The 260,670-nt window shown below is 37.8% G+C and overlaps 4 protein-coding genes, 1 long non-coding RNA gene, 2 other non-coding genes and 1 pseudogene across 30 annotated transcripts in view; 4 read left to right on the top strand and 4 right to left on the bottom strand.

Moving 5' to 3' along the window:
• The window catches only part of BDH2 (3-hydroxybutyrate dehydrogenase 2), a 20,870-nt gene extending 4,185 nt beyond the window's left edge, over positions 1-16,685 (top strand). For 2 of the 4 annotated variants that reach the window (XM_005555579.5, XM_065545284.2), the window contains 8 exons: positions 321-399; positions 3,053-3,149; positions 4,345-4,453; positions 9,131-9,191; positions 10,210-10,323; positions 13,251-13,309; positions 14,001-14,093; positions 16,408-16,685. In XM_005555579.5, coding sequence (XP_005555636.1) covers positions 321-399; positions 3,053-3,149; positions 4,345-4,453; positions 9,131-9,191; positions 10,210-10,323; positions 13,251-13,309; positions 14,001-14,093; positions 16,408-16,461 — 666 coding nt within the window. In that variant the 3' untranslated portion in view covers positions 16,462-16,685. The remainder of the gene's footprint in view (positions 1-320; positions 400-3,052; positions 3,150-4,344; positions 4,454-9,130; positions 9,192-10,209; positions 10,324-13,250; positions 13,310-14,000; positions 14,094-16,407) is intronic. The other 2 variants (XM_074040245.1, XM_074040246.1) reach the window with 1 other exon arrangement.
• Positions 16,686-19,190: 2,505 nt separating this feature from the next.
• Positions 19,191-77,196, top strand: SLC9B2 (solute carrier family 9 member B2). Of its 20 annotated transcripts, none has more exons than XM_005555573.5 (13): positions 19,191-19,316; positions 32,119-32,250; positions 33,216-33,396; positions 41,081-41,251; positions 47,740-47,882; positions 49,086-49,213; positions 50,716-50,891; positions 52,893-52,999; positions 54,442-54,591; positions 64,798-64,906; positions 67,792-67,928; positions 69,938-70,161; positions 76,061-77,196. In XM_005555573.5, the coding sequence occupies exons 2-12, from the start codon at positions 32,161-32,163 to the stop codon at positions 70,157-70,159; spliced, it is 1,614 nt and encodes a 537-aa protein (XP_005555630.2). In that variant the 5' UTR covers positions 19,191-19,316; positions 32,119-32,160; the 3' UTR covers positions 70,160-70,161; positions 76,061-77,196. The 20 variants fall into 20 exon arrangements, with proteins under 20 accessions (XP_005555630.2, XP_073896344.1, XP_065401351.1 ...); XM_074040233.1 differs by lacking the exon at positions 19,191-19,316 and adding an exon at positions 19,695-20,079; XM_005555576.5 differs by lacking the exon at positions 19,191-19,316 and adding an exon at positions 19,793-20,287.
• SLC9B1 (solute carrier family 9 member B1) lies at positions 76,679-198,797 on the top strand. 2 transcript variants are annotated; one of them, XM_065545283.2, is made up of 14 exons: positions 83,252-83,345; positions 90,954-91,020; positions 95,113-95,157; positions 109,939-110,008; positions 111,679-111,820; positions 150,752-150,922; positions 153,360-153,502; positions 154,837-154,964; positions 168,256-168,431; positions 188,346-188,452; positions 189,297-189,446; positions 193,249-193,357; positions 194,246-194,382; positions 198,557-198,797. In XM_065545283.2, exons 4-14 carry the CDS (start codon positions 109,940-109,942, stop codon positions 198,758-198,760), a joined length of 1,536 nt encoding a protein of 511 aa, XP_065401355.1. In that variant the 5' UTR covers positions 83,252-83,345; positions 90,954-91,020; positions 95,113-95,157; position 109,939; the 3' UTR covers positions 198,761-198,797. The 2 variants fall into 2 exon arrangements, with proteins under 2 accessions (XP_005555621.1, XP_065401355.1); XM_005555564.5 differs by lacking the exons at positions 83,252-83,345; positions 90,954-91,020; positions 95,113-95,157 and adding an exon at positions 76,679-76,808.
• LOC107129799 (actin-related protein 3B pseudogene) lies at positions 139,089-140,211 on the bottom strand (annotated as a pseudogene).
• Positions 166,679-166,751, bottom strand: TRNAM-CAU (transfer RNA methionine (anticodon CAU)). Its single transcript has one exon. It is a non-coding gene; the product is annotated as a tRNA-Met (tRNA).
• Positions 198,798-202,683: 3,886 nt separating the features above from the next.
• Positions 202,684-207,951, bottom strand: LOC141410328 (uncharacterized). Its single transcript, XR_012434980.1, has 2 exons — positions 207,830-207,951; positions 202,684-204,463 (listed from the first exon to the last, which is right to left on the bottom strand). It is a non-coding gene; the product is annotated as an uncharacterized lncRNA (long non-coding RNA).
• A 14,058-nt stretch (positions 207,952-222,009) lies between these two features.
• CISD2 (CDGSH iron sulfur domain 2) lies at positions 222,010-242,762 on the bottom strand. The gene is made up of 3 exons (XM_045393382.3): positions 242,616-242,762; positions 225,157-225,371; positions 222,010-223,239 (listed from the first exon to the last, which is right to left on the bottom strand). Exons 1-3 carry the CDS (start codon positions 242,716-242,718, stop codon positions 223,150-223,152), a joined length of 408 nt encoding a protein of 135 aa, XP_045249317.1. The 5' UTR covers positions 242,719-242,762; the 3' UTR covers positions 222,010-223,149.
• Positions 242,763-252,546: 9,784 nt separating this feature from the next.
• On the top strand, positions 252,547-252,651 carry LOC123573816 (small nucleolar RNA U13). The gene has a single exon (XR_006698548.2). It is a non-coding gene; the product is annotated as a small nucleolar RNA U13 (small nucleolar RNA).
• Positions 252,652-260,670: the final 8,019 nt, after the last annotated feature.

Genomic DNA, 260,670 nt, shown 5'->3' with positions numbered 1-260,670 from the left:
ATATAGTCTCATTATAGAAGATCAGTATTTTGAGAGTATTAAAAACAGCTGTCATTTTTTTAAAAACATTATTTTGTTTGATACTACTTAAAGGAACTAAGTCAGATGACAGGCACAATGTATGTCACATTGTTCTAATTAATGATAAAAATAATAACAATGGAGAAGGGGTAAGACTAGATAGTTTGAAATTCTAGCTATCTTATAGGGAAAAGAACAATGAAAATAAGATAAAGGAGAAAAAGACCACATGATGTTCCATTCACGAGCACAGTTTATTCAAGTAAACAAAGGATGTATTTGTACTTTGTGTCTACTAGGCTTTTGCAAGAGAAGGTGCCAAAGTCATAGCCACAGACATTAATGAGTCCAAACTTCAGGAACTGGAAAAGTACCCGGGTAAGCAACTCAGCAGCTTGAACTTGGGATTCAGTGTCTGCAAGGTATTATAAACATGGCACTCACATGTTGAAAGAAAATTCCTTAGCTACTGAGCTCCACTGCCCTGCTTTTTAGATTTTCACACTCTGATATGAAATCTATATTTTGTGAACCTACAGACAAAAATCTGTGTACTTACATGCATAAAAAAATTTGAGGATGAACACTTTAAAAATCCTTTATTTAGCCAACACATTGAGGGATTCAGTTCCTAATTACAAACTTACATGTGAAAATTGTGAAAATTTACTAGTTGTTAGGTTAACTTTTGATGAAGCTTTTCACTTCCGTGTCCTCCTTCTCTAGGATAGCCCTGTCCAATAGCAACATGATGTGAGCCGCATGTGTAATTTTAAATTTTCTAGTATCCACATTAAAAAAGTAAAAAGAGGCCGGGCGCGGTGGCCCAAGCCTGTAATCCCAGCACTTTGGGAGGCCGAGACGGGCGGATCACGAGGTCAGGAGATCGAGACCATCCTGGCTAACACGGTGAAACCCCATCTCTACTAAAAAATACAAAAAACTAGCCGGGCGAGGTGGCGGGCGCCTGTAGTCCCAGCTACTCGGGAGGCTGAGGCAGGAGAATGGCGTAAACCCGGGAGGTGGAGCTTGCAGTGAGCTGAGATCCGGCCACTGCACCCCAGCCTGGGCGACAGAGCAAGACTCCGTCTCAAAAAAAAAAAAAAAAAAAAAAGTAAAAAGAAACAAGTGAAAATTAATTTAATACTATATTTTATTTTATCCAATATATCTAAAATATAATCTCAACATGCACTCAAGTTAAAAAATTAATGGAACATTTTAATTTTTTCGTACTAAATTTTTTATTTAAATTATTAGAAGTTTCTTACAAACTTCAATCATTAGTTTTCTCTTCTTTGCAGCTTTTCTCTTAATTTTCTCTTCTTTGAGGTATAATTGAGAAATAAAAATTGCATATATTCAAGATGTTCAACATGTTTTCACCTATGTTGTAAAATACCTTGTGAAATGATTATTACAGTCAAGCTAATTAACATAGCCATTACCTCATTTAGTTACCTCTGTGTGTGTGTGTGCTGAGAATACGTAGGATCTACCCTCTTAGCAAATTTCGAGTATACAATACATTCTTAATAACTATAGTCACTGTACTGTACATTAAGTCTTATAACTGCAAGAGTGTACCCTTCGACCAATATCTCAATATTTTCATACTAAATCTTTAAAATCCATGTGTATTTTATACTTGCAGCACCTTTCATTTCAGACTGGCTGCATTTCAAGTGCTCAGTAGCCACATGTGGCTGGTAGCTACGGTACTGGAGACAGCTCAGCCCTAAAATCACACATCATCATGAGAAACCCTAAGAGATTCCCCAGATTATTAGGTGTGCACCACCACTTCTTCACCCCACTGAGCCAAACTCCAACATCAAGGGATTTTAATTACACTTTACTTGCCCAAAGACATCAGAACAGAGAACCTGTTTGAAAGTTAACCCTTCCAGCAAAATACAACAGGTTACATAATCAAACAGCAATTAGTTCCCTGAATTAGTTAATTGAATTGGAATATGTTGAATTATAATCCCAACAAGTCAAAGTAAAGCCGCTGCACTGGGAAAGCACAGAGATAAGGAAGTGTTTCTGAAACAAAATTTCCATCTTCCCTTTCTTTATTAATCTTTTCTTTCTATATTCCCCCAAAATAAAATAAACCATATACATATTATTTATTATATATATTATAAATTATAAAATATAATACAAATTATAAATAATTATATATCATATATACATATTACACATATATTACATATTATACATATACATATTAACACATTGTATATATTATAAATTATATTACTACATATTATAATATATTATGCACATTATAAATAATATGTGTATATATTTATAATGATGACTGCTGCTTTTGTTAGACACTCTTCGGAGTTTCTCAGTAGCTAGCAGAGTGTGTATCTCTCAGGCTCCAGCCATGCCAGATCTCTCATGTCTAGCCTTCAAGTGTGTCATCCCTTCTTTTGACCCCGTCATTTCTTCTCCTTGCAGTTTAGTCCAGAAATACATGTATTTGACTGGATACCTTTGAATAACAGAGTCATTTCTAATAAATAATGGAAATGACATAAAGGGGAAGCTCACAAATAGAAACAGTCTCTTATTCCAGAACCCTTTCTCTTCCCCACCCCTCACTCAGACAAAATTCTGCATTACTGCATAGGTACCAGCAACCCAGTCTCTGGCAGGGGAAGGATAGGCTCAAATGACCCCACTTTCAGTTATTACTGCTGGCTTACTGAGAAATATCTAATATACACCAGTCATACTTTACTATAAAGCCTTTACTCAGAAAGGACCATTATTATTCAACTTGGAAAATGGACAGAGAGGAAGGAAGAGGGATGGATGGGTTATTGGAGGAGTCCAGATGGGACTTCATGTTTACTAATGAGACTCTGAAGATTCTTAAGACCCTAGTAAGAAGGTCAGCAATCTATGAAGCCTAGCTGGATAGATACTGCAATCTTCACACTTCACACTTCAAAAGAGCTAAACTTCGAGGCTAAATACTTTTAGGAATAGTGCCTCTTGTTTTATTTTTCAGGCATTCAAACTCGTGTCCTTGATGTCACAAAGAAGAAACAAATTGATCAGTTTGCCAATGAAGTTGAGAGAGTTGATGTTCTCTTTAATGTTGCTGGGTAATGTCTAACTTTTTAATTTCACTTTCCTTACAGAAAGTTTTCTATGACTTTCATTCAAAGAATTTTGACAATATGGCAAAATCATTCATATATAGTCTTCCATCCTCATATAAGAGTGTATTCATATAAGAATACACCCAGAAACATGAAAAAATAGTTACCAAAGTTAGTTTTTAAGCATCTATTAAATTTTCAGCCATGTAGGGGATGTAGAAATACATCCTGTTGTTCCTGCTGTCATGAAACTGACATTCTGATTGAACTGGCAGAACTTTGGTACATGGAAGTCACAGCCAACAATATTTTTAATTAATTACATAATTTGGGTCCAGAGGACCAAATCAGCATGGGTTCCAATGTTTAGGAAGCTTCCGTCAGAAAATGTAACTTGAAAAACAGTGAAGGCTACTTTAAGGGTTTGTTTTGTTCTGCCTTAACATCTCTCTTACAACAAACTAACCTCTCTCAATATGTTAGAACACTAGCAATATCACGTTGCTGTTCCGAGATGTTGAGACACTTGTTTTCCTTGCAATTTTGATTTCCCTTGCGAATTCTAAATCTGTGCCACCTGAGGGCACTGTTGCTCTTGAAATAGGAATAAAATAGGCAAATAGGGCAGATGGTTTTTTTTTCTCTCTCTCTCTCTCTCTCTCTCTGTTTTTTTTTTTTTTTTTTTTTTTTTTTTTTTTTTTTTGAGGTGGGGGGGTTTGTTTTGTTTTGTTTTGGAGACAGGGTTTGTCTGGATTCCCCAGGCTGGAGGGCAGTGGAATGATCATAGCTCACTGCACCCTAGAACTCCTTGGCTCAAGTGGTCCTCCTGCCTCAGCCTTCAAAGTAGCTGAGGCTGCAGGTGTGTGCTACCATGCCTAGCCCTCTTCTCCTTTATTTGTTGTTTGCTTTTAATGGCATTGATGTTTCCAGCACAATTAGCATAAAGCTTCTTATGTTCAGTGACCGTACTTTTGTTTGGAAAACAAAAAGGATCTTGTTTTCAGATGACATTTCTAGCTTAAGTTGTTAGAATTCTTACTAATGTAATATACTAAGTGATACTATGTTTGAATTGTTTAGTCTTGATAAGGGAAAGAGACAGTGGTCTAAGTCACTAAGTGACAATAGAAATAATCAGCAAATGGAATAGAAAAATTTTAATGGCAGTTATTCCTCCATTGTTTAATCACTCTTCTAGTTTTGTCCATCATGGAACAGTCCTGGATTGTGAGGAGAAAGACTGGGACTTCTCGATGAATCTCAATGTGCGCAGCATGTACCTGATGATCAAGGCATTCCTTCCTAAAGTAAGACCACCACCACCACCACCACCAGGATAAGCACCACATTAGGTCTCCGTACTGGGCACACAGAGGGGATTCCCACATGTGCTGAAGAGCGATAATAACTAACATAATGATTAACATGCATTGAACATTGATATCAAGGCATTTTACATAAATTAATCTATTTAACCTTCCAGCTTATCCACTCAAGGAATATTTATTAAGTACTTTCCACAAACCAGGCTCCATTCTAGGCACAGAAGACACACAAGTGAACTAAACAAAGTGCCTTCGATAAGGCAGGTTCCATTATTGGGGGTGAGATGGGACAATCAGTAATCAAATAGACATAGAATATGTGGCGTGGTTTTAAGTATAATGAAGAGAAAGAAGCTAGGATATCAATGCCTCTCTGGACTCCACTGCGAAGGTGAAACTGTCATAGCAGTCCAAAAGAAGTGAGAGAGCTCATCATTCAAGTAGCTTGAGAGAGGATTCCAGGCAGAGGTAACAGCAGGGAGGCACACAAGACTGGAATAACCCTATGAGGTAGGTACTATTATCTCATCCATTGTTCAGAAGATGAAACTGAGAGTTTAGGCAACTTGCTCAAGGTCACCCAACTAGCACATGGTTAGAACCAAGATTTGAAGCCTGGACATTGAGCCCCTTCATGAATTTCAGTTTAGGCTCACACTCTCAAGATGGATGTACCCCATTGCTTTTCTCTACCCTGAAACTTCTCCCTTCGCTCTTGTTTTGATCTGAACCACAGTGGTACTGGGCAGGTGAGAGAAAGTGTGTGCTCAAGAGAACGTTCCTCCTGGGCCTGCTTCCCTTGAATTCTCAAGCCTTCACACAATGCATCAATGTTTTAAATTTTATTTTATAAACTAGCATTAAGTGCCTCTTGGTATAAATCACTATATAAGGTGCTCTAGGGGAGTATAAATATGAGCAACATACGTCCCTGACTTCAAATGAACTTATAAACCAGTGGTAGCAGACAGCACAGGCTGAGACAATGAAAGGGGTAGACTGGGTACACAGCCAGCTCAACCCAAGGTTATAAATTGAACCTAGTGAAAGGCAGAAGAACCACTTTTCCCTTCCATCCCAGCTGGATTCAATGTCCTGTCCATGTCAGGGCAGGAGAAGAGCTTTGTTAATGGCACAGCAGGGCTGATATTCTACTCTGAATATTCAACCTAATGTCAAGAAGATTCCAGATGAACATTAACAGGAAAATTGGAGAAACTGACTTAGTAATGAAGGAACTTTGAAAAATCTACTTGTTTAGTGCCTAGAAGAGATTTTTGGGTGGGTCCACAGAATGTTGAACTAGCAAATTTTTATAACAAATTGTTTTTTTAAATGTAAGTTGCTTTTTCAGCCTCTTTGGAGTTTATGAGAATCTATATTATTTGGAACACAAACGTATTTTTGAAGACAGATCCTTTGCATAGGTTACAGGGGTAGAGCAGAGTCTATGGTATAGGAGGAAAGCTTAGGTCATTGTGGTTAAGACTATTGCACATATATGAGACTCATTTCCAAAACCAGGCTCTAAACTGCTTTACAAATTTTAGTAAAGGAAGTAGGTGTGGAGTACAGTGGAGCTGAAATGTAAACTTGTGTTAATTTTTAAAATATACAAACATTAACTTGCAAACTAGTGAGTTTGCTTGTGATTTACAACATCTTAACAATGATCCATATGAGCAAAAAACACATATTTGTTTAAAAAAAAAAAATCCCAAGAGATGTTAATGGCAGGGATGTGGTATTAGAAGGTTCTAGTGCCACTTGTTTAAAGTGACCCTGACAAAATCGAATCCTGGTCTTGGACTCTGTCATCAGAAGTCCTTAGGTGCAGTCTGCGCCCTGCCCCTAATTGGCCATGTGCCATAGAGATGGCACTTGTAACCTCCCAGTACATATTTCTTTTAGCTAAAAAATAAGGATGATAGATTACACAATCATGCCCAGCCATAATTATCTAGGATCCTCTGTATCATTAACTATGACGCACATATCCCAGGTTAGAACTTTCCAGGGGAAGCCGAGGTTTGGAGTCTAGGCAGATCTGGAAGGTCAGCTGGTCAGAACATAGGAACACTCATAGGAAATTTTTGTTCATGGATAGATACACAGGAAAGCATTCCAAGACTGGAAGATCAGTCAAAAGGCAGAGAACAAGTTGAAAATACTTTAAGAAGAGGTCAATGCAGAATCCAAGCTCCACCAGAAGAGAAGATCCATTAGGGCAAAGATTTGGGGATATCTTTGTTATTTGGGTTAGTTTGTTTGCTTGCTTCCTGCCCGCCCCCCCACTCCGCCCCGCCACTATATCTTAGAAGAGTTTTTAGCATATAGAGGTGCTCAGCAAACATTTGTCAAATAAATAAATGAATCAAGGTTGTTAGTCCAGCAGGAACCACTGGAGACCCAAGTGGCCAGGTTTCACTAGGGTTAGGGGCTGAGCTCTGGCCAGTGGAGACGGAAGGGCTGGGTCAGAGTAAGACTAACTAGATACAGCTCCATGGACTCTTAAGCGGGTATTTCTACCTCCTACCTTAGCTTCTGAGAAATCAATCCTAGATAGCAGCATTATGTACCAGACACTTCACTTTATAGTCATGCCTGCCAGAGAGTGCTATTGCATGGGGAGCCAGGGAGAGCCTGAAACTATGACAACAGCTCCTGACCTGGACTGGGAAGGCAGCATTGGAACAGGCACCAACTATGGGCTCTAGAAGCAGCAGAGGGACCTGGGTTGAATTTGGTTGAATGGATAGTGCAAGTGTTAGGCGACAGCAGTAACATCTCTTAGATGGCTTTATTCTAAGGTTTTGCCTGAGATAATATTGCATTTCTAGAGAGGACTAGAAATTGACTTACTTAATGACCCATCTTTATGTATTAAATTGGAGTATATATATTCTATATGTATTTTTAATGGGGAATGCTATTTGCTAAATTGGATAAGAAAGAACAATTTTAAGGCTTACTTTTCAACATCATTGCACTTGACCAACATTTTTGACACTTTTTATGAGAACCCCATTTCATTATGGTCCTCTTTATTATGTAAAACACACAATTGAATTAAACATTATTATTTCCCCTGCTGTCTTCTTTAACTTGGTTGGGTTACAATCAGCCTCTCCTTGAATCCACTTAGTCCATTCAGCAAAGTGCCTTGGGATTACTTTAGATTCTGTTTTTAGGGGTAATTAGAAGCTAAATCTCAGAACAAAGTCAGAAGAATATCCTAAGGAATCAATCATCTTGGCCACACCGATCCTGGATCCATTCAATCATTCACTTTCCCCTTTCCTACACCTCTTTTTCTAAAAGCTGCTCAAGAAATTCATCCCAACAGAAGTCAATTTTTTTCTCTGGCCCTTTACACTGCCTATTGAGACTTCTATGTACATGTTATAATTAGTAAAGTTTGAAAACATTTTTAAATTTATAACAGTTTTCTTTATTATATATTTATTCAGGTAAAGGACAGGGCCCAGCAATCTGTGTTTTAAACTAGCACCTCAGGAGGTTCTGATTCATCCACATTTATTGACTGCCTACTGTGTGCACTGTCTAGGAGGACAAAACAGCCAAAGACCCTTATCTTAATAAATTCACACTTTAGTGGGGGAAGTCTGAAGAAAGTGTTCTTAGGAAACATTGCCCTAAATTGGTGAGGCCCGCCCTCCCTGCAGCAACCATCTACCAGGTCCTGCCCATCCTGCCTCAGCCCTCTCCTCCTCAGCTACCCATAGACATTTCTGCAGCTTCACCTTTATCACTCTTTCCTGAACCCTGCATCAGCTTCCACTAGTCTCTGGGCACCAGAGTAATCCTTGTAATCCCCAAGTCTGAACATGCCACTCCTCCTCTGCTTTAAACCCTTCAATGTCACTACATTGCCTTCAGGGTAAAACCCAGGTTCTAAATTCAGCCCTTGTTGACCTCTGCAGCATCATTACTTCTATACCCTGCATTCCAGCCAGACCCAGCCCCTCCTCCCAGTTCCCGATGGAACCTTTATACCTGTGTACCCACTCCTCAAAACATCCTTTTCTTCTATTTTTCTGATTAATACTCTAGTGTTCAAAATTCAGCCTGTATCCTTCCTCCTCAGGAGGTCCCCTCTGAGTGTCGCCCAGCCTCAACTGCTCCCTTTCTGCCCTCACCCTGCTGTTAGATCTCTGTGGAGGTCTCTGCTGGACGTGGATTATGTCAACCACTAACCAGACTGGTTGCCTCCTGTAGGCAGTAATCTCCTAGACCTAGCACAATACCTGGCCTCAGTAGGTATTAAAAAAATATGTGTTGAATGGAGTAAGTTTCCCAACATCAGTAACACACAATAACAACATTTATTTGCGTTTCATTAAAGTCAGCATTCATTCGTAGTCTTGCTGACATTCTTGTACCGTGGGAAGGTGGTAATCCCCCTGGGAAATGCCAGTGAGTGCGTTCACATTGCCATCATTTCCCAGCAATAGTTGATGAGGTGTTTTGGGTTCACTGTTAAGACTGCTTAATACTGCTTAATGTGACTAGCTAATACAGTAATTAAATTCATTCTGCAAACCCTAAGAAAAGGCAAATCTTTTTAAAAGGTAGTATTTTAGCACATGAAGTGAATTTTTTTTTTTTTTTTTTTTTGTATTTGTTTTGTTTCGGCAGATGCTTGCTCAGAAATCTGGCAATATTATCAACATGTCTTCTGTGGCTTCCAGCATCAAAGGTGGGTCTGTCTCCCTCTGAGGACTGCGATGCTCATACATATACATCATTAAAAGCTCTGCGTTTGGGAACAGGCATAGCAGAGATCATAATTTCAAGTACTGAAATAATTTCAAAAGTGCTTTTTTCAAAATTGGTATTAAGTTCCTTAACCACAGATCTTTTGCTCTAGATGTGAGCCAGTGGCAAAATTAAATTAAAATGTGGGGGGTTTTTTGCCCTCCCTTTTATTCTTTCTAAGGGATATGGAAATGAACATCAAACTGGGAGAAAGAACCATTTAACATTTAATTAATTGAAAATAGTGTATTGAGCACCGGTATGTGCTCTGCCCCTAAAAGAATTCACAGTCCAAAACTAGGAGCAAGGCAGCAAACATCATCTTCTCCAGTGTGATGATATATAACAGAGGTTTGGACAAAGCACTGTCAAAATACAGGGAAATAACTGCCTGTGAGTTTGTGGAATGCTTCACAAAGACAGTTGATCTGAGCCATCAGCGAGAAGTCAAGTTGAAGGACAAGGGCAGCAGTGCAAAATGTGGATTATGTCACAATCTGACATAGTTGGATCTGTGAGTTTAAAATGAAATAGTTACTGCTGAGATAACATTTCTTCTCTTTGCAAGGATACACATATTCAACATACACAAGAGAGGAATGTAAAGAAGTGCCTAGGCCTCCTGTTTTACTGTTTTGTTTTGTTATTAATCTTTATTTTCTTTGGGAATCTGCCTAAGAGTTACGGCAACTGATGGTGAGAAACTAAGACTACCAATGTTAAATAAGTTCAGAATTTCAATTAAGTCTCAATTAAGTTGTGCCTATACTGATATTATTTCCTTAGATCCAGAAACTGACTCTATTAAAGGAAAAAAATCTGATATCAATCTTTTTAAAAGGGGAGGAATGTGGGAGAAAGCATGAAAATGGCTACTGGGAAAACTTATTTGTGCTACCTTTCTAAAGGAAAATACATTTTTTATTCCTTCAATTGTTGAACCTTTCTTCCACCCTCAGGAGTTGTGAACAGATGTGTGTACAGCACAACCAAGGCAGCTGTGATTGGCCTCACAAAATCTGTGGCTGCAGATTTCATCCAGCAGGGCATCAGGTGCAACTGTGTGTGCCCAGGTGAGTAAGGCACTGCAGGGTTATGAACTTGGCCCTCTGACACTGTGTTTGCCACCGTGAAAGATATCTATAAAAGTTTATTTGCCACATGTTATATTGTATTCTGGGAAAAAGTTCAGAGAAAGGGGGTGAGGGCTGGGCTTATTAAGATAACGGTACAGTTGTAAGTTGAGACGGAGATCCTAAGCCACTGGGAACGAGCCACAGATGCAAAAGGCTTAAATGTGTTGGACAATTCAGAAGCAAGTGGCTAAGAGACATAGTTGGCCAGGCTTGCTGTTGGGAAGCAGACCAGGGTTGACCTTTTCAGGGGAAAGATGTCAAGGGAAAGATGAAAATAGACCACACTCACCGGACAGCAGCGAAAAAGTAAGGGGAGTCTTCCAAAACACAAGGATCCACTAAAATCATTTCAACCACTGAGGTGGCCTATAAATAAAAAGGAGGCATTCATCTTCCTTTATGCTATAAAAAGGGGGCCAGCAAACCATGGCCTATGGGCCACATCTGGGTCACCACCTGTTTTGTAAGCAAAGTTTTACTGAAACACTTCCACACCCAATTTGCTTATGTTACTGCCTATGGCTGTTTTCATGCTACAAAGGCCAGGTTTAGTGTAACAATTACAACAGATAAAATGACTCTCAAAGTTATAAATATTTTTTATCTGCCTCTTTACCAAGAAAGGTATGCCGATCCCTCACACAGAGGAAAGAAGAAAAGCAGAACTTTCCTTTTCTTAATAACCATGGGTGTGTCTCATTTTCACAATAACCATAGATGTGTTTATTAAATTGATACGTACTTTTACCCGGTTCTACCAATCTAAAAGGAACATATGGTATCTAATAAGGATTATAATATTCTTTAAAAAGAAATTATTGCATATCCAGGATCAAGGTTTCCCTCAGTAGTGCACAATTGATATGGGGGATGGTGTGTGAAAGGGAAACATTTCAATATGACCTGGGAACCTTTCAAACCTGAAGGGCATGCCAGAATTTAGGGAAGGAGTTCATGGAGAGAATTGTGGTGTTTAGAAAGTCCCACAGGAGATTCTGATTGAATCTTCAGTTGAAACACATTGACTTAAAGAGGGAAAACTAAACATCCCCCAAGCTACAGAATTTCAGCGATTGAGATGTTCTGTTTTATTTTTCTTGGAACAGAAATGTAAACATAGGTAATGCTAAGAAAAAGAAGAATACATGAGAGATCATTTCACTGGGTTTTGATGTACATCCTGGTGATACTTGAGTCTAGCTATTCTTGGTGCCATTTACCCAGTGGAATAAATGGTAAAATGATTTGGAAAATGTGGTTGTTTCAGCCACTGGACTTATCAGAAGATTGGAAAATATGTTATCAAACTCTTTGGAACAAGGAACTAGCTGTGACTCAGTGAACCAATCACAGAAGAAAACTTGAGGAGGACTGAGTATGTCTGAGATGCTGCTGATGGTTGTGTAGTCACAAATCTCCAGCCAGACTTGTGTAGACCCTGGCATAGTATGTCTGTGCCATGGACACAGCTGAACCCAGTGACATTGGAATCCTCTAAAGGCATGGGCTTGCTCTGCAGTTCTTATTTAATAGCCATTAGTACCAGTCATATGTAAGACATGCTGTTCATTTACCTCAGAGGGAGAAAGCTGTTAAAGCTCTAAGGATTCTGAAGAGACTGTTAGTGAAAGCTTGAGGTGCACACTGTTGGTAAAACTGTGGACTTCAAGGAGGCTATTGAGGTAAGTGAGGAAAATATTATTGAAAATTAGATAAAAGAGGATCTTTGTCATACAGTTTCAGAAAGTACATCAACACTGTTGCCTGTAGTGTGAAGGCAGAAGATGTTACTAATGAACTGGGTGATCTAGCCAAGGTGATTTCTACCCAGAGTCTTGAAAGTGCTGGCCACTTATAGTAAAATGTGACAAGAGACAGATAACCAACCTACAGAGGGGGTTCCAAAACGGAGTCAGGCTTTCTGATTTTGAAGATTTCCTGCTTCATCAGAAAAAATAGCAAATGATGCTAAAATTAAGAAATGTTTTCTGAACAAAGATCAAATCTATGGTACTCTCAGGAACATGATCTAAGGGTGAAGTATGACTGTAAAACCATTTGTTACAACCTCAGAAAGATCACATTATTTGCCAGAGTACTCTTTAGTCTGAGGAAAGGGCCTTCTACAGAGAATGTACAGTTTATGTCAGTTAACAAAGAAGTCTGGGTAACTTGCTCTAGGAGACCATAAACTAAGTGGAATTTTAAAATGTTAGTGTTGTTCGTATTTTTCTTTTTTAAAGTAAAATAACTTTAAATTATATTAAATTATATTTTTGATTAAAAACTTGAAACTGTGGTTAAAAGTTGGAATTTTAAACAATGAAAATAGGCAAGGTGCTAAGAAAAATTTATTGTCACCTGAATTGGCAAGGACTGTGGTAGCCATGGGATTGTCCCCAAAGATCCCACAGTGAACTTGACAGCAAAGAATGGTTTTGAGATCATTGAGGCAAACTGGCTCCTTAAGCTGGCAAAGTGCTTGTACAGTTTTATCTACATCTCAGGCTTATTGTGAGGATTAGCTGAGATAATATATATAAAAGTATTTAAAATCCATAAAGCATCATATAAATGCAATGTGACTAAAATATATGTCCTTGAGAATGCTGGGTGATTCATCCAGTGTCCCTACATAGTGTCACAAAGAATCATAGTCTGTGTTTTTAAAATCATAGAAATGTTATTGAAGAAGTTATAAGCCTATTAAATAAGAGGCCTCAGGCAGGCAGATGTAAAGTTGTCATTTTAAGTCAAGGAGAAGAATCTCACTGATTGTTGTATCATATGGAAAGGAAGTTTAGTTGTCGATTTCTTTTTCAGTTTAAGTGAGTAACCAAGCTGAATATCCCCCTTTGATTTAGGAACGGTTGATACCCCATCTCTACAAGAAAGAATACAAGCCAGAGGAAATCCTGAAGAGGTATATCTAGCATTTAAAATGTGTTAAACCTTTGGATAATAAATACCCTCTTCCATCCCTATAGCAGACAAATTCATAGAGACAGAAAGTGAAATGGTAGTTGCCAGGGGCTTGGAAGGAGGGAAATGAGTAGTTAATGCTTAATGAGTAGAGAGGTTCCATTTTGTAAGATGAAAAGAGCTCTGCTTGGGAAGCTGAGGTTGGGGGATCGCTTGAGCCCAGGAGTTTGAGGTACAACAGTGAGGTATGATCACAACACTGCACTCCAGCCTGGGCAACAGAGAAGACTCTGTCTCTAAGAAAAAAAAATAATACTAAAAATAAGAGTTCTGGAGATGGACACTGGTGATGGTGGCACAACAGTGTGCATGTACATAACACTATTGAACTACTACACACTTAAAATGGTTAAGATAGTGAATTTTATATTCTGTATACTTTACCACAATTTTTGAAGATGAAAAAAAATAATGCCTTCATCCTTTAATATTAGCTTTCTGATCTGTCACAATATCTGTGGGTTTTAATATAACACAATTAACTTTGGCGAAAGAATCACCATAACCCTAGCTGATTATTCATCAAGGCAGCAAGCCAGTGGATTCTCTTGCCTTTAACTCCTTGAAGAAGGTGCAGATAAGCAGATATAGCTGCTCCCATCACTGATGTCTGGTATGGTCTCTGGTCACAGGCACGGAATGATTTCCTGAAGAGACAAAAGACGGGAAGATTTGCAACTGCAGAAGAAATAGCCATGCTCTGCGTGTATTTGGCTTCTGATGAAGTAAGCGCTATTCTTCCCAAGGAGTTCATTGTCCTCAATCACATTTGGCCACAATTTGCTCATCAAAATAATATCATTTTAGAGAGTTTATGGCATATATATGCTAAGATGCTACATTTATAAGATAGGGATAAGTTCTCATTTAATTTGCTCAAAGAAAAACCACTTTGATCTGAGCCACTAACTCTTCCTTATTCAGCTTTACATAAAATCTTGTGGCAAACAAAAAGGAGGACTAAAAATGTTAAAGTGCTCAATTTTCTGAGAGACAGTTCCTTTCAAAAATTATAACTGGGGAAACCCTGATTAAATTCAAGTCAAACAAATGAACCTCTAGGATTTTAAGAGCTTTAAGTGAAATGGGGAGAAGATTAAGCAGATTTGTGTTCAGTGGACACAGAATTGGCATGTGGTGTTTTAGTCTTACTTGTGACTTGTTTGGGAGAATTCCACTGGCTCTTTTTTCTCTATTAATTCTTACTTATGGCCGGGCATGGTGGCTCACGCCTGTAATCCCAGCACTTTGGGAGGTCGAGGCAGGCGGATCACCTGAGTTCCGGAGTTTGAGACCAGCCTGGCCAACATGGTGAAACCCCGTCTCTACTGAAAACAGAAAATAGCCGGGTGTGGTGGCAGCCTGCCAGCTACTCGGGAGGCTAAGGCAGGAGAATCGCTTGAACCAGGCAGGCGGAGACTGCAGTGAGCCGAGATTGTGCCACTGCACTCCAGCCTGGGCAACACAGCGAGACTCCATCTCAAAATAAATACATATTTTTAAAATTTTTACTTGTTATTGTGTATGGAAATTCCTAATTTAATCTCTTCCACTTTGCATCTGTTTAACAGTTTTTTCCTTAATGGCTATTGTATACTTTTAAATGGCTTAACATGAAAGCAAAAATGACGTTTATAAGGTATAAAACACAAGAACCTCCTCCTCCGTTTTATGTCTCTGAATACTACGTGAACAAGGAACTGTAATGTGTGAGAAGGGGGAAGGAAAGGGGACTAGGTGGAAGTGAGGAGGGAACAACTGATAACTCCTCTTCCCAGTAACTTGGTGCACACCAGATAGTTGGTGAATGTGACAAACATAGGGATTGAAATGTTTCCATAACAGTGCAGTTTCTTCTCAGAACTTCTCCCAATTATTAACAACAATTGTTAATAGCTGGGGAGATTAACAGACAAATGTTTAAAGGAGAAGCACATGAGCCTTTGTGATTTCTCTGAATCCATATCTTCAGAAGAGCTCATTTGATTTGGGTACTGCTGATAAGCTAAATTACCCTTAGTTAGCCAGAGCTTAGGTTACAAAATATTTGGAAGTGTTCTGGCTTGAAATGTGCTACAAAATACCTTTGGCTTTTTAGAGGTTTCCAGAGGAGTTCATATGCGTAACAGAGCTTGCCTTTTAAGAGAACTTGGGGGAGTTGGAGGTATTTCTTTGGTAAAGTGACTAATAACTCCCTAGTTCACCTACTGTATATGATCAGCTTTTATATATTGAACTCTTAAAATTTATCTATTCATTATGATGTCCTTACATCCTCTTCCATTGTTTCAGGCTTTAGATGAATTTAGACTGTTTGAGTTTTTATTATCCATTTTAAGTTAGAAGATTTTTAAACTTCTACCAAAAAGATCACTTCAGCCTTATTTAGAAAATGAAAAATTTATGGGAATAAATCAGTAATTATTTTTTAAATCCCTCAGTTTTATAGAGATTTGGATATCTGAAACTAATATAGAATATTTTTATAGCTTAATAGATTATAGTTATTATTATTATTCATGTAAATTTTAAAAACACATTTAGTGTGCTTCAGATCCTAGAATTATCCACTTATATTGATCAACTAAATACATGCTTTCTTTTTTTTTTAAACTGGTCATTAATATGACCATTTTATGACTGATACACTTATGTTCAAAAGTTTATTAGTGGCATAAAGCTTAGCTAGTTTTGAATAGTTCTGAGTTTCAAAATGAAAATGTGCTTTTCGTCTATTTCCTAATTTGGGGAATGGCTATACATCACCGTTCCTTAATTCGGGGATTCTGAGACCAAATACCTAACAGTGACAGGTGCTTAGACCCCAGCCAGAGGCCATTTAGTTCCAGATCACAAGACACTCAGCAGTTCTCAATCAACCAAACGTTAATTTGGATTTCCCTGAATTAAGTGTTTAAGTGAGGTTTCCTGTTAGGACAAGAGTAAATTGTTTAGTTATCCTAGTCATAGGAAAATTTGAAAATACAGCCTGTATCAAACCTGGTTAATTGTTCTGTCTCCTTGTGTTTATCACTGCAGTCTGCTTATGTAACTGGTAACCCTGTCATCATTGATGGAGGCTGGAGCTTGTGATTTTAGGATCTCCATGGTGGGAAGGAAGGCAGGCCCTTCCTATCCACAGTGAACCTGGTTATGAAGAAAACTCACCAATCATCTCTTTCCTGTTAATCACATGTTAATGAAAATCAGCCCTTTTTAATGACGTCACTGTTTGCAAGAGTCTGATTCTTTAGGTATATTAATCTCTTTGTAATCTCTTCTGAAATCATTGTAAAGAAATAAAAATATTGAACTCATAGCAAGAGAATAGTTTTTAAAATAAATCTCGATTTGTAAGCATCTGTCTTAGTCACTTTGGGCTGCTATAACAAATTACCATAGACTGAGTCTCATACACAACAAACATTTGTTTTTCAGTCCGGAGGCTAGGAAGTGCAAGATCAAGGTGCCAGCACATATGGTATCTGGTTAGGGCCCACTTCCTGGTTTGCAGATGGTCATCTTCTTTTTTTTTTTTTTTTTTTGAGACAGAGTCTTGCTGTCTCCCAGGCTGGAGTGCAGTGGTGCGATCTTGGTTCACTGCAAGCTCCGCCTCCCGGGTTCACTCCATTCTCCCGCCTCAGCATAGGAGTAGCTGGGACTACAGGCGCCTGCCACCATGCCTGGCTAATTTTTCTGTATTTTCAGTAGAGACAGGGTTTCACTGTGTTAGCCAGGATGGTCTCGATCTCCTGACCTCGTGATCCTCCCGCCTCCCCACCTCCCAAAGTGCTGAGATTACAGGCGTGAGCCACCGCGTCAGGCCAGGTCATCTTCTCGCTATAGCCTCACAGAGCAACAGCAGAGAAAAAAAGCAAGCTCTTGTCTTTTTATAAGGATACTAATCCTGTTCATGAGGGTGCTACCCTTGTGACCTGATTACCTTCCAAAGGCCCTACCTCCTAATGTATCATATTGGGGGTTAGGATTTCAATACCTGACTTTTGGGTGATACAAATAGCCCATTGCAGCATATATAATTAAAATGTAAATATGAAGACAAAAGGAAGCTTATGGGTTTTTTTCTTGGGGGGGGTGTTAAGGAAGATGATAGTAATTTCAGGACTAGGATGGTAGCTCATGCCTATAATTCCTGCAATTTAGGAGGCCGGGGCAGGAGGATCACTTGCTGCCAGGAGTCCAAGACCAGCCTGGTTAACATAGGGAGGCTAAGGCAGGAGGATTGCTTGAGCCCAAGAATTTGAGGCTGCAGTGAGCTGTAATCATGCCACTGCACTCCAGGGTGACAGAGCAAGACCCTGTACCTGAATAATAATAATAATAATTTCCACTTTATTTTTCAATATTCAAATATTTTTATATAATTCTGCATTGTTCTGTATGTAGATCCTAATTTTAAAATTTTACGCCATCATAAATGAACAAAGGTAGGAAGGAGTTTGGCTTCAATAACTTACAGTAAAAGGAGTAAAAGAGTTCAGCCTCAAAACTATATTGTTGATCTGTTATGAAAAATAATCCAGTGTTTACACTTAATGGATGCCATCCCTTATTAATTAAATACTATTTTCTTAGTCTAAACAATCTTTATTAAAATAAGCAATGATAACTTGACATGGGCCTAAGAAATATATAGTTAGCTAACTGACAATATTTTCAGTTAGAGGGATTTCTTTTTTAAATTAAGTACAGATTTCTTCACCAAACTCCAGGATAACAGACAAGAAGACATAAAATTTGGGCATAGTCTCTGGATAAATAAATGTAAATTTAAATATAAATCATATAACAGGAAACAAATGAAATTAAAGAAAATAAATTTTTCAAGAAAATAAGTAAATTTATGGATGATAATTCTGTAACATTGTCAGTGCAAAGTTTTTTCTTTTTATTTTAAGGGTTTTATGTTTATTTTTTACTTGTTGCAACCTCAAAGGACCAAATGGTATGATACACACTGAGATAATAAATGTGCAGTTATTCTTAGCCTTTTTTCCTAGAACTTTAATATTAACAAGGAAAATTTTGAAATGGACAATGAAAAGGTAACACTTTATGTATGGGGAAGAATATCATTCAGTTGATGAAGGTACATTAAAAGTCACACAAAAGGACATTTTGACTAGCATTCCGAAAGAGTTCATTGATTATAAGATTATCTATGAGGTTTTGGACCAGGCATTACACTACTGAATTATGGATAACTTTGATTTGTGATCTAGACCAAGTCACCCAATCTATCTTGGATTTTAGTTTTCTGGTTTATGAAATTAAGGAGTTAAGCTAAATGACTTCGGTTTCTTTTCGTGTATCATAATCAAAATGCTGTAACTTCTCCAGTGAATTCACAGAACACTGACTCTTATGTCATGATATACTTTACGCTGTGAGCAGGTATACATGTATAATATATGTATAGATATGAACAAATGAATTTTAAATAAATGCACAATAAATTCTACAAAATGGGCTCCAACATTAACAAATGACCTGAGTTAGTCTTTCTCAGAGCTGACCATAAACAATAAAACATTTTTATAAACACTATCAGCCATAAAAACGAAGTAAAATCTAGCCAAAAAATTCAATCTTCTTCAAAGTCATGTTAATCAAATCAGGTGATATATTAATGAAGTACATATGACTAAAAGGAAAAAATGTATGTCATTCCTGTGGTAAGAGGAAACTGAATGTCACTAGAAATTTTTGCAAGCTTTAGGAGAGGAAGAGTTCAGTTTAGGAAAACAATCATTTCAGATGATCTGAAGAAGGGTATTGGATGGAACCTATCCAATAGGTTCATCACAAAAGAGGACCTGAGAGACAAGAATGAATGGTTTCTGTCTGGTGGAGAAATTTGAGGATAATCTCCCTTGCTTGAAAAGCGGTGATTAAGATTGGCACTTGCTTACAGGAGTGAAAAACAGGTAAGGGGTGCGCGCGTCTTCACACACAGAAGAGGAAATGCAGAGAAAAGGAAGATACAAACATGAAATGAGAATTAAATGAAATAGAATCACTGCTGATAGAAGCGTTAAAAATCTAAAATACAGCAGGAAGAGCAGGTGTTAAGCGATAAAGGGGGGGGGGGGCAGAACAAGTCTTTTATCCCGCCATTTAATTGGTCACTTTAAGAAAGAATCCTATCTTCCCACCGCAGCTGAGAAGACACTTCTAAGAAGTACAGCTAAAAGGTGGAGGACTGATAAACAACTTAGAGGTTGGTTTCGGGGAACGATAAAACAAGCAATGGGCTGCCCGGCCTGCGCCGCGGAGTCCCGAGGAGCCTGCGCTGTGCTCCTTGCGCGGGGTCTCGTCATCTCCGGGAAGACTCGGCGCCTGGGTCTGAGCTCTCTGGGTAAGCTTTCCGGGTAGCTTCCCCGGGAGCTCGCTGGTCCTGGCCGCAGAAGCTTGAGGACCCACCCAGTGAGGATAAGCAGCTGAAAGGCCGCGCGGTGCCGCTTGAGGCCCCGGGACGTGGGCCGGTACGTGGTCGGCCTGGCACCACCTTTCCGGGGGAAGCCACGCGCCTCTGGCATCGCACGCGGCTCTGCACCCGCGCCGCCCGACCCGAAACCCGGCAGAAGGCACACGGGGCTGCCGCTGCGGGCCCCGGAACAGCCCACGCTTACTCCAGAGCCTGTACGGGAGCCGATGGGTCGGACCTCCCGGCGCGGAGTCGCCCCGCGGGTATGTGCGAAAGGCGGGGCTGCCTACACGCGGTGCCGCGCCCTTAGGCCGGTTATCTGCAGTCGCCGCAGTCTCCCGGCTCTGCTTGGGACGATGCGCGAACCGGGAACCCCAGAGCGCGGTGGCTAGACCAGGCTCCGCTGCCTCCCCAGCGGCTCCTTTCTAATCGTTCAGACGGAGCCTGGTCGACTCCGCCGGAGACTGCCAGGTGAGAGGCCCCAGAGACACTAAGGGTAAAAATAAACCCTGCGTCCGCGGCGGGGACCCTGTAGGCCTGCTGGGCCGGAGACGCGAGCGAGGGCCCAGCCTTTTCTGTTTATACACCTGGTGACGCGCGCGTGCCTGTTTACTGTTGTCAGGTGTTGGCGTGGGTTTTTCTTGCTTGCTTTTATTTCAGTTCTCAGATTAACCAGAGGATGTTGCCTTTGTGGACTGGGTTAGCATCCTCGAGGTGCTAAGAATCATCAAATGCTGTTGACTGAAGAATATAACCTTAAGACAGCAGTAGCTGCTGTAAGAGATAAAGTACAAAATCTCAGTAACTAAACATAGTTCAGGCTTATTTCTCGTTCATGTCAACTCCATTCACGTGTTCAGCTGTTGGCCTTCTACTCAATTATTCAGGAACCCAAACTCCTTTTATATTATGACTTTGCATCCCCTAAGACCTTGGAGTCCTTAGTTTCCATGGCCTTCTACTCAATTATTCAGGAACGAAAACTCCTTTTATATTATGACTTTGCCATCCCCTAAGACCTTGGAGTCCTTAGTTTCCAGGCAACGGACAGAAAAGGAAAAGCTATTAGAGGGTTGCATGAGGATTGTTTCTTATGGGTGAGGACTGGAAATCACATACCATTTATGTCCACATCCCATTGACCAGACTTCAGTCACGTGCCACACTGACCTGCAGGGGAGACTGGAAATGTACTATGGACCCAGGCAGAAGAGTAAACGATTTTGGTAAATACGCATCAGTCTCTGACCCTCCCTTAAAGGGCAGACTGCATCTTGGTCATCTTTGTTACTCTTGTGCCTAGCACACCATAGAAACTTGTTACGGCTTTGGGAGGCCGAGGTGGGCATGTCACCCGAGGTCAGGCATTTGAGACCAGCCTAGCCACCATGGTGAAACCCCATCTCTACTAAAAATGTAAAAATTAGCTGAGCATTGTGGTGCATGCCCATAATCCCAGCTATTCCGGAGGCTGAGGCAGGAGAATTGCTTGAACCCAGAAGGCAGAGGTTGCAGTGAGCCAAGATTGTGCCACTGCACTCCAGCCTGGGTGACAGAGCAAGACTCTGTCACGAAAAAAAAAGAAAAGAAAAGAAAAGAAAAGGATATGAAACTTATTAAGAGATGGGGTTGTTATCTCATGTGTCTAAAATTGAAACTTAACCATAGTTCATTGATTGCTTAGGAATCATTTATCATCCTCTAACTAGATTGCAAGATCTGAATATAGGAACTATTTAAGACTGTTCACTTCTGAATCCTCAGCTCAAGGACTAGGACATAACAAGAGCTTAATAGCTCTTGTTTGTTGAATGAATGAATGAATCTTCAGAGAGGAGAACGAGGGAGACAGTTTGTCAATGTTGGAGTTAGGAAATACTGAGAAGGTGACATTTGAGTTAGATTTTGAATTTTTTCAAGTAGAAAAAGCAGAAATGAAACTCCCGGCAGCAGTAGTAGTGATATTTTATTGCTGTTGTTTTGTTTCATGAGAGGAAATTTGGAAAACAACTAAATGTTTATAAGTCCAAGTTTTCTTCATTCAGTATTCAAATCTTATAATTTAACTTCAGGGTAGAGGAGGGGAAATACATAATCTTACAATCCAAATAATTTCTGTTGACTAAAAGAATGGCAGTGAAAACCTTGGCACTAATTTTTAACGTTCTAAAATGTTATTTTCTGGACATTTTTGAGAAATTTCAATACAAAGGCAGTAGTCTGATCATTCATTGTCTGTGATGATTTTGCACTGTATCAAGAAGCTAGAGAGATAGAAGCTAAAGTTTATAAGACAGAGGTTCCTCATCACCGCGTTCATCAGGGCTTCTCAGGGATGGTTCTGCAACAAAATCACCTGTTATATTGGTTAGGATGCTTTTGGCTGCAAGTAACAGGATATTCAGCCAAAACTCCCTTCAAAAATACAGATTTACTGTTCTCATACATGAAGATGTTTGAAGGTAGGTGGGTCCAGGGTTTGTTCAGTAGCTCAATAATATCAGGGCTCTAGGTTGCTTTCTGTCTTCAGCTAATCTTGACTTTTCTTCATGGGTGAATGATGGCTGCTAGAATTGTCCCAAGAAACCCATCCACAATCCCAACTTCCCTTGCCTCTTCACCTGGTCATTTAAAGACAAAAAGAGGAGAGGATTTTCCTCCTCTCTCTCTGTCTTTATTAAGAAGGAAAATCTTATGTAATGTGCCCCAATAATCTTGCCTACAAATTCCAATGGCAAGAAATGAATCATGCTCAGTCCTTAGCCAATAAGTGGCAAAGAGGAATGGTGTTACAGAGATTGATTTACACCAATCGTGACTTATCCCTAGGGCTGGGGAAGGGACCTGCTGGTATACCTGCATACTTGGCATTTAGACAGGCAGTAAGTCATGTCTGTCCCACTTGAGGTAGATTCAGTCTCTGTAGATTCTGATTTTAGTGGACCTAGAAATAATATTTTAAACTTTTACTAAATCTATTTCACTTTGGTGAGGGGAGAGAATAGAAAGAATGAAAGCAAGTATTGGGTCCCTTCTTATGTAGGGGTAATTTCCTTTTATTCTTATCTCATTATGTAGTGTTTTGCTTCATGAGTCAATGGAATTACTAAATCAATTAACCAAATAAAATAGCAGTTGTTTTCCTGTGGTAACTTGGCTCCATGTATTTGATACACCTAAGTCTTTCAGATAAGGTAGTTCTCATCCAGGGAAATGTTGTTAGTCATTTTAGCAATTAATTGTCTAAGAAAATGTTAAGCCCTACTCTGAGCCTGATCTGAATTCCTCGTTGCTGGGTAGGGCTCCTTTTGGAAAATGAGCATTAGATCAGTGTTGTTCAGCAAATACAGAAACTGGAATGTTTCTGTATGTTCTATATAGAAATACTATATGAGACTAAGAACCTATACGTTCAACACACGAATGGATGAACACAAAGGTAGGAGATTATTGTTATTACGATCATTACAGAGTATTGAACAATCACAGTGATGCACTTTCAAAGGCATGAATATAACCCAGAGTACTCTGGCAATGTCTTAGTCCATTTTTGTTACTATAACAAAATACCACAAACTAAGTAATCGAAATTTATTTCTCACAGTTCTGGAGGCTGGGAAGTCCAAGATCCAAGTGCCTATTAGATTTGATGTCTGATACGGACTTGATCTCTGCTTGTAAGATGGTGCCTTCTTGCCATGTGTTCTTCACATGGAGGAAGAGACTAATGCTGTGTTATGCATTAGTCTGGTGGAAGGGAAAGAGCCAAAGGGACTAGGCTGCTCCCTTTGACCTCTTTTATAAGAGCACTAGTTCCATTCATGAGGGTTGAGTGCTGGTGACTTAATCACTTCCCCAAAGTACCTCCCTCTTAATACCATCACCTTGGCAGTTACATTCCAAAATCTGAATTTTGGAGGAACACAAGCATTCAAACCATAGCAAGCAATATATGTAAATATTCTGTAAGATTACCCCTTTAAATGTCAGCCTATCCAAATCACAGGTGGCAAATAGCAAGAATAAAAAGTCTTTATCCGTATTTTTTAGCGGTAACTGAAATGATAGCAGTAAGTCTATTTTACTTGACTGAGAGCCTATGGACATTTGCAAGTTGATAGTTTCTTTATTTCTTCTGGAATATTACAGAAAGTACTTGTAAACATTTAGATTAGTAAGATAATTTGAAAAAGAGAACATTTGACAAATATCTCTCTATGTGAAAACATATTTACAGAAATGGTTTCCAAAGTATGCTTCACTTGCCAGAAGGAACAGGGGTGAGTAGACAGGGCTCCTGCAGCACTGCCTTATTCATTCCATTTGTAGGATTTAAGGATTAGGTTTCATTTGATGGAAGATATTTGACATAAAGATATAAAGACCAGGGCCGGGTGCGGTGGCTTATGCCTGTAATCCCAGCAGATCATGAGGTCAGGAATTCGAGACCAGTCTGGCCAACATGGTGAAACCCCGTCTCTACTAAAAATAGAAAAATTAGCTGGGCATCGTGGCCAGCACCTGTAATTCCAGCTACTCGGGAGGCTGAGGCAGGAGAATAGCTTGAAACCAGAAGGCAGAGGTTGCAGTGAGCTGAGATCTCGCCACTGCACTCCAGCCTGGGCAAAACAGTGAAACTGTCTCAAAAAAAAAAAAAAAAAACCATGAAAACCAAACTTGAAAATTTAGAAAACCACTGCTATTGGTGATTTTAGGCAGTTACTCATCTTTGAAAATCACAACTACAAAAAATGATTTTAAATTGTGGCATGTGAAATTAAGTTACCTCAAATCAAATCACCAGACTGTATCTATGAAAAATATTACCAAGAAATGTGATATCATTTTCCTTTCTCTAAAGCTTTGGGAATTGCGTAGATTATTTTTAAATGTATTTAAAATTTGGGCCGGGCAGGGTGGCTCACATCTCTAATCTCAGCACTTTAGGAGGCTAAGGTCAGGAGTTTGAGACCATTCTGGCCAACATAGTGAAACCCCATCTCTAACAAAAATATAAAATTAGCCAGGTATGGTGGCGCATGCCTCTAGTCCCAGCTACTTGGGAGGCCAAGGCAGGAGAATCACCTGAACCCAGGAGGCGGAGGTTGAAGTGAGCCAAGATCATGCCACTGCACTCCAGCCTGGGTGACAAAGCGAGAATCCATCTCAAAAAAAAAAAAGTATTTAAAATTATATAAGAAAATCCTATTAAGTCTTAATAATGTAGAAAATAAAAATGAAAGTCCAGCCACTCCTCCTCCATTTCCCTTCCCAAAGGCAACGCTGTGAAAGGATTTTTTTTTCTGTTTATTCCATAACAGGTACATATATCAAACTGCTTGCATTCTTGATCTCTTAAGGACAGTTTTCTTTCAAGTGAGGAGAAAAGATTAAGAAAACTTTTTTTTTTTTCTTTTTTATTTTTTATTCAGAGTCTTGCTCTGTCACCCAGGCTGGAGTGCAGTGGCCTGATCTCGGCTCACTGCAACCTCTGCCTCCCAGGTTCAAATGATTCTCCTGCCTCAGCTTACAGCTGGGATTACAGGTGCCCGCCACCATGCCCAGCTAATTTTTGTATTTGTTTAGTAGATATGGGGTTTTACCATGTTGGCCAGGCTGGTCTTGAACTCCTGACCTCAGGGGATCTGCCCACCTCAGCCTCCCAAAGTGCTGGGATTACAGGCGTGAGCCACCATGCCCAGCCAAGAAAACTTTATTTCAACTTCATATCTCTATGATTTTGGTGGCATATGACCCTGATACTAGAAGATAACGTTCAAATTAAGCCAAGAGAGTCTCTAAATATGGGAATCAGTCCCGTAGGAAACTCTGAATATTGGGTATGCTAGAGAAAGGCATGAATGGGCTGCAGCCTTCGCAAGTATTTTTAGAAAACACCTCACCTACTAACCGATGAGCCAGTGGGCAGTCACGATAGTCGTAACACCCGAGTCCCTTTGCTTAAGCCAGACCTCACTCTTCTGTTGGATTCTGTATTTGAGCCATAGAACCTTGACTAAATTCATGTTATTTACTGAATTTCTAAGATCTATAAAATCTTGCCATTTGAAACAGATCAAGTTTTTTCTAATATAATTTACAGGTTATTTATCAGTTTAAATAATGCAATATCTTCATTTCATTCAGAAGCAGAAAAAATCTTTTGTTTCTGCATACAGGCACTTTTAGTGTTTATCTAAAACAGCAGTTCTCAACCATTTTGGCACCAGGGACCAGTTTCATGGAAGACAATTTTTCCTTGGACCCAGGAAGATGGGGATGGCTTCGGGAGGATATCAAGTGCATTATATTTATTGTGCGCTTTATTTCTGTTATTATTACATTATAATATATAATGAAATAATTTTATAACTCACCATAATATAGAATCAGTGGGAGCCCTGAGCTTGTTTTCCTGCAACTAGACGGTCCCATCTGTTGGTGATGGAAGACAGTAACAGATCATCAGGCATTAGATTCTCATAAGGAGTGTGCAACCTAGATGCCTCACATGCGCAGCTCACGATAGGGTTCACACACCTGTGAGAATCTAATGCTGTTCTGATCTGACAGGAGGCGAAGCTCAGGCAGTAATGCTAGTGATGGGGAGCGGCTGTAAATACAGATGAAGCTTTGCTGGCTCACCTGCCGGCTGCTCACTTCCTGCTGTGTGGACCAATTCCTGACAGACCACATGATACCAGTCCATGGCCCTGGGGTTGTGGACCCCTTATCTAAAAGATACCTTGCCTTCCTAGTTCTCAATATAATTTTCTGATATACAAAAGTCTCTCAGAGCATCTCAGTTGAACTGGAATTTTTTAAAAAGAAAAGCTCCTTAATTCTTAGAATCTTAAAACATGCCTATATGGCAAGTTATCTTTTAGTCTATTGATGAATACTTCATTTATTTTTCTTTTTGTGAGACAGGGTCTCATTCTGTTGCCCAGGCTGAGTGCAGTGGTACAGTTATGACTCACTGCAGCCTCAACCTCCAGGGCTAAAGCAGTCCTCCCATCTAAGCCTCACAAGTAGCTAGGGCTACAGGCACAGACCACTATTCCCTGCTAATTTCTAATTTTTTTGTGGAGACAGTGTTTTGCTATGTTGCCCAGGCTCATCCTGAACTCAATTCAAGAGAGCCTTTTACTTTGACCTCCCAAAGTACTGTGATAGGCATGAGCCACCACACTGGCACCAATAATTCAAAATATGTAAACAAAATGTGTCATGCCACCAACGTTGTACAGTCTAAATGGATTAATAACTATTTTGCTTATAATAAACTCTATAACATTTGTAAAAATGGGAAAGTGTAAAGCTGAAGATGATGCAAGGTAGAAAATAAAAATATTTGCATTTACTTTCAGCATGTGTTTTCAAACTTACAGGTGTATATGGGCATATATGAGTAGGATTTTAAACGAATTATAGCAGAAACTAAAAAATGCAATGCAGTGACTTGGTAGAAATGACATGAAGTCAAAGATATAAATTAAAGAACTATCTCATTATACAAACTTTTATAGTTTTATTATGAGGCCGATATTGGCTGCGTTGAGAAAAACTATTTAGCTTCTCTAAACTTTAATTTTCTCATTTAAATATTAAAGAGGTAGGCCTAGTTCGGTTCTAAAGGGCTTCCCAACTATTATTATTCCATTAATCTGTGATTCTTAGTTACTTAGAAACCATCTAGTTTCTCTATATTTCTCCTACTTTTTAATTTTTCAATCACAGACACCCAGTGTCTCAGATAAATTTTTAACAGTTCTCTTGAACCTTCTCTGGTACCTAAGAAGTAGTTTAATGTTGGGTTTTTAAAAGACTTCCATGAATATAATGAGAAAGTAAGATTCATTACATACAATATTTCGTTTTACCAGCACTGTTTTGAAAAACAAAGCATTTCACTTAAATTAATTTTCTGGATAACTGACACCTATTTTATTAAATACCAAATTTTTGTTTAGTTTAACATTCTGTTTAAACAAAATCTCTAAATTGTACTATCTATTTTAGTGCCTTTTAAACACAAAATATACTAACATAATTTTTTCTTTTTATTTTTAGAGGGGTACAGAGCCTCACTCTATCACTTGGGCTGGAGTGCAGTGGCACGATCTCCCAGGTTCAGGAGATTCTCCTGCCTCAAGTAGCTGGGATTACAGGTGGCTGCCACCATGCCTAGCTAATTTTTGTATTTTTAGTAGAGATGGGGTTTCACCATTGGCTAGGCTGGTCTCAAACTCCTGACCTCAGGTGATCCACTTGACTTGGCCCCCTAAAGTGCTGGGACTACAGGTATGAGAATCACTTTTCCAAACATTATTTATTATACAGGAGATCTTTCAGGGCCAATTCAGGTATGAAGGTTCTTACTGAGGATTCATTTGGTGGCAAGTGACAGAAACCCAAATCAAACTGTCTTAATGAAAGGAATTTATTGGCTCATCTAACTCAAAAGTAGCTGCTTCTGGATGTACCAACAATGTGGTGATTAATTTGCAGTTTTCCTCCTTTTCCACATTGAGAATCTTCTTTGCTCTGTGGTCATTTCATTCTTTGGAGAGCTTTCTTGGGTGTCACAAGTGTTTTCATTAGCAAGTCTAGGTTTAGCAACACCAAGAGAGAGCTCTTTCCCAAAGGTTCCAGTGAATACCCAAAGCTGACTCTCTTTGGTGAGGTATGTGTCAGTCCTCATGCCTGAAACCATCAATGTAACCAGAGGAAGGAGTTCCCTTATTGACCAGGGCTGTCAATGATCCTCATCCCTGGATCACTGGTGGAGCATGTGGGTTGGGGAAGTCAGAATGACAATCTCACATGACCACATGGATGGAGAATAGAGGAGGTGTGGAGTTCACAAAAGAAAATTCGTGTGCTGTTACCAAGAAAGGTGATGGGAAAGGTGCTTGGCAGGCCAACACTATAAATATCCCTTGTGGAAAGATATGTATCCCCACATTTCATGACTCTTAGATTGCTGTCTTTTTCATCTCTTTCACTGTCATCAGTCACTAATGCTGCTCTCAATTTGCCTCTATCACAGCAATCTCTTCCTGAATTTTAATATTTAACACCTAATCTTCTGAGGGTTTGAAAAACAAAGGAGCAAAGTCATTAGAATTGTTTTCAAAATAAGGGCCGGGCATGGTGGCTCACGCCTGTAATCTCAGCATTTTGGGAGGCCTAGGCGGGTGGATCACCTGAAGTCAGGACTTGGAGACCAGCCTGGCTGACATGGCAAAAACCCCATCTCTACTAAAAATACAAAAAAATTAGCCAGGCGAGGTGGCGGGCACCTGTAATCCCAGCTCCTCAGAAGGCTGAGGCAGGAGAGTCTCTTGAACCCAGGAGGCGGAGGTTGCAGTGGGTCAAGATCATGCCACTGCACTCTAGCCTGGGCGACAGAGGGAGACTTCCTCTCAAAAATCAAACAAACAAACAAAACAAAATAAGGGTTAATGGGCTCTGAGTGAGTCCTTAAGAACCTTTCTATGAGTAAAGAGAATAAACTTTCTAATAAGAGTTTCATGACATTTTTTATGGCCCTTCAAGGGTCATTTTTGTAATTTCAAGACCCAATGACTATGAATAATAAATACCATGAACATGGTCACTTTAAGTAAAGCTAACATTTTTGAAATTCTCCTGAATTTAAGTGGGTTCCTGAAGTGAGACATGCGTTTTAAATGGTCTTTTAGAATTGGAAACACAGCAGAGAGCAAACAAATACAGCTGACTAGTTGTAAGATCTCTTACTGGGCTTATTAAAAGACTGGTATTTCATTTTATCCTTTATTTCTGCAGTAGTTTCTGATCATGTATAAGTATTTTGGCATTTGTGGTTGAGAGTATTGGAGAATAGGGAAGTTTTTTGGGATGTAAAATTATATAAATCCCACAGATGTTATAACATACCAAGTTGTGGTGTTTATGTTTAAAAGGACCCCGTGATAACATTAATAAAATTTGTTCACAAAGGCTTCATTTTAACCAATAGTTTGTGTCTACTAAAAATAATAATTTCTAATTCGTGACTATTTAAAAATAGTTTTTGTAAGTGGCAGAACTCGGTGATTTTGAGAATTTCATGAAAGAGATGATTCTAGTGATACTGCCAAAGAATTTCTATGTAATTCTCCTACTGAGAAAGGTGAAGAAATGAATGTTACATCCACCTCATCAAGAAGTGGGCCTCAAAAACAGATGAAAAATCATGACCAAATAAAATCAATGGGATTAAGTAGTAAATTCTTCAAGATTGAGCTAACTTTGTCTTGCTTAATAGGGAAAACAAAACAATTCTTAAAGATTCTTCTTATGATAATCAGGAAGAAGGAATATGCGTGGTTAGCAATAGCCAACACTATTGAATGCCAACTGTGCATAGTTAGAACTATTCTTGTCTCCCTTTCATAAATAAGGAATTAATCACAAAGAGGTTAAGCAATTTGCTATATGAGGGAGATGGACTTCAGACTCAGGCTTATCCAAATCCGAACCCAGCCCATCTTGTCAGTTACCATATTTGGGGTTATTAACTTCAGAAGGTAAGGGCTAGATGCTGTGGTTGGAGATCTGATATCCTAACTCTTAAACCTGATCTCCCGTTACTCTTAGCCTCCTGCCACAGGCTCCAGCAGTTTCCCCTCACACACCACTGGCTTTCTTGCCTCCATGCCTTTAAGACAAGTGTTCTCTGAGTCTAACATTTTCTGGTCAAGTGACTTTCTTTTATGTTCTCAGTCTAAATTTTGAAATAAGTTTTTTAATTTAAAAAAGTATATATACTAACATATATACATATACATATATATCATATAAGCATATTATAAATTATATATAATAAAAAGTAAACTAAAGGTTTTTTTGAGATGGCACTCTGGTTACCATTGTGTTTTGTAATTAGGAAAAATGGTGGTGGTGGTAGAAAGATTATGATGTTCTTTGAAATTTTAAATGCAAATTTCTTGGCACTTTGTTGAACAGAGAAAATGATTCCTTGAGGGAGGGGTCCTGTCTAATTCATCCTTGTCTTTATGTCTAGCATAGTGCCTGGAACACATTAGGCACTTTGATATGTGTTGAATTAGATTTTCCTTTCTCTCACATAATTTTCTCTTACATAATTTTCTCTTTGATTCTACCACAAGTTTGTAGTGTGTACCTCTATCAAGATACTCATTGTACTTGTTGCATTAGGAGTAAATTTCCTTACTATTTAAAAAAAGAAGAAAAAACTTGATTAATAGTGGTTTAAACAATTACCCCAATGCTTGGCAGTCCAAGGCTGATGGAGCAACTGGAAGCTGTCATCAAGGAACCAGCTTCTATCTTATCTACTATCCTAAGTAGAGGGCTTTTATTCTCATGCTTGAAAGATGTCTGCTGCCCTTCCAGCCACTGTATCTACATTCTAGGAAGGAGAAAGGGAAATGTTAGAGGACAAAGAGTACAAAGTATTATCCTCTAAAGGCCTCCCGCAAAGCTCCCACCTAAATCTCATATGTAGAACTGTGACACATGGTTACCTCTACCTGCAAAAGTGGCTAGGAACTGGAGTACTGTATTGGCCTTGTAGCCTATATAGCATGGAAAGCCAAGGGAGAATGGGTTGAAGTGAGTGTTTATTGAGCCAATCGATAGTCTTACAGGTTTTCTTAGTTATTTGGTATAAATTTATTTTTCCTGGTATATGATAAGTCAGTGGAAAACAAACACTGTGTTTTGGTAATCTTTGAATTCCCCACAATGACTAAAAAGTGACTATCATAGCACTTCTCGTAGTGTCTAAGACATTGTGGCTACTCAGTCAATTGTGGTGTATTTTTAAACTTTAATTTAGAAATAAGAACCAGGCAAGAGTTAGTGACCCTAGATTCTCCGAAAAGGATGGAATCCGGAGATTTCCCTTTAGTGACTCATTCTTCATATCAACATTGGAAAGTTACCTGGAGCCTTCCTGCTTCATCCAGTTGGCCCATGATAGAGGACAATTTAACACTGATATTGCTTGGAATGTTTTTAAGTAAAACTCAAAAAACAGTGTGGGAAAGAAATCATAAAAATGTGATTGGTCAACTAAGGCTTTTTCAAGAGAAGTAAAAAGGTAGATAAGAATGGTGATAATATACGAGAATCAAGAAAAAAAAAAACCGCCATTGAAAATTAAGAATAGTCTAATTTCAAATAGTTTAGCCATTCAGAATTCTTAGGGAAAAATAAGTACAATCTGAAGTCTTTGAAATCAAAAGACTTTCAAATTACTGCTCTATATCTATACTCTTTCAAAACAGATCTCGTTCCTCTTCCCTTTGTCATCTTCTTAATTATAAATAATGGGGGATGAAGATAAAAGAATTACGTGTGAAGATTCAGAACCATCCACAGGAATGAATCACATGCCCTCCATGCATCAAGAAACACAGGTAAATCAAAGCTGTGACAGAATTGTATTTCCTTCATATTCTACCACTCATTTACCAATTCTCCTATCCCCAAACTCAAAGAGTGCACGGCAGGTGTGACTACCAGTTTTCCCAGCTAACATCATTGTCAGTTGACCCTACCTGTGGCTAGAAAAATGGAGAGCCTGTGGAATGCTTTGTGTCTCTGACCTAATCTCTAGAATGGTTTTGGTTTCTTCCTTTCTTTTTATTGCTTAAATTCAAGTAGATTAATGAATGTGAAGTGGTTTTCATTACAGATAGTTATCTTTTTCTAAACTACTTTGGTATATGTGCCAATTATTGCCCTGAATTTTATCTTAAATATGCTTATTTTAAAACCCAGTATTACAAAACGTAATAAAATGTTATGTGACCCAGACATTTATAATACAGGTTGAGTATCCCTTATCTGAAATACTTGGGACCATAAGTGTCTTGGATTTCTTTTTTTTTTTTTTAATATTTGCATGCACCTAATGAGATATCTTGCAGATGGAGCCCCAGTCTAAACAGGAAATGTATTTATGTTTCATATACACCTTATACAGGTAATCTGAAGGTAATTTTATACAATATTTTAAATAATTTTGTACACGAAACAAAGTTGCATTTGATTGTTACTTGTCATGTGAGTTTAGGTGTGGAATTTTTCACTTGTGTGTCATGTCAGCACTCAAAAAGTTTCAGATTTTGGAGCATTTCAGATTTTAGATTTCCAGATTAGTGATACTCAACCTGTACTAAAAATAGTGACTGTGCTAAATACTCCTAGCATAATTCTTGTTTCAAGCTGATTAGCTAGTAATAAAGCTGTGTGTTTTTCCTACAAAGTGTTATACTTGAGTCTAGTCATAAATTTGATTTGTAAGGTGATGATGCAGTACCTATAAAAATGTGTAAAATATATACAGTTTTAAGGATTTTTAAAATTACTTTAAATACAGGAGGAAACAGTTATGAACCTCAAAGGTATAGATGCAAATGAACCAACAGAAGGAAGTATCCTTTTGAAAAGCAGTGAAAAAAAGCTACAAGAAACACCAACTGAAGCAAATCACGTACAAAGGCTGAGACAAATGCTGGCTTGCCCTCCGCATGGTTTACTGGACAGGGTCATAACAAATGGTAAGGATGAATTCAGAAATAGAGGGCAAAAGATGAAGTTGTTATAATGACAGATTCCTAAATAATATGGTTGAAAAGACAAAAAGTTCACTTCTCCCACACATAAAAACTAGTTGGCGAACAATTCACACACATGGGTGGCTCTGTCCCACACACTGAAGGGAAGGACCTAGACTAACAGGGCTCCACTGTCTTCACCTTGGCTTTCAGGATCACTGTGGTCACCACCATTGTGGGAAGGGGGAAGGAACACAGATCAACGACCTTTTCCTTTACTGTATCTGAGTAATTTCACAGGATTACTTTAGGACTATCTAAAACACTACATAAATGTTGGTTGTTATTACTGTTAAGTAATGCAAGTAATATTTTAGCAAACACAGCCCCATTGATACTTCCAAATGAATCCTTTTACTTTATAAGTAAGAATATTGGTTTACAATTCAGCTTATTTTAGTAGAGCTGCTGTTACATAAGACATTTGGAGGATTTTTCTTTGGGAGTTTATCTCAGCACTATTTTGCAAATTTTTAGGGTTGTAATATATTTGTCTTTTAGGAACGGATTTGGTCTTTGGAGGAAGCCAAAGGTTATTCTGCTATCAATTTGACAAATATATGGAAGTTCAGATTCATTTATGCCCTATTTTTCTTCAGAAATGAATTGTGTGCTTATGTGTGTCTGTGCTGTGTATGCTGGCGGATATGTGATATAGTAGAAAAAAGAAGAGATTTGAAAATTATCTATAAAGGCAAATTAGTTTCTTTTTAAGAAGACAATATTCTTTCATTGAGAGTTAAAATTTATTTTTTACATTGATAGATAAAATTTTAAGTATTTGCTTTGTGCAACGTGATGTTTTGAAGTATGTATACATAGTAGAATTACTAATTGTAGCTAATTAACATATGCATGACCTCACATAGCTATCATTTTTTGTGGTGAGAACACATTACATTCACTCTTAACATTTTTCAAGAATACAATATGTTATTAACTATAGTCTTCATGTTGTACAATAAACCTCTTAACCTTGTTCCTCCTGTCTAACTGAAATGTTGTGTCCTATGACCAATAGCCCAATATATATCACTTAGTATACTTGAGTTATATGTGCATGTGTGTATACATTTTTTTTTTCATGGATCTTCAGATTTAAAGTCTAGAGAAAATTACATGTCAAGGCATTGGTCATAGCCTTCCTGCCACTTTCACGTCCCCCACCCAACCTTTTTTTTCCTGGAGACATGATCTTGTTATGGTGCCCAGGCTGGTCTTGAACTCCCAGGCTCAAGAGATCCTCCCACCTCAGCTTCCCAAGTAGCTTGTTACAGATATATACCACTGCACCTGGCAAAACTAGTTTTAACCTGCCAACTTTTAAATGCCTGGAATCTATCCACAATTTTTCACTTTTGTAAATCATATTTTCAAAAGATAAAGATAATTTTAACATCAAAATATAAAAAGAATTGTTCAAAAGCATAAACATCCATTCATCAGCATTATTTATTTATTTTTGTTTTTGACACATATTTGTACATATTTGTGGGGTACAATATGATGTTTCAATACATTTATATATTGTATAATGATCAAATCTAGCTAATTAGCATATTTACCACCTGAAGCATTTATCATTTCTTCATGGTGAGAACATAGAAAATCTTCTGTTTTGAGATATACAATACCTTATTCCTGACTATAGTCACGTTGCTGTGGTACAGAACAAACTACTCTTCCTATCTAATTATCACTTTGTACTTGTTGACCACTCTCTCCCCATAAACCCAAGCTCCTCCGCTCCCCAGTCCCTGGTAATCACTGTTCTATTTACTACTTCCATAAGAACACAACTTTTTTAGATTCTACATATGAGTGAGAATGTGTAGTAGTTGTCTTTCGGTGCCTGGCTTATTTCACTTAGCATAATATCCTCCAGGTTCATCCACATTGTTGCAAATGACAGGATTTCATTCTTTTTTATGACTGAAAAACATGTCATTGTGTATATATACCATATTTTCTTTATCCAGTCATTCACTGTTGGACACTTAGGTTGATTCCACATCTTGGCTATTGTAAATAGTACTGCAGTAAACTTGGGAGTGCAGACATCTCTTCAACATACTGATTTCATTTCCTTTGGATACATACCTAGTAATGGGATTGCCAGATCATATGGTGGTACTATTTTTACTTTTTTGAGGACTCTCCATACCACTTTCCATAATGGTGGTATTAATTTACATTCCTACCAACAGTGCACAGAGTTACCTTTTCTCTACATCCTTGCCAACCCCTTGTTATCTTTTGTCTTTTTGATAATAGCCATCCTGACAGGCATGAAGTGAAATGTTGAACATTTTTTCCTATACCTGTTGGCCATTTGTATGTCTTCTTTTGAAAAATTCAGGTCCTTTGCCCATTTTAAATTGGATTATTTGTTTTCCTGCTATTGAGTTTTTTGAGTTCCTTTTATATTCTGGACATTAACTCCTTGCAAAGTACATAGTTTGCAACTGTTCTCTTCCAGGCTGTAGGTTGTCTCTTTACTCTGTGGATTGTTTGCTGTGCAGAAGCTTTTTAGTTTGGTGTAATCTGGTTTGTCTGTTTTTGCTTTTGTTGCCTATATTTTTGGAGTCATATCCAAAAAGTTATTGCTCAAACCAGTGTCATGGAGCTTTTTTCTTATGTTTTTTTCTAATAGTTTCATAGTTTTATGTCTTACTAAATTTGCCTTTTAAGGCAAATTTAAAGACAATTTCAAAAAAATTGTGTTGAGGAATAATAGCATCATTGAAGTAAATATATGGATGCCCACATATGTTTACTGAAAAATGAGACTCAATTCCATAGTTATACTTTGTGGGCTCTGAAAGACATGTTTGCCATTATCATCTGGGACAATGAAAGCCAAGCATAATATTTTATACTTTAGGCTCTAGATGTGTTTTTAATGAAACCAAGTGAGATTACTTAACTAAGCATAGAAGAAAATCTCAAACTTAGAACATGTACAGAAAACCAGAATCCAAAAATATACACTAGCTGATAAGAAAACAGATAATTGAATACCTTTTCTGTTCTTTCTATTATTTTTTAAACTTTTATTATTCAAAATGTGGCCTATTTATAGTTAAAACATTTGCAATGAAACTGATACAGACCGACATAAGGAAAGAGTAAAAATGAATAATTTTGGGACTCATTTTTTAAAAATATGTAATTGTTCATAAAGCAGCCTGAAAAATGAGGTTCATGGTAGATAAACATCTCATCGCTTATTTTTCTGTTTTTCTGTTCCAGAATTTTACAAGACAACTTTTGTCCTATATTCTTTCCTGTGCCTATGCAGTATATATCAGTATTCTTCTTAAAAAGTAGGCTGGGCGCGTTGGCTCACGCCTGTAATCCCAGTACTTTGGGAGGCCAAGGCAGGCAGATCATGAGGTCAGGAGTTCAAGACCAGCCTGGCCAACATAGTGAAACCTCATCTCTACTAAAAATACAAAAAATTAGCCGGGCATGGTGGCGGGTGCCTGTAATTCCAGCTACTTGGGAGGCTGAGACAGGAGACTCACTTGAACCAAGGAGGTAGAGGTTGCAGTGAGCCCATGCCATTGCACTGCAGCCTGGGTGACAAGAGTGAAACTGTCTCAAAAAAATAAAATAAAAAAGGTAAATCTTACATGTGAAAATTTGTGGTTTTCCATAATCATAAATGAGAAGTAAATTGTTAACTGATTTAAACATGATTTAGAGAAACCTTATAGACATACCATTTGCTATGTATTTACAACTGTATTTCAGGTAAGGCACAGGGAAAGAGAGTTAGAGATTTTTTTAATAGTCTTGAAGTAGAAAAGAGAAAACTCTTTTTTTTTGTTTGTTTGTTTGTTTGTTTTTTGAGATGGAATCTCGCTCTGTCACCCAGGCTGGAGTGCAATGGCTCGATCTCAGCTCACTGCAAGCTCTGCCTCCTGGGTTCAAGTGATTCTCTTTCCTCAGCCTCCTGAGTAGCTGGGATTACAGGCACGTGCTACCATGCCCAGCTAATTTTTGTATTTAGTAGAGACAGGGTTTCACCATGTTAGTCAGGCTGGTCTTGAACTCCTGACCTCGTGATCGCCTGCCTTGGCCTCCCAAAGTGCTGGGATTACAGGCACCCAGCTGAAAAGAGAAAACATTTAATTCTACCTTGCTGAATTTAATGTTAGCTTGAGTTTATGCTATGACAAAGTAGAATTTAGTATAATAGCTGGCAAATCCTGCTTTCCCATTCTACTTCTGATATCACATAGAAATGTCAACCCTTGTAGCTAATTGGGAAACACCAAAAGTCCCTTAGGTATTCCACTGCAGTAGTATCATAAGACTAGAAAATCTGTAACAATTCTGTGAGGGTTAGGAAAAGGGACATTGAATTCAGTCAGTATGGTAGATAAGACTCAATGAACAATCTTGTCACAAACCAAGGAAAGCATCTGAAAAAATATTTTAAGTCTTTTGAAATGATCTGTCAGGAAAACAGGGAATCATCAGATACCAAAACCAAAGTGTAAGTAACAGAGGTCAATAAGCCCTCAAGGTGGCCCCACCCTGGAGGTTTCTACCAAACCTCAGGGAACTTGCGATGGATTTTGAGAGCACTGGGAGCACAGGAGGCTAAGCTAGTGCCTGCCCAGGTTGAGAGAAGTCTAACAGGAAAAAGCATTCTCCTTCACCCACATAAAGTGGAAACCCAGTGTAATGCCAAATTTGAGGTAAACCTGTTCTGCAGATGGGGCCTGTGACTAAACCTGTCTCAACTGTGGTTGCTGGCTGGGGCAAGTGTAGAGTCTCCAATAAAAATGTTTAACTTCATCCTGATTTGTCTCCAATTTCACAGAAAAAATTCAATTTGAAAATGTATCTATGCTCAAACATTTTCAGATGGTCTCGGGATGGCTTTTAAGGACATGGTAGAAGTAAATTCATTTCCCATCTGGGAAAACTCATTCAGCCTAAAGCTTCAACAAAGTTGGACACAGTTCCAAGGGAGAGCTCACTGTTGCAAAAGACAAACTAAAACCTTTAGTTTTAGACAAAGTTCCAAGGGAGAGCTCACTATGGCAAAAAACTACAACAACAACAACAACAACAACAACAAAAAAAAAAAGCAACATGCGAAAGGAAACAAAAAAACAGATTTCAAAAATGTGCATTATCAGAAAATAGAATATAACACATTTATATATATAAATAAGTTAAAAATTAGAAAACATGAGTACAAAACAAGTAACTATTTAAAAAATGAATAGATTTGAGGAAGAACCAACTTGAACTTCTAGGAATGAAAGATATAGGATAGTAATTGAAAATAAAAACTCAATGGACAAATTAGGCAACAGATTAAGTGAAAAAATGGTGAACAGGTGAATAAATCTGAAGAGATTATCTAGAATGCAGTACACACAAAGATGAAAAATATGAAAACTAGGGTTAGCAACATGGAAAAAGAGAATGGGGAAGAGGAAATCTTTGAAGAAATAAAGGCTAAGAATTTTCCAGAACTGATTTTTTTAAAAAGCATGAATCTTAAGCAAAACAAAAGGAAGTCCCACCTAAACATATCATACTGAAAGGCAAACAAAAGAAAAAGTGAAGATGTTAAAAACAAGGAAAAAGAATTCCTTTAAAAAGCTGAAATTAGGTTCTTCAAAACCGGAAAACCAAGGAATAGTATTTTCAAAGAACAGAGAGACAATAACACTCAACCTAGAATTTAACATAAAACTGAGGTATACCTAGAAAAACTATCTTTTAAGAATGAGAATAAAGATAATTCCAGACAATGAAACTAAGAATTTACTACAACAGATCCTCCTGAGAAATACAGCATGCTGTGATACAGAGTGTTTCTGTATCATGAATTAGCTCATATGCAATGGTAAATAGGAGAATTGTGTTAGAGTGTATGGAATTTGCAGTTTTGTGTATAATTTTTCCTGGCCCATTAATATTTTGTATCGTCAAGCAATAGCAAGTGAAGGCAAAGTGAACTGGGGGAAAAAAAGACCAAATATATGCTTTCTTACAATTAAAGATAAAGCCTTCCCTGCATGAGGACCTTTTAAACGATGAAACCTCTGTGGAAGTGCTGACTTTTCATGCAATTAGTAGCTGGTTTAGGGGCTTCAAGGACTCAAACATTCTACAACATTAAGTTATCTAATAGAACACATGTGGATGAAGTGGCTGAGAGTATAAGCTGAGGTAAAGAAGCTGCCTACGCTTTTCCTTTTGTTGAAATTTATTGTATTGAGGCAGAGGGCTAAAATATGGATCAGATTTCGATGGAACTGCTCTGCTTAAAGAAAATACCCTCAAGAATTTCCATCACAGACCGCCTGTGTCAGACACAAATGTCAGTGTGTAGATTCAGTGTGTAGGATTGTTTTGGTTTTTCTTAGTGCTTTGGTCACCAGTTTTGAGTGGTCTGCCCCAACTCTCTTTTTCCCATAAACTTTTCAATTTTTAGTGCACAGTTTTGTAAAACACAAGTTTTCAAACAAGGAAACATTTCTTTTCTTTTCTTTTCTTTTCTTTTCTTTTTTTTTTTTTTTGACGCAGGGTATCGCCGTGTAACGCAGGCTGGAGTGCTGTGGTGCAATCGTAGCTCACTGGGCTCAAGGGATCCTCCTGCCTCAGCTTCCCAAGTAGCTGAGATTACAGATGCCCACCACCATACCCAGCTAATTTTTATACTTTAGTAGAGACGAGGTCTCACTATGTTGCTCAGGCTGGTTTTGAACTTGGAGCTCGAGCAATCCTCCTGCCTTGACCTCCTAAAGTGATGGGACAGGCATAAACCACCATGCCTGGCCTATTTCACATTCTTATAGAAATTCTTTTCCTAAAGGAAATACTTTAGGCAGCAAGATAATTGTCCCAGATGAAAAATTTGAGGCTAGATGAGGTGGTTCACACCAGTAATCCCAGCACTTTGGGAGGCTGAGACAGGATCACTTGAGCTCAAGACTTCAAGACCAGCCTGGGTAAAATGATGAAACCCTGTCTCCACTAAAAAAATTTAAAGAAATTAGCCAGGCATGGTGGCACACACCTGTAGTCCCAACTATGTGAGAGGTTGAGGCAGGAGGATTGCTTGAGCCTGGGAGGTTGAGGCTGTAGTGAGCCATGATTGTACCACTGCACTCCAGCCTGGGCTACAGTGGGAGACCCTGTTTCAAAACAAAAAAAAAAAAGAAAAGTTTGAGATGCCATAATGAATGATGATTTCAGAAAAAGTACCTTTGTAGGTAATTCTAAACAAATATTGACTATAAAAAAAGAAACAATAATGTCTAATTCAAGATAGAACTAAATAATATATATATTTTTAAATTATAGAGAAAAAAATGAATGGTGAAAAAAGTCAAAATAATGGTTCCTTCTGGCAGTATAAAGGGAGATGGATGGGGAGGGGCACATAGGCAGATTCAAAAGTACTGTTAATATGCGATTTCTTAAGATGTTGGCAGTTACCCAGTTGTTCATCTTACTGATACTCTACAGATTAAACATGATTATAAATATTTGCATTTTCATTAGTATTTATTTTTACAAATTATTTTAGATTTTGTCAAAACCTCCATGTGACAACTTATTGATAGTAACTAGTATTCCTGGTTTATTTCAGTTACCATCATTGTTCTTCTGTGGGCTGTAGTTTGGTCAATTACTGGCAGTGAATGTCTTCCTGGAGGAAACCTATTTGGAATTATAATCCTATTCTATTGTGCCATCATTGGAGGTAAACTTTTGGGACTTATTAAGTTACCTACATTGCCTCCACTGCCTTCTCTTCTTGGTAAGTGCTAAATGTTTCCTGTTTTCTCCAGAGTAAACCATATTTTAAAAATAATAGTTTGGAAAGCTTTGGGAAATAAAGGAATAAAATATTTCTGTATTTGCCATGCTGGAGCCAAAAGCCAATTGTTAAATTTTGAGGAGTACTGTGATCCAGTTGTTAAACATGGCAGTTTAAAAAATTAAATTATCGTGGCCCAGGTGCTGTGGCTCACACCTGTAATCCCAGCACTTTGGAAGGCCAAGGTAGGCAGATTGCTTGAGCTTTGGAGTTTGAGACCAGCCAGGGCAAACATGGTGAAACCCTGTCTCTACAAAAAAATACAAAAATTAGCTGGGCATGGTGACGTGCACCTGTAGTTCCAACTACTCAGGAGGCTGAGGTGGGAGGATTGATTGAACCCAGGAGGTCGAGGCTGCCATGATTGCACCATTACACTCCAATCTGGGCAACAGAAAGAGACCTTGTCTCAAAAAAAATAAAAATAAAAAATAAATATATATATATATGTGTGTGTGTGTGTGTGTCTGTGTCTGTGTCTGTGTGTGTATATATATATATATCTGTATATATATACACACTTAAAATTAAATAACTGACATTAAAAACAAGCATTCAGTGCTCAACCCTGAAGACTTCCTAATGTTTTACTCTATTTCCCCTCACCTATGCTCTTGAGATTATGGAAATACTACATAATGGTGTACCACTGCCACCTCTTCCCAACTCCAGTTACAGTGACATCATGTTGTAGCTTAAAATCGGCCATGGTAGAAGTATCTGTAACAACAACAACAACAAAAAATCAGGAAATGCTACAAATCAAGGTTTGTCAAAGTATAAGTCACTTATGTCATTGACAGAGTGAAGTTCTGACATGTATTTTTATTGTTTCATTTTCATCTTATTCATTAATATAAGCAAAAATATCAACCAGCATTCACGGTGACACTGCACTTGCTCATTCATGATATGTGACTTCTTTGCTGAATCAGATAGTATGCACCATTTATTTGTAGTCTGATTCTGTCAAATCTTAGTAGAACTACAGCCATACTTTGTTATGGACACAGAATTTTGACAAACAGTGAAAACATTCTGTGAGAATAAATTGGCTATATAGAATTTACAGTGAAGATGGCTGTGTATTTGTAAAGTGTGTGCTGCACATCCTTTATATCAGTAAAATTTAATAATGTATGTGCCTATATAAAATGCATACTTTTTTGGCAAGCCACTTGTTAAGCATTTACCAGCACACCAGAGGGTATATTTAACATATAATATTGGCCGAGCATGATGGCTTATGCCTGTAATCCCAGCACTTTGGGAGGCCAAAGCGGGCAGATCACCTGAGGTCAGGAGTTCAAGACCAGCCTAGCCAACATGGTGAAACTCCATCTCTATTAAAATTTTAAAAAATTAGCTTGGCGTGGTGGCGGGTGCCTGTAACCTCAGCTACTTGGGAGGCTGAGGCAGGAGAATCACTTAAACCTGGGAGGTGGAGGTTGCAGTGAGCCGAGATCGTGCCACTACACTCTAGCCTGGGTGACAAGAGTGAGACTCCATCTCAAAAAATATAAAAATGAAATAAAATACCATGATTCTTAAAGACATAGCTGAAAATACTCTTCCAGAGGCAATGAGAACTGCCCAAACAAGACACATATACAAATTAGTCTTAAAACTAGATGTGATACCTTTAATGTGTCTTCAAAGAATTCTGCATTATAAAATTTGTTTACCACAGAGGCATTTTGTGTTCATTTCTAACAGATTTATTAATCGCCCAGTTTTAGTAAAAAACAACCTACCTTTCATACTTGCATATATATTTGCACACATTTCCTGAACATTTTTTTTTTTTTTCTGTTAGCTGTATGAGTAAGAACAATCAGGATTCGCTAACATACACCAAAGTTATCTGCTTTTGAACTTGTGGTCAGTAGTTAAAGTTAAATATAAAAAGAAGTAGAATTATTTATCTCTTACTATGCCCCATTTCTCAATGTATTTCTAATTTTAGGTAAAACTAAAGGTATTCCACTTAATTCATATTATTTCTCATAGGTGCTTTTTGTTCTCTAATGTTATTAATTGAATTATTGTTAAAATGAATTGTTTCTAAATATGCCTATATGCTAGGATAAAGGGTTGGCAGACTACTACTCTTTATAAATTAATATTAATTGGAGCCCACTCACGTATATTTGTTTGCATATTGTCTATGTCTGCTTTGCATTATACTGGCAGAGTTGTGAAGTTCTAACAGAGACTTTATGGCCCACAAAGCCTAAGATACTCATTGGCCCTTTACAGAACATTTTTGCTGACCCTTGTATCAAAATTAGTGACTCTCAAACTTCACTGTACAAAGGATGACCTTGGAATTTGTTAAAATACAAATTCTAATTAAGTAGGTCTTCATGGCCTGAGATTCTGCATTTCTAAGCTCTAAGATCACATTTTATGTAGCAAGATCATTCATTCTAGAACTTGGCTGCTCATAAGAATCTCTCGTTCGTTGTTTTGTTCTGTTTTGTTTTTGAGGCAGGGTCTCATTTGCCCAGGGTGGAGCACAGTTGCACAATCATGGCTCACTGCATCCTCAACCTCCTGGGCCCAAACAATCTTCGTGCCTCAGCCTGCCCAGTAGCTGGGACTACAGGCACATGCCCCTACACCGTTTTGGTTTTTGTAGAGATGGGGTCTCACTTTGTTGCTCAGCAGGTCTTGAACTCCTGGGCTCAAGCAATTCTCGTATCTTGGCCTCCTAAAGTGCTGGGATTACAGGTGTGAGCCACCATGCCAGGCCAGGAATCACCTGTCTTTAAAAAGCTGATGCTTTGAGAGGTCGAGGCAGGTGGATCATAAGGTCAGGAGATCAAGACTATCCTGCCTAACATGGTGAAACCCCGTCTCTACTAAAAATACAAAAAAATTAGCCAGGCATGGTTGGCATACACCTGTAGCCCCAGCTACTCAAGGGGCTGAGGCAGGAGAATCGCTTGAACCCAGAAGGCAGAGGTTGCAGTGAGCTGAAATTGTGCCACTGCACTCCAGCCTGGCGACAGAGCGAGACTCCTTCTCAAAAAATAAAAATATAAAAAAAATAAATTAAAGCTGATGCCTAGATCTTACCCCAGAGATTCTGAATTAATTGAAATGGAATATGGTATGGCCTGGACATCAGAAGTTTTAAAAAGCCCTCCAGATGATTCTAATATACAACCTATGTTGAAGACTGTTGTTCTAGACACATGAAAATGCCCATTACACCCATTTGTCTTTTTTTCACTCCATGCCTATTGCAAAAACAAAATATACCATGTTGCAAAAAGATGGAAAGTATTGGGATTTGTGATAAAATGAAATCTCCTAAGGTAACTGAAATCATTCTCAAAAATTACATACATATTTCAACATTCTTTTTTATAGTTGTATACTTGCATAGAGGAAGAAAGTTTACTGCTTCTTATTATATTAAGGCCAGTATCCAAAACTGAAGCATTATCTGAATCCATAAAGGAAACTTATTAAGACAAAATATATGTGATGGTTGCCTGTTATATTTTTAAGGGTTTAACTGAAGTGATTGCCAGGGACGCGAGTATGAGTGAGCATTTTTGATTCCTGAAATGAATTTGAAAATGGCTTCCCTTTGGAAGAGAAGGCAAATCATTATTGAAAACATTTCCATAACACAAATTATAAAAATATAAACTTGGGAGTAGATGAAATGAGATTAGCCATATGTTGATAATTTTCATAATACAAAATGTTAAGAGAACAACACTCTTATATCCAGGAAGACGTTCTTTCCTCCATGATCAAGGGAGGCCCTACAGGCACGAGTGGGGACACGTGCCAAATCAAGATCAGGTGGTCACATTACATCAACCAAACCACTAGCAAAGGAAACAGTGTCCCAGGGAAGCTGTTCTCACAGTCATTTCAGGAATGAAAAGTGCTCTCTCAGGCCAAGAGAGAGCAGTGGCTCATACCTGTAATCCCAGCATCTTGGGAGTCTAAGGTGGGTGAATTGCTTGAGCCCAGGAGTTTGAGACCAACCTGGGCAACGTGTCAAGACCCTGTCTCAAAAAAAAAAAAAAAAAAAATGCCCCCTCATATCCCCCAAAACAAAAAACCTCTTAACGTAGTTTTGAGTTCTTCTTAGGATACTCCATTTTATTTCAGGTCATTGAATGCCATAATTAATTTAGGAGTGGTTTGGACACATATTTTAAATTTCATTAAAGAGCTATTGTCATGATAATGGAATGTAAGCATTAGTGCAGTATTTTTGGCTGGTAAATCATCAATATGTATAAAAATTATATACACCTATACCATAGGGCCTAACATTTCCACTGCTAGGAATTATAATATGAATATAGTTAATGCAAACCTACAAATATATAAGCTCCATATGGACAAGGACCACATTAGTCTAGCTCAGGGGTCCCCAAGCCCCGGGCCATGGCAGGAGGTGAGCAATCATTACTGCCTGAGCTCTGCCTCCTGTCAGATCAGCAGCGACATTAGATTCTCATAGGAGCATGAGTTCTGTTGGGAACTGCACATGCAAGGAATCTAGGTTGCGTGCTCCTTATGAGAATCTAATTAATGCCTGATGATCTGAGGTGGGAAGCTTCATCCCGAAACCATTCCCCCTGCCATCCATGGAAAAACCGTCTTCCACGACACCAGTCCCTGGTGCCAAAAAGGCTGGGGACTGCTGGTCTAGCTCACCTCTTTGTTACTAGGATCTCATACAGGGCTAGCATGTAGCAGGCACTTAAATACTTGACATATGAATTGTGCTCATTTCAGCACTGTTTATAATGAGAAACCTGAAAAATTTCTTAAAATCTATTATTAGTGGTCCAAAAATTATGGAACTTCCAAACAGTGAGATACTATTCCAGCTATTAAAAGGGAATAAAGCAAATATATATGTGCTTCAGTGGGAAAATGTCCAGGATATATTATTAAATGGGAAAAAACCCAAGCCGTACAGCAGTGTATCAGTGTCCTATTTGTGTCCAGCACAAAAGAGCTTATACACACAGAAATATGCTTGAATAGGTACAGAAACTTTCTGGAAGGGCACAGAAGATCCTCAACAGTGAAAACCATTCAGGAATGAAGATGGAAAGTTGCAGCTGGGGTACAATATATACTTGTCACTTTACCTTTTTGTCAGCAATGTCTTAATTTTACCATGTGCATATATAACTCATCATTACTTCTTCCAAAAGCCAAGCCTGTTGATACTGTTGCCCAATAAACATTCCAGAAAGACCATCGCCACAGCATTCAGAACTTAGAGCCTTTCCCGTAGATAAATGGCAGTGATGAGAGACACCTGGAGTGATGCTTTCATGTGCAGCAGGTTGTCTCTCTTCTCCCATCTTGCATCACAAAATATCCTAACTTCAGTAAATTTATTTAGTTGTTTGAAGTATGGTGCTTATAGGGACGAGGTGAGAAGAGGGCACTGCTGGAGAAGCATGGAGGGAAGAGGCTCACAGTCTCTCACAGAAACCTTTCCCTTTGTGTGGGCATGTGATATCAATGAAGGCAGAATTCCCTCACTCACTACCCAGCTTCGTCAGTTACACTCAACTTCTTGCAGTTTCCAGAATGAGTCACTTTTTCTTTTACCTTTGAATAAACTACTGTCTTTTCCAGAAACTTCTCAACTCCCCCAGCCATTTCTTCATCCTCTTTCCCCTTCTCTAAATCCCCCTTCCTGCCTCAGCTCATGTAACATCCCCCTCATGCTTTCATAAAATTGGTATTGTCCGTTTGTCTTGTTCCCTAGAGGCTGAAAGCTTGTTGAAAAGTAGTTCATTATTATATGCGTGATGCATACTCTAGCGTCTAAACTACTGAAGGCATTCAGTAGAGTTGAATGACTGAGTGAAAGAAGAGTCACCGGCTGACATGACAGGGCAATGTTCATTTCATCATAATTGACATCTAAAACCTTCGCAAAGTAGATTATGTGTCTCTTATGAAATTATCTAATCTGAAGGTAAAATAGAATCCATATAGGTATTTATTGATATTTCAAGTAATCTGACATAGCAAATAATTTCAGGGACTGTTTGCTGTTTGCACGCAAAGGACTGACTGAGCTGGCATTGTGTTAAAACATTTTATATGTAGAATTTGATCATACTCTCTATCCAAATGCTGCATCTTGTCTCTCTTTTAAGTTCAGTTATTTTAGGAATATTAATTATTATAAATTATCTTTTTATGTGCACATTATTTTCTTAGCTGCTTTAATTATACTAATTTTTTAATTAAAAGCTTAACTTAATTTCTTCCAAGTTAAACTAAAAGTTTAACTTCATTTCTTCTAAGCATGAGTGAAGTGGTTCCTGGAATTATAGAGTAGTCTCTATAAAATTAAAGTTAACTAAAAATATTTTCTGTATTTGAAAACTAACTAGACATGTTTGATTTCTTCATTCAAGGCATGCTGCTTGCAGGGTTTCTCATCAGAAATATCCCAGTCGTCAACGATAATGTACAGATCAAGCACAAGTGGTCTTCCTCTTTGAGAAGCATAGCCCTGTCTATCATCCTGGTTCGTGCTGGCCTTGGTCTAGATTCAAAGGTATGATGTGTAAATTTCTCATTATTAAATAGGAATTTTGTTTCTTCAATACTTCAAGTATCTAATAGAATCGCTAAGCATTAGGAAATGGATGTGGACACTTTGCATGACATTCTTGAGAATAGAATAGAATTTATTTCATGGAGGATTGTTTTGCAAGTAGGACCTTGTGCTTTGCAATAACTCAAAAGATGGTCTCATTTTCTTCCTTTTTTTTTTGAGACGGAGTCTCACTCCGTCACCCAGGCTGGAGTACAGTGGCTTAATCTCAGCTCACTGCAACCTCCGCCTCCCAGGTTCAAGTGATTCTCCTGCCTCAGCCTCCCAAACAGGTGGGATTACGGACATGCACTACCACATCCGGCTAATTTTTGTATTTTTAGTAGAGACGGGATTTTGCCACGTTGGCCAGGCTGGTCTCAAACTCCTGACCTCAGGTGATCCGCCTGCCTCCACCTCCCAAAATGCTGGGATTACAGGCATGAGCCACTGCACCTGGCCGATCTCATTCTCTTTCTTGGGGAAAGGTAGAGTCTGTCTATGGGGCCAGCACCAAGAATAAAGGCCCCACTTTTCTCTGACATAGATATAGACCATGGTTATAAATAATGCTCATAGTGGAGAAAATAACATATTTTTGGTTTGCGAAGCCCTATGCAAGTGTTCAGGGCTAACTATACTAGCTCAGGAAACTGCCTAATATATAGAATGAGTCTCAAGTATGCCTTTCTAATGCTTTTTTTTTTTATGTGTGTTTTTTAGTACAGGAATGAATTTTCTTGGGGTATTAGGCTCTTCACTTTAGTCTCATTCTGGAACCACAGATTATAAATAAAAATAATGTGAAATTAGCTAGAGATTATGAACACAGATGCTGAAAGCAGCCTGCCTGGGTTCAAACCTGACCCCATCACTCACCAGTTTCATGATCTTAGGCGGATGACTTTAGCCTGTGTCTTTTCAGATGAGGACATCTAAAAAAATGGGGATAATAGTATTACCTATCTTAAAAGGTTGCAGTGAGGACTAAATAAGCTGTCTGTAAACACTTGGAGTACTAAAATGTTTGTTAAATACAACTCATTACCTTGAAAACTCATGATGACCCAGACATTGCCCATATACTGAAGAGAAAGCGTTGAAGGTCATCTTCTCTGCACATCTTCAAAGGATTATATTAGGATGTCTGCTTTTCTGTTTCAGGCCCTGAAGAAGTTAAAGGGCGTTTGTGTAAGACTGTCCATGGGTCCCTGTATTGTGGAGGCGTGTACATCTGCTCTTATGGCCCATTACCTGCTGGGTTTACCATGGCAATGGGGATTTATACTGGGGTAATGATTGTTTCTTTGTCATGGAAAATATGTAGGGACATTTAGGGCTTTCTCTGATTCCATACAAGAGAATGCATAATAGAATTTTCTTATAGATATCAGAAAATGCAACATAGATGTTACAGCATAATCTAAATATTCTAACTTCAGAATTTTCCACAGGTAACCTAATCAGTTCACAACAGGCTTTACTCTTGCACTCTAGAGACATAGGTTAAAATGTTATAAGCATGACATATTTGCTTGATAATTGATTAAGCCAAATTAAAAATAGGCAAAAGAACACTAAGAGTTCTGCACCTAAGGAGGGGCCAGAAGTTTATATGTTAGTAGGCGCTAACTCGTATAGTTAGCTCCTACTATTCAAACTGTTGAAGAAATCGTGGTCTTTTGCCTACACCTGATTCAATGCCTGTTAAAAGAGATACCGGATTCCACCTAAAGTCTGCACAAAGGATAAAAAACACAGCAGCAGTGATCAACAGCTACTATTGTTTTCCTCCTGTCATCAGACTATTATGACTTGGCAGTTCTGCCATCTCTTCCTTCCACTGTCAATTCTTCCAACGGTTAAGAGCCACACAAAGTAAATAAATAAGAAAGGACTTAGTAAGAATTTAGTGCTACAAGTATACATATGTAACAAACCTGCACGTTATGCACATGTACCCTACAACTTAAAGTATAATAATAATAAATAAATTAAAAAAAAAAAAAATACAGAAACTTTACTCAGATATAATTCTAAAAAAAAAAAAAAAAAGAATTTAGTGCTAATAAGTAGGCAAGAAGTAAGAAATTCTCCTCATGGTTAAGACTCTGGAACTCTCCTCTCTGGATTCAAATCCCAGCCTTGTGATTTTCCAGTGTGTGATCTTTAACAAGTATTTAATCTCTCTGTGCCTCAGTTTCCTCAATTATAAAATTAAAATAGATTGCATCTATCTTATAGGGTTGTTGTGAGGATTAAATTAGCCAATACGTGTAAAGTCCTCAAAATGTTATTTGGTACATAGTAAGTACTGTAAAATGCTTTCAGCTGTTACCACTGCTGTGGTTACTGGTATCAATGTGACTGTCATATCGTTTTCTTCTAATATGTTGCCTTATTTGACATAGCAAGCCCTGATAGAAGGCCCAGCATCACTGGGTTCCAAATCAGAAAGTCCATGCATTGCTTTTCAAACCTCATAACATGAATTTTTTGTTTAAAGAAAGCCAGCATCCTGGGGCCTACCCTCATTAGGCCTTCTATACCACTAGTAAGTATATATTTTTAGGCAACCTATGTAGTCTGAAGCAGGTTGTCTATGGCTACATTTTAAAAAACAGTGTTCTGTAGAAGTTTTACACATATGTGTTTTTCTGGATTCATGCTTCTCTGCCATTTGAAAGACTATAGTTGTCCAAAGTATAACCCATAAAAAAATGGAGGGTATTATAATTTCAAAATAGTAATAAGTAAGATGTTATCATAAATATTTAAAGTGCTGTCTGCCTAGTTTTGTTTTAGGTGCTGTATCTCCAGCTGTCGTGGTGCCTTCAATGCTCCTTCTGCAGGGAGGAGGCTATGGTGTTGAGAAGGGTGTCCCGACCTTGCTCATGGCAGCTGGCAGCTTTGATGACATTCTGGCCATCACTGGCTTCAACACATGCTTGGGCATAGCCTTTTCCACAGGTAACCTAATCAGTTCACAACAGGCTTTACTCTTGCACTCTAAAGACGTAGGTTAAAATGTTATAAGCATGACATATTTGCTTGATAATTGATTAAGGCAAATTAAAAATAGGCAAAAGAACACTAAGAGTTCTGCACCTAAGGTGGGGCCAGAAGCTGGCTATCTTTACTCTCTTCCTCCCTCTAGATAGAGACTGCTCAAGTAGCATGCAGTAGGTGCAGTACGGGGGGCAGGGGCGGGGTGGGGGGGCGGGGGTACAAGGTAGAAAAATTTAAAGAACAGTTTCTGCTTGAAGTGATCCAGGAACGTTCAGGCTTCACACAAAAGATGTGTGGAGACTTCACACAAAAGATGAGTAGGTTTTTCGAGGAGCACAAATGACAGAGAGCAGTCCAAGTGAAAGGAACAGCATGCCTTTAAAATAAGTACAGTTTCTCTTCTCTCCTCTTCAGCTTTTTATGGTAATAACAGCAATGATTTTAATGGATGTCCTATTAATATTTAGTAAGTGTCTGAAATTGAGGCATTTTGTTTCAAGTATAATAAAAGAGGAACTTAAGTTATTTTTTCTCCCACTGTTGTTCAACACCTATATTAAACTGATGTGAACGGATACTACGCTTGATCTTAGCCAAAAGGCCAAAAGCAGTTCAACACTTATTATCCTGTGGTACAGCACAAATTTAAGTTCATTTCTTAATCTTATGTTCAAAATTGGGAAATAAAATTTGCAACATTATATGATTGACAAAGTATAATTGTAATCTAAGTTTAGCTTTAGATTCTGTAGTGGGAACACATCTTCTTGGCAGGTTATACATTTTTGTTATCTCCCTATAGTTATCTTCCCATTCTATGATTGTGTATGATTTATGCCTGTTACCTAGAATCCCACCCTTTCTCATTGCTCCGGAGCCTGCCTTCCATTCATTCCCTGGTAAATTGATTTTCTCAAAACATTGTTTTCATTACATTTCTTTCTTGTTCAAGAACCCTTGAGGATGCGGATGCTCTGTTACCTATTAAGTCAAACTCATACTCCTATTTTTAATGCTACTACACATATCCAAATTTATGTTCTTACCGCTTTCCTGGTATACACCTTTAAAACAATTTTTCTCAGCCTTAGCATCACACTAGAATTACCTGGGCGGTTTTTAAAAATACTCTTATGTAGGTCCTATCTTAGACCAATTAAATCAGAACCTTTGGGAGTGGAAACCAGTGCCGCTTGGATTAGGAACCACAGCTTTAGAGCAACAGAGTTTGCATTAGAATCATGGTGATGGGAGGAGAAAGGACAGAGGCAGTCAGGTTTTCATAAGCTACAGCTCAAAGAACCTTCCTAGTGGACTCTGCTGTGTTTCCTCTCCCCGCCCCTCCCCCCCCACCCCACCAACTAAGTGTGGTCCTTAGACCTTTTGGATCTGAGCCCTGCCAGACTTACTGAATCAGATTTTTAGGGGTGGGGCCCAAGACATTTTTTTTAACACCTCAATATACCAGAGACTAAAGCTAATTAGCTACTTTCTACACATTCATAGTAAATTATTACCACAATAGCTTAAGCATAATGCTACTATCACAGCTAGATGCTTTTAACAGTCATAGCATTACCTGGTAGAAAGCTATCCTTACTTCAGAGGTAATTTTATTTAGATAAGAAGGATGATTGCCATAATAACAACAGACCACAGAAACTAGTTAGTACATTTTTTCTTAGGACAGTCTGTGAAGAAGAGCTTAATGTGTGGAGAAGCTTTAATATAATTTTCTGCACAATGTGCTAACAAAAAAATTTTTTTAATTGAAGTTTCCTAAATCCTATATGCTATGGGGGAAAATGTAGGTTCTACTTACATGTTTAAGAATATGGAAAGCAGAAACTGTCTTTAAAATTTTTCTTCTTTGTAATTAGAGGCTTTATGTTGATGATTGTGGAATAAAACTTGTATTTGTTGGATTTAGAGCTCTTAAGTTTTTTAAAATGTATTTTTCAGGCTCCACTGTCTTTAACGTCCTCAGAGGAGTTTTGGAGGTGGTAATTGGTGTGGCAACTGGATCTGTTCTTGGATTTTTCATTCAGTACTTTCCAAGCCGTGACCAGGTGAAAAAATAATATGTGGGAAAGTTGTGCTCTTAAATATCATTGGGAAAACATTCTAGAACACTTCCTTCAAAGACAGATGTGAAGGGCATGTTTGTGCAAGTGGTCCCTCATTTTAAAATTGCTTAGTGCCATCCATGAGATTTATGAAGTGGACTCAATACGGAAGATTTTAATGCAGTCCTGTAATGGGTTTCTATTTTATATTCTGTACATTTCAAATTTCATTGTAAAACAAATATCAGTTCCAAAGTAATAGGATATGCAAGTTTTTTAAATGTTCATAATACTCAACTAAACCCAGATGTGTAGTAGCTTTTTTGTACCCTTTTTTAGTATCAAAATACCTTAGATTCTAGCCAGGCCTGGTAGTCCCAGCTACTCAGGAGGCTGAGGCAAAAGGATCCCTCTGGGAGTTTGAGTCCAGTCTGGCAACATAGCAAGAGCCCATATCTAATACATACATGCATACACACATACATAAATCAGTCAGTCATCATCTAGTGCCACTTTGTTCAGTACAGTAGCCACTAGCTACACGTGACTATAGCAGATACAGAACATTTCCATCATCACTAAACATTCTGTTGGAAAGCACTGCTCTACTACAACCCACAAAATAGTTCATAAAGAGATTTCTATTACTATGACCATTTTACTGATAAGGAAATTGAGGCTTAGGCAGGATAAGTGACTTGAACAAAGTCACATAGCTAGAAAGCAGTGGAACTGGGAATGAACTCAGGTAATTCACCTTCAGAGCTTGCATGCTTTGCCAAGTCAAGCACTTTTAAAGACCTACTTTCTAAAGTGATCAAGAAGTTTAAAAGCCTGGACAGGGAAAAGTAAAGGGAAAAAGGTACACAATTCTTAGACTTTAAAACAACAGCAACAAAAACTACTGTCAGTCTAGAACCTCTTAAAGCTTCCTGGTTTTCAAAGATTTAGAAAGAAAAACCAAGGGGGCGTCAAATTTAAAACAGTAAACATAGAACCTGAAAATAATAGAGATATATATTTAACCTTCACACAAATCCTATGATGTAAATGCTTTCAGGAAACAAAGCTTGGAGAGGTTAAGTAATGTGACCACTACATACGCCAACAATGTATAAAAGATATAAGTTTAACCTTGGTCTGTCCAGCTCCAAAGCTCATGTACTTTTTTTTCTGCTACTTCATTAAGTCCTGTTAAATTCTGCATTGACAACTGCAGAGGAAAAGAACTGATGTTCCTTAAAGAAGAGTTCACCTTTGCAGTGTGCTAACTCTGCTTTTGTTGAAGAAAAGAAAGTAAATGTTATGGAGTGCACTTGTTTTGTCTATTTATATAGACATTTTAATTTTTATTTTCTTTCTAAATCCTAGATATGGAAAAAAAATCAATCGTTAAAAATCAGGGATTTGAAATAATGGAGCAAATGAATTTTTTTCTCCTAAAGGACAAACTTGTGTGTAAGAGAACATTCCTTGTGCTGGGGTTGTCTGTGCTAGCTGTGTTCAGCAGTGTGCATTTTGGTTTCCCTGGATCAGGAGGACTGTGCACGTTGGTCATGGCTTTCCTTGCAGGCATGGGATGGACCAGCGAAAAGGTGAATTTAATTTTAAGTTTTTCTGCTCATGACTCTTTTCTAATGAGATTAAGTTTGCTTTCCAGATACTTTCTTAGTATCAAATTAATAAAATATTTCATTATAAAAGCTGTATTATATGCATATGCAAATGTACGCCCAATGTTCATCTTTTTTTCCTCCTTACACATTAATCTATAACTTGATGCCTTTACTTAAAATATATCACAGTCATACTACCGTAATGCCTTCCTTATTCTTTGTAATGGCTACAGAGTATTGCATTTTATAGATATTTACGTTGTTTCTAGTTTTCTGCCAAGATAAACAGTGCTTCAATAATATATCCTTACATACCATATTTCATAAACTCTGAGTCTGTCAATTGTAAAAAACACAATTATTTCATATGCCATCAAGAAAGAAAAAAATTAGTGCCAATTAAACTATAACATAACATTCTAATTTCAGAAATGTTAAAATATAAAAATATGTATCTTAAAATCAACAAAATATAGTATATATTTTAGTTTATACAATAAATTTCTAGAAATAAGATTGCTCTAGGAAAGAGGACTCATATTTATTCTTTTGATAATGTCAATTTGACCTTTTAAAAGACTGTACCAATTTATATTTTTACCAATATTATGTGAGAGGATCTGTTTTTCTGATCTGAGTATAAGTCTTTGAGATATTTGCTGATATGAATTAAAAATATATCTCATTATTATTCTGATTTTCATTTCTTTATGGGCAATGCTAATCATGTTTTCATATGATTACTACCCAGTTTGTTCAAAAGCCTTTGCCATTTTTATAAGGTTGCTTTGGTTTTTCATACTGATTTTCAAGATTAAGAATGTTCATTTCGTTTATATGTATTATGGAAATTCACTGATTGTCATTTATTTATTTTAATTTCCAGATGCATTTTTGTAGATGTCAACCTGATAGGATCGTATGCTATTCTGCTTAACAAAGATGTTGGTGACCTAAAATAAATGCAGCTGTATCATTTTGAGATAATCTTATAAAGCCTGAAGACAGCTGTTCAAAATAATTAAACTTAAATAATTAAAATAATGCCATATGAAAAATATGGAAACGTTATAAATTTTGAAATGAGATATATAATCATAACTCAATTAAGTGGATCTCTGTGGGGATCTTCCATAGATAACATTCATTTTGGGTAAATAACATTCATTCTCATAACAGTGTAACAGAAATGCTTTCTGTCACCACCTCTTTAAAAATCTTTGCAAATTGAAAGCAACTCATTATATTATATTGTCATGGGTAAAAAGATAAAAAGGAATTAATAAATTTTTATTGCTACTCTGTGTGGCTCTGTATGAGGCACTAAGTGGATGTGGTCATTTATTTTCACAAAAATACCTTTGAAAAAGTATTATGATTTCTACTTTATAAAAGCTATAAAGTAGAAAGACTTAAATAATATGTCCAAGGTCACAAAATTAGAAAATGGCACTGAGATTTAGGCTCAGATTTATTTGACTCCAAGGTGACTTATACTATGCTGTAGTACAACTGTAGCATTATTGTACATGACACAATTTTATATTTTGACATCTGTTTGAGTAACACCATGTGTATTAAAACATAATTCTAAACTTTTACAGTTTAAAATTTAGTTTCTAAATTCATAAATGATAGGATAAAAAGAGTAAACAATGAGAAGGAGCAATATCATTGAAACAGAGCATAAAAAAGTAGTTTTAGCAACAGGGAAATCAAGGAGAGACTGATACCTCCAGCAAGTGGGCACTGGATAAGAGCACAGAAAGAAAAAGGAGGGAAAGGGAAACTAATCACTTCCAATTACACTGTATTCAGAGAAACTGTAATGTGGTTATCTGAAATGATTCTTACAAACCAAACCATTGTTCCCTTTGTTTACATTTCCTGTAGCCCTGCTACATAGAATGTCAATGTAACCCCACAACCAGAAAGATAACTATTAACATTTTTTTAAATATTCACCTCTAGTAACTCTCCTATGTGAATCTCTTTATCTACACACATGGATGCACCATAGTTGTTTTTTTTTTTTAGCCCATTCCTTTATATATAGTTATAAGGTTATTTCCAATCTCTGCTACTTTAAATTGTGCTGAAATGATCAGAAATTGATCACTTCCTTAAGGAATATTCCTAACAGTAAAATTTGGGGGTCAAATAATATGAACATTTTGAGATTTTTGACACATATTACCAAACTGCTTTCTAGAGTTCTATCCATTTACTTTTCTTCCAGTAAAATATGAAGTACCTGGCTCATTACAACTTCACTTTAGAATAGTTTTCTCAAACTTTAGCAGAATTACCTAGAGGATTGTTAAATTAGAGTTCTGGGCCCTACTGCAAATTTCTGATTTTAGACCGTGGTGGAGCTTGAGAATTTGTACTTCTAATTAATTTCCAGATGAGACTGATGCTGCCAGTCTAGGGACTACACTGTGAACCACTGGCTTAAAATATTATTCCTTTTAGGCCAGGCGCGGTGGCTCAAGCCTGTAATCCCAGCACTTTGGGAGGCCGAGACAGGCAGATCATGAGGTCAGGAGATCAAGACCATCCTGGCTAACACGGTGACACCCGGTCTCTACTAAAAAATACAAAAAAAACTAGCCAGGCGAAGTGGCGGGCGCCTGTAGTCCCAGCTACTCGGGAGGCTGAGGCAGGAGAATGGCGTGAACCTGGGAGGCGGAGCTTGCAGTGAGCCGAGATCCGGCCACTGCACTCCAGCCTGGGCGACAGAACGTGACTCCGTCTCAAAAAAAAAAAAAAAAATTACTCCTTTTAATCTTTAGCCACACTAATAGGTAAAAAGTTGCATCTTGTTTATTTTGTGTTTCTTTAACAGTGAAATTGAACAGTTTTTCACATATTTAGCCACTTGTATTTTTTTCCTTTTTCTTTGATAGGTCTTTTGTTCATTATCTTCCAAAGCATAATGTGTGTTGATTATCCATCTGTAAGATACACCCCCAATACACACATCTATATAAGTGATGACACAGTCTTCATTACTCTGGGCTTATCTTTTATACAAAGCATATTCAATGACTCCATTTTCTTTATAGGCAAATTCATTTTAGTTTTGACATTATGAAAAACCCACAAGAAGATACGTTGTAACTTTTCTGTGTTTTTCTGTGTTTTGCAATATATAAGCCCATGTCTGATATTCAACTAAAGTGTTACAATCAAAATATAAATTGTGGCCTTTGTCTGCACTTTAGAAATAAAAAATAATTTGATACAGAAATCTTTTTAGTCCTTCTACTTTCATTACTATTCTGAGTGTATGAAACATATTCAAGGACTTCTGTTAAACGATTAGTCCTAGCAACAAAAGTCTAAGTAATCTTTGTACCTTTTTATATTGTTCACTTTTAACACTTAGATATTTTACATTTTAATGTAGTCAGATCTATCAGTCTCTTATAATAGTTTTAATTTTTTTGAAGAGCTCTTTGTTAGTGAAATGTATGTTATTTATTCTTAACAATAATCTTGAAAGGTAAATATTACAGCAACTTTTAAAATCAGGATACCAAGGCTTACAAATACTAAGTGTATTGTGAAGGTCAAAAATATTTGACCAGAGGACAAAAAGTAAGTGGCAGAGCCAGGATAAGAATATACCATTTGAGGCTGGATGCGGTGGCTCACACCTGTAATCCCAGCACTTGGGGAGACTGAGGCGGGCGGATTATGAGATCAGGAGCTCGAGACCAGCTTGGCCAACATAGTGAAACCCCATCTCTACTAAAAATACAAAAAATTAGCCGGGCATGGTGGTATGCGCCTGTAGTCCCAGCTACTCAGGTGACTGAGGCAGAGAATTGCTTGAACCTGGCAGGCAGAGGTTACAGTGAGCCGAGATCGTGCCATTGCACTCCAGCCTGGGTGACAGACCAAGCCTCCATCTCAAAAAAAAAAGAAAAAAGAAAAAAAGAATACACCATTTGAATATATCAAAATGGTTCCTCAAAGAAAGGAAGGAAAAGTAATGTTTATTGACTCTGTCATGTGGCAGGCACTCTCCATATCTTTTCTAATTTAGTACTCAGGAAAGTTCTTATTCCTGTAGGAACCAAACCAAAGTTCTGAGTTTGGATTCCTTTTCTTACCTTATTCTAAAGGATAGCATAGGGCCAAGAGCTCCGACTCCTCAGGCCAATCTCAACTCTACAGCTTTTACTAGGTGTGTCTGACCATGTACAAGTTATCTAACTTCCCAGTGATGATGACAAACAACTTCACTGACTGGAGGATTAGGTAAAATAACCTATACAAAGCACTAAGAAAAGTGCTTAATCATAGAATACATTCAGTAAATAATAACTCTTATTATTTTTATAGTTACCTCCAGAACAGCATGATATCATACTAAGAGCATAAGATTTAAAATATGGAGCTTGGGATGCCAATCCCAGTTCTACGACTTTCTAGCTGTATAATCCCAAGCAAGTCATTTGCCTTCTCAAATAGTTTTCTCAACTCTAAAGTGAATACAATAATCATCTAAAAAATTGCTGTAACTATTATGTGAGAAAATGAAAATGACACACTTGTCAGTTCTACAGTGCTGTAGCAATATTGTTGACAAAGAAGGTTGATATGACAAACTGCTGAATATATTAATAGTAAGTCCTCATTTTAGCACTGTCAATAGGTTCTCAGAAGCTGCAACTTGAAGTGAAAGGACAAATAACAAAACCAATTTTACCATAGGCCAATTGATATAAACAAGAGCTAAGTTCCTAAGGCATATTTCTGGTCACAAAAACATCACCAAACTTCTGAATAAAAAGCAAAACACTGTGAATATTAAACATTGAAATAATTGTGATCTACACATACATTTCAGAAAGGTTAACAAAAACAAGTAAGATAATAGGCCTGAGCCTATCCCAGAGGCTCAGGGCACAAGGCAGGCACCAACCCTACACAGGATGCCGTCCCATCACAGGGTGCATTCACACACACCCACACTCATTCATATAGGGACCATGTAGACACATGAGTTCACCTAATGAGAACATCTTTGGGATTTAGGAGGAAACCAAATTACAGAAAATGCTTTCAGATATGGGGAGAACATGAAGAATTGATTTTTTTTTTCTCGTTATTGGAGAGAAACAATGTTGAAAGAAACGACATTATTTGAGGACCTGGTGTATATATTGCAGATCCTTAAATTGTGTAATTATAAGCATTGAAATGTCGTCCAAAAATATAGCTTCTTTTTAGTTATCAGAAAATCTGTTCTATGTAAATTCTTAGGCAGTATAACAGGTACTGCTCAATTGCCCTCCAAAAAAGCATTATCAATTTGCTGTCCTGTCAAGTGGTGAGTTTCCTTACAAAGTCAATGAATACTTTTCGTTATTAAAACATTTTAGTATTTTTCCAACGTGGTGTTCCCCCTTGAGAAAAAAAAAAAAAGGCATATCAATTTAATTTGTGTTTCATGATTACTCAGTTTTAGTGTCTTAGATTTTGTGACTATTTGTAGCTCTTCTTCTGTGAATTAGTTGTGCATATGTTTTGCCCATTTTTCTTTTTTTTTTTTTCTTTTCGGCTTTTAGTTTCAAGGGGTACATGTGCAGGTTTGTTACATGGATAAATGGTGTGTTGCAAGGGCTTGAAGTACAGATAATTTTGTCACCCAGGCAATCAGCATACTATTTGATAGGTACTTTTTCAATCCTCACCCTCCTGCCACCCTCCACTTTAAAATAGGCCCTAGTGTTTATCAGGCCCTTCTTTGTGTCCCTGTGGACTCATTGTTTAGCTCCAACTTATAAGTGATAACTGTGGTATTTGATTTTCTGTTCCTGCATTAATTAGCTTAGGATTATGGCCTCCAGCTCCATCGATGTCACTGCAAAGGACATGATTTCATTGTTTTTTTATGACTGCATGGTATTCCATGGTATATATGTACATAGTGTATATGAGTCCTTGCCACATTGCTTGTTCTTGTTGGCTTTGTGACATATCAGATGATTGTAAGGGTGCAGCTTTATTTCTGGGTTCTCTAGCCTGTTCTTTTGGTCCATGTGTCTGTCTTAGGACCAGTACCATTACTGTTTTAGTTACTGTAGCCTTGTAGTATAGTTTGAATTCAAGTAGTGTGATGCCTCCAGCTTTTTTCATTTTTTATATCTGCATAGTATTCAATGATGTATCTGTACCACATTTTATTTATCTGTCTACTGTTGATGGGCATGTAGGTTGATTCCATGTCTTTGCTATTGTGAATAGCACTTTAATGAACATACACGTGCATGTGTCTTAATGGTAGGATGATTTCTGTTCCTTTGGGTATATAACCAATAATGGAATGGCTGTGTCAAATGGTCATTCTGTTTATTTGAGAAATCTCCAGACTGCTTTCCACATTGGCTGAACTAACTTACATTCCCACTAGCAGTGTATCAGCATTCCCTTTTCTCCACAACCTCACCATCATCTGTTATTTTTTTACTTAATAATAGCCATTCTGTTGGTGAAAGTGTAAATTAATTCAACCATTGTGGAAGACAGTGTGGTGATTCCTCAAACACCCAAAGACAGAAATGCATTTGACTCAGCAATCTTATTACGGGGTATATACCCAAAGGAATATAAATCATTCTATTATAACCACACAAGCATGAGTATGTTCATTGCAACACTATTCACAATAGCAAAGACATGAAATCAACATAAATGCCCATTAATGATACATTGAATAAAGAAAATGTGGTATATATACCCCATCGAATACTATGCAGCCATGAAAAAGAAGATCATGTCTTTTTCAGGGACATAGATGGAGTGGCTGGCCGTTATCCTTAGCAAACTAACACAGAAACAGAAAACCAAATACCACGTTTTCACTTATAAGTGGGAGCTAAATGATGAGAACACATGAACATGTAGAGGAGAGCAACACACACTGGGGCATATTGTAGGGTGGAGGGTGGGAGGAATAGGATCAGGAAAAATATAACTAATAGGCTTAATACCGGAATGATGAAATAATCTGTACAACAGATTCCCATGACACAAGTTTACCTATGTAACAAACCTGCACCTGTGTCCCTGAATTTGAAATAAATTTTGCAAAAAATTAAAAAGTATCAAAAGATGTACAGTTATGTTTCCTTTGACATTTGGTCACCCAGTTTACTTCCACAAGCTCAGATATTGTGGTTAATTTTAAATATTAAAAAAAAAAATAGCCATCCTGACTGATGAGAGATAGTGTCTCATTTCGGTTTTGATTTGCATTTCCCCAGTGATTAGTGATGTTGAGCATTTTTATATGCTTGTTTGCTATATGTATGTCTCCTTTTGAGAAGTGTCTGTTCATGTGCTTTGCCCATTTTTTAATGGAGTTGTTTTTTGCTTGTTGATTTGTTTGAGTTTCTTAAACATTCTGGACATTAGACCGTTGTCAGATGCATGGTTTGCAGATATTTTCTCCTGTTCTAAAGGTTATCTGTTTACTCCATGGGTAGTATCTTCTGTTGTGCAGAGTTCTTTAGTTTAATAAGGTCCCACTTGTCGTTTTTTATTTTGTCACAATTGCTTTTGGAGTCTTCATCTTGAAGTCTTTGCCTGGGCCAGTGTCCAAAATGGTATTTCCTGGATCTTCTAGGGGCTTTGTAGTTTTCGGTTTTACACTTAAGTCTTTCATTCATCTTAAATTGATTTTTATATACGGTGTAAGGAAGGGGTCCAGCATCAATCTTCTGCATATGGTTAGCCAGTTATCCCAGCACATTTTATTGAATAGGGGGTCCTTTACCAGTTGCTTGTTTTTGTCAGCTTTATCAAAGATCACGTGGTTGTAGGTGTGCAGTTTTGTTTCTGGATTATCTAGCCTGTTCTATTGGTCTATGTGTCCATTTTTGTACTAGTACCATCTGTTTTAGTTACTGTAGCCTTGTGGTATAGTTTGAAGTTGGGTAGTGTGATGTCCCTGGATTTGCTCTTTTTGCTTAGTATTGCCTTGGCTATTCGTGCTCTTTTTTGATTCCAAATGAATTTTAGAATTTTTGTTTCTAATTCTGTGAAAAATGTCATTGGTTGTTTGATAGGAATATCATTGAATAGGTAAATAGCCTTGGACAATATGACCATTTTAACAATATTGATTCTTCCTATCCATGAGCATGGTATGTTTTTCCATTTGTGTCGTTTCTGATTTCTTTCGGCCATGTTTTGTAATTCTCATTGCAGAGATATTTTACCTCCCTGGTTAGCTGTATTCCTAGATAGTTTGTTCTTCTTGTGGCGATTGTGAATGAGATCACGTTCTTGATTTGGCTCTCAGCTTGTATGTTATTGGTGTATACAAATACTGATTTTTGTGCATTGATTTTTTTTATCCTAAAACTTTGCTGAAGTTGTTTATAAGAGCTAGAAGCCTCTGGTCAGAGACTATGAAGTTTTCTAGGTATAGCATCTCTATATTATTCTTGATATAGTATTTCTGGGTATAGTATAATCTGTGAAGAGAAATAGTTTGACTTCCTCTCTTCCTAATTGGATGCCTTTTATTTCTTTCTCTTGCCTGATTGCTCTTGCTAGGACTTCCAGTACTCCGGTTAAATAGGAGTGGTGAAAGTGGGCATCCTTGTCTTATTCTGGTTCTCAAAAGGAATGCTTCCCCCTTTTGCCTATTCAGTATGATGATGTTGTCTCTGGGTTCATTGCCCATTTTTCTATTATGGTCTATGTCTTTTTTTATTGATTGGCTAATGTTTCTTATTCTGTTATACATGGTACAGATATTTTCTTCTAGTTTGCACTTTTTTGGTTTATGTCTTCTTTCTCCACAACACATTTTAATTTTACTCTAGTCAGTTGTGTCACTGTTTTCCTAGAGTGTTTCCCATTATGTGTTACAAAGTTAGTTCTTGTATCAATTAGAGTCCCATGAGGAAAGAGAAATCACATAGTAACTGGAATAGGGAAAGTTGATTATTAACCAAACCAGGGATTCGAGTAACAAGATATTGGCTAGTAAGATGTGAAGACATCCTTAAAGAATATAGGAATAGATATGCCTATGGCTATAATAGATCATCCCCTTAAGCCTGTCCCCTCCTCATTCCTGCCTACAGGGCTGAGATCCAGACTTTGTCAGAGCCTAGAGAAGTCGCTGTGGTGCTGTGCTTGCAGAATTTGCTGAAAATCTACCTTCCCAATTTGCAGGAGATCCATCCCCTAGGGTGCATGGGGAGGTATCTTGATCAAGAGAATCTGCTATGAAACTGCCCCAGGAGTATGCTAGGGAACCTAATGGCCACTAGGTGCTGCTGGCTGCATGAACTGTAGGACCCTGATACTGGAAAAGCCACCTGGGATGCAGGAACCTAGAGCTAAAGCCACCAGTACATGCTATAAGATCTTGCTAGGAAGAGCCATAGAAACCAGGAAGAAAAGCACCTTCAGCATGCAATATCTCTTTAGCACACTCTACTGACAAAGTTTAACATGGTGCTACCTGGCAAAGGAAAAATATTTTAAAGGTCCAGCTGCATATTCTGTGGAGCAACAGTGAAAGAGGAATTGGAGATAATGGGTAATAAAGTGATATATTGCACTGATAATCACTTTAGTAAACCTGGATTTTACTCTTGTGCATGATTTGAGATAATCTTAAACAGTATTTTTTTGTACAGATAAAGCTGGAAACAATTTAAAGATCTGTCAATAAAGAAATGATTGAATAAACTATGGTACTTCCATACTGTAGATTACTATGCAGCAGTAATAGGGGCATATCTACATATATGTACCAATATTGCAAGCTCTGTGAATCATATTGTTGAAGGAAAGGTGACATAAAATTTTAAACTACAAAACACTACTATATATTACAATATGTATACACACATGCACACACACACGATGTATTCAGAAGTAGGAGTCCTCATAAGATTATAAGAATCTTTTTATTAACATCCATGTACAAACTAATATTTAGTATGCCAAAACACCTAATGTATCTTAACTGTATTAGAAAGATCTTCATGCAATTTTTTTGCTCTGTTCTAGCTAACCTTTTAGTTATAGATGGCACAGAAATAAAGCTTATCTCAGGCCAAATAATTCAAACCTCAAATTAATAAAATTCTTTGCATTTGTAACTTCACATAATAAAAATCTGTGTGTGTTTTGTTGTTCTTTTAGGCAGAGGTTGAAAAGATAATTGCAGTTGCCTGGGACATTTTTCAACCCCTTCTTTTTGGACTAATTGGAGCAGAGGTATCTATTGCGTCTCTCAGACCAGAAACTGTAGGTAAGAATTTAAAAGTGTATTTTGTTAAAATTCACCTTTTTTGGTCAACCTACTTACCAATAAAATCTACTTTATATATTCAGTTGAAATATCTCCAGTTGGTATGTGTACAGTGGTTCCTATTGTCAAAATTATATAAAAAGTTAATTATGATCTAAGTTTTTTAGAGTAGTTGGTTAGAAAATAATGCTTGTTCATCTAAGACAGTATATTTTACACATTTAATATTGTTCCTTGTATATAAAAGTGACACTGCTGACCACTACCCAGAAAATTCAGGCCTTACAATTCTTTTTCCAAGGGTAAGAATATTCATCTAGCCTTGTCCTGAACAAGAGTGAGAATTTTAAAGACAACTATTTAGTTCTATAGTTTGTACCCATGGGATAGAAATGCCTGGTTGTTCATTAATTATTTTATTTATTCATACATTCAAAAGCCATCATATTAAAACTCTCTTGATTCAAAACACTGCACTTAAAAATTAATTTGCATACATGTACTCATTATTTCCTCCTTTCCTTCCATCACAGTATTCTTCCATCCATACTAGGAATCCCATCTCTGGCTACCTCCTTCCGAATCTTCTGTATGGATTCTTTCCTTTTCTCATACATCGTAAATATCCATATCACAATTTTCTTCTCTTCAGAATTTAGTCTCCAATCTCTCTTACCTTAAAAAAAAAAATGCTTCTCTTCTGACACATGCTGCAACATGGATGAACCTTGAGAACATTATGCTAAGTGAAATAAGCCAGTCACAAAAAGACTAACCCTGTATGATTCCACTTACATGAGGTATCCAGAGTAGTCAAACTCATAAATGGTACTTGCCAGGGGCTGGGAGTAGAGGGAAATGGATAGTTGTTGTTTAATGGGTATAGAGTTTAAATTCTGCAAGATGAAAAAATTCTGGAGATTGGTTGCATAATAATGGGAATATACTTAATGATACTAACTATACACATAAAAATCATTAAGATGGTGAATGTTGTGTGTATTTTACTACAATTAAAATAATGTGTATTAAAATAATATGTTAAACTTATATATGTATAAATATATATATATAATTTCTCTATTTCACTTTCCCCCATCTCTACCATGCTACCTCTCTCATCTTCTTTCCAGACTTTTCAAAATAGGTCACTACATTCCCCTTTCCACTTCAGTTTCCATTTCCTTCTATACATTTTAGCGCAGCTTCTGCCTATCACACAACCTGCCAAGCTCTCACCAAGGTAATATTGCTAAATCCAGTCTTTGCTTTACTTGATCTCTCAGCAGCATTTGCTGCTTTTGACCCTCTAACACTTCTTTATATTAAGTTCTTAAACTTCTTATTTCCCAGGGCTGTTTGAGCCTTTCCTTACACCACATGTAGCTTAAACGCTGCCCTTTATCAAAGTTCTTTCCAAGGCCTTCTGTGCCTCTGGCTCTATATCACTTCTCTAACCTTATCTATACTAGTGACATCAACTGTAAACTGTATAATTCCAAACTATTTATCTCTAAATCAATATATCCAGTTGTTGATTGGACAGCACCACTTGTATGTCCTGTTAAACTTCAAACTCAAGTAAAACTTCCTTCTCATCCCTTCTCAAACTTTCAATGTTTCCTTCTGGGAATGGTATCAACTCTTTATCTTGTACTTCAGGCTACAGATATTTTTGAATACGTTCCAACCTTGAAGAAATACCTTTCAACAAAGAACCACAGAACTTTCCCATAAAAAAGCCATCTGGGGTGACAGAGCGAGACTCCGTCTCAAAAAAAAAAAAAAAAAAAAAAAAAAAAAAGCCATCTGGCAGATTTACAACGGATCCTCCCGCTATGTCTATCTGATGTTTTATCAACCCTTTGAATTTGAGAAAAGTACTTATCCTTTCTGAGTTTCTGGTTTTTTCAACTATAAAATAATACTTATCCCACCGGTTGTAAGGACTAAGTAAAATAATACATTTAAAGCTTAGTACAGCACTTGGCACAGAGTAAACACTCAACAAATGTTACTTTTTAAAAAAATCACGCTAATACTCAGGAGTCATCTTAGCTGTACCATTCTTAGGTCCAGTAGCATGCAGCAGCACTAGTCACAATCCCTTGTTTGGCAAATGATGATGAACTTGTCTTTATCAACAGAGTTCTACAGGACTACATGGAGTAGCTGTATATGTTAACCAGGGATAAATGGGACCAGTACGACCATTACACATCAGTATGGTGAAACAGTGGTAGACTGCCAGTGTCTGTTTTGATTGGTCAGTGCCCAGCCAGCTCTGATTGGCTAATTCCCTCCATACTGGCTCATAAACACTTTGGATATCACTTCTGGTCTTATACCCTGTAAAGAATTATTGACTTTTTGGGTGAAAATATTACTTTTTCCTCTTTTATGCCCTCAGTTTGTTTATACCTCACTTCCTGTATAATCTACGAATTAGTTGTTTATGTTTCTGTCTTCCTCTGACTTTCAGGCAAAGTCTATATATTGTACATTTATGTGTACCCAGTACTTAGTTTAAAGCTTATTACTTATCATTTAATCATATCATTTAATAAATTCTTCTTACACACATGAAAAAGCATGGTTCTTGCTATAAAACATAATACATATATAACATTCAAATCTTCCATATAAGAATTCAAATGTGCTTAATTTCTGGTTTTAATCTAAGGAAACACCTTATTTTAAACAAATTGCCTGATTGATCCTTAATATTAATTGTTTTTATATATTCTGCCTAAACATTTTTGTATTTGTAATTTTTTAATGCTTTAAAAATTATTTCTGTTGATGGTTATTTTGAATTAGTTACCATGAGATACAGTTTCTCTCCTGGTATTTTATTATTTCTAAAAATTGAATATTTCTTACAGGCCTTTGTGTTGCCACCGTAGGCATTGCAGTATTGATACGAATTTTGACTACATTTCTGATGGTGTGTTTTGCTGGTTTTAACTTACAAGAAAAGATATTTATTTCTTTTGCATGGCTTCCAAAGGCCACAGTTCAGGTATGATGGATAGGATGGCTTAGTATTTTAACTGCTATTTCTGCATGACACCTTGAAATATTGAATCAGAGGGCTTGTTTAAATTTAGTGAAAATAAATAATTGAAGTGGATGTGTGAAAAGTTTATCCTAATCTGTTCTTTAAAAACTGTATTTTTGGTATATTCATTCCTTAAATGTGATAGCTCATTAAATTTCCTTAGATCACCAGGGTACAAGTAAAAATCCAGTAAATCCCTATTCTACTAGAAAGCAGTAGTAACAGGAGAGAAGAGTTTGAATTTCATCAGTCAGCACTCTCTAAGTCACCCAAGGAAAGAGTTGTTAACTCTTTTCATGTTAATAGCTTCCAAGAAAAGAATAAAATAGAAATAACATGGCCCCCTTAATGTTTGGAGATATTTTAATGTTAATATGATTGACGATCAGTTGAGCTTGACCAGAGTCTTTGTATGTAATGGAGAAAAGATTTATTGAAAAACAACCTAGAAAGTAGTTTATTGATTTCCTAGATTATTAGTTGGTATTAATTATTCAAAACTCACTGAACTTCCTGGCAAATGTCTCATTCACTGAACCAAAAATTTTTGTATTCTAATAAACATGTGATAAATAAAGCTATTATAGATAGGTGCTTGAATTTGTTGACCATGCATTTGTTAGAATACCTATGATTGCTAATTAAGTTAGAACTATATAGATTATGATTTGTTGCAAATGTGATGTATCTTTGGTTGTATAGTTTCAGACTAATTACATCAAACAACATTTAACTGTTTTGTCCCAGATTATTTTATAATTAAATATTCAAATTTCTGTTATTAAGGAATTAAAAATCAAGGTTTTTTACTTAGGAGGCTTTGGGGGATGTGTATGCTCAGTAATTATATTCCAGATTTCAATTATATGCTCTTTGCATTTGGGCATTACTCCAGAATTTCCCCCACCCCATCAGACTTTCAAAAATGTCTGAAACATAATGGCTAAGAGTTCTATAAAAAGGTCTCTGGACAGCAATGTGACCAACCAAACTTCAGGAGTTCTATTGTAGAAGGGAAAGGGGGCATTCAGGTTTTTGTGAGCAATTAGTAGTTTCTGCCATTGTGTCAGATGCACACTTTTCTTTCTCATTGTCTTAGAGGCTTACATTGTTCTCTGTGGAATAAGGGAAAACCAGATTAATTAATACATTTTTCCCATCTGCACTGATAATATTGCATTTTACCTCTACAAGAAACCGAGAATTTTCATAATACTTTCCAATAGATACATTCCAAATAAAATATTTCACCAACTTGTGAGGCAAAGGGTTGACCAAATACCTAATAAAATCAGCGTCAAGTTGTCAAGGTGTCCACTATTTTCATGTTTCATGATGTTTGACAATGAGTTTAAGCTCTAAAGTAATATATATTTATTTAAAATTTAACAGTTTTCAGTAGGTATCACTGCATGTTTTTCATCTTATTTTTTAGTTCCAGATTCCTAAAGATAAAAGGAGATGACCAATAATTTTCATCTTTATTCAGGAAAAATTTAGTACATAGAACTTTATGTTATATTTAATTAATATTGTGAGTCTGGATTTGCTTTGTGTTTTGAAATGTATTTTACTGATATTTATGTAACCCTACCTTACACAGATAGGTACAAATGAGTCATCAGTATGTTCCCACACAAGGGCAGAGAGAGTTTTTAAATCATCAGAACCAAGCTGAGCTGGGCACAGTGACTTACACCTGTAATACCAGCACTTTGGGAGGCTTAGGAGGGAGGATCACTTGAGGCCAGGAGTTCAAGACCAGTCTAGGCAACACAGCGAGACCCTGTCTCTAAAAAAGTAAAAAACCAAAACAAAAAAAACCTGCAATACACTTTGAAAGAAGACTAAAAGAACTTTCTTAGTTGAGCAAAAAACCAAGCAATTTGCTTTTGCAAACAATAAAAAAATTCATTTTTTATATGTGCTTGTCTTATCATGATTTCATCTTTACCCTTAAACTTTTATAGGCTGCAATAGGATCTGTGGCTTTGGACACAGCAAGGTCGCATGGAGAGAAACAATTAGAAGACTACGGAATGGATGTGTTGACAGTGGCATTTTTGTCCATCCTTATCACAGCCCCAATTGGAAGTCTGCTTATTGGTTTACTGGGCCCCAGGCTTTTGCAGAAAGTTGAACATCAAAATAAAGATGAAGAAGTTCAAGGAGAGACTTCTGTGCAAGTTTAGAGGTGAAAAGAGAGAGTGCTGAGCATAATGATCAGAAAGCTGCTACTTTTTTCGAGATGCACATTGAAAAGTGTAGCTATTTCTTTAAACGGCATTTTTAGCCCTTGCTCTTTCCATGTGGGTGGTAATGATCTATATCACCAACCTTAATCTCTCTACCTTTTTTTTCAAACACCCCTTCATCATCCATCTTAATTTGCATAAGGACATATCTACTTTAATATACTACCACAGTTTACAGTTAACATGGGAAAGACCAGCTTCAGTATCCTCTTCAGCTAGGATTGCTCTAACTTTTACCTTTCACAGTTTCCTGATTCATATTTGCCCAGGCTCTGATGCTTTGAATTGGTTTTGGCTCCTCTTTTTTGGTTTTGTTTTTGTTGTTAAACATCATAATGCAGTCGCTCATGAATTTCTACCCTCGTTTCCCTGATAATCTGCCTTTTCTCCATTTCTCCTTCCCTTACTATCTTTCTTTAAATTACTGTAACTGATTGGTCCCACTAAAATTTTAAAGTACATGAAGTATCTTCATTGGTTCATCCTCTTGCCCCCTCCAGATGTCAAAAAACTTTATCCTGCCCCCTAGCTGACCACGCAGATTCCTTTATTTCAGCCGCCCATGTGAGTCTACCTTCCCATAAGGAGTGCCCTAATCCAGCCCTTTTTTTATTTGTTTCTTATGACCCATATCTTTAGGCTCTTCCCATTTCTAGTTGGGAGATAGGTAAGTTTCAAATCTATGCCAGTCTCATGAATATTACATTAGGGTAATGTGCTATAATGAAGAAACAAAAAATACAGTGCTTAAAAGAAAATAGAATTCTATTTCCCTCTAATGAAACTGGCTGGTTGGTTAATACTAACAGGGTTACTCTGCTCATGACGTCTGCTCAGAGTCCCATGTCTTTCTGTCCTGAAGCTCTGCCATGTCCTAGCTTAGGACACGGCTTAACTTATTTACGCCAGAGGTTGCAAACATTTTTTGTGAAAAATCAGACCTTGGCGATGACCTTGAGCAGTAGGATATAAATAACTCCCACAGGCTTAGCGTTCTAATAATGGAACACTAGGCATAAATGGGTTAAAAATGGATCTCTACCATGTCTCCATTCTATCAAGAAAAATGCAAGTATAGCAATGTATTTTTGAGGAAGGGATGTGGAAGTTGGACACATCTCTTCTCCTACATTTATTGGTAATGATCATATCCAGCTGTGAGGCAACTAAGTGTTGTCTCTAGGTAAGCATTCATACCCCTAGGAGGAACGGAACATCAGATTTTCGGGGCCAGAGTTTCCACTGTGTTGGATGTTACCATCACTTAGTAGCATATTCTTACATGCAAACAAAAGCTTTTGAAAGACATTGCCTTAAACCAAAAGAGTGACTTCTGTGGCAGTAATTTCAGAAATTGTGACTTGCCAGGAGAGAAAATATTAGAAGAAAGACTTACCTGCATAGGTCATATTTTATCCTACTTTGTAACAGGCCATCTCTGCTTTTGTGTATCACTTGTTAAGTTCCTCTTCACTCTAGGTCATCTTCTGTGTAGTTACTGAAATAATCACATTCACATACAGTTTACAGTTTTTATCATGTTATCTGTGTACCTGAAGTGTTTATTATATACTTGTCATATCCTATCTAAACTCCTCGACCTGGAATTCAAAGTTCATTTTAATTTTGAAGCAGATACTAAATATGTATTAGATTAATGAATTATGAATATCCTAATCCCACCAACTTGATCTGCGTAATAAAGCCCATTCCTCTCTTCATTAGACTTCTGTTTGAGCCCTATCCACCATGGCTTTCACCTCTATTCAAAACTAGTTTAATATTCACTTCTCCTAAATAGCCTTTAATTTTATGTCAGCTTGACTTTGGTTACCTATGGTGCTGTATTCCTTTAATGTTTATGCTCTTGGTTTGGACTTGATTAATTTATACCAGAGGTCAGATAAGTGTTTTGAACTGAACTTCATTGGTTAAGTGCACTTTGCTGGAAGCACCATAAACTTAATAATCATCTGGTCCTCTATTTTTCCTGGCTTTAAAAGTAGATGCATCCAAAAAATACTTACTGAAAGCTTTTGAGATCCAGGCACATCATCAAGAATAATATTGTCCCTGTCCTTAAGGATTTAACAGTCCAATAGAGATGACAGACAATTAAACAAAAGAATGCAAAACAATATGATAAGTGCTATTATGCAGGAACTACAGGGGTGCTAGGGATCTCGTGGCAGGAGCATTCAATCAAACCAAGGGTGGTGGAGTTTAGGCACAGCTTCCTAGAGAAAGTAGGGTATTGGCTGAGGGATGATTAGGACTTAGCCAGCAAAACGGATGTGAGACCAAAAAGTGTTACACTTCATGCTGTTTCCCAGGTCATCAGTGGCATTTTCTCCAAGTAACAGGCTTGGAATATTTATTAACTTATACAAAATACAGTTACTATAACTAAATGAGAATGCTGTTGAATAAGTTTAGGGCCCCTAGGAAAATTAGAAATGGAAGTCCACAGAGTATAGAAATGATTGAAGGACACCTCAAACAGCCACTGCCAATACCTGTTTCATTTTGCAGGTCATGCAGCAAGCTCTTTTCTACCTCTAAGAGGGTAGCCACCATCTAAATCTCTGTGACTGCCCAGTGCTGGCCTTTTGACTTCCTCTATTTGATCTCTGAAATTTGTGCCTATTCCTCGAAGCTCTTTGTAGGAATTTATTGCTATAAGACTATGTTGCTGTTATATATCATGGAGCTGGTGAGGTCAAGAATGACAGAGGCTGACCATTCAGCAGGGCTCACCATGTGAAGGCCAAGGTTTGTTGCCACATGGAAAGTCACATCTCTTGACTTGGTTGGTGAACTTAGGGTTAACCTGATAGAGTACTGACCAACCCAACCTATCCCCACTTAAACCACAGATAGAAACAATTACTCTAACTTTTGGGCCCCTTATACATACTTCTGTCAGAGCACATATAACACTTTTTAAAGTTTATTTACATGTTTGTCTCTTATTAAACCAGCTCCCTATGGGTAGGAACCTTTTCTTAGTTATCCTTGAATCCTCAGCATTTTTCACAGGACATGAAACACAATAGACATTTAATAAACATTTACTGACTAAATCTGAGAGTAAGGGGATCCTCTCTCAATATCAGAAAGCTACTTGCCACACAACAGTTTGGATCTTAGTCTGCTTAGTCTATCTTAGTCAGCTTGGGCTGCTATAACAAAATACCATACACTGGGTGGCTTACACAACAGAAACTTATTTCTATTAAAGGTTGGAGGTTCAAGATCAGGATGCCAGCATTGTTGGGCTCTGGCGAAGTCTCTCTTCCTGGCTTGCCAATGGCCACCTTCTCACTGTGTCATCACATGACGCCGAGAGAGAGCAAGCAAGCTCTCTGGTGTCTCTTCTTATAAGGGTACTCTGATCATATCATGAGGGCCCTATCCTCATGACCTCACCCAAATCTAATTGCCCTCCCAAATCCTCATATCCTAATACATCACATTGGAAGTTGGGGCTTCAACATATAAATCTGTGGGGAAGGACATAATTCAGTCCCTGAAAGAAGTATCGTGTTTCTCAGGACAGTATTTTCCTCTGTGGTATTAATTCCCAATCACCTTGATTGACCTTGATGTCCTCAAAATTTCCTCAGGTATACATTTGCAAATGATCTCACCCACTACATTCTTTAAAAATAATATTGATTATTTTTTCTGATTATAAAAACACATTTTCATTGCAGAAAATTTAGAACACAGAAAAATACAAACAAAACTGAAACTACTTTAATATCAACATCTATTTTATTTTGATTCTTTAAAATTATACTGCAGTTTTGGGGGATGTATTTTCAGAAAGATATCAACTGAATTTGTTGGGTGAAAGGCAACATAAATACTTCATATTTGACTTTTATGATGCTCTGCAGATTAAAGAATTTTGTTGTATATAATGAATGCTAAGCCTTCATGTTTACATTCAGATACTCATTTTGCAATGAATGAAACAGACAAATCCCTGCTTTCATGGAGCTGTTTTTAAAACCCATTTACTCCCTCACTCAGAATATATTATAACATGCCTACTGTGTGCCAGGTCTTGTGCTAGATACTAGGGAATACAGTGATGAACAAGATATTCAAGGGCTTGGTTTTCAATAGAACTTGAATTCTAATGGAAAATTGACCCTGTGAGGAATACAAATATGAACAAAACATGATACTTACCTTTAAAAACCTTAGAAGGAAATAAGATATGTACAAATAGCTAGTGTAGAAGTTGAGGAAATCTTAGAGGAGCTAATACTTGAACTAGATCTTGAAGAATGGAGAGGATCTGGACGGATGGGGTAGTATTAGGGAGTAAGGTGAAGAAGGGAACAACTAATGTGGGAGGCTGGCATATTAGCAAAGTTTTGAAAACAGTAAAGCCTGGAGCATAGAAAGTGATTAGCACTTGAGACTGATGAAGAGAATTAGAGATAAAACTAGAAAAGAAATTTGGCACTGAAATCATACTAAATAGATCATTGGCCAAATTTTTATTTTTATTGAAGTACTTTCAGAAGTATGAAAATATTTATGTAGAAAGTTTTAAAACTTTTTTATCATGTCAAATATAGTTTTAAAAAATTGCTCTCAGTTAAGATTCTCCTTATTCCTCAAAAGCTTTTGCTTTCTATGGCCTTGTTGCAAATATTATTAATTTACTTATTTTTAAAATACTATTAATTTTTATAAGAAAGGTTATCAGATAATTATTTAAATTTTTTATTGGTAAATTTTCATTATATTGTCTCCCAATGAACCACTATATTTTGTCAATGTCTCAGAACGTTATATTTTTATATGAATCATTTATGTACCTCTCTGTAACAGGTGGGAATTGCTTCATGGCATTTGGGGAGCATGTAATATATTTATAGTTGACTGACTCAAATCCAGCCTGAGCCCTCTGGCCTGTTGAGAATTCCAAAACTCCATTTGTTGATGTGCCCTCCATCTTCCTTGCATGGACCTTAAAGCACTTACCTGTCCAGGAGCCCATTCCTTCTAGAGCGTAAGAGTAGTGCCCTGGAGGCAAACAGACTCCTAGCAAAGGTCTTCCTTCTCAGCTCTACCATTTGTCCCACCTCCCATTATCTTTAGGGATCTACCTGCTTTTCCTATGAGTACAAAACATTTCCTTTTCATGAGTACAAAACATTCCCTTAATCCTGTAATCATGAAACCCTGTCTACTCTCCTGAAATGAGGAAGAAAATTAAATCCTTGCTGAGATGTGTGTATCACGTTGAAGGAGGGAAGGTGTTAAAAACAATAAAAAGGGCAGGGATGTGGTGGCTCATGCTTGTAATCCCAGCACTGTGGCAAGCCAAGGCGGGCAGATCACTTAAGTCCAGGAGTTCAAGGCCTCCTGGGCAACATGTGAAACTCCTCTCTACTAAAAATAAAAAAATTAGCCAGGGGTGGTGGCGCCCGCCTGTAGTCCCACCTACTCAGGAGGCAGAAGGATCACTTGAACCAAGGAGGCGGAGGCTGCGGGGAACCTAGATCGCACTCTGACCGGGGTAATAGAGTGAGACCCTGTGTCAACAACAACAACAAAACCAATAAAAAGATAATTTCGTATTTAAGTTACCCAAGAAGGAACTGTAATTTGAATCAGATCTTAGATGATGACTAAGAAAAAGAACACTCCGGTAGAGGAATTAACGTTAGAAAACACACTGAGTCAAAAAGGAATACAGTGTTCAAGAGTAAACATTGTTTTGAGTGTCAGGAGAAACATTAGATAGGAATGGGTCGTTTATCTTTCTAAGAAATTTGCACTTTCTCCAATAATGGTTGTTTTTGTCTTTTATAGGAAGCGTGGATTATATTCCTGGAAACTTTGGGACTGAAAGGCCAAAGCTTCTGGGTCCACCATCAACGCAGCTCTGCTTTCATTTCTTTCACATACAACTTTCCACATAAGATTTCAGGCGGGGGAAAAAAACAAACAAAAAAGGTTTTATATTGATAACAGTATATTGTTTACTTTGTACACAGTGTCTTTGTTCAGACACTTGCTGTGTCTCATTGCACCACCACAGCGTCCTTTAGAGATGAGAAGACAACCTCAGGGAGATGATGTATTTGCCTAGGTCCCATAGCTAGCAAGTGACAGTGCTGCAGTTTAAGCTCAGGCCGTCTTGGGGAGAGACCGTGCTCTTTTAGGGGAAACAATCTGAGTTTTGACAAGTTTACTTCTGGCACATGCAGTCCCCAGCACTGCTTTTTGGCTAAAATGCCCAGTGATGTCAACTCTGTCCCTGGATTTCTACAACCCGATGAGTCAATATTCAGAAGAGACGTCAAAAGGAAAGGGTTCAATAGACAGAAAACACACCAGACACTCCCGGGAGCCCCAGAACCCTGGTCTCCGCCGGCGCGGGCGGCCAAGACGTCACTTAAACGCGCTGCCGCCCCCCCGCCCCGCCCCGCCCCGCCCCGCCCCTGCACGGAAGTCTAGCCGGGCTTTCGCGTCACTACCCTGCCCACCTGGGTGGCGCGTGGCTTACGCAACGGTTACTGGGCTCCCGGGCCAGCGAGGGCTGCGCAAGAAGTTGTAGGTACGGCCCATTTTTCTTAACTCCGCCCTTCCAAGCCCTTTGGCGCCAGTCCCGGGTCTCCCGCGATCATTTCCTTGCGGTAGGCCCCAGGAGGGCCTTTCCTCCCCGCTCAGTTCAATGTGATGCTTGGGCTCCTCTCCCAGACGCTGGGAAAATAGCCACAGACATTGTCTCTCCTCTCCGTGATTCCTTTCCTTACTCTCTCATCCCACATCTTTCTTCTTTGTTCTCTCTTCCTCCTGTTTTTCTTATTTTACAATTACTCTGCAGTAAGAAAGAAGAGATCTGTCAGTCAAGATTGACTGCAAAATTTTATTAATTTTATTAAGCGTGTACTATTTTACAAATGGTGGATCCCTGCAAATAAACCTTCACATACATGCTCCTGTGATTGAGGATTCTGGGATTGGTTGCCCATCCTGAGAAAGCTGTCTTCCCCCACCCACCCACCTCCACGCCCCTTAATCCTGTTTACTCCTCTTGGCTTTAACCCAGTGGACAAGCACTTCCAGCAGTCCCCAACCTTTTTGGCACCAGGGACCAGTTTCATGGAAGACAATTTGGGGCAGCCGGGGGGAGGCAGGATGGGATGAAACTCTTCCATCTCAGATCATCAGGCATTAGATTCTCATGAGAAGGTGCAAGTTAGATCCCTCGTATGCACAGTTCACAATCGGGTCTGTGCTCCTATGAGAATCTAATGCCTTTACTGATCTGACAGGAGGTGGAGCTCGGGCATAATCCTGTAGCCCCATCACCTGCTGTGTGGCCTCTTCCTAATAGGCCACAAACCTGTACCTGTCCGCTGCCCAGGGGTTGGGGATCCCTGCTTTAGACCAGTGCTTTTGAAGGAAAAAGGACAGTTGCACACATACTGTGTCTGTCACATAAATCAGGAGTGTTACAAGAGCTCTTCAAGGGACCATACCAGGTCCCTCACTCCCCTCTTTGGGTTTCCTAGAGCCTATGAAATAACAGATTCGGTGATGTGGGGAGATAATTAGCCCAGTTGGCACTGAGGGAGGCCACACCCCACTCTCTGATTTTCCTTAGAGATAAATATAATTACTTGTGCAACAGAAGCATGAAAAATAACACTTATTATTGTCACCCTTAGAGAATTCATGCCCCAAATATTTTAGTCACTGTGTGCCTATGAAAAGGGCATTCATATTTATTGTCCTCTGGTATTTTTTTTAACTTACTTTTTAAAATTCTATACAGATTTAGTTAGTACAAGTTCAGTTTTGTTGTGTGGATATATTGCATGGTGTTGAAGTCTGGGCTTTTAGAGTACCATGATTTATACTGCTGTTTTTCAGTTGGCTCTTGTCGGAAGGTCCTGGCAATTACAAGACAAAAGGAAATAGGCAGCTGCTGTAATAGTAACATATAACGTATCGTTTTTATAGTACTTCTCATTTTATACTTATTTTCATACTCATCCTGTTTAAACACTTCTGTTGGTTAACGAAATCCCATGTTACTGGGGTGTTTACTAAACACTGAGATTGAACAGTACCTGGAACATAGTGTAATATATTTCCTTAGAAATATATTCCATAGTGTAATATATTTCCTAAGTGTGAAGAGAAACCGGTAGTGAGTTTGGAGGGAGTGATAGGATCTGATTTACATTGTAAAAACGTTTGTTCTGCCTATTACGTGATGACTGAATCATACTGGGTGGGGAGCAAGATCTATAGCAGAAGGCAATTGCAGAAATCCAAAGAGGAATGACAAGTTCGGGATAAAATAGCAGAGAAGTAGATGTATGTGAGCTCTATTTTGGGGGCAGAGCCTACAGACTTTGTGATGTTTTGAATATAGAGGTGATGAAAAAGGAGTCACCTCTAGCCCCTAAGTTTTTGTCTTAAGATTGTGTGGATGGTTATGCCATTTACCAAATGGAAAAGACTAAAGGAGAAAAAGGAGCAGCCAGGGTGGAGTGGGGGGTGGGGGGTGGAGTTTTATTTTGCTTACCTTGATTTTTATATTCTTATTAGAAATCAAAGGTAAGCTGAGTCTTGAGCTCTGCAGAGTGCAAGGAACCAAAGATACAAAGTTGGGAGTCATCAGCATATGTAAAACTACCTAGGGCAAGTGTGCTCACAGAGAACATTGCATTGACTAGTATAAAGCAGAGGAAAAGAAGCAAACAAAGGAGATGGAAGAATAGCCAATGAAGTAAGAAGAAAATCTGAAGAGTGCGGAGACATGAAAGCCAAAACTGGCCGGGCATGGTAGCTCATGCCTGTAATCCCAGCACTTTGGGAAGCTAAGGCGGGAGTTCCAGACCAGCCTGACCAACATGGAGAAACCCCGTCTCTACTAAAAAAGAAACAAACAAAAAAGCCAAGACTACAAAACATGGCCAATGGTATTGAATCATGCTTAGAAATCAAGTAAAATAAAGAGATCTGTGCATTGGATTTTTGAAACATAAAGTAGTTTTATGCCTTGACTAGTACAATGAAGAGAAAATGTGGTGTCAAGAAATTGACATAGTACTGCTGGCTGGGCACGGTGGGTGGCTCACACCTGTAATCCCAGCACTCTGGGAGGCCAAGGCCGGCAGATCACAAGGTCAAGAGACCTGGCCAACATGGTGAAACTCCGTCTCTACTGAAAATACAAAAATTAGCCAGGTGTAGTGGCATGCGCCTGTAGTCCCAGCTACTCGGGAGGCTGAGGGAGGAGAATCACTTGAACCTGGGAGGCAGAGGTTGCAGTGAGCCAAGATCATGCCACTACACTCCAGCCTGGCAACAGAGCGAGACTCCGTCTCAAAATAAAAAAAAAAAAGAAAAGAGAAAAGAAATTGGCGTAGTATTATAGACATCTCAAGATGTTTTACTATAAAAGAGAGCCAATAAATGGAGGTAATAGAGGAATATGTATGATCAAAGAAGGGTTCTTAAAGATAAAGGATAGTTAAGCATATTTAGACTAATGGGAATAATCCAATAGAGGGGGTGGAAATGATGGTATAAGAGAGTGTGTATATTTTAGGAGTGAAGTCTTTGAGAAGATAACAGGGTATGGAATCCAGGGAATATATAGAAGTGTTGGCCTTAGGTAGGAACATGAACATATAATTTTTTTCTTTTTGAGACGGAGTTTCACTCTTGTTACCCAGGCCGCAGTGCAATGGCACCATCTCAGCTCACTGCAACCTCTGCCTCCCAGGTTCAAGCGATTCTCCTGCCTCAGCTTCCTAAGTAGCTGAGATTACAAGCACGCACCACCACGCCTGGCTAATTTTTTTGTATTTTTAGTAGAGACAGGGTTTCACCATGGCCAGGCTGGTCTTGAATTCCTGACCTCTGGTGATCCGCCCGCCTCGGACTCCCACAGTGCTGGGATTACAGGCGTGAGCCACCACGTGCAGCCACATGAACATATAATTTATAGTAATAAGAAGAAAGACAGCAAGTATGGGTAAAGATGCAGATAGATGGGTAGATTCAGTGGTCAGAGGTGAGACCTTTATGCCTGATACTAATACTTTTTCTCAATGAAGATAAGGTATGACGCAAGAATAGTAAGGAGTGAGGAGGCGTATTTGAGTAGGAGGTTTAAGGGGAAAAGATAAGGTACAAAATAGTCATTTGGAGGATGGAAAGCAATCAGAATTGTAGCACAGCTGGGCAAAGTTGAGTGGCCATTTGAGATTTGTGGCCCTGTAAGTGAGTGGCTAAGATACAGTGGAAGAAAAAGACAATAGGAGCTAAGGAGATCAAGGAACTGAAAGACTAGAGTGTTGGGTGTGTAGACCACCTGGGTATTAGTGGTTGACTTAGGAGCTAAATTAGTATTTGAGCCCAGATATCCTGACTTTCTAGGTCAGAGGGTTACCATTTCACTGTGAAACAGTTCACAGCACTACTCTTTTGTGCCACTTACCTACCCTTTTGGTCAACATTAAACAAAATTGTGTACTGACTTTTTTTTTTTTTTTGGGTCCATACATTCAAATTATAAACTGTCATAGGCTGGTACTTTTGTCTTGTCCCTTTCATACATTAATGTATACTTACTCAATTTTTGGCTTGTTTTTCTTTGTGATTTTTAACCATTTCCATCAATACGTATTTATTAAAGTACAAAAGTCTATCTCTTGGATGGTAAGGCGAAGATGAAGAATTAACTTTGGAAATCCTGTAGCATTACAGAGCTAGGATAACCAGTCATAAGGAAACTTGATCTGCATTGACTTTAATAACAATAATAATAATAGACATCATTTTGGATAACCTTTTACATGTTATGCTTTTATTTTCTCTTTATCTCATTTCATTCTTGTAACTGCCTTTTTCAGATGAGGAAATTGAGACTTAGAGAGGTTAAGGGTCTTGACCAAGGACACATACCTAGTAAGTGGCAGAATTATTAATCACAGTGTTCTGACTCTTAAGTCCCATGTTTTCCACTAGATTAGTTTGTCTCTTTGCTTTTTACACTCTGTTGTATCCAAAGTGATATCAAAGAAAAACTCGCTGGGTAGAAAGTATTGGCTGGTTGGTGGCCTCTTAAAATGCAAAGAGTATTTAGTATGTGTTTAAAATCCAATAATTGATGGTATAAATATTTATCTACTATATACTATATTAGGCAATTCAGATAACTCAGAAATGATTATGGAACTGTCTCTTGTTTAATAGTAGGGAAATAGATGGGAACACAAGTCACTAAGAAGCATTTCTTGGACTTCTCTCACATTCTAAATGTGCTTCCACAATACTCTATATTGACCACAGTCTGTACACAGAGGAGAATACAGTATCTGTAATATAATGGGCTCTCAATGAATAGTTGTCAAATTTTAAAATGATGACAGTTAAACAAGGAATTAAAATAATGGGGTGCATGCTGTGATAAGTGTTGGATGCCATGATAAGGATGCATGTTGAAGGTAGTGTCAGGAAATCTTCTGGAAGAAATGACTTCTAAATTGATGAAGCATTAGCTGGATGAAAAGCAAGAGTGTTGGTGTTGGAAGGCAGCATACAGAATGCATAAAGTTTTGGAGATGTAAGACATGGCAAGTTTGAAGAACAAAAATTTAGTATGGCTAAAGTTTAGAGTGTCAAGTGATGAATGAGAAGGTAGGCAGGGTCAAGGTTAGAGCCTTATTCAAAGGGCCCTATAAGCTGAATGTAAGGAGTTTTAACATTTTTCTTCTATGGGAAGTCATTGAGGAATATTAAGAAGGTAGTTACCATAATCAAGCTTACATTTAAGAATATTGTTCTGCATTGTGAAAATTGCATTGAAGAGGAACAAGACTGGATGTGGGGAAAAGCTAGAAGACCAATACAGTGTTTAGGTGGGGAAATGCTTATGGCCTGGACTGGACTAGTGGCAATTTATCTGGAAAGAAATGAATAAAATTTTTAAACATTCAGTAACTGGTATTAATATGATTTAGTAATTCACTTGATGCTAGCGGATAAAGAAAAGCAGCAAGAAAGAATGACTTCTCAGTTTCTATTTTGAGCAACTAGGTCAAAGGTGGCTTCATTCTCTGAGATAGGAAATTATCTAGAGAAGGAAAAACTTTGGTGGGGAAAGATCTTGAGTTTGTGCATATACTAACTTAAGATGCTTGTAAGACAAGTAGAGATATTCAATAAGTAATTAGATATACTAAATAGAATCTTGAGAGCTTTTCTGGTTCAAATTCATCAGCATATTATTTAGAATTATAGCCACGATATTAGAATAGATGTTGAGGAATGTATATAGAATGAGAAGAGAATAGGGCATAGAGAAGAATTCTGAGGAAGCCCAATATTTAAAGGATGAATAGGGGAAAGAAACCACTAACAAAGACCAAGAAAGGACACCAGAGAGGTAAGGATGATAGAGCAAAGAACAAAGTGACGTGAGAATTCAAAAGGGAAAAAACACATCCAGTTTTTGTAGTGTGCATTGCAGGAAGCTTTATTTAGAATAATCAATGGAAATTTACAAAGAGGTACAGTGGGAAGATGTTTGAACCAAATAAAAGCATGGAGAGCAGTTAACAGTTTGATTGAAATGTAGGGTCACAAGAAAGAACCAGAGAGAAAGCTGGTAAGACAATTTAATTCCATGTATAGCAAACCTTTGATTCTGGATAAGTTTTTGGTAGCATTGTCTATAGTTGAGAAAAACCATTGTGTTTGGTGCTAAGAGAAAGACAAGAATATAAAACATGCCTGGAATGGTTTATGCTATGGTTTGACTATTTATGTCTCTTCCAAAATGTATGTTGAAACTTAATCTCCAGTGCAACAATATTAAGAGGTGGGGCCTTTAGGAAATGATTAGGTCATGAGGGATCTGCCCTCATGAATGTATTATAAAAGTCCTTACAAGAGGGCTGGGGACAGCTAGCTAGGACTTTTTTGCCTTTCTATCCCTTCCACCATGTGAGGACACAATGTTCATTCCCTTCAGAGAATACAGTGTTCAAGGCACCCTTTTGGAAGCAGAGACCTCACCAGACACTGAACCTGACTGAACCTTAATCTTGGATTTCCCAGCCTCCAGGTTTGTGAGAAAATAGATTTCTATTTATAAATTGTTCAGTCTCAAGTATTTCAAGTATTTTGGCATAGCAGCAGGAATGGACTAAGAAATTGTTACTAAGAAGTGGAGTGTTCCTATAACAAAACCCATTATTGGGGGGGGTGCCAAGATGGCCGAACAGGAACAGCTCCAGCCTCCAGCTCCCAGCGTGAGTGACACAGAAGACAGGTGATTTCTGCATTTCCAGCTGAGGTACCGGGTTCATCTCACTGGGGCGTGTTGGTCAGTCGATGCAGGACAGTGGGTGCAGCCTAACGAGTGACAGCCGAAGCAGGGCGAGGCATCACCTCACCTGGGAAGCACAAGGGGGAATGGAATTCCTTTTCCTAGCCAAGGGAAACTGTGACACACAACACCTAGAAAATCGGATCACTCCCACCCTAATACTGTGCTTTACCAAGGGTCTTAGCAAAGGGCACACCAGGAGATTATATCCCGTGCCTGGCTTAGAGGGTCCCATGCCCACAAGCCTCCCTCATTGCTAGCACAGCAGTCTGAGATCTAACTGCAAGGCTAGATCTCAGTGAGGCTGGGGGAGGGGCGCCCACAATTGCTGAGGCTTAAGTAGGTAAACAAACCGGCTGGGAAGTTCGAACTTGTTGGAGTCCACTGAAGCTCAAGGAGGCCTGCCTGCCTCTGTAGACTCCACCTTTGGGGACAAGGCATAGCTTAAAAAAAAAAAAAAAGCAGCAGAAACCTCTGCAGATGTAAATGTCCCTGTCTGACAGCATTGAAGAGAGTAGTGATTCTCCCAGCACGGTGGTTGAGATCTGAGAACGGACAGACTGCCTGCTCAGGTGGGTCCCTGACCCCCGAGTAGCCTAACTGGGAGACCCTAACTGGGAGTAGCCTAACTAGAGTGGACCTCAAGCAAACTCCAACAGACCTGCAGATGAGGGTCCTGACTGTTAGGAGGAAAAATAACAAACAGAAAGGACATCCACACCAAAACCCCATCTGTACGTCACCATCATCAAAGATGAAGAGTAGATAAAACCACAAAGATGGGGAAAAAGCAGTGCGGAAAAGCTCAAAATTCAAAAAATCAGAGCACCTCTTCCCCTCCAAAGGAACACAGCTCCTCGCCAGCAATGGAACAAAGCTGGATGGAGAATGACGAGTTGAGAGAAGAAGGGTTCAGTCGATCAAACTTCTCAGAGCTAAAGGAGGAACTATGAACATGTGTCTGTTGTCTGCATAAATGTCTTGTTTTGAGAAGTGTCTGTTCATATCCTTTGCCCACTTTTTGATGGGGTTGTTTGTTTTTTCTCATAAATTTGTTTGAGTTCTTTGTAGGTTCTGGATATTAGCCCTTTGTCAGATGGGTAGATTGCAAAAATGTTCTCCCATTCTGTAGGTTGCCTGTTCACTCTGATGGCAGTTTCTTTTGCTGTGCAGAAGCTCTTTAGTTTAATTAGATCCCATTTGTCAATTTTGGCTTTTGTTGCCATTGCTTCCGGTGTTTGAGACATGAAGTCCTTGCCCATGCCTATGTCCTGAATGGTATTGCCTAGGTTTTCTTCTAGGGTTTTTATGGTTTTAGGTCTAACATTTAAGTCTCTAATCCATCTTGAATTAATTTTTGTATAAGGTGTAAGGAAGGGATCCAGTTTCAGCTTTCTACGTATGGCTAGCCAGTTTTCCCAGCACCATTTATTAAATAGGGAATCCTTTCCCCGTTTCTTGTTTTTGTCAGGTTTGTCAAAGATCAGATGGCTGTAGATGTGTGGTATTATTTCTGAGGGCTCTGTTCTTTTCCATTGTTCTATATCTCTGTTTTGGTGCCAGTACCTTGATGTTTTGGTTACTGCAGCCTTGTAGTGTAGTTTGAAGTCAGGTAGCGTGATGCCTCCAGCTTTGTTCTTTTAACTTAGGAGTGTCTTGGCAATGCGGCTCTTTTTTGGTTCCATATGAACTTGAAAGTAGTATTTTCCAATTCTGTGAAGAAAGTCATTAGTAGCTTGATGGGGATGGCATTGAATCTATAAATTACCTTGGGCAGTATGGCCATTTTCATGATATTGATTCTTCCTATCCATGAGCATGGAATGTTTTTCCATTTGTGTCCTCTTTTATTTCACTGAGCAGTGGTTTGTAGTTCTCCTTGAAGAGGTCCTTCACATCCCTTGTAAGTTGGATTCCTAGGTATTTTATTCTCTTTGAAGCAATTGTGAATGGGAGTTCACTCATGATTTGGCTCTCTGTTTGTCTGTTATTGATGTATAAGAATGCTAGTGATTTTTGCACATTGATTTTGTATCCTGAGACTTTGCTGAAGTTGCTTATCAGCTTAAGGAGATTTTGGGCTGAAACGATGGGGTTTTCTAAATATACAATCATGTCATCTGCAAACAGGGACAATATGACTTCCTCTTTTCCTAATTGAATACCCTTTATATCTTTCTCCTGGCTGATTGTCCTGGCCAGAACTTCCAACACTATGTTGAATAGGAGTGGTGAGAGAGGGCATCCCTGTCTTGTGCCAGTTTTCAAGGGGAATGCTTCCAGTTTTTGCCCATTCAGTATGTTATTGGCTGTGGGTTTGTCATAAATAGCTCTTATTATTTTGAGATATGTTCCATCAATACCAAATTATTGAGAGTTTTTATCATGAAGCACTATTGAATTTTGTCGAAGGCCTTTTCTGCATCTATTGAGATAATCATGTGGTTTTCGTCTTTGGTTCTGTTTATATGCTGGATTATGTTTATTGATTTGCGTATGTTGAACCAGCCTTGCGGCCCAGGGATGAGGCCCACTTAATCATGGTGGATAAGCTTTTTGATGTGCTGCTGGATTCGGTTTGCCAGTATTTTATTGAGGATTTTCACATCAATGTTCATCAGGGATATTGGTCTAAAATTCTCTTTTTTTTGTTGTGTCTCTGCCAAGCTTTGGTATCAGGATAATGTTGGCCTCATAAAATGAGTTAGAGTTGAGTTCAATTCCTGGATATCCTTGTTAACTTTCTGTCTCGTTGATCTGTCTAATGTTGACAGTGGGGTGTTAAAGTCTCCCATTATTATTGTGTGGGAGTCTGAGTCTCTTGTAAGTCTCTAAGCACTTGCTTTATGAATCTAGGTGCTCCTGTATTGGGTACATATATATTTAGGATAGTTAGCTCTTCCTGTTGAATTGATCCCTTTACCACTATGTAATGGCCTTCTTTGTCTTCTTTGATCTTTGTTGGTTTAAAGTGTGTTTTATTAGAGACTAGGATTGCAACCCCTGCCTTTTTTGTTTTCCGTTTGTTTGATAGATCTTCCTTCATCCCTTTATTTTGAGCTTATGTGTGTCTCTGCACGTGAGATAGGTTTCCTGGATACAGCAGATTGATGGGTCTCGACTCTTTATCCAATTTGCCAGCCTGTGTCTTTTAATTGGAGCATTTAGCCCATTTACACTTAAGGTTAATATTGTTATGTGTGAACTTGATCCTGTCATTATGATGTTAGCTGGTTATTTTGCTCATTAGTTGATGCAGTTTCTTCCTAGCATTGATGGTCTTTACATTTTGACATGTTTTTGCAGTGGCTGGTACTGATTATTCCTTTCCATGTTTAGTGCTTCCTTCAGGAGCTCTTGTAAGGCAGGCCTGGTGGTGACAAAATCTTTCAGCATTTGCTTATCTGTAAAGGATTTTATTTCTCCTTCACTTATGAAACTTAGTTTGGCCGGATATGAAATTTGGGTTGAAAGTTCTTTTCTTTAAGAATGTTGAATATTGGCCCCCACTCTCTTCTGGCTTGTAGAGTTTCTGCCGAGAGATCTGCTGTTAGTCTGATGGGCTTCCCTTTGTGGGTAACCCAAGCTTTCTGTCTGGCTGCCCTTAACATTTTTTCCTTCATTTCTACTTTGGTGAATCTGACAAGTATGTATCTTGGAGTTGCTCTTCTTGAGGAGTATCTTTGTGACGTTCTCTGTATTTTCTGAATTTCAATTTTGGCATGCCTTGCTAGGTTGGGGAAGTTCTCCTGGCTAATATCCTGAAGAGTGTTTTCCAACTTGGTTCCATTCTCCCCGTCACTTTCAGGTACACCAATCAGCCGTAGATTTGGTCTTTTCACATAGTCCCATATTTCTTGGAGGCTTTGTTCATTTCTTTTTACTCTTTTTTCTCTAAACTTCTCTTCTTGCTTCATTTCATTCATTTGATCTTCAGTCACTGATACCTTTTCTTCCAGTTGATCGAGTCGGTTACTGAAGCTTGTGCATTTGTCACGTAGTTCTCATGTCATGGTTTTCATCTCTATCAGTTCGTTTGTGGACTTCTCTGCATTGGTTATTCTAGTTAGCCATTTGTCAAATCTTTTTTCAAGGTTTTTAGTTTCTTTGCACTGGGTTTGAACTTCCTCCTTTAGCTTGGAGAAGTTTGATTGTCTGAAGTCTTCTTCTCTCAACTCATCAAAGTCATTCTCCATCCAGCTTTGTTCCATTGCTGGCAAGGAGCTGCATCCTTTGGAGGGGGAGAGGCACTCTAATTTTTAGAATATCCAGCTTTTTTGTACTGCTTTTTCCCCATCTTTGTGGTTTTATCTACCTTTGGTCTTTGATGATGGTGACATACAGATAGGGTTTTGGTGTGGATGTCCTTTCTGTTTGTTATTTTTCCTTCTAACAGTCAGGACCCTCAGCTGCAGGTCTGTTGGAGTTTCCTTGAGGTCCACTCCAGACCCTGTTTGCCTGGGTATCAGCAGCGGAAGCTGCAGAAGAGTGAATATTGCTAAACAGCAAATGTTGCTGTCTGGTCATTCCTCTGGAAGCTTCGTCTCAGAGGTGTACCCAGCAGTGTGAGCTCAGTGTGAGGTGTCAGTCTGCCCCTAGTGGGGGATGTCTCCCAGTTAGGCTACTCGGGGGTCAGGAACCCATGTGAGCGGACAATCTGTCCGTTCTCAGATCTCAAACTCCGTGCTGGGAAAATCACGACTCTCTTCAAAACTGTCAGATGGGGACATTTACATCGGCAGAGGTTTCTGCTGCCTTTTGTTTGACTATGCCCGGTCCCCAGAGGTGGAGTCTACAGAGGCAGGCAGGCCTCCTTGAGCTTCGGTGGACTCCACCCAGTTCGATCTTCCCAGCCAGTTTGTTTACCTACTTAAGCCTCTGCAATGGCGGGCACCCCTCCCCCAGCCTCGCTGCCACCTTGCAGTTAGATCTCAGACTGCTGTGCTAGCAATGAGGGTGGCTCCGTGGACGTGGGACACCTGGAGCCAGGCACAGGATATAATCTCCCCGTGTGCTGTTTGCTAAGACCCTTGGTAAAGCGCAGTTTTAGGGTGGGAGTGACCAGATTTTCCAGGTGTTGTATGTCACGGTTTCCCTTGGCTAGAAAAGGGAATTCCCTTCCCCCTTGCACTTCCCAAGTGTGGCGATGCCTTGCCCTTCTTCAGCTCACGCTGCGTGCGCTGCACCCACTGTCCTGCCCCAGTTGTCCAACACGCCCCAGTGAGATGAACCCTGTACCTCAGTTGGAAATGCAGAAATCACCCATCTTCTGTGTCGCTCATGCTGGGAACTGGAGGCTGGAGCTGTTCGTATTCTGCATCTTGGCGCGGATCAAGTCTGAATGCTTTTTTATAGAGTATTCTGTTGTGCATGTAGGTCTCAAATTCATTTGTTCAGAAAGATGTATACTGTGGTTGTTTTTAACATGTTAATCTTTTATCTAACCTCAAGAAGAGTTCTTTGTTTGAAAAGTAGCAATAGTTCCAAAGATTCCAAAGCAATACATACTCACAAACACAACTGTTGATGCATGTGTTTTACCTAACATTAATTGAATAAGTATGGTTAAATGCCTATTACATGTCAGCAATGCATAGCAGGTAAGAGAACAGACTATGTATTTAAACACACTGGAATTCAAAATCCCAGCTTTGCCACTCTCAATGGAGGTAAAAGAGCTGCAGTCTCATTTAGAATAATTTATACTGAATTCCATATACATTATGATTTTTGAAGGAAATTTCAGTTCTTATTTATCCAATTATTAATGCTATTGTCAAATTTAATTGGCATTCCTTCTATAGAGGAGAGAGGTGAGGAATTATTTAAAAGTATTTAGCTGGGATACAAAAGTAAACCATCCACATTTAGAAGAGTACAAATTGGCCATAAGGTTTTGCTAAATGGTCTGTGATATATAGTCACTAGAGGTCACTATTGCATAACATTTCTCCAAAAGCATAAACCCATAGTACTGTGTATGGACACACCAAGGAAAGACAAGTTGTTTATATTAAGTGATACATATGCACATACACGGCATTTAAGAAATGAAGTTCCCAAGCAGTATGTATTGCTATTCTTTTAGCCTATTTCTTAGTATGTCCCTCAGATAATAGAATCATAGACTTAAAACTGTTAAGACCCGACCAGGTGTGGTGGCTCACGCCTGTAATCCCAGTACTTTGGGAGGCCAAGGTGGACGGATCACAAGGTCAGGAGATCAAAACCATCCTGGCTAACATAGTGAAACCCGTCTCTACCAAAAATACAAAAAATTAACAGCACGCGTCTGTAGTCCCATCTGCTCGGGAGGCTGGGACAGGAGAATCAGGTGAACCCAGGAGGCGGAGGTTGTAGTGAGCTGAGATCGCGCCACCACACTCCAGCCTGGGCTACAGAGCAAGGCTCCATCTCCAAAAACAAAACAAAACAAAAACAAACAAACAAAAAAACTGTTAAAGCCCTTAGATCATCTAAGATCCTCACTCCCTACCTCACTTTATAGGTTTGGAATTGAGCAAAGGGATGAAATGAAAACAAATTTACTCAATATGATGTATCAGAGCCAGGTGCGGTGTCTCACGCCTGTATTCCCAGCACTTTGGAAGGCCGAGGCTGGCAGACCGTTCGAGATCAGTCTGGCTAACATGGTGAAACCCTGTCTCTTCCAAAAAATAAAAAATTTAGACGGACATGGTGACGCACGTCAGTAGTCCTAGCTATTCGGGAGGCTGAGGCAGAATCGCTTGAACCCGGGAGGCAGAGGTTGCCTTGAGCCGAGATCACACCACTGCACTCCATTCTGGGCGCTGAGCCTCTGTCAAAAAAAAAATGTAGCAAATGAAAAACAGAACTTAGATTGCCCAATTCTTTTTACAATACTACACTGTGTCCATTATTAATATATAATCAAACAGACGTTCTAATAAACCAAGGTGAAAATGGAACTTCTAAATCCATCAAATTTTTTCACTATTTTAAAAGCAAAGCCTAGCAACATAACAGCAGTACAGACTTCTAATAAAAGTTTTAAATACCATAGCTTTTGCTGTAAGTTGTACAAACACTTAATTCCCATAATAGCAAGATAGGTATATGTGTGTTTATGTATGTACTTACATCTACCTCATTCCAGAAAGGATTTTAAGATGCTTATTGAAATAAGTAGAGCATAAAAATTTTTTAAACTGAGCTGATCATTTATATGTAAGACACTGGAATATAAATCAGTAAGAAATCTTATTTTTGTTAGTACAAAAAGCATGCCATAATTTCTAATAAACGTATGCAGTAAACTCATATTTGGCTGTCTGTCCTCAAATTTGATTCTGCTTTCCCTAGGTGTGAATATGAAGAAAAACAGATAGTACTATGCCCATTAAAAGATGATGAGATTTGGGAGGCCAAGGTAGGAGGATCACTTGAGCCCAGAAGTTTGAGACCAGCCTGGGCAACATAGGGAGACTCCGTCCCTACAAAAAAATTAACCAGACATGACATGCCTATAGTCCCAGCTACTTGGGAGACTGAGGCAGGAGGATCACTTGAGCTGGGGAAGTGGAGGATGCAGTGAGCCATGATCACACCACCGCACTCCAGCCTGGGTGACAGACTGTGAATTTCTCTCTCCAGGAAAAAAAAAAGAAAAAAAAAAAGGTGACAAGAGATTGTAAATTACCCAAGATCATACAGCCAGTATATTTCTGATTTCAAGGCAGTTATGCATTTATAGTAATGCCAAGTTACTGTAGCATGGAATGCTTTTCCCTTTGTGTCTTATCTGATTTCTTTCAGCAGTGTTTCGTAATTCTCATTGTAGAGATCCCTCACCTCCCTGGTTAGCTGTATTCCTAGGTATTTTATTCTTTTTGTGGTTGTTGTATATGGAATCTTGTTCTTGATTTGACTCACAGCTTGTACTTGTTGGTGTATAGAAATGCTACTGATTTTTGTACATTGATTTTGTATCCGAAATTTTTCTGTAGTTGTTTGCTGTATCTAGGAGATTTTGGGCAGAGACTATGGGGTTTTCTAGGTTTAGAATCATATCATCTACAGACAGAGATTGTTTGACTCCCTCTCTTCCTACTTGGATACCTTTTCTTTCTTTCTCTTGCCTGATTGCTCTGGCTAGAACTTCCAATATTACATTGAATAGGAGTGTTGAAAGAGGGCATCCTCAGCTTGCTCTGGTTTTCAAGGGTAATACTTCCAGCTTTTGCCTGTTCAGTGTGATGTTGGCTATGGGTTTGTCATAAATGACATTATTTTAAGATATATTCCTTCAATGCCTATTTGTTGAAGGCTTTTATTTATTTTTATATTTATTTATTTATTTATTTATTTATTTATTTATTTATTTGAGACAGAGTTGGGCTCAGTCGCCCGGCTGGAGTGCAGTGGCACGATCTCAGCTCACTGCAAGCCCTGCCTCCCAGGTTCACGCCATTCTCCTGCCTCAGCCTCCAGAGTAGCTGGGACTACAGGCGCCCGCCACCACAACTGGCTAATTTTTTTTGTAGTTTTAGTAGAGACGGGGTTTCACCGTTTTGGCCAGGATGGTCTTGATTTCCTGACCTCGTGATCCGCCCGTCTCGGCCTCCCAAAGTGCTGGGATTACAGACGTGAGCCACCGTGCCTGGCCTGTTGAAGGCTTTTAACATGAAGTTATGCTGAATTTTATCAAAAGCCATTTCTGCATCTATTGAGATTATTATATGGTTTTGGGGTTTAGTTCTAATTATGTGATAAATCACAATTATTGGTACATATGTTGAACAACTTTGCATCCCATGGATGAAGTCTACTTGATCGTGATGGATTAGCTTTTTCATGTGCTGCTGGATTCCATTTGCTAGTATTTTGCTGAGGATTTTTGCATCAGTGTTCATCAAGGATATTGGCCTTTTTCTTTTTTATTGTGTCTCTGCTAGGTTTGGGTATCAGGATGATGCTATCCTCATAGAATGAGTTGGGGAGTTCTTCCTCTTCAATTTTTTGGAATATTTTCGGTAGTAATCGTACCAGCTTCTCTTTATATATCTGGCAGAATTTGGATGTGAATCAATCTGGTCCTGGGCTTTTTCTAGTTGGTAAGCTTTTATTACTGATTCAATTTCAGAATTCATTATTTGTCTGTTCAGGGTTGTAATTTATTCCTGGTTCAATCTTAGGAGGTTGTACGTTTCCAGAAATTTACCCATTTCTTGTAGGTGTTCTAATTTGTTTGCATAGAGGTATTCGTAATAGTCTCTGAGGATTTTTTTTGTATTTCTGTGGGGTAATGTCCTTTTGTCATTTCCAATTGTGTTTATTTGGATCTTCTCTCTTTTTTTGTTTGTTAGTCTAGCCGTGGTCTTATTTATTCTTTCAAATAATCTTATTTGTTCTTATTTATAATCTTATTTATTCTTTAAATAATCTTTTTATCTTTCAAAAAAACCAACTCCTCGATTCCTTGATCTTTTTGTATTGCTTGTCATGTCCCAATTTCATTCAGTTCAGGTGTAATTTTGGTTACTTCTTTTCTTCTGCTAACCTTGGGGTTGGTTTGCTCTTGTTTTTCTATTTCCCCTAGGCGTGAGGATAGGTTGTTAATTCGAGATCTTTCTAACTTTTCTATGGGGGCATTTAGTGCTATAGACTTTTCTCTTAGCATGCTTTAGCCCTGTCTCAGAGATTCTGTTATATTGTATCTTTGTTCTCGATAGTTTCAAAGCATTTCTTAATTTCTGACTTAATTTTATTGTTTACCCAAAAGTCATTCAGGAACAGGTTTTTTAATTTCCATGTAACTCTATGGTTTTGAGAGTTCTTTTTAGTATTGATTTCTATTGTTACTGAACTGTGGTCCAAGAGTGTGGTTCAGTTTTTTTTTTTTAATTTACTGAGAATTGTTTATGGCTGATCATGTGGCCAATTTGCAGCATGTGCCATGTGCAGATGAGAATAATGTATATTCTATTGTTTGGGGGTGGCAAGTTCTGTAAAAGTCTGTTAGGTTCATTGATCAAGTGTTGAGTACAAGTCCCAAATATCTTTGTCAGTTTTCTGCCTCAGTGGTCTGTCTGGTACTGTCAACAGGATGTTTAAACTTACCACTATTTGTATGTGGTTATCTAAGTTTCTTCATAGGTCTTTAAGAACTTATTTTATGAATGTCTTTGCTTCTGTGGTGGGTGCATGTATATGTTTAGGATAGTTAGGTCTTCTTGTTGAACTGAACCCTTTACCATTATGTAATGTCCTTCTTTGTCATCTTTTTTGATTATTGTTTGTGTAAAGTCTGTTTTGTCTTAAATCAGAATAATAGCCCCTGCTTTTTTCTGTTTTTTATTTGCTTGGTAGATTTTTCTCCATTCCTTTACTTTGAGCTTATAGTTGTCATTGCATGTGAGATGAGTCTTTTGAAAACAGTATATTGTTGGGTCTTGCTTCTTTATCCAACTTGCCATTCTGTGCCTTTTAATTGGGACATTTGGCTCATTTACATTCAGAGTTGATACTTTGATATGTGCAAATTTAATTCTGTCATCATGTTGCTAGCTGGTTATTATGCAGACTTGATTGTGTAGTTTCCGCTTTATAGTGTCAATGGTCTGTGTATTTAAGTGTTTTTGTGGTGGCTGGTAATGGTCTTTAATTTCCATGTTTAGCACTCCCTTCAGGACCTCTTGTAAGGCATGTCTGGTGGTAACAAATTCCCTTAGCGTTTGTTTGTCTGAAAGGATCTTATTTCTCCTTTGCTTATGAAGCCTCTTTTAACTAGATAAGAAATTCTTGGTTGAAATTTCTTTTCTTTAAGAATGCTGAATATAGGCCCCTCAATCTTTTCTGGCTTGTAGAGTTTCTTCTGAAAGGTCCACTTTTAGCTTGATGGCGTTCCACTTGTAGGTGACCTGCCTCTTCTCTCTAGCTGCCTTTAATGCTTTTTTCTTTCATTTTGACCTTGGAGAATCTGAATACTTTGTGTCTTGGCGATAGTCATTTTATATCGTATCTCACAGGGGTTCTCTGCATTTCTTGAATTTGAATATTAGCCTCTCTAGCAAGATTGGGGGAATTTTCATGGATGATATCCTCAAATATGTTTTCCACATTACTTACTCTTTCTCCTTCTCTTTCAGAGACATAGATGAGTTGTAGATTTGTTCTCTTTACATAATCCCCTATTTCTCAGAGATGTTTATTCTTTTTGTTCATCTTTCTTTATTTTTGTCTGACAGAGTTGATTCAAAGAAATGGTCTTCAAGCTCTGAGATTATTTCCTGAGCTTGGTCTATTCTGCTGTTAATACTTGTGGTTATGTTATGAAATTCTTGTAGTAAGTTTCTCAGTTCTATCAGATCAGTTTGGTTCTCTCTTAAAATGACCATTTAATTTTTAAGTTCCTATATCATTTTATTGTATTCCTTAGAATCCTTGCATTGGGTTTCAACTTTCTCCTGAATGTCAATATTCATTCCTGTCCATATTCTGAATTATATGTCTGTCATTTCAGCCTGGTTAAGAATCATTGCTGAGGAACAACTACAGTCATATAGAGGTAAGAAGATACTGGGGCTTCTTGGGTTGCCAGAGTTCTTGTGCTGGTTATTTCTCATCTGTGTGGGCTTATGTTCCTTCAACATTTAAGCTGTTGTCCTGTAGGTAGGGCTTTTTGCTTATATCTTCTTTGATGCCCTTGGGGATTTGGTTGTGGTATAAGGTGGATTCAGTTGTCTGGCTTCATTTCTGGAAGATGTTAAGGAGTCAAGGCTCAGCTCAGCTCTCCTGGGCTAGGTGGTCTAGCTCTGGGGGTCTGAAACCAAGCCCTCAGCTCTGTTCTCTGGCCCCTCAAGGTTAGGAACCTGGTGTGCTGCAGGAGCCAAGGTGTTCCTGGTCCATTGCCACAGTACTCCAAAGGGGAATTACCCCCATTGGAGTGCTTCATTGGGATAGTGGCAAGAGGATCTTTGCTTGCTCACACATTCCAGCTGCCTCAGCAGTGCAAAAGGGTGCATGTGTGTCAGCTGGGGAGGGGCATCAGTGGGAGTAGGGCAGCAGCATTCCTAGATTGAGGTGTTTCTAGAAATATGCAACAACAAAGCAACAATAAACATATTTCAAGATAGTTTAGGATATTTATAACAGTATTTTGAGGATGATGGATCACAGATATTGAATACAAAAACAAGTAAAGAAGGAAGAGGGCAAAAATTTGAGTTAAAGGGTTCATTACTCTGCACATCCTGATGAAAGTGAAGAATAATTGGAAGGGATGAAGTGAATGCGACTGAACAAGAGAACTGAAAGAAGATGAAGTAGTATTCAGAGATGTAGATGCTTGAAATCATGATTATCAATAATAGAGCATTTCAGATGATAGAAGGTTTTAGTGTGGCCTTTCCTTTATTAGAAAGGAAGTAAAGAACTGAAGAAACAAGATAGTAGATGAATTATCCAAGTGTGCAAGATGAAAATATTACAAATATGGGGATCAAGCACCAATGTTTTTGCTGAATAATGGGAGGGATCAAAATAAGGTAAGTAAGTAACAGTGAGTAGAAGAGGAGGAAGGTGTATTGTCAAATTATACAAGCTTCAAAGGAGCAAGGATTTTGTTTCTTTTTTATATAAGAAGTTTTAGAAATAGCAGTAGGGTGTCAGAAGGAATTTTAGTGAATAAACTGCTGTTATGTAAGAAGACCATAGGGGAAGCAGTGTCCTCCTTAAAGGAAGGGCTTGGTTTCAGATAGGGCACAGAATTTGAGAGAATGCTTTGAAGAGAGGCTGAGAATATAATACAGTTTGATAATCATCTGGCAGAAGTTCCAGAGTGTTCAGTGAAAGCACTCGAGAGTTAAGGACCATGGAGAGGGCTGCTCAAAGGCAATGGATAGCATTATTGGCATAATGCCCAAAGGTCTGAACAGCTTTGTAATTGATTTCCAATGAGCTATTTCTAAACCATTTTAGCCTTCTGTGACTTATTCACCCTTTGTTTTCTATTTTTAAGTTTTTCTTAAGACTCTCTTTTACTTCCAAGAGAAGTTATTTGTACTAGTTCATTTTCTAAAATGGAAAAGTCAAAAAATTGTATAATTGTTTGATTTTTTCTCTTTTCTTAGTAGATCATTTAATGTTTTATAGATTTAAGTTATTACAACATTTTCTAAATGTTAGCCTATAAATTCTTATGAGAGCTTTAGTCTATGTCTTGCACAGAATATTTGTCACATTATATGCACTTTAGTTTTAAGAGTATGGTCTCTGGAGTCAGACTGCCTGATGGGCCCCAATTCCTTTATTTATAGTTATGTAACATTGAAGAAGTTAATTCAGCTATTCCAGTATAGGAAGGTATGGACAGTAGAAATAAACCAAGTTAGGAAATGGTAAGGTATGCCTGATATGGTTTGGCTTTGTGTCCCCACCCAAATCTCATCCTGAATTGGAATCCCCACAGACCTGTAAGCCCACATGTTGAGGGAGAGAGGTGATTGGATCATAGAAGCAGTTTTCCCCATGCTGTTCTCAAGATAGTGAGTTCTCATGAGATCTGATAATTTTATAAGCATCTGGCCTGTTCCCTTCTTGCACTTCTCTCTCCTGCCACCATGTGAAGAAGATCCTCCTCCTTTGCCTTCCACCATGATTGTAAGTTTTCTGAGGCCTCCCCAGCCATGCAGAACTGTGAGTCAATTAAACCTCTTTTGTTTATAAATTACCCAGTGTTGGGCAGTTCTTTATAGCAGTGTGAAAATGGGACTAATACAGAAAATTGGTAGTGCGAAGAGTGGGGTACTGCTATAAAGATACTTGAAAATGTGGAAGTGACTTTGGAACTGGGTAACAGGTAGAGGTTGGAACAGTTTGGAGGGGTCGAAAGAATAGAGGAATATCGAGAAAGTTTGGAACTTCCTGGCATCTTGTTGAATGGTTTTGATCAAAATCCTGGATAGTGATATGGACAATGAAGTTCAGGCTGAGGTGATCTCAAATGGAGATGGGAGCTTATTGAAACTGGACCAATGATCATGAGACTGGTGGCATTTTGCCCCTGCCTTAGAGATCTGTGGAACTTTGTACTCAAGAGAGATGATTTAGGGTATCTGGCAGGAGAAATTTCTAAGCAGCAAAGCATTCAAGAGGTGACAGACCATAAGAGTTTGGAAAATTTGTGTCCTGACCATGTAATAGAAAAGAAAAATCCATTTTCGAGGGAGAAGTTCGAGCTGCCTGCAGAAATTTGCATAAGTAATGAGGAGAATGGGGAAAATATCTGAGATCTTCATGGCAGCCCCTCCCATAACAGGTCTGGAGGCCTAGAAGGAGAAAATGGTTTTGTGGGCCAGGCCTAGGGCCTTGCTGCTTTGTGCACTCTTAGGACTTGGTTCCCTGCGTTCCAGCCATGCCTAATATGAGTCAATGTACAGCTCAGGTTGTTGCTTCAAGAGGCTGCAAGCCCCAAGCCCTGGTGGCTTACACGAGGTGTTGACTTCTATGGATGCACAGAAGTCAAGAATTGAGCTTTGGAAACCTCCACCTAGATTTCAGAGGATGTATGGAAATGACTGGATGCCCAGGCAAAAGTTTGGTACAGGGGTGGAGCCTCAGGAAGAACCTCTGCTAGGGCAGTGTGGTAGGGAAAGGTGGGGTTGGAGCCCCCTACACAGGGTTGCCAGTGGGGCACTGCCCAGTGGAGCTGTGAGAAGAGGGCCATCATTCTCCAAACACCAGAATGGTAGATCCATTGACAGCTTGCACCATGCCCCTCTAATGTCTGCAGACACTCAATGCCAGCTGTGAAAGCAGCCAGGCATGGGGCTATACCCTGCCAAGCCACAGAGGCAGAGCTGCCCTAGGCCATGGGAGTCTACCCTTTACATCAGCATGCCCTGGATGTGAGACATGGAGTCAAAGGAGATTATTTTGGAGCTTTAAGGTTTAATGACTGCCCCCACTGGATTTGGACTTACGTGCGGCCTGTAGCCCCTTTGCTTTGACCAATTTCTTCCATCTGGAACAGGAATATTTACCCAATGCCTGTACCCCCATTGTATCTCGGAAGTAACTAACTTGCTTTTGATTTTACAGGCTCATAGGCAGAAGGAACTTGCCTTGTTTCAGATGAGACTTTGGTCTATGGACTTTTGAGTTAATGCTGAAATGAATTAAGACTTTGGGGGATTGTTGTGAAGGCATGATTGGTTTTGAAAACCTGCCTTGCCTCAAATGAAACTTTGGACTTGTACTTTTGAGTTAATGCTGGAATGAGTTAAGACTTTGGGGGGCTATTGGGAAGGCATGATTGATGTTGAAATGTATAAAGGACATGCAATTTGGGTGGACCAGGGCAGAACAATATGGTTTGGTTCTGTGTCTCCACCCAAATCTCATCTCAAATTGTAATCTCCATGTGTAGAGGTAGAGACCTGTAATCTCCATGTATGAAAGGAGGGAGGTGACTGGATCATGGGGGCAGTTTCCCTCATCCTATTCTCAAGATAGTGAATGCATTCTTATGAGATCTGATGGTTTTATAAGCATCTGGCATTTTCCCCTGCTTGCACTTCTCTCTTCTGCCACCATGTGAAGAGGGTCCTTGCTTCCCCTTCACCTTCCGCCTGATTGTAAGTTTCCTGAAGCCTCCTCAGTCACGTTGAACTGTGAGTCAATTAAACGTCTTTCCTTTTTAAATTACTCAGTCTTGGGCAGTTCTTTATAGAAGTGTGAAAACAGACTAATACAATGCCTGATATGGGAGGAATCAAGTGAGACTGCCATAATTTATCAAGGAAATCATCTAGGGTAAAATCCCTAAAGGACTATACTTGAGGAACAAGGACAAATTGAAATAAAACTGATCATTACAAAGCTATCAACTAAGCTCAATCTCTGATTTTGTTAAAGTGATTTTTCACTCCCCCTACTCCACATATTTCTTTACAAAAGAAGTAATCATCTGGAGACTGTACAATTTGTACACAATGTCAGGCTTTCAACAAAAATTTTGAACCATAGTATTAGACAATGTTATATGACCTTAAGCCAAGATAGAAAATTGAAAAGAGAAACAGACTCAAAAGGGATCCAGATTTTTGAGTTAAAGAGGTTACAGTAACTATGATTATAAGAACTAAAAATATTAAAACTCTTAAAGGAAATATAGAAGGAAAGTTCCATGATACTGGATTTGGCAGTTTAATCCTTGGCTATGATACCAAAAGTACAGGCAACTAAAGGAAAAACAGATGAACTGGACTACGTTAACATTTAAAACTTATATGCAACAAATGACACTATCAACAGAGTGACAAGGCAACTTACAGAAAATATTTACATATTACTAATAAGATATTAATACCTACAGTATATAAAGAACTCCTACAACCCAGCAACAGAAAGAAACAAACATCCCAATTTAAAAAAGGGCAAAGATGCTGGGTGCAGTAGCTCATGCCTATAATCCCAGCACTTTGAGGCTGGGAGTTTGAGACCAGCCTGAGCAATATAGCAAGACCCTGGCTGTACCCCAAAAATTTGCTGGGTGTGGATGTGTGCATCATTAGTCCTACTACTTGGGAGGCTGAGGCAGAGGATCCTTTGAGCCCAGGAATTCAAGGCTGCAATGATCTATGTTTATGCCACTGCACTACAGCCTGGGTGACATAATGAGACCTTGTCTCAAAAAAATAAAAATAAAAATGGGCAAAGGACTTGAAGATATATTTCTCCAAAAAAGATATATGCAAATAGTAAGCACATGAAAAGATGCTCAACCCCATTAATCATTAGGGATGTGGAAATCAAAACTATAGTAGATACCATTCACACCCATTGGGATGGCTATTACCAAAAAAACAGAAAATAACAACTTTTTGCATGCATGTAGAGAAACTGGAATCATTGTGCATTGTTGATGTCAATATAAAATGATATAGCTGCTGTGAAAAAAAAAAACAGTATAATGATGGTTCCTCCAAAAATTGAACATAGAATTACCATATGATCCATCAATTCCATTTCTAAGTATATACCAAATAGAATTGAAAGCAGGGATTCAAACAGATATTGGCACACCTATTTTCATAGCAACATTATTCACAAGAGCCAAAAGGTCTATCAGCAGATGAATGGATAAACAAAATGTGACATATTCATATAAATGCATATTATTCAGCCTTTAAAAAAGAAGGAAATTCTGTACATGCTACAACATGTACAGAATTTTGAATAAATTTTAGATAAATTTTGAAGACATGGTAAGTGGAATAAGCAAGATACAAAAGGGTAAATATTGTATGACTTGACTCATATAAAGTACCTAGAATATTCAAATTCATGGAGACATAAAGGAGAATGGTAGCTATCGGGGGTTACAGGAGGGGAGAATGGGAAGTTATTGTTTAATTAATACATACAGAGTTTCAGTTTGAGATAATGAAAGCATTCTGGAGAGGGATGGTGGTGATGGTTGCTTAACAATGCAAATATACATAATGCCCCTGGAACTATATACTTTAAAGTAGTTAAAATGGTAAATTTTATGCATATTTACCACAGGAAAATTGCTTAAAATATTTGTGATTAGTATCAGTCAAAGTAAAAAAGATATTATTATTATCAAAGGAGTCATAGCAAGAATGACAGTTAAATTTTTAACAGAAACTATGGGAGCCAGAATACAGTGAAACATCTTTAAAGTAATTAAAGAAAATAAACTCTAACCTATATCTAATAAGAATCACTTTCAAAAGTGAAGGTTAAATATAGATATTTTTCAGGCAAAGAAATAAGGAATTTATCACCAACAGATCTATATTAGAACAAATTCTGAAGACAGACAATACCAAGGTTAGCAATCATTTAGAGCAACTGTAATGGCAGGTTAAAGCCAGAAAAACAAAAGAAAAAGGGAGAAAAATGCATAAAATTTAGAGGAAGAAATAAAACTTATATTTGCTGACTATATATATATGTACTTAGAAAATCCAAACAAATCTACAGACTACTAGAATTAAGTGAATTTATCAAGGCCTGATATAAAGTGAGATGAATGAAAATCATTTGTATTTTTGTATGCCAACCAGAAACAAATAATGAGTTTTTAAAGTTAAAATTTTTATAACCATCCAAAAAACATAAAATACCTAAAAATAAGCCTAATGAAAGACATACTGTTCTTTACATTGAAAATACAAAAAATTATTAAGATCTATAAAATCTAAATAAATGGAGAAATATACAGTGTTCAAAGATTGGAAGATTCAATATTGTTAAGATGTCAGTTCTACCCAAATTAATCTATAGATTCAATGTAACTTCGGTCAAAATTCCAGCTGTGTGTCTGTAAATTGACAACTTGGTCCTAAAATTTATATGGAAATACAAAGGATCAAAAAATCAATCCAACTCTGAAGAACAACAAAAGTGGAGAATGTACAACACCACCAGATGCCAATATCTAATATACTGGCTGGACACAATGGCTCATGCCTGTCCGCACTATGGGAGGCTGAGACGAAAAGGTTGCTTGAGCTCAGGAGTTTGAGGCCAGCCTGGGCAACACAGTGAGTCTTCGTCTCTACTAAAACTTAAAAAAAAAAAAATTGCTGGACATGATGGCTTGTGGCTATAGTCCCAGCTACTTGGGAGGCTGAGGTGGGGGGATCACTCGAGCCCAGGGGATTGAGACTGTAGTGAGCTATTATTGTGTCACTGCACTCTAGCCTGGGTAACAGAGCAAGACCCTATATCAAAAAAAAAAAAAAAATACAAGCTCTAGCATAATGTTAGCATAAGGATAGACAAATGGGCCAGTGGAACAGGATAGAATATGAAAATAAATTCATGTATATGTGATTACCTGAGTTACAAAAAAGTGACATTGCAATACAGTGAATAAAGGATGATATTTTTGATAAATTGTGCTGAGTCAATTAGATATTGATATGAGAAAAATAAATTTTGATCTCTCCCTCACACCCCATGTATGAAATTCAATTCCAGATGGATCATAGACCATAGACCTATTGTTGTTCCTTTCCTATGTGAGAAACAAAACAATAATGTTTGTGGAAGAATATATAGGAGAATAAACATTTGTGACCTCAGAGTTGGCAAAGATTTATCAAACAATAAAAGCTCTAAGGATAAAGAAAGGAAAGAATAAATTGGGCCAAATTAAAGTATCTTTTAAAAATGTATCATCAGCGTAAAAAGGCAAGACACAGAGTGGGAAATGATATTGGCTCTTTATATATCCAATAAAAGATTTATATTTTTAATACCTAAAAAGAACTCCAACAAATCAATATGAAAATGGGATCCAATACAACAAAAAAATGGACAAGAGATTTGAACACTTTACTAAAGAAGATATTCAAATGGCCAGTAAATATATGAAAAAGTGCTCATTATAGAAATGCAATTTAAATTCATAATGCAATGTCACCACAACAGTTAAAAGAAAAAAGAGACAATGCCAAAGTTGACAAAGATCTGAGTAATATTAAAGAGTGCTTCATTTAAATTCCAGCTCTGCCACTTGCTAGTTTTTTGACTATATTGAAAGTTAAATTACTTAACTTTCCCGCTTCCATAGTTTGAACATAAAATGGGGATAATAGTAGTAAACACCTCATAGAGTTGTTGAGAGAAATGAGGAAGATGATTCATGTTAAGTGCTTAGTATAGTTCAACTGGCATCAGCTGTTATAATTTAATTCTTATGATAACCAATAAACTAAGCATTACTATATATTTTTTCAGATAAGGAAATTGAGGCCAATGGAGATAAATCACTTTCTACAGTTATTAAAAGATAAGAGAAGAGTTGAATACATTTCTTTCTCAGCTCAAAGTCCTTGCTTTTAGGCATACCACCTACCAATTCCACTCTTGGCAGATATATAAAGAAGGTATTGAGTGACTGCCAGTCACAAATGTTGCTTGACTCAGTCTCAAGCTTCTCTTATAGCTATTAACCTATACGTCTGTTATTCAGACCCCTTACCTAGGTTTTGAAGTTCTAATGCATAGTCTGCTTGCCTGAGTTCCAAGCCCTGCTGTCCTAATCATTATAGTTGCAGATGTTAAAATATGCTGCCTACTTTCTTGATGTCTCTACTTATATGATTGTTGGTGTTATGTTTGCCTGCTCCTAGTCCATCTGCTTACTTATGTTTCAGCTTCTCCTCATTTAGGACACAGTTCAAATGTCACCTTGATCTCTATCACATGATCCTCATTTATTTTCTGCGGTACTGAAAATGTTTTTTATAGTCTTCCCCTTCCTCCTAACAAGAGTATAAGATCCATGAGAGCAGAAGCCTATATTTCTGTTTTATTTTGTTTTGTTTGGCTGCTTTACCTTCAGAGACCAGAAGAGTAGGCATTCCAAAATTAGTAAGTAAATAAATTAACTTTGTGTCCTCTCCTCAAAATTTATGTGCACTTCAGCTCAAACTTTTTAATGGCTCTAACTCCCAGCCTGTTTATTCAGAACATGACACAACTTAGGTGATTCACATACCTCCCTTGTTCTTACCAATTACCTCATAATGTAATAGCTTATGACAAGGTAGTCATTTGATATGGTTTGGTTCTGTGTCCCCATCCAAATTTCACCTTGAATTGTAATAATCCCTATGTGTCAGGGCTGGGACCAAGTGGAGGTAACTGGATCATGGAGGTGGTTTCCCATGCTGTTCTCATGATAATGAGTGATCTGATGTGATCACAACACAAGATCTGATGATTTTATAAGTGTCTGGCATATCCCCTGCTTGCACTCATTCTCTTTCCTGCTGCCTTGTGAAGAGCTGCCCTCTGCAATGATTGTAAGTTTCCTGAGGCCTCCCCAGCCATGTGGAACTGTGAGTCCATTAAACCTCTTTCCTTTATAAATTACCCAGTCATAAGTATTTCTTTGTAGTAGCATGAAAAGGGACTAATGTAAATTGGCATCACAGAGTGGGCTGCTGTTGTAAAGATACCCAGAAATGTGGAAGCGACTTTGGAACTGGGTAACAAGCTGAGGTTGGAATAATTTGGAGGGCTCAGAAGATACAAAGATGTGGGAAAGTTTGGAACTTCCTAGAGACTTGTTGAATGGCTTTGACCAAAATGCTGATGGTGATACGGACAATGAATCTAGGCTGTGGTGGTTTGAGATGCAGATGAGGAACTTCTTGGGAATTGGAGTAAAGGTCATTCTTGCTATGCTTTAGCAAAGAGACTGGTGGCATTTTGCCTCTGCCCCAGAGATCTGTAGAACTTTGAACTTGAGAGTGATGATTTAGGATATCTGGCAGAAGAAATTTCTAAGTGGCCAAGTGTTCAAGAGGAAGCAGAGCATAAAAGTTTAGAAAAATTGTAGCCTGATGATGCAATACAAAAAAACAAAACAAAACAAAAAAAACATTTTTCTGGGGAAGGAGGTAGAAATTTAAGCCTGCTGCAGAAAGTTGCATAAGTAATGAGGAGTCGAATGTTAATCACCGTGACAATGGGGAAAATATTTCTAGGGCATGTCAGAGACCTTTGTGGCAGCCCCTCCCCTCACAGGTCTGGAGATCTAGGGGGGAAAAATGGCTTTGTGGCAGGCCCAGGGCCGCCCTGCTCTATGCAGTCTTGGGACATGGTGCCTTGTGTCTCAGCTGCTTCAGCTCTAGCTATGTCTAAAGGAGGCCAGGTACAGCTCTGGCATTGCTTCAGAGGGTGCAAACCCCAAGCCTTGGCAGCTTACACGTGGTGTTAGGCTGACAGGTGCACAGAAGTCAGGAAGTGAGCTTTTAGAACCTCCACCTAGATTTCAGAGGATATATAGAAATGCCTGGATATCCAGGCAGAAGTTTGCTCCAGGGATGGAGCCCTCATGGAGAACCTCTGCTAGGGTAGTGCAAAGGGAAAATGTGGAGTTGGAGCCCCCACACAGAGACCCCACTGGGGCACTACCTGGTGGAGCTGTGAGAAGACAGCCACCATCCTCCACACCCCAGAATGGTCGATCCACCAGCAGCTTGCACCGTGTGCCTGGAAAAGCAGCAGACCCTCAATACCAGCCTGTGAAAGCACCAGAGAGTGGGACTGTAATTCTGCACAGCCACATGGGCAGAGCTGCCCAAGGCCATGGGAGCCCACCTCTTGCATCAGCGTGACCTGGATGTGCCACATGGAGTAAAAGGAGATCATTTTGGAACTTTAAGGTCTAATGATTGCCCTATTGGATTTTGGACTTGAATGGGATCTGTAGCCCCTTTGTTTTGGCCAATTTCTCCCAGTACCCCCATTGTACCTAAGAAGTAACTAACTTGCTTTTGATTTTATAGACTCATAGGAAGAAGCGACTTTACTTGTCTCAGACATGACTTTGGACTTGGGCTTTTGAGTTAATGCTGGAATTAGTTAAGACTTTGGGGGACTGTTGGAAAGGCATAATTGTGTTTTGAAATGTGAGTACATGAGATTTGGGAGGGGCCAGGGACAGAATGATATTATTTGGCTCTTTGTCCCCACCCAAATCTCAACCTTGAGTTGTAATAATCCCTACATGTCATGGGTGGGACAAGGTATAGGTAATTGGATCTTGTGAGTTAATCTCACAAGATCTAATGGTTTTATAAGTGTCTGGCATTTCCCCTGCTTGCAGTCATTCTCTCTCCTGCCACACTGTGAAGAGGTCCCCTCCACCATAATTTTAAGTTTCCTGAGGCCTCCCCAGCCATGTGAAATTAAACCTCTTTCCTTTATAAATTACCCAGACTCAGGTATCTCTTCATAGCTGCATGGAAATAGACTAATACTTCATTCTAATGATAAGATAATAATTTTGACAGTCACTTGAATCAAAATGGAACTACACTTTAAAGGAATTTAGATCTAAGTTTCTAATCAAAAATTTTAAAGGTTATTTTTTGCTTTAATAAAGTTATAACTTCAGTTTTGATTCTTTATAGGATTTTACACAGTAATATTTTACTTCATTACAGTAAGACAATAGATGTAAAGCAGTTAACATATGATAGCTACTCAAATGTTAATGTTCCTTTTCATTTCCTTTTTATTAAAATTTTTCATTACTAAAATTGTTTTCCTTTTAGAAAAGTATAGATACTTGAAATGCTACATGATATGGTAATATAGACTATCTAAAAATTAAAACTTGAAATCTTTAGTTTTGTTCTTAAAACAACTCAAAAATTGAGAGAAGATATTTTTAAGAAAAGTTACCCTTCCTACATTCAAAGCTAGCAAAGATTACAGAGGAGGTAGAAACAACAGATACTTTTTGATGTGCTGCTGGATCCGGATCAAGTGGGCTTCATCCCTGGGATGCAAGGCTGGTTCAACATACGCAAATCAATAAACGTAATCCAGCATATAAACAGAACCAAAGACGAAAACCACGATTATCTCAATAGATGCAGAAAAGGCCTTTGACAAAATTCAACAGCCCTTCATGCTAAAAACGCTCAATAAATTCAGTATTGATGGAACATATCTCAAAATAATAAGAGCTATTTATGACAAACCCACAGCCAATATCATACTGAATGGGCAAAAACTGGAAAAATTCCCCTTGAAAACTGGCACAAGACAGGGATGCCCTCTCTCACCACTCCTATTCAACATAGTGTTGGAAGTTCTGGCCAGGGCAATCAGCCAGGAGAAAGAAATCAAGGGTATTCAGTTAGGAAAAGAAGAAGTCAAATTGTCCCTCTTTGCAGATGACATGATTCTATATTTAGAAAACCCCATTGTCTCAGCCCAAAATATCCTTAAGCTAATAAGAAACTTCAGCAAAGTCTCAGGATACAAAATTATTGTGCAAAAATCACAAGCATTCTTATACACCAGTAACAGACAAACAGAGAGCCAAATCATGAATGAACTTCCATTCACAATTGCTTCAAAGAGAATGAAATACCTAGGAATCCAACTTACTAGGAATGTAAAGGACCTCTTCAAGGAGAACTACAAACCACTGCTCAGTGAAATAAAAGAGGACACAAACAAATGGAAGAACATACCATGCTGATGGATAGGAAGAATCAATATCGTGAAAATGACCATAATGCCCAAGGTAATTTATAGATTCAATGCCATCCCCATCAAGCTACCAATGAGTTTCTTCACAGAATTGGAAAAAACTGCTTTAAAGTTCATATGGAACCAAAAAAGAGCTCGCATTTCCAAGACAATCCTAAGCCAAAAGAACAAAGCTGGAGGCATCACGCTACCTGACTTCAAACTATACTACAAGGCTACAGTAACCAAAACAGCATGTTACTGGTACCGAAACAGAGATATAGACGAATGGAACAGAACAGAGCCCTCAGAAATAATACCACACATCTACAGCCATCTGATCTTTGATAAACCTGAGAGAAACAAGAAATGGGGAAAGGATTCCCTATTTAATAAATGGTGCTGGGAAAATGGGCTAGCCATAAGTAGAAAGCTGAAACTGGATCCTTTCCTTACTCCTTATACGAAAATTAATTCAAGATGGATTAGAGACTTAAATGTTAGACCTAAAACCATAAAAACCGTAGAAGAAAACCTAGGTAATACCATTCAGGACATAGGCATGGGCAAGGACTTCATGTCTAAAACACCAAAAGCAATGGCAACAAAAGCCAAAATTGACAAATGGGATCTAATTAAACTAAAGAGCTTCTGCACAGCAAAAGAAACTACCATCAGAGTGAACAGGCAACCTACAGAATGGGAGAAAATTTTTGCAATCTACTCATCTGACAAAGGGATAATATCCAGAACCTACAAAGAACTCAAACAAATTTACAAGAAAAAAAACAAACAACCCCATCGAAAAGTGGGCAAAGGATATGAACAGACACTTCTCAAACGAAGACATTCATACAGCCAACAGACACATGAAAAAATGCTCATCATCACTGGCCATCAGAGAAATGCAAATCAAAACCCCAATGAGATACCATCTCACACCAGTTAGAATGGCAATCTAACAACAGATGTCAGGAAACAACAGATGCTGGAGAGGATGTGGAGAAATAGAAACACTTTTACACTGTTGGTGGGATTGTAAACTAGTTTAACCATTATGGAAAACAGTATGGCGATTCCTCAAGGATCTAGAACTAGAAGTACCATATGACCCAGCCATCCCATTACTGGGTATATACCCAAAGGATTATAAATGATGTTGCTATAAAGACACATGCACACGTGTGTTTATTGTGGCACTATTCACAATAGCAAAGACTTGGAATCAACCCAAATGTCCATCAGTGACAGACTGGATTAAGAAAATGTGGCACATATACACCATGGAATACTATGCAGCCGTAAAAAAGGATGAGTTTGTGTCCTTTGTAGGGATATGGATGCAGCTGGAAACCATCATTCTCAGCAAACTATCACAAGAACAGAAAACCAAACACCGCATGTTCTCACTCATAGGTGGGAACTGAACAATGAGATCATTTGGACTCGGGAAGGGGAACATCATACACCGGGGCCTATCATGGGGAGGGGGGAGAGGGGAGGGATTGCATTGGGAGTTATACCTGATGTAAATGACGAGTTGATGGGTGCTGACGAGTTGATGGGTGCAGCACAGCAACATGGCACAAGTATACATATGTAACAAACCTGCACGTTATCCACATGTACCCTAGAACTTAAAGTATAATAATAAAAAAAAAAAGAAGAGAAAGCTGTCCAAAAATTTATCCTTAATAAGCTAAGCAAAAAAGGAAAAAAAAAAAGAAACAACAGATACTTTAAAATAAAAGTTATCAGAAATAATTATTCTTTTATTAATCTAGTTTATTCTTCTTCAAAATAACACTTTATAGATAAGTTTAAATGTTGGATCTACAGATCCTTCAAATGGACCATGTAAAAAGATAGTATGTATCAGTAACTTATAGATGTAGGTATTAATGTAGTTGGTCATATTTCATTTAAAATTTTTCTGGAGTCTTTTATGTAGGATCACGACTGAAGATAGATTAAATCAACAGTAGATATTAACTCAAACACACAAGTGCATAAAATAAATTTATGTGTTTTCTGATACATGATTCTATGATATGGGCCAGCATTATGAACTGTTGAGAAATGTTACATTTCTATATGATAATGGTTTTTAAAACTTATGCGTATGGCTTTGGTTAATAATGTTAAAAGATGAATATTTGGATCTGTGTTGACTATAAAGATATCTGACTTCACTATGATACAACTTTAGAACAAAAATCCTTTAAAAATTAATCCCACTTAACCATGTTTGTTTTCATATGGATTTATAGCTTTGTTTCTTCTTTTAAAGTATTTTTATTTTAAATCTTAGCATGCACACCACAGAATCAAAAGATGAACATTTGGAGGATGAAAACTTCCAAACATCTACAACTCCTCAGGTAAAAACTTAAAAGTATATTGTAATATATGACATAAAATCAATCTGATCTTAAAATTTATTTTTAAAGTTTACTTATTAGATAGATTGCTTTTATATTTCTTTTATATATCTGGTTAAAAATGAATAGTGGTAAATTTAAAAATAGCTAGTTATAATAGGTCCTAGAAAATGAGCAGAAATAATGAAACAAATGGAAAGGGGTGCATTTTAGAGCTAAAGAGCACAGATTTTAGGAATAAGGAAAAATGTCACTTATTACTTCTTGCCACATTCAGGGAAAACTCAGTAACTTAAACGGAGGCAAAGACAAGTCTAGATTAATTAAAATGTTGTGCTGTGTATTCTGAAGAGACTCAAGTTTTTCATTTTTATATTTATATAGAGCAAGTCATTAGACCTTCTGTTGATCTGGTTTTACTTAGTAATAATTGCTTATAATTAGAATTGTAAATTTCATATTTTTAAAAAATACAGATTTCGATAGTTCTTAATGGTCAAAAAGTTGTTTTTAAAAATATTTTAAATATTCACCATTTATTCTAATTATCTATGAAGAAGTCATCTTAGTCTATATCAGTTTATTACTAATTCTAAAATAATAAAACTTAAAATAATATGGTTTTACTATATATGACCTTTCACTCACCTTAATAAAAATTCACCATTGTGTCTATGTGGTAACAGAATTTTTAGAAACAACCTCTATACCAGAACTCCAATAGGTTAATTATGATCAGATTTGAAGAACTTTGATCTTAAAGAGCTACATAATTCATTTGTAGCCATCAGCTGCTCTGACATCTCTGTCTCCTTAGTGATTACATGTAAAATTCCCTTCCTCAATGTGTCCATGCCCTCTAGCCTTTTTATTGTTTCCTATGATGATGTGATGTTCCCTCTTTCACTCACTCAAAGTATTATCAAGTCACTCAAATTGCTGGCACACACATACCCACACCCACCCACCCATGACAATCATAAGGCAAATTTGGGAGATTTCTATTGCAGAGTTAACTCTACTCTGGTGTTTTATTGTTGTCATCATTGTTTATGGTTTGTTTTTTACATTGGAAGAAGTTTCTCAATATTCTCACAAACCAAAGATTCCTGTTTTTTCCAAATCAGCAGTTTCATAATTAGGTTACCATTAAAAGGCCTGGGAGATTAAGGTATACCCTTGCACTATTTAATATGTTATCTATAAATATTAGTGGAAGCATGCCTGAATTTCTGAAGTCTTGACCTATGTTTTTCTCATTTTTCTTTCAGTTATATAAATTTATCAAATGAGATGAATCCAAGTAAAATTATATTTCACCTCCTTTCTAATTGAGTTGTATTTTCATTTCACAAAAGTTTTGGTGAATAATCTTTGGGATGTGTATAGAGGATGGACCATACTGTAGGCACCTTTATTCAGTATACACAAATGACTGAAAATGATGGGGACACAAGTCTATAAAAGGTTAAATCAAGGTACCCTGCAAAATATACTGCTGTTACATCCCCAAATAGCTATTGATATGGAGCATGAATCTTCTTTTCTATCTGTGATTCCTCGCATTGACAGTGATAATATAAATTTAATTCCAAACTTTGGTGGTTTAGTACATTCATAAAATTATACAAAAAGTATAGCTCCTTAAAGATTTTCTTGTTTTACTACAGAGTCTCATTGATCCTAACAGTACTGCACATGAAGAAACTAAAACTGTCATATCAGATACAGAAGAAATAAAACCACAGACAAAAAAGAAGACATACATTTCTTGTCCTCTAAGAGGAGCATTGAATAGAATTATTACAAATGGTATGTGAAACAAGAAAATGTAAATGAAGAGAAAATGATAAATATGTTTGATAAATATTAAAACACGAGATAACAAAGACACTACTTAATCGATATACTCTAGATGAGATGATCAGCTCTGTTACAAGCAATATGTGAACAAAGAGGAAATATTTTATTGAATCTTTCAAAGACAAAAACAAACACAGAATATTGCCTAGGAAGTGTATGTTTTAATATTTGTCATACTTTTTTATGTTAAATTTTTGGGATTAGAAACATCATTGATTAAAGGGTTTTATTTAAAACCTACTTTGACATTTACTTTTAAGTTAGCTAGAAAGAACATTATAATTTTGGAAATATTATGTTTTTTATTAAAATTGGGCCCTAAGTTTTAAAACAACTGCAACCTCGTAAAAAGTTGTATGTTACTTGCTTTCCCACTACAATTTTAAAGCATATTGTTGTTGTCAGCAAATACTTACAAAAGAGATATTCTTGTGTTTTTTTTTTCTAAATATTCTGTTTGATTAAACCTATGAGAGAAAGATATTTTGGCTTCAAGAAGTATACAGAATTTTGTTCTCTATAGAGAACAAAAAATTGATTAAAAATGATGAAGCACAAGTAATTGAAGTTTTAAACTTTTATTTTCTTATTTGCTGATTGCTAACTTTAAACTTTTGAAGCAAATTTTATTCATTGATTTTTTCATTAGTAAAGGTTGCTTTTTAATTTATATCAATATATTGATGGCCTTGAATCAAAGTTTCTGTGAGCTTGAATAGTCCTCATCGCCAGTGTAAGTGATGGAACTCCTTCGTAAATACACATGTTCCCATGACCTGGTCTATTTAGTAGGCAATTTCTACACAGCAGTTACTAGGAGTAGGGCCAGGGCCTGTGGAAGAGAGGGAAATGTATTAGTTACCAAATATTATTCACTGATTGTGGATTGCAGTTTGCTCAGGAGCTAATAGAGGAGTTCTAGAACATCAGAACTGAAACTTTAGGTTTAGATATAACTCATTTCCCCCTTTGTTTTCTTTCATTTTTGATTTTGCAGTTTTGGAGACATTTATAGGAAAAGGAGATTTTCTTTGTTTCTATTTGGGGGTGCATATTCTTGCACTCTCTTTTTTGAAATCAGTCTCTCTCTGTCTCTCTCTCTCTCTCAACCCACTCCCTACATTCACACTGTATCTTTTATACACAAAGTATAGAATCTCAACCTCCGGGTATGCTTAGAATATGTCACTGCTAGGAATCCCACTCTCCCGCATCATGGAATAAGTAATGTACAACCATGTGTAAGTAGAATGAAACAACAAAATAATTTCTTAAAACTGCATAGAGTTTGGATAATAAAAGGAAATAGAACAACATGTTTTTCTGTAAATAATAGTTAATTCACCAATACCACAATGCATACAAGTTAAATTTAAATAAGAAATCTAAACTCTCAAATGCACACAGAAATCAGTCTAATCACATTGAATCATACTGTTTACATACCTTATTTGGAGAATGGCTTGCTTCATCCCAAATAAATGGATAGTCTAGGACAGTAGATTTAGAGCTTAAGTTATTATTCCTTTTTGTTTCTTTTCAACCTACTTTTAACAAAAATGCTAATATATTTTATGAAGCTTTTTTTTCTTTAAATAAATTAAAGTTTTCTTATATGTCCAACTATGATTTTTAAGTAATCTTGGGGACAGAACTTCTCCATTAAAATTTTATTATCAGTTTTATGAAATTAGCAGTCTTGGAAGTTTAAGGTTCAAAAATAATATCCCAGAAACTTCCAGTTTCCAGTTCTACATGTAAGGAGATTAGAAGTCATCACTGTGTCCTAAAAACAAATAAAAAGCTGAAGAAACTGAAAAATGAACAACTCTTCTTAAATCCATCAGAAAAGTGAGTCACAGGGCAAACTGCTGCCCCAAAAATAAGAGTGATTAGACTGACAGATTCAGAGAATCATAACTTACAGGAATGAAAACCTCTTTGGGAACTAGGATCAGGGTACAAAAACCTGAATTGTAATTTAAAACTTGGCTGAAGCTCTGTGTGGAAAAGTCAAGAGTTAAAAACTCCAGGAGGGCCCCAGTTATGGGATGGGAGAGGCCCACACTTTTTTAAGTTTTACCTTCTGCAACCAACCAGCAGGGGAAGAGGGAAGTATCAAGGAAGAGAGAGGGTAACCATTGTGAAATATACCACAAGAAGCATTCTGTTCTTCTTACAAAGTCTGGCCCCCGCATCCCTCCCAAAGAAAAGGCTGGGTGCAGTGGCTCACTCCTATAATCCCAGCACTTTGGGAGGCCAAGGTAGGCAGATCACGAGATCAGGAGATCGAGACCATCCTGGCTAACACGGTGAAACCCAGTCTCTACTAAAAATACAAAAATTAGCTGGGCATGGTGGCGGATGCCTGTAGTCCCAGCTACTAGGGAGGCTGAGACAGGAGAACGGCGTGAACCCAGGAGGAGGAGCTTGCAGTGAGCACTGCACTCCAGCCTGGGTGACAGAGTGAGATCCATCTCAAAAAAAAAAAAAAAATTTTATCAGAGCCTAACCTATACATGTTTTTATCAGAGCCTAACCAACTTAGATCTGATGGATCTAAGAAGAGTTGTTGATTTTTCAGTTTCTTCAGCTTTTTATTTGTTTTTAGGACAGAGTGATGACTTCTAATATCCTTACATGTAGAATTGGAGACTGGAAGTCTCTGGGATGTTATTTTTGAACTAAACTTGCAAGACTGCTAACTTCGTAAAAACTGATAGTAAGATTTTAATGGATAAGTTCTGTTCCCAACTCTAGTCAGCCTTCTCTAGCCTTCCACATAGTTGAAGGGAAATATCGAACTCTAGCCCCCTCTAACCATCCTGTACCAACTAAGGGAGTGGAAAAAAACTGAAAAGCATTTTTGACATTCATAGCTCAGAGGCACAGGCCTACTAAAAGACTGAGATCTAGTGATAGAACTATAGAATGTCCCCTCCCCCTGCCGCAAACACACACAGCTTATCACCACATTACTAAAGTCTTACTTACCACAGGTCCTTTTATTCAGTACATCATGTTCATCTTTCAACTAAAATTTACAAGGTGTATTAAAAGGCAAAAAAACACAGTTTAAAGAAATGGAGCAAACGTCAGAACCAGACTCATATACGGAAGGTATGTTGGAATTATCAGACCGTGAATTTAAAACAATTATATTAAATATGCTAAGATCTCTAATGGAAAAAAATAGAAAACATGTAAGAACAGATGAGTATTATATATAGGATGAAAATTGTAAGAAAGAAATGCCAGATATCAAAAACACTGTAACAAATAAAGAATGCCTTTGATGGGCTTATTAGTAGGCTGGACAAAACTGAGAAAGTATCTCCAGGCTTGAGAATATGCCAGTAGAAACTTCTAAAACTGAAAAAGCAAAAAGAAAAAAATACTGAACAACAATGGAACAGAATATCCAAGAATTGTGGGGTCACTACAAAAGTTGTAACATACATGAAATGGGAATACCACAAGGAAAAGGAAGACAGAAAGGAACAGAAGACATATTTGAAGCCATAATGACTAGGAATTTCCGCAAATGAATGTCAAGCACCAAGTCACAGATTCTGGAAGCCCAGAGAAGACCAAACAAGGTAAATGTTCAAACAAACTACACCTAGGCATATCATATTCAAACTTCAGAAAAATCAAAGATAAAGAAAAAAATATTGAAAGAAGACAGAGGAAAAATGACCTATAAAGGAGCAAAGGTAAGAATTACATCCAACTTCTCATCGGAAACCATGGAAGCAAGAATAGAGTGGCATGAAATATTTAAAATGTTGAGAAAGAGAAAAAACAAAAGCAAAAAACACCAGCCTTAGAATTCTGTATCCTGTGAAACCATCCTTGAAAAGTGAAGGAGAAATAAAGACTTTCACAGATAAACAAAAATTGAAGAACTTTTGTGCCAGTTGACTTGGCTTGCAAGAGATGTTAAAAGATGGTCTTCAGAGAGAAGGAAAATGATATAGGTCAGAAACTCACATCTATTTAAAAAAGGAAGAATATTTGAAAGGAAATACACAAGGGTAAAATCTTTTTTAAATTCTTAATTTATCTAATAGATAACAATTTGTTCAAATTAATAATAGCAATAATGTATTTATGACTATAGCTTATGTGTAAAGGAAATGAATGAGAGTAATAATACAAGAAATGGGAGGGAGGAATTAGAAATATTATTATAAAGTGTTTGCTCTACATATAAAGCCATATAGTATTATTTGAAAGTGGACTTTGACTGGGCACAGTGGCTCACACCTGTAATCCTAGCACTTTGGGAGGTTGAGGTGGATGGATCACTTGAGGTCAGGAGTTCGAGACCAGGCTGGCCAACATGATGAAACCTGTCTCTATTAAAAATACAAAAAATTAGCCGGCATGGTGGCAGACACCCGTAATCCAAGCTACTCAAGAAACGGAGGCAGGAGAATCATTTGAACTCAGAAGATGGAGGTTGCAGTGAGCCGAAATTGCACCACTGCACTCCAGCACTCCAGCCTAGACAAAAGAAGGAAAAAAAGAAAAGAAAAGAAAGTAGATTTGTATTACTTGTAAATGCATGTTGTAAACTCTCAGGCAACCATTACAAAAATTTATAAAGAAGTATAATTGATATGCTAACAGAAAATTGAATCATATAAAATGCTCAATTAAAACCACAAAAGGCAGGAAAAGAATGGAAGACAAAAGTAGCAACAAAGAATAAGGGCAATGAGTAGCAAACAGGAACAAGCATGATTGATATTAACCCAAATGTATCAATAATCACTTTAAATGTCAATGATCTAAATACACTAGGTAAAATACAGAGATTGCTAGAGTGGGTCAAAAATAAGACCCAAATATGTGTTTTTTACAAGATACATATTGATTACGGAAAGAGATGGAGAATCCATTCTAACACTAATAAAAAGAAAGATAAATTAGCTATATTAATTTCCGACAGCAGACTTCTAACCATGAGTGTTATCAGGAATAAAGTGGAGCATTACATAATAATAAAAGGGTTACTTATTCAAAAAGACATGGCAATCCTTAATGTATTTGTGCCTAACAAAAGAACATTAAAATACATGAGTCAAGCCAGGCTCATTGGTATGCATCTGTAGTCCCAGCTACTCTGGAGGCTGAATAGGACGATTGCTTAAGCCCAAGAGGCCAGCCTGGGAAACATAGACCCTTTTTCTTAAAAAAAGAACGCATGAGTCAAAAACTGATAAAACTATAAGGAGAAAGAGATACATTTCATTTTTCTAGTTGGAACTTCATTTTCTAGTTGGAACCATCTATCCAAAATGGACAGAGACAGCAGGCAAAAATTCAGTAAAGACATAGTTGAACTCAACAGCATCATCAGTCAACTGGATATAATTGACATTTATAGACTACTTCATCCCAAAAGAGCAAAATACAAATTCTGCTCCAGCCAATATGGAACATTCACGAAGATAGACTATCTCCTGAGCCATAAAACACACCTTAATAAATTTAAAAGGATGCAATCTATGCTCTCAGACCACAGTGGATTTTAACTAAAAAATCAGTAACAGAAAAACAGCTTTAACATCCCAAAATACTTAAAGATTAAACAACATACTTCAAAATAACACTGAATCGAAGAAGAACTCTCAAGAGAAATATAAAAATATTTTGAACAGCCAGACATGTTGGCTCACACCTGTAATCCCAGTACTTTGAGAGGCCGAGGCAGGCAATTGCTTGAGCTCAGGAGTTTGAGACCAGCCTGGGCAACATGATGAAGCCCTGTCTCTACAAAGAAATACAAAAATTAGCTGAGTGTGGTGATGCATGCCTGTAGTCTCAGCTACTTGGGAGGCTGAGGTGGGAAGATTGCTTACCCTAGGAGGCAGAGGCTATAGTGAGCCAAGATCACACCACTATATTTCAGTGTGGGTGATAGAGTGAGACTCTGTCTCAATAAAATAAAATAAAACAATAAAAAATACAAATACTTTGAACAAAACGAAACTACTACTTATCAAAATTTATGGGATGCAGCAAAAGCAATGCATAGAAGGAAATGTATAGTATTTGATAATATTTCTTAACAGAAAAAAAGAAAGATCTAAAATGAATAAATTTTAAGTTTCCACCTCAGGAAGCTAGAAAAAAATAGCTAATTAAATTCAAAGTAAGCAGAAGAAAATAAGTAATATAATTTGGAGTAGATATCAATACAATTAAAAACAGAAAATCAATAAATTCAATGAAACAAAAACCTGGTTCTTTGAAACAGTCAACACAATTGATAAGGCTTTAGCCAAACTAAGAAAAAAATGTGAGAAGACACACATTACTTATATCAGAAATAAAAGAGAAGACATTGCTACAGATCCCATGGGTGTTAAAGGGATAATAAAGGAATACTATGAACAACTTTATGCCCACAAATTCAATAACCTAGATAAAAAGGACCAATTCCTTGAAAGACACAATCTGCCAAAACTCACAAGAAGAAATGGATCATATGAATAGGCCTATAACTATTAAAGAAATTGAATCAATGTTTCTTTCCAAAATAAAAAGTAAAAGGCCCAGGTGGATTCACTGATGAATTCTATGAAACATTTAAGGACGAAATTATACAATTTTCTCAGCTATTTCTAGAAGACATAAGCAGAAGGAATACTTTCCAATTTATTCTATAAGGTCGGCATTCCTAATATCAAAATCTGGCAAAACACATTTTAGAACCATTATCTACAGACCAATATCTCTTATGCACATAGATGCAAAAATTCTTCACAAAATATTAACAAATTGAATTAAACAGTATATAAAAAGGATACACCATGACCATCACCAAGTGGGATTTATCCCAAATATACAAGATTAGTTCATCATTCAAAAATCAAGTAATGTAATCCATCATATCAACAGGTTAAGGAAGAAAAATCACATGATCATATCAGTAGATGAAGAAAGGTATCTGACAAAATCCAATGCCCAGTCATGATTTAAAAATATATATATATATGTGTATATATACACACATATATATATGTGTGTGTGTGTATATATATATGTATATATATCAGCAAGCTTGAATAGAATGGAAACTTCCTCAACTGGATAAAAACTATCCACTAAAATCCTACAGCTAACATTGTATTTATTGGTGAAAAACTAGAAGCTTTTCTTCTAAGATCAGTAACAAGGTAAGGATGTCTCTTCTTGCCACTTCTTTTCAACATGATACTGGAAGTCCAACTAATGAATTATGACAAGGAAAGTAAATAAAAGGTATACAGGTTAGGAAAGAAGAAATACATTTGTCTTTGTTTACAGATCAGATGATTGTATAGGTAAAAATTCTAAAAGAATCATGTAAAAAAGAACTCCTGGAACAACTACTAAGTGAGTAAGTATGCAGAATACAAGATTAATACACAAAAGTCAATTGTTTTCCTATGTGCCACAGTGAACAAATGGAATTTGAAATTAAAAACAGCACCATTTACATTAGCACCACAAAATTAACATCTTAGACATGTCTAACAAAAATATATACAAGATCTATTTGAGTAACAACTATAAAATTCTGATGAAATAAATAAAAGAACTAAATAAATTGAGAAACATTTTATGTTCATGAAAGACTAGTATTGTCAGATGTCAGTTCTTCCTAACTTGATTCAATGCAATCCCAATCAAAATTCCTGAAAGTTATTTTGTGGATTATGAACAAATTTATGTTAAAATTTGTTTGGGCAGGCAAAAGACCCAGAAAAGCCAACCTGACATTGAAAGAGAGAAACAAAATCAGAGAACTGACATTACCCAACTTCAGGACTTACTATAAAGCTACAATGATCAGGACAGTGTGGTATTGGTAAAAGACTAGACAAAGAGACCAATCAAACAGAATAGAGTCCAGAAATAGACCCACAAAAATATTGTCAACTGATCTTTGACAAAGGAATAAAAGCAATACAATGGAGCAAACATAATATTTTCAACTAAACATGATGCCAAAACATATGGACATCCACATGCATGCAAAAAAAAAAAAAAAAAAAAGGAATCTATACATAGATCTTAAAACCTTCCACAAAATTACCTCAAAATTTATCATAGACTTGAATGTAAAACATAGAACTGTAAATGTAGATGGTAACATAGAAAATCTAGACGACCTTAGGTATGGTAAGGAGTTTTAGATATAACATCAAAGGTATACTCCATGAAAGAAATAATAGATAAACTTGATTTCCTTAACATTCAAATCTATGTTCTTCCATGCTGTTCCCTTCTGTAAAAGAGAAGGGAAAAAAATCTATGCTCTGTGGAATACACTTTCAAGAGAATGAAAAGACAAGCAACAGATTGGAAGAAAATATTTGCAAAGGGACATATTTGATAAACTACTCTAAACAATAAAGCCTATATAATAATATCCCCATTCCTTCTGGGTTACAGTTAGTAGAGAACAGACACTAAGTAGCCAAGTGGGGATGAACACAGTTTCATTAGTGGAGGGCCAAGTACTTCCACCAACGAAAGACCTCCTTGGAAAACTGGAGTAAAGATAAGGCTTCTCCATAGATCATGTCTCTTCCTGTCTGGAAAGTTGATCCTTCAGAGCAGACTTTGAGTACCCAGTTAACTAGGAGGACGGACTTGCCTCAAAAACAGTATCATGAGCAGACCGGAGTTCACTAGAGGGTGGAGAAGAGAAATGGACTGCTAGCCCTGCCGTTTAGTGGGGTCCTGATCCACATGTGTTTACCACTGAGAATAACAAAGGAAAAACAATGCAAAACGGAGACATGAATGGATTTCTCACTTTTGAGGCAAAAGAATCCTACCTACTGGTTCTAGGATATGGCTCAATAACTATGAGGGTCTCACCAATCAGGTTAAGTACTTACTATTCCAATATTGGCAAAGAGCAAATAGGAAATGAAAAGAATGGAAAACTTTTGTCTCTAACGTCAATGAACTTGAGAAGGGTTTTCACCTACAGTTTCACATTATAATGCTTTTTTATTCCCCAAGAAGTCATGCATTCAATTAAGTATGTTTGCTCAGTGGTTTTTTACCCTGTCATAAGTAGAACTATTTATGCAATTGCTCTCTGTAACACCTTTCACAGCATCATATTTAAAAAGCTTTTAATAATGAGTATAACCGTGTACTGTAAATTAAGAAACCAGAAAGCTAACCATGTCAATAAATACTAGAGAGCAAATAAAAAGTTTTAGAGCATTTATTTTAGAAAAGTTTTGTAGTGTTATCCTAAAGATAAGAATCTGTTTTTAAAAATTTGTAACTTCTCATAGACTATGTTTTTTAAAAACTCTAGCAGTCCCATATTAATTGCTTAGCCATATACTGCACCCAGCTGGGGCTCTGAGAATGGCACATTGAAAAAAATTATTAGGGACAACAAATTTTTCTGGTTGTTAGAAAAAAATTGTATTAGTGTTCTAAAAGTTCATAATTAAAGTATTCCCAAAAAAGTTCTCAACATTGCTGTTTAGGTGCTCTCCTGAACTAACATTAATTCAGATACATCAGAATGTCATTTACTCAGCAAACATTTATTGAATACCTATATGGTTCTGTTTGCCAGAGAGCTAAAACAAAATATCTACCCTCAACTACAAGCATAATAATAAATTCTTTAACCAGAATCTTGTTTGTAATGCTCTTGTTAAGATTCCTCACACTCAGTGTAGTCAAAAGTATCTTCACCTTCTCGCTAGAAAACTCTGCTCCTCCTAGTTTTCTTTCTTTTTTTCTGTTGTTTTTTTTTTTTAAGTTATAATATTGTCTCAGTTATACAGCCTAGAGAGCTCATAAACATCTTTGACTTGGCTTTTTTCCTCATGCTATCATTCATTTTGTTTATAAGCCCTATCAATTCCACTTCCATAATATTTCTCTCTCTCTCTCTTTTTTTTTTTTTCCTTTTTTTGGAGGCAGGCTCTCACTCTGTTGCCCGGGCTGCAGTACAGTGGCACCATCACAACTCGCTGCAACTTTGACTTCCTGGGCTCAAGTGATCCTCCTGCCTCAGCCTACTGAGTAGCTGGGACTGCAGGCACATGTCACCATACCTGGATAATTTTTAAAATTTTTTGTAGAGACAGCATCGCCCTAAGTTTCGCAGGCTGGTCTTCAACTTCCAGACTCAAGCCATCTTCCAGCCTTGGCCTCCCAAAGTTCTGGAATTACAGACAATAAGCCATTGCACCCAGCCCATAACATTTCTTATGTTTACTCCTAAAATTTAGCAAAGCATTCAAGACACTTCATGTTTCAATTATGAATTTTCTTTTCACTCTCACCTGCCAAAATATCTCACTTCATCCGAACAAATTTACTTACCTCTCAATGTGCTCTTGAATTCACGTTGCTGTATCCGTATCCATCCTATCCCTTAACTTAGCATGTCCTTATTCTTTGTCTATTGACATTTCATCTTTCAAGAACCTATGATTTTTTTTCCAGATTTTCCAGTTTTACTTTGGCACTTATGCCATTTTAATTTGTATAACATTTCTGTCTTTTTTATTAAATTAATTGTAAGTTCCTTCAAATCAGGGATTAGCTCTTTATGATTGGGACCTACCCTCGCATATAAATAGTCATTCAGAAACCATGTATTAAATTATCTAATGTAATATAAATTACTTATTGCTTCAAATGAGATGTCATGAAAACTATTGATGACTGTTAAGAAATGATAATATCTTTGAATTTCAGGAGAGACTTAATTTCTTTATTTTAAAGTAGAAGTTCAAAGTAAATCAATACTGATATCTATATTCAAGACCTAGAATATTATATTGGCTAGTAAATATTGTCCTTCATCTCTGGAGTATGAAAAGGACCATATAACTGGTGAAATTGCTAGTTTTTTAAAAATCTGACTAAGTGTATTAACCAAATCCAGTGAACATTTCTGTCTGCATCTTATTCAAGATCTTTGCAGCTTTTGACACCAATGACCACTCTCTTATTGAAACACTGTCTTTTTTTTCTAATTCTGAGGCACCACTTACTGGTTTTCCTCTTCCCTCACTGCTTCTTCCTTTCTTGTCTTCCATATTCCATTCTTCTTTTCCTAACTTCTAAATACCACTCAGGACTTAGACCTGGGCCTTTTCCTCTTTTCCTTTTATATGGTTTGTCTATGTGGTCTTATCAATGTCCAAGATATCATATTAACGCGTGCGACCTTCTAATTTAAACATTACCTGGCCAGGTGCAATAGTTGACTCCTGTAATCCCAGCACTTTGGGAGGCTGAGGCGGGCAGATCACCTGAGGTTGGGAGTTCAAACTAGCCTGGCCAACATGGTGAAACCCCATCTCTACTAAAAAATACAAAAATTAGCCAGTCATGGTGGCACGCGCCTTTAGTCCCAGATACTCAAGAGGCTGAAGCAGGAGAATCACTTGAACCCGGGGAGCGGAGGTTGCTCCGAGCAGAGGTGAGCTGAGATTGTGAGATTGCGCCACTGCACTCTAGCCTGAAAAAAACAAACACACACACACATACACACACTATATATATATCTAAAAAATCATTATAGATATAGTTCCTGTGTACTATTTTCCAACTTCATTCCCCTCCTTTTCCTGGAGGCACCAACTGTACAGATAAAAGCAGAAATTAATGTCGGTAGCAGTGTGTTCATCATGTGTCTATGCGTTCATGACAAAGGAAGTTTAAAAACCGAGTTCCCAGCTTCTACATTGGGAAAGTAAAATGAATAATGTTAGAACTTCTCCAAACATGGGGTGACTTATTAAAACCTGCTCAGGCCAGGTGCCGTGGTTGATCCCTGTAATCCCAACACTTTGGGACACCAAGGTGGAAGAATCATTTGAAGCCAAGAGTTTGAAGCCAGCCTGGGCAACATAGTGAGACTTCGTCTCTACAAAATAAAAAAATTTTTAAATTAGCTAGGCACTGTGGTGTGTGCCTATAGTCCCAGCTACTCAGGAGGCTAAGGCAGAGGGTCCCTGGAGCCCAGGAGTTCAAGGATGCTGTGAGCTATATGACTGTGCCACTATTCCAACCCAGGCAACAGGGCAAGACCCTGTCTCTTTAAAAATAGTAAAATAAAATAAAAACTGCTTGGGCAAACTGTTAAATGTTTGCTTCTATTCCTGAGATACCCAGCTGGTCAAGAATTTTTTTAGAATACATTACTAGATTTGCTATTATTTTAATTTAGATGTCTATTTCTAAGCTTAGTTTGGCCTCCAATTTTCTTGGATTATAATGATCTTAAATATTTATATTGCATTTATGTTAGCTTCACAAAATGAATTGAAGGTGTTGCCTCTTTTTCAATTCTCTGAAATTATTTTTATACGAGAGTGCTTATTTGTATGTTCTTTGAATGTTTGGTAGAACTTTCATATTAAAGTATCTCATACTAGTGGGTATTTTCTATGAGAAAGTATTTACTGATTTAATTTTTAGAAATAGATACAGGAATATTCAGGTGTCCCGTTTCTTCTTGACTAAGTGTTTATAAATTATAATAGCCAAGGAAGTTGTTCATTTCACTTACATTTTTAGACTGTTGTCATATATACATCTATAGTATTCATTTTGTTATTTTTTCACTCATATTTTATGTTATACCTCATTTTTTATTCCTAATATTGCTTATTTATGACTTCTCTTTTTAATTAATCAATCTTACCAGAAGTGTGCCTATTTTATTATTCTTTTCAAAGAATCAGCATTTGGTTTTGTGAATCTTGCCTATTGTTTCTTTGCTTTATAGTTTATTAATGTTTGTTTCTTACTTTTAGCCTTATTTCCTTTAATTTATTTCATTTAGGTTTACTCTGAATTTTTTTTTTTTTTTTTCTAGACAGAGTCTTGCTCTGTTGCCCAGGCTGGAATGCAGTGGCCCAATCTCGGTTCACTGCAATCTCTGCCTCCTGGGCTCAAGCAATTCTTCTGCCTCAGCCTCCTGAGTAGCTGGGATTACAGGCACCCGCCACCACACCCAGCTAATTTTTGTATTTTCAGTGGAGACAGGGTTTTCACCATGTTGTCCAAGCTGGTCTTGAACTCCGGACCTCAGATAATCTGCCCACCTTGGCCTCCCAAAGTGCTGGGATTACAGGCCTGAGCCACCATGCCCAGTCTGTTTTTCTCTTTCTAAACTTCCTAAGGTGAACACTTACTAATTTTCAGCCTGTCTATTTTTCAATGTAAACATTTAAAGATATAAATTACCCTTTCAGTACTGCCTCAGCTCTATCTCACAAGTTTTGTTATGTAGTATTTCACTCCCAAATATTTTCTGATTTTTGTTTTCATGTCTTCTTTGACTCAAAAATTATTTAACGGTATGCCTTTAGTTTGAAAATGAAAGAAACTTACATTTTTTTCTAGTATAAATTGCATTTTGGTTATAGAGTATAAGCTGCATGTTATGTTTGTTTATTTGTTGTGATTTGATTCGTAGGCTAGTATAGATTCAGTTCTCCTAAGACTTTAGCAGGCTTCAAAGTATATATATTCTCTAATTTGAGGGTACAGAAGTCTATATATTTCCTTTAAATTAAGCTTTTTTAATACAGTTGTTAAAATCTGAGATAGTCTTACTACCTTTTGATTATCATTGACTCAGAGGTTTAGTTTCTTCAAGGTTGAGGATTTAGCCATTTTTCTTTGTAATTCTGTCAGTTTGTGCTTCATATATTTTAAGGTTGAATTGTTACATGCATACATGTCTTTATGTAATGACTTTTATTCCTCAGAATGTTTTTTGTCTTAAATTCTAGTTTTTTATATGAAAATAGCTATATCAGCCATATATTGATTAATATTTGTTTTATTTATCATTTACTTTTCTCATACCTTCAGAATATGGTGTCTTCATGTTTTTAACTATTACAGGTTATACCTGGATTTTCATGTTTTTAATCCAGTCTTCAAGTGTCTGTCTTTAACTAATTTAGACCATGTAAGTTTATTGTGGTTATTGATAAATTTATATTTACTTCTGTCATCATATTTTGTGCTTTCTCTTGACCATATTGTTTCTCTAATTCTTTTCCCCAATGCATTCTATTAGATTGATCAAGGTTTTTCCCCTCTATTTGTTTAAAAGTTGTATGTTCTAGTTCTATTCTATTCATGATTACCCTTGAAATTTAAAACGTGTACTTGAATTAACAAGTAATAAAAAACCTAATTTTAAAATTAAAATCTCTAGTTTCCTCTAGAAGGATACATTAATTTTGATCACCCTCATTCATCTCCAACTTACTGTTTTCCAGTACTTTTCTTCCAATTTATATTTTATCAGCTTTTTTGAGGTATAATGTACAGACCACAGAATTTATTTATTTTAAATGCACATTTTGATGAGTTTTGGTAAATTTATACAGTTGTACAATTACAAAAATTCAGTTTTTGAATACTTACATAATCTCAAAAAGTTTCCTCATGCTTATTTGCATTAAATCCTCACTCCTACCTCCCCAAGTCCCAAGTAACAAATGATCTGCTTTCTTTATAGTTTTGCCTTCCATGAAAATTTTACATAGACTGGCCGGGCACGGTGGCTCATGCCTGTAATCCGAGCACTTTAGGAGGCCGAGGCGAGCAGACCACTTGAGCCCAGGAGTTCAAGACTAACCTAGGCAACATGGTGAAACCCCATCTCTACTAATAATGCAAAAATTAGCTGGGCATGATGGCGCACCTGTAGTTTGAGCTACTCAAAGGCTTAAGTGGGAGGATGGCCTGAGCCCAGGAGGTGGAGGTTGCAGTGAGCCAAGATCGTGCCACTGTACTCCAGCCTGGGCAACAGAGTGAGACGCTGTCTCAAAAAAAAAAAAAAAAAAAAAGTTAAATAGATTAACTTACAATATGTAGTCTTATGTACCTGACTTTCAGTTAGCAATATATTTTGGAGTTCTAAACAAACTGTTGAGTGTATGTGTGGGCAATCCATCCATTTTATGATCATGACCCACACTTTGGTTATCCGTTCACCAGTTGATGTAAATTTGCACTGTTTCCAGTTTGGAGTTATTATACACAATGCTGCTATCAACATTTGAATAGACATATTTTTACTTCCTTTGGAAACAGAATTGATGGGATTGTATTGTATAAGTATGTTTAATTTTTTTGTTGTTGTTGTTAAGAAATGAGGTCTCACTATGTTATCCAGGCTGAACTTTTTAACTCATAGGTTCAAGCAATTCTCCCACCTCAGCCTCTGGGTAGCTGGGCCTACAGGCACGCAGCACTATGCCCAGCTAAATTTTTAATGATACTGCCAATTTATTTTCCAAAGTGACTGTACTGTTTTATGTTCCTAGCAGTAATGTGTGGTGCTTCTAGTTTCCTTACATCCTCATCAATACTTGGTATGATTAATCCTGTTATTTTAGCCATTCTAGTGTGTATATAGAGTTATCTCAGTTTGGTTTTAATTTGCATTTCACCTGGCTTATTTGCATTTATTCGTATACCTTCTTTGGTGAAGTATCTGTTGAAATCTTTTGCCCATTTTAAAAATTAGGTTTTTTAAATTCTTATAAAAGTTCTTCATGTATTCTAAATGTAAGTTATGCTATTTTGTTTTTGTTGTTGGGTTTTTTTTGTCTTTGTTTTTGTTTTTTTAAGACAGGGTCTCACTCTGTCACCCAGGTTGCAGTGCAGTGGCTCCATCACAGCTCATGTAGCCTTGACCTCCTGGGCTCACATGATCCTTGAACCTCAGCCTCCTAGGTAGCTAGCTCTACAGGCACCTGCCACCATGCCCAGCTAATTTTTAAATTTTTTGCAGAGACAGGATTTTGCCATGTTGTCCAAGCTGATCTCAAACTCCTGGGCTGAAGTGATCCTCGTGCTTTGGCCTCCCAAAGTGCTGGGATTACAGGCATGAGCAACCACATCTGGCCTAATATAAGTTCTTTATCAGATATATATTTAGCAGTATTTTCTCCCAGTCTATAGCTTTCCTTTTCATTTATTTATTTATTTTTTATTATTATACTTTAAGTTCTAGGATACATGTGCACAATGTGCAGGTTTGTTACATATCTATACATGTGCCATGTTGGTTTGCTGCACCCATTAACTCGTCATTTACATTAGGTATATCTCCTAATGCTATCCCTCCCCTCTCCCCCACACCCCACCACAGGCCCCAGTGTGTGATGCTCCCCGCCCTGTGTCCAAGTGTTCTCATTATTCAATTCCCACCTATGAGTGAGAACATGCAGTGTTTGGTTTTCTCTCCTTGCAATAGTTTGCTCAGAATGATGGATTACAGTTTCATCCTCTACAAAGGACATGAACTCATCTTTTTATGGCTGCATAGTATTCCATGGTGTATATGTGCCACATTTTCTTAATCCAGTTTATCATTGATAGACATTTGGGTTGGTTCCAAGTCTTTGCTATTGTGAATAGTGCCGCAGTAAACATACAGGTACATCTGTCTTTATAGTAGCATGATTTATAATCCTTTGGGTATATACCCAGTAATGGGATCACTGGGTCAAGTGGTATTTCTAGTTCTAGATCCTTGAGGAATCGCCACACTGTCTTTCCACAATGGATGAACTAGTTTACACAACCACCAACAGTGTAAAAGTGTTCCTGTTTCTCCACATCCTCTCCAGCATCTGTTGTTTCCTGACTTTTTAATGATCACCATTCTAACTGGTGTGAGATGGTATCTAATTGTGGTTTTGATTTGCATTTCTCTGATGACTGGTGATGATGAGCATCTTTCATGTGTCTGTTGGCTGCATAAATGTCTTCTTTTGAGAAGTGTCTGTTCATATCATTCACACACTTTTTGATGGGGTTGTTTGATTTCTTCTTGTAAATTTGTTTAAGTTCTTTGTAGATTCTGGTTATTAGCCCTTTGTCAGATGAGTAGATTGCAAAAATTTTCTCCCATTCTGTAGGTTGCTTGTTGTCTCTGACGGTCGTTTCTTTTGCTGTGCAGAAGCTCTTTAGTTTAAGTAGATCCCATTTGTCTATTCTGGCTTTCATTGCCATTGCTTTTGGTGTATTAGTCATGAAGTCCTTGCCCATGCCTGTATCCTGAATGGTATTGCCTAGGTTTTCTTCTAGGGTTTTTACGGTTTTAAGTTTAACATTTAAACCTTTACTCCATCTTGAATTAATTTTTGTATGAAGTGTAAGGAAGGCATGCAGTTTCAGCTTTCTACATAAGGCTAGCCAGTTTTCCCAGCATCGTTTATTAAATAGGCAATGCTTTCCCCATTTCTTGTTTTTGTCAGGTTAGTCAAAGATCAGATGGTTGTAGATGTGTGTTGTTATTGAGGACTCTGTTCTATTCCATTGGTCTATATTTCTGCTTTAGTACCAGTACCATGCTGTTTTGGTTAATGTAGCCTTGTAGTATAGTTTGAAGTCAGGTAGTATGATGCCTCCAGCTTTCTTCTTTTTGTTTAGGATTGTCTTGGCAATGCGGGCTCTTTTTTATTTCCATATGAACTTTAAAGTAGTTTTTTTCAAATTCTGTGAAGAAAGTCACTGGTAGCTTGATCGGATGCCATTGAATCTATAAATTACCTTGGGCAGTATGGCCATTTTCACAATATTGATTCTTCCATGCTATTCCATGAGCACAGAATATTCTTCCATTTGTTTGTGTCCTCTTTTATTTCATTGAGCACTGGTTTGTAGTTCTCCTTGAAGAGGTCCTTCACACCCCTTGTAAGTTGGATTCCTATTTTATTCTCTTTGTAGCAATTGTGAATGGGAGTTCACTCATGGTTTGGCCCTCTGTTTGTCTGTTATTGGTGTATAGGAATGCTTGTGATTTTTGCACATTGATTTTGTGTCCTGAGACTTTCCTGAAGTTGCTTATCAGCTTAAGGAGATTTTGGGCTAAGACGATGGGGTTTTCTAAATATACAGTCATGTCATCTGCAAACAAGGACAATTTGACTTCCTCTTTTCCGAACTGAATACCGTTTATTTCTTTCTTTTGCCCGATTGCCCTGGCCAGAACTTCCAACACTATGTTGAATAGGAGTGGTGAGAGAGGACATCCCTGTCTTGTGCCAGTTTTCAAAGGGAATGCTTCCAGTTTTTGCCCATTCAGTATGATATTGGCTGTGGGTTTGTCATAAATAGCTCTTATTATTTTGAGATACGTTCCATCAATACCTAGTTTATTGAGCATTTTTAGCATGAAGGGCTGTTGAATTTTGTCGAAGTCCTTTTCTGCATCTATTGGATAATCATGTGGTTTTTGTCATTGGTTCTGTTTATGTGATGGATTACGTTTATTGATTTGCATTTGTTGAACCAGCCTTGCGGCCCAGGGATGAAGCCAACTTGATCGTGGTAGATAAGCTTTTTGATGTGCTGCTAGATTCAGTTTGCCAGTATTTTATTGAGGATTTTTGCATTGATGTTCATCAGGGATATTGGTCTAAAATTGTCTTTTTTGTTGTGTCTCGGCCAGGCTTTGGTATCAGGATGATGCTGGTCTCATAACGTGAGTTATGGAGGATTACCTCTTTTTCTAGTGATTGGAATCATTTCTGAAGGAATGGTACCAGCTCTTCTTTGTACCTCTGGTAGAATTCGGCTGTGACTCCTTCTGGTCCTGGACTTTTTTTGGTCAGTAGGCTCTTTATTATTGCCTCAATTTCAGAGCCTGTTATTGGTCTACTCAGGGATTCAAATTCTTCCTAGTTTAGTCTTGGGAGGGTGTATGTGTCCAGGAATTTATCCATTTCTTCTAGATTTTCTAGTTTATTTGCATAGAGGTGTTTATAGTATTCTCTGATGGTAGTTTGTATTTCTGTGGGATCGGTGGTGATATTCCCTTTATCAGTTTTTATTGCGTCTATTTGATTCTTCTTTCTTTTCTTTTTTATTAGTCTTGCTAGTGGTCTATCTATTTTGTTGATCTTTTCAAAAAACCAGTTCCTGGATTCATTGATTTTTAAAAGGGATTTTTGTGTCTCTGTCTCCTTCAGTTCTGCTCTCTGATCTTAGTTATTTCTCGCATTCTGCTAGAAATGATTTTCAATGATTTGATTTTGTGTGCTCTTGCTTCTCTAGTTCTTTTAATTGTGATGTTAGGGTGTCAATTTTAGATCTTTCCTGTTTTCTCTTGTAGGCATTTAGTGCTATAAATTTCCCTCTACACACTACTTTAAATGTGTCCCAGAGATTCTGATATGTTGTGTCTTTGTTCTCATTGGTTTCAAAGAACATCTTTATTTCTACCTTCATTTTGTTATTTACCCAGTATTCATTCAGGAGCAGGTTGTTCAGTTTCCATGTAGTTGAGTAGTTTTGAGTGAGTTTCTTAATCCTGAGTTCTAATTAGATTGCACTGTGGTCTGAGAGACAGTTTGTTGTGATTTCTGTTCTTTTACATTTGCTGAGGAGTTCTTTACTTCCAACTATGTGGTCAGTTTTGGAATAAGTGTGATGTGGTGCTGAGAAGAATGTATATTCTGTTGATTTGGGGTGGAGAGTTCTGTAGATGTCTGTTAGGTCTGCTTGTTGCAGAGTTGAGTTCAATTCCCGGATATCCTTGTTAACTTTCTGTCTCGTTGATCTGTCTAATGTTGACAGTGGGGTATTGAAGTCTCCCATTATTATTGTATGGGAGTCTAAGTCTCTTTGTAAGTCTCTAAAGACTTGCTTGATGAATCTGGGTGCTCCTGTATTGGGTGCATATATATTTAGGATAGTTAGCTCTTCCTGTTGAATTGATCCCTTTACCATTATGTAATGGCCTTGTCTCTTTTGATCTTTGTTGGTTGAAAGTCTGTTTTATCAGAGACTAGGATTAAAACCCTTGCCATTTTTTTGTTTTCCATTTGCTTGATAGATCTTCCTCCATCCCTTTATTTTGAGCCTATGTGTGTCTCTGCACATGAAATGGGTCTCCTGGATACAGCAAATTGATGGGTCTCGACTCTTTATCCAATTTGCCAGCCTGTGTCTTTTAATTGGAGCATTTAGTCCATTTACATTTAGGGTTAATATTGTTATGTGTGAAACTGATCCTGTCATTATGATGTTAGCCAATTATTTTGCTCGTTAGTTGATGCAGTTTCTTCCTAGCATTGATGGTCTTTACATTTTGGCATGTTTTTGCAGTGGCTGGTCCTGGTTGTTCCTTTCCATGTTTAGTGCTTCCTTCAGGAGCTCTTGTAAGGCAGGCCTGGTCGTGACAAAATCTCTAAGCATTTGCTTGTCTGTATAGGATTTTATTTCTCCTTCACTTACGAAGCCTAGTTTGGCTGGGTTGAAAATTCTTTTCTTTAAGAATGTTGAATATTGGTTCCCACTCTCTTCTGGCTTGTAGAGTTTCTGCCAAGAGATCTGCTGTTAGTCTGCTGGGCTTCCCTTTGTGGGTAACCTGACCTTTCTCTCTGGCTGCACTTAACATTTTTCCCTTCATTTCAACCGTGGTGAATCTGACAGTTATGTCTTGGGGTTGCTCTTCTCCAAGACTCTCTTTGTGGTGTTTTCTGTATTTCCTGAATTTGAATGTTGGCCTACCTTGCTAGGTTGGGGAAGTTCTCCTGGATAATATCCTGAAGAGTGTTTTCCATCTTGGTTCCATTCTCCCTGTCACTTTCAGGTACACCAATCAGCCGTAGATTTGGTCTTTTCACATAGTCTCATATTTCTTGGAGGCTTTGTTCGTTTCTTTTTACTCTTTTTTTCCCTAAACTTCTCTTCTCGCTTTATTTCATTCATTTGATCTTCAATCACTGATACCCTTTCTTCCACTTGATTGAATTGGCTACACATGCATGCGTCGTGTAGTTCTCGTGCCATGATTTTCAACTCCATCAGGTCATTTAAGGCCTTCTCTATGCTGTTTAATCTTGTTAGCCATTCATCTAATCTTTTTCAAGGTTTTTAGCTTCCTTGCCTTGGGTTTGAACATCCTCCTTTAGCTCGGAGAAGTTTGTTATTACCAAGCTTCTGAAGCCTACTTCTGACAACTCGTGAAATTCATTCTCTGTCCAGCTTTGTTCCATTGCTGGCGAGCAGCTGCAATCCTTTGAAGGAGAAGAGGTGCTCTGGTTTTTAGAATTTTCAGCTTTTCTGCTCTGGTTTCTCCCCATCTTTGTGGTTTTATCTACCTTTGGTCTTTGATGATGGTGACCTACAGATGGGGTTTTGCTGTGGATGTCCTTTTTGTTGATGTTGATGCTATTCCTTTCTGTTTGCTAGTTTTCCTTCTAACAGGATCCTCAGCTTCATGTCTGTTGGAGTTTGCTGGAGGTCTACTGCAGACCCTGTTTGCCTGGGTATCACCAGTGGAGGCTGCAGAACAGCAAATATTGCTGCCTGATTCCTCCTCTGGAAGCTTCGTCTCAGAGGGGCACCTGGCTATGTGAGGTGTCAATCGGCCCCTACTGACAGCTCTGTCCATTCTCAGTGCTCAAACTCCGTGCTGGGAGAACCACTGGGGACATTTAAGTCTGCAGAAGTTTCTGCTGCCTTTTGTTCAGCTATACCCTGCACCCAGAGGTGGAGTCTACAGAGGCAGGCAGGCCTCACTGAGCTGTGGTGGAGCTCAAAGGAGCTTCCCAGCTGCTTTGTTTACCTACTCAAGCCTCAGCAATATCAGATGCCCCTCTCCCAGCCCAGGCTGCAGCCTTGCAGTTCAATCTTGGACTGCTGCACTAGCAGTGAGTAAGGCTCTGTAGCCGTGGGACCCGCTGAGCCAGGAGTGGGATATAATCTCCTAGTGTGCCATTTGCTAAGACCATTGGAAAAGCACAATATTAGGGTGGGATGTCCCAATTTTCCAGGTACCATAGTCACGGCTTCCGTTGGCTAGTAAAGGGAAATCCCCCATCCCCTTGCATCACTTCCTGGGTGAGGTGACACCCCACCCTGCTTTGGCTCACCCTCTCTGGGCTGCACCCACTGTCCAACCAGTCCCAGTGAGATGAACCAGGTACCTCAGTTGGAAATGCAGAAATCACCTGGCTTCTGCGTCGATCACGCTGGGAGCTGCAGACCAAAGGTGTTCCTATTTGACCATCTTGGAACAATCCTCTTTTGTCATTTATTCAAGAAATATTTGAGAAGCAAAGATGTCATCATTTTGATGAAGTCCCAGTTTATCAGTTTTTCTTTTATGGATCATGTTTTTGATATTATATCTAAGAAACCTTTGCTTAGTCCAAGGTCATAAATATTTTCTCCTGTATTTTTTCCTAGACGTTTACAGTTTTAGCTCTTACAGTTAGGTCTATCATCCATTTTAGTTAATTTCCATATATGACCTAAGGATCTAGGTTTACTTTTTGTAAATGAATAACCAATTCTTATAGAATCACTTATAGAAAGAACATCTTTTTCCTATTGAATTGTCTTAGCATCTTTGATGAAAATCAATTGACTTTCATCAAATGAAAGTGGGTTGGATTCTGAACTCCCCTTAATTCCATTGATCGATCTATCTCTCTTAATGTGGATTCTATACTGTCTTGACTACTTTTGCTTTACACTGAATTTTAAAATAAGGCAGTATTAAGTACTCTAACTTCATTCTTACTTAGCAAGATTGTTTTGGCTATTCTAGATATTATTGTATTTCTGTATGATTTTAGAATGAGCTTGTCAATTTTTCCAATAATCTTTCTAGACTTTTGGCAGGAATTGCAGTTAATTTGTAGATCAATTGTCATCTAACAATATTGAGTCATATAATCCATTAACATGATATATCTCTCCATTTGTTTAGGCACTTATCTGAGTGATGTTTTTTAGTTTTCAGTGCAAAGGTTTTGCACTTATTTTGTTAAATTTTTTCCTAATTATTCTATTATTGCTATAGTTTGAGTGTCCCTACCAAAACTCATGTTGGAATGCTTAAGAGGTGGGGCCTAACGGGAAGTGTTTGGGTCTTGGGAGCTCTTCCTTTGTGGGCAGCTTGGTACTATTCTTAAACTAGTGAGTGTGTTCTCACTCTTGTGAGACTAGATTAGTTCTCTCAGGAATGGATTAGTTACCATGAAAATGAGTTCCTATACAGTAAGGTCACGCTTCATGCTTGGCCCCTTGGTGCATGCCTACTCCCCTTTAACCTTCTTCTGCCATATTGTGACACAACACTAAAGCTTTCACCAGAACCCAAGCAGATGCCAGTGTCATGCTTTCCAGCCTGCAGAACTGCAAGCCAAATATACCTCTTTATAAATTACTCAGTCTCCGGTATTCTGTTATAGCAACACAAAACGGACTAAGACAGAAAATTGGTACTGAGAGTGGGATGTTGCTATATAGATACTCGAAAATGCAGAAGCCTCATTGGAACTGGGTAATGGGCAGAGGCTGGAAAAGTTTGAAGGAGCAGAGTAGAAAAAGACTGTATTGTCATAAACAGAGCATTAAGGATAATTTTGGTGAGGGCTCAGAAGACAACAAAAAGATGAGAGAAAGTTTAGAATTTCTTAGAGATTGGTTAAGTAGTCATTACCACAATGCTGATAGAAATATGGACAGCAAAGGCCATTTTAATGAGATCTCAGATAGAAATGAGGAACAAGGTATTAAGAACTGGAGACAAAGTCATCCTTGTTACACCATAGCAAAAATTTGGCTGTGTTGTATCTAAGGCTTTGTGCCCTAAGGTTTTGTGGAAGGCCAGACTTAAGATTGATGAACTAGGGTACCTGGCAGAAGAAATTTCTAAGCAAAATATAGAGCAGCTGTGTAGCTACTGTTTACTACATTCAGTGAAATGCAAAATGAAAGGGAAACAAGCATAAATTTGAAAATTAATAGCCTGGCCATGTGGTAGAGAATGAAAGAGCATTTTCAGGAGAGGAATCCAAGGTTGCAGCAGAACAAGAAATACTAAAAAGATTAGCACTGAGAGAAGAAAGCCAGTTGATAATTATTGAGATAATTTTTTTAAAGACCCTTGAAGGCATTTCAGAAATTTTAGAGGTTGCCTCTCCAGAGGTCTAGGAGGACAGAATGGTTTTAAGAGACAGGACCCATGCATCACTGCCCTGTGTAGCTGTTTTGAGATCCTGCTCCCCAAATTCTGGCACAGCCCTCAGCAGCCACCCCAGCCATGGCACAATCATACCCAGGTGTGGCTCAGGCTGCCATCCCACAAGATACAAGCCATAAACCTTGGTGGCAAACAGTCGTGGATCAAGCAGCCTCAGATGCAGCTCATGACACCACTCTGAAGGGTGCAAGCGGTAAACCTTGATGGCATTTATAACCATGTGGTACTAGGTTTTCAGATGTGCAGAATACAAGAGAAGTGGAGGCATGGTGGCTTCCACCTAGATTTTAAGGGATGTACTGAAAAGACTGGGAGCTCAGGTAGAGACTTGTTGCAGGGCCAGAGCCACTGCAGTGTACCTCCCCTAAGGCAATGCTGAGCAGAAAAATGGGGTGTTGGAGCTGCCACAAAGAGCCTGTACTAGCGCAATGCCTAGTGAATACATGAAAGTGGACCACCACTGGGACTCCAGAACTATAGAGCCATTGACAACCTACAACCTCAGCCTGGAAAAGCCACAGGTAACCAACTCCAACCAGTGAGAGCAGCCATGTGGCTATGCCCAACAAAGCAGTGGAGGTGGGGCTGCCCATGGCTTTAGGGATAAAACTCCCCACTGTGCCCAGGAGGCAGCACATGGAGTGGAGAATTATTCTGGAGCTTTAAGATTTAGTGTCTGCCCTGCTGAGTTTTGGACTTGCTCGAGGCTTGTCACCTCTTTCTTCTTTTGGCCTATTTCTCCCTTTTGGAATGGGACTGTCTGCCATATGACTATTCCACCATTGTATCTTGGAAGTAAATAACTTGTTTTCTTATTATTATTATTAGTTTACAGGCTCATAGCTAGAAGGAACTTGCCTTGAGCCTTATATGACACTTTGGACTTTGACCTTTGAATTGGTACTGGAAGACCATTAGGGTTGAATAATTATATTTTACAGTGTAAGAGAGACATGAGTTTGGGGTTCCAAGGGTGGAATGCCATGGTTTCAGTGTCTCTGCCAAAAATCATGTTGGAACCTTTAAGAGGTAGAGCCTAATGAGAAATGCGTGGGTCATGGGGACTCTGCCATTTTGAGCAGCTTGGTGCAGTCCTCATATAGTGAGTGAGTTCTTGTTGTCATGAAACTGGATTGGTTCCTGTGGGAATACATTAGTTACCCTGAGAATGGATTGTTATAAAGCAACCCATTGTACAAAGTTGTACCTTGCGTTTGGCCTCTTGGCACATTCCCACTTCCTCTTTGGTCTTCTGCCATGTTTTGATGCACTACTAAAGTCCTCACCAGAAGCTAAGCAGATGCTGGTGCCATGCTTCTTGAACTTCCCAGTCTGGAGAAACATGAGCTAAATAAACCTCTTTATACAGTCTCAGACATTCTATTATAACAACATAAAACAAACTAAGACATTTATTTTTGATGCTATTGTGATTGGAATTGTTTTCTTTATTTCATCTTTGTATTGTTTATTGCTACTATATATACAACTGATTTTTGTATATTGATCATATACTCTACAAACTTGCTAAGCCCCTCTCTTAGTTCTAGTAAATTTGGGAGGGGGTGTGGTATGTGGGAGGGGGTGTGGTATGTGGGTGTGTGTGTGGGTGTGTTCCTCAGGATTTTCTGTATACAAGGCTAATAACAAAAAGAGTTGTCTTTTTTCCATACCTTTTTTTCCTTGACTATTGCACAAACTAAGACCTATGGTGCATTGTAAAATAGAAGTGGTAAACACAGGTATCTTTGCATTTTTCCTAATCTAGAGGGAAGCACATTCGATTTTTTTTTTAACCATAAAGTATGTTTGCTATAGGCTTCTGGTAGATGCCTTGATCATTTGAAGAAGTTCTCTTCTATTAATAAGTTGATGAGATTTTTTAAAAATATATGAGTGTTGAATTCTGTCAAATGCTTTTCTGCATCTGTTGAGGTGATCATATGGTTATGTCCTTTATTCTCTTAATATAGTTTATTACATTGATTTTGGATGTTAAGTCAACCTCACATTCCTGAGATAAACTTCATTTTTTTTCATATGTTGCTCAATTACGTTTGCTAATATTTGGTTAAAAATTTTTATGTCTAGGTTCACAAGGAATATTGGTATATAGCTGTGTTTTCTTGTAATGTCTTTGTCTCGTATCGATGTCAGGGTAATATTGATATCAAATGAAATAAAGTTAGTTGGGAAGTTTCCTTCCTCCTCTATTTGCTGAAAAAAGTTTTTGTAACATTGGTATTGTTTCCTCCCTTAATAGTTTGATAGAATTCACCAGTGAAGTATATTTTTTCTCTATAGGAAGGTTTTAAATTACTGATGCAGTTTCTTTACTTGATATTGGTATATATTTTTTCCTTTCTCCCTTAGTCAGTTTTGGTAATTTGTGTCTTTCTAAGAATTGTTCTATTTTATCTGAGCTGTCTAATTTTTTACCTTAAAGTTATTACACCATTTTCTTAACATCCTTTTAAGGGTAAGGTCTGTAGTGATATTTCTCTTTCATTCTTGATTTTGGGAATTAGTGTCTTCTTTCTTTTTTCTTGGTCAATGTAACTAAACATTATTTATTTTCTTGACTTTCTGAAATAAGCAATTCTGGGTTTCTTTGGTTGTTTTTAATGATATCCTGTTCTGTATATATCGTTTTCCACCGTGACCTTTGCATTTCATACATCCTACTTACTTTTGGCTTGGTTTACTCATCTTTTTCTAGAGTCTTAAGATGGAAGTTTTAATTATCAATTTTAGATTACTTTTTCTTCCTGTTTCTAAAGCTATACATTTTCCTCTATGCACTGCTTTAATTGCATCCTGTAAATAATGTTTTGTGTTTTTTTTTTTTTTTTTTTTTTTTTGTATTTTAAGTTTATAACATTTTATTTATAAAAATAGGCTGGGGAAAAAGGATTTGTACCACTGGGGGAGAACTATTTTGGGCCATTTTTAAATTTCTTTTCCTCTTAACAATTTTCAAAGTCACATTTGAATTCTTTGAGAATGGTATTTGTCAACAAAAAAGCTCCAGTGAAAAGGAGGAGGGAAACTGAGGAAGTATGAAGAAAGGGAGTGAGAGAAGGAGGAGTGGGCATACAACAGCCAACACATAAAGAAATGACTTTTACTGAAATGACTCTGCACTGTGCCTCATGCACTAGGTGATGCAAGCATGCTGCTCAAACATCAACACCAAACGTCATTTAGAAACGGTGGTCTTCTCTGGGTTCTGACGGACACTTGTTCCCCAACATGGCACTATTAAATGATGCTTTCAAGGCAGACATTAAGACATTACTCCAAAGAGAAGACTGTGGTGGCAGATGCTGGGGCCATATTCTTCATAGGCCTTCTTGGTGTGACAGTCTGAAATAACTCCAGAGTTGAGGCTAGCATTAAGCTTCCAAACCATAAGGCATAGTGCTGCATGTGATGGATTGCCACCCGAACCTCTGCAAGCTTAGGTTTGAGTCTCCTGCCACTGAGCTCCTTTACTGAGTTTTAATCTGACGTGTACCACTCTTCAAATCTCTCTGCAGTTGAGGTTCAAATTCCTGAACATAGTCAAACCTCTTGAAAGAACAACATTCTTATACAGTGGACAATGCACATCAATGGGACAGTTTTGTATTCATCAACAATATTCAAGATGGATTCCATAACGTCTGGGTTGGCAAACTCTGGGTAAAAAAATATTTCAGGTTGCAGGAACCTTTTGTAACCAACATCTATTATGAATTTCTCTTGGTTGATCACACTGATACCTGTGTACTGTTTGATCCACTTCCAGGGATCCACGTCATACTTAGCAAATTCCTTGACTATATCAGGGCAAATGTAACAGTATTTCTCCTTCATGGCTTTTGTGGTCTCCAGTGACTGCCCAAGAGGGATTCCTACTTCCCTCTCCCTTAGCAGCTGTTGGATGAAATACGCAATATCACCTACAATCAGGATGTGTTTGATGCAGCTCCCAATTACGTAACCTTCTACAACTGGGAGAACATGGGTGACTCCATCTCTTTTGTCAATTACTATAGTCATTAACATACATTCGCCCACTTGGTGAGATGTCCAAGATGCCACCAAGGCCAGTACCTCCTGAACTGCAATGTAGAATCCTAGTACATTAAATAATTCAAACATAATTTCTGCAAAAATGCTCTCTGTTTTCTAGTGTATTCCGTGGAAGTTCTGTCATTAAAAAATAATGGTACTCAGATTCTCAAAATCTCAAAAATATTTAAGCTCAAAAATATTTAAAAACCACTTGCTCCATGAACCTTTCCATAATACCGCAGTCTTCAGTGATTCCATGTCATATTGACCACTTTGTAGCATACATAGATTTATCAATGGCTTCATCCTGTATTTAAAAAGTCAAGGTCATCAACTCCCCTCAACATTCTCCTTTGGGCTTTGTCATCTACCTTTGCTGACTCTCTGATAGAAATGCATGAAAGAATAGTAAACTATGGCTCAGTGTTGCCTGCATAGCCAAGTTTGGAATACCTACTGAGGTTGTCACAGGGCTGAGACCCAGAGCAGTGGATGCAGCTCAACCTCCAGGTGTGGGCTGGATGCCAGGGGCTGAGAGCAGGGCCATGGAGGAGCCAACGTGGGCACTGAGTGGCTCTTACCTGATGCCACAGTCTGCCACACAGGAAGGCAGGAAGCCCGCCATGCTTGGAATACACAGCACTTAGCCCCACTGGCCACCCTGGAGCACCCTGCCACCATGCACTTGGCAACCCACTCACCCCATGTGCCGCGTCTCCTGCGTATTTCCATTTTTATTATAAGATATATTGTAGATGGGTACAGCAAACCACCATGGCACATGTATACCTATATAACAAACCTGCACATTCTGCACATGTATCCCAGAACTTAAAGTACAATAAATTTTTTAAAAGGAGTATTTTAAAGGATCAATCTACTATTTGACAGTCATGGAAATAGTGAATGGGAGTTAAAGGAAAAAAAAAATAAGCCAAAGAAAGAAGGGAGGAGGAAAGGGAAAAAGAAAGGAAAGAAAAGAAAAGGAAAAGGGAAATACAAGAAAAGAGACTAAATAAATAAATAAATAAGTGATTGACAGTCTGGGAGTTGGCAAATATGTATTCAGACAACACTGACAAAATAGGCCTCTTGCTAAAAATAGCAGAATGCACAAAGTACAGTAGCAGCCTGTCTGTCCTGAGAGGCTGGGGAGGTTTAGGAAAAGAGGTTGGGCAGGTTGGAGACAGATAAGTATGCAGTCAGTTTTTGCTTGGTGGAGAAAGTAATCATGGGTGATTCAGAAAAAGGAAGATACTTACATAATAATTGTTTTGTACTTTTTTTTTTGGTCTTCTATTACTTTCATAAAATTATCTTTGCATCAAAAGTTATTAACACTTTCAGGACTCCTTGTATGCCAAATTCTTTGAATTAGATTTCTTAATTTGTGATCACACTGGTAATTTATCTAGCACAATGAATTGAATGTGTGTCTTTATGTTTAAAGGGAAAAATAAAATTCAAAACAGCATATTTGATGTAATTTATGATTAGATAATAGAGAAATATCAATTTTAATATAATTTTTAGAAAGTAAAGCTTTGGCTGGTCATGGTGGCTCACGCCTGTAATCCCGGCACTTTGAGAGGCTGAGGCAGGTGGATCACGTGAGGTCAGGAGTTCAAGACCAGCCTGACCAACATGGAGAAACCCTGTCTCTACTAAAAAAAATAAATTAGCCGGGTATGGTGCCACATGCCTGTAATCCCAGCTACTCGGGAGGCTGAGACAGGAGAATCGCTTGAACCTGGGAAGCGGAGGTTGTGGTGAGCCGAGATCATGTCATTGCACTCCAGCCTGGGCAACAAGAACGAAACTCCATCTCAAAAAAAAAAAAAAATTCTTATTAGTGGAACTATGAAAAAAATACAATGACTCTAAACTCATATCTTACCACGCAGTAGATGTATATCAGAATTTAAGCAGCAGAGAAATCATTTTTAACTTTTTTAAAATTTTTTCTTATCAATAAACCATATGAGGTAAAAATACCAAGGCTTCCTAAAATGTACAAACCTCACCACAGCTTTACCACACTGTTTTGTTTTGGGTTTTGCTATTTTAAAATATAAAATAATTATTCAGTATAACTCATAATTATTTAACTATCAGCAATACTTTGTTATTTATATTAATAAATTCTGCTTCCTTTTGTGAGATTAATTACTCCATAGCTTTTGCCAGTCTGTTTCTGGGCATTTTACTATTTCTCTACTCAGAGTTGTAATTGCCCTTTATCTATCCTTCTTAATCAGAACATCCTTCCTTTATACCAGTGTTTAAAAAATAAATTTAATACTTAATTCAATTTAATATTCTAAATAAACATACATATATAATATAGTCAAGTTCTTTAGGAATATATGTGTGATTTTTCACATTTCTTTAATGTCCAAAAAGATATCCCACTGCATATATGTTTTCTGGTGAGGTTTTAATATACATATTGTTTATTATTCTTTTTTCCTGACACTAGTGCTTCTCAAATTATCTGTGATGAAGAAACAGATGTGTTTTTTTTGTTTTGTTTTTCTTTCTTTCTTTAAAAAAAAACTTTTATTTTGGGGTACATTTCAGGGGTACATGTTCAGGTTTGTTATATAGGTAAACTTGTGTCATGCGGGTTTGTTGTACAGATTATTTTGTCACCTAGGGACTAAGCTTAGTAGATTAGGACCCAATAGTTTTTGTTTTTAATTTCCCATTTGATGTAGACTGATACTTACTTTTTATAAGATACAGTGTCAGATTGCTACAGAACTTTGTAATCACTCTCCATTTCTGTGTTTGTCTTGTCACTGAGAACAAATCCTTGACACCAGCCAAGAGAGCCCCTGACCGAAAGCACAGGGAGTGTCCTTCCGGCTCCTTGCTTCCTGTCAGCATTCTGCTCACTAGACAAGTGCTTGAACCACCCCCTTCTCTTGTCTATTGATATTCAAGCAAAATCTCAATGCAAAAAGAGAATCCATGATGTAATTAGAGAAGAGAACGTGTTCTTTTTGCATATATCCTTAAAAAATCTTTCCTCAAAATGTCAAAAATTCTATTACCAGAAATGTTCTGATTTTCCTAGAATGCAAGAATTCCTGGGAGAACATCTTACAGATTGCAATATTCTTTCATGCTCACTAGTTCATTTTATTGTAACAAAACCTATGTATATTGGCAAGAGATAATTTTTTATCCCCATTTTACAGACAATAAAACTGACTTATAGGTTTAAAAAAATTATATTTTTATATATATATATAGAAAAAACAAGAAAACACTTGTGTTTTCTTCTTTCACCCATAATTACCATTTGCATATATCTTCTAATCTCCTATCCTTTTACATTCAACCTGCTTGTTTTATGTAAAGTTTGTTTCTTGTAGGCACCATATAGCTGAATCTTGTTTTTTTAAAGTCCTGTATGGTAATAGTTGCCTTTTGATTTTAGTGCATTCACATTTTACGTAATTATTGATATGGCTGGATTTGCATTTAACATTTCGTTATTTGTTTTCCATGTGTCATATCTTTTTGTTTTTCTTTTCTCACATTACTGCTTCTTTCATGTTAACCAAGTATTTTTAGTGCCCTATTTCAACTTCTCTGTTGATTTTTGCTATGGTTTCCAGCTTTTTGTTGTAGTGGTTTCTCTGGGGCTGTTTTTTTTTGGGTTTTTTTGTTTTTGTTTTTTTGTTTTTTGAGACAGTCTCGCTCTGTCGCCCAGGCTGGAGTGCAGTGGCATGATCTCGGCTCACAGCAAGCTCCACCTCCCGGGTTCACGCCATTCTCCTGCCTCAGCCTCCCAAGTAGCTGAGACTACAGGTGCCTGCCACCACGCCCAGTTAATTTTTTGTATTTTTAGTAGACACGGGGTTTCACCATGTTAGCCTGGATTGTCTCCATCTCTTGACCTCGTGATCTACCCGTCATGGCCTCCCAAAGTGCTGGGACTACAGGTGTGAGCCACTATGCCCGGCCTCTTTGGGGCTTATTATTTTAAGAGACAATGGCATGGTCATAGCTTATTGCAGCCTCATACTCCTGGGCTCAATCAGTCCTCTCACCTTTGCCTGTCAAGTAGCTGGGACTACAGGCATGTGTCATCACACCTGGGTAATTTTGCTTAAATTTTTTTAGAGACAGTTGTATTAGTCCATTCTTGCATTGTTTTCAAATACCTGAGACTCAATAATTTATGAGAGGTTTAATTGGCTCACAGTTCTGCAGGCTGTACAGGAAGCGTAGAGGCATCTGCTTCTGGGAAGCCTTCAGGAAGCTTACAATCGTGGCAGAAGGCAAATGCATGTCACATAGTGAAAGCAGGAGTAAAAGAGCAAGGGTCAGTGCCACACACTTTTAAATGAGATCTCACAAGAACTTACTCACTGTCACAAGGACAGCACTAAGAGGACGGTACTAACCATTCATGAGAAATCTGCCCCCATGATCTATTCACCTCCCAGCAGGACCCACCTCCAACTTTGGGAATTACAATTCACCATGAGATTTGGGCAGGGACACATATCCAAACTATATCAACAGAGTCTCATTGTGTTGCTTGGGCTAGTTTCAAACTCCTAGCCTCAAGCAATACTTCTATCTCAGCCTCCCAAGTGCCTTTGGGGATTATAATAATCAATCATCTTCACTTTTTACAATCTACTTTGGTTTAATAATTTTTACTTAATTCCAGTGTTATATAGCAACTTTGGTCCAATGTACCTCTTTTATGCTATAAACTCAGCAGTATTGGTATAGTTATTGCCTATAATAATCATATGGTTTTTTAAAAGAGATTAAATCAGAATACACACACACACACACACACATCTTTTATACTTACAAATTTATTTACCATTTCCAGTGCCACTTATTCCTTATAGGTTCAAGTTGCCATCTGGTGTCATATCCTTTTATCTTTATATATATATATATACTTTAAGTTCTAGGGCACATGTGCACAACATGCAGGTTTGTTACATATGTATACATGTGCCATGTTGGTGTCCTGCACCCATTAACTCATCATTTACGTTAGGTATTTCTCCTAATGCTATCCCTCCCCACTCCCCCCACCTCACGTCAGGCCCTGGTGTGTGATGTTCCCCACCCTGCATCCAAATGTTCTCATTGGTCAATTCCCACCTATGAGTGAGAACCTGCAGTGTTTGGTTTTCTGTCCTTTTATCTTAAAAGCATTTTCTTTAGTGTTTCTTTATCAAGGGTAAGTTCTCTTTATTTTTATTTATCTGGAAATGTCTTTATTTCAGCTTCATTTTTGAAGGATCATTTAACTGGATGCAGAATTCTTGATTGACAGTTATTTTTCCCTGCACTTTTGAAATGTTGCTTCATAAGCCTTCCTTTTTTTCAGATAAAAATGCCAGTATTGATCATATTATTGTTCTCCTGTATGTGATAAGTCATCTCTTGCTACTTTCATAATTTTTTTATTATCCTTGGTTTTCACCAATTTGATAATTATGGCTCTAGGTGTGAATCTCTTTGTGTTTATCCTACTTGAGATTTGTTGAACTTCTTATATCTGAAGATTAATGTTTTTCATAACATTTTTGAAGTTTTCAGACATGTTTTCAAATATTTTTCTGCCCCCTTATCTCTCTCTTCTCCTGGAATTCCCATTATGCATATGTTAGTGCTCTTGATGGTATCCCATAAGTTTCTGAGGATCTGTTTATTATCCTTTTTTCTTTTTGTTCTTCAGATTGATTAACCTCTATTGGTCTATCTTGAAGTTCACTGATACTTTCTTTCACAAGGTCAAATATGCTATTGAACCTCGCTAGTGATTTTTTCACTTTAATTGTTGTACTTTTCAATTCTAGATTTCTATTTTTAAATATGTTCTGTCTCCTTATTCATATTCTCTATTAGACAGAACATTATCATATTTTTAATTTGAATATATTTATAATATATACTTTGAAAATTTTCTAAATCTGATATCTGAATTCAGACAGTTTCTATTCACTGCTTTTTTTTCCAGAATATGAGCGATATTTTCCTGTTTCCTTACACGTCTAATAATTTTTAATTGAAAACTAAACACTTTAATTATACATTATAGCAAATCTGGATTTGGTTTTTATTTGTGATTGTTTTGTTGTTGTTATTGTTTTGGTAATTGGCCTATACTTGTACTGTGTAATCCTTCTGCCCAGTGGTTTTCAGCAGTGATGTCTTTTATATTGTGTTGTTGTTATTATTATTATTATTTTAGCCTGTCTTTCTAGGAATTTCCTTTGTGTCTGTTGCATAGCTTGATTTTGGAGAGACATGTTAAAGCTAGTAAGGCTTACACTCTCTGCCAAATAATCTGTGGGTGGGTGGGTGAATGCATTCAAAGTTGCAATTAATACTCAAGTCTCACTTCATTTTTACTTTTTGTCATACTCTCTTGAGTCTTTCCTACACTTCCATACTTTTCCAATCAGCCATATATGTGTGGAGAACTTATCTCAAACTGTCTATGACTCTCTCCTTTCCAGGATCTCTCATTTTTTTAAGTAATATTCAGGTTTTTAATTTATTATAGTGAAATGATACAAAGCAAAATTAGCAAAGGGAAAAAGGCGTATGTGGTAAAGTCTGGAGGAAACCAGGCACAAACTTCCCAGAATCACCTCCTGTGGAGTTACAAGGATGTGTTTTTCTTTCCCAGCATGAAATTTTGACAACACATGTGCAATGTCGTCTACCAGGACCAGAGTCTCATTAGAGACTAAGTACTCAGGATTTTATGGACATTACTCTCCTTCACATGTACCAGAATTCCAGACTCCCAGAAGGAAAGCAGCTGTTCAGAGTAAACCACAGTGTTTGTATAAACAGTTTAGGCACAGTGAGCCACTCTTCTCAGTGAGAGAATTGGAACTTGGAATTGGGAAACTCTAGCCTTGCATGTGGGTCTTTCTTTTCTTTCTTTCCTCTCTCTCTCTCTCTCTCTCTCTCTCTCTCTCTTTCTTTCTTGAATTCCAGGATACATGTACAGAACGTGCACCTTTGTTACATAGGTATACCTGTGCCATGGTGGTTTGCTGCACCTATTGACCCTCAGGATCTCTCATTTAAATTTTTGTCTTGTCTTCCACTTCCCCAACTGAGACTGCAACTTCAGACTAGTAAAGCTGCGATTCTCTCTGTTCATTCCCAAACCACTCTGCTATATTTAACTGGCAAAACCATTGATTTCTTCCCTCTACTCCATACCAAATCCACTCCTGCCCCCAGCCCTAACAGGAAAGCTGCTGGTTTTTACATCTAGCTTCATACTGGTAAAACTACAGTTTTTCCCAACTGAGCTTGGGGATGAAAAGAGGGATGGGAGTGTATTAGTCCGTTTTCATTCTGCTGATAAAGACATACCCAAGACTGGGAAGAAAAAGAGGTTTAATTGGACTTATAGTTCCAGATGACTGGGGAGGCCTCAGAATCATGACAGGAGGTGAAAGGCACTTCTTACATGGTGGCGGCAAGAGGAAGATGCAAAAGCAGAAACCCCTGATAAAGCCATCAGATCTTGTGAGGCTTATTCACTACCATGAGAACAGTATGGGGGGAACCACCCCCGTGATTCAATTATCTCCCACCAGGTCCCTCCCACAACACATGGGAATTATGGGAGTACAATTCAAGATGAGATTTGGGTGGGGACACAGAGCCAAACCACATTAGGGAGCATCCCCAGTCAGGAAGGGCTCAGACTTTTACCAATCCTACCAAAAACCCTAACACTTTAAGAATAAATGCTCTTAATTTGATAACTGTCTTTGATGAGTTTTCCGGGTACTAAAATGATTGTTTTTGGTATTTTGTGCAATTTTAGGGGGGAGTTTTGGTGTGGAAATAAATTGCCAACCTTTTCATGTCACCTCACAGCCTTATCTTTATATCTTCTGATTAACAATTTTCATTATTAATGTGTTACACAACCAATACTTGTTTAGACTAACCTACATTTTACCGATTACTTTGCACATTGATCCTTCCTTTTTGGTTCTATGTTATATTTCTAAAGCATATCTCTCAGTAGATTTTTCCCCAGTAAAAAATGGCATATGTTCTTAAATGTATTTGTTTGACAATATCTTTCATTTGTCTTTTGTTTGAGTGACAGTTAACTGGCTACAGAATTCAACATTGAATGACTTCTTTATCTCTGTACTTTGAAGATTTTAATTATCTTCCATCTTCTATTGTTGCTATTAAGAATTGAGAATCTGCTTTATTGTTTATTTCATTATGATTAATCTCTTTCTCTGTCTAGATTCTTTAAGATTTTATTTTTGCCTTTGGTAGTCTATAGTTTCTCAACATTTTATCTAAGTGTGTACTTTTACTTAATCCTGATTAGAACTCATTTGACTTCCTGTGTCCAAATCAATAAAAACCTTAATCAATTCTGTAAAATTTGAAGCCAGTTTTCTTCTCAAATATTGTATCTAGTTCATTCTTTCAATTATGTTTCTGAAACTACTATTAGTTGTGTTTTAGATATTTTCCATCATCTAAATCTCTCATTTTCCACCTCATTTTTTTATGCTATGCTCTTAAGTAATTTCCTCATATCTACCACTTTGCTGTGTTCTCCTTCAGCCATGTCTAGACTGCTATTTGGGGTACTTAGTGGGGTTTTTTAGTTGAGTAACTTTTAAAGTTTTTTCTAGATGTTCTATTTAATTATTTTGCAATACTTTCAAGTAGTTTTTTCTTCTCATGTCTCCAATTTTTAAAAAATTGTCTCTAGTCACTTTGAAAATACATATTTTATAGTGTCTATCTAGTGGTTCTATTAGCTGAGGTTTTTAGACATCTAATCCCATTCTTTGTTGTATCTGTTAACTTTTGCTCATGGGATATTTCTTCTTATTTTATTTTAAGTTCAGATTCACTTGGTTTTACCTTTGAGACTTTATGCGGTCTGGGATCAGGAGTGTCTATTAGAGATTTTTTGAATTAGCATCTACCAAGTGTTCTAGGGATACTTCTATGCAGGGACACTTTTATGGTAGGTTTAGAACTTTGGGATCCCTAACCTGTACATGTAATGTAAATTTGAGCCCTACACATAAGTTGGATGAGGCCAGTGTTGCATATGAATTCTCAAAAAAGACTTTGCCACCCAGAGACCAGCTAAGACAAACTGCCTTGTCTTCTCAGTTTGTCAGTAGGATGACATTTTCTGGTCCATTCTTTTTTCTTCTTCTTCTTCTTTTTCTTGAGATGGAGTTTTGCTCTTGTTGCCCAGGCTGGAGTGAAGTGGCGCCATCTCAGCTCACTACAATGTCCACCTCTTGGGTTCAAGCGATTCTCCTGCCTCAGCCTCCCAAGTAGCTGGGATTACAGGCATGCGCCACCAGGCCAGGCTAATTTTTTGTATTTTTAGTAGAGGTGGCATTTCACCATGTTGGTAAGGCTCATCTTGAACTCCTGACCTCAGGTGATCCACCTGCCTCTGCCTCCCAAAGTGCTGGGATCACAGGCATGAACCACCGCGCCCAGCCTCATCCGTTCTTTTAGTAAGAGTTTAGCCCTCCAAGGCTTCCAGTTTTGCAGGATGACAATAATCAGAGGGGAGCGGGGAAAGAAATTTTGTTCTAACTTTCTGCCTGGAGTAAGTAAAAATCCTCCTCTTTTACCCTGGCAAATTCTATACAGCCAGAAAGGGGTCATAGCTAAAAAATGCCTGTAAGTTGTTTTAAAAACATTAAAAGCATTACCTACTATGATTCATGGCAAATGATTTAATTAGCATGTGGAAATTTACCATGTTATTATCTGCCCTTTACAGAAACCTATGGATTCCTCTGTGAGTAGCACCTAGTTGCCAGAAACAAGATGTCTAGTAACTTCTACCTACTCATCTTATCTACCTCTACTTCCTACACATAATATAAGATACTTTATATTTATTCCCACAAAGTCTAGGTTCATTTCTTCTAGCCATTACCTTCTCTAATACATTTATGCCAAATATCAATTGAATTATCCTTTCAATACAAAGATTTAGTAGGTTCCTGTTAAAAGATTTGGCACCCTGACACTGTGATCTTCAATAACGTTGTGAATTCTTATCACAGACAATCATCCTCTTATTTTCCATCCTGATGAAAAAGCTATTTTAAAATACAAAATGAAGTAAATCTCATCATATTGCCATGATGTTCTTAACTATGATATATTATAATGGTTAGCATTTTCGAGAGTTCACATACAGGTTTTTTTTTATTCTTTTATTGAGACTGAGTCTCGCTCTGTCACCCAGGCTAGAGTGCAGTGGCGCAGTCTTGGCTCACTGCAACCTCCGCCTCCTGGGTTCAGGCGATTCTCCTGACTCAGCCTCCCATATAGCTGGGATTACAGGCACGCACCACCGCGTACAGCTAATTTTTGTATTTTTAGTAGAGATGGGGTTTCACTGTGTTGGCCAGGCTGGTCTCAAACTCCTGACCTCACGTGATCCAGCCTGCCTCAGCCTCCCAAAGTGCTGAGATTAAGGCGTGAACCACTGCACCTGGCCCAGATACAGGTTTTAAATATTTTTAAAGTAAAAACACTTTGTTTAAAACCTATCTCATAAATTGACAGGTTATTTGGAATATATGTTAAGCAGATATCTCTTTCCACCAAACTAGGAAGCAACGTTGATCTATACCATGTATCATTTTATAGAACTGGTTATTAGTATATATGATAAAAGATAATTGATCCTTTGTTTGTATATATCTATGTGTATGTAGATATATAGCTGTACTTTTTTTGTATTTCAGGAGTTATACTCTTTGTGATATGGTGTACGACCTGGTCAGTCTTAGGCTCTGAAGCTCTCCCTGGTGGAAATTTATTTGGATTGTTAATTATTTTTTATAGTGCCATTATTGGGGGAAAGATTTTACAACTCATTAGAATACCTTTAGTGCCTCCACTTCCACCTCTTCTTGGTAAGTATATAATTAGTTCTCTTTTCTTTATTATTGACTGTATGCAAATTTTGAATATTTTCTTGTTGAATTAGATATAATTCAGAAACATTTCAATGTAGTGTGTTTTATATAGTTTCTTCATATATGTATTTACTGTATGTGTGTGTGTATTTATTTTTCTCTCTGTCTACATATATACACACACAAGTTTTATCCAAAATTTATTTTTAAAATAAATTTAATATCCTCAGTATATTATTCCTGTTGCTTTATTGTTTAATAGAATCTTTAAAAATCTTAGATTCAAGGGGTACATGTGCAGGTTTGATACCTGGATATATTGCATAATGGTGAGGTTTGGGCTCTAGTGAACCCATCACCAAATAGGTAATACTATACCCAACAGGTAATTTTTCAACCTTAACCCTCCAACCCTCTCTCCTTTTGGACTCCCCAGTGTCTATTATTTCCATCTTTATGTCCATATGTACCCATTGTTTAGCTCCCACATATAAGTGAGAACACGTGGTATTTGATTTTTCTGTTTTTGAGTTATTTCACTTAGGATAATGATGTTCAGCTCTATCCATGTTGCTGCAAAGGAGATGATGTCATTCTTTTTTATGACTGCATAGTATTCCATGGTGTATATGTACCACATTTTCTTTATTTAGTCATTTAAGTTGATTCCATGTCTTTTTATTGTGAATAGTGCTACAGTGAACATATGTGTGTATGTGTCTTTGCAGAAGAATGATTCACACATTGAACCATCCTTGTATTTCTGGAGTAAAACCCACTTAACTGCATTATCTTTTTGATGTACTATTGAATTCATTTTGCTAGTTGAGAATTTTTGCATCTACGTTCATCAGCAATATTGGCCAGTAGTGTGGTGTGTGTGTGTGTGTGTGTGTGTGTGTGTGTCTTTGCCTGATTTTGGTATAATTGTGATACTAGATTCATAGAATGTGTTAGGGAGGAATCCCTCCTTGATTTTTTGGAATAAGTCTCAGTCACCTGTGACCCTGAACTAGAATAAGTGGATTTTACAATGAATAAATGAATGAATACAAATTATTGTAAAACAAAATTTTGTTAAGTATATGATAACCATACAAATGCATGACAATAAACAATGTGATATGAAAGCTCTCAGCCAGCCTACCATATTTGTGATTGTTTTTGAACTGCATAGTGGGAGGAGGTGCTCCTTACAATTTTCACTTTGTAAGCATTTATTCTTTGATTTTAACCATCACCACTATAACCATCATCACTTGTGGATTCACCAAAAATTAGGTAAATAATTATCTTATTTGTTTTTATAAAACTCTAAGATGTATGTAGAGCTCATATTTCTTTCATTGTTTAATACTAGAAGTGTTTTTGGATCTTTATTTAGAAGTTTGGTGATGTTTTGTGACCAAAAATATGCTATAGGAAATTGACTCTTGTTTATATCATTTAGCCTATGCTAAAATTGGTTTTGTTATATACCATTTTACTCAAAGTTGCCATTTCCAATAACCTATAGACAATGTTAAGTGAGAACTTACTGTATTCAAATATATCTAAATATTCAGTACAGTGGGCCAGGCACGGTGACTCATGCCCATAATCGCAGCAATTTGGGAGGCCAAGGCAGGAGGATCGCCTGAGCCCAGGAGTTCAAAACCAGCCTGGGCAAAATAGCAGACCTCGTCTTTATAAAATATTAAAAATTTTTCTGGGTCTCAGCTACTCAGGAGGCTAAGGCAAGAAGATCACTTGAGCTCAGGAGGTTAAGCCTACAGTGAGCCATGTTTGCATCACTGCACTCAGCTTGGACAACAGAATGAGACCCTGTCCCAAAAAAATAAATATATATTCAGTACATTGTCAGCAGATATAATCTCTACATCTTACCTCTGCTGTCGCTTCTGTATCCACAATTTTCTTGCAGCACCTTCTAAGTATTTATTGAATCATTTTCCTCCTCTCCAAACTTTCTCTTTTGCTCTAGCTTAGGCTATTTGTTTCCAACTTTTGCGTGGACTGTGGCAGAGCCTTCAAATTGGTCTCTGTCTCCAGTTTTATCCCTAACTAATTCACCAAGACCCTCACATAAAAAAACACCAGACTCATTGTTACTTTCTGCCTAAAACCTTCCCGTGGTGCCTTACTTTGCCAAAGTTGGGGGAGACCTTTCTATGATCTGGCCCACCAAGCTCATTCTCCTCCCTCTTTTCCTTGCCGTGTATGTTCCAGCAACACTAAATTACTTGTTGAACCCCATTTAGATGTATGGTTTCTTATCGCCATGGCTTTATTCATGCTGCCTTCTCTACTTGCTTGTAACCTGCACTTTACCAACATAATGAGAGACATAGTACATTAGAAAAGAAAGTAAATGTTTCTGTTTTCTTTCTCAGAAAAATGAACTGTCGTGTATCTTTATTTTCTTTCTTTTAAGGGATGTTACTGGCTGGTTTTACAATTAGGAATGTTCCATTCATCAGTAAACATGTCCATGTTCATAACACGTGGTCTTCAATTTTAAGAAGCACTGCCCTTACCGTTATTCTAATACGAGCTGGGCTTGGACTCGATCCACAGGTAGATTTACAATTACAAATTGAGTAAGGTTATTTCAAATATTAGAGGATGGTGAGAAACAAAAGAAGCAAAAATTTTATTTACCTGTTCCAAGTGGAGTCTGTAAACAAACTTAAGATAAAGAAAAAAAGACCAGGCATGGTGACTCACGCCTGTAATCTACAAAAATCAGTCAGGTGTGGTGGCATGCACCTGTAATCCCAGCTACTAGAGAGGCTGAGGCAAGGGAATTGCTTGAACCTGAGCGACGGAGATTGCAGTGAGCCAAGATAGTGCCACTGCACTCCAGCCTGGGGACACAGCAAGACTCCGTCTCAAAAAAGCAAAACAAAACAGACAAACAAACAAAGAAAAAAAAAAGAAGAAGAAAAAAGACTGTGTAGAAATATTGGCACCTTAATTTCTAATAAATAGCCATCATTATCACTGATATGAAGGGAACTGACTGTGTTGTAAAGTCTTTATTAGCAATCACCTGTAATCATTTGCACAGAGATAAATGTCTCTTATGTAGCACCTATATTATTTGGGAGGCTCTTCTATGGAGAACTATGTACTCTTCAGTTAACAGGATAAGAAAAGCCTTATAAAAGTCTTTTTCTTTTTTTAGGGAGATTAAGGATTTCAGTAACTTTTTTATGATGTTTTCTCCACAGGATTATGTTCCTGATTATCTCTGCATTATTGTAAAATCTAACCTTTTAAAGCATTTCTTTAAATATTACAATCTAGGGATCATAAATCCCATCTTTAAGATGACTATTCATGAATATGACAGCTACTCAAATAAATGTGGCAAATGTGGTTTAATAGAAATAGCTCAAGAGCATAAATAATTATAGCCATTGAGATTATATTCTCCAGTTGAAAGTATGAACCAAGGAGAAAATTGAAAAGTTCTCCCTTTTAAAATGAAGTATGCAGTTTTTAAGTTATTTTCTTTGGCATGTTGGCATTCTATTTATAATTATTAAGTTAATCAAACAGTTCATATCAAAAAATTAACTAATGGGAAAACACTAATAGGACACTATTTATACTATTTATTAGGAAAGTTCAGGAAGGTAGCAACAGCTATTTAATCACAGTAAAATTCATCTTTTAATAATTAAAATGCAATAATATTTTATAAAAGATGAAATTGTTTATAATCCAACCTATGATGACATATAAAATGTAATAGAGTTCCAAGTCCAGTGGGACAATCTGTTCAAATGAGATTTTGTTTAGTGAAAGCTTCTTATGAAAAAAGACTTTATAGTTCAATATTTCTTTAAATAATTTTCTTGTTGGCCATTGTAAATGTACCTAAGTGTGACTGTTTTGTATTTCAGGCTTTGAGACACTTGAAGGTGGTTTGTTTCAGATTGGCTGTAGGTCCATGCCTTATGGAAGCTAGTGCAGCTGCTGTTTTTTCCCACTTCATTATGAAATTTCCCTGGGAATGGGCATTTCTATTAGGGTAATTTCTTTCTCATTTTTTCTTATGAAAATATTCAATTAAGGATGCTTGTTTAAAACCGTTAAAATATTCAGAATGTTGTATAGAAAATCTCTATTAAAATTCTTTTCACAGTATTGGAAACCTTGGAAAACAGTTGATTAAAAGCAGAGCCATGTCCCAAATTGTATGAAATTTTTAACAAACATTCATAGCCCCTAAATGTTTATCATCAAGAAAATTCACATGATCAATTTATTCCTTTTCATCTGTATTATAACATATCTGTATGTTTTAATCTATCTAATGGCCTCTTCCTCATAGCTATATGTAAATACAGTTGCACATTTTATACATATGTATGTGTGTATGTATAATTTGAGAAGCATTTTATATAGACATAGGTTTATAAATATAAACTCTCCCATTTTAAAGCAAGCAAGCAAACAAACAAAAACTCTTGCCGTATGTCCAATGCCCCATCCATCTTTATCTACCATCCATTTACCTGATGTTTGAATTCCTCAAAATAAGTCTGTAACTACTGTCTCTAGATCCTAACTCCTTTTCATTTCTTAAATCATCAACTTTTGTCTCTGCTTCTCCATTCCAATGACATTCATAGCAAAATTCATCCATTATATAGTTACTACAAAATCTAGTGAATTTTTAAATTAATGTTTATGATAAAATACCCAAATGCACTTTTATTTTAAAAATTAGAACTTTATAAATAAAGGAGGAATGACCTTTGACTATGCCTTCAAATCATAATGCCCATAACTCTACCCAAAGCGAGAACTCTTAGGAGTTTTTTTCTTCTCCAATTTTTATTTTGGCTCAAGGGGTACATGAACAGGTTTGTTATATTGATAAATTGCATGTTACAGGGGTTTGGTATGCAGATTATTTTGTCACCCAGGTAATAAGTATAATACCCAATAGGTAGTTTTTCTATTCTCACCCTCCTTCCACCCTCCATCCTCAAATTCACCTAGTGACGATTGTTCCTTTCTTTCTGTCCATGTGTACTCAGTGTTTAGCTCCCACTTGTAAGTGAGAATATGGGATATTTGGTTTCCCATTCCTGTGTTAATTCACTTAGGATAATGGCCTCAACTCCATCCACTTTGCTCCAAAGGACATGATCTTGTACTTTCTTGTGACTGTGTATTATTCTATGGTATATATGTGCCACATTTTCTTTATCCAGTTCACCATTGATAGGCATTTAGGTTGATCTCATGTCTTTTTTTTTTCCAATAGTTTTTAAGGAATAGGTGATGTTTGGTTACATGGAAAATATTTTTAGTGGTAATTTCTGAGATTTTGGTGCACCCATCACCAGAGCAGTGTACACTGCACCCAAGGTGTAGTCTTTATCCCTCACCCCCCTCCTAACCTTCCCACTAAGTCCCCAAAGTCCATTGTATCATTATTATGCTTTTGCATCCTCATAGCATAACTCTCACTTGTAAGTCAGAACATACAATGTCTGGTTTTTTTCATTCCTGAATTACTTCACTTAGAATAATAGTCTCTGATTCCTTCCAAGTTGCTGGGAATGCAATTATTTCATTCCTTTTTATGGCTGAGTAGTATTCCAGTATGACTGAGTAGTATATATATACACACACACACCACATTTTCTCTATGCATTCATTGATTGATGGGCATTTGAGCTAGTTCCATATTTTTCACAATTGCAAATTGTGCTGCAATAAACGTGTGTGCAAGTGTTTTTTTTCATATAATGACTTCTTTTCCTCTGGGTAGATACCCAGTATTGTGACTGCTAAATCAAATGGTAGATCTACTTTTAATTATTTAAGAAATCTTCATACTCTTTTCCATTGTGGTTGGACTAGTTTACATTCCCCCGAGCAGTGTAAAAGTGTTCCCTTTTTACCACATCCATGGCAACATCTATTATTTTTATTTTCTGATTATGGCTATTCTTGGAAGAGTGAGATGGTATCACGTTGTGGTTTTGTTTGCATTTCCCTGATAATTACTGACATTGAGGATTTTTTCATGTTTCTTGGCCATTTGTGTATCTTCTTTTGGAAAGTGTCTATTCATGTCCTTAGCCTGCTTTTTGATAGGATAATTTGTTTTTTTCTTGCTGATTTGTTTGAGTTCCTTTTAGATTCTGGATATTAGTACTTTGTTGGATGCATAGTTTGTAAAGATTTTCTCCCACTCTATAGGTTGTCTTTTTACTTCTGCTGATTATTTCTTTTGCTGTGCAGAAGCTTCTTAGTGTAATTAAGTCCCATCTATTTATCTTTGTTTTTGTTGCCTTTGCTTTTGCATTCTTGGTCATGAAGTCTCTGCCTAAGCCAATGTCTAGAAGGGTATTTCCAAGGTTACTTTCTAGAATTTTTATAGTTTCAGGTGTTAGATTTAAGTCTTTGATCCATCTTGAGTTGATTTTTGTATAAGGTGAGAGATGAGGATCCAGTTTTATTCTTCTACATATAGCTAGCCAATTATCCCAGCACCTTTTGTTGAATAGGGTGTCCTTTCTCAACTTAATGTTTTTGTTTCCTTTGTTAAAGATCAGTTGGCTTAAGTATTTGGTTTTATTTCTCAGTTCTCTATTCTGTTCCATTGGTCTATGTGCCTATTTTTATACCAGTATTATGTTGTTTTGGTGACTGTAGCCTTATAGTATAGTTTGAAGTCAAGTAATATGATGTAACCACGTTTGTTCTTTTTGCTTAGTCTTGCTTTGGTTATGCAGGCTATTTTTGGGTTCTGCATGAATTTTAGGATTGCTTTTTCTAGTTCAGGGAAGAATGATGATATAGACTGCTTTTGGCAGTAAGGTCATTTTCACAATATTGATTCTACCTATCCATGAGCATGTGATGTGTTTCTATTTGCGTAATCTATGATTTCTTTGTACAGTGTTTTGTAGTTTTCACTGTAGAGGTCTTTCACCTCCTTAGTTAGGTATATTCCTAAGTTTGTTTGCCTAGGGTTTTTTTCTTTTTTCTTTTTTTTTTTTTTTTTTTGTTCATTTGTTTGTTTTACAGCTATTGTAAAAGGGGTTGAGATCTTGATTTAATTATCAGCTCAGTCACCATTGGTGTATACCAGTGCTACTGATTTGTGTACGTTGATTTTGTATACTGAAACTTTACTGAATTCATTTATCAGATCTAGGAGCTTTTTGGATGAGTCTTTAGGGATTTCTCATTATGTGATCATATCATCACGAACAGCAACAGTTTTACTTCCTCTTTACTGATTTGGATGCCCTTTATTTCTTTCTCTTGTCTGATTGCTCTGGCTAGGACTTCCAGTACTATGTTGAATAGAAGTGGTGAAAGTGGGCATCCTTGTCTTGTTCCAGTTCTCAGGGGAATGCTTTCAACTTTTCCCCGTTCAGTATAATGTTGGCTGTGGGTTTTTCATAGATAGCTTTTATGACCTTAAGGTATGTCCCTTCTATGCCAGCTTTGCTGAGGGTTTTAATCATAAAGGGATGGTGGATTTTGTCAAATGCTTTTCTGCATCTATTAAGGTGATTATGTGGTTTTTGTGTGTTTTTTATTTGTGTTAGTTTTTCTTTTTTTTTTTGTTTGTTTTTATTGTTTGTTTGTTTGTTTGTTTTTTGTTTGTTTGTTTTGAGATGGGGTCTTGCTCTCTTGTGCAGGCTGGAGTACAATGGCCCAATCTCAACTCACTCAACCTCTGCCTCCCAGGTTCAAGCAATTCTTGTGCCTCAGCCTTCCAAAGACCTGGGAGTAGCTCACCAAGCTTGACAGCATCTATTTCTTTTTGACTTTTTAATAATAGCCATTCTACCTCCAGTGAGAGTGTATCTCATTGTAGTTTTGTTTTGCATTTCTCTAATGATTAGTGATGTTGAATATTTTTCCATATAAGTGTTGACTTTGTGTTTGTCTTCTTTTGAGAAGTGTCTGGTCCTGTCCTTTGCCCATTTCATGGGGTTGTTAGGTTTTTGCTTGTTGATTTTTCTAAGTTCTTTTTGGATTCTGGATATTAGACTTTTGTCGAATGAATGGTTTGCAAATATTTTCTCCCATTCCATAGGTTGTTTGTTGATGATTTCTTTTGCTGTGCAGAAGCTCTTTAGTTTAATTAGGTGACATTTGTCAATTTTTGTTTTTGTTGCAATTGCTTTTGGCATCTTTGTCATAAAGCGTTTTCCAGAATTGAAATTTCCTAGGATATGTCCAGAACAGCCTGTGTCCAGAATGGTATTTCTTAGGATGTCTTCCAGAATTTTTATAGTTGTGGGTTTTACATTTAAGTTTTTAATCTATCTTGAGTTGATTTTAGTAAACAGTGAAACATATGGAGTCCAGTTTCAATTTTATGCATATGGCTCGCCAGTTATCCCAGCACAATTTCCGAGTAGGGATTCCTTTCCCCATTGCTTGTTTTTGTCAAGTTTGTTGAAGAGTAGATGGCTATAGGTGTGCAGCTTTATTTCTGCATTCTGTAACCTGTTCCACTGGTCTATGTCTGTTTTAGTTCCAGTACCATGCTGTTTTGGTTACTGTATCATTGTACTGCAGTTGGAAGTCAGGTAGTGTGATGCTTTCAGCTTTGTTCTTTTTGCTTAGGATTTCTTTGGCTATTTGGGCTTTTTTTTTTTTTTGGCTCCAAATGAATTTTAGAATGCTTTTTTTAATCCTGTGAAAAATGTCATTGGTAGTACAATAAGAATAGCATTTACTCTGTAAATAGCCTTGGGCAGTATGGCCATTTGAACAGTATTGTTTCTTCCTATCTGTGATCATGGAATGTTTTCCTTTTGTTTGTGTTGTCTCTGATTTCTTCGAGCACTTGTTTGTAATTTTCATTGTAGAGATATTTCACCTCACTCCTTAGCTGTATTCCAAGGTATTTTGTGGTTTTTTGTGGCTGTTGTGAATGGGATTGCATTCTTGATTTGGCTCTCAGCTTGGATGTTGTCAGTGTGTAGAAATGCTACAGATTTTTGTACATTGATTTTTGTATCCTGAAACTTTGCTGAAGTTGTTTGTCAGATCTGGGAGCTCTTGAGGGGCTACTAAGGGCTTTTCTTGGTATAAAAGTGTTTCACCTATGAAGAGGCATAGTTTGATTTCCATTCTTCCTACTTAGATGTCTGTGTTTCTTTCTCTTGCCTGATTGCACTGGCTAGGACATCCAGCACTATGTTGAATAGGAGTAGTGAGAGTGGGCATCCTAGTCTTGTTCCGGTTCTCAAAGGGAATATTCCAGCTTTTTCCCATTCAGTATGAAGTTGTCTCTGGGTTTGTCATAAATGACTCCAATTATTTTGAGGTATGCTCCTTCAGTAACTCATTTGTTGAGAGTTTATATCATGAAGAGATGTTTTCATTTTTAGTTATATTATATGATGAATCACATTTATTGATTTGTATATGTTGAACCAAACTTGCATCCCAGGGATAAAGCTTACTTGATCATAGTGGACTAGCTTTTTGATGTGCTGCTGGATTCAATTGGCTTGTATTTTGTTGAGGATTTTTGTATCTATGATCATCAGTGATATTGGCCTGAAGTTTTCTTTTTTGTTGTGTCTCTGCCAGGTTTTCATATCTGAATGATACTGGCCTCATAAAATGAGTTAGGGAGGGACCCCTCCTCCTCATGTTTTTTGGAATAATTTCAGTAGCATTGGTACCAGTTCTTCTTTACACTTCTGGTAGAATTTGTCTGTGAATCTGTCAGGTCCTGGGCTTTTTTTTTTTTTTTTTTTTTTTTTTTTTGCTCAGAGATTTTTTTATTACTCATTCAGTTTCAGAACTCATTTTTGATTTGTTCAGGATTTCAATTTCTTCCTAGTTCAATCTTGGGAGGTTGTATGTTTCCAGAAATTTACCCATTTCTTGTAGGTGTTCTACTTTGTTTGCATAAAGATGTTCGTCATAGTCTCTGAGAGTTTTTTGTATTTCTATGTGGTTGGCGGTAATGTCCACTTTGCCATTTATGATTATGTTTTTTGGATCTTCTCTTTTTTTTTTTTCCTTTATTGGTCTAGCTAGTGACGTATCAAATTTATTTATTCTTTCAAAGAAACAACTTTTAGTTTCATTTATCTTTTGTATGGATTTTCATGACTCAATTTCATTCCATTCTGCTCTGATTTTAGTTATTTCTTTTCTTCTGCTAGCTTTGGGTTGGTTTCCTCTTGTTTTCCTATTTCCTTTATGTATGATAGTAGGTTGTTAATTTAAGATCCTTCTAACTTTTCAATGTGGGCATTTAGCACTATAAACTTTTCCCTTAACACTACTTCTCCTGTGTCTTAGAGAGCCTAATATGTTGTATCTTTGTTTTTATTAGATTCAAAGAATTTATTGGTTTCTGCCTTAATTTCATTGTTTACCCAAAAGTCATTCAGGCACAGATTGTTTAATTTCCATGTAATTGTATGGTTTTGAGAGTTCTTCTTAGTGTTGACTTCTATTTTTATTGCACTGTGCAGTCCAAAAGTGTGGCTGGTATGATTTCAGGGTTTTTAAAATTTATTGAAAATGATTTTACAAACTGATAGTGTGATCAATTTTACAATATATGCCATGTACAGATGAGAGGAATATATATTCTGTTGTTGTTAGGTGGAGTGTTCTGTAGATAGCTGTTAGGTCCATTTAGGGTGGAGTGTTCTGTAGATGCCTGTTAGGTCCATTTAGCCAAGTGATGACTTCAGGTCTGGAATATCTTTGTTCATTTTCTGTCTCTATAATCTGTCTAGTACCATCAGTGAGATGTTGAAGTCTCCCACTATTATTCTGTAGCTATCTAAGTCTCTCTATAGGTCTCTATGAACTTGTTTTATGAATGTGAATGCTCCAGTTTTGGGCATATTTATCTTTCAGACAGTTAAGTCTTCTTGTTGAATTGAACCCTTTATGATTACGTAGTGCTGTTCTTTGTCGTTTTGATTGTTGTTGGTTTAAAGTCTATTTTGTCTTAATTAGAATAACAATGCTTACCCTTTTTTGTTTTGCATTTGCTTGGTAGAGTTTTTTCCATCCTTTTACTTTGAGCCAATGGGTATTATTGCATATGAGATGGGTCTCTTGACAACAGAATACGGTTGGGCTTTGCTTCTTTATCCAACTTGCCATTCTGTGAGTTTTAGTGGGGCATTTAGGCTGTTTACATTTGGTTAATATTGATATTTATAGCTTTGGTTCTGTCATTATGTTGTTAGCTGGTTATTATGCAGACTTCATTGTGTAGTTACTTTACAGCGTCAGTAGTCTATGTACTTAAATGTATTTTTGTGGTGGCCATTAACAGTCTTTCACTTCCATGCTTAGCACTTCCTTAAGGACCTCTTGTAAGGCATGTCTGGTAATAAAAGATTCCCTTAGCATTTGTTTGTCTGAAAAGGATTTTACTTCTCCTTCGCATATGAAGTTTAGTTTGACTGGATATTAAGTTCTTGGTTGAATTTCTTTTTTTTTTCTTTTTTAATTCAAGACAGAGTCTTGCTCTGTCACCAGGCTGGAGTGCAGTAGCGCTCTCAGCTCACTGCAACCTCCACCTCGCGGGTTAAGTGATTCTCCTGCCTCAGCCTCCTGAGTAGCTGAAACTACAGACACGCACCACCATGCCCAGCTAATTTTTGTATTTTTAGTAGAGATGGGGTTTCACCATGTTGGCCAGGATGGTCTCAATCTCTTGACCTTGTGATCTGCTCCTCTGGGTCTCCCAAAGTGCTGGGATTACAGGCATGAGCCACCACACCCAGCCAAGTTTTTTTTTTTAAGAATGCTGAAGGCTGGGCACGGTGGCCTACGCCTGTAATCCCAGCACTTTGAGAGGCCGAGGTGGGTGGATCACAGGGTCGGGAATTCGAGACCACCCTGGTCAGTACGGTGAAACCCCGTCTCTACTAAAATTACAAAAAATTGCCGGGTGTTGTGGTGTGTGCCTGTAGTCCCAGCTACTCAGGAGACTGAGGCAGAAGAATCACTTGAATCCGGGAGGTGGAGGTTGCAGTGAGCCGAGATCACACCAGTGCGCTCCAGCCTGGGCAAGAGAGTGAGACTCCATCTCAAAAAAAAAAAAAAAAAAAAATGCTGACTATAGGCCCTCAGTTTCTTTTGGATTATAGAGTTTCTTACAGTTCCACTGTTAGCCTGATGGGGTTCCCTTTGTAGGTGACCTGCCCCTTCTCTTTAGCTGCCTTTCATATTTTTTTCTTTGATGTTGACCTTGGAGAATCTGATGACTATCTGTCTTGGGGATGGTCATCTTATATAGTATCTCACAGGGGTTCTCTGCATTTCCTGGATTTAAATGGTGACTTCTCTAGCAAGATTTGGGAAATTTTTGTGGGCAATATCCTGAAATATGTTTTCCAACTTGCTCGTTCTTTCTCCCTTTCTTTGAGGGATGCCTTGAGTCATATGTTTGGTCACTTTACATAATCTCAGATTTCTCAGAGGTTTTGTTCATTCTTTTTTGTTCTTTATTTTCATCTGACTGAGTTGATTCAAAGAAGTGGTCTTTGAGATCTGAGATTCTTTCCTCAGCTTGGTCTGTTCTGCTGTTCGTACTTGTTACTGTATTATGAGATTCTTGAGGTGCGTTTTTCAGCTCTATCAGTTTAGTTTGGTTCTTTCTTAAAATGCCTATTTTATCTTTCAGCTCTTATGTCATCTTATTGGATTCCTTAGATTATTTGGATTGGATTTTGACTTTCTTCTGAATCTCAGTGATCTTTGTTTCTATCCAGATTCTGAATTCTATGTCTGTCATTTCATCCTGGTTAACAAGCATTGTTGGAGAGCTAGTATGATTGCTTGAAGATAGGAAGACATTCTGGCATTTTCCATTGCCAGAGTTCTTGCACTGGTTCTTTCACATCTGTGTGTGCTAAGGTTCCTCTAATGTTTTGAGTCACTGTCCTTTGGATGGAGTTTTTTCCTTTTTTATATTCTTTAATGCCCTTGAGGGTTTGACTGTGGCACAAGGTGGGTTCAGTCAAATGGCTTCATTTCTGGAAGATTTTGGGGGCAAAGGCTCAGCTCAGCACTCCTGAACTGCATGCTCTAACTTTGCAGGGCTGGTACCATACCCACAGATTTGTTGTCTGGTCCTTCAATGTTAAGCACATGGTGTGGTGGAAGGGCTAGTCCACTGGCAACAACACTGTGATGGGGTGTGCCAGGCAAAGTGCTTCATTGTAGTGATTGTAGCAAGGTCCCCACTCACACGTATGTGCCAGCAGCAGCAGCAGCACATAGCAGGTATGCATGTGTTGGCAGGGGTGCAGTGCCAGCAGGAGTAGGATGGGGGTGTTCTGTATACTTGCCTGTGCCAGCAGGGGCAATGATGCTGTGGGGTGCACTCATGTGCCACTGGGGACAGAGTGGCAGCATCTTCCCGAGTTTTGTGTTATCATTCTAGATCTTTAAAAATAATGTTCTGGACTTCTAACAAATGTATTTGTTAACCCAGAGAAAAAAAGAGTATTATTTTGTGCATTTTTACTTAATTATACCCAAGAAAATTTTACTTTACAATTTGTTCTTTTCACTCAACAGTAGTCTTGAGGTTTATCCATTTCAAGATGGAAACACCTGTAATTTATTCCTTTTAATTATATAAGATTACATTGTAGGTCAAGAGCAGATTTTATTTACAATGTAATAACAAAAATAGCATTTTATTTGTCTCATTTTACATAAATATAAGTTTGTCTAGAATAGTTACCTGAGTTATATGCATTTTTAGTTTGATGTACACTGCCAAAATCCCTTCGGTATGGCCACTTTAATTTGCCCTAATTTGCTCATAGCTTATGAGCATACCTGTTGTTCTTGCAAATCCTTACAAATCCTTGATGTTATTAAGTTTTATAATGTTTTCCAATCTGGTAATTGAAAAAATGGCGTATTTTCATTTGTTTTAATTTGCATTTCTGTGATTACTCATAAGCTTGAATATATTTTATATATGTGTTGTCCTTCGAGTTTTCCTTATCTGTAACTAGCCTGTTCATATCCTTTGTCCATTTTTCTGTTGAGTTGGTCTTCTCTTCTTTATTGATTATATCTGTTATATACATTTGTAAGTTATATGTATTGCAAATATCACTAGATATTTAATTTTATTTGTGGTGATTTTTTTTTCACTCTGAGAAGTGTATTTTATTATTTTCAACAGACAGAATTGCCAAAACACAGCACCATTCACTTGACTTTGAAAATGAAAAAGAAAAAAAGGGGGAGAAAAAGCAGAATTGCTTTTAAAGTAGTACTTTATTGTAGTACTTTTGAAGTTGCTTTTGAAGTACTACTTTAATATAATTGAATGTATCAAAATCTCTTTTTATGTCTAATGCCTTTGTATGTATCATTCAAAAGGTCCTTTTTACCCATGTTCACAAATTCTGCATTTTCTTTTTTTTTTTTTTTTTTGGAGAAAGAATCTTGCTCTGTCACCCAGACTGGAATGCAGTGCAATCTTAGCTCACTGAAACCTCCACCTCCCAGGTTCAAGTGATTCTCCTGCCTCAACCTCCCAAGTAGCTAGGGCTACAGACATGTACCGCCGCACCCAGCTGTTGGTTTCACCATGTTGGCCAGGCTGGTCTCAAACTCCTGATCTGCCCTCCTCAGCCTCCCAAAGTGCTAGGATTACAGGCATGAGCCATCACGCCTGGCCCCCTACATTTTCTTATTACTACTTTTCCTTTTGAACTTTTAACATTTATTATGTGTAAGGTCTATCTATATTCCTTTCCACATAAATAGTTATCTCAACACCATTTATGAAAGATTTCTTTCTCCCACTGATTTAAAATACCAATTGTATAATGTAATAAATCCCATAGATTAGTTTCCACACTTTGTATTCTCTTTTCTTCCAATCTATTTTGTCTATTTATGTCACTATTATTCAGTTTTAACTATTTTACCTTTACAAAAACAGTATCTTGTTCTCTTAAATTTACTTGATCTTTCATTCTAAGATCTTATTCTTCCAAATGAACTTTATAATTAGCTTGTCAAGTTCAGTAAAAATCCCTGCAAATATTTTGATTGGTGTATCTCTGATTAATTTATTTGGGGTAGAGATTACATCTTTACATTATTGAGGCTTTGGCCGGGTGTGGTGGCTCACACCTATAATCCCAGCACTTTGGAAGGCCAAGGTGGGCATATCACTTGCAGTCAGGAGTTCAAGACCAGCCTGGCCAAAATGGTGAAACACCATATGTACTAAAAACACAAAAACTAGCCGGGCGTGGTGTTGGGCGCCTGTAAAATTGAGGCTTTTTAGTTCACACTTGTGAAATGTCTCTCTAAGTATTCAGGTATTATCTTAGTTATATTAATTATTATATTCACAATTTTTATAAAAGTATAGACTATCTTCACAGTTTTGTTCTTAGATATTTTGTGTTTTGTTTTGTTTTTTTTTTTTTTTTGAGACGGAGTCTCGCTCTGTCGCCCAGACTGGAGTGCAGTGGCGCGATCTCGGCTCACTGCAAGCTCCGCCTCCCGGGTTCACGCCATTCTCCTGCCTCAGCCTCCGGAGTAGCTGGGACTACAGGCGCCCGCCACCACGCCCGGCTAATTTCTTTTTGTATTTTTAGTAGAGACGGGGTTTCACCGTGTTAGCCAGGATGGTCTCGATCTCCTGACCTCGTGATCCGCCCGCCTCGGCCTCCCAAAGTGCTGGGATTACAGGCTTGAGCCACGGCGCCCGGCCAACGGGTGCGTTGCCCCCTCTGAGGTTCGAACTCAGGACCTTCAGATTATGAGACTGACGCGCTGCCTACTGCGCTAAGGAGGCAACTAGATATTTTGTGTTTTTAATTGATGTTATAGATGATATTTTGTGTTTTTAATTGATGTTATAGATTAACTTCTCTTTGATCACTTATTCCTGGGGAAGCCAGCTGCCATGTCCTGAGGCAGCCCTGTGGAGAAGACCCCATTGGAAAAAACTGAAGCCTGCAATAGCTACATGAGTAAACTTGGAAGCAGATCTTCTCCCACCCCACCTACCTCATGGGAAATCTTAAGTCAAGGCATACAGCTAAGCCATACCCAGATTCCTGACCCACAGAAGTCCTAAGACAACAAATATTTGTTGTTTTAAGCTGCTATGTTTGGGGATGATGTGTTAAGCAAAATGAGAAAAATAATACCACAGGTGATTACAATGTGCAGCAGAGACAGGAACCACTGAACCAGGCCAGTATGTGGTCTTAGAGAAGTCTAGTCTCTTCTTGAGACCACAGGGAAATCTGTAGCATAAACTGCACCGTAGAGGTTGTACAGCCAGAAGCAAATGGGCTAAACTATTAGACACTCACATCAGTTAGTCATTGGCAGATGCTGTCTAGAGGCAAGTAGAGGGGTGCATAACCTCCCTAGTATTCCCAGGTAGGTGCTTGTCAGCAGGACAAGGGTTATAGAAACCTGCAGATGTTAGCAGCAAACATGCAGCAGCTGGGAGATGTATTCATTGACCTGGTAAATGGGTTCTGGTAGGAGCACCAAGAGCATTTCTACACAGGATATACTTCAGCCTTTATAAAGTAAACGTCGAAGAGATGAAGCGAAATTCTGGATAAGATGTGCCAATAGAAGGTATTCTGAGCAGGAGTCTCCCCATTCCTCATGGATGTCATCAACCACTCCAGAAATGTTCTCATTTGCCTTTGTAACTTAGGTGGCCACACTTGTGTTTTTGGGCAGACAACTCTGTTCCTTCCTTCCTTACTTACTCAAGAGGTAGGAAATGTGTGGAAGGTAGATTTGTCTGGCCATTCTAACAGTGGTACTCCAAATAATCAACTATTTGGTTTCCCCAGAGGTCTCTCCTGCTCCCAACATCTGCCATTTCAGGGCTTGGAGCACTTTTAGAAGCACACGTACCTTTTGAGGCAATCTTACACACATTTTGGTTTATGGTTTCCTTTTTTCAATCCTAAATTATCTGTCTCTTATCTTCCTGGGATATACTTAGTTTCTTGTCCATTGAGGATTCACCTTTTGTTTTCTAGTTAGGTTATGAATTTTTCTATTACTTTTACATCTTCACTTCAAAGGATTTAGGAATAGAGGGAGAGGCTGCAACCTGTGCTCAGCCCAACATTTTAAACCACGTCTGTATAAAATTTTAGCCAGCACTAAACAATGCATGAAAAGTTTTATCACCATTAAATTGCATTCACTCAAATTTGAAATTCTTCTAAACAATGTTATTATAAAGTTATTATAAACTACTTGTACTTATAAAATACCACTTGATTAAAAAGATGCTTTAAAATTAATTTTCAGTCTTTCAGTTTTGTTCTAGGTGCTGTCTCTCCTGCTATTGTTGTCCCTTCCATGATGGTGTTACAAGAAAATGGATATGGTGTTGAGGAAGGCATTCCATCCTTACTAATGGCTGCTAGCAGTATGGATGATGTTCTGGCTATCACTGGATTCAATACATGCTTGAGCATAGTCTTCTCCTCGGGTAAACAAGAAAATATAACAATCACCGGATCATTCATGACCGTTTTTGTTAGTTCCTTAAACAGGGTTTCTGGCTTTGCTTCTTCATTTTTTAAGCACGACTTTTCAATTTAACATCTTTTTAATCTCCATAGAAAGCTCATTCTAGACCAAGGAAGATATTTCAGTGGCTTAAGATACCACTACTTGACACACATGATCTCATTTTAATAACCATGTTACAATTAATTTGATAAGCCATATTATTACTATTTATCTGCTTATGTTGCTTTGGAATTTTATCAGTTCTCATTAGAAAAAAATTAAGCAGCAATATTATTTCTGCTACTAATATTTTAATAGGCATTTTTGAAATGTGCCTTTTTGGCCATCCTAATAAACAACTGGTTGCTCTGTTATAAGACAACATAAACATATAGAGCTGGGACAGCCATATGCCTTTTTGTAGTGTCAGGACAAGATCCTGCACCAGTTCTGACTCCCAAGGTGATATCTGGTCTTGAATATCACTACAGAAATTGTGACAGTAAATATTTCTTCATTTAGTAATGCTTTAATTATCTACAGTGTTTGAAATTGAGTCTTCTGTATTATTGAAGCACTAAAATATTTTTAAGTTGAAAAGTAATATACATAGTTTCTCTTAAAATCAGAAAATATAAATAAATAAGAAAAAGGGGAAAAGTTAAAAGTAAAATCTGCAATAGTCACATCCAGAAGAAAAGAATCATTTCCTTCTGAACCTTTTGATATAAATCCACCCATATTTTCTTTCCTCCCCTCCCCTCCCCTCCCCCCTCCCCTCCCCTTCCCTTCCCTCTTCCCTTTCCTCCCCTTCCTTTCTCTTTCCTTCCCTTCCCTTCCCCCTCTCTCTGTCAAATATTCTTATAAAAATCAGTGAATATTGACCAATATGTTCTTATAACCTGAACTGTTTTACACTTAACTATATATCACAAACACGTTTCTTTTCAGTAAATATATTTGTATATCATTTTTAATAGTTGTTTAGCTTAATGAAAGAGTATTCAATGTGCTGCATCATAATTATCCTGTTCAAAATTGAAGTTGACTCCAGTATTTACTATTAAAATAATACTTAGTCGTGCTGCTATAAAAATATTTTTAAAAATTAAAAAAATTGACCAGGCACAGTGGCCCATACCTGTAATCCCAGCACTTTGGGAGGCCAAGAAGGATGGATCACTTGAGGTCAGGAGTTCAAGACCAGCCTGGCCAACCAACATGGTGAAACTCCATCTCTACTAAAAATACAAAAATTAGCCGGGCGTGGTATTGGGTGTCTGTAATCCCAGCTACTCAGGAGGCTGAAGCAGGAGAACCACTTGAACCCAGAAGGCGGAGGCTGTAGTGAGCTCAGATCACACTACTGCACTCCAACTAGGGCAACAGAGTGAGACTGTTTCCAAAAAAAAAAAAAAAAATTAATTAATTTAAAAAATAATACTTAGTTGAACATATAGAGAAATATTTGTACCTAATCTTCATATTTTCTTAAACTTAAAAGTGTAATTGTTTATCTAAAAGGTATATACATTTATGAGTTTTCCAAACATATTGCCACAATATCGAGTCCTACCAGGATACATAAACTTGTCACTTCCTCTCACTTCTCTTCAAAACTAGGTATTACTAGCCTTTTTCATCTTTGCTGATTTGATAGGTGAAGGGGGGGATCTCTATACATGAATACTTTGAGTACTAGTGATGTTAAATATCCATGTTGATTTGTCATTGGCATTTTATAAATTGCTTTTCTTGAAAGTTTTTTGCCTATTTCTTTTAGGTAGTTTCATCTTTTGTTCCTTTTGATTTGTCAAGATTCTGCGTTAAATTGAGAATGGAAACCCTTTGTTTTATATACCTTAGTTTTTTCAGTTTGTAATTTGCCTTTTAATTTTCTCTCTCTTTTTACCATTCAGATGTTCAAGTTTTTTATTGTCAATCGTGAAAATCTTTTCCTTCATGATTGGTATCTGTCATTCTTTCAAAAAATATTGTTATCAGTCCTCTTTCAAAAAAATATTTCCAGGCTGGGCCCAGAGGCTCACGCCTATAATCCCAACACTTTGGGAGGCCAAGGCAGGTGGATCACTTGAGGACAGGAGTTCAAGACCAGCCTGGCCAACATAGCAAAGCCCCATCTCTACTAAAAATACAAAAAGTTAGCTGCGTGTCATGGCACAGGTCTGTTATCCCAGCTACTCAGGAGGCTGAGGCACAAGAATCGCTTAAACCCAGGAGGCAGAGGTTGCAGTGAGCCAAGATCACGCCATTGCGCTCCAGGCTGGGTAACATAGGGAGACTGTCTGAAAAAAAGAAAAAAAAAAATCCCCTTCCTTTTGCCGGCTACTATGCTAAACACTGAGGATAAATAGTAAGCAACAACATTTGCTTTTATTGAATACTTGCTTGGCTCTTGTTCTAAGTTCCATATATGTCACCACTCATTTACAGGTAAGGAAACTGAGAAAGATGTTAAGTAATTTACTCAAGGTCAGAGATCAAATAAGTAGAGGAGCCAAGATGAAATCTGGCAGTCTGACTCCACACCCACACATTTAAGTCTACTCTTCTCCACTGCCTCCCAACACAACAGGGAGACAAGATCAAGTGGTGCATGTTCTCAAGGAGCTTATATATTAAAGAAAAATTACAAATGGGATTAATATTACATTGTGAAGGTTAATATTAAGTAAGTGTCAACTTGATTGGATTGAAGGATCCAAAGTGTTGATCCTGGATGTGTCTGTGAGGGTGTTGCCAAAGGAGATTAACGTTTATTTAGTGGACTGGGAGAGGCAGATTCACCCTCAATGTCGGGGGGTACCATACAATCTGCTGCCGGCATGGCTAGAATAAAGCAGGCAGAAGGTTAGGAGAAACTGACTTGCTGAGTCTTCTGGCCCTCATCTTTCTACCATGCTGGATGCTTCCTGCCCTCAAATATCAGACTCCAAGTTCTTCGGCTTTTGGACTTTTGGACTTACTCCAGTTGTTTTCCAGGGGCTCTCAGGCCTTCATCCAGAGACTCAAGGCTTGGACTGTCGGTTTCCCTACTTTTGAGGTTTGGGACTCGGACTGAGGCAATAGTGGATTCCTTGCTCCTCAGTTTGCAGACGGCCTGTTGTGGGACTTCACTTTGTGACCGTGTGATTCAATTCTCCTTAATAAACTCCCTTTCATACATATATATATCCTGTTAGTTGTATCCCTCTAGAGAACCATGACTAATACAGATTTTGATACCGAGGTAATGGGGTATTGCTATGAGATACCTGAGAATGTGGAAGTGACTTTGGAACTGTATAATGGGCAGAGGTTGGAACAGTTTGGAGGACTCAGAAGAAGACAAGAAGATGTGGGAAAGTTTGGAACTTCCTAGAGACTTGTTGAATGACTTTGACCAAACTGCTGATAGTGACAAGGACAGTGAAGTCCACGCTGAGGAGGTCTGAGATGGAGTTGAAGAACTTGTTGGGAACTGAAGTAAAGGTCACTCTTGCTGTGCTTTAGCAAAGAGACTGGTGGCCTTTTGTCTCTGCCCTAGAGATTTATGGAACTTTGAAATTGACAGAGATGATTGAGGACATCTGGTAGAATAAATTTCATTTTTTTTTGTTGTTGTTGTTAAGTTCTAGGATACATGTGCACAACGTGCAGGTTTGTAACATATGTATACATGTGCCATGTTGGTTTGCTGCACTCATTAACTTGTCATTTACATTAGGTATTTGTCTTAATGCTATCCCTTCCCACTCCCCCCCACCCCATGACAGGCCCCAGCGTGTGATGCTCCCTGCCCTGTGTCCAAGTGATCTCATTGTTCAGTTCCCACCTGTGAGTGAGAACATGCGGTGTTTTCTGTCCTTGTGATAGTTTGCTGAGAATGATGGTTTCCAGCTTCATCTGTGTCCCTGCAAAGGACATGAACTCATCCTTTTTTATGACTACATACTATTGCATGGTGTATATATGCTACAATTTCTTAATCCAGTCCATTATTGATGGACATTTAGGTTGGTTCCAAGTCTTTGCTATTGTGGATAGTGCCACAATAAACATACGTGTACATGTGCCTTTATACTAACATGATTTATAATCTTTTGGGTGTATACCCAATAATGGGATTGCTGGGTCAAATGGTATTTCTAGTTCTAGATCCTTGAGGAATCGCCACAATGTGTTCCACAATGGTTCAACTAATTTGCACTCCCACCAACAGTGTAAAAGTGTTCCTATTTCTCCACATCCTCTCCAGCACCTGTTGTTTCCTGACTTTTTAATGATCGCCATTCTAACTGGCATGAGATGGTATCTCTTTGTGGTTTTGATTTGCATTTCTCTGATGAACACTGATGATGAGCATTTTTTCATGTGTCTGTTGGCTGCATAGATGTCTTCTTTAGAGAAGTGCCTGTTTATATCCTTTGCCCACTTTTTGATGGGGTTGTTTGTTTTCTTCTTGTAAATTTGTTTGAATTCTTTCTTTGTCAGATGGGAAGATTGCAAAAATTTTCTCCCATTCTGTAAGTTGCCTGTTCACGCTGATGGTAGTTTCTTTTGCCATGCGGAAGCTCTGTAGTTTAATTAGATCCCATTTGTCTATTTTGGCTTTTGTTGCCATTGCTTTTGGTGTTTTAGTCATGAAGTTCTTACCCATGCCTATGTCCTGAATGGTATTGCCTAGGTTTTCTTCTAGAGTTTTTATGGTTTTAGGTCTAAAATTTAAGTCTTTAATCCATCTTGAATTAATTTTTGTGTAGGTGTAAGGAAGAGATCCAGTTTCAACTTTCTACATAAGGCTAGCCAGTTTTCCCAGCATCATTTATTAAATAGGCAATGCTTTCCCCATTTCTTGTTTTTGTCAGGTTAGTCAAAGATCAGATGGTTGTAGATGTGTGGTCTTATTTCTGAGACCTCTGTTCTTTTCCATTGGTCTATATATCTGTTTTGGTATCAGTACCATACTGCTTTGGTTACTGTAGCCTTGTAGTATAGTTTGAAGTCAGGTAGCATGATGCCTCCAGCTTTGTTCTTTTTACTTAGGATTGTCTTGGCAATGTGGGCTCTTTTTTGGTTCCATATGAACTTTAAAGTAGTTTTTTTCCAATTCTGCAAAGAAAGTCATTGGTAGCTTGATGGGGAGGGCATTGAATCTATAAATTACTTTAGGCAGTGTGGCTATTTTCACAATATTGATTCTTCCATGCTATTCCATGAGCACAGAATATTCTTCCATTTGTTTGTGTCCTCTTTTATTTTACTGAGCAGTGGTTTGTAGTTCTCCTTGAAGAGGCCCTTCACACTCCTTGTAAGTTGGATTCCTAGTATTTTATTCTCTTTGTAGTAATTGTGGATGGCAGTTCACTCATGATTTGGCCCTCTGTTTGTCTGTTAATGGTGTATAGGAATCCTTGTGATTTTTGCACATTAATTTTGTATCCTGAGACTTTGCTGAAGTTGCTTATCAGCTTAAGATATTTTGGGCTGAAATGATGGGGTTTTCTAAGTATACAATCATGTCAGCTGCAAACAGGGACAATTTGACTTCCTCTTTTCCTAATGGAATACTGTTTATTTCTTTCTCTTGCTCTTGCCTGATTGCCCTGGCCAGAGCTTCCAATACTATGTTGAATAGGAGTGGAGAGAGAGGGTATTCCTGTCTTGTGCCAGTTTTCAAGGGGAATGCTTCCAGTTTTTGCCCATTCAGTATGATATTGACTGTGAGTTTGTCATAAATAGCTCTCATTATTTTGAGATACATTCCATCAATACCTAGTTTATTGAGAGTTTTTATCATAAATGGCTGTTGAATTTTATTGAAGGCCTTTTCTGCATCTATTGAGATAATCATGTGTTTTTTGTCATTGGTTCTGTTATGTGATGGATTACGTTTATTGATTCTCCTATGTTGAACCAGTCTTGCATCCCAGGGATGAAGCCAACTTGATCGTGGTGGATAAGCTTTTTGATGTGCTGCTGGATTCAGTTTGCCAGTATTTTATTGAGGATTTTTGCATCGATGTTTATCAGGGTTATTGGTATAAATTCTCTTTTTTTGTTGTGTCTCTGCCAGGCTTTGGTATCAGGATGATGTTGGCCTCATAAAATGAGTTACAGAGGATTCCCTCTTTTTCTGTTGATTGGAATAGTTTCAGAAGTAATGGTACCAGCTCTTCTTTGTACCTCTGGTAGAATTTGCCTGTGAATCCATCTGGTCCTGGACTCTTTGTTTGGTAGGCTGTTAATTATTGCCTCAATTTCAGAACCTGTTATTGGTCTATTCAGAGATTCAGCTTCTTTCTGGTTTAGTCTTAGAAGTGTGCATGTGTCCAGAAATGTATCCCTTTCTTCTAGATGTTCTAATTTATTTGTGGAGAGGTGTTTATAATATTCTGTGATGGTAGTTTGTATTTATTTGCAATTGGTGGTGATATCCCCTTTATCATTTTTTATTGCATCTATTTGATTCCTCTCTCTTTTCTTCTTCATTAGTCTTGCTAGCAGTCTATCAATTTTGTTAATCTTTTCAAAAAACCAGTTCCTGGATTCGTTGATTTTTGGAAGGGTTTGTTTGTGTCTCTATCTCCTTCAGTTCTGCCCTGATCTTAGCTATTTCTTGCCTTCTGCTAGCTTTTGAATGTGTTTGCCATTGCTTCTCTAATTCTTTTAATTGTGATTTTAGGGTGTCAATTTTAGATCTTTCCTGCTTTCTCTTGTGGGCATTTAGTTCTATAAATTTCCCTCTACACACTGCTTTAAATGTGTCCCAGAGATTCTGGTATGTCTGGGAGAATCACACAACTGTCTTTGTTCTCATTGGTTTCAAAGAACACCTTTATTTCTACCTTTATTTTGTTATTTACCCAGCAGTCATTCAGGAGCAAATTGTTCAGTTTCCATGTAGTTGTGCAGTTTTGAGTGAGTTTCTTAATCTTAAGTTCTATTAGATTGCACTGTGGTCTGACAGTTTGTTGTGATTTCTGTTCTTTTACATTTGCTGAGGAGTACTTTACTTCCAATTATGTGGTCAATTTTAGAATAAGTGTGATATGGTGCTGAGAAAAATGTATATTCTGTTGATTTGGGGTAGAGAGTTCTGTGGATGTCTATTAGGTCTGCTTGTTGCAGAGCTGAGTTCAAGTCCCGGATATCCTTGTTAACCTTCTGTCTCGTTGATCTGTCTAATATTGACAGTGGGGTGTTAAAGTCTCCCATTATTATTGTGCAGAAGTCTACGTCTCTTTGTAAGTCTCTAAGGACTTGCTTTATGAATCTGGGTGCTCTTGTATTGGGTGCATATGTATTTAGGGTAGTTAGCTCTTCTTGTTGAATTGATCCCTTTATCATTATGTAATGGCTTTCTTTGTCTCATTTGATCTTTGTTGGTTTAAAGTCTGTTTTATCAGAGACTAGGATTGTAACACCTGCTATTTTTTGCTTTCCATTTGCTTGGTAGATCTTCCTCCATCCCTTTATTTTGAGCCTATGTGCGTCTTTGCACATGAGATGGGTCTCCTGTATACAGCACACTGATGGGTCTTGACTCTTTATCCAATTTGCCAGTCTGTGTCTTTTAATTGGAGCATTTAGCCCATTTACATTTAAGGTTAATATTATTATGTGTGAATTTAATCCTGTCATTATGATGTTCACTGGTTATTTCGTCCATTAATTGATGCAGTTTCTCCATAGCATTGATAGTCTTTACAATTTGGCATGTTTTGCCGTGGATGGTACTGGTTGTTTCTTTCCATGTTTAGTGCTTCCTTCAGGAGCTCTTGTAAGGCAGGCCTGGTGGTGACAAAATCTCTCAGCATTTGCTTGTCTGTAAAGGATTTTATTTCTCCTTCACTTATGAAGCTTAGGTTGGCTGGATATGAAATTCTGGGTTTAAAATTCTTTTCTTTAAGAATGTTGAATACCGGCCCCCACTCTCTTCTGGCTTCAAGAGTTTCTGTGGAGAGATCCGCTGTTAGTCTGATGGGCTTCCCTTTGTGGGTAACTCAACCTTTCTCTCTGGCTGCCTTTAACACTTTTTCCTTCATTTCAACCTTGGTGAATCTGACAAGTATGTATCTTGGGGTTGCTCTTCTCGAAGAGTATCTTTGTGGCGTTCTCTCTATTTCCTGAATTTGAATGTTGGCCTGCCTTGCCAGGTTGGGGAAGTTCTCCTGGATAATATCCTGAAGAGTATTTTCCAACTTGGTTCCATTCTCCCCATCACTTTCAGGTATCCCAATCAAACGTAGATTTGGTCTTTTCACATAGTCCCATATTTCTTGGAGACTTTGTTCATTTATTTTTATGTTTTTTTCTTTAAACTTCTCTTCTTGCTTTATTTCATTTATTTTATCTTCAATCACTGATACCCTTTCTTCCACCTGATCAAATCAGCTACTGAAGCTTGTGCATGCATCACGAAGTTCTCGTGCCATGGTTTTCAGCTCCATTGGGTCTTTTAAGATCTTCTCTACACTGTTTATTCTTGTAAGCATTTGTCTAATCTTTTTTCAAGGTTTTTAGCATCCTTGTGATGAGTTCAAACATTCTCCTTTAGCTCAGAGAAGTTTGTTATTACTGACCTTCTGAAGCCTCCTTCTGTCAGCCTGTCAAAATCATTATCCATCCAGCTTTGTTCCATTGCTGACGAGGAGCTGCGATCCTTTGGAGGAGAAGAGGTGCTCTGGTTTTTAGAATTTTCAGCTTTTCTGCTCTGGTTTCTCCCCATCCTTGTGGTTTTATCTACCTTTGGTCTTTGATGTTGGTGACTTACAAATGGGGTTTTGGTGTAGATGACCTTTTTGTTAATATTGATGCTATTCCTTTCTGTTTGTTAGTTTTCCTTCTAACAGTCAGGTCCCTCAGCTGCAGGTCTGTTGGAGTTTGCTGGAGTTCCACTCCAGACCCTGTCTGCCTGAGTATCACCAGTGGAGGCTGCAGAACAGCAAATATTGCAGGACAGTAAATATTGCTGCCTGATCCTTCCACTGGAAGCTTCATCCCAGAGGGGCAGCTGCCTGTATGAGGTGTCTGTCAGCCCCTGCTGTGAGGTGTCTCCCAGTTAGGCTACATGGAGGTTAGGGAGCCACTTGAGGAGGCAGTCTGTTCATTCTCAGAACTCAAACGCCATACTGGGAGAACCACTGCTCTCAGTGCTATCAGACAGGGACGTTTAAGTCTGCAGAAGTTGCTGCCTTTTGCTCAGCTATGCCCTGCCCGCAAAGGAGGAGTCTAGAGGCAGTGGGCCTTGTTGAGCTGCAGTGGGCTTCACCCAGTTCAAGCTTCCTGGTCACTTTGTTTACCTACTCAAGTCTCAGCAATGGCAGACGCCCCTCCGCCAGCCAGACTGCCACCTTGCAGATCAATCTCAGACTGCTGCCCTAGCAATGAGCAAGGCTCTGTGGGCATGGGACCCACTAAGCCAGGCACGGGAGAGAATCACCTTGTCTGCTGGTTGCTAAGACCTTGGGAAAAGTACAGTATTTGGGTGGGAGTGTCCTGTTTTTCCAGGTAGTCTGTCACAGCTTCCCTTGGCCAGGAAAAGAAAATCCCCTAACCCCTTGCGCTTCCCAGGTGAGATGACACCCTGCCCTGATTCAGCTCACCCTCCGTGTGCCTGCATCCACTGTCCAACTAATCCCAATGAGAGTAACCAGGTACCTCAGTTGGAAATGCAGAAATCTCCTGTCTTATGCGTCAATCATACTAGGAGCTGCAGACCAGAGCTGTTCCTATTTGGCCATCTTGGAACCCATCCAGGACATCTGGTAGAAGACATTTCTAAGCAGCAAAGTGTTCAAGATATGACCTGAGTGCTCTTAAAAGGGTTCAGTTTTATGCATTCACAAAAAGATGGTTTAGAATTGGAACTTATGTTTAAAAGGGAGGCAGAGCATAAAAGTTTGGAAAATTTGCAGCCTGATGATGTGATAGAAAAGAAAAACCCATTTTCTGGGGAGAAATTCAAGCTGACTGCAGAAATTTGCAGAAGTAACAAGGAGCCAAATGTTAATTGCCAAGATAATGGGGAAATTGTCTCCAGGACATGTCAGAGTTCTTCACAACAGCCCCTCACATCACAGGGTTGGAGGCCTACGAGGAAAAAAATGGTTTTGTGGGCCAGGCCCAGAGCTTTGCTACTCTGGGCAGTCTTGGGACTTGGTGCCCTGTGTCCTAGCCATGGCTAAAAGGAGCCAACGTACAGCTCAGGCTGTTGCTTCAGAGAGTTCAATTCCCCCAAGCTTTGGCAGCTTTCATGTAGTGTTGGGTTCATATACTAGTTGGCCATTTGTATTTTTTTTGGAGAAATGTCTATTCAAGTTCATCTTAGTCCATTCCTGCTGCTATAACAAAATACCTTAGGCTGGGTAATTGATGAAAACAGAAACTTATTTCTTGCAGTTCTGGAATATGGGAAGTTTGAGATTTAGGCTACAACAGACTCAGTGACTGGTGAGAGCCTATTCACTATAGAATTCTCTGTGTTCTCACATGTTCAAAGGGGAAAACAAACTCCCTTAAGCTTCTTTTGTAAAGGCCCTAGTCCCATTTCCGAGGGCTATGACTTCATGACCTAATCATCTCTAAAATGCCCCACCTCTTAATATTATCACATTGAATATTAGGCTCCAGCATATGAATTTTGGGAGAACATAAACATTTGGACCATAGCAAAGTCAATTGACCATTTCTCATTTAGGTTGTTCTGTTATTGAGTTGTTGTTCTGTATATATTTTAGATATTAACCCCTTATCAGGTATTTGGTTTTCAATTATTTTCTCCTATTCTGAGCATTGCCTTCTTACTGTGTTGATTGCTTCCTTTGACATGCAAAAGTTTTTAAGCTTGATGTAGTCTAATATGTCTATATTTGCTTTTGTTGCCTATGCTTTTGGTATCATATCTAAGAAATCATTGCTCAATTAAAGGTCACAAAGCTTTTCTCAACTTCATTCTTTTGCTTGTGGATATCCATTTTCCCCTTCACTATCTGCAGAAGAGACTGTTCTTTCTCCATTGTGCAATCTTGCGCACCCTTTTCAAAAATTGTTTGCCCATACATGTAAGGGTTTATTTCTGAGCTTTCTATTCTGTTCCTTTGGTGAATGTATCTGTCTTTATGCCAGTACCACGTGGTTTTGATTACTGAAGCTCTCTAACATATTTTGAAATCTTGAAGTTTGGAGCCTCCAGCTTTGTTTTTCTTTCTCAAAATTGTTTTGGCTATTTGAAATCCTTTGGGGTTCCATATAAATATTAGGATTATTTTTTCTATTTCTACCCCCAAAAAAGTCATTAGGATATTGCTAGGGATTGCAATGAATCTGAAGATCACTTTGGGTAGTGTGGCCATCTTAACTATATTAAGTCTTCCAATCCATGAACATGAATGTCTTTCCACTTTGTGTATGATTAATTTCTTTCAGAAATGTTCTGTAGTTTTTAGTGTACAAGTCTTCCAACTGCTTTGTTATATTTATTCCTGTTTTATTCTTTTTGCTATTGGAAACGGTATTATTTTCTTTGTTTCCTTTCCTGGTTTTTCATTGTTAGTTTGGATACACAACTGATTTTTGAGTGTTGATTTGGTATCCTGCACCTTTGCTGAGTTTTTTAAGTTAATTCTAAGTTTTTTTGTGGAAATTTTAGGGTTTTCTACATATAAGATCATACCATCTGTAAAAAGAGATACTTTTCTCTTTTTTTTTTTCCAATTTAGATAGCTTTTATTTCTTTTTCTTGCCTAATTTCTCTGGCAAAGACTTCCAGTACCATAAGAATAGAAGGAAAGAGAGAGTGGACAATCTTGCTGTGTTCCTGGCCTTAGGAAGAAAGTTTTTAGTTTTCACCATTGAGTATGATATTGACTGTGGCTTTTCATATATGGCTTTTATCATGTTGAGGTATTTTGCTTCTGTTCCTAGTTTGCTGAGTGTTTTTATCACAAAAGGATATTGGATTTGTCAAATACTTTTTCTGCATTAAATAAGATGATCATGTGATTTTTGTCCTTTACCCTGTTGATGTGCTGTATTACATTGAATAATTTTTGTGTGAACCCATACAAAAGTCATTTTGCATCAGTTTGCATTTCAGAGATAAATCCCACTTTGTTCATGCTGTATACTACTATTCATATGTGGCTGAACTATATTTGCTAGTATTGTGTTAAGGGGTTTTGCATATTCATCAGAGATATTAGTATGCAGTTTTCTTTCCTTATAGTATCTTTGTTTATATTTGAGATCTGAGTAATACTGACCTCATAAAATGAATTTGGAAGTATTCCCTCCTCTTCAAACTTTTAGAAGAGTTTAAGAAGAATTGGGTTTTTTGTTTGTTTGTTTTTGAGATAGGGTCTTACCCTGTCACCCAGGAGATAGGATCTCACTCTGTCACCCAGGTTGGAGTGCAGTGCTGTATCATGGCTCACTGCAGCCTCAACCTCCCAAGCTTAAGCTATTTTTCTACCTCAGCCTCCTGAGTAGCCTCAAGCACACATCACTATGCTCAGATAAATTTTTTATTTTTTATAGAGATGAAGTCTCACTGTGTTGCCCAGGTTGGTCTCGAACTCTTGTACTCAAGCAATCCTCCACCTTGGCCTCCCAAACTGCTGGGGTTACAGATGTAAGCCACCACACCCAGCTAGGAATTGGTGTTAATTCTTTAAATATTTGGTAGAATTTTGCAGTGAAGTAATCTGGTCCTGGGCTTTTCTTTGCTGGGAGGTTTTTGATTCCTGATTCGGTTACTAGTTATAGGTCTATTAAGATTTTTTATTTTGTGACTTAGTCTTGGTAACTTGCATGTTACTGGGAATCCGTTCATTTCTCCTAGGTTATCCAACTTGTCAGTATATAATCATTCATAGTAGACTCTTAGAATCCTTTTTATTTCTGTATTATCCGTTGCAATGTCTTCTCTTTTCTTCCTAAAAGAAGTTGAGTCTTCTTTATGTTTTTCTTAGGTATTCTACCTGATGATTTGTCAATTTTGTTGAACTTTGAAACAACAACTAGTTTCACAGGGTTTTTTCTATTCTCTAGACTTTTTTTTTTCTTTGAGATGGCGTTTCGCTCTTATCGCCCAGGCTGGAGTGCAATGGCACAATCTCAGCTCACCGCAACCTCCACCTCCCGGTTCAAGTGACTGTCCTACCTCAGCCTCCAGAGTAGCTGGGATTACAGGCATGTGCCACCATGCCCGGCTAATTTTGTATTTTTTAGTAGAGACAGGTTTCTGTATGTTGCTCAGGCTGGTCTCGAACTCTCGACCTCAGGTGATCCGCCCGCCTCGGCCTCCCAAAGTGCTGGGATTACAGTCATGAGCCACTGTACCTGGCCTTCTGCTCTAGACTTTATTATTTCCTTCCTTTTGCTAACATTGGGTTGAGTTTGTTCTTCTTTTTCTAGTTTCTTGAGGTGTAAAGCTAAGTTGCTGATTTTAGATCTTTCTTATTTTTTAATGTAGGTAGTTAGATATATAAACTGTCCTCTTAATATTGATTTTGCTGCATCCCACAAGCTTTGGAATGTTGTGTTTCCACTTTTATTTGTCTCAAGACATTTTCTAATTTTCCTTGTGACTTATTCTTTGACTGTATTCATCAGAGTTCTCCAGAGGGTCAGAACCAATAGGAAATATAGATATAGATATAGATATAGATATATGCATATAAAAGAGAATATATTTATATATATATGAAATATAATTTATTAAGCAGGATTGGCTCACATGATTACAAAGGCAAAGTCCCACAAAAGGCCATCTATAAGCTGGAAAATGAGAGAAACCTAGCGCATGGCTCCCAAGGAAGCCAGTGACATGGCTCAGTCCAAATCTGAATGTCTCAAAACCGGGGAAGCTGACAGTACAGCCACTAGTCTGAGGCCAAAGGCCTGAGAGCTCCCAAAAGGCTGCTGATACAAGTCCCAGGGTCCAAAGGCCAAAGAACCTAGAGTTTTATGTGCAAGGGCAAGAGGAGAAAAAGGCATACTGCTTTGGAAGAGAGAGAGAGTACATAAAAAAGAAATCCAAGCAAGCTGAATGTTCCCATTCTTCTGCCTTTTTTGTTCTAGCCACACTTGCGACCAATTGCATGATGCCTACCCACAGTGAGGACAGGTCTTTCTCAGTCCACTAACTCATGTATCATTCTCCTCTGGCAGCACCCTCACAGATATACTCAGACGAAGTGCTTTATCAAGCATCTAAGCGTCCCTCAATTGAATTGACAATTAATATTAACCATACAGGCCAACTGGTTGTTTAAGAGAGTATATTTTTGTAATTTCCATGTATTTATTACTTTTCCTTTTTGAATTTTGAATACTTTTCCTTCTGCTATGAATTTCTAATGTCACTTTATTATGGTCAGAAAAGATACTTAGTATGAGTTCAGTTTTCTTGAATTTTTAAAAACTTGTTTTGTGGACTAGCATGCCATCTATCCTGGAAAAGTCTTGGTATGTACTTGAGAAGAAAGTGTATTTTGCTATTATTGGGTGAAGTGTTCTGTATATGTCAGATAGGTCCAACTGGTCTATAATGTTGTTCAAGTTCTCTGTTTTCCAGTTGATCTTCTGTCCGGTTGTTGTATCTATAACTGAAAGTGGAATATTGGAGTTTTCTGTTATTATGATGTTGTTATCTATGTTGCCCCTCAATTCTGTCTAGTTTAGCTTCATATATTTGGATGCTGTACTGTTAGTTGCATATATATTTATAATTGCTATATCTTCTTGGTCAATTGGCCCTTTTATTATTATGTAATGTCCTTGTCTCTTATGCTACTATTTGACTTAAACTCTATTTTGTCTAAGTATGGCCATCCTTGTTCTCTTTTGGTTACCAACTGCAATGAGTATCTTTTTCCATCCTTTCACTTTCAACCTTTGTGTGTCTTTAGATCTAATGTGAGTCTCTTGCATATAGTATATATTTAGATTTTTTAAAATCCATTCAGCCAGTCTCTGTCTTTTGATTGGAAAATTAGCCTATTTGCATTTAAATTAGTTATTGATAAGGAAGGGCTTACTATTGTCATTTTGTTAATTGTTTTCTATATGTCTTGCAGCTATTTTGTTCCACTTTTCCTCTCTTCCTGCCTCCCTTTATGTTTCACTGATTTCTTTTTTTTCGGTAGGGACATGCTTTGATTCCTTTCTCATTTTTATTTGTGTATCTTCTATAGGTCTTTTCTTTGTGGTTACTGTAGAATTACATGAAAGTATCTTATAGTTATAATAATCTATTTTAAATTGACAACAACTTAACTTTAATCACATACAAAAACTCTACTTCTTTACATCTCCTTCTCACTTTGTTACCAGTGTCACACAATACATATTTTTATATTGTTTATATAATTTAATAAAGTAATGTTATGCTTTTACCTTTTAAATTCCATGCTTCAATTACAAGTGAATTACAGGCTGGGTGTGGTGTCTTACACCTGTAGTCCCAGCACTTTGAGTGGCCAAAGTGGGAGGATCGCTTGAGCCTAGGAGTTTGAGACCAGCAAGACCTTATCAACACTAAAAATTTAAAAATATTATCTGAGTGTGGTGGTGCATGTCTGTAGTCCCAGACACCTAGGAGGCTGAATTGGGAGGATCGCTGTAGCCCAGGGCTGCAAGGCTGCAGTGAGCCGTGATCAAACCACTGCACTCCAGCCTGGGCAACAGAGCAAGACTCTGTCTCAAAAAAGAAAAAGAAACAAGTAAAGAAGAAAAGTGTTTTACTTACCACCATTACAGTATTACAGGATTCTGTGTTCACTCATATATTTACCTTTACCAAAGAAGTTTATATTTTGTATGCTTTTGTATTTCTATCCAATATCCTTTCATTTCCACTTAAGGACTCCCTTTAACATTTTTTGTAAGGTAGATCTAGTGGTGATTGACTCCCTCAGCTTTTACTTCTCTGGGGAACTCTTTGTTTGTCCTTCATTTTTGAAGTGCAGTTTTACTGGCTATACAGTTCTTGGTTGACAGTTTTTTTGGTTTTTTTTTTTTCAGTCCTTTTAATATATCATCCCATTCTCTTCTGGCCTGTAGAGATTTTGCTGTGAATTCCACTGATAGCCATATGACATCTCCCTTGTATGTGAAAAGTTGCTTTGATCCTGTTCCTTTCAAGATTCTCTCTTTGTCTTTGACTTTTGACAGTTTGATTATAAGGTGTCTCATTGTAGGTTTTTTTCAAATTATTTAACTTGGAGTTCTTTGAGCCTCTTGGATTTGTATGTTCATTTCCTTCCTTAAATTTGAGGTTTTGGTCATTATTTTTTTAACTGGCTCTCTACCCCTTTATTTTTCTCTTCTCCTTCTGGAACTTTCATAATGCATACATTGATCTGCTTGATGGCATCCTATAAGTCTCTTAGGCTGTCTTCACTCTTCATTCCTTTTCCCTTTTGCTCCTCTGACTCTGTAATTCCAAATGACTAGTCTTCAGTTTCACTTGATTCTTTCTTCTGCTTGATGTTATTGAAAACACCTTTGCAAAAATTGTAACTGAAGAAATTATGACAGTGAAAGAGATCAGACCTAATCAACTCCATCTTGCTTTTAACATTTAAACTGTCCTTGTCCATTCCTAGTAGTAGGATGAACTAATTTTGGGAAGGTATTCAGTTCATGGTTTGACTCTGAAACAAAGTTGATAATAGCCATCTCCCGAAGAGATCCCCTTCTTGCCTGGGGACCAGTCTGCCTTTGCAGGATAAACAAATTAGCTACAACATTAGAAATTACAGTTTAGGGGTTATGCAGCCTCTGGCTCCAAGAATCTGAACCTCTCCAAATTGCTCCTGAGAATAACATTATTATTGTAAAACCTAAAATCGGTGCTTGAGATATTTTGCAGACCCTGCACTAGATGAATCAGCTGATACCACCCAGATTGGTAATCTGGCTCAACTAGTTCTGCCATACCACCTACAAACAGAAGACAGCAAGAAAACATCACTTCAACCCCCTATGATTTCATCTCCAACCTTACAAATCCCTACTTCCCAAGCCCCTACCTGCCAAATTATCTTTAAAACTTCTGATCCCTGAATACTCGGTGAGACTGATTTGAGTAATAATAAAACTCTGGAGTCCCACACAGCTGGCTCTGCATGTATTACTGTTTCTCCATTGCAATTCCCCTGTCTTGATAAATCAGTTCTGTCTAGGCAGGTCACAAGGTGAACCCACTGAGCAGTTAGTTGCACAGTCTGTTGGTGATTTCCTATAGTGAATTTTTCAATTAGCTATTGTATTCCTTAGCTCCAGAGTTTCTGTATGATTCCTTTTGTTTGTTTGTTTCTATCTCTTTATTAGTATTTTCATTTTGTTCATTAATTATTTCCTACTTTCATTTAGTTGTCTATTTCTGTTGTCATTGGGCTTCATTAAGAGAGTTCATTTGGATTCTTTGTCAGGTAACTCATTTATCTATTTCTTTAGGGTTGGTTTCTGGAGATTTATTTTGCTCCTTTAATTTAGTCATTAGGTTTCTCTGTTTCTTCTTATGCTGTGTTATTTTTTATTTATTTTTGCCAAGATTTGGATGTTTGAAAAAACTGCCACTTCTCCCAGTTTTTATCAGCTGGCTTCATACGGAAGACCTTTACCTGAATCAGCATGGCTATAGGCTCTAGCGGCCTCTCAAACCTTTTCTGGGAATGCATCTTCTTTGGGTTTATACATGCAATATCCCAAGTAGAGGTTTGCCAGTTTCTTTTTCTGGAGCTGTTGCTCTCTCTGGTATCTGTCTGCCTGTGGTACTGCAGGTTCCCTGGTGCTGCATCATCTCTGACCTCTCCTTTATTCTCAGTGGCTCCCACGTATCCAAAGTATGCTGGTTGGGTGTCAAGTTAGAGAGAGAGAGAGCTTCAGGTAGCCTCATAAAACTGTTACATTCCAGTCTTCTCTTTCCCTGCTAATGGAGACGCTGCAAGTGGAGTGCTTTCTCCCAGCCACACCAACCTATTCCAGCTTGGGGAAGGGGTATCATGAGTATAATACAACAGCTTTTCTTATTTGTTCAATGCCACTATTCTTGGCTTTGCACTTGTCTGTGCTACTACAACTTCTTAATGGTTTGTTTGTTTGTTTGTTTGTTTGTTTGCTTTTGAGACAGAGTCTCGCTCTTTTACTCAGGCTAAAGTGCAGTGGCATGATCTCAGCTCACTGCAAGCTCCGCCTCCCAGGTTCACACCATTCTCCTGCCTCAGCCTCCTGAGTAGCTGGGACTACAGGTGCCCACCACCATGCCCGGCTAATTTTTTTGTATTTTTAGTAGACACGAGGTTTCACCCTGTTAGCCAGGATGATCTTGATCTGCTGACTTCGTGATCTGCCCGTCTTGGCCTCCCTACATGCTGGGATTACAGGCATGAGCCACCACACCCGGCCACAACTTCTTAATGGTTTATGGAACTCCATAAAGGTTTTTAGACCATATATTGTTGTTCAGTTGGTATCTTTGTGGAGAATCAAAGTTTGGAGCTTCCCATTCCACCATCTGGCTGACATCACTCTGTTTATATTATTTTTTATTTTTATTATATTTTATTTTCTTGAGATAGGGTCTTGCTCTGTCAGCCAGGCTGGAGTGCAGCCTCAAACTCCTGAGTTCAAGGGACCTCCTCCCTCAGCCTACTGAGTACTTGGACTATAGGCACACACCACATACCTGGCTAATTTTTTAATTTTCTTGTAAAGATGGGATATCATTCTCTTGCCCAAGCTGGTCTCAAACTCTTAGAAGTTCAAGCAGTCCTTCTGCCTTGGCCTCCCAAAGTGCTAGGATTAAAGATGTGAGCCCACCATGCCCTGCCTGTTATATTTAGTAGAAAATATGTCTAAAAATATGCTTACTTACTATATTGAATCCACTACCCAGAGCTTAACTGAACTATTTGTGTGACTCAGAATCTGTTTTTTTTTTTATTTTTTGTTTTTTACTTATTACAATGAACTACAAGTATGGATTTATTAATATTAATGAATATAAAATATACTGGAATCTTTTGTAGTTTTTTTTCCTTTTGTCTTCACCAAAAGCAGATACTTAAATATACTGAAATCTTAATTGACCCTTGAATGTTTCTAGGACTGACCCTGGAGCAAAAATTTTTATGTTGTTATTACGTTTTCTTTTTATGCTAAAATCATTTGTTTCTTTTTCATATAGTATATCAAAGAAGAATTGTTAATATAGCCCTTACCAGCCATGTGCTAAGTGCCACAGGTGTTTTGGTCTCTCTCCATTCTTGTACCTCACTTGGTCTTTTTTTTTTTTTCTTTTGGAGGCATAGTCTCCCTCTTTCACCCAGGCTGGAGTGTGGTGGCATGATCTCAGCTTACTGCAACCTCTGCCTCCCGGGTTCAAGTGATTCTCCTCCCTCAGCCTCCTGAGTACCTGGGACCACAGGTGTGCGCCACCATGCCCAGCTAATTTTTGTATGTTTAGTAGAGATGAGGTTTCATCATGTTGGTCAGACTGGTCTTGAACTCCTGACCTCAAGTAATCCACCTTCAGCCTCCCAAAGTGCTGGGATTACAGGCATGAGCCACTGCGCCCAGACTACCTCACTCTGTCTTTTAAGTTGGCTGTGTAAGTGGGGGAGCATCTTGTGGCTCGTTAAGTCTTTGTTTTCTGGCCTATTTATATAATGGACATTTCTGAGTTGTGTGTATATATTAAATTATTTGAGAGTATATATTTAATGGACTAAATAGATCTACATGTTTAAAGACCATTTTCATATATCTGTTCTGTACAATGCTTACCTTTCTTCATGAACCACGTAGATTTGCTTTTCTGATGTGTAGTATATATGAAAATATTTCTTTGTGAATTTTTTTTTATTGTGTGCCCCTACAGGTGGTATAGTTAATAACGCCATAGCCTCTATAAAGAGCGTATCTATTAGTCTGCTGGCAGGAATTGTTTTGGGATTTTTTGTTCGATATTTTCCAAGTGAAGACCAGGTATATACAAAATCTATTTTATGGAAGTATAGTGTTAGACATTTTTTTCAAAATATTAAACTTTAGTAAGATCCATGAAACTTGATACTTAATTCTATTTCTCTAAAACTAGCCTCCAATGCCTGCTCTGTACTTGAAACTGAGCACAGCAGTGATTGATACAGGTCCATGGCTTTGATTAAAGTCTCTGCTTCCTGATTTGGCAAATAAGGAATATAAAAATATATACTTAATGCAGAGTATCCCTCTGAATTATACTTTCCCTTTCTCTACTAAATTGCCTACTGATATTTGATAATTTCCCCCAAATTTTCCCTTAAATATTTTAAGGGGAGATAGGTTCCCATTAATTTCTGCATATTTTCTGACTTAAATTCACTCCTACTCTCCTTTGACAAAGGCAACACTCTTAAACTTAGCCATTTCCTGCCTTAAATGAAAATATGCCATTATTTTTGTATTTCTATAATTTCTATCCAAATTTAGCTGTAACATATTGGCCAAAGAGACACTCAAATATTTTTTAAGAATTCATTGGATATGTTATATGAAACTGGAGATTGTATGGGTCTCTTTTCTTCTTCACTTAAAGTAATATTTTAACCATTTTACTGATATTAGTATCAGAGATATGGCAGAAAATGAAACGTTACTAATTGTTAATTTTGTTACTTGGTAGTAAGTCTCCTAAAATTTATAGTGAGAAAGAATATCAAAATTTTAGACATTTAATATAATGTTTAAAGACATAATATCAAAAGGTCAAAAATATATAGTAGATAATGTCAAATCTTGTATTATATATTTAATGTAAACTAATTTCTAAATATCTATCTAATTCTAGAAAAAACTTGCATTGAAGAGAGGATTCCTTATTTTGACTATGTGTGTTTCTGCTGTCTTAGGCAGCCAACGTATAGGTTTACATGGAACTGGAGGATTATTCACCCTAGTGTTGAGTTTCATTGCAGGGACAAAATGGTCCCAAGAAAAGGTGAATATTTTTAATACGCTGTATTTTAAAAGCTAAAACAACTGAATTTTTTACTATATTTAGGAAATCCCCTCATTCTGGTTGGAAAATGTTCCAAAAGGTTTTCTGTCCTCAAGAAAGTGTATGAATCACTCAAGGAAATAAAATATTTAGGAAAAGCACCTGAAAATATACTAATATGGAATCAGAAGTTGAGTTATCACATCAGGCTTCTCTTTTTGCTAAGAGTTATGTAATATTATTATATTACTTTTATGAATGTAATTATTTTATTCATTGAAATTTTAATTATACAATTAATCCATGAAAAATGTTTGTAAAAGGCCAGGCACGGTGGCTCATGCCTGTAATCCCAGAACTTTGGAAGGTTGAGGCAGACAGATCACCTGAGGTCAGGAGTTTGAGACCAGTGTGGTCAACATGGTGAAACCCCATCTCTACTAAAAATACAAAAATTAGCCAGGCGTGGTGGTGTGGTGGTGGGCACCTGTAATCCCAGCTACTCAGGAGGCTGAGGCAGGAGAATCACCTGAACCCAGGAGGCGGAGGTTGCAGTGGGCCGAGATCATGCCATTGAACTGCAACCTAGGCAACAAATGCAAAACTCCATCACAAAAAAATAAATAAATAATAAACAAATAAATAAAAATAGAAATGCTTGTAAAATAATAAAACATAGAATAAAATGTAAAAGATTTCTTTATTCCCCACCACTCTCAAATATCAAACCCCCTTACACTTTTAGGTAACCAGTATTCTATTTATAGACATTGAGATCGTTTCCACTTTTTGTTATTTACAAACAGTGCTGTCGTAAACAGTGTTGTTCATGTCTTTTTTTGAGATGCAGTTTCAATCTTGTCACCTAGGCTGGAGTGCAGTAGCATAATCTTGGCTCACTGCAACCTCTGCCTCCTGGATTCAAGTGATTTTTCTGCTTCAGCCTGCCTAGTAGCTGGGATTACAGGCATGCATCACCACACCCAGCAAATTTTTGTATTTTTAAGAGAGACAGGGTTTCACCATGTTGGCCAGGCTGGTCTTGAACTCCTGACCTCAGGTGATACTCCTGCCTCGGACTCCCAAAGTGTTGGAATTACAGGTACATCTACTGGGATAGAGTCCTATAAATGATCTTTTTTTATTATTTTTTTTTTTTTAGAGACAGAGTCTCTCTATGTTGCCCAGGCTGGTCTCAAAATCCTGGGCTCAAGGGATCCTCCCAACTTGACATTGCAAAGTGCTAGGATTACATGCATGAGCTACCACACCTGGCTGGAAATGATGTATATTTTATTTTGATGGACACTGCTAAATTATCCCTTCAAAAGATTTTGGTTATTTACATTCTGCCAACAGTTCACAAAAATATCTAATGTCTTAACTCATCAACAGCACTTGATATTATCACTAGTTCTATTCTTTCTACTATTAGATGACCTCATCATTCAGTTCTTATAGTTTCTTACAATTATGTGATGTCATTATTCTTTATTTACATTTCTCTGATTAGTAGTAAACTTCTCTTCATATATTCTTTTTAAAATACCTATGATCTTCTTTGACCATTTTTATTGGGTTATTTATTTTTTTGTTTCTAATTTATAGTTTCTAGTAGTGTTAGGGCTACAGATCCTTTGTTATGTATATATTGCATATAATTTTTGCTTATCTTCAACTTTGTTTATGGTGTCTTGTGTATGGAAGTAAAATTTCCTATGACCAAACCTATTGGTTTTTCCTTTTTTGGTTTTTGATTCTGCATCTCATTTAAGAAGGACTTTCTCACTGAAGGTTATAACATATAAACATTACAAAGATATACTATTTTGTATATTATCATTTAATATTTTGGTAGTTTTTGATTGTTTAATTTGTTTCTTCATTTAGTCTTTTAATCTATCTGGAATTTATCTTTGTGAATGCTGTGAGGTAAGGAGATATATATATACATGTGTGTATCTTACAAACTATATATATTTATACACACATACAGTTTGTAAGTTAACTGAACAGAGATAGAATTACATCATGCGCGATGTGTGTGTGTGTATATATATACACACACATAAATATACATATATATTCAGACACACATATATACTTGCATGTGATGAATATGTACATACAGATATATGCACATAAACTAGACGGTCATTTTTTGCCAAATTTTGTTTATTGACCAATTCATTAATAGTTCAGTTTTTTAACATGAACTAAATTCTCCCATATATATTAATTCTGAAGTCTATTTAATCCTACTTCTCTATTTCTATGCCAACACCACTGTTTTAAATCACTGCAGTTTTATGTGTCAAAATCTAATATAGATTATACTTCTTTTTAAAGTATTTTTGGCTGTTCCTACACATATTCTTTCTTAGATAAATTTTAGAATCAGCTTGAGAAGTTCCCTAACCAAAAATCATAGTGGCATTTTGTTTAGTATTCTTATATAATCATAATTATAAAAGAAATGAAATGAATGAAATGCAAATCAATAAATAAAATTAAAACTACAAGAATTTTTTTAAATGATAAAAGAAACACAACTAAAATAAGTTTTAAAGATTAAAAGTAACAAAAAGGATAGTTATGCTGTAAAGAATACTAACACTGTTTTTCTTTGTTTTTCTTTTTTTTTAACCATAGTTTAATAAGTGGGAATCAGAAAACGCAGTCTTAAGGGAAATAGTTTTGAAGATAGTTTATGCCTCAAGGAAGAGACACCAAAGTTCTTACGTATCTTCTGTTTAAAAAAAAAAAAAATGTTAAACCCAGACTGAGACTGAAATCTCTTCATCCAAATTCCTGAAGAAGAGCCAGAATACTGTAGGCCAATAGGGCCTTTCCTGTAACCTTTTAATTGGGGAAGTAGCACTGGGAGGCATTCGTTTCCAGAAAGGGAAGCTGGGTAGGCAACTAAATGAGAATCTAATATATGTTTTGGTTTTGTTTTAAGGAAAAAGTAACTAAAGTATTCAACATGGGTTCTTTGGAAGCAGGCCTCGCAGACTTCCAAATTGTTTTTCCTAGTAGTATATGCTATATCAGGATTCACTTTAATGGGATTGAGTTCCAGGATGGTTGTTAGTGGAGGGCTTCCCAACCCCCTTCTGAGAACCCAAATGTTTGCATGAACTGGGTATGTTCTCATCAGGCATGATGTAGTTCTATCTCTGTTCGGCTAACTTACAGACAAAATCTGGAACTCATACTAAACATGGCTAGAACCCTAAGGATATCATTTATTTTGTGACAAAATGGCCAAATAGTATTATTTTATTGCTTTGTGAGTTTCTTTTAATCAAATTCTACCGAAGTGCTTGAGTAAAACTATCAAAGTGCTCAGTTTTTATTAATTAAGTTTAACATTTTTATTAAAATAAAATGTCTTAAGTTTATTAAATGTTAAGTGACTTTAGGCCAGGCATGGTGGCTCATGCCTATAATGCCAGTGCTTTGGGAGGCCACAGCCAGAGATCGCTTGAGGACAGGAGTTCCAGACCATCCTGGGCAACATAGCAAGACCCCATCTCTACAAACAATTTAAAAATTAGCCCGGCATGATGATACACACCTGTAGCTCTACTTGGGAGGCTGAGGTGAGAGGATCACTTGAGCCCAGGAGTTCAAGGCTACAGTGTGCTATGATTATGCCACTACACTCCAGCCTGGGCAACACAGCAAGACCCCATCTCTAAAATACTTAAAAGTGAAAAAAAAAAGGGGGGGAGACTTTAAGTTTCTGAAATGTATTTATGTGCCAAAATAATTATAAATGTATTTCTCTTTTCTATAGATGAAAGTCCAAAAGATTATTACAAATGTATGGGATATTTTTCAACCACTTCTTTTTGGTTTAGTTGGAGCAGAAGTATCTGTTTCATTGCTTGAATCAAATACTATTGGTAAGAATAATTAGAACACAAAAATATATGAAATTCAAAAATATTTAAGAAAATTATAAATACTCATTTTTATTTACAATATATATTTGAATGACTACAAGGACCTTCTTCAGAAACACATGTTGATACAGTGTCATATTTTCATATTGCTCTTCCTTTACACTGTGTGCTCTGTTTTCTTTTTAAACCAAGGACAGCCCTGAATATCTTCCCTGAGTTATCTGAGGAAATAAATATAAGATTTCTTTCCTGAGGGAAAATATTTGATACGATCAGCACTTTTTGAATACTTTCATTTAAAAGTATTGGCTGGGTGTGGTAGCTCATGCCTGTTATCTCAGCCCTTTGGGAGGCCAAAGCAGGCAGATTTCTTGAGGTTAGGAGTTCGAGACCTGCCTGGCTAACATGGGGAAACTCCCTCTCTCCTAAAAATACAAAAATTAGCCCAGTGTGGTAGTGCACACCTATAATCCCAGCTACTCAGGAGGCTGAGGCAGGAGAATCATTTGAACCCGGGAGTCGGAAGTTGCAGTGAGCTGAGATTGTACCACTGCACTCCAGCCTGGGTGACAAAGCAAGAATCCTTCTCAGAAAATAAATTATTATTAATAAAAATAAAAGTATTCAAAAAAGGTCTATTAGTTCAAAATTGTATAAATGTCATCTGTCTTATTTTTCATGGTACCTCCATCATCAGATAATCTCTTGCACTTTACAGAGAATCCTCAATTGTATTCATTTTTTATAATCATTGATTTTATGTAAAAAACACATGAAGAGACAATAGCCTTAAAATGCTTTCAAAAGTTTTAGAAATCATATTCCTGAGCATAAAGAGCACTTCTTCACAAATATTTTGTTATTTATGTTTGTTTTCATCTGTTGTAGGCATATTTGTTGCCACTCTGAGTTTGGCATTATGTGTTCGAATTTTAGTCACATATATATTGATGTGCTTTGCTGGTTTTAGTTTTAAGGAGAAAATATTTATTGCTTTAGCATGGATGCCCAAAGCTACAGTACAGGTAAGAACATATTAAGCCTATTGCTTAATGCTTTCATTTTGATGCTTTTAAAATTTTAAATGAAAAATGTTACTCCAGTCACAAAATATGAGCTATTATCCTTACTTTTTAAATGTTTGAATGTAACCAGTCCCAACTACTCAAGAGTCTGAGACAGGAGAACCACTTGAACCCAGGAGGCAGAGGTTGCAGTGAGCTGAGATGGCACCACTGTACTCCAGTCTGGGTGACAGAGCAAGACTGAATCTCAAAAAAATAAACAAATAAATAAACAAAAACAAACAAAGAAACTTAATGTTACTTTCTTCTCTTTTTATTTTCATTTTGAGACCAGTTCTCACTCTGTCACCCAGACTGGAGTGCAGTGGTGTGATCACGGCTCACTGCAGCCTCAACCTCCTAGGCTCAAACAATCTTCCCACATCAGCCTCCTGAGTAGCTAGGATCACAGACAACTGCCACCACACCCAACTGTGTTTCTTCTGATTTTTTTTTTTTTTTTTTTTTTTTTGGAGACAGAATCTCACTCTGTTGCCCAGGCTGGAGTGCAGTGGCATGATCTTGGCTCACTGCAACTTCTGCCTCCCAGGTTCAAGTGATTGTCCTGCCTCAGCCTCCTGAGTAGCTGGAATTACAGGTGCACACCACCACACCCAGCTAATTTTTGTATTTTTATTAGAGATGGGGTCTCACCATGTTGGCCAGGCTAGTCTCAAACTCCTGACTTCAAGTGATCCACCCACCTCAGCCTCCCACAGAGCTGGGATTACAGGCGTGAGCCACTGTGCCTGACCATTTTTTCTGCTTTTTTGTAGAGAGGAGGTCTTGCTATGTTGCCCAGGCTGGTCTTGAACTCCTAGGTTCAAGTGATCCTCCTGCCTCAGCCTCCTGAAGTTCTGGGATTACAAGCATAACCCACTGGGCCCAGCCAATGTAACCTTTTTAAATCTCAGTTTTAAAAGCAATTCTTTTGAAATTAAAAAGTATTCTTTCAATAAGTACTTCCTAAGTTTATGAAAATATGTTTTGTATTTTCCTAAAATATATAATAAGAGTATATCTGAAAATTGGAGTTTTTATATTTTACTGAATATAACAAAGCTAAATGTTGCAATTTTAAAAAGCAGAGACACAGGCCAGGCATGGTGGCTCATGCCTGTAACCCTAGCACTTCAGGAGGCTGAGGCGGACAGATCACTTGAGCTCAGGAGTTCAAGACCAGCCTGGGCAACATGGTGAAACCCTATCTCTACAAAAAATACAAAAAAATTAGTCAGGGGTGGTGGCACGCACCTGTAGTCCCAACTACTTGGGAGTTGAGGCAGGAGGACTGCTTGAACTCGGGAGGTTGAGGCTGCAGTGAGCTGAGGTCACACCACTTCACTCCAACTTGGGTGACGAAGTGAGACCCTGTCACAAAAAAAAAAGTAAAGTAAAATAGAGACACATCGACTTTTTAAAAAATACTTTCCCTACCTTTGCCACTCACTCCATCACACAAATGCACATATGCACATATATTGTTTTTAATTACACATTTATTTGTATAACTATTTGGTTAATGGCTAAATCCCTGCCCCCGCCCCCTTGATAGACTATGTAAGGAGAGGGACAGTGTCTGGTTGTTGCAGTTGTTTTTCATTATTTCTCCCTGGCACTTAACACAGTGCCTGACACACAGGAGGCAAATATGTATTGCATGCCTGCAAGAATGAGTGAACGGAAAGGGAAACCTTGTAATTTTGCCCTCTTATTCGAGGATATTCTCCTCCTACTGAAATATATTGCTACTTATTGTTAGACTATTTAACTTGGCAGCATAATATACCTTAATTTCCTGTGGTTCTTAGTTGTTATTCCAAAACAGAAGCTCCTAAATTTTCATGCAGAAAAAGCCTCTATTATCATGTTAGAAAAGCAGGTTCATAGGGCCAGACTACCTGTTTTGAATACCATGTTATTTGCCCATACCTCGGGAAAATTATTTTCTAATCTCTCTGTTCTTCAGTGTTCTCATCTTACAATGAAGTCTATGACTAGATCTATTTCTTAGTAGTGTTGTCAGGATTCAATGAGATAATCCATGTAAAGTGCTTAGCCCTCTCTCTGGCATATGGTGGTGCTCAGTTAACAATGTTGTTATTTTATCTTACGTTCAAGTAATATAAATAATAATAACTTTTTTATTTTTAATGTCTACTGTAGGGCATAATAAATCTACAAAAGGAGTATCTATGCATCCTTCTGTTCTCTCTCCTTCCAAAAACACTCTCGCAATTTTGTTTTATTATTTCATCATTTTCATAAAGCAGGGAAAAAAGAAAAGCAGGTATGAGGAAAGAGACCACTCACTCAAGTCCTGCAGTATTATTCTGCTTCTGCCTATTCCTGTCTGCTGGCTCTAGGCTAGCTTCTACACAAAGAATATCAAGCTGGTTCCAGGAACTGGCAAGATATAAAAAATTAATTATTTATACAAGTAGAGTCACAACAGCAGTAATAGAAAACGATAATGTCACAAGTAAGATCAACAAATATTTTAAATTTCAATTTTGAATTATTTTCACTTTTATCCTCTTCCACTGTTCTCTGCTGCTAAAATAAAATTGGCTAAGGTTCAGCTCTTTCTCTTGTTCCTCAGTTTCGAGTTACTGATAAAAATTAGAGTGGAAAAATAGAAGCTATTAGGAGAGTAAATAAATAATTTAGTTTACAAATGTAAGATCAGCTTGGCAATTGGATTCTTTTAAAGAAATAATATTCAATTTCAGTCACTAGGAGGAAATCATTTATCATCTAATAATAGTTCTCACATAATAAGGTTGTCACGAGAATTAAATGAGTTAATAAATGGAAAGCTTTAAGAATGATACCTGCCATATGATGAATGCCATATAACTATATAAATATTATTTCTAGTTTCACCATTATCATCATCATCTCTTAAAAGTCAATGGGTTTGGTTTTTGTTTTTGGTTTTTTCTGTTGGCAGTTCTTTTATGTTCAAATCCTCTTCTAAACTGTAAAATTCTTTCAAGTTGGTTTTCTGCATGATTATCTTTTTCTCCCTAGCATCCTCCAGCACACTGGCTCATGTTCAGTACATTAAAAGTTATGATATAAAAATGATACCATTTTAAATTATTGATCTAGAATACAGAAATTGATTTTAAATTGAGGGGTTCTTTTGCCATAATGTTCCATATCAGAGGTAATGTTTCTACCATTATGTTGTTACTTTGCAACTCCATAGAAAATATGTTATATATTGGTATTTAATTCCCCAAAATTTTAGGGCAATTTCATGCCTAGATGGTTAAACACAAAGAAGGAGGGTTAGCAAGAAATTTGCTTTATGTTATTAAAAATAATGTGGTAGAAGGTAACTAGGGAAAAAAACTTGTGGCCCAGTAAAGTCATTCTAAAACAATAACTTCAAAGGAACTCATTCTCTGACCTGGCAGGGGATGAGGAGTGAGGGAGAAAGAAACTTACTACTATCTGAATACCTACTATGTGCCAGGTGTTCTTTGCATTCTCATATTTAATTTTCACAACCGTCCAGTAAGATAAGTATTTTGTTCTTCATTTTACAACTAAGTAAGTAGAAGTTCAGAGAGTGTGAGTCATTTGTAAGTTCACTAGCCTCGTTGCAGCAAAAATAGAATTCAAACCCAGTTTGCTAGATTCCAACCCTGCTGTCAATTCTACTATAACACAGTGCCCCCTGAATAGGGAGAACAATGAGAAGAAGGGCAAGAGATCCTAGAGACCCATAAGAAACCTTAATATTTTATGTTGTCTTGTTGTCACCAAGAACCACTGGTACATGGTACAGGCAACTAAGCAAAACTGGTTTCATTAGAAATCCTGGTGTTATTAGGGTAACATGAACACTCAAAAGAGATATTTGAATAGAGGAACACTGAGAGGACAAGAGTGCAAAATCAGCCCAAAAATGTTTGCCTGCTGATTTGTCACTATTGTACTCTTCCTCCACATATATTTGCTAGGAAGAACATAGAACTGATGAGTAAGTTATGAAAATTACTGAGTACTTTTTTTTTCTAATAGTCTAGTACTAGATTTTGTTTATTTTAAGAGAGCCATTTACATTATATATTAACTCCATTTAACATTTTTCTTTATGCCCCATTTTTACCCCTAAATGCAGGCTGTGTTAGGTCCTCTGGTTCTAGAAACAGCAAGAGTCTCCGCACCCCACTTGGAACCATATTCGAAGGATGTGATGACAGTAGCATTTTTAGCCATCTTGATCACAGCTCCAAATGGAGCTCTACTTATGGGCATTCTGGGGCCTAAATTGCTTAGACGCCATTATGATCCAAGCAAAATAAAACTGCAATTGTCAACATAAACATATAGAGCATCATTAAAAAGTTTACCTGTCATCATCTGCCTGCTTCTTTTAATGATTTATTTCACATGACAAAAGAATTTTAAAGTAGAAATATGTGGGGACTGTACAGAGAATCCAGGATTTAGTAAATATGTGATTTCAGTACAGGGCTTTTCTTGGATTTTTTACTCCAAAGTTAATTTAATAAAAATAATATTAAATGGAATGCTCTCTTGGTATTTACACACTGTAAGAACAAATTAAATCTGTAAATACCCTAGGAAAGTTTAAAGTAATCCCTCAGGCTGAATTTTATATCATAACAAAAACTGAACTTAATATTAAGTTAAACAAACTTAATGGCAGAAAGAAAAAACTTTGAATATTGAACTTGGTAAGATAGCCTAAGTTTCCAAACAGGAGGAGTAGAACTCCCCATGATGTCCAGTAATTCAGTTAAAAAGATCACCACAAAAAGAAAAAAAAAAAAGGAATAAAACACATCAACTTAAAATGAGTTAACTAAATAGATTTTAAATTCTAGTTTTGGTGACTACCTGAATAAATAATATGTTAAGTAATACAACCAAGTTACTCTTTCCCTACTTCTGCCATGCCCTTAAAATGAAAGTCTGGTTTAGCAGTTTTTAGATGAAACGCTATCTATATTTTTATTTATAGAAATAAAATTAAATCACAAATGGAAATAAACTGTATTTTTTCAATTAGTATTTTAAAATCTAGGCATAAAAGGCAGCCTCCAAAAATGAAAGATTTGGAGACTACTGTCATGTGGCAGTTTCTTCTCCTTAGTAATATAGAATTACCTTTTAATTCTGGCTGATTAAATCTGCCATGTTAATGTAGAACCCATCACAAGCAAAGTGAGTTTTAATTAACTCAAGACTCTTTATTTTAAAGTTATAAGAGTCATATAAAGTTAAAAGAGTCATTCTCAAATGGCCTGATTGAATGGCATCTTAGAAATTGTTTAGACTTCTTTGGCAAAACCTCAATGCAAGGACTGAATATTACTTTCGGTCCCTTTTTTTCCTCTTCTCCACAAGCAAGCTATTAAAATACCACAGAATATGAAATTTACACATAAATTTGCCAAGTGAAACAATTAAAATTTAAGGCAATCGAAACTATGTGTTATTCCATTAAGACTAAGGGCTTTCACAGAATATATCCCCAAAACTGCCAAAAGTTCTAAAACCCTCTGGAAAATAACTCTTTGAAAATACACTCTGGGAAAAAAACTCTGGGTAAAGATAAAATAGCTACTGTTTTAGTGACATTTTCTCCTTGTAGTTTTACAACAAAGTACAGACTCCATTTTCAAATATTGTAATTCTAGTACTCAAATTCTAAAAATTTAAACTGTGCCAGTGTTTTGACTACTATTTAAATCATGAGGGCATCTCATTGTCACTTATAAGAAAATAAAAATATGGGCAGGGCGCTGTGGCTCATGCCTGTAATCACAGCACTTTGGGAGGCCGAGGCGGGCGGATCACAAGGCCAGGAGTTCGAGACCAACCTGACCAACATGGTGAAACCCTGTCTCTACTAAAAACACAAAAATTTGTCAGGTGTGGTGGCACGCACCTGGAATCCCAGCTACTCAGAAGGCTGAGGCAGGAGAATAGCTTGAACCCAGGAGGCCGAGGTTTCTGTGAGCTGAGATCACACCACTGCACTCCAGCCTGAGAGACAGAACAAGACTCTGTCTCAAAAATATATATATGTATATATTTACATTTACAAGATAGTATTTTACATTCACTAGAGGATTAGATTTCAAAGTAGAAAGTTTATTTTAATAAAAGAGATACAAGAAATCATTTTCAAAATGAGGAATTGTGTTTTTGATTAGGAGGAAAATTGTTGTACCTATTCTTTTTATTCTTTACATAATTTTCTCTAAGTGTCTGTGATACATGTTTATTATACTGAAATAGTCTCCCTTTTAAGGTAATGTTGCAGATGTTGTTATTTATTTGAAATTTTAAGTTTTTTATTTATAAAAAGTTTTCATAAAAATTTACTAATATAATTTAAAAATTACAACCAGTTAATCATGTGTATGATATTAGTGTTTATAGTATTTAAACAAATAAGGCTAGGCGCGGTGGCTCACACCATCCCAGCACTTTGGGAAGCCAAGGCGGGTGGATCATGACGTCAGGAGAGGGACACCATCCTGGCGAACATGGTGAAACCCTGTCTCTACTAAAAATGCAAAAAATTAGCCAGGCATGGTGGTACACACCTGTAGTCCCAGCTACTCAGGAGGCTGAAGCAGGAGAATCACTTGAACCTGGGAGGCAGAGGTTGCAGTGAGCCAAGATCACGCCACTGCGCTCCAACCTGGGTGACAGAGCCAGACTCCGTCTCAAAAAAATAAACTAAACTAAACTAAAAAAAACAAATAAATACAATATTATTGTTTTTTATAAACTTTTTGTGTCTTTGCCTTTTTTTTTTTTTTTTTTGAGATGGAGTCTCACTCTGTCACCCAGGCTGGAGTGCAATGGCACGATCTTGGCTCACTGCAACCTCTGACTCACTGCAACCTCTGCCTACCAGGTTCAAGTGATTCTCCTGCCTCAGCCTCCTGAGTAGCTGGGATTACAGGCGCCCCCCACCACGCCCAGATAATTTTTGTATTTTTATTAGAGATGAGGTTTCACCAGGTTGGCCAGGTTGGTCTCGAACTCCTGACCTCAGGTGATCCAGCCGCCTCAGCCTCCCAAAGTGCTAGGATTACAGGCATGAGCCACTGCGCCTGGCCTGTCTTTGCCTATTTTTTCACTGTTTAAGGAATTGTTATTAAAGCGAAATTTTATAATCCAAATTACCTTTCCTTGCTCAGTTATCAATTCTGTTACTTAAAACAGAAGTGACATTATGAGCTATTCCACACTAAAGAATTACAAAATTGAAGGAATGCTTTACATTTCTATACTTTGCTGAAAATTCTTTATCCCAGAGTCTGAAAAGCATTACAGTGTTTTAATATTTTATTTTGGGGGGATTTTTTGTTTTCAAATCAATAAGTAATCTAGGACTGTCATTGCATTTGTTAGATCTGACATTTGCTTGGTATGTAAGGTTCAAAGTTTCCTTTTTAAATTGACTTTATACTTCACAAATGTTTTCCATAGTATTTAAGGTTTTCGATATTGAGATACTTTTCTTCAGTGAAGCACAAGTTTCTTTCTGTGGTCCCTGATCAGTTTTAAACAACTGGAACACCAGTGGCACTCTTAACTGCTTTCTGGGCAGCCTGTTTAGCTTGGTGGTCTTGTAGTACAGCTATACCTTTGTCACCCTTAGCACAGAGAGGCTCTGGAGATTCAAGCATACGAAGAAGTTCTGAATTACCAATCTCCAACAACATGCCAATGATTTTACCAGCACAACTAGGGCATGGCTTGAAGAAGAGGAAACAGCCATTCACTCGTTTGCTTTTGCTTTTGAGGAGGAGCAGATGCCGTCATGGAAGTCAAAGGTTACTGACCTTGTACATGAACAGCAGGCTGCTGCATGGTACCTTGGGGCTGTACAAGAAAATGCCATTGAGGATTGTGAACTTCCATAGCATATTTATACTGTGAAATGGTGCAAACAGCAGGAGTATCTGTAGTAGCAGTAGCGGCAACTGCAGGATGTGCTCCTATTGTCTGTGTTGATGTGTTGTAACAGCTGTGTTGACATGATCATGGAAGCTGTGAAGAAGCTGGTCTCATACGACTAAATGCAGTGATCTAGGAGTGGCTGGGCATATTTGTCAATGGATGAGGTCTGGCACCCTGAACGATTTAGGGAGGATTTTATCTTAGTTGAGCAGTTTGGCTAGGAGAATACTTAGCAGCAGGAATCTCAGTCTGTGGGACAATTGCCATGAAGTAGATTGAAGAAAGTGCTGGCTGATAGGGGATGATTCCCAGGTTGAGCACAGTTTTTACACTTGCCACTCTTTGCACATACTGTACTGGTTAATCAGCTGAGCCTGGGGCTCTTCATTGCTCTTCTTCCCATTGAGTTAATACTACATACAATGGCTCAGTGCCCACAATTCTACCATTAATTTCTAAAAGTGCTTTAGTTGCTTCCTCTGGAGAGGAGAAACATAACACAAATCAAACCCTTTGTTGTGACTACCATCCTTCATAACCTTTGCATTAGTGATTGTACCAAGTGGAGAAAGTTCTTTCCAGAGACATTCATCAATACCATCAAGATTTTTTGCATAAATGTCAACACCTTGTTATCTGGTGATCCTACACTGTTTGAGCTTTTCAAATTTGCACACAAGTTCCATCTGCCATTCTACTTCTTTCTGAGCCTGACCAACATCAATTTGTTTTCCATTGAGCTTCTTTCTGTTCATCTCATCTGCGCATCTTTATGCCTCTCAAAGCTGACAAATCCAAAACCTTTGGGTTTTCCACTTTCATTAACCACTACTTTCACACTTAAGACAGATCCCAACTTGCCAAAGAGATCTTTAAGGCACTTACCATCCATATGTCTTCTCCAAAAATCTTCCTGTAAACATTGGTGAACTTTTTAACTCTGAGTTCTGTTTCTCATTGTTTACAAGACTTAATCCAACAAAGACTTTGCTATCATTTAGAAGCATCCATTTCATTTTGTAATAGACCTTTCAGCTGCTTCTGTGTCTCAAAATGTACAATGCCATCACCGTTGAAACCATTTTCACCACAAAGCACCTAATGTGAAAGTGATAGAGACAGGAGGCAGCCAAGGGTCCCCCGGTAAAACCCCACCTTCAAGACTAAAACAGCCTGAAGGCTGATAAACTGGACTGCAGGTCCTGGATGAAGCCGCCCTTGCCCCGCTGATTCTGAATGATGCCCACCTGCGCACTGGGATTACGGGGTGGAGCCTCGGGAAGTTTGTGCGGTGTGCTGTGGAGAGGAGTCTGGCCACTCCTGTACCTATGTAGTGACCTGGGATTTAATCTATGAGGGGAGGAACCCACTAGCAGGACTTTCTCTCTTTCCTGAGAGTTATTTTTCCTTTTTCCTTTCTACCCCATAAATTCCGTTCCCCCTCACCCTTCAAGTGTTTGCATGCCTTTTCCTGGTCGTATGACAAGAACCGGGTTTTTTCTACAACAACAAGATGTTACCAAAAGCAGTAGATACATCGTGCAATGCTTTATAATCAACAGATTTGTCCAATTTTTTTATGAATATGTTGCTCACTCCATTTTTGCGAAGTGATAGATCATGCTGAGACCATTTAGTGTGTATTGGCTAGTCTTTTATAACATCAAAATTCATTCCACATCCTGCGTTTCCCAAAGAGCGCCGGTAATCTGGTTCCTGTAGCCCGGGATGGAGAGGACCTGCCAGCAGGCTTGGTCACGTGCGGTGAGAGGACAAGGGATGGCGGGGGCGCTGGGCTCACCTCCACACCCGTCTGCCGGTAGGGCCACAGGCTGCGACCTTTCGGTGAAAGGAGAGTAAGGGCTAGGGCGGAAGCCAGAGCCAGCGCAGAGAGACAAAATCACCTAGAATCCAAAACTACTCCACGGCGGAGGAACTGCGGCCCGCAGCGGGCTGGGACGAGGGTGGCGGTGTAGGGTCCAGGGTCCAGGCCTCGGGATCCTGTTCCTTCTTGAAGCTGCTTCGGAGCTGCGAGGGGGCGGGTGGGTAGCTCTCGGCTGCCTCACCGGGTTATCTTCTACAAGAAGAAAAGGAAAATGTCTCTGGCAGTGAAGACAAGGATTTTTTTGTAAAGTGTTTTGCAGGGGTGGCGGGTGTTAAAACAGAAACCTTTTCTTTTTTTTTTTAAGTTTTTTTCACGGGATTTTTTCGGGAGAATGGATTTTTCAAGATAATGAATATGTGCTGATCCTGGAGAACACACTCCACATTCTCAGCACTAACCGCCTGGAAGAAGGGACCCGTTAATGTTGAATTGTACCTTCTTTCGTGGCCTCATTTTTTCCCTTTTAATTATGAAACATTGGAGCCTACAGAAAGGTAGAAAAAATGGGCACCCACATAACCACCACCTAAATCCAATTAATTGTTAATATTTTGTCAGGTTTTCTTTATGTAATTTTTCAATTTGAATTAAAAGTAAATTATAGGCATCATGCTAATTTGCCTCTGTATACTTAAGCCTGACTATTCAAAAACTAAAGCCATTTTCTTGCATAACCACAATTCCCTTACCCTTTCACACCAACTTATCAGTAATTCCTTAAAATTATTCAACTCCCAAATACTTTCAAATATAAACAGTCATGCCCCATGTAAAACATTTCGGTCAACTAGTCGACCATCTACACTGTGGTGGTCTCATAAGATTAAAATGGAGCATATATAGAAACTTGGTAAATGGGATATAGCCCTTGAAATTGGCATTGCAGATCAAGTAGAGGAAACGATTGATATTCAGTAGTGGTGCTGGAACATTTGATTTTCCTTATAAAAAATACATAAGTGAAAGTATACAGGGCCGGGTGTGGTGATTCATGCCTGTAATCCCAGCACTTTGGGAGGCCAAGGTGGGTGAATCATCTGAGATCAGGAGTTTGAGACCAGCCTGGTCAACACGGTGAAACCCCGTCTCTACTGAAAATATAAAAATTAGCCTGGTGCAGTGGCGGGTGCCTGTAATCCCAGCTACTTGGAGGCTGAGGCCAGGGAATCACTTGAACCTGAGAGGCAGAGGTTGCAGTGAGCCAAGACCGTGCCATTAATTCCAGTCTGGGTGACAAGAGTGAAACTCCATCTCAAAAAAAAAAAAAAAAATTAGCTGGGCCTGGTGGTGGGTGCCTGTAATCCCAGCTACTCAGGAGGCGGAGGCACGAGAATTGCTTGAACCTGGGAGGCTGAGGTTGCAGTGAGCTGAGATCTTACCCCATCCTGGGTGACACAGTGAGACTCTGTCTCAAAAATATACATATATATATACCATCTAGGTTTGCATAATTACACCCTATGATTCACATTTTCTTAATTGTTCCCCAATTATAGCAATTTGTAAAAGCCCGGATCCAGTCGAGAACTGGACACTACATTTTGTTTTTGTTTGTCTCTTATTTTGTAATCCAGTACAATTTCTCCATACTCAAGCCCTTGCTAAATGGCATTGACTTTTTTTTTTTTTTTTTTTTTTTGAGACAGAGTCTTACCCTGTCACGGGGCTGGAGTGCGGTGGTGCAATCTCGGCTCACTGCAACCTCCACCTCCTGGGTTCAAACGATTCTCTTGCCTTACCTCCCGAGTAGCTGGGATTACAGACATGTGCCACCATGCCCGGCTAATTTTTTGTATTTTTAGTAGAGATGAGGTTTCACTGTGTTAGCCAGAATGGTCTCGATCTCCTGACCTCATGATCCGCCCTTCTCAGCCTCCCAAAGTGCTGGGATTACAGGCGTGAGTCACCGCGCCCAGTCGGTATTGACATTTTAAAGGAACCATGCTAGTTGTCACGTAGAATATCTCACATTCTGAATTTGTGGGACTGTTCATGATTTCATTTAGTTTATCTATCCCCTCAATTTTCTGAAATTTGAAGTTAAATTTAAGGACTTGGTTACATTCAGGTTAAAGTTTTTTGGCCAAGAATCATTCGAAGGTGATGTTGTATACTTCCAATAGCAGCACATGGGAAGTTTATGTCTGGTGGTCCCACTGCCAGTGATGCTAATTTTCATTCCTAAATTAAGGTGGTGATTGCCAGATGTCTATATTGTAATGGTATATTTTCCTCTGTAATTAGCCAGTGATCTCTGAGGTTAAACCTTGGTACCACATGAATAATCATTCTTCATCAGGTTTCTCAAAATTAGTAGACTTTGTTTTTAGAGCAATTTTAGGTTTACAGAAACAAATGAGCAGAAAGTACACAGAGTTCCCATGTACCACTACCTTCCCATCCCGCTCCCCACTCAAACCCTACCTCTGCACGCAATTTCCCTTATTATTAACACCACGTATTAATGTGGTACATTGGTTCCAATTGATACGTATTGGTACATTATTATAACTGAGGTCCATAGTTTACATTAGCATTCACTCTTTGTGTTGTATAGTTCTGTGAATTTTGACAACTGTATAATGACATATATCCACCAGTATCATACAGAATAGTTTCATCACCATAAAAATCCCCTGTGTTCCACCTATGTATCCCTCTCTTACTCTCCTCAAATTGCTGAAAACCGCTGATGTTTCTACATTATAGTATTGCCTTTTCCAGACTGTCATACACTTAGAACCATACTATACATAGCCTTCTCATGCTGGCTTCTTTTACTTAGCAATATATATTTAAGTCTTCTCCATGTATTTTCTTACCTTAATACCGGATTTCTTAGTACTGTATAATATTCCCTTGTCTGGATATAGCACAGTTTGTGTAGCCATTAATCTACTGAAGGACATCTTGGTTGCTTCCAAGTTTTAGCAGTTGTGAATACAACTGTTATAAACATCCATGCTCAGGTTTTTAAGGTTTTAACAAACTGTCACTGGCAGTTTCTGTTTTTCCTGACTTTTCAAGCCCATGGGCTATCTCCCAGTGCTGTTTGTTTTAATGTTCTGCAGAGTACTTAAGCATTACAGAATATAGAAGCTGGAAGATACTTGGCAGTCATTTAGTCCCTCATGTTCTAGATGAGAAAACTGAAGCCCTGATACCTTGTTATTTGTGCAGTGCCCCAATATGAGTGTCAAATCCACCTCTCCCAGTTGTTTTCTGTTCAAATAACCCTGTGAACTTCAGTGACCCTCACTGACCACATCGTCATTATTCACCAATAGTTCCCCAATAGATCCACTCTACATCAGCTCATTTCAAATGTTCTTTTCCTTTCATGCACATACAATATAGTACTTAAAATTCTGTTGACAACAATCAATATGAATTCAAATTAAGTTCTTGCCCCAGGGATGTGACTTCTACTACACAGTTCCTTTTGGCCTGAGGGCAATTCCTAGGGAGTGAACTTAGTCATGTGCCCTCAACAGACAGCACTCTAAGGAAGCTGGGGAATGAGTGTCTCCATTCTGAAGGGAGTCCTGGACTACATACCACAGAACACACTACTCTGTCCATCCCTCGTGTCATTTGGATCCATGACTTCATATAACTTCTCTCCATCTAGGAACAGCTCCTCCAGGATTTTGCTTGGTTTCTTTTGCTGAGGAAACCTGAAAGTAACATTCACGGAGTGAACAATAGCTCCTTGGCTCTTCAACTGGTCTTTCACCCTAAACTGATCATCTCCCTTTCCTACTATACAGGTACTATCGGGTTTACATTCTTACACTCAGCTAGCACCTCCACTGGTCTAGGTCATTTACCTGGTAATAGGAGAGGGGGGTCTAGTAGCCATGGCTACTAGACTTTTCCATTTAAATTGAGCAATCAAAATTTAGTAAGAGACTACTTAAACATCACTTGGCTGCCAAACACATTCCTGTCTCCTTCTGTTGTGTAACAGCATTGAATTGCAGAGATAAGAAGCAAAAATTTCCCAAGTGAATCCCTGGGGGTGACGGTAAATAGTGCTACTCTTTCTTCAATCCATGGTCCTCTTTCTATTAGCGACATGGGACCATATAATGATTATTGATCTAGGATATATGCTTGTATCGCATCCCTGCAGCTTCAAAGGGCTACTGGAGGCTGTTACATCACTGCATCAGTTTGACAGCTTCTAGTTTTTGTGATTTCATGATTTGTAATAGGATCACTAAATTGCATTTTCCTGTGTCCACCACTGCAACTACAGTGCTATAAAGTACATTCCCTTTATACAGTGCTATAAAATACAATGCAAGGATGTGCAGGATTCCATATTAGAGGATTAAACATTCTGTCAGCCATTGGATAATGGTGCTGGTTGAGGCCGTGTAAGTAGGAAAGATAAATCCATACTCAGAATAAGTGTCGGTTCCAGCCAAGATGAATCACTACCCTTCCTGTGATGGAAAGAATTCAATGTATTCAGCTTGCCACCTTGTGGCTACTTGGTGTCCTTAAGGAATGATGCTATTTTGAGGCCTCAGTGTTGCTCTGTCTTGATGACAAGCTTGACATTCAGAACAACAGTAGCTAGATAAGACTTAGTCAGTGGAGACTCTGCTGTTTGGGCCTCTGCATAGCCTCCATCCTTGTCACTACATTTATTCACCAATTGTGCCAGTACTGAGCTGGCCAATGGAAGAGGTTGGCTAACATCATCCAGCTGAGTCGCTTTTCTCCTTGGTTGTTGATAGATACCTCCTGTAGGTGTTAACATGGGAAACAAAGATCTTCATACTTTTTGTACATTCCCATAAGTCCATCCATATGCCCTTTTCTCAGATATCTTTTTCTCCAGTCTTCCAAATTTTCTCCTTCCATCCCCCTGACCTGTAGCCAAGCCATTTGACCATGAGTCAGTACATTCTTACTTTGAGTCTCTTCTGTTTCCATGCAAAGTGAATGACAAGGTGCATAGTGCAAAGTTCTGCCAACTGAAATAATTTTTATTTTTTTATTTTTTTTTATTTTTTGAGACAGAGTCTCACTCTGTCACCAGGCTGGAGTACAGTGGCACGATCTCGGCTCACTGCAAGCTCTGCCTCCTGGATTCACACCATTCTCCTGCCTAAGCCTCCCGAGTAGCTGGAACTACAGGCACCCGCCACCACACCCGGCTAATTTTTTTTGTATTTTTTAGTAGAGACGGGGTTTCACCGTGTTAGCCAGAATGCTGTTAATCTCCTGACCTTGTGATCCGCCCACCTCGGCCTCCCAAAGTGCTGGGAGTACAGGTGTGAGCCACTGTGCCCAGCCAAGAATTTATTTTTGAGTTGAATTTTTAAATATTAAAACTTTTTAAATATGCAAACAAAAATCGTATATATTTGTAGTGTACAACCTGATGTTTTGAAATATGGATACGTTGTGAAATGGCTAAATCAAGCTAATTAATACATGTATTACCTCACATACTTATCATTTCTTTTATGGTGAGAACACTAAAAATCTACTGTCCTAGCAATTTTCAAGTATGCAATACATTGTTATTAACTGTAGTCACCATGTTGTACAATAGGTCTCTTGAACTTGTTCTTCCTGCTTATCTTAATTTTTGTATCCTTTGACCAACATCTCCCCAGTTCTACCCTCCTCCCCTAGCCCCTAATAACCATTATTTTGTTTTCTGCTACTATGTGTTTGACTTTTTTAGATTCCACATATAAGTGAGATCACATGGCATTTGTTTCTCTGTGCCTGGCTTATTTCACTTAATATAATGTCCTCCAGTTTCATCCACGTTATTACAAAGGACAGGATTTCCTTCTTTAAGGTTGAACAGTATTTCATTGTGTATCTATACACCACATTTTCTTAAACTATTCATCTGTTAAAGGATACTTAGGTTGATTCCATATCTTGTCTATTATGAATAATGTTGCAATGAACATGAGGTACAGATTTTTCTTTGACATATTCAATCATTTTCTTTGGGTACTAGGATTGCTGGATCATATGGTAGTTTTATTTTTAATTTTCTGAGAAACCTCCATATTATTTTTCATAATGGCTGTACTAATTAACATTCCCGCCAACAGTATACAAAGGCTCCCTTTTCTCCACATCCTCGCCAACACATGTTATCTTTTGTCTTTTTCATAGTAGCCATTCTAAAAGGGATGACTCATTGTGGTTTTGATTTGCCTTTCCCTGATGACTGGTGATGTTGGTTATTTTTTCATATTCCTGTTGGCCATTTGTATGTCTTCTTTGGAAAAATGTTTATTCGGGTACTTTGCCCTTTTGTTAATCAGGTTATATGTTTTCGTGCTATTGAATTGTATGAATTCTTTATATATTCTGGATATTAATCCTTTATCAGATGTATGGTTTGCAAATATTTTCTCCCTTTTTGTAGGCTATCTCTTTACTCTGTTGATTGTTCCCTTTGCTCACCACAGCTCTTTAGTTTGATATAATCCCATTTGTCTAGTTTTGCTTTTGTTGCCTGTGCTTTTGGGGTCATATCCAGAAAATCATTGCCCAGACCAGTCTCATGGAGCTTTTCCTGTATGTTTTCTTCTAGTAGTTTTATGGTTTCAGGTTTTATATTTAAGTCTTTAGTCCATTTGCATTATTTTGTTGTATATGGTGTGAGATAAGGGTCTAATTTCATTTCTCTGCATGTGGAATTCTCCCAACACCATTTATTGAAAAGATTGTCCTTTCCCCATTGTGTGTTCTTGGCGTATTTACTGAAAATCAATTGGCCATAAATGTGGATGTATTTTGAGGCTCTCTATTCTGTTCCATTGGTCTATTAGTCTGTTTGTATGCCAATATCATGTTATATTTTTGATTACTATAGCATCATAGTATATTTTGAAACTGGATAATGTGATGCCTCCTACTTTGTTCTTTTTTCTCAAGATTTGCTATTTGGTTTTTTTTGTGTGTGTGTGGTTTCACATGAATTTGGAGACTTTTTTCTGTTTATGAAAAAAAATCATCAGAATTTTGATAGAGATTACACTGAGTCTGTAGATCATTTTGGGTACTAAGAACATTTTAACAATATGAATTCTTCAAATCCATGAACATGGGACATATTTCCATTTATTTGTGTCTTCTTCAATTTCTTTCACCAATGGTTTATAGTTTTGAGTGTACAGGTCTTTCACCTCCTTGGTTAAATTAATTCCTAATTATTTTTGTAGCTATTATAAATGAAATTGTTTTCTTGATTTCTTTTTCAGATAGTTCATTGTTAGTATATACAGACACTACTGGTTTTTTTATGTTGATTTTGCATCCTGCAACTTTACTGAATTAATTTATTAGTTCCAACAGTTTTTTTTGGTGGACTCTTTAGGGTTTTCTACATTTAAGATCATGTTGTCTGCAGAGACAATTTCACTTCTTCCTTTCTGACTTTAATGCCTTTTATTTTTTCTTCTTGCCTAATTGCTCTGGCTAGAACTTGAACAGAAGTGGTGAAAATGGGCATCCATCTTGTTTCTGATCTTAGAGAAAAAGCTTTCAACTTTTTATCATTCAGTATGATGTTAGCTGTGGGCCTGTCATATATGCCTTTATTGTGTTATGTGGACATTGATACCTAATTTGTTGAAAGTTTTTATCACAGAAAGATGTTGAATTTTGTCAATTGCTTTCTCTGCATCCATGGAGATATTCATATGGTTTTTGTCCTTCATTCTGTTCATGTGTAATATCACATTTATTGATTTGTATATGTTGAACCGTCCTTGGGAGGATTTAATCTACTGCTATCTTTCCATAGCTGAAGTAGGCTGCTATCATTTTTTACTTACATCCACATCCTGAGTTGATCTTCCAATGAACAAGCTCAGCTTTTTTCCTCCTTTAGCAATATTGGAACTCCCACATAGCCAGAGTTGCCAGCTGAGGGAGGGAATCTAGTGTCACCATTTTTGATAATGTGGGGACCTGGATCACTTGATCATACTGCTTACTTGTGTCTTCTAGTCCTTCTCACGCCCAATCCTTGATGTGATATGGTTTGGCTCTGTGTCCCCACAAAATCTCATCTCAAATGATAATCCCCACATGTAGAGAGAGGGACCTGGTGGGAGGTGACTGGATCATGGGGGCAGTTTCCCTCATGCTGTTCTCATTATAGTGAGTGCGTTCTCATGAGAGCTAATGGTTTAAAGTGTTTGGCACATCCCCCCTTGCTCTCTGTCTCTCCTGCTGCCTTGCGAAGAAGGTGACTGCTTCACCTTTGCCTTTAGCCATAATTGTAAGTTTCCTGAGGCCTCTCCAGCCATATGGAACTGTGAGTCAATTAAACCTCTTTTGTTTATTAATTACCCAGTCTCAGGTAGTTCTTTATAGCAATGTGAAAATGGACTAATTCAATGTGCTACTTCTATTTTATTATGATTTGTTGCTGGGCCAGCCTGTCTTTATGATCTGGTAGATCTAACAAAGCCAAACTCATGGTGGGAACTTCTAGCCACATGGTCACTTAATATCTGTTGTCAGGTAGTCCATCTCTACCTAGGTGCAGTAGCATGCCAGGAGCTATTAAAGTATATAATTATGCTATATATTTATATAATATACAATTACTTGCAGATAGCATGACCGTGATAGTGAACCCCACAAGACTGTGTGTGAATCTTCTATTAGAGTTTGCTATAAACTCCACATGGTGTTTTTTCCAACTGCATATGCTCCCAATACCATAGGGCCTACTAGATTGTATGGCTTAAACAGTAGGGCTGCTTGCACTGGAGCCTGGACCTGCTGCAGAGCCTTTTCTGCCCTAAGCTTTTGTCAAAGGTGGCAGCCTTCTGTGTCACTCAGCAAATGTGTCAGAACAGTATTCCTTAGTGTAGGGGGACCACTGGGCCCCCTAAAATCTTCTGCTGCTGATGTCGCAGGTCCTTAAATCTTCAGACGATTTTCTCTCTCAGGGATGCATGTGTCTCACCAGGCCATCCAACATGCTATTTCTTACCCAGTCTATTTTAACTGGTAAATATAATGGACAAATGTAACATTCTACAGAATGTCCAGACAGCTCAGGTCTCTGGACTATATTAGGACAGAGAGTCAAAGAACTAATATACATCTTGGACAAGTCTCTAAATGTATGCTGTTGTCCTTCCCATGAATGTGAATTGCTTCTGGTAAATTCACTCTAAGTACTGCTTCAGTTATTTTACATATATATTGATCTGTAATCTTTTCATTTTCATATAATTTTAAGCATGTTCTAATTTTTATTACAGTTTCTTCTTGCTTCCATGAATCATTTGGAAGCTGTTTTTAGTGTCTAAAATTCACAGATTACTTTTGGATAAGTTTTTGTTATTGATTTCTAATAGTGCTATTACACATTTGTTATACCAATGTAAACATTTAATACTACCTTTAGGCCTAATATCTGGTCAATTTTTGTAAATACTCCAAGTGTGCTTGAAAAGAATAGAAATTCTTTAACTGTTGATTAGCCTTACTAATTTTATGTTTATTTATTCAATTACTAAAAATGAATTGTTAAAATCTCTCACTGTGTTTGTGGATTTTTTGTTGCTCTTTCCAGTTCTAATTTTGGCTTTATGTATTTTGAGGCTACATTATTAGGTGTTCACAACTTCATAAAAATTAAGAAAAAATTAGAAAAGGTTAGAAAAACATTAGGAAAATATAGAAAAAGATGTGACAGAAAGCACACATGGGCTTATCTGGACAATCTCTCGTCAGGTTTGTATCCTGGGGAAGGTCTTCACAGCAAGAGATGGACCAGAGGATTGAGGCAAGGGGGCCACCACTCAGAAGGAGAGGAGGACAAAGGAACTCCTGAGGGAGGAAAGTATCAGAGAGGAGGCTTTCATGTCTCAGTGATATCACTCAGCAGCATGGCATGGAGTCTACAGTTCAGAGTTCCAAAGAGCAGAAGCAGCCTGGGGTCTTCACAGTCTAGAGTTTATCTGTGGCAAGCAGATTTTGGACATAGTTTCCCAGGGGATGTAAATCAGGCAGGCTCTAAATGCCTACAAATCTGCATGTCTGGACTTTGTTTAACACAATTGGATATTTAAAAATTTGAGTTTGGTGCCAGTTGACTTTTGAGCTAATGGGTCTCAGCCTGCTGTGAAGAAATAACCTAGGCGTCAATACACAGAGGCCATCCTTGTCTCATTTACGTAACATGTAGTGACTCTATCCTTTTTTGCTCACAATTGTTTTACTCCTTTCTTTTAGATTTGTTTACTGAGATTATTTGGTAGATAAGATTTCAGTTTATTGTAGTTTGCTAATTCATTATTCAAAGTGCTCTAATAAAAATTTTGCTCCATCCTTAGTCCCCATTTAAACAAAACTGCTGTGGGTAAAGTCATCAATGGCCTTCGTGTTATCAAATCTGTTTTGTTAGCAAAATTTTTATGTTTAAAATTTTCTTATGTGTACACATGTTTAATTTCTGTAATTTCAAAACGGGATATCATACATGGAATTTGGTAGTCTTCTTTCCTTTTTTGTTCACTTACTCTGTTTCTTTTTTTTTTTTTTTTTTTTTTTTTTTGAGACGGAGTCTGGCTCTGTCGCCCAGGCTGGAGTGCAGTGGCGCGATCTCGGCTCACTGCAAGCTCCGCCTCCCGGGTTCACGCCATTCTCCTGCCTCAGCCTCCCGAGTAGCTGGGACTACAGGCGCCCACAACCGCGCCCGGCTAATTTTTTGTATTTTTAGTAGAGACGGGGTTTCACCGTGGTCTCGATCTCCTGACCTTGTGATCCGCCCGCCTCGGCCTCCCAAAGTGCGGGGATTACAGGCGTGAGCCACCGCGCCCGGCCCACTTACTCTGTTTCTTAATGCTTTATTGTAACCCACATGGCAATGTCCCCAATATTTATTATGTATAACTGATATTCACGTAAAACATATTTTGTCACTAAGTGTTATCTTTTGCCACATAGGTGTTCCTGTCGTCTTCTATTTTCTCTCTCTCCTGCTTCTCTCCCACCCTTCCTCTCTCCATTTATGTACATATTTAAATCATTTAAAAAATCATTTTATGTGTCACTTCAAAGCCTTCAGTGTAAATTGAGGGTCCAATTTTGTTTTCTTTGAATTGTTTATTTTCATATATTATTTTTTCATCTACATGTAGATTCTCGAGTTTTTACCACTCTTGCTTATTCTTAATTAATACAATTGTTTTTCTTAATTGATCACTTCCAGTAGTTCTATAGTAGGTGCTGATATCTGGTGACAAAATTTCCTCTCAATAGTCTTTTTTTTGGTACAATTTTCTGACTATTCTTCTACATGAACTTTAAGATAATTTAATCCAATTTTAAAATGCTTTTGTTATTCTAATGTGAATTTCATTGAATTTATATATAATTTTAGGAGATTTATGTTTTTACAAGAGTTTTGTTTGTTTTTTGAGACAGGGTCTCACTTTGTCACCCAGGCTGGGGTGCAGTGGTGGGATCTCAGCTCACTGAAGTCCCAGCCTCCCACCTCAGCCTCCCAAGTACCTGACTCTATAAGCATGCAACAAGCCCAACTAGTTTTTTGTTTTATTTTGTTTTGTTTAGAGATAGAGTTTCACAATTTGCCCAAGTTGGTCTTGAACTCCTGGGCTCAAGCAGTCCACCTGCCTCAGCCTCCCAAAGTGCTGGGATTACAGGTATGAGCCACTGTGCCTGGCCTCATGTGTTTCTTATTCAATAGCTATTGGTAACATTTTTATAGTTTTTTTCTTATATATCTTCTACTTTTCTTGGTAAATTTATTTTACCTTTATTATTTTTGTTATTGTGAATATTTTTACCATTAGCATTTCAAGGTGCCTATTTCTAATATATTTTGTTTTATCATATTATTTCCAAATACCTTACCAATATTCCTCTTTAAAATATTTGAAAATTCTGTTTTTCCTAATCTCCATGATTTCCTAGGCATATAATCATATCCACAAAAAGTCTTCTATATACTTATACTGATTATTTCATTTAAAAATCTTGTTACATTCATGGATCCTCCAAGATAATCTTTAATAACAAATAATGACAGTAGCTATTCCTACTAGTTCCTTGTTTTAATTGAAACATTGTTTTATGATTTAAAATACTTGTTTTGTAGGTGTTTCATAAATAACAGTTATGTTTAGACACTTTCCTTCAATTTCTATTTTAGTAAAGAATCTTCATTAGGAGTGGATGTTTAATCTTGACAATAGCCCTCTCAGCATCTTTTGATATAATCACATTTTTCTCTTCTTTGATGTCATTTATGTAATTGTATTAATATACTTAACTGATATTGAAATACCCATGAATTCCTGAAATACAATGCTCTTTGCCATAGTTTATTACTGTTTTTTGTTGTTGCAATTCTTGATAACAGTGCTGGGTTTTTATTTAGAATATTCTTTCATATGTATAAGTCAGATTGGTCTATAGTTTTGGTTTTTTTGTTTTTTTGTTTTGAGACGGAGACTTGCTCTGTTGCCCAGGCTGGAGTGCAGTGGCGTGATCTCGGCTCACTGCAACCTCCGCCTCCTGGGTTCAAGCTGGGATTACAGGCATGCACCACCACGCCAGGCTAATTTTTGTGTTTTTAGTAGAGAGGGGGTTTTGCCATATTGTCCAGGCTGGTCTCGAACTCCTGACCTTAAGTGATCCACCCGCCTTGGCTTCCCAAAGTGCTGGGATTACAGGTGTGAGCCACTGCACCTGGCCTGTAGTTTTGTTTTGTCTTATGTTTATCAGGTTTTCATATTAATGCTGCACTGCCTATGGGAAATGAATTGGTTTTTCTTTTTTAAAAAAATTTGGGATACTTTAAATAACATTGGAATTATCCTTGCAATCCTAGTACTTTCTAAATTAAGGATTTAAAAAATCACTTTACATTCTCCTCTTTGTAACTGGTCTATTAACATTTTAAATTTCTTCTCAGATTAGTTTTGGTCATTTATGTTTTTCCAGAAAATTACCCATTTTCTTTAGATTTTCCAATGTGTTGCTATACAGTTGCATGCAGCATTTCAAAGTGAATCTTTCTTTCTTTCTTTTTTTTTTTTTTGAGGTGGAGTCTTGCTCTGTGGCCCAGGCTGGAATGCAATGGCACAACCTTGGTGCACTGCAACCTCTGCCTCCCAGGGTCAAGTGATTCTTCCATCTCAGCCTCCCGAGTAGCTGGGATTACAGGCACCATCATCATGCCCAGCTAATTTTTGTAGAGATGCGTTTTCACCATGTTGGCCAGGCTGGTCTTGAACTCCTGACCTTAGGTGATACACCCGCCTTGGCCTCCCAAAGTGCGGGAATTAATTACAGGTGTGGGCCACTGCAGCTGGCCCTCAAAGAGAATCTTTCTACCTTCATCTTATTTTACTTCTTGGTAGCATTCTGCAGAGTTGAAGATTGTACTTGTGAGTTTTGAGTTTCTTAATTTGTTGAATGGATGTGACTAATTTATATCCTTAGTGTGATCATGCAGAGAAATATATGAGGGATAGTGATAGAAAATTACAGGAAATCTGAAATTTTAATAAATTGTTTGTTGACATTTTTATTTTCTCACTAGTACAGGCTTCATCTCAGTAATTATGAAATATACTACCCTTTTCTCCTTTTCTATATTATTTTGGAAAATTACAGCCTTATAATAGAGATCAGAAATGTGTTAACATTATGGCTGATCTATTTGACAACAGTGTTCTAAGAAAACAGTATCACAAATATACTCTCTCACCATTAATTGTTCAAAATAGAAATTTTGTAAGCAAAGAATCAAGCATTTAAACCAAAGGAAAATTAGAGTGATGTCATCTCTGGTTGAAAAACATAGTCTTTCTGAACAGAATTTCAATGTCCTTCAAGACCATAACTAATATAAAATTACACAATACAATGGCTAATAATATGAACTGTACACTTTTTATATTAAAATGATGCTTGCTACAACATGACTTTAATAAATTGGATTTCTGTAAGATAAAACTCACCAGGCATGGTTGCTCACGCCTGCGATCCCAGCACTTTGGGAGTGCTGACGCAGGGAGGATCACTTGAGTCCAGGACTTTGAGACCAGCCTGGGTAACATAGTGAGACTCTGTCTCTTAGAAAAGTAAAAAATTAGCTGGGCATGATGAAGCATGACTGTAGTCTCAGCTACTTGGGAGGCTGAAGTGGGAGGATCGCTTGAGCACAAGAGGCTGAGGCTGTGGTGAGCTATGATCGTGCCCCTGCACTCCAGCCTGGGTGACAGGGCCAGACTTTGTCTCAAAATACATGAAAGTAGACAAAATTAGTTTACTTGCTGAACATGATCAAATATAGCACGTTTCCAGTAAAAGACTGTTAGGACAAACTATAACACAACCTCAGTTGATGCAGCATATTTAAAACAAAACAAAACAGCTTTGGGCATATTCTATAATCCAACCTCTGTGGTGCAAAGGGACTATATGGCCAACTAGGTGTTGGGGCAGTCACAGAACTGCTGCACATATGGTTTTTAATTCTCCCTAAAGTGGAAGAAGTCATCTAACAAAATTTATTATGGCTTAAATTGCTATTGCTTTAGTTTTCCTCAAATTTTAACAAAATAAATTATGTAGTAAATTATAGTCATTAAGCTTGAAAAATGTTTCAATTGAATGGGAAAACTTCCTGTGATAAAGCCTCCAATCATCAAGGAATAAGTCAATATATTTTATGCATAAATTTTCCAACATGTTAAGCGCTAAGCTTTTAACTAAATAGCTAAGGGGAAATTGTTACCACTGAATTCGACACATATCCTGCCTTTTTAAAATAACACATACTACTTATCTTGATTCCAATTCATCACTAAACATCACTTGTATAATTTGATCACAGTAATGTCCTCAGAGACGGTTGTATGCAGAATCCTATAGTCTCAAGCTGCTCTCCTTTTAATGTCCACCTTAAATTTATTTTTGTTCCCCTGCCTTGCTGTCAACTGTCACATCTTATAGTTCATCCCTTCTGCAAGACCTTTTTGATACTTGTGATTTGTTAAGAAGCAGAAATCAGACAACCAAACTTGTTAGAATTCAATGTGAAGTAAGAATAAATGGACTCTGGGTAGCTGCTGCCACCACCATTAAAAATTTTTTAAAAAGAAGACTTTTCAATTACCATTTAATTTGAACTTGACTTACCTAGACTACTGTTAGTCACTATTAGTTTAACAGAGGGAACATTGTTAATAAAGTGGATGTAATATGTAAACACATACATCATTCCCTTGTTCTGGATCTATCAGTGATTTCATACTTGGACTATATCTAAATTATCTGCTTTTCCTGGCCTTCAAAATGGTCTTTAATTCAGCCCTACTTTCCATGGGTTAAATTTCCTACAATGCTGAGATGTTTATATTGGTTTCCTCCTGTCCTATGAAGTTCGTACTGATTTCTGCCACAATACATTTGAGTCTTTTTTTTTTGAAAGGGGTTCACTCCTGTTGCCCAGGCTGGAGTGCAGTGGCACGATCTTGGCTCACTGCAACCTTAGCCTCCTCAAGATTCTTGTGCCTCAGACTTCCAAGTAACTGGGACTATGGGTGCACCACTGTGCATTGCTAATTTTTGTATTTTTTTGTACAGATGAGATCTCACCATGTTGCCCAGGCTGGTATGGTACTTCCGAGATCAAGTACTCCACCCACCTCAGCCTCCCAAAGTGTGAGATTACGGGTGTGTAGTCACTGCCCCAAACCAATGAGGCACTCACTTCTGAATAGAGTACAAGCATTAGTAACATCTCCCCTGTCTCTCCAGATTGGTTATGCTGCCACAGCTGAATTCTAAATGGGTGAAGTATTATACAGTTAGTTAGGTTTCTTTGGCAGGTATCAAATAAAACATCCACCTAAATTCTTAAGAACCTTGTTAAACAGTGGAATTTATAAACTCTCTATACAGAGTCTGATAGCACATTTCTATTGGAAGACTATGGAATCACAATGAGGAAGGTAGAACTATATATATATAGATCAGCAGCTGGCGTAATTGGCTTCCTGTAACTTATTAACAAATTAGGTTACAAAATACAAAGGCAACTTAATGAATCATCTTATTTGGCATTGAACTCAAAGCTGAATTGTGTGAATTTTGAGGTGCTTTCCATAATTCAGCTTGCTTAATTACCCATATGAATGAATCATTCATACCTCAAGCCTGCTAACACTTTTGGATACCTGATGTTTATGTAATGGTGGTGCTCATTTGCTGAGTAAGGCATGAGTAGTTTCCTAGGTAAGCAGAAGCAGCCCTCAAAACAATCATAATGTGACACAGTAACAACAGGGCTGTATTTTGAAGGCTCTAGAAACCCAAGACATGTATTTCAAGAACCAAGTTACTTTTTTTTTTTTCTTTTACCACTTATCCTCAAGTTCTACAAGTTACTTATATTGTATCAGTTCAAATACATTTGGTTATTAGATGTCTGTTTCTTAAAGATGGACAAGATAAAATTGCATAAATTTACAAGAAGTAATGGAAACTGATAATGCTTATTTGAAGGAGTTATTGAAGCAACAGCTTACTACCAACCCTAGGCTTCTGAAAAATTTGAACAGGTAGGAAAAGATATGCGCATAGCTCTTAGCATATTTTAACAACTGAAAATGTGGCAGGGAAAAAGTCTTTATTCTAAGAGTATAACCATCTTACTTTTGGGGTATTAAAATTACCTTTTATGAGATAATTGATTTTCAATTTTTAAAATGTTATTTGACAAAATTAAAACTTAGTCATTCATTTTAGTCTCCTCGTTTTTAGTAAATTTACCTCCTGTGAAACCTAAGTTATGGGAACCACTAGAACATGTGTGAAAACAACTTGCTGTGAGATGCAGTGATAGATTTTACAAAAAGAAAACCATTTCATGACCACAGAGCAGGATATCCAACATTTTGGTGAGGTGGATTTTTTCCAAAGTCTTGTGACCAGCTGTGGAAAAATAATTGGTTAATCTGACAGTGAGGCCCCTTAAGAGTGTTGAAGAAAAGGTATCTGAAAAAATACCCAAATAAGTGAGAGTAATGCTGTATTTATCACCCACTGACATGTGAGGAAAGAACAACAATTTTGGACATACACCTTGCAAAACTTCTCAAAAACCAGACTACATTTCTAACTTTAAAATACATGCTGCTGGTCATGAAGAAGTTACGATCATATAATTGAACCTGACATTACATGTAATAAATGAAAAACCCAAGTACCATGCTTAGTGTAGTGTCTGGTACATACGAGTGCTCAATAACCATTAGTTTTATTTCTAGAAGGATTACCTCTGTCTGCCTCTTGTACCTTCTTATAAAAAGAAAGCAAAGTGAACTGAACGACTTGTATCTTAAATAGACTAAAGAAAAGCTTTTGTATTTGTCTTTTCTCAACTAAGCAGTTTCCATAGTGCCTAGCAAGGTCTCAGAAACACACTCAGTGAAGGGGGTTAAATGATAACTCTTTCAGAACAGAAAGGATTCCCTACAGAGCCCAGCAGAGGCAGAGTACTATGTTTCCCAGCCTGGCCTTGAACTCCTGGGCTCCTGCACTGCAGCTATCCTTCCACCTCAGTCTTCCCAGCAGTTGCGACTACAGGCCTGTGCCATGGCACCTGGCTAAGGATAGCTATTATGAAAGTAGTAATGTAAGATGAAACTGAAGACTCATAATAGTAGGATTAAAAAGTACAAACATTTTAAAGATTCTCCAGTACATTTATTGTGCAAACTTTTTTGTACAGTTGACCCTTACACGTGGGTTTGAACTGGGTGGGTACACTTATGTGCATACTTTTTTCAGTCAAAAGCAGGTGAGGTCACACAGATCAGCATTCATGCATGGGATGTGAAACTCCTGTGTATGGAGGGTCAATTGGAGGGCCAACTTTTCTACATATGGGTTCTGCAAGACTTTCTGTGGGAGTTGCGTAGGGGCAGATTTTGGTAGACGTGCGGCCCTGGAACCAGTCCCCAGCGTATACAAGGGATGACTGTATTTTAATGGTTTATAGTGTTAAAAAGAGAAAAATGTCCATGTAAGCACACAACACTAAACTATCATTTTAATATGAATTAATATGTCTTATGTTTATTACTAATTGATCTTCAAATTGCAGCAGCCCATGACTTTGGTTGTGAGTGTTCTTGCCATTCCACCCCAGCTGTCACTGAGTCAAATAGTTTAAAATATATACACACACACAGACACAAGCCTTTTGTAAAGTAAACAAATCTTTTATGCTGTAAATGACTGTTCCTCAATGGAACTTTTTATATCCAGTTTACTTCTTTTCTAAAGTTAGGATATTCATATTAAATACACAACAATCTCTATAAAGTAGAGTCTATCTCTGTGAAAACACAAGTAATTCTTGATGGCAATATTTTTCTTAATTCATCTAAACAAATGAAGTTTGGGAAGCCAAAAGAAGAAAAACACACTTCAGATTATCAAAACCAAAAGAGATATAAAAAAATATATATTTAACAATGTAGGTGGGAATTTTAAATAGAAGATCCTGTTGAAAATATTGATATTCAAAGAAACAAACAGCTTTGGATCCATAGCCACAATTTAGGTTTTCCTAAATTAAAATCAGAAGTGATTTTATTGTTGGAAGATACATTAATTCTTTGAAGTCAGAATAAGAGGCTTGACAATTTAATTTCTAATTAAGTGACTGAATATACAAAGGATCAAATACAAACAGTAGTGCAGTGCAGCAAGAAAATAAATTGGAAGAGATAATTGTTCAACCAGTAGTACTAATTAAGACCACCATTTTAAAATCTTCTATACACAAAGAATGAGAAAATATTGTTATAATATTATTATTATACTTCTTTCTTCTTCAGTATTAGTGGACCCACATTATCTCCTGTCAATTCATTGTGTTTATTATGTGAACCATCGCAGGCAGGAAACTAAAAAGAAAAAAGAATTACAAGTGTTATTTTAAAAATATGATTCATTAGGTAGAAACATTTGTGAAATGCTCTCAGAAAGAAAGCATATCACTTGCTAAAAAAATCAGATCATTTTCCTGAGTAATAGTTACATTCTATATCCAACTGAACCATATTCAAAATCTAACAATTTAAACAGTTACTTCATTATTTGGTTTAGATTTTAAATAAAAACCTGTGAATGATTCCATATGATTGACTAAAACAGACAATAGGTTTAAAAGGGAATCAAATAAGTTCTTGGTCATTTGTGGAGTTTAAATTTCGAGCTCACCTACTGCTTAATTTTTAAAAAATGGAATTTAATTCAAAATAAATTATAATTTTTTCTTGCTATAAAACTCATGCATACCACACAATTTTTGAAAGCAAAAATATATTTTTTTTTTTTGCTGGGTGCAGTAGCTCACGCCTGTAATCCCAACACTTTGGGAGGCAGAGATGGACAAATCACTTGACGTCAGGAGTTCAAGACCAGTCTGGCCAACATGGCAAAAGCCCATCTCTAACTAAAAACACAAAAGTTAGCTGGGCATGGTGGTGTGTGCCTGTGTCTTGGATACCTGGGAGGCTGAGCTGGGAGAATTCCTTGAACCCAGGAGGTAGAGGTTGCAGTGAGCCGAGATCATGCCATTGCACTCCAGCCTGAGTGACAGAGCAAGACTCTGTCCCCCGCAAAAATAAATAAATAAAAATAAATTTTAAAAAATTTACTCATAACCCATCCAGATATAGGTAATAATAATTAACAGTTTGGTATATTTTTCCCTCTGCATTTACTGTATTGTTTTTTTCCTGTTTTTTGTGAGACACAGTCTCGCCCTGTCGCCCAGGCTGCAGTGCAGTGGTGTGATCTCGGCTCACTGCAACCTCTGCCTCCCGGGTTCAAGCGATTCTCCTGCCTCAGCCTCCTGAGTAGCTGGGATTACAGGCACGTGCCACCATGCCTGGCTAATTTTTTTTGTATTTTTTAGTGGAGACGGGGTTTCACCATGCTAGTCAGACTGTTCTTGAAACCTTAACCTTGTGATCCGCCTGCCTCGGCCTCCCAAAGTGCTGGGATTATAGGTGTGAGCCACTGCGCCTGGCCTGTGTGTGTTCATTTTTTAAACAAAATTGGGATCATACTGTAATATGCTTTCTTACTTATGTTATATCAGGATCTCATGTCATTATACATACTTTAAAAACATGATCGTTTCCCTTTTACCAGATATTTAGTTTATAGAAATTTTGCTATTACAAAGCTGTGATGAACAATACTGCACTTAAAACCTCAAATAATCTATGACCAAGTACAAGAAAACAGATTTTGTCAACTACTTACAGTACTTATCACTCCAAACTCCTTCCCACATTAAAAATCATCTATAATTGAGGCTATCATTTACTAACTCACATTATTAAAGCAGTTTACATACATCATCTCACTTCTCAAAAATATGTAATGTTGATGTATCAGGTTAAAACAAACTAACTCTGAAGATTAGAGATTAAAAATTAAGTAACTTGTCCAACCAAACTCATACTGTGACAAGTATCGTATTTGACCACTATTTACTATGACACCAAAGCTTTCTTCCACTAAACCTTATGTCATCTCTCAAAGAATGTGTATTTTAAAATACGTGTTACTCTAGATAAATGCCAAACATTGTGAAAGCATGAGATTTTTATTTTTCTTTGCTGTTCCAACTTTTCTAATGTAGGTAGTATCTATCATGACATGAAAACTTCAATTTAGGAATATGGTCTTTCAACATCAAATGTTACAGAAAATTTTTTCATCTTAAAGAACTTCAAAACTGGGAATTTAAGAGGCAAAACAATCCTAGCACTGCAAAATTTTCGTGTACATGTAAACAGACATCTTACCGTTTTAGAACGCCAACACCTGCAATAAGCTGCTTTAGCAAGACACAAATCTTCAATGTTTATTTCATTCACTACTTTCGGATTTTCCTTTTGTATTTTAAGATTAATCAAGCTATCCTTCTGTTGTTTTTTCTTCTGGAGGAATGGACGAACTGCAAGGTAGCCAAGAAGTGCGAGTACACCAAGGAAAGGCAATAACCGAAGCCATTCTGAAACTAAATATGTAGATTTGTCAGAATCTGCAGTGCTCTTGGAAAAGAATTCAAAATAGCATGTCTAGTTTCATCCTTGAGCTTATTCTTTATCTGTTACTTTTCACATTAATTCCTTTCTAATGGATCCATAAAACTGTGAATAACACAATAAAGCCAGTTCTACCAAAGACCACCTTATTTTATTTATAATTTGAGACCAGTGAAACCAGAAACCTAACTTTCAGAAATAGGTTCCGGCCGGGCGCGGTGGCTCAAGCCTGTAATCCCAGCACTTTGGGAGGCTGAGACGGGCGGATCACGAGGTCAGGAGATCAAGACCATCCTGGCTAACACGGTGAAACCCCGTCTCTACTAAAAAATACAAAAAACTAGCCGGGCGTGGTGGCGGGCGCCTGTAGTCCCAGCTACTCGGGAGGCTGAGGCAGGAGACTGGCGTGAACCCGGGAGGCGGAGTTTGCAGTGAGCTGAGATCTGGCCACTGCACTCCAGCCGGGGCAACAGAGTGAGACTCCATCTCAAAAAAAAAAGAAAAAAAAAAGAAATAGGTTCCATTTCAAATATCCTATCTCATTGTCTACATCAAGTCTATTTGTGTTTGTCTATTTTATTTTAGAAATTATGATTACTATAACTATAAACAAAATTCAATGTATGATATATTTTATAGGTTAAGAAAACATTTTAACTTTTATCTCCTTAATACTATATCTAAAATCATACTACAGAATATCTGCAAAATTTTTACCACTGATTCATATTATCAGAGAGAACATGTCCTCTGATGCTTTAAGGTACATTTTTGGTAAATGTTGCTAAAGAGCACTGAAATGTTGTGTAAAAGCTACTATTTTAAAGAATAAATTGAAGCTTTCTATGTTGAATGTTCTCATTTTAAGATACATCTCATTCCATAAACTTCACTTAAAGCCTTTTGGAGTACCCAGTCTGTCTTAAGGGGACAGAGAATATAAGTGATATAAATGCAATAGTCCCTATGCCTATGCAATAGTTCCCCATACCAGGAAACCAAGATAAATGTTTCAACACACATTTATCAAATGTCTGCTAGCGCCCTGCCTCTGATGGGCTCCTTTCTGTTCTTACAGAATTATCAGTTAACTTCCTTCACTGAATGCCTATTTTGATACCTTGCTAGGCACTATGTAGAAATAGCTTACTTGAGAAAAGAGAAAAACAGGAAATAATATGCTAACGCATGCTAATAAACATTAAAGATAAATGAACAGATTATGCTAAGAGTATAATGGCCCTAGCTCATTTAACACTATGTTAGCTTAAACAACTATATGTGGTAGGTATCATTATTATCCCCATTTTACATGTGAGAAAACTATAGCCTAAGCAGGTTTAGTCCAGGACAGCCTAAATCCAAAGCCTGTTGTCAGTTATCATGAATGAAACCCAACAGATCTAAAATTAAAATCTGTTCCTCTCTTGGTAAAACTACTCTCAAGAGATAATAGCACTATTTAACTATTGAAAGAAAGACTTAATATGAACCCTTCCAAAATGGAATTATTTTTGATATAACATCATGCCAAAGAAATCTAAATGAAAAAACCTATTTATCTACCATTTGCATAGATAGCAGCTGTAAGAGTGGCTGGCAAAGAAGACACAATAAATGGTAGCTTTTATTCAGAGATTATAGAGATTGGTGAGGAAGTACAAGCAACTTCTTTGGAAAAAATATTTTGCCAAATAACTTGACAATGCTATATGGCAAAAATCTTCGAGAATATAATCTTGTAGTTACCAGAATAAAACTCTGTAAAAGTATGAACTTCATCTGCCATGTTGGCTGTTACATTCTCATAACCAAAGTGGAGACACTCCAAATAGGTACTTTGAGTGAACTAAAGCTCTGGAGATGATACAGAACTGTTTTTTGGGGGAGAAGGGGGCCTACGTATAAGATCTGTGCTACTCAATATGGGCACCACTAGCCATACTGTTAGATTTGTACCCAATAGACTTGTAGAAACTGTCTTGAAATAACAGTTTATTACTTATAGTTCCCAAGAGGAAGAGATACACTATGCAATGCAGGGCCACATGAGAAGGTACTAGGGTTGATCAGGAGGAAGAAAGAGGAAAGGGAAAAAGCATGGGCACAGGCCTTTATTGTGGTTTCCATGGAAAAGGCAAGGCAGGAAACTGTTTAGGACTGGGTAGCTTGAATAATTTCAGTGGGTTCTGTAATGGTCCCTAGTTGTCTTCTACCTATCCCTGGGGTGATTTAGGACAGGAGAGATACTGACTTCATGTGTAAGGGATTAGATAAAGGAGGTGGTTGGGGGCATGGGTTTTGGATTGGTTGGTTTGCATATGAAAGGCATGCTCACAGGCAAGTTATTTAATATCTCTAGGAATTAAATAGTCTCCACAGCCAACAAGGCCCCTAAAAAATATTAAAGCATAATAAAATACAGAAAATTGAAAACGTGGTTAATATACACATATGGGCTGGGTGTGGTGGCTCACGCCTATAATCCCAACACTTTGGGAGGCTGAGGAGGGTGGATCACAAGGTTAGGAGTTCGAGACCAGCCTGGCCAACATGGCAAAACCCCATCTCTAATAAAAATACAAAAAATTATCCGGGCGTGGTGGCAGGCGCCTGTAATTCCACCTACTTGGGAGGCCGAGGGAGAATTGCTTGAACCCAGGAGGCAGAGGTTGCAGTGAGCCAAGATTGTGCCATCGCACTCCAGCCTGGGCAACAAGAGCAAGACTCCATCTCAAAAACAAAACAAAACCAAAAAAACCACGTGGCTATTCACATGTAAATAAACTAAAATTAAGTAAAATGTAAAACACTGTTTCTAAGACACACTGGTCACCTTTCAGAGGCTCAATAGCTAGCTACATGTGACTAGTGACTACCATATTGAACAGTACAGAGTACATTTCCATTACCACAAAGTTTTACTGGACAGTGCTGCTACAGATCATTGGCTCTATAAAGTGCCATTTCCGCAGAATGGCAAGACTACCTTTCCAGCTTCAACTCCCACAAATATGGTCTCTTCATGTACCTGAAGCCAGTCAAGGCTATTGTCTAGTAAGCAGCCTTTCTGAGTTCTCTGCACATGGAGTTCCTTCTGTTTTATCTGACTAATTTGCATAGACCCTTCAAGACTAGAGTCAAATATTACTTCTTCCTGAGGTCTTCCTCAATTTCACAAAGCAGAATCAATCACTTCCTCCTGTGTTTCCAAGCTGCATTCCTCATGTTTCTGCTACCACACTACTGTAATTACTTGTTTCTAAAGTTGTCTCTTCTATAAATCTATGAGAAAAGAAATTCTGTTCTACTCTTCACGGCACAAAGTAGATGCCTCATATATGTTTAATGACTGACTTACAGATGGAATGAACAAGCACAAATGTCACTTACTTTCTCACTCACCATATTGTTCTGTAATTTGTATTTACACTTATCTTCTAGGCAATGAATGTCTTAGCTCGCATTTGGCCCCGGTATCCAGTATGTAACTTGAAACAGCAGTTTAAATGTTTGTTCAATGTGGAATAACATTAAGTATTATTGTATATATTACAATATTTTAGAAGTCATAAAAGCTTAAATTTATCAAAATGCAAGTGAATGCAAATGTAAAGATGACAACCTTGTTTATTTATTTATTTTTACTTTTTTTTTTCAAATTATTATTTCTTTATTATTTTTATGTATTTCAAAAGCCTTTATTCATTTTTGGTCAAAGAAAAGGACAATCTCAAGGTCAACTTTTCACTTAACTATACATTTGAACTTACAGGATTCACTGTCCTAGATACTGTACCTACTGACAACACAAAATGAACTCCCTCCTAGTCCCTAAAGTTGCATGTTGAAAGAATAAGCAGAGTCCCTTGCAATAGCCACACTGGTACTTATCCTAGGTATAAGGTGAAATAGAAAAACAGAAGCAAAAATGGCCAAGAGCATCGTAACTTGATAGCCCGCCAAGTACAAATATCACTGGAACAAATAAAGTTGTAGGCACTAAATTTTTTTTAAAAGTTCATAAGTATAAAAAAACTTAAACTGGTTGCACAAGATTAACTACTCTGCATGTGGACACGTGTGCCAATCCCAGTAGTTAACCTGGAGACAAACATCCTTAAATCCAATTAACTATACTGAATGCAAAATTCAAAGTTTGTGTTTACGCAGGTCCTCTAAAACCTAGATATGAAATTATTTCTTTTCAATGCACCAGGAAAATCTACTGTAATGACACGAGTCAGGCACACTTGGATCAACATTAACATACCTAAGACTTACCTTTTCCACTATTCCTTCCAACGTCTGAATATGCAAATGCTTACCTACTTGAATTTATTCACTAACGACATTAAAATGATATTTACTATCATGACTTTTTCTAAACTCACATGGCATTTGCAGTTAACTGTATTATTTATTTATTTTTGAGACAGGGTTTCACTTCCATTGCCCAGGCTGGAGTGCAGTGGTGCACTCTTGGCTCACTGCAACCTCCACCTCCCAGGCTTAAGCTATCCTCCTGCCTCCGCCTCCCAAGTAACTGAAACTACAGGAGCACACCACAACGTCTGGCTAATTTTTGTATTTTTAGTAGAGATGGGGTTTCACTATGTTGGCCAGGCTGGTCTCAAACTCCTGACCTCAAGTGACCCGCCTGCCTCAGCCTCCCAAAGTCTTGGGATTACAGGCATAAGCCACCACGCTTGATTTTTTTGTACTGACTTTTGTACTGATACATAATAACTGTACATATTTATGGGGTACATGTGATATTTTGATACATGCATACAATGTGTAATGATCAAATCAGTGTAATTGGGATATTCGTCACCTCATTTATCATTTATTTATATTGAGAACATTCCAAAATTTCTCTCCTAGCTATTCTGAAATATACACTAAAATTACTGGTAACAATAGTCACCCTATTATGCTGTTGAATACTAGAACTTTTCCTGGATAACTGTACTATAGTGCCCATTAACCAACCTCTCTTCATTTTCTGTTCCCTACCCTTCCTAGCCTCTGGTAACTACTATTTGACTATCTCCATGAGATCAACTTTTTTAGCTCCCACATATGAATGGGTATGTAGAATATTTCTCTGTCAATTAAGGCTGATTTTATATGAAGAAAGATAAAATACAGAAAAATCAAGAAACTTTAAAAAAAATTTAAACTGTGCTAGTCTCATTGGATCTGTTTGATATATGTTCAGCTATTACAGATATTTTAGATACTTTGAAAGGAAAATATTACTAACTGTAAATAATGTGCAAAATAAAATAATTTTTTTTTTTAAGACAGAGTCTCACTCTGTTGCCCAGGTTGAAGTGCAGTGTCAGCTCACTGCAACCTCCGCCACCCGGGTTCAAGCGATTCTTGTGCCTCAGTGACCTCCCGAGTAGCTGAGATTATAGGTGCATGCCACCACGCCCGGCCAATTTTTGTATTTTAGTAGAGATGGGGTTTCACCCTGTTGCTCAGGTTGGTCTCAAGCTCCTGACCTCAGATGATCAGCCCACCTTGGCCTCTCAAAGTGCTGGGATTACAGGTGTGAGCCACCATGCCTGACCAAATAAAATAATTCAAAATAATTTGTTTGTTTTTTTAACGAGGCAGTCTCACTCTGTCACCCAGGCTGGAGTGCAGTGGCATGATCTTGGCTCACTGCAACCTCTGCCTCCTGGGTTCAAGCGATTCCTGTGCCTCAGCCACCCAAATAGCTGGGATTATAGACGTGCGCCACCACACCAAGCAAATTTTTGTATAAAATGATGTATTTTATTCAGCATACATTTATTTTTATTTTAGGATTATAAAAAATAACATTGATGTATTTATGTGGTAAATTTATCTCTTTTTCAGTATGTAAATACATAGGCTGTAAATGCTTTAAAAATAAGGTTATATTGTATTTTTTACTTAATGGTATGTCAGATTATTATATTATTTCCCCAATTTCTTAATATCAGTTGGAAACATAAATTTTAATGGCTGCATCTACCTATCATGTTCCCCGATCACAATATAAGAGATACAAGGGGGCCGGGTGTGGTGGCTCACGCCTGTAATCCCAGCACTTTGGGAGGCTGAGGTGGGCAGATCACTTGAAGTCAGGAGTTTGTGACGAGCCTGGCCAACATGGTGAAATCCCGTCTCTACTAAAAATACAAAAAATTAGCTGGGCGTGGTGGCATGTGCCTATAATCCCAGCTACTCAGGAGGCTGAGGCAGGAGAATCACTTAAATCTCGGAAGCAGAGGTGGCAGTGAGGCCAGATCTCACCACTGCACTCCAGCCTGGGAGACAGAGAAGAGACTGTCTCCAAAAAAAAAAAAAGAAGAAGAAGAAGAAGAAGAAGAAGAAGAAGAAGAAGAAGAAGAAGAAAACAAAAAAAAAAAGAAAAGGAGAGATACAAGGGCAGGGACTTTATTTGTCTGATCACCTGTGTCCCCAGTGCCTATATAATGTCTGGCTCAATTTATTTAACTTACTTTTGTTTGAAGTGTAATTTACAGTTCACTTTATTGAGTTTTGTGTGTGTGTGTGTGTGTTTTTTTCTTTTTTGAGACGGAGTCTCACTCTGTTGTCCAGGCTGGAGTGCAGTGGCATGATCTTGGCTCACTGCAACCTCTGCCTCCCAGGTTCAAGCGATTCTCCTGACTCAGCCTCCCGAGTCACTAGGATTACAGACGCCTGCCAAACGCCCTGCTAATTTTTGTATTTTTAGTAGAGATGGGGTTTCACATGTCGGCCAGACTCTCAAACTCCCATCTGCCTGCCTCAGCCTCCCAAAGTGCTGAGATTACAGGCATGAGCCACGGCACCTGGCCAAGCTCTGTGTTTGGTAAGCACTCAGTTTGATGAGTTTTGGAACTATATGGACCTATAAACACCACCTAAGACAAAATATATTTCCATTGCCCCAGAAAGTTTGCTCTTGTAGTACCTTTCCAGTCAATCCCCCCTTTCTGATTTTTATTAAGTTCTTACTAAACATTTTCTGAAAGAAGAAATCAATTTCTCGTTAAACAGTTTTTTACTATACAATTATTACTATAAAATTAAATATTTACTATATAATTATTAAGTATCTACTAATATGGTTTGGCTTTGTGTCCCCTTCCAAATCTCATCTCAAATTGTAATCCCCATAATCCCCACATCAAGGGAGGAACCTGGTGGGTGGTGATTAGATAATCAAGGCAATCTCCGCCATGCTTTTTTCCTGATAGTGAGTTCTCATGAGATCTGGTTTTAAAATGGGCTCTTCCTGCTTTGCTCTTCACTCTTCTCTCCTGCCTCCTTGTGAAGAAGGTGCCCCTTCCACCATAATTGTAACTTTCCTGAGGTCTCCCTAGTCATGCGTAACTGTGAGTCAATTAAACTTATTTCTTTTATAAATTACCCAGTTTGGGGTAGTATTTTTATGTTTTTATTTATTTTATAGCAGTGTGAAAATACAGTAAATGGCTACAACAGAGAGTTGGGTACTGCTATCAAGACACCCTGAAAATGTGGAAGCAATTTTGGAACTGGGTAACTGGCAGAGGTTGGAACACTTTGGACTGCTCAGAAGACAGTAACATGTGGGAAGTTTGGAACTTCCTAGAGATTTGTTGAATGGTTTTGACGAAAATGCTGCTAGTGATATGCACAATAGCATCAAGGACGTCGTCTCAGATGGAGATGAGGAACTTATTGGGAAATGGAACAAAGGTCACTCTTGCTATGCTTTAGCAAACAGACTGGTGGCATTTTGTGCCTGCCCAAGAGAGTTATGAAACCTTTAACTTGAGAGAGAGACGATCTGAAATAGGAACTTAGGTTTAAAGGGAAGCAGAGCATAAAAATTTGGAAAATTTGCAGCCTGACAATGCAATAGAAAAGAAAAACCCAGCTGGGTACTGGTGGCTCACGCCTGTAATCCCAGCATTTTGGAAGGCTGAGAGGGTGAATCATGAGGTCAAAAGATCGAGACCATCCTGGCCAACATGGTAAAACCCCATCTCTACTAAAAATACAAAATGTGCCTGTAGTCCCACCTACTCGGGAGGCTGAGGCAGGAGAATCACTTGAACCCAGGAGGCGGAGGCTGCAGCGAGCTGAGATCGTGTCACTGCATTGCAGCCTGGGTGACAGTGGGAGACTCTGTCCCTCCCCTGCCAAAAAAAAAAAAAAAAAGAAAAGAAAAACCCATTTTGTGGGGAGAAATTCAAGCTGGCTACGGAAATCTGCGTAAGTTACAAGGAGCCAAATATTAATTACCAAGACAATGGGGAAAATGTCTCCAGGGCATGTCAGAGGTCTTCACATCAGACCCTTCCTTAACAGGCCCAGAGGCCTAGAAGGAAAAAATGGTTTTGTGGGTCTGGCCCAGGGCTTTGCTGCTTTGTGCAGTAGTGGGACTTGATGCCCTGTGTCCCAGCCATGGCTAAAAGAAGCCAACATACAGCTTGGGCCATTGCTTCAGAGGGTGCAATCCCCAATCCTTGGTGACTTCCATGTGGTGTTGGGCCTGCAGGTGCATAGAAGTCTAGAATTGAGGTTTGGGAACTTCACCCTAGATTTCAAAGGATGTATGAAAACACCTGGATATCCAGGCAGAAGTCTACTGCAGGGATGGAGCCTTCATGGAGAACCTCTGCTAGGGCAGTGCAAAGGGGAAATGTGGGGTTGGAGCCCTCACACATAGTCCCCACTGGGTCACTGCCTAGTGGACCTGTGAGAAGGCAGCTACCTGCTCCAGACCCCAGAATGGTAGATCTAACAACAGCTTGCCCCATGCATCCAGAAAAGCTGCATTCAATGCCAGCCCATGAAGGAGCTGCCCAAGGCCATGGGAGCCTACCCTGGCATCAGTGTGCTCCAGATGTGACACGGGGTCAAGGGAGAACATTTTGGAACTTTATGATTTAATGACTACCCCACTGGATTTCAGACTTGCATGGGTCCTGTGGCCTCTTTGTTTTGGCCAATTTCGCCCATTTGGAATACGTGTTTTTACCCAATGCCTGTACTGCCATTGTATCTTAAAAGGAATTAACTTGTGTTTTATTTTACTGGCTCACAGGTGGAAGGGACTTGCCTTGTTTCAGATGAGACTTTGTATTGTGAACTTTTGAGTTAATGATGAAATGAATTAAGACTCTGGAGGACTGTCAGGAAGGCATGATTGGTTTTGAAATGCAAAATGGATGTGAAATTTGGGAGGGGCCAGGGATGGAATAATATGGCTTGGCTCTGTGTCCCCACCGAAATCTCACCTCTTATAATCCCCATAATTTCCACATGTTGAGGGAGGAAACTGGTGAGAGGTGATTGGATCATGGGGGTAGTTTCTTCATGCTGTTCGCATGAGATCTGGTTTTATAAGGAGCTCTTGTCCTTTCACTCCTCACTCTTCTCTATCCAGCTGCCTTGTGAAGAAGGTGTCTGCATTCCCTTCCACCATGACTGTAAGTTTCCTAAGGCCTACCTACCCATGCAGAACTGTGAGTCAACTAAAACTCTTTCCTTTATAAATTACCCACTCTTAGTTATTATCTTTTTTTTTTTTTTTTTCAGATGGAGTCTCACTCTGTCACCAGGCTGGAGTGCAGTGGCACGATCTTAGCTCACTGCAATCTCTGCCTCATGGGTTCAAGTGATTCTCCTGCCTCAGCCTCCTGAGTAGCTGGGATCACAGGTGTGCACCACCACACCCAGCTAATTTTTTTGTATTTTTAGTACAGACAGGGTTTCACCATGTTGACCAGGATGGTCTTGATCTCCTGACCTCGTGATCTGCCTACCTCGGCCTCTCAAAGTGCTGGGATTACAGGTGTGAGCCACAGCACCTGGCCTCTTGAGTAGTATCTTTATAGCAGTGTGAAAACAGACTAATACACCTACTATGTAGAGATACTGTGCTAACTGCAAATACAGTAGCTGTCTTATTTATCTCTATGTAACCAGTGCTTAGTAATTTGCACAGAATAGGACTTCAGTAAACAACTAATTCAGTTTATCTGTGGTGTAAATCCAGATTTTCATATACTTGGAACCAGGCTTCCTTTGTCTGTAAAGCAGGAATAACAAATATAAGTTCATTTGTTCAACAGTATTTACTTAGTACCCACCACACTCCACAAACTGCACTATGTGGGGATACCAGCTAATAGTTAGATAAGGTCCCTTCTCTCATAGGGTATATATTTCAGAGGAGAGAGACAATAAACAAGTGAATAAACAAGATGATCACAGACTGTAGTAACTGTTATAAAGGAAATAAAGGATGACATAAGAGAAAAACTAACCTGAGGCAAAGCAGTAGGTTGGCTGCAATTTTAGGTAAGGGGTCAGGGAAGATTTCTGAAAAAAGAACCTTTAAGCAGAAACCTAAAGAATGAGAAGCCAGGAGCTCAAGCACTTGAGAACAGAATTTTCAAGGCACAGAGAAAAGTAAAGAGTCTCCTAACTTCATAGGATTGTTGGGAGAAATGAATGAAGTAGGAACCCACTCAGTAAAAACTACAGAACACAAATCAAACTATTTATGCATTCTGCCTTAAAACTATATAATTAGGTAAATATTTGTCTCCTCCCCAACTAAACAAAAAACTCCTAACTCCCTACCCTTTAACAGAGACTTACATAAACCAAGACTTCAGTAAGTTTTAGCCTAACTGAGTTTGTACTCCAATAAACTGGCATTTGAGATAATTCCTACAAGGTCTGGACTTATTTGCCTTTGTTCATGGCTTATGAATAATAACAGTATAAGTTAAAATACAGGAAGACTACTTAAAATATTTAAGAAAAAAACTTTCAGCACTTTCTCAAATTGTAATACCTCACTCTCATGTGTCAAGTAATGGGACACATACTGAAGATACAAAAATTATAAAACACAGTCCCTATCAGAAAGGAGCTTGCCATTTAGAATGGAATACAGACCTATAAAAAACGATTATAGTACTGTGTAGTATGAGCAATCATACAGAAGCAACGCAGAGGTACAAGTTATTCACTCTTTACTGGGATGAGCAAAAACTGTACAGGTTTTGATACTTAAATAGGTTTCTGAAAGATGAAGAGTACAGAAGTTCATGAGAATATGGGAGGAGGAGCTTCATTCCATGCAGAGGAAGCTGCATAGGCAAAGGTACAGAGATATGACATACATTAAGTGTCTGGGAAACTAAGCACCACAGTACTGCCAGAATTTAATGAAAGGGAACTGTAGAACTAAACAGGTGCCATATGATGACAAGCTCTGATATTCAACAGGTAAGTAGGAATCTACCCTGTGTATAACAGGAAACCACTGAAATATATGAATATTAACCTAACTAGGAAATTGTTCACCTATGAAGTCACTCTGATATCAGATGGAAGATGGATTAGAGAGCCACAGGAATAGTGGAGAGGGCTAGTGGAAAAAGACAAGGCAAGACAACCTGTTGGAAATCCATGGAAATAGTCTGGAAGAAAATAGTTTGAGATAAAACTAAGGCAGTGGCATTAAAGCAGAGAAGAGAGAATAAATGTGAGCAGTAGTCTCTACTAGGATTCCCTAAACTGCAGAGAACAATGTGTTTGTGCTTGCATTTTCGTTTTCTTTTTTAGCTTAAAACAACAGAAACGTATTCACTCACAGTTCTAGTGGCGACAAGTCAAAAATCAAGGTGTCAGCATAGCTGGTTCCTTCTGGAGGATCTGAGGGAGAAGCTGTGGTGTCCCTTAGCTTGTAGGCCTATCACCCCAATTGCTGCCTCCATCTTCACATGGTGTTCTCCCTTTGCGTGTGCCCAAATTTCCTTTTTAAAATATTTTAATATAATTTCGACTTTTATTTTAGGTTGAGGGGGTAAACGTGCAGGTTTGTCACATGAGTATATTGTGTGATGCTGAGGTTGGGGGTATGACTGATCCTCTCACCTAGGTAGTGAGCATAGTACCCAATAGTTTCAACCCTGGCCTCCTGCTTCCTTCCCCTTTAGCAGTTCCCAGTGTCTACTATTGCCATCTTCATGTCCATGAATACTCAATGTTTAGCTCCCAGTTATAAGAGTACGTGTTATTTGGTTTTCTATTTCTCTGTTAATCTCCTTAGGATAATGGTCTCCAGCTGCATCCATATTGCTGCAAAGGATAAGATTTTGTTCTTTTTTCCGTTTTGCCAATTTTTTTTTTCTTTTTTTGAAGACAGAGTTTCACTCTGTTACCCAGGCTGGAGAGCAGTGGCACAATCTCAGCTCACTGCGACCTCGCCTCCTGGGTTCAAATGATTCCCTGCCTTGGCCTCCTGAGAAGCTGAGAATACAAATGTGCACTATCACACCCAGCTAATTTTTGTATTTTTAGTAGAGATGGGGTTTCACCATGTTGGCCAGGCTAGTCTCGAACTCCCAACCTCAAGTGATCTGCCCACCTCAGTTTCCCAAAGTGGTGGGATTAAAGGCATGAGCCACTGTACCTGGCCTGTTTTGCCAGTTTTTAAATATGAGTTGTTCATCTTCTTATCAAGCTCAATACTGAGCAAGGACCTAATATTCATAATGACTTTTGGGTCCCATATAAAAAAAAAAATTTTATTATTATACTTTAAGTTCTAGGGTACATGTGCACAATGTGCAGGTTTGTTACATATGTATACATCTGCCATGTTGGTGTGCTGCACCCATTAACTTGTCATTTACATTAGTTATATCTCCTAATGCTATCCAGTTTTTTCTAAGAGATGGTTTCGCTCTGCCACCTAGGCTAGAATGCAGTGCCACGACTCAAGCAATTATCTTGCTTCAGCCGTCCATGTATCCCACTATTAAGATAAATAACAGGACCAAAAAGGAAGAAAGAACCAGCACCAACAGAGAAACAAAATCTAGGCCACACGCAGTGGCTCACACCTGTAATTCCAGCACTTTGGGAGGCTGAGGTGGGTGGATAGCTTGAGCTCAAGAGTTCAAGACCAGCCTGGGCAACATGGCAAAACCCCGCCTCTAAAAACAGATACAAAAAAATGAGGCAGATGTGGTGGCATGCACTTGTAGTACCAGCTACTCAAGAGGCTGAGGTGGGAGGATCGCTTGAGCTTGCAAAGTCGAGGCTGCAATGAGTGGGTCAAGATCATGCCACCTTCACTCCAGCCTAGGCAACAGAGTGAAACCCTTTTTCAAAAAAGAAAGCCAAAATCTAGTCAGAAAAGAAAATTTCAAAGCAACTTGAATAGCTAATTTGGTTAGGCTTTGTGTCCCCACTGAAATCTCATTTTGAATTATAATCCCCACGTGTCAAGGGAAAGACCAGGTGGAGGTAATTGGATTATGGGTGTGGTTTCCCCCATGCTGTTCTTGTGATACTAAGTGAGTTCTCATGAGATCTGATGGTTTTATAAGGGGCTCTTCCTCCTTTGCTCGGCACTACTTCTTCCTGCCATGATGTGAAGAAAATGCCTTGTTTTCCCTTCACCTTCCTCCATGATTGTATGTTTACTGAGGTCTCCCCAACCATGCTGAACTGTGAGTGGATTAAACGTCTTTCATTTATAAATTATCCATTCTTGCACAGTTCTTTATAGCAGTATGAAAATGGACTAATATGGTAGCTAGCAATTTTAACATAAATTTTCTGAAAGTTTAGACACGGTTAAAACGAAGTATCTCCTTCGGGAAACAGAATTAGGTTTAACCTTTTATTATATATAATGATACAGGCTAGCTATAACACCTATTCAAGACATATAAAAACTATTATTAAAACTTTTTTTAATGTACCCATAGACAAACTCGGATCTCAATGAGGAATTACATTCCATAGAACTAGAACAGAAATTTTCCATTTCAAATTTTCAAACATCTACATATAATATAGCCATATCATCTTATGATACCATAAAAATAACACTGGCAGCTTGGTTGCGGGTTATTTTATAACGTATTTTCTCATTTATCATTTGTAGCTAAACACAGAAATTATTTCTATTTATTAACTATTGAAAAGATAAAATACATTTAATGCATGGCTTTACTATTACCACTTAAAACCTAAGGTAGGGCTGGGCGCAGTGGCTCGCACCTGTAATCCCAGCACTTTGGGCGGGCGAGGCAGGCGGATCACCTGAGGTCAGGAGTTTCAAGACGAGACTGGCCAACATGGTAAAACTCCATCTCTACTAAAAATACAAAAAATTAGCCAGGCATGGTGGCACACGCCTGTAGTCCCAGCTACTCAGGAGGCTGAGGCATAAGAATTGCTTGAACCCAGGAGGCAGAGGCTGCAGTGAGCTGACACTGCACTCCAGCCTGGCAACAGAGACTCCCTCTCAAAAAAACAAAACAAAAACCTAAATTAAACATAAATTAGATACTCACAATAATTTATCTTGAACGCCTCACTCTTGAAAATGTGACAAACAAAGATAGATAAGTTGTTTCTGATAGGTAAGAATTGCCAGTACTTAACTAGTATATGGTCATTAAAGATCTCCATGTGTTTTCTAAGAATGCAGAGTCATCATAAAAGAGTCAATTGCTTTAAAAAAAAAAAAAAGCTAATTTCAATAGTGAAGGAAATGTAGGCAATAATAATGTGAACTCTACTGTTTTTTGCTCCAATTTTCATAAGAGAAAATGGAAATATTTTTTGGTCTCCTAGACACTTTAAACAATTGCTAAAAAGTTGTCTTCCAGGTTTTTATTTTAACAAAAGTCTACATTATGGATTCTACATGTAACTCATTTAAGAAAGCCAAATGTCATTAACTACTACAATCTATTCAGAATGGGAGACCAAGAGTCGAAAGTAGCCACTGAAATTTTTCTTCTATAATACTCCAAAATAAACCCTGCAATTGTTTCGTCCAATCCAAAAAGGGCTATCTCTTTTTTTTCATAAACCAGTTATTACAGGTATGTTCATGTTTCCTAAACAAACCAGCAATAAAATGAAAACTATTACCTATAGCCACATTGTAATGGGACTTAAGTTAAATGTATGTTATTAAAATACTTCTCAGAATGGTCATTATTTCTGAGAATCAGTCTTCATATTAAATATTTAACAACTTTAAAGAGGAAGTTACTATATATTCTTGATTTAAGAGGGAAAAAGTTTTGGTTGAGTTTTCTTAATGTCTTTAATAGGAATTAAATATTTGTTGACACTAGGGATCCTCGAGAAAAGAAAGCACACTTCTAAAATCTAGCCATTAAATCTAGTTTCATACTTTCTAATTTTCTTCAATTATACTTGATTTACAGAAAATTGAAACTAATATAAATGCAGCCACCATCTGGAAAAAATATACGTAATTCATTGGACGTTTTCCTTTCTTGACCGTTAAAAACTCAACAGTTAACTTATGCAAATTAGTAAGAAGGTAAGTTGACAAACGGTACAAATGTCACAAAAACCAGGTCAATACTGTTTTGGCCTGGTATTGCTATTTAAGTGAAGACATCCAAAAGGGAGAAATATGACAACTGGTATTTGCTTACTTGCCAATGAACTATTACATAGTGAATTTTAAAAAATAGAAACATTTCTAATTTCCAGTTGTAAGGGAATGAATAGTTAGGCCCATTGTGATGTTAAAATTAAAATCAGCATTTAGTTGTCAGGGAAAAAATGAGCATTACATTAAAATATGTAAGTTACTTAAGTAAAAGAAGTGGGGAAAGTCAAAATTGTATGGAATTGCTGCAATTCTGTCAAACTGGTAGGATCAAAAGATTTTGATGTTTATAAACACTTGATGTGAAACGTTTTTCGTTTTATTTTACTTTTGCATTGCTTCTGATGTTTAGATGTTCCTTTTTAATGTTTATTATTGTTACCATGCTTTCTATTCAATTGCATATTTTCTACTAAAACTCTTAATATTTAAAAAATATTAAAATCTCACAATCCACTCAACAGAGCGGCTGTCTGAGCATAATTCTATTGATCTCTAGATTTGGAAGAGAATTTGTCATCTAGTTTATCCCTTCTAAATCTATCGACCACCCACCACCAGAGTCTTTCTGTTTGTTTTCTTCATGTTTGAGAGGGGCTATTACCAAAGCACCACATTTGTTTGAGGAAAGCATTCTTTAATTAAAAAAAAAAAATCTTCCTTAGACTGAAATTCACCTCCCAATAACCTTCACTAATTTGGTTAATTTGGTATCAGTTCTATATTTTAGTCTACACAAATCTTATTTTTCTTCTACCAGACAGCGGTGCGATTGCTGTATTTTAGGTCAGGTACTATGGATCTTTAGAACGTTCGCGGCGAAGCAACCCTATTTACCTCAGAATTATCTTAATTAATGTTTGCACTCCCTGATAACCTAGGACACAGGAGTTCAATACTTGTTGATGTCTTCACCATCGGTCTGAGTTCCGTTTAGAAATATCCCTCTTAACAATGAAATGCTTGTAACTCAACACCATACTGCATTCTGGAGATTTTCATCCTTTAGATGTGAAATCCTCATGAGTTCTGTGGGTTAAGTGAGGGCCCTTAAGTATAGAACGTTACATATATTCACTAAAATTCATTTTCTAAGATTTCACCCCCATACCGGCCGTCGAATACTTTCTTGGGTAAGGTACCTTTCTTCCAACTTAAGTTCCCTCAGCAGGCCCCGGGACCTAGAAACGGAGGTGACCTCAAATACCCCCATGATAGGTCAATTCTAACCTGAGGGAATGGAGATTATCTCCTAATTTCGTAACTAAATAAAACGGTCATATACGTGTTACGTGTAAGTCTATATTTCTCTCCCACACACTCCCACCCAACCCACACGCTGAGGCTACAACCCAGCCGATAGCTGGGGCTGCCTGTTACATGAGGCCTTAGATAACGACGACTTATCTCGCTTTAAAATAAACAAGTACGCTACAGAGAGCGATGAGCAGGGCAGGAGATGAAAGAGACTGGCCTGCTCCCAACTCAGCACCTTCCAGCACCTTCTCTGCAAAAACCTGGTATCTTGCCACGGAATGACACCGGAGACAACTCCGAGGACAAAAGACTGGCACTTCAAGCACCTGGAGGCAGCCTCACAGACGTTCCCCAGAGAGCTGCGCCTGCGCGCGCCCACCTTCCTCTGCGCGCGGGGATCACGTGCCAGGCGCCGAACTCCGTTCCGCCCCTTGGCCCTAGGATTTTTACGCCTCCTTCCCCCGCTTGGCAAGCGTGCAAGGATGGGGACTGGCTGATCGGGGAGGATTACCTGTGAGCCTAGCGAACCCGGTAATGCTTTCAGGAACTGGGAGCCGCTTCAGATACGCGGGGAGCTGCACCTTCACGATGCGGGCCACGCTCTCCAGCACCATCCTGGCCAGCGGCGTCCACTCCTCTCCTGAGCCCCCTCCGTTCTGGCCAAGCTGCAGCGCCTGCGCCGAGAGCGGAAGCGGCCGGCGGGCACTCGCGGCCTCGGCCTGGGCGGCGGGCCCTGGGAGGAGAGGTGACCTGCCGGGCGCCGATTGGCGGAGGGCGAGTGACGTACGCTCGCGGCGGACTGCCGAGCCGCGGGAACCGGCGGGTAGATAGGCCCTCCTCGGAATCTTGTATGAAGGTGGCCACCCTGTTGGGCCTTTAACGTCTGTAGATGCTGGAGACCCGCAGAAAGGATACTGTGTACGATGAGTTAAGCATGTGAGAGTGCTTTCTAACCGGAAAGTGCCTTTCAAAAGTGAGTCTCTTGCTGTCTCCACTTCGTCCCCTCTCGCCCCGCCTCTTCCCCTACGGTTTGGGTTCTGTGGCCCTAGGGTTGCATACTCGTCCATGAGTATCCTCGCCCTACCCAGACCCCTGTGCCTAAGTTTACTCTTTCACCCCAAAAGCCAGGCTTAAAAAAATAAAAATTAAAATATTTTAACTAAACCAGGAACTGCTTACATCTCTGCCCCTTGGCAACTTAACTGCAGTCCTGGCTCCAAAACCTTCTCTGGTTTTTGCCACTCAGAGAAGATTCGTAGTAGTCCTTCCTTAGATATTTTCACTTCCTTTCCCTTCGGGAAAGTGGTAAAAGAATCTAAAGCCGATCGGGCGTGGTGACTCACGCTTGTAATCCCAGCACTTTGGGAGGCCGAGGCGGGTGGATCACGAGGTCAGGAGTTCGAGGCCAGCCAGGCCAAGATGGTGACACCCCGTCTCTACTAAAAATACAAAAATTAGCCGGGCGCGGTGACGGGTGCCTGTCACAGCTACTCGGGAGGCTGAGGCAGGAGAATCGCTTGAACCAGGGAGGCGGAGGTTGCAGTGAGCCGAGAATGTGCCACTGCACTCTAGCTTGAGCAACAGAGCAAGACTCTGTCTCAAAAAAGAAAAACAAAACAAAAAAAGAGTCTAAAGTCTCATGTACTGTTTTCTTTATGTTGCAAGGCTTCTGCTAAAGTCTAGAGCAGGGGGTCCAATGTTATGGCTTCCCTAGGCCACACTGGAAGAAGAAGAATTGTCTTGGGCCACACATAAAATACACTAACACTAATAGTAGCTAATGAGCTTTTAAAAAAGAATCTCATAATGTTTTAAGAAAGTTTACAAATTTGCATTGAGTGGCATTCAAAGCCATCCTGTTGGGCAAGCTTGATCTAAAGTATTCCTGAAGGTTTTAATTTTTTTGTTGTTGTTACAAGGTCGCGCTCTATCGCCCACGCTGTAGTGCAGTGGTGAGATCATAGCTCATTGCAGCCTCTAACTCCTGCTTAAAGGATCCTTCTGCCTCAGCCTTCCAAGTAGCTGGGTCTGCAGGAGTGTGCTACCACACCCAACTAATTTTTAAAAATTTTGTGTGTATGTAGATGGAGTCCCATTATATCCACCCAGGCTGGATAGTTGTTTTTATTAATATCTCTAAAAGATTTGAAGGGTAGGAGGAGAAAATTTCAGTCCCTTGAAATAACTTTCTTGCTATGACTTTGTTTCATATTTTGGCTGAAGTCAAAATGTCCGAAGTCGTGCACTTGCTGATTGGATAATGTTTGTGATATCTTAATAACGTGCCTCATTATTTACAGTTCTACACTTAACTAACAACATGTAATAACGAACTGCTCATGGTCCAGTGTTTCATTGTGTATGACAGTGTAACAGCCAGTTATAATAAATACTTTTTATTTTTCCCCTTGGTATTTTTATTTTACAGTGAGAAAAGGAAGAAATTTTTTAAAGCAATCTTTTAGTCTCTGGACTGTATAAATTTAGTGTTTGTGATTGTCCTTCACTAAAAAAGAATAACTGTCAGTAATAGAGTTGACCGAAATCTAGATTAAATAATTTTCTATCATTATAACATGTACAAAATTGTTAAAGTAAAATTTACAATGGAAATGCTACAAAGATGTTTAGATACATGTTCATGTTTTTGAGCTAGGGCAGTACAGAAGATGACATATACAAAGTGATGTTTAAAAGGTCGATGGATTTCCTTTAGAGAGCTTTAAGTTTGGGGGTAAACCCTGGAGCTTTTTTATCCTGAAGATGATGGAACTTGAATATCCTTGTCCTCTGGACTATTCTGTTAGCTGTTATCTTTAATCTCTGTGGATCTAATGCAGAAGCACCTTTGGGTACAACTGGATACCCTAGTTGAGGTAGGGGTAGGTTGGAAGTGGGGTGCATTAGGGGAAGAAAATCTTGGAAAAGGCCATTACCTATTCGTTTCTTCTCTTAGAGGATCTGTCATCTTGACAAGGGCAAGACATGCTGTGTTGAGTTCATTTTTCCCCTTGGTATTTTAAACTGAGAAAAGGAATTTTTTAAAGCAACTTTACATTCTCTGGACTGTATAATTTTAATGTTTGTGATTGTTGTGCGTTAAGAATAAGACTTCCAAGCAGTTTTTCTTTAAAGAATTAAAAAATGCATACCTCAATGGTATAACATAGTGAAATGCTCAAGTGCCAAATGTACAGTTCCAGGTAACCAACATCCACATCAATACATAGAATGTTCAACAGAGGCGTTTTTAAAAAGTGCCCCTTCTAACCACATCGACCACCATTACTATTATTCTGTATTGCTGTGCATGTTTTTGACCCTCACATAGAAGTAATTTTACAGTACGTAATTTTTTATGGCTGGCTTCCTACCTCTTAGCAGTTTATTTGAATAGCTGGTTTGTTATTTTCAAGTAGAAAAAATGTAGTGAATGCAAGTCTATACGGATAAAACTTTTTTGGGAGGCCTTGAAATTCAGAGAACAGGTGTGGATCATATATTAGGTATTCTGATGCATTACATGAGCTATGCAAATGTATAAAAAGAGATAATTCCTAACTCCACCAATTTTAAAAATCTTATTATCCACTTAAAAGGAATATTTTCTTAAATTCCCTTTACTTAAAATTTAACTCCTGTTTTCATTTATATTTGTATTTAATTTCCACAACCCTGCCTTCTTGGCTGCACATGAAACATGGTCTAAAGATAACATTGCTCTAAATAGAAGTAATAGGCTTATCTGATCACCTTATGAGATAGTGTTTTTAGACTCCATCTTTAAAAGACATAAACTGTGGTCAGAAAAGTCAAGATAAAGTAAATATGCAAATACAGTTAAAGGAGTCATTATTTACTCTCAAGCACTTGAGTGAGGATCACTAATCCTCTGCCTGTCCTAGCTAGGCCCAAGACTTTTATTTCTTTCATGCTTTTATCCCATTAGGTCATCCAGTGCCCCAAATTCAAATATGATCATTAAGTTGATATAGCCCAAATCTCTATTTCCAGCCCAGATTTCTTTAGGCAATCTCAATTCTAGGAGTCTAATTCCAAATGCCTACTAGACTTCTCTTGACATCTTTGCCCACTGTGCTATTGGTTTGTTCATCAGTTTCACTGGTACATGTTTTCTGGAAAATATTACCTTGTTGGTTACATTCGTTGCTTATCTTTTCCTGTCGCTTATCTTCTAGTGAATATCTTTTTGTTTTTTTGTTTTTTTGTTTTTTTGTTTTTGAGACAGTCTCTGTTGCCTAGGCTGGAGTGCAGTTGCGTGATCTCAGCTCACTGCAACCTCCACCTCCCAGGTTCAAGTGATTCTCCTGCCTCAGCCTTTGGTGTAGCTGGGACTACAGGTGCCCACCACAACACCTGACTAATTTTTGTATTTTCAGTAGAGATGAGGTTTCACCATATTGGCCAGGCTGGTCTTGAAGTCCTGACCTCATGATCCACCTGCCTCTGCCTCCCAAAGTGCTGGGATTACAGGCGTTAGCCACCGTGCCTGGCCATGTATGTCTTTTTTTTATACTGAAATTTGTTTGGGTGTAGCCAAATTTATTCGTCTCTTTCTTTATAATTTGTGTTCTGGGAGTCTTGTTTAAGAAATCTTTTTCTACCCCTAAATCACAACGTATTCATCTGTGTTTTTGCTAAAACTTTTAAACTTACAGTCTTCATATTAGGGCTTTACTCTACCCAGTATTTACTTTTTGTGCTTGAGAAAGGGGTCTACTCTCATTTGTTATTATTTTACATACAAACAACTAATTGTTCTAGCACCATTTATTGAAGAGTTAAACTTGTTTTTGTGGTTTGTAATGTCACTTATCTCAAATCAGGTTTCTAAACATCCCTGGGTTGCTTATTCTCTTCCATTGCTGTATTTGTAATACCTCTATAACAATACCATACTGTCATAATTACTACAACTATATAAGTGTTAATATCTAGCAAGATAAGCTTCCCCACCTGTTTTCTTCAAATTGCATTGAGAATGTCTGACCCTTTTACTACTCTATGAATTTGAGTCCTCTTGTCAAGTTGTATGAAAAACTTAACTTTTTACTGAAAATTAATTAGGGCCTCAGTTTTCTTCTCTGTGATATGGTGATACCAGTGGTTATGACTAGATACAATTAATTTTGTAATATACTCAATGAATGGTTATTATCATTATCGTCTTTACCATCAATGAATGACCCTTTACTCTGGCTTTAGACCCTAAATTCAGAAATTTTACCTCTGACCACAATCTCACATTCTGGTACATTTTTACTGCCACTAAACATTGATTTAGTTTTGAAATCCTCTCTTTTTCTATTCTGTTAGCCCATTCCTGGATTTATTTATTTTTCTCATTCCTCACAAAAGTTGTTCAAATCTTCACTATTCTACATTAATAATTATGTCTTCTATTAACATTACCAGGCTTATTTTGAACTCAGATGACCTTGATTTTTAGTTACCAGAGAAGCTTTTTTTCACCATCATCTCTACTTGGTCATAATCCCTTCTATACTTAGCTTTTGTTCTGTTCTCCAAATCTAACTGCTCCCTGTATTCTAGAGCTGAATCCCTTTAAGACCTTGCTCCATCAGTTACTTCTCAAATTTTCATTTTTTTGTTCTTTACTGGCCCTATAAATTGTTGATTTCCAGGCTTTTAGATTTCATCAGCCAATAAATTTTTAAATTGGGAAGCCAAGATAGGTTTAGCAATTTTTTATTTGGTCAAGAAAGGGCATTTAATAACAATATAACAAAACACTACTACCGTCTACTTAGTGCAAGGAATTACATACAGCATTATAGTTAAGACTGTAGACTCTTGGAGCCACACTGTTTGGACTACAATTCTGATTCTACTAGGATAAATTATATAACTTGTAAAAATGTAGGTAATACCTACATCTTAAGGATGTATTGTGTATATGCACTGAATTAAGACATAGATAGCAATTAAAACAGCAGCTGGCACATATACATGCATAGTTAGTATGATATTTCATCATTATTTTTTTACCTCATTAAAAACTCATCTTTTTTATTATTAGCTGCACCTTGTTTTTTTCACAGTGGTTGGTCTAGATCTACATGATCAATGTAATTATGTAATGTGTCAATGCTAATAACATAGATATTGAGTATGTCAGATTGTTATTAATATAAAATGCTTAAAGGAACCCCATGCAGATTTCTGGAGCTCTTTCTCTAGATGTTTTTTTGACCCCTCCAAGTCTCATATTGAAATCTGATCCCAGCTGGGCACGGTGACTCATGTCTGTAATCCCAGCACTTTGGGAGGCTGAGCCGGGCAGATCACTTGAGACCAGGAGTTCAAGAGCAGCCTGGCCAATATGGTGAAACCCCATCTCTACTAAAAATACAAAAATTACCCAGGTGTGGTGGCACACACCTGTAACCCCAGGTGGCTGAGGCACGAGAATCACTTGAACCCAGGAGATGGAGGTTGCAGTGAGCTTGTAACACTGCAACCAGCCTGGGTCACAGAGTGAGACTGTCTCAAAAAGGAAGAAGAAATTTGATCCCCAGTGTTGTAAGTAGGGCCTAGTGGGAGGTGTTTGGGTCATGGGGGTGGTTCCCTCCTGAATGGTTTGGTACAGTCTTTGTGATAATTAGTCCTTACTCTGTTTGCTCCTGTGAGAGGTGGTGGTTAAAAACAGCCTGGGGTCAGGCGCGGTGGCTCACATCTGTAATCCCAGCACTTTGGGAGACCAAGGTGGGCGGATCACCTGAGGTCAGGAGTTCAAGACCAGACTGGCCAACATAGTGAAACCCCGTCTCTACTAAAAATACAAAAATTAGCTCAGTGTGGTGGCACACGCCTGTAATCAGTCCCATCTACTCGGGAGGCTAAGGCAGGAGAATTGCTTGAACCTGGGAGATGGAGGTTGCTATGAGCCGAGACTGTGCCACTGCACTCCGGCATGGGCAACAGAGTGAGACTGTCTCAAAGAAAGAAAGAAACAAACAAACAAACAAAAAACAAAGAGCCTGGGCACCCCCATACCGCTAACTCCTGGCCTTTCTCTCTCGCAATGTGAACTGTGTATTCATGGGCTCCTCTTGCCTTCTGCCCTCAGTGTAAGCAGTCTGAAGAGTTCACAAGAAGCAGATACTGGCATCATGCTTCTTGTACAGCCTGCAGAACCATGAGCCAAATCTCTTATTTAAATAAATGACCCAACCTCAGGTATTCCTTTACAGCAACTCAAACAGACTTGAGACACATGCTACAAAAGTTAAATGTACTGGATTTCTTAATAGTACCTCTGGAAGTTAAAGGGCAATTCTTAAAATATCTGAATAAAAATTACCTATAATTTAGATTTCTATACCAATCCAAACTAAGAACCCATTGTGAAACTATAAAAAAGTCATTTTCAAACCTAAAAGATTTTAAAAATACACAATCTACACATTCTCTTCTCAAAAGGCTAATGGAGGATGTGTTCCACCTAAATGAGGAATAAACTAAGAAAAAGTAGGACATTTAATCAAGGTATAAGAAACCCAAAATAAGAGAAAGGTAAAAGGAATCACAGATTGATAGATTGGAAAAGTAGATGAAATTAATGGAATAACTAATATGCTTTAACAAATTAAGAGGATACTTACAGTGGACTATAGGTTGGGGTTAATGATTATATGAGAAGCTAATCAATTTTTTAAAAAAAGAATTATTAAATCTGTCTATTCAACATTTTAAAGAGATAAACTTTTTTATTAGAACATTTTGATTTTGGTGTTTGGTGTTCTTACTTTCCCTTTGTGTATAAGGAACTACATTTGGAACTGCCTTGCCTTAACCCCACAGTTTTAAGAGGAAGTCCAGCAAACTAGAAATAAATGGAAAACTAAAGAAACAAAACTGGGATCTGGAAATTAATAACATGGCGAAACTATTTTGAAATCACCTACCATAACACTTTGTGGTACTAAAAACTAGCAGTGTATAAAATTATCTATATAGCCAAGGTGGGAGGATCACCTGAGGCCAGGAGTTCAAGGTTACAGTGAGGTATGGTTATGCCTCTGTACCCCGGCCTGAGCAACAGAGCAAGACCCTGTCAGTCAATCCATAATAAATAAATAAACAAGCAAAGACAGGATAGAATAGAGTGAGCTCTGAAGAAACCTTTTCTTTCCTATAATTCTATAAGTGTATACTGACATACCACTTTTGCAGTCATTGACTAGACAAAGATTATGGTTACAAAGCAAATACATGATATACATAATTGTATATGCATATGTGCATAATTAAAAGCTTAATTCCATAGATCTTTGAAGTTTCTTTTTCTATTTTGGAAGCCATCTTTTTTGCCTTAGAAATTTCATGGTTACTATAATCTGCATATATAGTCATTAAATAATAAAATAAGACAGATTGTTACTTACCTCAGAAGTTTATGGAACTAACTAGCTACTCCAAGCACTGATGAACTAGGCATTAAGCAGGAACCTGTATAATGCTTTGAGATATTGTAGTTGTGCACGGAATAAATGTGAGATTTAATAATGTTACCTTATATATTTAACTGTTTTGTTTTTATTTTGCCTCTGAGCTAGTAAACTCAGAGATAGCATTTTGTGTGAAATAATACTATTCAGATAAAAGGCACCCTGACTGACGTCAGCAAGTTGGTGGATTAGTAGGTTCCAGCCCTCAAACCCTGCAGAAATACCAAATACCGCTTGGGAGCCTGGGAGATCTGCTAAGAGGTTCTAGCACCCCAGTAGAATGAAAAACTCAAGAATAGACACACTGAAGAGGGTAAGAAGCAGAGTTTCACTTTACCTACATCCTTCTCCTCCAAGGCAGCAGAGTTCAGTGCTAAGAGAGGCCTCTTTGGCCCATGAGTTCTCCCAGGAAGGAAAGTAAGAGTCAAGTGAGTACCCAGCTTCCCTAGCCTTGCATGGTGCCACCCAAAAGGCTCACTTCTGTTTTTCCCTATCCAGAATACTGAGGGACTCTTCACAGATGAATAGTCTAGGAATAGCTAGGAAAAGGGAAAAGAAGCAGAGGCTCATAGCAACCAACACATGATTCTTCAGAGCCAGATGTCGAGTCTACTAACTGGCTTGCAGACTCCACCATAGGCTCACCCATGAGCCCTACAGGACATTTCACTTGCAGAACCCCTCAACTAGCTGACAGGCACACCCAACACTCCATGTACCCATCCACTAGCCAGCAGCCCACCCTCCCCTGCAGATAGTGTATGCAGGCCCCGGCAGGTAGTACACAGATATCAGCAACTGGCTCCTACTGGATTGGAAGAAGGCACACAACCTTGAACACTCTGGGGCACTGCACTAGAGAAAATAAAAGGAGGTTCTCAGCACCTAGTCTAGCTTTGTGAGATTGAAAGAAATCACACAATCCTAAGACTTCCCCTCCCAAGATAGAACAAGAGGAGTGGAGTGGGCATATCCATAGAAAAGGTCTGAGAGACCTTCAGAATCTCTAGTCAGGCTGACTGGTGAATGTCTTTCCCTTCTGAAGCTAGTCAGTAAAGACAGGAGGAAGTGATTATTTCTTCAAATGCAAAGGTAGAAGGCAAGGCTTAAAGGATCACGCACACGCCAAGAAAACATGACAACCAAAGGAACAAATTAAAGTTCTAGCAGTTGACCCCAAATAAACGAAGACCTATACATTACCTGATAGAGAATTCAGAACACTCATCTTGAATCTCAGTGAGCTAAATAAAATCAGGAAAACAATACATGAACAAATGAGAATTTCAACAAAGAAACCATTGAAAAATCTAATTCTGGCTGGGCACGGTGGCTCATGCCTGTAATCCCAGCACTTTGGGAGGCCAAGGCAGGCAGATCATGAGGTCAGGAAATTGAGACCATCCTGGCTAACACGGCGAAACCCCGTCTCTACTAAAAATACAAAAAAATTAGCCAGGCGTGGTGGTGGGTGCCTGTAGTCCCAGCTACTTGGGAGGCTGAGGCAGGAGAATGGCATGAACCCAGGAGGTGGAGCTTGCAGTGAGCTGAGATCGTGCCACTGCACTCCAGCCTGGGCGACAGAGTGAGATTCCATCTCAAAAAAAAAATCAAATTTTGGAACTAAAGAACACAATAACTGAACTGAAAAATTCAAAAGTGAGCTTCAGTGGCAGATTCAGTCAAGCAGAAGGAAGAATCAGTGAACTTGAAGACAGACCATTTGAAATTATCCAGTCAAAGGAACAAAAAGAAAAAAGAATGAAGTAAGCCTACAGGACTCTAAACCAATATGCACATTATAGAAAGCCGAGAAAGAGAAAGGAGGCAGATAGCTTATTTAAAGAAATAATAGCAGAAAACTGCCCAAATCTGGGGAGGAAAATGAACATCCAGATCCATGATTCCCAAAGAATTCCATGTAGATTGAACATAAAGGTGTCTTCACTGATCTTTTTTGTGGTTCATAAGCATGATGATTGGGTTTTCATGCCACTGTGTGAGATATGCCTTTCTCAGACCTTGCTAAAACACTGGCACAGTACCTATCTGATATGAACAATTTTTCACTGAGACACATTATAATCAAATTGTCAAAAGTTAAAGAATTTTGAAAGCAGCAAGAGGAAAGCAACTTGTCATGTACAAGGGAGCTCCTATAAGACTTTCACTGGGTTTTTCAGCAAACCTTGCAAGCCAGAAGAGAATGGGATGATATAGTCAAAATATTGAAAGAAAAAAAAGCCTGCCAACTAAGAATAATTTACCAACAAAGCTGTCATTCAGAAAAGGAAAGATGAAGACTTTTCCAGAAAAACAAAAGCTGAGAGAGTTCATAACCACTAGACCTGCCTCACAAAAAATGCTTAAATTGAAACTAAAGTTGAAGTACTTCAAGTGGAAACTAAAGGATGCTAATTAGCAACATGAAAATGTGAAAGTGTAAAACTCCCTGGTAAAGGGAAGGATAGAGTTACATTCAGAATATTCTTAATACTGTAATGTAATGGTGGTACATAAAATCATTTTAAATTCTGAGTTAAAAGTATTAAAAACAACTATAGCTAGAGTAATTTATTAATTGATGCACAATATGAAAATGTACATTTTGACATAATGTGGGAGAGGATAGATGAGTTAAAGTGTAGAGTTTTTGTATGAGATCTAAGTTGTCATTAGCATAACTGATTAGAATGTATCCCCAAACTAATTGTATTATATACAATATATACAGCTTTACATGTCAACCATACCTTAATAAAGTAGTTACTTTTTTAAATTACCATGCTCTTTCCAGAACCATTACTGTATGATTTATAGTGAGTAACTTGGAAGCTTTTACTACATTATCAATGGATATAAATAGAATATTTTTTAAAACTGAAAATGAACTCACCTTGTGTAGTTTCTGAACATCTTCATTTGATACTCCTAGAGATGCCAAACCTATTTCTTGTGAAAATTGAGCAAGGAAATACCAGGATCCACAAGTAGTGGAACACGTCCCAAGAGTTCAGCACACGTGTCTCTGACCAGAAAAACATCACAAAGAACCATTATACAGGAAGCCTTAAACTACCTCTGGTGGTAGAACAAAATTTAAAATCCCAAATATAACCTTGTTACTATAATAACAATACTTTTAAGTCTGAATTTCAGATTCATCTTATAATCAGCATTTTGAGCTGTATGATACACACTATTTTAATAAAATAGCCACTACTATTTTCAGTTGCTTACTATATGCCAAATCATGGTGTTTCATTATGTACATTATGTGTTTTAATCAAGACAAACTTAAAGAATTAAAGTAACTTATTAGTGCAAGATCCTATAGAGCAGACCACTGCCTGTTTTTGTAAATAAATTTTTATTGGAATATGGATACACTAACAGATTAAAGGCATCCAGTAATAACTTGGTAATGGCTGATCTTTTAAGAAAATACAGGCCGGGTGCAGTGGCTCACACCTGTAATCCCAGCACTTTGGGAGGCCAAGGCGGGCAGATCATGAGGTCAGGAGTTCGAGATCAGCCTGGCCAATGTGGTGAAACCCCATTCTCTACTAAATACAAAAAAATTAGCCAGGTGTGGTGGTGCACGCCTGTAATCCTAGCTACTCAGGAGGCTGAGGCAGAAGAATTGCTTGAACCCGGGCAGCAGAGGTTGTAATGAGCTGAGATCGCACCACTGCACTCCAGCCTGGGCGAGGGAGTGATATTCCGTCACACACACACACAAAAATAAAATTGAATTAGAAGTGTATATATATATATATTACAGAAATCTGGAAATAAGAACATAAATAAAACAATACAGTACATGCATTTCCTGGTCCCTCTGTGTCATGTTAACTTTAAAAAATATATATATTCAGCATGTTATGGTATTAGCATCTTTTCAGCCACATTTGCTTTTGTTCTCATAATTTTTATGCGTATTTTTTCCTGCTTTTGATTTTTGACACATGATTTCTTTATATTAGAAACTATAAATTCCACTCAGTAATTTCTAATGTGAAATTTTCTTAGGTATTAGCAAACCTATTCAAAGTAATTTTATTTGCTACCATAGTATAGCCCTTTATTATTTTATGTTTGGACCATAACAACAGTCTACCAAATATGTGACCTCTAGCCTCCAACTTTAAAATATCCTCTACAAAGCTTTAAGAATAGTTTTTCTAAAGGAAGTTTTTTTCAAAGATTTTCTAAAGAATAGCTTTAAATTTACAGAAGAATAGGGCAGAAAATACAGATTCCTGTATGTCACCCTCTGTAACCCAAACACACCATTTCTCCTATTAATATCCCGCATTATTATGGTACATTTGTCACAACTGATGAACCAATACTGCTACATTATTAACTAAAATCCATAGTTAACCTTAGGGGTCACTCTTTGTGCTGTATAGTTTTATCAGTTTTGACAACTGCATAATGTCATGTATCCACCATAATAGTACCACACATAATCATTTTATTACCCTATAAATGCCCTATGCTCCACCTATTTACCCCTATCTACCTTATACCCCTGGGTAACCAATTATCTTTTGTCTCTGTAGTTTTGCCTTCTAAATAAAATTTTTCCTGATATTTAAAACCTCAGTCTCTGGAGTAGGGCCATATGTGTGAATGAAGAAAGCAAATTGTAGAAAGTATATATAGTATCCTATTTATAAATTTTAAAAGTTACATGTATTTGATTATACATAGAACATTTCGGGAAGGATACCTAGAAAAATGATAACTTCTGAGGAAAGGAGGAGAGGCAGTGGATGAGGCCTTTTACTTTCTATTATCCTATTTTGTTTGAATTTCTTTCCATATACGAATATTACAATTTAAAATATTTTAATTATCAACCTAAAAATATCTCTGGATAAAAAGGTTTTTTTCAAAGCATGAAAGCACTAGAAAGCACAAAGGAAAAGTTCTAGAGATTTTAACTGCACAAAAATAATAAAATTCTGTATCTCAAAAGCATCATAAAATCCGATCCATCTGCTATTTATGATGTTCTTTATTGTTTTATTTTTTATTTATTATTATTTTTGAGACAGTCTTGCTCTGTTGTGAGGTGGGAGTGCAGTGGCGCAATTTCAGCTCTATGCAGCCTCTGCCTCCCAGTTTGAAGAAATTTTCAGTGCCTCAGCCTTCCGAGTAGCTGAGATCACAGGCTTGCGCCACCATGCCTGGCTAATTTTTGTATTTTTACAAAATACAAAAATTTTGTAGAGACAGGGTTTTGTCATGTTGGCCAGGCTGGTCTCGAACTCCTGGGCTTGAGTGATTTGCCTGCCTTGGCCTCTCACAGTGCTGGCAGTACAGGCGTGAGCCACCGCCCGGCTATGTTACTTATTTTAGCTCATATTTTTCCACACCTAATAATCTCACATGGCTTTATGATTTCTTGTTCACTCTTCACATATTACCAACCTCACTGCAACCCTGCATCTTTGTGGCTCCAATTTTAGGATGGGTTTCATTTTAAAATGGCAACCCTTTCATCAATCCCAATCTACCTACTCTGCATTGTTTTTGTAGTAAATATTACCTTCTAAAATTGTTTATTATTTAGTTATTTGTATGTTTTTGTCTCTGTCCCCCTTGCCATGTCCCACATGAACAAAATTTTTCACCTATCTTTTTCACTGATGAATCCTTAGTACCTGACACTTGGTAGGTATTCAGTAAAAAATTGTTAAATGGGCTGGGCACAGTGGCTTATGCTTGTAATCACATCGCTTTGGGAGGCCAAGGCAGGATGACTGCTTGAGGCCAGGGGTTTGAAGCAGCCTGGGAAACGTTGCAAGACCTCCTCTCTATAAATAAATTCTAAAAATTAGGTGGGTGTGGTGGCACACACCTGTAATCCCAGCTAGCAAGGAGGCTGAAGCAGGAGGATTGCTTGAGCCCAAGAGTTCAAGGCTGCATGAAGTGAACTATGATTCCTCCAGCTTGGGCAACAGAGTGAGACCCTGTATCTTTACAAATTGTGTTGAATGAATAATTGAGTTATTAAAATTATTGGTATATCCTATTCTACTTCTGTTGGTATATGTTGTGAAATTTGTTGTGTTTGATGGTGATCATACTCCTTAGGTGTCTAGATATTTTGGGTCATGAGCCGTGTTCTCCTCGTGTTATCTACTACCCCTTCTAATAATGGATACAAAGGTAGAACAAAATGGCAGACCCTAGTTTTTATCCCTTCCCACAGGTTTAAGGAGCAGAAAGCAAGAGCTCTAGGCACCACAGAACTGATGCTCTGTCTTTGCTACTATTTCTTTAGTAAGGATCTGTGTTGAAATCCACAATCCAGCAGCAGAAGGCTGTTATAATTTATCAAAATTCTGGCAGCAGGGAAGGAATAGAGAGGTGAATGCCCCAATATTCTATAGTATCTGGTCAGCCCCACTTTTTCATTGGCAACTCACTTCAACAGACCCTTTATCTAATCCTACAGGAAGCCTGATCTGTTGCCGGTGATTTCTGTAGCAATCAGTAGTTTGGCACTGATTGTCCCACACAGCAAAGTGAGGCATGGCAAAACAGTATTTCAGAACTTACTCCTAACACTAACTATGGTTTCTTCTTAGTTTTTTATCTTATTCCTCAAGCTTTTGCTTCTTTCTTCTTTCTGTCATTACCCAGGGTTGATTTGGAGGGAGAAAGACAACAGCCTTTACTAGTTTTTCATTTTTTCAGGAACCATATGTAAGAAACTCACTTTAAATATAAAGACATAGACAAGTTAAAAGTAAATAACTGAAGAAAAATCTGCCATGCTAAAACTAATAAAAAGAAAGCTGGAATTGCTATATTGTCAGACAAAGCAGATTTCACAAAAAGGAAAACTGTCAGGGATAGAGAGAAGCATTACATAAGGATAAAGAGGTAAATTCTCCAAAAATATGTAACAATCTTTAACATATATGCACCTAACAGCATTAAAATGTGTAAGGCAAAACTGATAGAACCACAAAGAGAAATAGACAAATCTTGTATCACAGAGACTTCAATATCTCTCTCTCAGTAATTCATCCAGCAGGCAGAAAATCAGTAAAAACTGAACTGTAGTATCAATCTACTGGATCTAGTTGACATTTATAGAATATTTCATGTAAGAACAGCAGAATATACATTATCCTCAAAAATATACATATTTGTCAATATAAAAATAAACTTTGCAAAAAACATCTAAACGAAATTAATAGATACACAACAAATTTAGAAAAATATTTGCAAGGAGGTTTAATCAGGGAACTCAGAAATTACATCAAGGGAACAGGCAATTCAACAGAAGAATAGATGGGCAAATAATATTAATTCAGAGAATAAAATCCAAATGTGAAAAGAGGCTCAGAATCAGGAGAAATCAGGAAAATGCAAATTAAAATAAGATGCCAATTAGTCTAACAAACTGACAATTTTTTTTTAAATTCAACTAAAATTTACTGAGTGCCTAATATGGGACAGACACTGAGCCAAGCACACCTCTAGTGTTCAGAAAGTACTGTGAAGTGGATCTTACCCCTTTTATTCAGTCGATGGAAGTGAGGATCATAAAACTCACATAGGGGAAATTGAATTCACTTTATAGGAGCTATTTTTCTTTTCTTTTTGAATATATAGTTCATTCAAATAGTATATGTGCAGAGAGAGAGGTTTTGAGTTTCAGTCTTCCCTGTGATCTCCTGTTCACCAATTTCTCCTGCCAACACCACTTATCCCATTACTACTTTTATTAGTTTCTTGCATACCTTCCCAGAGCTTTTATAGAAAAATACAAATTTATATTATTCTCCATTTTAAAGATAACAATATATCCACTGTGCTACATATGTTAGTTTACAATATATCTTAGAATTTATGTAACTCCATAATGAGTTTCCTTATCTTTTAATGGCTGCTTAGTATTCCACTACATGAATGCCAGAACGGATTTATTTTACTAGCCCTTATGATGGACCTGGGCATTGTTTTCAGTCTTCAGCTTTTAAAAGCAGTATCATTGAATAATAATGTACATAATTTTGTCTCACACGTTCAAGATATCTGCTGGATAAATTCACAGAAAAGAGATTGCTAAGTTAAAGATGTGTGTGTTTGTGTGTGTGTAATTTTGACAGATATTGCCAAATTTCTCTCCGTAGGTGCTGTATAAACAGATGAGAGTGCCCCCACAGCATTATTATTAGAGTATGTTATTCAAACTGTTGGATTCGGGGCTAATAAGTGGAAATGTTTAATCTCAGTAAAATTTTACTATTTTTTCTCTTCTCACAAGTGAGGTGAAACATCTTTTCAGACTGGGAAAAATGTTAAATGACCAATAGCAACTATGGCTGGTGAGGGGTCCAAGTAAAAGAGTATTGTTATGGATAGCTGGCATAAATGTGAAATTTTTCAACCTATTTGTAAAACAGTTTGGCAACCTGTATTAAAATTTTTTAAGCTACAAATATCTTTTGTCCTTGCTATACCATTCTTGGGAATCTGTCCTATAGAAATAAAATACATAAGGTTCTATTCACAAAAATATTCATAGTGGAAAAAAGGGTAACAAAGTGAAAGCTATCAGTAGGAAAATGGCAGAATAAATTACAACTCCTGCATCCTATAAAATATTATATAGCTATCAAAAGGAATGAATTCAAGTTGTATGAGTTGTCATTTCCAGATATTGCTAAATGAGAAAAAGATGGAGAAAAGTGTAGGATCTCAATCTGTAAAACAAAATACATCATCAATACATATACAGATGTTCACATATCTGTGTGTACACATACAGATATTTCTATTTGTAAAGGTATATATATACATTAACATATATATGAGGGAATGTGAAAAACACATATTACTTGCGATTATAGGTTTGCTTGCTCTTAGGTCAAAACAGTAATGATATAAGATGTAAATTTATTTTTCTCTCATAGTCCAAGGATAATCAGTTCATGACTGATAGAGCAGCTCTGTATATTAGGTACTCAAGCTACTTGTAGCTTTTTAATCTGATTTACTCAATATGTGGCTTCTATTTCATGGCCTAAGATGGTAGTTCCACCTCCTGCCATGATACATTTGAGAATAGGAAACAGAAAAAGAGTATACTTCTTCTTTCTAAGGGCATATTACAGAAGTTGGAGCCACCATTTCCACTTACAACCCATGGGCCACAATCTAGTTACGTGGCCAAACTTTCAAGAGAGTTAGGAAATTATAGTCAGTATCCATGTAGCAATGTATCCAGCTAACATATGGGGGTTCTGCCAGGCACGGTGGCTCATGTCTGTAATCCTAGCACTTTGGGAGGCTGAGGCGGGTGGATCACCTGAGGTCAGGAGTTCGAGACCAGCCTGACCAATATGGAGAAACGCCGTCTCAGTGAAACCCCGTCTCTACTAAAAATACAAAAAAATGGTGGTGTGCACCCGTAGTCCCAGCTACTCAGGAGGCTGAGACGGGAGAATTGCTTGAACTCGGGCAGCGGAGGTTTCAGTGAGCCGAGATCGCGCCATTGCACTCCAGCCTGGGCGCAGAGCAAGACTCCGTCTCAAAAAAAACCAAAAAAACCAAACAAAACATATGGGGGTTCTAATATAAAAGGAAGAGGAGGAGAAAGGACATTGGGAAATAATAGTATTCTCTGCCACAACAGAGTAAATAGGTGAGCTAGGTAATGGAAAAGGGACTCTTTCCCAAAAGTTATCTATTTCTGCATTACACATGCATTCCAAAACAGTGGCTTAAAACAGTGATTTATTATCTCTCACTACATTGATTTGGCCAGAAAGTTCTGTTAGTCTTCCCTGTGTTCACTCATGTGGCTCCCTTTACACTGTTTTTCACTCCCAGACTTAAAACATAGTGGTCTCAGTGCAGTGTTCTAAACGGTGAAAAAAGAAGTTGTACAAAGTCACATCTATTTGCATTCTATGGTCAAAGAAAGTCACAAAGATAGCTAGATTCAAGGGCTGAGGAAATAAACCCTTTGATGGGAAAGTGGCAAAGGCACGTTGCAAAGATGTATGAACAAAGTAGGCATGATTTATTGAGGGCAAACAT

Source organism: Macaca fascicularis, chromosome 5 (assembly GCF_037993035.2).
Source record: "Macaca fascicularis isolate 582-1 chromosome 5, T2T-MFA8v1.1".
Taxonomy (NCBI): Eukaryota; Metazoa; Chordata; class Mammalia; order Primates; family Cercopithecidae; genus Macaca; species Macaca fascicularis.
This window is presented reverse-complemented; position numbering and strand designations above follow the sequence as displayed.

Coding starts and splice junctions, on each gene's coding strand:
- CISD2 (XM_045393382.3), bottom strand. CDS start 242,718: ATGGTGCTGGAGAGCGTGGCCCGCATCGTGAAGGTGCAGCTCCCCGCG. Junction 225,372..242,615: donor CGGGTTCGCTAGGCTCACAG/GTAATCCTCCCC, acceptor CTACATATTTAG/TTTCAGAATGGCTTCGGTTA. Junction 223,240..225,156: donor GGTGTTGGCGTTCTAAAACG/GTAAGATGTCTG, acceptor TTTTCTTTTTAG/TTTCCTGCCTGCGATGGTTC.
- SLC9B1 (XM_005555564.5), top strand. CDS start 109,940: ATGCACACCACAGAATCAAAAGATGAACATTTGGAGGATGAAAACTTC. Junction 168,432..188,345: donor GAGCATAGTCTTCTCCTCGG/GTAAACAAGAAA, acceptor GTGCCCCTACAG/GTGGTATAGTTAATAACGCC. Junction 194,383..198,556: donor TGCCCAAAGCTACAGTACAG/GTAAGAACATAT, acceptor CCCTAAATGCAG/GCTGTGTTAGGTCCTCTGGT.
- SLC9B2 (XM_005555573.5), top strand. CDS start 32,161: ATGGGGGATGAAGATAAAAGAATTACGTGTGAAGATTCAGAACCATCC. Junction 50,892..52,892: donor GGGCATAGCCTTTTCCACAG/GTAACCTAATCA, acceptor TGTATTTTTCAG/GCTCCACTGTCTTTAACGTC. Junction 67,929..69,937: donor TTCCAAAGGCCACAGTTCAG/GTATGATGGATA, acceptor AAACTTTTATAG/GCTGCAATAGGATCTGTGGC.